The sequence below is a fragment of the Grampus griseus genome (genome assembly GCF_964374135.1).
Source record: "Grampus griseus genome assembly, chromosome: 4".
NCBI lineage: Eukaryota > Metazoa > Chordata > Mammalia > Artiodactyla > Delphinidae > Grampus > Grampus griseus.
In genome coordinates, this window is record NC_138997.1 from 83,241,720 (window position 1) to 83,530,077 (window position 288,358).

At 37.2% G+C, this 288,358-nt stretch overlaps 1 protein-coding gene across 1 annotated transcript; it reads left to right on the top strand.

The window, feature by feature from the left end:
• Positions 1–14,081: 14,081 nt before the first annotated feature.
• Positions 14,082–196,435, top strand: ARAP2 (ArfGAP with RhoGAP domain, ankyrin repeat and PH domain 2; the record flags this gene model as incomplete). Its single annotated transcript, XM_082653125.1, has 32 exons — positions 14,082–14,989; positions 33,360–33,418; positions 34,510–34,586; positions 35,320–35,411; positions 36,884–37,237; positions 52,800–52,869; positions 58,947–59,067; positions 72,030–72,208; positions 82,886–83,001; positions 85,972–86,171; positions 89,569–89,654; positions 90,891–91,073; positions 93,644–93,818; positions 94,294–94,428; positions 101,297–101,441; positions 103,471–103,573; positions 104,213–104,411; positions 104,719–104,782; positions 118,434–118,597; positions 122,853–123,065; positions 126,296–126,401; positions 129,759–129,906; positions 131,392–131,460; positions 134,008–134,082; positions 136,843–136,960; positions 151,875–152,003; positions 161,998–162,137; positions 168,803–168,885; positions 169,975–170,010; positions 180,045–180,108; positions 186,141–186,275; positions 196,076–196,435. 32 exons carry the CDS (start codon positions 14,082–14,084, stop codon positions 196,433–196,435), a joined length of 5,106 nt encoding a protein of 1,701 aa, XP_082509251.1.
• Positions 196,436–288,358: the final 91,923 nt, after the last annotated feature.

The window sequence follows — 288,358 nt, forward strand, 5'->3', positions numbered from 1 at the left end:
CCAGAAGTGGGTAAGTGACACAAAAACTCCGCTTACTAATGGGAGTTGACTCGGGAGGGTGACAATCCGGTTAGACAACTAGACCCCTTCCTCGAAAAGGAGCTGCCCTTTCTTGAGTTTCAGGTACCAGGTTATTTTCTCGGTAGAGATAATGAGTTTGCTCGGATCTCCGTGCTCCCCCGCACCCTGCTTGTTCTACATTTTGAGACGGCAGGCCTGTTAATTAACTTTAATTACAATAATTTGTCCTCCACTTGCCTGAACCCAACCTTATACTCGAGAGCTGTCGACAGTGAGTTTACCAGATTGATCTCGTTTACTTTTGGAGACAGAGTCTCCTGGGAGAATGGTTGCCTATCTCATTAAGTAAAGTAAATTCATCCTCGCTTGTTTTCTTAAACGTTTCCTTCACCTCCTTGCGGCGATCTGGAGCAATTTTGATTTGGGGGAAGGCTTTGTGAAATGATATTGTGAACTATAATCTTTGATAATTACAGGCAAGTTAGAAGCTAGTTTGTGTGGAATAGTGACATTTTAGGCTGTCGCAGGTTTGTATGGTGACAGCAACTTTTTTTTTTTTTTTTGCAAGCTTGTCCTTGAAGTAGGCTGCTCAGTGGAATATACCCTTTTGGTTAAAAAAAAAAGAAGCGTACTGAAAAGTAAGCTATTTTTAAAAGTACATTTAATCGGATGTCACTGTGATTACCAATAACAATATCGTACTTATAAGCTCAGTATTGATTTCCCCCCGCACTTAAGCACTCTACACCCAGACGAGTTTATGGAACATTGCCCATAAATAATTGGAAGATGAAGTTATGGCTGTTTTAAAAAGGAAGCTAACTTTTTTAAGGGGGGAAAAAAAAAGAAAAATATTTTTGAACTCTTAGTTGTGACTTTTATGCCCATACAAGAGAAATATTGAGGGGAAAATCCTAATGACATTCCACTGTTCAACTATGTTTAAAAAAGAAAGAAAAAAGTAAAATGGGTCATGGAACTAGGCTAGAGGCTAAAGTGGAAATATCTCCCTGGTTCCTTTTCAAACAGATATTTAACACATACGCACTTAAGGTGGGCCTTAACACCAAGAGTGTTTTACATAGACTTGATTTGTCAGTACTAAAAGATTTATTTAAATTAAAATGTACCTAGAGGGGAAGTCAAATGACTTGTTAAAACTTATTTATCTGGTCATGTGTGTGTTTGTATTTTTTCCTTCCTCTGTAAGCCTGTCAGATTTTATATGGATTGCCCCTGAAAGGAGAAACGGATGGTACATTTAAACACTCACACACACACACACACACACACACACACACACATATATACATATATGAATTTTTCCTATGTCTCTTGTGTATTAAATTTTTTTTTGAATGAAAGATTCTTTGAATTCTATAGTGCTTCACAGTGCTTCTGAAGATTCGCACACATGATTTCATATAATCCCATAGCAGCCCTTTTTTTCCCCCACCTACTCCTGTATTACCCCTTCCCCTGTTCCTCTCCCCACTGGTAACCACTAGTTTGTTCTCTATATTATCTGTGAATCTGCTTCTAAAAACAAATTCTTAATCATCTAGCATCACTACAACTTTCTAGCAGTGTTTGGCTCATAGATATTCAGTGAGTACTTTTCAATTCAACTACTTACTGTGATCAAGTATAGGAGTAAGATTATAATGAATTGCAGTTTTCTTGGAAACTCTTACATTAGCACCATAAGACTGAAGTTTTAAAAACTCGCTTAGGACTCTGGGTTGTAAACTTCATGATAGTTGAGAAGTTATTTCTTTTTGCTTTGTTTCTTTCTATCCCACCTCCTTGCAACTTTGAGAAAGTTTGGTGCAAGATGCTATAAAAATGCTACTTATAAATGACAACCATTGCTTTTAACAAGTGGTTCTTTTAATGTTTTCTTTTAACAAGTGTTTTGGGTTTTTTTCCCCTTGTTTGTTGGCTCATTCATTGAATTCAATTTTTGGACTTTCTAAACTGAGGGATTTTGGGAATTTTCTGTAAAATATTAGTTAGGTAAAGAACATCTTATTAATGTTGGAAATAGTTCTTATCTTTGACCAAAGGTGATTTTTTTTTATAAATTTATTTTATTTATTTATTGTTTTTAGCTGCATTGGGTCTTTGTTGCTGCGCATGGGCTTTTCTCTGATTGTGGAGAGCGGGGGCTACTCTTTGTTGCGGTGCACGGGCTTCTCATTGCGGTGGCTTCTCCTGTTGTGGAGCACGGGCTCTAGGCACGTGGGCTTCAGTAGTTGTGGCACGTGGGCTCAGTAGTTGTGGCTCGCGGGCTCTAGAGCGCGGGCTCAGTAGTTGTGGCACACGGGCTTAGTTGCTCCGCGGCATGTGGGATCTTCCCGGACCAGGGCTCGAACACGTGTCCCCTGCATTGGCAGGCAGACTCCCAACCACTGCGCCACGAGGGAAGCCCTGACCAAAGGTGATTGATGAGAGACTAGAGGCTATGAGATGTCTTCTCAATCTTTTCTGTGAAGTCCTGGACCACTGTAGTTTATCATTTTAGGTTTTTTAAAGTATTGGCTAGATTAAATACATATTATAGCTAAACCTTTTGCTCACTATTTCCTTAATTGAAATAGTGGTCAATGGTATTCTCTTTGCATGATCCTTTCTAATTAGAAATTTGACCTGTGAAATTTTTACAGTTTTGACTCAGAACAAACTTACTTCCTTACCCATGTTATAGAGGGAACAAAGGAGCTCGGACATGGACTGGAGTAATCATTTTGAGCAGCTTCAGGGGTAAAAACTACTAGTGAAGAGGTGGGGAGAATTATTTTTCTGTGTTATACTATTTGTGTACCTGGTGGATGAGTAGGTGAGGGAATACTCAGGAAGGAACAAAGAAGATAAAAGTAGGATGCAAAAAAAGTAGGATGCAAAAAAAGTAGGATGCAAAAAAAAAGGACTTTTGGTTACATTACATAGCTTTAGGAAGACGAGAGAATGGTTTAATCAGTTTGGAGTTGGAAAGATGATCAGGGAAAGGTAGAAGAGAAGTGTGGTCTCCATGCTGATTATCAGGTGATGGGCTCCTGGGGGTGGTTGTGGTGAAAGTAGTTGCCAAGACACTTGCACGGTATCTTGATGAAGTTCACAATATTTAAGCCCATCCATGGCCACTTCCAGCTTCCTTTTCTGTCATCACCTTTCATTACCTGTTGAACCCTAGGTCCTTCCCAGCTATTCTCGTCTCCTTGATTGCCTGAAGACAGCTCCCTCACAGCCCACTTTGTGTCATTCCTTCTACTTGAGATACTGCTGTCTTCACCTGCTACGTTTCTTCCCATACATCGTGAAATTCCCCTCCATAGCTCCTTCACTGATCACTCCATCCTCAGAGTTCTGAATTGCTGCATATTTCACTTATATTCATGGAGTTGATTTGAGATTTTTGGAGTTCCTTGGCATTCTTCAAAGATGGTGGTGCTACTTCTGTATGTAATTAAACATAAAACAATACTTAAAATATAAACCATGTGTAAGTCAAGGTCACAAAACTTGAGTTTGCTCATCATTATTCTTTAAATGCTTTTATTCAGTACATTCGAGTCTTTCAATTTTGGTGTTCCTCCTTTACTGGCACTTACTGACTAGTAAAGAACTGATCATATGCATGCCATTTTCCCTTGCTTACAGCCATGTCTAATCTATCCCTTTAGATTTTAAACTCTTGGAGAGAATACATTGCATTTTCACTTTCTTTATAGGACTTAGCACTGTTCTCAAATGAGATAATAGGTATTATCTTGAACTGCAAATATTTCCCCCTGTTATCTTTGAGAGAGTAGTTAGTGTTCCTTAAATATTTATTGAATGAATAAATGTAAATAAATGAGTCAATAAGGTGAGAGACATTTGCTGAGATACCCTCTACCTAAGAAAAAGAGACTTTGATAATTACAGAACCAATAGGAATAAGCCCTCAAATTTAGTTGGAAAAGAGGTCAGGGTACTATTTATAAATGCTAAGAGAGGAAACCATGCACAGTAGGCTATTTTGAAACATCTGGTTGTTAGTCAAAAAAATGTGACTCAAATTCAGAGAAATAGTGGAGTGTACATTTGTACTAAAATTATAAAATTGATATATATAAAAGTGCATATATCATAAGTATACATTTTATAATCTTTTTATTGAAGTATAATATCATGCTAGTTTTTATCTCAGCCAATTAAATGTTAAAGCTGTGCTCAGTGTAGCATGAAATAGAACAGAATCCTGAAGAATATGTATGTACCGTGCTCATATCAAGAATTCTAAAGGGTCCGATTTTCCTTTCAGCTGTCAGGAAACAGATGTGGCTAAACTGTAGAGGGGGTAGGAGGGGGCTGGCACCAGGCAGAGGCAGCTGCCCAGGTTTTAGGGGCACTCAGGTAGGAGTCCTCTACAGTGGTGCCGGTTTTGGCTTATTATGACTTTTCATTATCCCCACTCCTGCTCTTGTAGGAACTCAGGAAGATTCTTGACCAAGAATTAATGGGCCCACATTAAAGGTCTCTGAATTAGAATTGAAAGTAAGCCTCAAGCATTAGGCAATTAAAATCTGGAAGGACAGTTTGAAAGAGAAAAGACTTACTGAAGCTGAGAAGATTTTCAAGCCACGTAACTAGTAGGATGTTACTGAAAACACCTAAACCCAGGTACTACTTATGCTAGTAATAACTTCTCAGAATAAGGAAAGGAATGATCACTACTGGCCTTCACCGGATGTGGAAATGGATATTAAGTTCTAGATTTTGAAAGAGTTGTCTTTCAGATTGCCCAGAAAAAAGTAATCCGAAAGTGACTTAGTCTTTTCTCCCTGATCCAAACTGCAGAATGCTTCTGCCTGGAGCCTAGCTATTTTCAACTCAAACCTCAGTTATTCTTCATCTAGCAGCCAATAATTACATGCTTATTGCTTGCCAGGCACTAAGACCTTTATGCATATTTACTCATTTCATCCTCAAAACAGTCCTGTGGGGTAGGCATTATTGCTTACAGATCACTGCTTCCAGATGACAACAGTGACAACAGTGCGACTCAGAAAAATAAAGGAACTTTCCGAAGTTTATGCAGGCGTCACATGGCAGAGCTGGGATCACTGGTCATCACTGTGCTTGTACCAAGCCAAAAGTCTTCAGGTAAAAATCATCATTCTCGCTACTATAACCACATCTATATTTTACTAAATTAATAAAACTATGTTTACTGCTGTGTGAAGTGCTTTGTAGGTTTATTAGGAGAATAATTTACAGTGCTAATTGAAAGGAATGCAGTTTTATTAGGCCGGCAGAAGAATGCCAGTCACACCATGTATGACCAAGTGCAATATTGTATACAGTGGATGAATTAATAATCAGCCAACATTTTTTGCACACTTACAATTCATGTCAGGTACTGTTCTATATACGTTATATATTTTACTTTAATTCTAACAGAAATCCTATCAGACATGTCGTCTTCATTTTATAGACAAGGAAACTGAGCTTCAGGGAAGTTAAATAACTCCAGGGACACAGTAAACAACTGGGAAAGACAGGGTTGGAATTGCAGGCAGCCTGACTCTCACTCTTTGTGCTTTGTGTACTATGGCCTGAATATTGCAAAGAATTAACTGTAAGTGACTTGTAGGCTTCCATATTTACCCACTTACATGGACACATATACTCACAGCTGCAAAGGTATATACAACTTGAGTTTGCAAGGCATGGTATATTTCAGCAGCATTTCCCTAGTGACTCTAAGTCCTTATGCATAACTAGACAGTCCAATGAGAGGGAAAATATGACCTCCTTGATACTCCTCTACTGTTAAATCAATTGCATAGCTTTTAGGAGGCATCACCGTTAACAGCACAGATTGTGGAGTCCGACTCTTAGAATTCTGGAATCTATCTGCTGTTTATCTTCTGTGTGGCTTTGGGCATGGGTCTTTCAAGGCAGCTGTGAGGATTGAATGAGATCCTATACAGATGGTTTGTAAACACTCCACAGATATTGGCTATTACTATTAACAATGTAAGTCTGAGGGAGAATGAAAGCGATGGATGCGTTTTGATGAATGGGAAAGAGAATGCTTAAGGTAGAGAACATGGGGCAGTGAAGGTCAGAGCCTGTGGGTGACCACAGTTCAGAGAGAAGGCCAGGTTGAGGGAACTGGGTTTCCTGTAAGGGGTTAAATGGGGGTAGTGTTGCCACAGGCTAAGGTAGGTGACTGATGGTAGGGGAGAGGCATACTAAATGACCAAGTTTACAGCTTCTGAGGTGAAAGTACTCAGACTAGAACAATAGGATTCTTGACCTCTGACCTTTTGTAATCTGCTCTGTACTGTAGGATGGAGTAATACAACAACAAGTGTGCTTTCTCAAAACCACTTCCTCTTCTGCATGGTTGTAGGCAACAAGGTGGAACGATTTGTCTTTATGCATATGTGGAGTTAACATCTTGGTGTTAAACAGTGAGTTTGCTTGATATGCAAATACAGCGATCCCTATTTCTCAGTGACTGTATTCTGTACAGAAACAAAGGTGGAATTCTGTAAGACCTGTAGCCAGAACTAACTACTTCAGTGTATTATTTATATGCAGCGCCCTAAGTTTTTAAGAGATTAGCTATTTCTCCACGTTAGTAACTTGAAGTCAGGGACACTTCTTTTAATCATCTATAGTGTTAGGTATCCTTTAGGGATAGCTGATTAGCTGTAAAGATTTGGACAAGTAAAAATTGTACCTGAGGCTTCTACCTTGGGTATCATTGTAGGATGTCCTAAGTCATCTTTCTTATCTGCTGGTGCCACTCAGTCCTTATGACCAGCAAAAGAAATTTCTTACACATTTCTTGATTTCTCCCTAGGAGATAGTTCCACTCAATTGGGGACCACCGTTCTGGAATACAATAAACTTCCCTTGTTTTTAGAATGTGTAAGACTTGTATTGATGACATTGAAAAGTTTTGCTACTCATGTGGCAGCCTAATTTCTTTTATTTGGTACACATCTTCTAAGGTTCCTTTCAGTCCTGGGATTCTATGATTGTTAAGCCATTATTTTGACATATTTGCAGGCTTCTAAATACTGTAAGGTTATGTTTATGATTTTAAAATGGTGTGCCATTTAAAAACAATGGATTAAACTTATGAGTAAATTCAGTTGTACTATGCTACTTTTTACCTCCCATAAGATATTAAAATCAGGCAAAGGTGATTCCAAAAGTTGTCAGCACTGAATACTTAATGACTTTATGGTTTACTGGAGTGACCCAGGGTTTTCAGTTATTTTCTTTCCTAGTTCAACTAGGGAGTATGACAAAGTTATACTGGTAATGGGTGGGGGGATGGGTGGTGGGGAGTGGTTTACTGTGGCGGTTTTTCATACTTGAGGCATTTCGAGGGGGAGGGCTATCCCAACCCATAAATTTTTTTTTTTTATTGAAGTATAATGGATTTACAATATTAGTTTCAGTTGTACAATATAGTGATTCAATATTTTATAGCTTATACTCCATTTAAAGTTATTACAATCTACTGGCTATGCTGTTCAATATATCCTTGTTGCTTATTTTATACATATATATTTGTTTGTATTTCTTAATCTCTAACCCCTATCTTGGCCCTCCTCACTTCTCTCTCCTCACCTCTAGTTTGTTCTCTATATCTGTGAATCTGTTTCTGTTTTGTTACATTCATTTTTTAGATTCCAAATATAAGTGATAACAGAGTATTTGTCTTTCTCTGTCTTATTTCACTAAGCATAATATCTCTAGGTCCATCCACATTGTGGCAAATAACAGTATTTCATTCTTTTTTATGGTCAAACAACATTCCATTGTATTCTGTGTGTATACGTATCACATCTTCTTTGTTCATCATCTGTTGATGGACACTTAGGTTGCTTCCTTATCTTGGCTATTATAAATAATGCTGCTGTGAACATTGGGGTGCATGTATCTTTTCAAATTAGTGTTTTAGTTTTTTTCTGATATATACCCAGGAGTGGAATTGCTGGATCATACGCTAGTTCTAGTTTTAGTTTTTTGAGAAACCTCCATTCTATTTTCCACAGTGACTGCACCAATTTACATTCCCACCAAAAGTGTATGAGAGTTCCCTTTTCTCCACATTCTCACCAACATTTATTATTTGGGTTCTTTTTGATGATAGTCATTCTGATAGGTGTGAAGTGATAGCTCATTGCGGTTTTGATTTTCATTTCTCTGATGATTAGCAATGTTGAGCATCTTTTCATGTTCCTGTTGGCCATCTGCATGTCTTCTTTGGTAAAATGTCTATTCAGGTCTTCTTCCCACTTTTTAACTGAGTTGTTTGTTTTTTTAATGTTAAGTTTGATACTGAATATGTGAGCTGTGACCTTATTGGTCATATCATTTGCAAATATTTTCTCCCATTCAGTAGGTTGTGTTTTTGTTTTGTGGATGGTTTCCTTTGATGTGCAAAAGCTTAAGTTGGATGTAGTCCCTTTTGTTTGTTTTTGCTTTTGCTTCATTTGCCTTGAAACAGATCCAAAAAAATATTGCTACGATTTATGTCAAAGAGTATTCTGCCTGTGTTCTTTTCAAGAGTTACATGGTTTCTGGTCTTACATTTAGTTCTTTAATCTATTTTGAGTTTATTTTTGTATATGGTGTGAAAAAATGTTGTAATTTCATTGATTTACATGAGACTGTCCAGTTTTCCCAGCACCACTTATTGAAGAAGAGACTGTCTTTCTTCCATTGTAAATTTTTGCCTCCTTTGTCATAGATTAATTGGCCATAAGTGTGTTGGTTTATTTCTGGGCTCTCTATTCTATTCCATTGGCCTATGTCCGTTTTTGTGTCAGTCTCATGCTGTTTTGGTTACTGTAACTTTGTAGTATAGTCTGAAGTCAAAAAGTGTGATACCTCCAGCTTTGTTCCTTTTTCTGAAGATTGCTTTGGGAATTTGAGTTTGCTTTTGTGGTTCCATGTGAACTTTAGGATTATTTGTTCTAGTCCTGTGAAAGATGACATGGGTATTTTGATAGGGGCTGCATTAAATCTGTATATTGCTTTGGGTAGTATGGCCACTTTAACAATATTAATTCTTCCAATCCATGTGCACAGGATTTTTTGATATCATCTTCATTTTCCTGCATCAGTGTTTTATAGTTCTCAGAGTATAGGTCTTTCACCTTCTTGGGTAAGTTTATTCTTAGGTATTTTTTTCTTTTTGATGAATTTTTAAAAGTCCCATAGGTGATTTGGAATGCTTCCAGTTGTCCTACTGCCAACCTTCTCCTCTCCCCAATTTTTGATTTGAAGATCTCTTGTAGTGGTTAGATGGATTGGAGAAATCTGTATTTGAGTCCTGTTTCTGCTCCTTAGAAGCCTGGTGACCTAAATAGACAAAACTTTAAAACTTTGTGTACTTTCCACTTGTTATCTTAAATCATCTCAAAGGTGGGAAGGGGTCATTGAGAAAACATTTATTGAGCACCTTTTATGTGCCTGACAGTGTTCAAACTTAAGGCCTAGAGCAGTGAACAATAGACAAATCCCTACCCTCTTGTAAAAGTCCACAGATGTCAGGTAGTGACAAATGCCATGAAGACAGAGAAAGCAAGGGTAAAGAATACTGAGGCACAAGGCATGCTTGTATGCGTAGGGGCATTAGGGAGGGCCTCTCTGAAGAGGACACATTTCAGCAGAGACCTACTCAAGTGATGGAGTGAGCCATGAACCCTGGGTATATGTTGGGAAAGTAGATTTGAAAGAGATGGAAGGGTGAGAGGTAGGGTCATGAAGTGGGAATAGGACTGAACCCAGCTTAGTGGTGATTGAGTGATGGGGGTCAGGGGGCAGTCAGGGGAAGCCAGGGAAGATGAAGTTGGGAAGTTGCAGAGAGTGACTTTCGTTATAAAGTGAATCATTCTGGCTGCTGTACTGAGAACATGCTGCTTGTGGGGGCAGGGGGCTAGGACAGAATCTGGGGTATCAGTCAGGAGGCTGTTGCAGTGGTCTAAGATAGACAGGATAGTGGCTTGGGCTAGGATGTGAGTAGGAGAGGTGGTGAGAAGCAGGTGTACCTTTAAGGTAGAGCTCAAGAAGATAATAAGATTATGGTTATTAAGTGATACTGAAAGCCAGGCATATAGCAGGTGCTCCTAAACGTTACTTCCCTTTTACTTATACTTTCTCTTGGAAATGGGTCAGTATAGCACAGGCAAATGTACATTCACATCTGTAATGCTAACTGTACGTTCTCTAAACATGTACAGCATATACATCATATACTATGTATAAACAAATAATTTGACTGGCATTTACTGGGCAGCCTATATGGGCTGGTCATCATCTTGGCAGATTTGTTAGTTTATTATGGGATAATAAAAATAATTATAATGACAAATGCTTGTTTAACATTTGTTGTGTGCCATTGGTGTTCTTGATGCTCTACAAAAGCTTTATGAAATAGGAACTATTATCACTCCTACTTTCCTGATGAGGAAACTGAGGCACAGAGAGGTTAAATGCTGGGATTTGACCAAGATTGTCCAGCTCCAAAATCCTGGCTTTTGCACTGCACTACCCCACTTCTATAGGTTACTATGGAATGAATAGAATGTGATTAAATGCTAAGAAGTAAATGTGGTAGGAAAACAGAGAAGAGAGTATTTCTTGTTCACTAGAGACCTTGTGAAGGAAATAGCATTTGAGTTAGACTTCAAAGAATGGGAAAGGTTTCAACTGTGGGAAGATAATGGCTTAGTGAGGAAAATAATTATAATGAGGGAAGTGAATATGTACAAAACACTCACCGGGGACTAAGCACCATTTTAACACTTAAGGTGGATTATCTCATTTAATCTTCACCAGCACTGAGGTACCTTTGAGCATTTCCATTTTATGGGTAAGGAAACAGACACATACACACGTGCCTATGAAAGTGGAGGAGGGTGGGAATTGAGTATGACTCAGACTCGTGGGCTGTTTGGAAGGGCATCCATCCTAAGGCAGGAGAGTGATGGGCTTAGGCTCAGGTATGAGGAATTGAAAACCGAACCAAATTTTTGTTGTGCATCCCAGTCATCTTTGGAATGTGTTATAAATATAGATTCTTGGGCGTGTTATCATCAGTTGTTGCTGTACAGCAGATCCACTGGCCGGTACCTGGAGAGCCACAAACTTAAGAGCATGGCATGTGTGCCCGGTGCCCAAGTGGAGGTCAAAACATGGAGGGCTTTGATTTCATGTTAAGGAGCTTGCACCTGGTAGACTTTTATGGTGAGGCGTGCCCATCTATTTGCATCTGGTGAAGTGCCTGGGGGTTTGAAGCCTCTGAAGTGGACCCTTGGGTGGTCAGACTGTTAAAGAGTCAGATGACTGGAGGATGCAGCTGACACAAAAGTGCAGAGAGGATTTTAAGGCCTGTGGCAGGGAGCTTCTCTGGGTCACGAAAAGGAATCCGGTTCATTAGCCCTATTCAGCATGTCCACTGATAGCAGAGAGAGGTGGTTTTGCTTAGAACATTTGGTATATCCATCCCTGAGTCAGCCACTCAGGAAGTTTATGTGTAAGAGACAAAAAGGACTTGTGTATGAGAACACGAAGGCTCCCCACATGTGCACACACCCCCCAAAAAATTCACAAAATGGGCTTCCGAACCACTGCTACCATCCTTCCCGGCCAGTCTCCCATCCCTTAAACGTGTCCCAAGCACTCTGCAAATTTCTAGAAACCTAGTTAGAGATGTATATGGAGAAGGGAGTGATTCATTCTGTTTCAAGGGGTTGATAGGAAGCCTTCAGAGAGGAAGTAATACCTGCCTACTCAGAATTTTAAATAGTGCCGAGGATTTTGCAAAATGTGTGGATTTGCAAGCAGTTGCAGCATACGCAAAAGGTATGGGGCCATCTAACAGTTTGCTGCCTGGGGGAAATGATAATTAACAATAATGTGCTAAAGTCAGTGATGTGGCACAGGTTAAACTTGAGCCTGAAGTTGGTACATGGGAACACCCACCTTGCAGGAAATGTATATGAGGTACGGTATCTGGAGCATCATTGCCCTTTACATCAATAGTAGCTGCTGCTGTTTTTATTGTTAGACTGAGACCAGACTGTCGTACGGCACCCCAAGGAGCTTAGACTCTCTTGTTCAGATGTGGAGTGACAGGCCAAATGTGGATTTTCAGTAGTTCAGTGGTACGTGGAGACCGGGCTGAGGGGTTTGTTGGGATGGTTGCAGTGATTCAGGCAGGAGATGTAATGAGGGTCTGAACTGTGTTGAGGAGGGTTGGAGGAGTGTATCAGTTCACGTTTTTTTTTTCACAGTTCTGGAGGCTGGGGAGTCCGAGATCAAAGTTTCAGCCGATTTGGATATAACTATTTCCCTTTTGTGATGGGCAAACAAAATTAGCTAATGCGTTTTTTTTAAACAAAATAACTTTGTGAACAAGAATAATATATCTGAGAATTAGGCTCGTACGTGGTGTTGAGGTTTAACTTTCTACTTTTTTTCCTGACATTTTGAGTGTGACAGAGGGATACCTGTTTGACAAAGGCATTTCCTGCCTTTCATCTCTTGTTTGTACTTTTATTTCTCTGTTTCTGCAGTGCTGCCTGAATACGATATGTGTTTTCCCTTTTTTCATATACTTACTTGTCAATGTTGGCTGATGTTTTTGAACAGTTAAAGCAAGAGCTTATGGGCATGTAACACATAGAGGCTCTGAGTTATGTCCTTTGAACAGCTACTTTGAGATGTGATTTCCAGAAATATTGCATCCGTGCTTGCTCAGATAAATATACCTTGTTTGGCTGTGTCTCATTTTATTACTTCAGTGTATGGTTGTTATGCATATTCTGTATTTTTTTCTTTTTCCTGATGCATAATATACAGAAATTTTTGCATACCATACATTTTTACAAACTGAATGCAGCCATGTAAACAGCACCTGATAAATCAACTTTTTAAAAAATTAATGTTGTTTATGAGAAAAATGAACCTATGTGTATATGCTGTATATAAAGGAAAATGTGACCTTCAAACTTTTTCCTTTTACTTTCATACTAACTTCCTGTTATCTACTGTACAGTTGCTCAGCTAGTCTTATCCTATATAACAATATTTACATACAATGCTGCTGCAATTTTGAAGTGAAACTTATTAACCTGAGAAGTATGTTCTAACTGTGCTTTTGGAGAGAGTCTTTGAAGAAGGTGTACTAAAGGGGGAGTTGTTCATATCTAGTTAGGTACTGTTAAGAAAAATTATCTAAAATTTGGAAATCAAAAGAATGTACAGCATGTTCCTTCCATGCCTTGTTGGGGGTATTGTTTAACAGGCTCACCTCAGGGATATTTAATTCTAATTCTTGTGCTCCACTTTCCATTTACTATTTGTTTAGAGCTCCGGACTGAGAAGTTACCTGTTAGCTTATAGATTTTTGTCTAGTAGAAAGATATCTCCAAAGGTTATGGTTTTATTGTCCTGTAGGGCACTAACCAGTTTTTTATCTAACCTACCCATTTTATTCCCCCCCCCCGGGGGGGGGGGAAAGCCTTTTCTGATGGACTGTGTAAATCTGTTCCACAAATGCTCTTGGAACTAGCCCTACCACCTTACTGGTTCCCTCATTAATTAGTGAATGAATTTTTTTGGATACATGTTCATTTTATATTTGAGAATCATTTTTTTTACCTTTTTGAAAATCGTCATTTGATACCACCATAGCATTTCTGTCCTGTCCCTTCACACTCTACCTAGGAATTGACTTTCTAGGGCATACAAAGTAATGCACAAAGATTCCAAACTCTCAGCGATCACAAGTAATGATCCTCATTTCTATTGTTTTTCTTCAGAGAACATTTATAATGTGAAACTAGTTTTAATACCAAAAATGTCCTGATATATTGCTTTTCTTTTTTTCTAGGCTTAAGTTCATAAAGCATTCACTGTGCAGAAAATAACATTTTGAGATAAGTGATAGAGGAAAATCCAATACAGAAGTGCACCCTCTTGTGTGTGTATTGCATTGTACTGCTTCTATCATATTGCCTAGTAATGAAGCCACCATTATGTCCTCAGTCAGTGAAGTGAATGTTGATATCAAAGATTTCCTAATGAGCATTAATTTGGAGCAGTACCTCTTACGCTTCCGCGAATTTGGTTTTAATAATGTAAGGGACTGTGCAGAAATAAATGACAGCGTGCTCCTCAAAGTTGGAATATCACCTACAGGACACCGGAGGAGGATACTTAAACAGTTACAGATAATCCTGTCAAAAATGCAAGATATCTCAATATATGCAAATGTCCATAAAACAAAGAAGAATCATGAGACTTCAGAGGATCACCATGCTCCATCTTCTGCTCAGAATACCTGCCTAGAACTTTCAGATTCACACAGTGTTCAGACACCCAGCCCAATGCAGTTGGAGACTGTTACAAAAAGTCTTGATCAAAATGAAGTTAGTGTGGAAAATAGCCAGTCTTTTAAATCAGATGATAAGCAGACTCTTCCTACATACAACTTTCCCATTCCGGAAGAAGAACCACACCTGAATTCAGATTCTTTTCAAGATTCTTTATTGGGTAGTGAAATTACTGACGTGGAATCTTTGACTGCACAAAAGACTATCGACTGTACAACCGAAGAAGAACCAACAAAAAATGTTGATTTGATCTCAGAAAATGTGAGCAAGCTTCCTAGTGCAGACCCTGAATTCCTTTCTTCCCCTGACTGTTCCGTATCAGAAGCAAATTCTGGAAGTGGAACTAATGGTTTATTAGAAAGCTCACCACCATCCCCATTCTTTCAATTTCAAGGAGAAATGGTTGTAAATGATTTGTATGTTCCGTCATCGCCAGTCCTAACACCTATGAGAAGTCGTAGCAAGTTGGTTTCAAGACCATCTCGATCTTTTCTGCTAAGACATCGGCCTGTACCAGAGATTCCAGGGTCAGCAAAAGGAATTTCAGGGAGGTAAGAATTTTTATAATAAGTTGTGTGTATTCAATTTGGGGGAATTTAGTTATTTTTTAACAATTTTATTTTCAGTGTTCATTTCTAAATTTGACCCATTCAACCAACCTTTTCCTTCTTCTGAAATTTTTTGTCATACCATCTCTCTTGTACACCACTGCCCAGAGTCGGTTTCCAACTTAAAACTTCCTGGGACTCTTCAGCTTTCTCCTATTTAATTGGGGGACTTCATTTCCCCTAATTCTGCCTGGACATTCTTTCCTGTACCTTCCTCCATGCCTGGTATTATATTCTTCCATGAGTGCACTTTATATTTGAATTGCTGACTCTATCTCCCCACTAGGTTATGCGTTTTTTGGCAGGGGCCATGTTCCTAATGACTGTATCTCTACTACCTGACATGATTGGCACGAATTAATCATTCACCACGCATCTAGCGAGCACTTGCTTGGTACTGGTCACGGCACTAGATGCGGAGGAGGTAGAGAGAAAAAAAGGGGCTTGAGTGTAGTGTAGAAGACATGTAAAAAGTAGTAGCAGTACAATATGAGACCACTTCAGCTGGAGACCAAGAACGCTGAAGAGGGGGCCTACCGGCCTGTTGGGTCATTGGTACCCTGAGGTAACTGTGGAGTCTAAGAGGAGCTGACTTATAGCAGGGAGAGCTTTCAACCATTTCTCAAAGTTACACCTAAGATGTGGTTTTCTTCAGGGTTGTGGTGGGATTTTTTTTTTTTTTTTTAATTCACTAAAAGCTAACACTTGTCTCTGTTGGGAGTCATGAGGTTGTTTAAGTTCAATCCTTACCGCTGTGGCACTAAGTGCAATTACAGATTCCTGTAAACAGGCTCTAGGCTGGCATTTCTGCAAGGTTCTCATTCCCCCTTTGTCTCCCTGTGTATCCAGTCTGTCCCTGGTGCTGGATCTTGGTTGTATTTACAAGAGAAAAATATGGAAATTTAGTACATGCAAGAGAAAACGGCAATTTACAAGACCATGTTAAGTACCTCCCACTAGAGTGTAAACTTTTTGAGGGCAGAGGCCCTAATTAATTTGTCTTTATCATGGCATCCCTGGTGCCAATGGCAATATTGAGTATTTACTGGGAAATCAATTGGCAGTATCATTTATTAAACACCTAGAAGCTGGTTTGGCTTATAATTTTCCATGGGTTATCTAATTCTCACATTGGCCCTCTGAAATAGGTATTATTCCTCCATTTTCTTATGAGGTAACTGAGCCTTAGGTTAATTTTTCTAGGATCACATGGGTGGTGAACTGGGATTTCATTCCAGTACATCTGACTCTATAACACACTTTCCTAACCACTCATTTAGTAAATATTCTTAAAAGTGTTGATTGCATATATAAGAAATGGAGTATTTCTTAGGAAAGTAGAAGATCACCAATTTTTGTATGACACCATAGCTTTAGCATATTTTGCTAATTTTAAACAATTAAAAGAAAGTAAATGAGAAGGGTCTGCTATGTCTTTGCAGGAACAGAATCCTTTTGCGAGCCATAAGGATAACTTCAGATAAGAAACATTTGGCTCAAGTTTTAAATAAGTTGTGCTATTTTTCATAAATTTTTGAGAATCTTTTGATGTTCATTTACTTCTAAGTGTAAGCTTTGCACCATGTGAAAGACTTGTTATTCACATTGTGACTGAGTCTTTGAAAATGAGAATTAAAATAATGTTGAAATTAGTAGTAAAGAGCTTAGCGGGAGCCTCATCATAGCACTGCCAGAGAACCCATTGTCACCTCTCTTTTCTTCTTTGATTATGGCAGTAGATGGTAACTAGGTATTTCTGGTGATCAAATTATAAAATGAGAAAGTAAATTAAATTATTTTCAGACTTCACTGTTTTTCTTTGTGGTCCTTGCCTGAACTGCAAACAGTAATTGCAAACTAATTACAGTGTTATGACTTTTATAAAATGAAACCGTGGCTTATATAATCTGAGATCCTCTCTAATCAAATAACATCTAAACGATATTTAGTACATTTCTTGCTGTACCATATAAATATATTTCTTTGTGGTCAGTGATTTGGACATAATTTCTTTACTCCTTAAAGATTTCATATAAGTGTTGACAGGAACATGATGCTGGATGTGTATTCCTGATGTGTGAGGTGCTTTGTTTCTATCTCCCTGGACATGTACCCTCACCCCACCACCCACTGCCAATTTATCTGATGCAATTAACTTGCCAGTCAAATGGGTTATGTTTGTCCTTGCCTTGGGCTTCTTCCCTGAACTCCTGTCTGCTCCTTTTGGGAAGGCTGGGCTGGGTGGGGCTATGCTGGACACTGGACCTCAGGATCTCTTTTTTTAAGTCCTATCTTTTGAGGCCCAGGTCAGATCTAGGCTTGAAGAGCCAGCTTCTTCCTTATCAGCTCATCTGGAGGTCTCCCACAGAGGTCTCCAAGCAGAAAGCAAGTCTCACCAGCTGCCCTTCCCTGGGAGTCATAGGTGTGTCTTGTGATCCTTCCAGGAGGATCCTCCTTAGTGCTCAAAGCAGGAAGGAACAAGTATCTTTAGCAACTGAAGAGATAACCTGTCTTATCTTCCTCCCCAGTTTAATGATTTTCATTCATCTTTCATGTAACTGTTTTATCCTTGGCACAGTCAAAGCCCTGTCTTTTAGGTGTCATGCCTTTGAATGTTTGGGGGGAAGGAAAAATAAGGAAACAGCGGTAAAGGGGAGGAGTGTGGTATGCAAGGCTGCACTGTGACTGGAGTATCTGTTATAACTTGTTATAAGACTGAGGTGCTATAGTGACTGTTTGAGGGCTTTTCAAAAATTTGAATTCTAAACCTGAAGTCTCCAGCCTCCTGTGAACTTTTTATTAAAAGTAAAAATCTTAGATATTTTTCTCTAGATGTATTAATACATAGATATTAAAAATGGGTGCAACTATTTTAGACTTTAATGTTGAAATACATATGAACCAAAAACGTACAGAAAAATGGTAAGCAATTGTTTGCTACATTGAATTAGAAAAATACAGAAACTCATCCTATCCTTTCCATGTTCAAGGAAAACTTTACATTTCATGTTATAGCAGAAAAATGCTTAGCATTCTAAAATTCAGACATTTTCCTTTAAAATGACTTTTTATAAAATGGGTTGATTATTTCAATATTTGCAAATTTTGACTTGAATATCTAAATAATGAATCAAAATTAATAGTTAACTGTTTGATTTATTGTTAGAGGATAAAGATATCTGTGTGATCCTTTTTACAAGTGAAAAGACATTAACATTTGTACCCTTTATTCATAATTTGAAAAGCCCTTCTTTGTTTGAAAAAATATATTTTGAACTGAAGCTTCTGCTAGGTGATGAAAAAAGTTTCACAATAATGATGTAGACTTTTGTGCTGTAATCCTTCTGTAATTATTTATTCTTATCCTAAGGACATTTTTTGTAACTTTGTAGATTGAGAATTATCTGTGCATTATACATTTCATATTCATAGTCTGTGCTGTAATTAATGCACTCTTGTGTTTTCCGAATTCAGATTTGTGTGTTTTAGTTAGACATTATGTAACCTCAAGGCAGTTTCAACTGCTGCCTAATGATTGTGGTGTTTTTCTTTTGAATTCAATCCTACAGTGACCTGTAGTTTGTCTGTTATGAATTGTAAGAATTGCATTTTTTTTAAAACAAACATTCTGTGTAATGATAAGCACGGCTGCCTTGCTTAAGTAATAGGTAAGTGTAGATCATAAAGAGAGATCTTTAACGTTAATTAAACTTTATGCCTCTGCTATTCTTGGCAATTTTAGTGATAAAAAATATGTGAACACATAACATCTGTAGGCATGTTGAAGATTCACTTTGATAATCATAGTTATTTTTTTGCAACTTGGTGTTTCCTTTAATATTATTTTTGAGATTTGTTCACATCCATGCACGTATTTTAGCAATAATTGCTGTATAGTATTTTATTAAATGATGGAAAACACAGTTTATTCCCCTACTAGGTCATTGACTATTTTTTTTCACTGTTACAAATGAAGAGTTCTCATACTTTTAAGGACTTTAAGAAGCTTTTGTGCATATTCAGTGTACCAGGAAGACCAAACGTTCTTTTCACTAATAAAAAATATAACAGTTGGCTCATTCTACCTGAGTGTTTACATTGTGTAGGGCACACACCTTATGCTCTTTAAAAACATCATCTCATTAATCCTCATAATATTCATAGGCAGCAGACTCTTTTTTTATTCCCCTTCAATAAATGAGGAAAAATAGGCTCAGGGCTGTTGGGTAACTTGACCAAGATCACCAAAGCATAATAACAAAAAATGATAATAGCTACTGCTTTTCTAAATGGGTTTTAAATTTTTGCTAATCAACCATGCTTTGTATTTCAAATTTAAAAGCAATCGCAGTTTTTAGGATAACTGATGGGGAAATAATAGGGCAGAAAGAGGGAGAAAGGAAAGAACGTGGGCTTTGCACTCAAGACGGAATTGACCTCGAATGTTGGTTTTGTCTCCTATTAGCTGTGCGCCTTGGGCTGGGAGAACTTCCTTTCCTTATTGGTAGGATTAGGACACTAGGTCCTACCTCAGTGGGCTATTAGGAGGATGAAATATGAGATGTAGATATATAAACCCCTAACAAAATGCTTTGGGCATAATAGATATTAGAATATAAAATAGCTTGTGATAATTTATTCATAGATAAATGAGAATATAAATTGCTAATCACCAGTTTTCAAAACAGCTTGTTTCCTGTATTGACCTAATTTTCATCTACAGTAGATCAAATGAGCTTGGTTGATAGATTTGGTAATTGCTTGCAGGTGGATATTGAATAGAGCTATCAATAAAAATCATCACAAACTTTTTTCTTTACATTTATCAGACTAAAAGTAAAACCAACAAAATATGCTTTAAAAATACCACTAATGGATGTACTTAAAATAATTCAAAAATCTTTTTTTTAATTTACATTTTTTTTTTTAGTAAGTTAATGTTGAGTTTTTTTATTAAGCATGGTGACTTAGAAAAGGGCTTATGGAGCTAGACTGCCTGAGTTTGAATCCCAGGTTAGTTACTTATGAGCTGTGTGACTGTGGAAAAGTAAGTTAACTGCTTTGTGTGACAATCTTCTTAAAAAATGCAGATAAATGATAGTTCTTACTTCTTCGGGTGTTTGTGACTACACACACACACAAACACACACACACACACATACATTATGAGTGTGTGTGTATTTATAAAATTTTGAGAACTGTGTCTGACATATAGTAAATGCTTAATAAGAATTAGCAATATATATAATTAGCACAAGTTACCAAAGATGTAGAAAATTTGAGTGCTGCTCTACTCAGCGGTTCAGATTATTAATATGTATTTGTGTCAGTGACATACAAATTTGAGGAAATGATTATAGCCATATAACAGTGTCAAGAATCTGGAAATAATGCACAAATAAAGGGTGACTTATTTTGCAACCCTTTGGTAAACTTGTGTGCCCTCCCCAGCCAAAGACAACTTCTATCCTGACTTTAAATAATGATGATTACTCTCATTTTAAAAAAGTTTTACATCTTAAGTATGTCCCAAACAATATACTGTCATTATTTTTTTTAGCATCTTTATTGGAGTATAATTGCTTTACAATGGTGTGTTAATTTCTGCTTTATAACAAAGTGAATCAGCTATACATATACATATGTTCCCATATCTCTTCCCTCTTGCATCTCCCTCCCTCCCACCCTCCCTATCACATCCCTCTAGGTGCTCGCAAAGCACCGAGCTGATCTCGGTATTTGTTTTTCTCCTTCTGACTTACCTCACTCTGTATGACAGACTCTAGATCCATCCACCTCACTACAAATAACTCAATTTCGTTTCTTTTTATGGCTGAGTAATATTCCATTGTATATATGTGCCACATCTTCTTTATCCATTCATCTGTCAATGGACACTTAGGTTGCTTCCATGTCTTGGCTATTGTAAATAGAGCTGCAATGAAGATTGTGGTACATGACTCTTTTAAATTATGGTTTTCTCAGGGTATATGCCCAGTAGTGGGATTGCTGGGTCATATGGCAGTTCTATTTTTAGTTTTTTAAGGAACCTCCATACTGTTCTCCATATTGGCCGTATCAATTTACATTCCCACCGACAGTGCAAGAGGTTTCCCTTTTCTCCACACCCTCTTCAGCATTTATTGTTTGTAGATTTTTTGATGATGGCCATTCTGACCGATGTGAGATGATATCTCATTGTAGTTTTGATTTGCATTTCTCTAATGATTAATGATGTTGAGCATGCTTTCACGTGTTTCTTGGCAATCTGTATATCTTCTTTGGAGAAATGTCTGTTTAGGTCTTCTGCCTATTTTTGGATTGGGTTGTTTGTTTTTTTGTTATTGAGCTGCATGAGCTGCTTGTAAATTCTGGAGATTAATCCTTTGTCAGTTGCTTCATTTGCAAATATTTTCTCCCATTCTGAGGGTTGTCTTTTGGTCTTGTTTATGGTTTCCTTTGCTGTGCAAAAGCTTTTCAGTTTCATTAGGTCCCATTTGTTTATTTTTGTTTTTATTTCCATTTCTCTAGGAGGTGGTTCAAAAAGGATCTTGCTGTGATTTATGTCATAGGGTGTTCTGCCTATGTTTTCCCCTAAGAGTTTGATAGTGTCTGGGCTTACATTTAGGTCTTTAATCCATTTTGAGTTTATTTTTGTGTATGGTGTTAGGAAGTGTTCTAATTTCATTCTTTTACATGTAACTGTCCAGTTTTCCCAGCACCACTTATTGAAGAGGCTGTCTTTTCTCCATTGTATATTCTTGCCTCCTTTATCAAAGATAAGGTGACCATATTTGCTTGGGTTTATCTCTGGGCTTTCTATCCTGTTCCATTGATCTATATTTCTGTTTTTGTGCCAGTACCATAGTGTCTTGATTACTGTAGTTTTGTAGTATAGTCTGAGGTCAGGTAGCTTGATTCCTCCAGCTCCGTTTCTCTTTCTCAAGACTGCTTTGACTGTTCGGGGTCTTTTGTGTTTCCATACAAACTGTGAAATTTTTTTGTTCTAGTTCTGTGAAAAATGCCAGTGGTAGTTTGATAGGGATTGAATCTGTAGATTGCTTTGGGTAGTAGAGTCATTTTCAAAATGTTGATTCTTCCAATCTAAGAACATGGTCTATCTCTCCATCTATTTGTATCATTTTTAATTACTTTCATCAGTGTCTTATAATTTTCTGCATACAGGTCTTTTGTCTCCTTAGGTAGGTTCATTCCTAGATATTTTATTCTTTTTGTTGCAGTGGCAAATGGGAGTGTTTTCTTGATTTCACTTGCAGATTTTTCATCATTAGTTTATAGGAATGCAAGAGATTTCTGTGCTTAATTTTGTATCCTGCTGCTTTACCAAATTCATTGATTAGCTCTAGTAGTTTTTTGGTAACATCTTTAGAATTCTCTGTGTTTAGTATCATGTCATCTGCAAACAGAGACAGCTTTACTTCTTCTTTGCCAATTTGGATTCCTTTTATTTCTTTTTCTTCTCTGATTGCTGCAGCTAAAACTTCCAAAACTGTGTTGAATAATAGTGGTGAGAATGGGCAACCTTGTCTTTTTCCTGATCTTAGTGGAATTGGTTTCAGTTTTTCACCATTGAGGACGATGTTGGCTCTGCGTTTGTCATATATGGCCTTTATTATGTTGAGGTAAGTTCCCTCTATGCCTACTTTCTGGAGGGTTTTTATCATAGATGGGTGTTGAATTTGTCGAAAGCTTTTTCTGCATCTATTGAGATGATCATGTGGGTTTTCTCCTTCAATTTGTTAATATGGTGTATCACATTGATTGATTTGAGTATATTGAAGAATCCTTGCATTCCTGGGATAAATGCCAGTTGATCATAGTGTATGATCCTTTTAATGTGCTGTTGGATTCTGTTTGTTAGTATTTTGTTTAGGATTTTTACATCTATGTTCATCAGTGATATTGGCCTGTAGTTTTCTTTTTTTGTGACATCTTTGTCTGGTTTTGGTATCAGGGTGATGGTGGCCTCGTAGAATGAGTTTGGGAGTGTTCTTCCCTCTGCTATCTTTTGGAAGAATTTGAGAAGGATAGGTGTTAACTCTTTTCTAAATGTTTGATAGAATTCACCTCTGAAGCCATCTGGTCTTGGGCTTTTGTTTATTGGAAGATTTTTTTTTTTTTTTTTTTTTTTTTGGCAGTACGTGGGCCTCTCACTGTTGTGGCCTCTCCCATTGCAGAGCACAGGCTCTGGACGTGCAGGCTCAGTGGCCATGGCTCACAGGCCCAGCCGCTCCGCGGCATGTGGGATCCTCCCAGACCAGGTCACGAACCCGTGTCCCCTGCCTCGGCAGGCGGACTCTCAACCACTGCGCCACCAGGGAAGCCCTATTGGAAGATTTTTAATCACAGTTTCAATTTCAGTGCTGTGATTGGTCTGTTCATATTTTCTATTTCTTCCTGGTTCAGTCTCGGAAGGTTTTGCGTTTCTAAGATTTGTCCATTTCTTTAAGTTTGTCCACTTTATTGGCATATAGTTGCTTGTAGTAATCTCTCATGATCCTTTGTATTTCTGCAGTATCAGTTGTTACTTCTCCTTTTTCATTTCTAATTCTGTTGATTGGAGTCTTCCTTTTTTCTTGATGAGTCTGGCTAATGGTTTATCAGTTTTATTTATCTTCTCAAAGAACCATCTTTTAGTTTTATTGATCTTTGCTATTGTTTCCTTCATTTCTTTTCCTTTTATTTCTGATTTGATCTTTATGATTACTTTCCTTCTGCTAACTTTGGGTTTTTTTTGTTCTTCTTTCTCTAATTGTGTTAGTTGTAAGTTTAGGCTGTTTATTTGAGATGTTTCTTGTTTCTTAAGGTAGGATTGTATTGCTATAAACTTCCGTCTTAGAACTGCTTTTGCTGCATCCCTTATGTTTTGGGTCGTCGTGTTTTCATTGTCATTTGTTTCTAGGTATTTTTTGATTTTCTCTTTGATTTCTTCAGTGATCTGTTGGTTATTAAGTAGTGTATTGTTTAGCCTCCATGTGTTTGTATTTTATACAGATTTTTTCCTGTAATTGATATCTAGTCTCATAACGTTGTGGTTGGAAAAGATACTTGAAACAATTTCAGTTTTCTTAAATTTACCAAGGCTTGATTTGTAACCCAAGATATGATCTATCCTGGAGAATGTTCTATGAGCATTTGAGAAGAATATGTATTCTGTTGTTTTTGGATGGAATGTCTTGTAAATAGCAATTAAGTCCAATTTGTTTAATGTATCATTTAAAGGTTGTGTTTCCTTTTTTATTTTCATTTTGGACGATCTGTCCGTTGGTGAAAGTGGGGTGTTAAAGTCCCCTACTATGATTGTGTTACTGTCGATTTCCTCTTTTATAGCTGTTAGCAGTTGCCTTATGTATTGAGGTGCTCCTCCGTTGGGTGCAAATATATTTATAATTGTTATATCTTCTTCTTGGATTGATCCCTTGATCATTATAGTGTCCTTCTTTGTCTCTTGTAAAAGTCTTTGTTTTATAGTCTGTTTTGTCTGGTGTGAGAAGTGCTACTCCAGCTTTGTTTCCATTTTCATGGAATATCTTTTTCCATACCCTCACTTTCAGTCTGTATGTGTCCCTGGGTCTGAAGTGGGTTTCTTGTTGACAGCATATATATGGGTCTTGTTTTTGTCTCCCTTCAACCAGTCTATGTCTTTTGGTTGGAGCATTTAATCCATTTACATTTAAGGTAATTATCGATATGTATGTTCCTATTACCATTTTCGTAATTGTTTTGGGTTTGTTATTTTAGGTCTTTTCCTTCTCTTGTGTTTCCTCCCTAGAGAAGTTCCTTTAGCATTTGTTGTAAAGCTAGTTGGTGGTGCTGAATTGTCTTAGCTTTGCTTGTCTGTAAAGGTTTTAATTTCTCCGTCAAATCTGAATGAGATCATTGCTGGGTAGAGTAATCTTGGTTGTAGATTTTTCCCTTTCATCACGTTAAATATATCCTGCCACTCCCTTCTGTCTTGCAGAGTTTTTGCTGAAAGATCAGCTGTTAACCTTATGGGGATTCCCTTATGTGTTATTTGTTGGTTTTCCCTTGCTGCTTTTAATATTTTTTCTTTGTATTTAATTTTTGATAGTTTGATCAATATGTGTCTTGGTGTATTTCTCATTGAATTTATCCTGTATGGGACTCTCTGTGCTTCCTGGACTTGACTATTTCCTTTCCCATATTAGGGAAGTTTTCAACTATAATCTCTTCAAATATTTTCTCAGTCCCTTTCTTTTTCTCTTCTTCTTCTGGGACCTCTATGTTTCGAATGTTGGTGCATTTAATGTTTTCCCAGAAGTCTCTGAGACTGTCCTCAATTCTTTTCATTCTATTTTCTTTATTCTGCTCTACAGTACTTATTTCCACTATTTTATTTTCCAGGTCACTTATCCGTTCTTCTGCCTCAGTTAATCTGCTACTGATCCTTTGTAGAGAATTTTTAATTTCATTTATTGTGTTGTTCATCATTGTTTGTTTGCTCTTTAGTTCTTCTAGGTCGGTGTTAAACATTTCTTGTATTTTCTCCATTCTATTTCCAAGATTGTGGATCATCTTTTCTATCATTATTCCGAATTCTTTTTCAGGTAGACTGCCTATTCCCTCTTCATTTGTTAGGTCTGGTGGGTTTTTACCTTGCTTCTTCATGTGCTGTGTGTTTCTGTGTCTTCTCATTGTGCTTAACTTACTGTATTTGAGGTCTCCTTTTCGCAGGCTGCCGGTTCGTAGTTCCCATTGCTTTTGGTGTCTGCCCCAAGTGGCTAAGGCTGGTTCAGTGGTTTGTGTAGGCTTCCTGCTGGAGGGGACTAGTGCCTGTGTTCTGGTGGATGAGGCTGGATCTTTTCTTTCTGTTGGGTAGGTCCACATCTGGTAGTGTGTTTTGGGGTGTCTGTGACCTTATTATGATTTTTGGCAGCCTCTCTGCTAATGGGTGGGGTTGTGTTCCTGTCTTGCTAGTTGTTTGGCATAGGGTGTCCAGCACTGTACCTTGCTGGTCATTGAGTGGAGCTGGGTCGTGGCGTTGAGATGGAGTTCTCTGGGAGATTTTTGCCATTTGATGTGACATGGAGCTGGGAGGTCTCTTGTGGACCAGTGTCCTGAAATTGGCTCTCCCACCTCAGAGGCATAGCCCTGATGCCTGGCCGAAGCACCAACAGCCTGTTATCCACACGGCTCAGCACAATAGGGGGGAAAAAAGAAAGAAAGAAAGAAAAAGATAAAATAAAATGAAATGAAATTTAATGAAATAAAATAACGGTATTAAATTAAAAAATAATTATTAAAAAATTTTTAAAGTAATAAAGAAAGAAGGAAAGAATAGAGCAACCAAACCTAAGAACAAATCCACCAATGATAAGAAGCACTAAAATCTATACTAAAATAAAGAAAAAACACGGACAGAAAGAACCCTAGGACAACTAATAAAAGCAAAGCTATACAGACAAAATCACATACAGAAGCATACACACTCAGAAAAAGATAAAAAGGGAAAAAATATATATATATATATATTGTTGCTCCCAAAGTTCCACCTCCTTGATTTGGGATGATTCATTGTCTATCTAGGTATTCCACAGATGCAGGGTACATCAAGTTGATTGTGGAGATTTACTCCGCTGCTTCTGAGGCTGCTGGGAGAGATTTCCCTTTCCCTTCTTTGTTCTCACAGCTCCTGGGGTTCAGCTTTGGATTTGGCCCCGCCTCTGCATGTAGGTCACCTGAGGGCATCTGTTCTTCACTCAGACAGGACGGGGTTAAAGGAGCAGCTATTCGGGGGCTCTGGCTCACTCAGGCCCGGGGGGAGGCAGGGGTACGGAATGCTGGGCAAGCCTGTGGCGTCAGAGGCCAGCATGACGTTGAAGCAGCCTGAGGCACACCATGTGTTCTCCCGGGGAAGTTGTCCCTGGATCACGGGACCCTGGCAGTGGCAGGCTGCACAGCTCCCAGAAGGGGAGATGTGGAGAGTGACCTGTGCTTGCACACAGGCTTCTTGGTGGCTGCAACAGCAGCCTTAGCGTCTCATGCCCATCTCTGGGGTCCGCGCTGATAGCCACGGCTCGCGCCCATCTCTGGAGCTCCTTTAAGCAGCACTCTTAATCCCCTCTCCTTGCACACCCCTAAACAAAGTGGCAAGAAAAAGTGTCTTGCCTCTTCGGCAGCTTCAGACCTTTTCCCAGACTCCCTCCCGGCTAGCTGTGGCACACTAGCCCTCTTTAGGCTCTGTTCATGCAGCCAACCCCAGTCCTCATCCAACCGAAGCCCGAGCCTCAGCTCCCCGCTCCCACCCGCCCCGGGGGGTGAGCAGAGAAGCCTCTCGTGCTGGTGAGTGCTGGTCAACGCCGATCCTCTGTGCGGGAATCTCCCCACTTTGCCCTCCACACCCCTGTTGCTGCGCTCTCCTCCATGGCTCTGAAGCTCCCCCCTCCGCCACTCGCAGTCTCCACCCACGAAGGGTCTTCCTAGTGTGTGGAAACCTTTCCTCCTTCACAGCTCCCTCCCACTGGTGCAGGTCCCATCCCTATTCTTTTGTCTCTGTTTTTTCTTTTTTCTTTTGCCCTACCCAGGTACATGGGGGAGTTTCTTGCCTTTTGGGAGGTTTTAGGTCTTCTGCTGGCATTCAGGAGATGGTCTGTAGGGGTTGTTCCACGTGTAGATGTATTTCTGATGTATCTGTGGGGAGGAAGGTGATCTCCATGTCTTACTCTTCCGCCATCTTGAATCCCTTCTCTATACTGTAGTTTTGACTGTCTTATGGTTTTAAAAATGCAGCCATATAGTAAATCTTTTAGTTAAGTTCATTTTGCTTAACTTTGAGACTTAATCTATGTTGGTACCTATGTTTGTAGACTGTTCATTTTCACTGCTGTATAATATTTCCCCATATGGATATATCATATCCATTCTACTGTTATAGTTCACATTCTCCACATCATCTAGTATTTTACATGTAAATGATATATGTGTACACACATGTGTAAACCAGCTTTATTTATATCTAACTTACATGTAAGAAAAAAGACTGATATTAAATAGACAGGTTGATGAGTTTTGACAAATACACACACCCATGTGACCACAATCAAGATATAGAACATTTCTATCATCCCTCAAAAATTGCCTTTGCACATTGGCAGTAAATTATCCTATCACCTACATTGGGGAACCACTGATCTCACTGAATTACTTTTGCCTATTCTAGAATTTCATATAAATTGAATCATACAGCAAGTAACGTTTTGTGTCCGATATCTTTTATTCAACCTGATGTTTATGAGATGCATCCATGTGGCTGCATGTCAGTTTGTTGTTTTGTCTGTTGAATGTTATTCTTTTGTGTGATTCTCCCACAGCTTCTTTAACTTTTTTATGTTTACATACATTTGGGTGGTTTTTCTTTTCATCTACATGTATGTCTGTTGAATATATACTTAGGAGTAGCGTTGCTGTCATAGTATATGCTTATCTTGCACTTTGGTGGGTAATGCAAAGTGGTTCTCATCATTGAGTAGTTATGCTCACTTATGTTAACACTAGCAGTGTTAACTAGTGCATTTCTTTTGTCTCATAGCCTCAACAGAATTTCGTTATTTAAAAAATTTTAGCCATACAGGTGGGCGGGTAGTTATATTTCATTGCGATTTTAATTTGTATTTTCTGATGATTAATGAAATCGAGCACCTTTTAACGCATTTATTGGTCATTGACCATGTTTCTATCTTCTTTTATGTGGTGCCTTTTGGAGTCATTTACCCATTTTGAGGGAGGGGGGTTGTTGTTTTGAATTGCATTTTCTGTGTTTTATAATGATTTTTAAGAGCTATTGATGCACCATGAGTTTGAGCCCTTTGTCGAATATATATTTTCCTCTTCTACATACTGCTTTTTTATTCTTTGATGGTGACTTTTAATGAACGAAAGTTCTTTAATTTAGTCAGATTTACCATTACTTTCCTTTAGAGTTAGAATTTTTCATATGTTAAGACACAGAAGATAATTCTGTTTTATATTCTTCTAGCTTTATTGTTTGGCCTATCATGTTGGGATTTATAATCCACCTTTTTTTTTTTTTTTCTTTTTTTTTCGGTACGTGGGCCTCTCACTGTTGTGGCCTCTCCGGTTGCAGAGCACAGGCTCCGGACGCGCAGGCTCAGCAGCCATGGCTCACGGGCCTAGCTGCTCCGCGGCATGTGGGATCTTCCCGGACCGGGGCACGAACCCGTGTCCCCTGCATCGGCAGGCGGACTCTCAACCACTGTGCCACCAGGGAAGCCCCTATAATCTACCTTTAATTGATTTCTAGGTATAGTTTGAGGTAGGAGTACTTTTTTTTTAATACCAAGTGGATATCCAAGTCATCTTCTTATTAAAGACATGCTTTGCTCATTGCTCAAGATTGACATCTTTGTTTTAACTTAAATGAATATTGGGTGCCTTTATGCCCATTCTACTTCACTAATCTATATATCTGTCCTTTTATCAGTAATGTAGTGTCTTCATTACCATAGCCTTAAAAATAAATCCTGATACCTAGCAGAGCAAGTCTTCTCACTTTCTTTTTCAGGTGTCTTAGTTATTCTTGGTCTTTTGCTTTTTCTTATAAATTTAAAGATCAACTTGTTAAATTCCACCTAGATACCCACCCCTGTAACTCTTTTGATTGGGATTACATTGATTCTACAAATGAACATAGGCAGTGTTGACATCTTTGCAGTATTCAGTCTTCCATATATTCCTCCATTTAATTAGATTTTCTTTAATTTTCTCAGGAATGGTTTCTCAGGACTGAGGTCTTACAAATCTTTTGTTAGATTTAATCCTGGGTTTTTATATTTTTCTGATACTTTTGTATATGGTATCACTTCTAATATTTCATTTTGTTCGCTGATATTTGAGAATATAGTTTATATTTTATATATCAACCCTATGAAGAGTAGGTTTGCTAAATTCATTTTTAAACAACTCTTTGAGGTATAATATTTGCATAATAAACTGTACCAATTCAAAGCATATAATTTGATGAGTTTTGAAAGATGTGTAAACCTATTAAATTAAGAAGTGGCAGTTCCATCAACCCTAAGCATTTCTTAGTGTCCTTCTACAGTCCATCCGTCTTCCATGCTCCCTTATAGAATCATATAGGATATACGTCTTTGTGCCAGGCTTCTTTCGCTGAGCATGATGATTTTGAGAGTTATTCATATTATTATGTTTAGTATTAATTTGTATCCTTTTATTAGTTCCCACCCCCAAGCTTGGTAGTAATCCCTTAGGTCCTTATACCACTATTTGTTTATCATTCACCTGTTGATGTACATTTAGTTTGCTTTAAGTTGTTGATTATTGAGGGTAAAACTGCTATGAAGAAAGACCAGAAAACTTTATTTCCCTGGAAATATGTTTTCAATTCTTTTGAGTTTCTAGGATTGGATAGCTGGGAGCTTAAATTAACTTTATCAGAAAATGTCAAGCAGTATTCCAAAATGGATGTACCCTTTTGCGTTCCTGCTGGCAGTATTTAAACCTTTTATTTATTCAACATGCTGTCTAACACTTGGTATTTACAGCCTTAAGTTTATCCATTCTAATGAGTCCGTATTTATTATCACATTTGTGTATCCTCTTATAAAGTGTCTATTTAAATTTTTGTCCATTTTTAAATTGAATCATTCCTATTAATAGATTGTATGTATTCTTTTTATATTTTAGAAACAAGTCATTTATCAGAAATATGTGACAGCATAAAGGTCCAACTTTTTTTTGGGAGGGTGTTGTATCTTATTTAGGAAATCTTTGCATACTTAAAGGTTGCAAAATTTTTCTTCTGTTGGTTTCCAGAAGGTTTAGAGTTTTAGTAGTAACATTTAGGCCTAAACTGCATTTCAAGTTAATTTTTGTATATGGTATGAAGTAATGGTTGATATTCATTTCTTTTTTTAAATTGAGCTATCCAGTTATTCCAGCAACACTTGTTGAAAAGACTATCCTTTCCCCATTGAATTGCCATGACATATTTTTTCAAAAATCACTGGACCATAGATGTGTGGGAGTATATGTGGACTTCTGTTTAATTCCATTGATTTATATGTCTGCCCTTTCACCAATACCACACAAATTTGATTGCTGTAGTTTTAGACTAAATATTGAAATCATATACGATAAATCTTCCAATTTTGTCTTTCTTTTAAATGTTCTGACCATTCCAAATTGTTCTTATTTGCATGTAAATTTTAGCATCACCTTGTTAATTTCTATAAAAAAGATCACTGGAATTTTGTTTGGGATTATGTTGATGCTGTATATCAATATGTGGAGAATTCACATCTTAACGATATTGAGTCTTCCAATCCATGAACATGATATATCTACTTATTTAGGTCTTCTTTAATTTTTCTCAGCAATGTTTTAGAGTTTTCAGTGTGCAGATCCTGCCCATATTTTGATAAATTTACCCCTTAGTGTTTCATGTTTCTTTATGCTCTTGTAAAAGTTATATTTTCAAACTATTTTTCCAATTGTTCATTGCTAGTATTTAGAAATACTATTGATTTTTAAAAATATTTCCCCCTATCCTGGTACCTTGCTAGACTGACTGACTTAGCAGTTTGAGAAGCTTTTAGGTAGATTTTTAAGGATTTCCTGTTGATTAGATACAGACTTCTGCTTATAAGAGGCCTTCCTTTCCAATCTGAATGTTTTTTTATTTCTTTCGCTTGTTGCACTGACTGCAACATATGAACTAATGTGTATATAACTAGTGAGCGCCCACCTCCTTGCCTTATTTCCAGTCTTAAGGAAAATGATTCAGTCTTTAATCTTTGATTATGATGTTGGTTTTTCATAAATGCCCTTTATTAGGTTGAGGAAGTTTTTTTCTATTCCTAGTTTGCTGAGAGTTTTTGTCATGAATGGATTTTGAATTTTGTCAATTGGTTTTTCTGAATCTATTGCTGTGAGAATGTGATTTTTCTCCTTTATTTTCTTAATTTGGTGAATTATATTAATTTTTCCGTGATAAACCAACTTTGCTTTCTTGTGGTAAATCTCACCTGGTCATAATATATTATCCTTTTTATGTATTGTTGGATTTGATTTGCTAATATTTTGTTAACGATTTTTGCATGTTAAATTTATAAGGAATATTTGTCTAATATTTATCTGTTGTTTTGTTTTTGACTGGCTGTGTATTAGTAATACTGGCCTTACTGAATGAACTAGGAAGTAGTCCTTCCTTTCCTATTTTCTGAAAAGGTTTACATAGAATTGGTATTATTCCTTCCTTAAATGTTTGGTGGAGCTCACCATTGCAGTATTTGGGCCTGGAGCTTTTTGTGGGTAGGTGATTAATTACTGAATTCAAATTTTCTAATAGATACAGGGATATTAAGATTTTCTATTCTTGTGTCCTATTTGATCATTTGTATCTCAAGGAATTTTTCCATTTCATGTAAATTGTTGAATTTACTGGCATAAAGTTTTTCTTAATTGTCTGTAATTATCCCTTTAATGTTTGTAGGATTTGTAGTGATGTTCTCTCTTTCATTCCCGATATTGGTAATTTGTCTCTTCTGTCTCTCATTCTTATTTTCCTTCCCTGAGGGTTATAAATTTTATTGATCTTTTCAAAGAACCAGCTTTTGGTTACCATTATTTTTAAATTTTGTTTATATTCTATTTCATTGGTTTCTGTTCTTTTATATAGATATAAATAAATAGATAACTACAACTACATATATATAGTCTTTCCTATAGTTACTTGGGCATATTTATATTTAAGAGAAGTTAAGGACACTGTCCTGATCCTTATATTTAAATGGAAAAATAGAACTCTTTCATATGGTAGTAGGTATTCATTACCTTCTGTTTCCACAGTGTTTTCCTCTGGCATTGCTGTTATGTTGTATTCTAATTAATTACCTGTAGTATTTCTCTCTCAAGGCTGTGAGATCTTTGAGAAAAGGTCTTATGTATTTTCAAATTATGCTCTTAGAGCCAGACAGATTTTTTATTCAATATTGTAAAGCTAAAGACAAAAGAAATCATAAATACTTGGGCAAATATGTTCATTTTACTTTTGTGAATTATAAATGTAAGAAGCAAACACTTGTAAAATCCAATAAAATCTCTTCCTTTAAGGCTATTTAAAAAAACACATTTATGGAATTTGGCCATTGTATTTGTTCATTAAAATCAAACTTATTTTTGAATATTGGTTTTTCTAACAAAAAGAATATATGTGCCTACAATTAATCCTTTACTCAAGATGGTAACATCTATTTTTACGTATTTTATCTATTTTTCCCTTTGCCTTAAGCTATTTCCGTGAGAGAAGAAATGTTCCCACCTCAACTGGAAAATCTATGACACAACAAAGTGAGTCTCAGCTTTTAAAGTCTGTAAATTAGTTAGTACTCATTTGATACTCTTACAAGTGTTAAAATCATGATCAAGAAAGCAGCCCACCTGTGGAATAGGGAATAGTGGGAATAACTGTCTGCCAGGGTTCATAGTACTCCAGACACTTTTAAAGGTGAGTGAATGAAAGGCAGTAATATATACGCAGACTCCTGGAAATTTGCACATGCTAATGTAAAAAGATTTTTTTACCCAGGCTTCATTTATCATTAACCACAGTCGAAAGCATTTAACTAAATTATGTGGTTTCTGACAGTCTGAACTACAGGGCGTAGATTTATGGAAAGTAATTTTGCCATGGTAACAGGAAAGGGCTGACATTGCTCTGGTCAACTGCTCGTTGACAGAGGCTTTTCTTTCTTTTTGAAAATTCTGCGTGTACAAGTTCAGGAACATTCTTCTCAATGCTGTTAGCAAACACTTGACTACTGAACCTTTAAAAAAATTTGCCACAGCAGAAAATGCAAGTGTTGAGAATTCTTTCTTGTGGATCAATGTAATTCAGGGATTGTGGAAATTCTCTTGAAAGAATTTACTTACAGTTGCATTAATAGTTATGGTATTAGAGGGATTATATTAAGTGGATTCTGGCATTTTGAATGCTATAACATCTAGCTGTTATGTTAGTGAACTTTTAATGATCATTTGTTTAAAATTATAATAGAATTAAGATTAATTTTCTGCCATTAAAACTAATCTCTTATTTAGGAATTAACATTATAAACACACCATGACAATTTCCATTGTATGGGGAAATGTGCTTACTTATATTAACATGGATCCTATAGGTTAGCAAGGACAAATGTGACACATCACACTTTGAGAAACAGTGAGTAATGTGTTTTGGTTGTGAAGTGAGGGGTGTATACATTGAGAAAATCATGCTTAGAGTTGATTTGAGGGTAAGAATTATGAGCAGAATTTTGGACTCTCAGAGAATAAAGCTTAAGTTGTGATATTGCTATAAAATAATTAAACACATGCTTTTTTAAAACAATATTTCACATTATTCACATCTTTCTATTCTCATCCTATAATTCCCCCAAAAGATACGAATGAGGAGAATTCATCTTCCATTTTCCCTTATGGAGAGACCTTTCTCTTCCAGAGACTAGAAAATTCCAAGGTTAGTCCCGTACATTTTAATTTTTTTCCATATTCAATTCTTTGCTTTTCTGCCTATATATGCCTCTTCATTTTCCTTTAAGCTGTTTGAAGAATGTGTTATATTGAAGAAAGAAATTTCCATTCAGCGAAATTCTGCTCAGTAAAATCATGGCAGATTTATATCTTTAAAAATATATCACAGAAATACATTTCAATTTGATTTTAGGAATACAGATCAGTGGGTTTTCAAAATTTACCACAAGTTACTTAAAAAAAAAAAAAGAATAAGACAAACCCCTGTAAAAAGGAAAGGCAAACTGACAGAAGCTACTAGATTTTACTTTGCCTTATACCCAAATATAGACAGACTTCTAACTACTTACAAATCTTAATTATTCAGTTTATCACTTAGTCTTTCCTCTCCACTACTTGTTCTCTTTTGGTATTTTATTTCTTGGTCATGATGAAAGAGAAGTTGGAAGACAAAAAGTAAGTGGGAAAGTAAAAGTAAATAAATTTTATTCTTAGCATCTTCTGTTCTTCTTAGTTGAAATGATGAGTTATTAATGATTTAAATAAAATATTGAAAAAGGGATCAAAAGGCTACCATTTAATATAGTCACCCTAATTAAATTGTTTTTATTGAAAATTGATCTAAACAATTGACGTTTGTTTAATAAAACTAAACCCAGATACTGTGAATCTTTGTAGAATATTGCTCCCCTAAAAACATGTGTATTTTTTTTTTATAGAAGAGATCCATAAAGAATGAATTTTGGACCCAGGAAGATACACTCAAAGGGGAAACAACTACTGAAAGAAACTCATTTTTTGTCAAATCAAGGTATGAGGACATGATTGATGATGATTAATTCTTTTGAATAAAATGTTATATAATATACAATGTTGAATTCTTGCTCATATTATATTTCTAAGAAAATAGTTTACATTGGTAAGTTCAAATCCTTTCTTTTGACAACAGCACTCATTTCAGTAATTGAATTTAGAGCCTGTAAATCGATTCTATAGTCTGTAGCACATTATTTTTGTCTTTTCCTAATTGAAACCATTCTCCCTTTCCCAAAGTGGCAAATATTTGGTGACCATGTTTGCACTTTAAAGATAGGAAGTTACCTTACTATGAAGAAGAAAGGGGCAGTGCCAAAAATGTCGCTATGTGAGGTGCATAATTTTTACAAATGTAAAGTATCCTTTTATTAGAAGTTCAGCATTGACAAGCAGCTTGAAAATTATCCAGTTATTTGGATCACACATGAGATTGAATAGCGTTTGTAAGGTACCAACTTAAATTTTATTTTTCTCTCAGCTTTATTAGCACTTGATGTAGTGCATCATTACCTAACATTTGTCTATGTTAACCTTTATTCTTCAGGGCTAACACTGTTGAGGGTTTCCTTAAGATGAGACTAAATAATTGAGAATCTTCAGTAGGCATTTGATATGAACTTACTACAGTGCAGAATGTGGAAGGGGCCAAGTTAAGTCCTTTAAGGTGGCAGTGATTTTTAGAATACCACGTCCAGAAGGATGTAATTTGACTCCTACGCATATCTGTTTCATTGATTAGCAAAAACTTCTTTGTAATGAGTTTTATTATGCATGAATGGCTGAGCCAATCTGTTTTGTCATTCCTTAAATCTATACGAATATACTTAGCAACTATGTGTTCCAGTAAATATTATATGTTATACAGCTTTTACCTTCTGAATGTACCCTGGCCCTTTCTTGTTTTCTAGTTAGCAATGTGGTGCAGTTTTTTTCTCATTAGTGATGCAAAATAATACTAAAGTTCTCACCAGTCAAATCTACTCTTTGTTTTATTACATTATGATGTAACATAGGGTCCTTGAAGTCAATTAGTGGAGAGTCAGAGAAGGGGCAACATGTGGAAATAAGATCTCTAGTACCTCTCTCCACGAGATAGTGGTTCATGATCTGGCCCATTAAGTGACTGGCCACTTACTGGTGCTGGTGAAGATGTTTAAATTGTGATGCAGAGAATATGGCAGTCTCCATCCTCACCACTCACACCCAACCCCCCAAATAAACAGGTCAGATTAAATGATACATAAGAAAAAATACACTACTTCTAGTAGTATTCAAATATGTGTTAGTATAATGAGAGATTTCTATTTTTCAGGAAGTTTTAAAAATTATCAGATGCGTTAATTGAACTCCACCATTTTTCCTGGCCTTAAATTTCTGTGATTGGTTGTTTATAAATAGAAAAAGTAACCAATGGCTCAAGTCACATAGAGCTGTGGGAAATATTAAAACCATTCTTTTTTCATTTAGCATATATGATAACAGGATGGAGAACGTAAGTGAAGACAAAGTAGAAGATATTTGGATACCTCGAGAGGACAAAAACAATCTTCCTATAGACTCTGCTTCGGAATCAGAATATTCAACAGTAGAAGAATGCTTTCACAGTTTAAGAAGAAAACATTCAAAGCCATATAAATCTAGGACTCAAAAAGCAGTGAATTTTGTCCCTGTTAATAGGCACAGTTATCCACTAAGCTCAACAAGTGGAAAGGCTGATTCATCAATCATTTCCTCAAATGTAATATCTCCCTATGCCTGTTTTTATGGATCATCTGCAAGAAAGGTGAAATCAGGATGGCTTGACAAACTCTGTCCCCAAGGGTATGTATTTATTCTTTTTTGTTTTTTTTCCCCTAAGTGGCATATTTTTAAAAATTCAAGCGTATCCATTTCTAAACCTGCTAGGTTGCTGTTGCTCCTCCCCACCCCCCATGCATACAGAGACAGTTTGTAGGGACTTTCAATACACTTTTGCAAATGCTCTTCTTTAGATATAATGTGGGGCATGGGCCATGTGCTGTGTGGAATTCTGGGTTAAGGTTCTGCATAGCAAATTAAAACTGGAAGTCTGATTTCACATCTAGATCCTTAATGTTAGTTTCTAACTTTGCACCAAAATGCACTATCCTGTATCTCAATTTGTAGCAAAGAAAAACAACAGCGATTGAGTTTGTATTACTCAGCCCACGCTGTTTGGCCTTCGCTCTTCGCTCCCATTATAACAGCGTTTTGTTTGGGAATACAAGGCTTATTGTAGTTAGGGGAAAGTATGTCACTGTTACATTTTAGGCTTCACTGCTATTGATATATTGTTTTGAGTTTTGAATGTTGCACAAAAGGTCAGAGTCCCTTGAATATTATACTTTAAAAGCAGTTTTATCATTTCAGTTGTTGACAAAGAAACTTCTGTCCTTAAGCATTTTGCAGTACTGAGAAATCTTTGGGGAGGGATTATGTTTAATTAGAATTATTTTCTGACATCCTGAATTTTGAATGTCCTTTTGAAATATTTACTGGAAATGTTCCTCATGAATTATTAAATTATTTAGGGATTAAATCTCTTCTGTTTAAGTAGTTGTTGTGGTGAGTCCCTATGTTGTGCTGGTTTTCTCTACTCTTCCCCGAAAAGGTGTATCATTTCTAGAAAGCCTTGTTTTCTCCTAAAATAAATTTTATTAGCAAAAAAATTGCTAGAAGAAGCATCAGTTGACTAGTGGGAGAAGGAATGATATTTCTTAAGGAATCGAAAAAAGAAAGCTGAACGCTTTTGTGGTTAGTAATTACATGATTAATACTTTATAGGATTGCATCCCTTTAGCAAATTAGATGTTGACTAAACTGAAGCAGAGAACTTCTTAGCATCACATATTTTGTCTCACTCCTTTCTGGTTGCATTAGGATGACAAAGTAGTTAACTGTGTCTGCTTTTCATCAGTCATCGGTATTATTGGTAAATGCATAGTCAAATTGCACCGGTATGAGTCATTACTCAAATATACACACTGGTGGAATGAAACATTGAGCGGGAATAGTCTCAGGTCTTTCATTTCTGTAGAATTTAAATGATTAGGGAGATCCCAGTGCTCTCTCAAAGTATCACTGGAAGATTTAGCAGATTCTGCATACAGAGCCCCTAGCAGCTGTGGTTTCCTGAATGATCTCTGGTGGGTGGTACCTCGATCTTGATGGAGTTAGGTTAGTATGTTTATGTTGCAGGCACAGAGAAAGATTCACCATTACTGGCCACCTCTGGGATAGTTAGAACATTTTCTCTCTCTTTTTATCAGAACTCTGACTTTCCATCCTTTCTATTCTGAACCTGTCTAAGGTTAGAGGCTGTAATTTTTTGAGATTTTTATTTTTCCATTTTAGAGAAAATAATTGAGTTTTCTGACTTCAGAGGCTTTTTCCAGGTTACCAGGATGCAGCTAGGAAAGTAAACAAAGGAGCTTGTTATATCACCAAGAAATTAAAAAGCTCTTCTCCATGATTATATTGCTATGACTTAAAAGAAATATGTGTAACTGGCCAAGAAGCATGTATTTATTAGACCACAAGTGGAATCTCCATTTTTCCTTTTTTCTAGTTAGACTCTGTAGGCTATGGTGAGGGTGTTTAAGATGCTCATTAATTAGACAAAATGATGCCTACCCATTCCTTATGCAGAGGTTACTGAGCTTTGTTTAACTCATGGTCGCATGTCTCTTTGGTGCAGGTAGCACTGATTTTGATGGCATTCTGAATTCCACAGAGAAAGTATTAGTACACTTTTTCTGTAAAGGGTCCGATAATAAATACTTTAATCTTTACAGCCATATGGTGTCTGTGGGAGCTCAGCAACTCTGCAGTTGTAGCATGAAAGCAGCCACAGAGAATGTGTAAACTGATGAATGAGGCTGTGTTTCCATAAAACTTTATTTATAAACACATTTCATGGGCCAGGTTTGGCTTGTGGGCCATAGTAGCATAAAACAGATTTGAGGGTTAGCTGAAATCTTATACCAGCTTCCTCCATCTCCTTTGGGCCCCACATCGAAAATTATAACCTGATAGATTACGGAACAAGGAAACTACTTCATTATTCTATCAAATCTAGACATAATAAGAAGCAGGATCTCTCTTCGGGTACCTTTTTGCCCTGAATGCTCGTACCCAGAGAGCAGCATGACTTGTACCTTACTTCCCTCAAGTTCTTGCTCTAAAGTCTCCTTTGCACGAATCCCTGAACACCAAAGTTAATATTATCACTGCCCCTCCCTCACCACCCCATTACTCCCTTAATTATTTTTCTCATAGCTTATACACTTGATGATTTATTTGTTGCATATATGCTCCGTGGGGACAGTCATCTATATTGGTTTTTGTTTATTGTGGTATCCTCAGCAACTAGAAGATTGCCTAGCAAGTGGTAGATTCTTAGTGTTTGTTGTTGAATGAATTAGTAAAAACAAACTAGTATTAGACATAGTTTTTTCTTTCAATCTTTCTAAAACAGCTATTTTTTAATTTATAGGGATCTTGTAGTAAAAACTAAACTCCAGACACTGTATTGGTTGGAAATCTGCTGGTGCCGTTGATAGTGCTGGTGTACATTAACAGAGCAGTGAACTCTCAGTGCATTTATTTAAATTCTGTTTCCCCCTATAGACATATAGGAAACCCTTTTGACTTTTTAACCTGCTGTTTTCTGTATGTGAGGACATGTGTTGTCAAAACACAGTTTACAAACAAATAGTGGGAATTCCCTTCTCTGTCCAGTATTTAGGACTCTGTGCTCTCACTGCTGTGGGCTCGGGTTCAATCCCTGTTCAGGGAACTAAGATCCCACAAGATACGCCACAAAAAAAAAAAAAAAAAAAAAGCCATACTTGGTTATCCTTCTCCAAATAGTGTTGGAAACTGTCCTCAGTCATGAGTGACATTAAACAAAGTAATAAAATTCATAATCTGGATTTATTTCATGTGACTGAGTGTCTGTTTGCTTTGAAATGGAAATGCCAGTTCTGAATCAATGCACAGTATGTGAAAACTGCCCAATATTTAGTAAGAAAATAATTGGATAACACCATGCAACTAGAGAAATATGGAAACATTTCCAGCTGAGCTTAAAGTATGAACATTTATTTAACTATTAGAATGATCTAATTATAATATAGCCTTATACTGTTGGTTTAAAAAATTGTATGGAAAAAACTTGATAAAATGTTGAACTTGGGTTTGTTGTTAGTGTTTCAAACAGGTGAGGCAGATGAGAAACTTAATAAATGGTCTTGCGTTAAAAAAACCTCACTGGGTTTTGAAGATAAAAAAACAAGTCTCTTTCCTTCCCCTTTCCTATCTGCAACTAATACGCTCAAGCTTTTCAGCAAGTCTGAATAGATGCAAATATGGAAGACTGGATAGAATTTATTCCAGAATTTCCTGAACGTGCAACTCAGAGGAAGAATCCTGTGAGTTTCTGTAAATCAAAGAGAACATGGTTGAATGTGCCACACCCCTTCTAGGAGAACCAGGTATTGAAATATCCAAGAATATCTGCAACTAGGAAACGCTTTTGACTTTTTAACCTGCTGTTTTCTAAAGATGTTTGTGTGTTTGGTATCACACACTGAGCATAGTTATAAAAACCGCAATATATCTTGAGGAATTCATATTTTTACTTGACAAGATGTTTTAGAACATTTTTTCTTACTCAGCTAAATTCCTCTTTTAAAAAATTAATGTTTTTAACCATAGGGAAGCATTGTGTGGTAATGTCAGTCCGGGACAGCAGGAGCTGAACATGCAAGGTTAACTCAGAAATTTGTGTATATAACATGCTCAAGAATTTCTGGACGAATACAAGGATAAGCAAGATATGTTCCTGGCCTTTTTTGTATCTTCCACTTTGGGCAGAAAAAAATATAAATAAAAATAAATTTGAAAGATAACGTATAATAATTGGTACAGAAAGGTCCACAAAATACAGAATCATGAGGTTACAGAGGGGTTGAGAAAACATTTCTTCAGAGATCTTCTAAGGAGGAGAAATAGCAGCTCGACTGACCTTCGGAAAATGGATACCGTTTCAACTGGAGTTTTTAGATGAAATACTATTCAGGCTAGAGGGAGTGAAAAGGCACTGATGTCAGTGATATCTGGATGTCCTGAAGTCTATGAGATAAATAGAGGGGTTAGCTGAGGTTATTTTATGGAAGACACAAGTTAGGCTCTAGGACCAGGAGGGAGAAACTGCCAGAGAATTACATGTCCAGGTTGAACACAGAACTAGGGAAAATGAAAAAGCCAGTGATCAAATACCAAAACAGGGGTCAAATTCCAAACAGTGATTGAGAGATCACTTAGAAGCCACCCATGACTTGGAGGGAGATCAGAACTTATACTGTTGGTTCCTTTGTCAGTGGCTGACTTTCCAGCCTGTGCCCAGAATCTCCAAGGCTGCTTTAGTGGAGCAGTTTTCCACCTGCTCCATAAGTGTGTGAGGGCCTCAAGCCTCCTGGGAGTGCTGTCCTGCGGCCAGCCTTTCAGTGAAAAGCAGTTGTAGTGGAAAGTTGACAAGTCTCTCTATCTGACCAGGGTTTTCTATATCAATCAGTGTGTTGAACTTAAAGTTGAATCTTAAATCTCTGATAAAAAGTATCTTTTTATACTGGTGAACTAGTTGGCCTTTTCTCTCAAATCACACATAACTTGTGAAGACCATGCCAAGCAAATAAAAGGCTTCCATATTTTATTTGTAATTTGAGGAAAAAATTCTTAGTTTTAGTGTTTATTAAAATAACATGGCTAATTTCAGTCAGTGTAGCTGCAGAGAAGTGAATGAGGGTGTTGGAATCAGGCAGAAATTAGAATTGTCAAGCTATCGCTCATTTGCTGTGTGACTCAATGTCTCAGAACTGCTGTTTCCCACACATAAAAGTGTAAGGTCAAGGCTTCCTCTGTGGGATCAGTTGGAAAAGTAGGTTAACATTGGGTCTGACTACAGAGCCCCTTAAGCAGGGCTCAGTAAACCTCAGCTTGCTTTCTTTTCAGAAGAGCATCATTTCATTTCAGGTGACCTTTGATAATGTTACCAAAAGTAAGTTCTAGTCAGTTCTTACCTTGGTAACTATAAGGTAAAGAAATCGTATGTTCACATTAAACCTTCAAAATTAAGTTTTTTAGTGGTTATAAAAGCACATGGTTTAAAGCATCTGAAAGTTCTGTATGGCTTATTAAGAAAAAATAGCTGGGGAGAGGGGAAGTTGGATAAAGACAGTCAAAAGGTCCAAACTTCCAGTTTATAAGATAAATAAGTACTTGTAATATATAACATGATAGATATAATGAACACTGCTGAATGTTCTATATGAAAGAGTAAAACCTAAGCATTCCCATCACAAGGAGATTTTTTTAATATTTAATGTTGCATTTGTATGAGATGATGGATGTTCACTAAACTTACTGTGATAATCATTTCATGATGTATGTAAGTCAGATCATTATGCTGTGCACCTTAAACTTATATGGTGTGGTATGTCAATTATATCTCAATAAAACTGGAGGAAAAAAAGCAGTTTTCCTCTTCTCCCACTTTATCACAAGAGGCAGCCACTTTCTACTTTCTTTAGTAGTTTCTTTTGGTACTTACTTTGTTTATCTTTTTTTTTTAAATACATCTTTATTGGAGTATAATGGCTTCACAGTGCTGTGTTAGTTTCTGTTGTACACCAAAGTGAATCAGCCATATGCATACACATGTCCCCATATCCCCTCCCTCTTGAGCCTCCTTCCCACCCTCTCTATCCCACCCCTCTAGGTCATCACAAAGCACCAAGCTGATCTCCCTGTCCTATGCTGCTCCTTCCCACCAGCCAACTATTTTACATTTGGTAGTGTATATATTTTGATGCTACTTTCACTTTGCCCCAGCTTCCCCCTCCCACCTGTGTCCTCGAATCCATTCTCTATGTCTACGTCTTTATTCCTGCCGAGCCACTAGGTTCATCAGTACCATTTTTTTTTTATTTTAGATTCCATATATATGCGTTAGCATACGGTATTTGTTTTTCTCTTTCTGACTTCACTCTGTGTGACAGACTGTAGGTCCATCCACCTCACTACAAATAACTCGATTTTGTTTCTTTTTATGGCTGAGTAATATTTCATTGTATATATGTGCCACATCTTCTTTATCCATTCATCTGTCGATGGGCATTTAGGTTGCTTCCATGTCCTGGCTATTGTAAATAGTGCTGCAGTGAACATTGTGGTACATGACTCTTTTTGAATTATGGTTTTCTCAGGGTATATGCCCAGTAGTGGGATTGCTGGGTCGTATGGTAATTCTATTTTTAGTTTTTTAAGGAACCTCCATACTGTCCTCCATAGCGGTTGTATCAATTTACATTCCTACCAAGAGTGCAAGAGGGCTCCCTTTCCTCCGCACCCTCTTCAGCATTTGTTGTTTACAGATTTCCTGATGATGCCCATTCTAACTGGTGTGAGGTGATACGTCATTGTAGTTTTGATTTGCATTTCTCTAATAATTAGTGATGTTGAGCATCTTTTCATGTGCCTCTTGGCCTTCTGTATGTCTTCCTTGGTAAAATGTCTATGTAGGACTTCTGCCCATTTTTTAATTGGGTTGTTTGTTTTTTTGATATTGAGCTCCATGAGCTGTTTGTATGTTTTGGAGATTAATCCTTTGTCTGTTGTTTCATTTGCAAATATTTTCTCCCATTCTGAGGGTTACTTTATCTTAATAATTTTTTCATACTGTTTCTTTCTGACTCTTCAGTGTTAGTAATTAGCTGTTGAGGCACTACCATGGAATATAATATTTATTCATTTTCACCCACTGTCCCCCCTGCATAGACACAGTTCCCATCTAATCACTCTTTTAAAGTAGCCATATAAAATGTCTATGTTATATCTGTATTTAGTTTTATACTCTTAATATCTATGTAAATGCTACTCATATTTGAGCTTTGCAACATATTATGATTAATTTTTCTTTCATTTGCAACCTTTAGTTTTCCTTGGAGTTAATAATTATTGATTCTTTTTGGTTTACTTAGTTTTTTATGTACTTAAAATTCATTTCTCCACAAATTCTTCCTCAGGACTATGAATTTGTGAAGTAATCAAAATACATACACATATCAATTTCACCATCTTACAGCCCCCTAAGAAAGCTTATTTAGCTTGTATTTTCTAACCCACTTTTGTTTTTTGTTGTCCTATATTTAATGTAGAAAGCACTTTCTTTCTTTTGACTATTCATCTTATAATGTACTGTTATTGTTCCATGGACTTAATATATTCTCTTATCTTTCTATGGATATTAATAAGTGTTTTGAAGCTTTCTTTTCCTGTAGTGTCTGTTTCTTTCAATATTTTGGAGGAGGGTTTCTTCCCCATCTTTTACCTTAGAGATGTTTTCCTCAAACGTTTTGTTAATCTTGGGCTTTTAATTTTTTTAAGTAAAAAAAAAATTATTGCCAAAAAATGCTAACCATCATCTGAGCCTTTGGCAAGTCATAACCTTTTTGCTAGTGGAGAGTCTTGCCTCAGTGTTGATGGCTCCTTGCTGATCAGGGTGGTAGTTGCTGAATGCTGGGGCTGTTGTGGCTGTTTCTTAGAAGAAGACAACAGTGAAGTTTGCCGTATCTATTGCCTCTTCCTTTCATGAATGATTCTCTGTTTGGGCTGTTCATTTAAAATGAGATCCTGTAAAGCTGATTGGATCAGGCCCTGATGGGTCTTTCTATTTCTTGTAAGATGATCTTGCTAAACTTTCCTAATGTGTTTCCTTGGAGACTCCTCATGCCAGTATCTTTTAAATGAATCTCCTTATTGAGGGTGGTAAGAGTGGTTAACAGCTTTTTGGGAGCTCAGTAGGGGAATGTGGATGTTTAGGATAAATATTTATGATATAGACATGATTCTACTGTTTTTAATGCTGTCCCCTACCTTTAGCCTTGTCTGAGTCTCCCAGTCCAGAGACCCCTGTTTGATCTTCTCCAGTGAATAAAACCCTATTATCCTGTTGAGGAAGAGGAGGGGCAGTTTTCCAGCTGAGAAGTAAGGGAGGGATTCTGGGATGGAGTGGTGAGGGGTGCAAGTTTATCTCTTTAATTGCCTTTCAACAACTCTTCTATTCTCAATACCCCCTCTCCTTCATAGTCACTTCCAGAGTTACTTGTGCCTGTATCTCCTGAGACCTTCTGAAATTTTGTGAGTAAATTGGTTTTCCTCTCAGTTTGATCTCTTGCAGGCTTAGCAATCAGTTCTCTGAAACCTCCTGAGTTAGTTCCTATCCCTTCTTAGGCTTTCCTGATTTCTTGATACTGCTGCTATCATTTACTTTTCCGGTCAGTGTTGGCTTGTAGTTATTTATTTTTATTTGTTTTTTAATCCTTTGAGGTTTTAGGAGGAGTAGAGATAAATGCAAACTTTTCATTGGTCGTCTTAACTAGAAGCTGGTTTCATGTTGGATTTTTTGCTTTTTTAACAGAATATGACTCCATAAAATAAAGAGGTCTGAGTCTTTTAACGTGGTTTTTCATATACCATGTCATGTAAGCACAAAGCTCTTTGTGAATATTGTAAAAGTTGGAAGTCACACATTAAAACTTGTGCTTTATTCTAAAACTCCTTTTAGCCCTTGAGATTTTATCTTAAAATTTGTTTTTTCTCATTTAAAGCAGAAATGGAAGCTGGGATTTCAGAAAATTTTTGTTTTGTTTTTGTTTTTTGGCCCCAACTCATTTTGGTTCATATAATCTTGGAAACAATCATTTTGTTTTACTTAAAAGTAAGGAAATACAGTCTAGAAAAAAGGGCTGATATTTTCTAGAAATATTATAATTCCTTGGATGTGTGTCTATAAAATACTTCATAACTAATACTGCAGCATTTACTATTTTTTTAATTTAATTAATTTAATTTATTTTTTATACAGTAGGTTCTTATTATTTATCTATTTTATACATATAATATGCGTTTTTCTCTTTCTGACTTACTTCACTCTGTATGACAGTCTCTAGGTCCATCCACGTCTCTACAAATGACCCAATTTTGTTCTTTTTTATGGCTGAGTAATACTCCATTGTATATATTTACCACATCTTCTTTATCCATCTGTCTGTTGATGGACATTTAGGTTGCTTCCATGTCCTGGCTATTGTAAATAGTGCTGCAATGAACATTGGGGGGCATGTGTCTTTTTGAATTATGGTTTTCTGTAGGTATATGCCCAGTAGTGGGATTGCTGGGTCATATAATACTGCAGCATTTAAAAGCCTCATACTTAAGAGTAATGAGATAAAATAACTAAATAGAAAATGAGTAATTAGATAAACAAAAATCTATACTTTTGGAAATTATAGTAGTGCTAAAAAATATTGAGTCTAGTTAGGGTTAGAGTAGAAAATAAGATAAAACATGCATATAATTCTTCAGGATTATGTAAACAAGGCAGGTGAATCTGGAACAGCATGTCTATGATATCTTTTTTCTTAGATATTGTTTAGAATAATTGAGAAGTATTTTTTGATGATTAAAATACCATGATTAATAAAAGCCATAAATTTGACTTAGTTACTTTGAGGTTCATTTCGGTTATGTGATATTTAAAGATGACAGTTTGGTAGCCTCTGCCACTTTAAATTAATATCATTGGTTAGCATGCTTATCCAATTTTTTAGTTTTTTTTAAAGCTAAAAGATGTAATCTTTAAAAAAAAACAACCTTCTGGCACTTAGGATTGAAATTAAACAGGAGTGCCTTCATGTATATACTTCATAAATAGAGATGTAATTGTTTGTATATACACTGTTGTTAAAAAAGAATTTTTAAGACACACAGTTTTTGAGACAACAAAAACTGACACCAGGTGGCAAGGCTGTATTTATGATAGCAGTGGAAGCTTCACACAACCTGCCCTACTAGAACTCAAGGGAAGTGCTTATAGAAATCCATTCAATAACACCACACATGCCTTATGAATTATTCTAAAAAGACTTCTCAAAGAAATATTTTCCTTTAGAACCCTAAAAACAAAATAGGATAAAACCTAGGCTAATATTTTTCACGTCTACTTTACCTTTTTTTCCCGAAGGAATTCTGAAGCACTTTGCAGAATTGAACTCACATATTAAATGGGTAGAGGTCAAATGTTATTGCTACCTAAAGGGATATTGAGGGTGCTTTGCCATAAAATATCCCAGAGTCTGTTTTGTGTAGTTGTTAAGAGCATAGACTTTGGGACCAGACTGCCTGGATTTGACTTACAGAAATGATCTTTATCAGTTGTGTGACTTGGGCAAATTATTTAACCTGCCAGCTCCTCTGTGGCTTCATCTGTGAAATGGGAATAATAATATTACTTGCCTCATATGATTGTTTGGAGGACTGAATGAATTAATGTTTGTATATGGCTTGCAACAGTGCCTAGAACAAAGCACTATATAAGTGTTGTTTTTATTATCAAGATTAATAAATTCTGTATTGACAGGCTTTAAAATCTCTTCTTTGTATAATAATCCATTAGTTCTAATTTGTGTCATGTGATAGTAGGAACACAGACTAGAGTGACACTGTATTTTATACTTTGTCTTTTTTTTAACATTTACTAAATAAATTTTTAATCGAAATTTAAGGGAAAGACATAACTTATGTCAGAGAAAGCGTTTAAAGTACTTTAGAAACCTCTAATTGTGTGTAATAGATTAATTTTACATAATTACACTGGATTTAGTTGCCTGGTATTAAGTAGATTTTTATAAATACATGAGAAAAATATTTAACTCTGGTAAGGAAAGATAATTCTTAAAAATTTACTGTTCACCAATTTTTTTAATTCAAAATTTTACTGAAATTTAGAAATAGTGCTTCTTAAGCTTTCCCTTTTATGTATCAATAGTTGAAATTTTGATTAATTTATTGAGTTTAACAATTTAAATTCAAGTTTCCATTCGCTAGAAAGAGGAATTGTGAGAAAGGATCTAAGTATAAGTTCTTATCTTTAATTAGCCAGTTATTAGAATTCAGTATTGAAGTTCACATGCAGAAAATAATTGAATGTTGACATATTTAATGAGAAAAATAGATTAAACATGTTTATATAAATTTAGTTTTAGAAACATTTAATTTACTAATTAGAATTTTTAAATAGGAAGGTACAAAATGCACATGTTAAAGAATACATTTTAAAATATTTAACTATAAAATGTATTTTAAAATTACATGGAAACTAATGATGAATTACAAAGCTTTTGTCATATAAAAATTCTGATCTTTGTACTTGAAAAAAGCAAAAAATGAAATTAAGGGTGAAGTGGTTTTGTTAGTAGTATTTGTTTTCTCTATACGTAACATGAAAATTTGAGGAAGCATCTTGCAATGAGAAATATACGTATTTGTTAGTTTATTCACTAGATATTCAGCATATTTTATATGCTAGAAACTGTGGTAGTTGCTGGTTTTACATTGATTAAAAAAACAAATGGTTTCTGCACTTAAGGATCTCAATATCTAGTATGGGAGGTGGAGGACACAAATCAAATATATAATTGCAAATTCTGCTAAGTGTCATTAAGTAAAGAAATGGAGCAAGAGACCAAAGGAATCTGAAGGATCTATGTGTGACTCAATGGTGGCCACTTGGGGGAATGACTTGAGCTGAGATCTCAGGGATCTCAAGGATCCAAGCCAGGTCAGGAACAGGCAGGGAGCATTCCAATGAGGAAAATGGCATATGGGAAGGCCACGAGGCAAGAAAGCATCTAGACAGAGGAGGCAGTATGGCTGGAGGACAGTATCCACAGAATAGTTACCCACAGATTTGATGGCTGACTGGATGAATGAATGGTAGCAGAAGTAATGTTTTAACAGCAGGATAGCAAAATGGCTCTCTCCAACTACAGAACATTTGATTTTTCAGCCGCCACACCCTCATTCCATTTCAACGTGGGCTGGGATTTGTCTTATTTACCTGTCCTTCCATAGATTATTAAACAGATTTAACCTTTCAAAATATTCGGTTAAAATGGCTGAACACATCTAATAGTCACCCGGTAGCCGAGAAAATTAAAACATAGTTGGGGGAATATCTTAGGCGTTGAGTCTCTCAGAGGCTGACATTTTGGTTGGCTTTCTTTAGAAAGCCAAGCATCCAGTGTGTGGTTTGTAGTCAGCGCCTGAGAAGAGAAATGTAGCTTGTCACCTGGTAGCATCTCTGACTGATCTCTGAGCTGTCTGCCCTCCCTGCTCTCCTTCTCATTTTCCTGCGGACATGAATGTTAAGTTCCTGGATGATGCCTCAGACCTCAAACTGTCTATCCAGATGGTGATGGAATTCTAAGAAAACTTTGAGTCCAAGTGGCCGCAACTAAACCATCTTAAGTAAGACATGTTAAAGTAGGTTCTAGGGACTTCCCAGGTGGCACAGTGGTTAGAATCCGCCTGCCAATGCAGGGGACACGAGTTCCCAGCCCTGATCCGGGAAGATTCCGCATGCCGCGGAGCAACTAAGCCCGTGCGCCACAACTACTGAGCCTGCGAGCCGCAACTACTGAAACCCGCCTGCCTAGAGCCCTTGCTCTGCAACAAGAGAAGCCACTGCAATGAGAAGCCCGCATACCACAACAAGGAGCAGCCCCCGCTCGCCACAACTAGAGAAAGCCCACAATGAAGACCAAACACAGACAAAAAAAAAAAAAAAAAAAAAAATGTAGGTTCTAAACTTTTTTTCACTTCCAGCTTTGGCACATTTTGAAACTTTTAATCTAACTCTGAGGTTTCAGAAGTTTTCTCACCTTCTGGCAGCCTTTCTTTTAAAATATGCTGGTTATTTGAGTGGTGGTCATTTGAGGTTTTATCTGTCTGTCATTTGGCTGTTTTTTGCTAAGGGGATATGTGCTTAATCGCGTCACTCTTTCATTGAACAGATCCTTTTTTAGTGCCATATGTGTCTCTGTGTTAGTTGCTGATCATAGAGTAGAGAGTGAAACATCCTTGGTGTGGGAGACATCAAGCAACTAAACAAACATGTAATTAGAGATTGTGTTAAGTGCTATGAGGAAAAGGAGAGGGTGCTTTGAGAGGACAGCTTTGTGAGTTGCTTTGGATCAGCTCATCAGGGAAGGAATGTCTGTATAGGTGGTTTAGGTGGAACTCTGAAAGGTAAGGAGTAGTTAGCAAAGGAGTTAGAAGGCTAATGGAAGGTCCTAAGGCCGTTATCTCCCACAGACGTAGATTATTTTTATTCTAAAATGGAAGATTATATGTACTACTGAGTTCTAGCTTACTACTATTCACCATGTAAGGTGGGCCTAAAACAAAATCTTGATTTATAGAATTACTGTTGAGATTGTGTGGGAAGATGTCTGCTCACCTGGCTTTAAGTGTGACAGAGATCAGTATGAAATGAGTGTTAAGTGATTTCATTCAATGTATAATGACTGTGTGTTTGCTTAGTATTTCTTTACCTTGTAACTCAATGCTGGCAACTTGAAGAACCTTTGAGTCAGTGAAGGAAATGAAAACCGACACTGTTGGATGTTGCAAGGTTAAGAGAACACATGACAGGCCAAGGGAAGTTAAAAAGAAGCAGAAGGGGGCTTCCCTGGTGGCACAGTGGTTGAGAGACCGTCTGCCGATGCAGGGGATACGGGTTCGTGCCCCGGTCCGGGAAGATCCCACATGCCGCGGAGCGGCTGGGCTCGTGTGCCATGGCCGCTGAGCCTGCGCGTCTGGAGCCTGTGCTCCGCAACGGGAGAGGCCGCAGCAGTGGGAGGCCCGCGTACCGCAAAAAAAAAACAAAAAAAAGCAGAAGGAAGAGGGAGTAAGATGGAAAGAGGGCTGGGTCGTTAGTTGTAGTTATATAATTGTAAGGTCTTATGTTCTTATTACTTCATGATTGATTCAGTGCTTATATGTGAAAGTGTTGTCCATACCAGTGAATTTTGAAGCTTTTCTCAGTTTGATCAGATTTGCTCTAATTTTATCTTAAGCAGAATAATTTGGCTAATGATCAATGTGGGCAGCTCGCTGTATTTCACTAGAGTAATAGGTGTGTGTGGCCCAGGAAAGAGCCCAGAAGACAAGTTCTCCACTCTTTCTGAGGTGCTTTTTCTACCTTTAAGTCTTCTAAAAACCACAGAGAGCTATACCATTTCCTTATCTTAAACATGTTAGAGAACTGCAAAAGGAAAAGGTAGACGTGGTTATCTACCTATTTGTTTAGAGATGACTCATTTTTTAAACAGGAAGTTAGTTTTCATATATTATCTGTGATAAAGGCTAAAAGTATCTAGATTGTATCAGTTCACAGAGAGTCGCATAGAGAATAAGACATTCAAAACCTTTAGAATTGTCTGACTTCGGGGAAAGGGACTGAAACAAAAAACAAAAACAAGCTCAACTAGAAATGGGTCTTCACTTTTCCCTTATATAGTCAGAAAATCTTTTTCTCCTTTTATGCCTAAATAGGGAACATATGATGACATTATTTTGCTTTGTTTCTCGTGTCAGTAACCATTTTAAACTGCATTTGCCTTTCATATGATTCTTTTTCTCAAAATGTTAATGTTTCAATGAATTTTGGATGATTGCAAATGATTCTCCATATTTAGTCAGGGCCTTTACAGCTTATTTGATCAGAATTAAATAATATGTCTATGTAAATCCAATTGACAAAGCTTTGTTATTTTAGCAAAATATTATGCATGCCCCAAAGCAAAAATTTAAAAAAATAAGATAAAATGTTATAAGCTTAATGAAGGATAAAAATTTATGTTATCTTCATTGAGGAATTATCTCCTTTAAGGGATATAGGTGTCATGATAGTGTTTCTGACCACACTTTGTTTTCTACTCAACCTTACCGATGTGGATGATGACACTGCAAGTTACATTTTAAAAAATGATGACAGGGCTTCCCTGGTGGCGCAGTGGTTGAGAGTCCGCCTGCTGATGCAGGGGACACGGGTTCGTGCCCCGGTCCGGGAGGATCCCACATGCCGCGGAGTGGCTAGGCCCATGAGCCATGGCCGCTGGGCCTGCACGTCCGGAGCCTGTGCTCTGTAGCGGGAGAGGCCACAGCAGTGAGAGGCCAGTGTACCGCAAAAAAAAAAAAAAAAAAAAAAAAAAAAAAATGATGACACTGTTAGCAGTATCCTTTTTTAAAAGCACCTAGGGCAATTGATTAGAAAGTGTCATTGTACATATTTCCTTTCCTTTGTACCATTGCCAAAACTGTACATTGTCATAGCCTACTGTTCTCTTCATTGCTTACTATCAAATTGGAATGTACTCAACACAGTTCTATATTACAACTGTATTTAAAATCCAAGTGCATGGTTCTTAAATGTAAAATGACAATTTCATACGTTTTACAGAAAACGCATGTTTCAGAAGAGATGGGTGAAATTTGATGGCCTTAGCATTTCTTATTACAATAACGATAAGGTAAGTACATTTTACAGTTTTCAAAGATTGTCCTACGCATGCTGAGTGTACGTCAATAAACTAAGCACGTGATTTGGTCTTTAAGAATAGGAGTTGGATTATCAACATGAAAAGAATTTGCATAGGATAAAACACTTAACTCTTTCCATAGTTTAACTTTTCCCAGACATATAAAATTGGGATTTTTTAAAACTCAAGTATCTAACAATTATTTATGGAATATCTCCTACGAACTACGGGATTTGCTATACGTGATATGCAGATACATAAGAAATTGCCTTTATCCTAGAGGGTGCTCAAAAATGTTTATAAAATGACACCACAAGTAGAAAATGGCAAAGCAAGGAGAGGTTATTTTGTCCTCTGGAAGGGGTGTGGAAGAATCAAGGAACGCTTCTTGCATGAGATTTCTAATGGCCATGAATTTTGAAGAAAGAAGAATGTTTGTACGTAGAGAAACTAGAAAGAACAGGACTTGATAGCAGAGAGAACAATGAGATGCCCAGATTCTCTGATTGGAAAATAGAGTATGTTCGGGAGCCTAGTGGGAGATGAAGCTGAGAAGGTTGTGTTTGGAGTTAGAGCACACCGAATATCTTGATGTGCAAGTGGTTACAATATATTCTTTAGGCAGTTGAGTCTTAACAACATGATACTATTTTGATCATGTCCTTCTCCTTAGGGATGAGAATGTCTTTATTCTTAGGAGATGTAGGCTTAAATATTTAGGGGTGAAGTGTCATTATATATGCAAATGTCTTTCAAATGTTACCTATCTATATATACCCTCTCTATATGTATATTTATATATATATATATGTGTGTATATATATATATATGCATACATGCATAGCTAGGTAAAACAAAAAATAGCAATGTTAACAACTGTCCACTTGAGGTTATGAGTGTTCCTTGTACTAATCTTTCAAATTCTATGTGTTTGAAAATTTCCTTAATTAAAAAGTTGCAACTAATAAATAGACCGTATTTTTTGTTAGCTAAAATCATATGATTTTACAATCTTAACTATATACGTTCTTTTAATATATTGATTTAACACTTAACCACATCCTCTTATTTATAGTTTATAATCTAATATTATCTTCTCATTATTTAGTGATTTTTCACTGCCTAATATTGGTGTTATTGGTGGCTCAAATAGACATTTAGATTCCCTTTCATGTATTGATTGTTCAATGCTACAAGAAAGAAGAGCGTATGCTTTTAGACAGAAAGTAATACACACTGCATGCTACAACACTAAGAATAACAGAAAGTTTAGAGAAGTATTCATTGGTTTCTCTTTGCAGTGATCCCGCTAAAGCATCAGATAGGTTTAGACACACCTCTTTGACATTTGCAAGATATGGGATGAACATTTTTAAAAGCTAGTTTTCTGCCTTAGCTATTGTTTCTAGTTTGCTTGTTCATTTGAATCTTGAGACAATTTCTGTAACCAAGGGTGGGTAAAATGTAGTCTCTGTATCTGATGCAATCTGACCTCTGGTTTTCTTTAGCACCTGTGCCCTTGTCTGGTTTGCTTGAAATGAGGAAGAAAACTATTCTGTGCCATCAGGCTCTGTTGGTTGTTGATATCATTATCATTCAGGAGAGAGAATTTCTAGTGTCTCTGTCCAACCAGACTCACTCTCTTTGTCCTTTAAAAGCTCATCTCAACTGTAGTGAGGAGCTGAGCACCCATCCACCCTGATGCAATAAAAACGATGCAGCCTTGGTTTTAAATTGAGATAAAAAGTTTGTTAAGATGAATTCTTACAAATTCTTTACCTTGACATTAAAATTTAAAAAAAAAATTCAAATTGTTGTTTCCTATGGCATTTCGTTCCTTTAGTACTCAGATGAGTGGTTTCATGTTGGCCAAAAAACCCCAAAACACTAGGATGGGTGTTTCCTAAAAGGAGACGTGGTTTCTGTTGTGACCCTTCTGGCAAAAGGGATGGATTGGTGGACTGGGAAGAGGGGATTTCAAGGCCAGTGAACAGAGAGCATAAGTGTGGCCATAGCTTCTATCTCAGCTGGGTGTGCAGTTTTTGTGGTCCTGTGCACCAAGGAGTCGTGTCTTCCATTGTTTAAATGTGCACTTGAGAAGCCTGTGGTTGGGCTTTCAGGAGGTAGTTTGCAGAGTTGCCTGTTCCCCTAGTTTTCTTCTGCTTTCCTCAGTGCTGCTCAATCATGTCTCAGCAAGGCCTTTTCATTGTATTACTGAAAATGGCATCATCCCAACAGCCTTGATATCTGGTCACCTGCCAAGAGATCTCACTCACCCCTGTTCTCACTCAGCTGGGGGCAGAATTGCCCTGTGGTCATTTCATTGCCTGAAAGTGGTAGATAAATGGCCAACTTGACCTAGATATCTGTTTATTATAGGCTCAAGGGATGCTTTAGAATGCTTCCCTTAAGGAAAATTTCACACGCTGAAAAATGCAGTCATTTTGAGCCTAGTGTCATTTAGTTTAGTTTTTTTTTCTTTTCCTGTTTTGTCTTTATTGTGTGTTAGAATGGAAATGTAAAATCAACTCTACAGTGTTAAAAATTTTGAGATTTATCTTAGAATCTCAGAAAAGCTTATAGGTGAGCCATTAGAGAAACTACAACTTCCTGAGGTTAAAGTAGCATAGTATTTCGCTTCTTAAGTACATTTTTATCACTTCTGGGGAATTTATTTTTCTATTACTCTTCCATAAGTACTAACGTTAAACAACATCATTATTGTAGGCATGTTGGTGAGTTGTTATGTTTTTAAGGAATTTTTTTTTTATTTCTTTGAAGAGATCTAGAAGAAGGAAAATCTCCTTTTTAAAATTCCTGTGTCTTTCTCTACCATGCTGCTTCATTTTTTTCTCTACTGAAAAATGGGTTAATGGTAACGTTTTATTCAACATATAGTTAATTATCTCACTAGAGATGTATTTTTGTAAGCTCCTCTAATTCTTAGGCAAACTACAGTTTGACAGCGGATCACCTGGGGGATAAAGTGTAAATAAATGTTTCTGGATATTCTGGATTTTTCACCGTCTGGACTCAGCCACTGCAAACTTACAGCCAGAGGGACTGTATCACTGTCCCCAAAGGTGCTGTGCCCCTTTGAATCTCTCAGGTTGCCTGACAATGGGGAGACATTCTCTCCCTCCTGTCAATTCCTAGAGCACTTCCTGGTCTAATATTGCCATTATAACCCACTTGCATTTATTGGGTTTTCTTTGTTAAGCCAATCATGTCACGTGTTTCTTTGCAGTGACCTTTATCAACAGTGTCTTGGTACAACTGTGGAGAACTTGTGTGTCTTTTCCTGTATTTTCACCTCCATGGTTTTGCTCTTCCCTCTGACTCTCATTAGCCATTACCATCCATGAAAATCCTGTGCAAACTTTAAGACCCATCCTGTTCTCCTCCTCCATGAATGTTTCCTTTATTCTCTCCAACTATGACATTTGAACAATAATATGCAGGAAAAGTGAGAGGGAAAACAAGCTGAAAGTAGGGAGGCAAATCAGGAGAGTGTGCAGTAAATCAGGCATTAATTTATCAGGGTGTAGGCTCTATAGGCCAGTGGAGGTGTTTAAAAAAATGAATTTCGAAAAATACTAAAAATGAGCTGTCGGAGTTTGCATAATTGTGATTGATTGGACATAGGATTCATTCATTCAGAAAATAAGCAATACTGATTATGTGAAAGGTAATGGAGAAAATAGATGTAAGATGCACAGTCAGTTTGGAAAGACTGTACTGATCAGATGATCCCACAGTAAATATAAAGAATTATCATTTAAATTAGAATTAGTAATTGCTATAGAGGAAAGTACAGGTTACTGTTAAATTAGGGTTATCTGGCTGGATGAGGATGAGGGGCCTGAGAGAAGAGATTGGTCAGAGGGCTTTCTTCAGAGCATATATTCATGCTGAAATAGGAAAGAGGTAGAGGCAGTAAGTATGTGAAAATGGGTATGAAAAATGGTTCCTTGCAGAACAGAGTATGTAGAGTCACTGGACTGAGCAGAACCACAGTGTATTCATGGAACTTCAGTAAAGCTAATGTGACTAGAAAGAATCAGGAACTGGTAGGGAGCAAGTTGACCATGTAGATGTCAGAAGAGTCCCAGGTTATGTGAGTACAAAAGAGAAGTACAAGTCAAAGGCTACTCTATTGAAGACTGACCAGAAGAATGATATTTTTATGGACAGATATAGAGGAAGGGTATGTTTCCAGGAGGTAATTCAGTTTAAAAGTTTGAGGTGCTTATGCGACAGTTATATGTCCCATTGATGATTCAAAATACGGGAGTGGAGTTGACGGAAATGGACAAGGAAGGAAGGAAGGGACAGATTTTAGAATTCTCCACATAAATTTGGTAGTTGAAATAGTAAGAAGGTATTTTTTTTTTCCTTAGGGACAGAAGATAAAACCAAAAACATGGAAAATAAGGAGGAGAAAAAGTTATTTTGTTAGTACTTATTCCTTGACCTCCCTCCCCTTTTTCCAGGAAGTTGCCCCCTCATCTTCCTAAGTCACAGTTCAAGTATCTTACTTGATTTTGGCTGCTTGAGAGGATAAAGGAAAGCCTTCATGGTGTTGTTATTGAAGATGGCATTAAAGAATGGATAGGATTTTGAGGGATACGTAAAGGCAGGAATGGGAGTTAGAGTAGAAGAAACTGTCAAATAACTAAGAGGGAATACCATGAGAGTGTAGTGTATCTCTTCAACTGGCAGAGGAGAAACTTCCCAGTGGACTGCCATGTTGCTCGCAGTAACTGTCTTTTACCCATCTGCTATTGTATGGCTGGAGTTTGCCGCTGGGAGGAATGTGAACTTGACCCTTGTGATATGCATGGAGTGGTTTAGTGCATTCTTCTCCTAACCAGTTGTTTCAGATACTTGGGACCCGGGTCAAGAGTGATGGTTCCATGGATGATGGAAAGGAATTGTAGAAGAAACCCCATGAAGTTGTGTCTAAACTCTTTTGACACTAAGACCTTTCGTGATGTGGCCTTGATTTATGTTTTCAGCCTCATCTCTTTTGACTCGACACTGCAGCTCCTCTTACTTCTCTACTTTACACCTCTGTTATTCAGTCTTTCTGGCCAGGATACCCCCTGCCCCCTCACTTATCTATTTGGTTAACTTAAGGTTTCTTAAAGTCAGGTTCAAATGTCACTATTTCTGTGAAAATACCTCTGACCTTTTGTAAGCAGAATTGAGAATTCTCATCTTCGTACTCTTGCTTCCCATGTCTTGTACTCTTTTTAAACTTTTTTCTCATTTGGTTAGTTGGTTTTTCATTTTGAGGCCACTTGAATATATGAATACTGTTGGAATTTTCTTTCCAACACAGGGCCCAGTAAATGTTACACTCTTAGTAAATAGTTGAAATTATGGGGGCGATGATTATGCCAATTGTTTTAGGAGGGTCCAGGAAAATGCAGACAGAGAAAATTATCAAGAGTCTTAAGAATGACTTTCTTGAGCAAAATTGTAATAGGTATAGGCCAATTGCAAAGAGCCGAATCCATGTTTTTTCACTCTTCAGTCATTGGAGAATAAAAAGTGATGCAGTGGAGATGAAGATCTTCATTACCAGAGCATTGAGTAATATGGATTAATTGATACAATCCAACAGTCTGGTTTCTTAGATAATATTCTTGTTCACAATATGTAGCAGTAGTTTTGAATTGGTGTAGTTACAGTACCTGTGATGGCCAGCAGATGCCTGCAAACACCATAAAATCATTTTGACCAGATTGTTTCAAAGAACATACCGCTGTTTTTGTAACTATGTATTGCTGGTCGGCTATGTTGTTTGTATATGAGTCATTGTCTCTTAATTGCAGATGAAGAGAAAAGTGAAAAGACATCTCACTTGGAAGGGGCACTTAATATTTTCCTTTCTGGGGACTTAAGTGTATATAAGGATATATGCTATTTATATGTGATTTTTAAATTTTAGATTGAAATTATGAAAGAGAAGCACTTGTAAATATCTTGCCATTCTATTTTTGATAAAGGAAATTTTATTTTAATGTTTCTTCTTTATGGATCTTTTTCTCTAACTAATACAGGAGAAGTATTCAAAGGGAATAATTCCCCTTTCTGCTATATCTACGGTACGAGTTCAAGGAGACAACAAATTTGAAGTTGTTACAACACAAAGAACTTTTGTTTTTAGAGTAGAAAAAGAAGGTAAGATTCTTTCTTTATCCCTATAAAAAGAGAGACATTAATTTCTGACCAATCATAAGATTTAATAAACCAGTTAAGCTAGAAATGTCAGACAATCTTTAAATATGTTACTTTTAAATTATTTACATTTTATATTAATTTTTTGAATGCCATTATATTAAAACATAAACACATTGACAAGTCATTGTTGTTTGTTCACTGTTCTTTCATGCAACAAATATTTAGTGCGAATCTACTAAGTGCCAAGGCCTCTTCTAAATTTGGGGTATATAGCAGTGAAGAAAAGTAGATAAAAATCTCTGCTCTTATGGAGCTCACTTTTAGTTGTTGATAATGCAAAATAGTTATTCAATGTGGAAAAATAATTTTTCTAACAATTAAAACATTGGTTTTATGAAGTTTATGTATGGCCTATTTTTACGATCAAACAGGCATGGCAATCATTTTAAGATAGATTTTGGAGTATCTTTTATATTTCTTGAGTTTTTTTCACCTGTATCATCTGCTGTGGGTCACTTGATGGTGAAAATTGATCTAAAGATGGCACATGGTTTGTGGATGGAGTCTAAACCTTTAAATCTTCTCTGACTCTTTTTTCTGGGGTGGGGGAGATGGGGAAGGGAGAGACAGGCAAATTAAAATTCTCTGTTGTAACTTCGATTGACTCTCGGTATATCAGTACTACTTTTAAATAATGTAAATAAGGCCATCTTCATTAACTAAAGAATTAGAATTTTCACTTAAAGCATCTTTTATTTTAGTAGAGATGATAACTTGATTTTAAAAAGTACTTCTTGGTACTTAATTATTTGAATAATAGTGGTATGGAAAAATTACTGAATATGTGATATTTGCTAAACGCTTCATTTTCCCAATAGTCTCATGAGGTTTGTAGGTAGTACAGTTATTATCCTATTTTACACATGTAAGTATTTACCTTTTATAAACTACAACAATATTAGAAATTATGGGGCAATTTTTTTTTTAATTGCTGGATTCCTAGAACACATGCCAATGCATGGCACATGGAAAGCACTCAATAAATACTGTATGTCACTGAAAAGTTTCCATTATTACTTGGGATAATCAGTAAATGGATAAGTCCCAACTGCTGCTCACACTGCAGCAAATTTTTTCAAACTGTGAGTCACTCACTGTCAATTTGTGAGATCAGCGTAGTGGTTTCTGATGGTTCCCCCAAAGTCCCACAAAACAAAAACCAAACAAGTATAAAATACAGCAGAATAAGGAATATCAAAGTGCACTGCCTACAGTAAGTGTAAGTCTCATAATGTGAAACGTACCTATGTATATACTGCCCAGGTGTAACGTCAGCAGTGTTTCTCACTTGACTTGCTATTTAAAAACAAATGTCAAGAACTGTAGCCTAGAGCTGGGGTTGGTAAACTGGCCTGTAACCTGAATCTGGCCCGCTGCTTGTTTTCGTAAGTACAATCTTATTAGACCCCAGCCACTCTCATTCATTTATGTTGCCTTATGGCTGCTTCTGTGCCTTAGTGGCAGTGCTGAGTAGTTGCTGCAGACTGTATGGCCAGGAAAGCCTGGGATATTTGCTCTCTGACCCTTTATAGAAAAGTTTGCCAGCCCCTGTCCTAGAGTATTTGATACTGACATATGTATTATGACTCAAATGCCTGAAATTCAGAAAATTATCCACAGTTGTGATACTCCATATGAGACTCTTTTTTGAAATCACAGTTTCTCTTTTTCTGTATTTTCTTAAAACACATGGCATTGCTCCTCTCGACTGGCTATCAGAATGGTCAGTCCTTATGCTCTGGTCTCCACTGCCCAAGCTGATTGCCTGTTTTTTGAGGTGCTTATCCTCTTCCCGTTGGCTTCTCATAGGGAAATTCACATATGCCACAGAGTCTGCATTTTAGGCTAGACATAATAAAGCTTCTACTTGTGTGAAAATCTGTTTAGCCATATTTACTTGTGGCGGTTACAAATTAAACAGACACATTTTATTTAAAGAAAATGTATCAACCCACACATGTTTAAAATTTACATGTTTACAATGGACCAGTAAGTCCCTCCCCGGTATATAGTTCATCTTTATGATGTAAACTTAGTATATGGAGGGGGTGGAATCAAGATAGCGGTGTGGGAAGACATGGAGTTAGCATCTCCCCACAACTAGGGCGCCTGCCAGCCGCTAGTGGGGGACCCTGATGCCCAAGGAGATGAGAGGAACAGCCAAGTGAACTGGTAGGATGTGGGGTGAGTGAGAGGGGAGGAGAAGTGGAGGCCAGACAGGATCTGCACCCCTGAGGCCGATGAGAGCAGGAGAGGCAGGCAGGAGGGGCCCTCCGGGAGGAGCGAGAGAAGAGCCAAGGGCGATCGCCTGGCCCACTCGATCCCGGGGAGACCCACTTCAGACCTAGGGACACATACACACTAAAAGTGAAGGGATGGGAAAAGATATTCCATGCAAATGGAAATCAAAAGAAAGCTGGAGTAGCAATACTCGTGTCCTATAAAATAGACTTTAAAATAAAGACTGTTAGAAGGGATAAGGAAGGACACTACATAATGATCAAAGGATCAATCCAAGAAGAAGATATAACAATTATAAATGTTTGTGCACCCAACATAGGAGCACCTCAATACATAAGGCAAATGCTAACAACCATGAAAGGAGAAATCGACAGTAACACAATAATAGTAGGGACTTTAACATGCCACTTATACCAATGGACAGATCATCCAAACAGAAAATAAATAAGGAAACACAAGCTTTAAATGATACAATACACCACATAGATTTAATTGATATTTATAGAACATTCCACCCAAAAGCAGCAGAATACACTTTCTTCTCAAGTGCACATGGAACAGTCTCCAGGATAGATCACATCTTGTGTCACAAATAAAGCCTTGGAAAATTTAAGAAAATTGAAATCGTATCAAGCATCTTTTCTGACCACGCTATGAGACTGGAGATCAATTACAGGAAAAATACTAAAAAACATAAATACGTGGAGGCTAAACAGTGCACTACTAAACAACGAAGAGATCACTGAAGAAATCAAAGAAGAAGTTAAAAAATATATAGGGGGCTTCCCTGGTGGCGCAGTGGTTGAGAGTCTGCCTGCCGATGCAGGGGACATGGGTTCGTGCCCCGGTCCGGGAAGATCCCACATGCCGCGGAGCGGCTGGGCCTGTGAGCCATGGCCGCTGAGCCTGTGCATCCAGAGCCTGTGCTCCGCAGCGGGAGAGGTCACAACAGTGAGAGGCCCACATACCGCAAAAAAACAAACACAAAAGAACATAGGAACAAATGACAATGAAAATACAACAACCCAAAACCTATGGTATGCAGCAAAAGCAGTTCTAAGAGGGAAGTTTATAGCAATTCAATCTCACCTGAAGAAAGAAGAAAAATCTCAAATAAACAATATAACCCTTAAAACAGCTAGAGAAAAAAGAACAAAGAAAACCCAAAGTCAGTAGAAGGAAAGAAATCATGAAGATCAGAGCAGAAATAAATGAAATAGAAATGAAGAAAACAAGAGCAAAGATCAATAAAACTAAAAGCTGGTTCTTTGAGAAGATAAATGAAATTAATAAACCCTTGCACAGACTCATCAAGAAAAAATAGGAGAGGACACAAATCAATAAAATTAGAAATGAAAAAGGAGAAATCACAACTGACACCGCAGAAATACAAAGGATTATAAGAGAATACTGCAAACAACTACATTCCAATAAAATGGACAACCGTGAAGAAACGGACAAATTCTTAGAAAGGTACAATTTTCCAAGACTGAACCAGAAAGAATTAGAAAATATAAACAGACCTATCACAATGAAAGTGAAACCGTAATTAAAAATCTTCCAACAAACAAAAGTCCAGGACCAGAGGGCTTCACAGGCGAATTGTATTAAACATTTAGAGAACAGCTAACACCAGTTCTTCTCAAACTCTTCCAAAAAATTGCAGAGGGAGAAACAATCCCAAATTCATTCTACGAACCACCATCACCCTGATACAAAACCAGAAAAAGGTCTCACAAAAAAAGAAAATTATAGACCAATATCACTGATGAACATAGATGCAAAAATCCTGAACAAAATACTAGCAAACAGAATCCAACAGTACATTAAAAGGATCATACACCATGATCAAGTGGGATTTATCCCAGGGATGCAAGCATTCTTCAATATACGCAAATCAAACATTGTGATACACCACATTAACAAATTAAGGGATAAATATCATATGATCATCCCAATAGATGCAGAAAAAGCTTCTGACAAAATTCAATACCCATTTATGATGGATGAAAACTCTCCAGAAAATGGGCATAGAGGGAACCTACCTCCACATAATAAAGACCATATATGACAAACCCATAGCAAGCAACATACACAGTGGTGAAAAACTGAAAACATTTCCACTAAGATCAGGAAAAGGACAAGGATGTCCACTCTCGCCACTCTTATTCAACATAGTTTTGGAAGTCCTAGCCACGACAATCAGAGAAGAAAAAGAAATAAAAGGAATAGAAATTGGAAAAGAAAACTGTCACTGTTTGCAGATGACATGATACTATACATAGAAAATCCTAAAGATGCCACCAGAAAACTACTCTAACTAATCAATGAATTTGGTAAGGTTGCAGGATATAAAATTAATGCACAGAAATCTCTGTCATTCCTCTACACCAACAATGAAAAATCAGAAAGAGAAATCAAGGACACACTCCTGTTTACCACTGCAACAAAAAGAAAAAAATACCTAGGAATAAACCTCCCTAAGGAGACAAAAGTCTTGTACTCAGAAAATTATAAAATACTGATGAAAGAAATCAAAGATGACATAAACAGATGAAGAAATATACCATGTTCTTGGATTGGAAGAATCAATATTGTGAAAATGACTATACTACCCAAAGCGATCTACAGATTCAATACAATCCCTGTCAAACTACCAATGGCATTCTTCACAGAATTAGAACAAAAAATTTTGCAATTCATATGGAAACACAAAAGACCCCGAATAACCAAAGCAATCCTGAAAAAGAAAAATGGAGTTGGAGGAATCAGGCTCCCCAACTTCAAACTGCACCTCAAAGCTACAGTAATCCAGACAGTATGGTACTGGCACAAAAACAGAAATATAGATCAATGATACAGGATAGACTGCCCAGAGATAAATCCACGCACATATTGTCACCAAATTTACAACAAAGGAGGATAGAACATACAGTGGAGAAAAGACAGCCTCTTCAATAAGTGGTGCTGGGAAAACTGGACAGCTACATGTAAAAGAATGAAATTAGAACACTACCTAACACCATACACAAAAATAAACTCCAAGTGTATTAAAGACCTAAATATAAGACCAGACACTATAAAAGTCTTAGAGGAAAACATAGGAAAAACACTCTTTGACATAAACCACAGCAAGATCTTTTTTTACCCACCTCCTAGAGAAATGGAAATAAAAACAAAAATAAACAAATGGGACCTAATTAAACTTAAAAGCTTTTGCACAGCAAAGAAACCATAAACAAGACAAAAAGGCAACCCTCAGAATTCGAGAAACTATTTGCAAACGAATCAACAGACAAAGGATTAATCTCCAAAATATACAGATAGCTCATGGAGCTCAATAGCAAAAGAACAAACAATCCAGTTAAAAAATGGGCAGAAGACCTAAAGACATTTCACCAAGGAAGACATACAGATGGCCAAGAGGCACATGAAAAGATGCTCAACATCACTAATTATTAGAGAAATGCAAATCAAAACTACAATGAGGTATCACCTCATGCTGGTGAGAATGGCCATCATCAGAAAATCTAGAAACAATAAATACTAGAAAGGATGTGTTGGAAAGGAAACCCCCCTGCACTGTTGGTGGAAATGTAAATTGATGCAACCACCATGGAAAACAGTATGGAGTTTCCTTAAAAAACTAAAAATAGAACTACCATATGACCCAGTAATCCCACTACTAGGCATATGCCCTGAGAAAACCATAATTCAAAAAGAGACACATACCACAGTGTTCATTGCAGCACTATTTACAATAGCCAGGATGTGGAAGCAACCTAAATGTCCACTGACAGATGAATGGATAAGGAAGATGTGGCACATATATACAATGGAATATTACTCAGCCATAAAAAGAAATGAAATTGAGTTATTTGTAGTGAGGTGGAAGTACCTAGAGTCTGTCATACAGAGTGAAGTAAGTCAGAAAGAGAACAACAAATACCATATGCTAACACATATATATGGAATCTATGAAAAAAAATGGTACTGATGAACCTAGTTGCAGGGAAGGAATAAAGAGGTAGACATAGAGAATGGACTTGATGACATGGGGTGGGAGGGCGAAGCTGGGGCGAAGTGAGAGTAGCATCAACATATATACACTACTGAATGTAAAATAGTTGGCTGGTGGGAAGCAGAAGCATAGCGCAGGGAGGTCGGGTCAGTGCTTTGCGGTGACCTAGAGGGGTGGGATAGGGAGGATAAGAGGGAGGCTCAAGTGGGAGGAGATACGGGGACATATGTATGCATATGGCTGATTCACTTTGGTGTACAACAGAAACTAACACAGTATTATGAAGCAATTATACTCCAATAAAGATCTATTAAACAAAAAACTTTATGAACCTTAGTATGAATTATTGTTTGTTAAATAAGTATTAGGTGTTTAATTTTTGAAACCATGAAAATACTGCTTCAGTGAAAACTGAGACTGTCAACATAGAATTAATGAATATGCTGTTTTCATTGAAAGTCATTTTTACATAGTAACAACTCACATTTTTAAAGATAAGTGTATAAGGGTGTGTGTGGTGTATGTATGTGTATATGTGTATATATGTAAATGGCACATGTGTCTATATATTTGGTATGGAACCTTCAACAAGATACTGTATGTATTAAGGTTTTTTTTTTATTCCTCCTTCTATGTATACAAATGGTTGATTATTTTTCATTTGGTGGACACTGAGAAATCAACCATAGTGGCTTATGAAAAACTTGACTTAATGAACTTTAAGCCTAATTAAACTTTGCTTCAATCTAATCAAGAAGCAAAATCAAAGTTTAGAGCAGAAGGGGGCAGTAGTTTGACATCGTAACAGAGATGAATTCTTCATTTTTGGTGAAAAGTATCTGAGTGACCTAAATACACAGCTCCCTTTGTCTCCCTTGAAATCAGTGTCAAGATTTCAAAAATGCTGCATTGCCCACTGGTGTTTCTAAGAGAAGATTACAATTTGGCATCTTTTCCCCACAAATTTTCTAAGGCTTCAATTCCCCTGGATTTCCTTGTGAAAATATTGTCATTTTCTTACTTGAAAGTTAATTTTATTGAAATAATAACATCTTTAAAATTCTCTTCCTCAACTAGAAAATTTAATCTGATTCCTTTTGTCCTCAAGCAGAATTGCTGGAATTGCTCAGAGGGTTGTAACAGCTAATGATCCTTCAGTTAGTCTGTATGCCCTTGGCACCTGTAGTCACACAGGTGTTGTGTTACTTTAAAAAACAGGTGATATCACATTTTCAGTGGGCAGTTCTCATAGTTAGAAGGCTTACAAATTCTGAGTGGTCCAAAAATAAACTCAAAATGGCTTAAAGACTTAAACATAAGGCATGACACCATAAAACTCCTAGAAGAGAACATAAGCAAAACATTCTCTGACATAAATTGTACCAATGTTTTCTTAGGTCAGTCTCCCAAGGCAATAGAAATAAAAACAAAAATAAGCAAATGGCACCTAATCAAACCTGCAAGCATGGCAAAGGAAACCATAAAACAAACAAAGAAACAAACCAAACCAAACCAAAAACAACCCCTACAGAACGGGAGAAAATATTTGCAAATGATGCAACCAACAAAGGCTTAATCTCCAAAATACACAAACAGCCGATACAACTCAACAACAAAAAACAAACAACCTGTTCAAAAAATGGGCAGAAGACCTTAATAGACATTTTTCCAAAGAAGACATACAGATGGCCAGTAGGCACATGAAAAGATGTTCAACGTCACTAATTATTAGAGAAATGCAAGTCAAAACTATAATGAGGTACACCTCACATTGGTCAGAATGGCCATCATTAAAAAGTCTATAGATAACAAATGCTGGAGAGGGTGTGGAGAAAAGGGCACCCTTCTACACTGTTGGTGGGAATGTAAGTTGGTGTAGACAGTATGTAAAACAGTATGGAGATTCCTCAGAAAAGTAAAAATAGAATTACCACATGATCCAACAATCCCACTCCTGGACATATACCTGGACAAAACTATAACTCAAAAAGATACATGCACCCCAATGTTCATAGCAGCACTATTCACAATGGCCAAAACATGGAAACAACCTAAATGTCTATCAACCAATGAATGCATAAAAAGATGTGGTACAGATATACAATGGAATACTACTCAGCCATAAAAAAGAACAAAATAATGCCATTTGCAGCAACATGAATGCAACTAGAGATTATCATACTAAGTGAAGTAAGTCAGAAAGAGAAAGACAAATACCATATATCACTTATATGTGGAATTTAAAGTATGGCACAAGTGAACCTATCTACAAAACAGAAGAGTAGCTCCCGCTCGCCCCAACTAGAGAAAGCCTGCGCACAGCAAGGAAGACCCAACGCAGCCGAAGATAAATAAATAAAATAAATAAACTTATTTTTTTAAAAAAAGGAGCAAGGCATGGAACATTTGCTCTCTGGAAGAAGAGCCAGGGGAGTTGAATGTTCTCTGTTGTGTACTTTGATTGCCTATCATAATTTAATAGGCCACAAACTTTGGCATCATCATCAAATCTTTTCCTACCTCGGTCCCATCCAGGCCATCAGCAAATCTTACCAGTTTGATTTTGGAAATATGTCGGGGTTCTGACCAATTGTCAGCACCTCCACCACCGTCACTCTCCTACAAGCCACCATTTCTATCTTGATGATTGTCACAACCTCCCTTGATCGACTGCAGGCATATTTTCAGTGTGGTTGTCAGAGTGATCCTTCAACAAGAAAGTCAGGTCCTGTCAGTTTATTTCAGATGCTGTGTCATGTTTCCAGCTCACTGAGAGTAAAGTACTGTGATTTCCAGAGTCCATGCATGATCTGACCCTGGTCTCTCTGTCCTTGTTTCCTTCTGTGCTCTACCTCATTCACTGCCTTGCAGCTACAGGGGTCTCTTGTCCCGCGAGCATGCCAAATCTGCTGTTGCCTTGGCCTTGGCACTTTCTGCTTTCTGTATCCTGGAAGGCTCTTCCTCCAGTCCTCCTCCTAACTTGCTCCATCACTTCCACTTCCTTTAGGCTTTTGCTTAGCCACCACCTTCTTTCTGAGCCTTTTTCTATTACCCTATATAAAATAGCACTTTCTGTACCCCTCATCCTGTGCTTTATTTTATCCCATTGCACTTGTCACCATGTAATATATGTCTACATTTTATTGCCTTCCTCCTTTCACAAGAGTGTAAGTTTCTGGAGAGTAAGGCTGGTATTCAGGATAGGGCTTAGAGCATAGTAGGCACTCAGTAGACATTTGTATGAATGAATCATCAATTTCAAGAACAACACTGGTGTGTAATAATTCCTTCTCTAATATTGATCATGGGTTACACTGAGGAATCTTTAGTTAGATTATATTATATCAAAAGTTAAGAGTACATCCAAACTTTGTTAGATTCTTTTATTAATGTTTTACATGGCACTTGTGTAGTAACCCCTCATATAATCAGTCCTTTTTTACTAATGAATATGCCTAGTGCTAAACCAGTAGTCCAGAGGATGTTAAGTCTCTCCTGTTCATTTTTTTAACCTCTTTTTTTTTTGATTTGTACACTCTGAGTTGGCATTCCTGAAAACCTTAAGAAATAATTTGAGGTTTGAGGGGATTGCTAACTCCTTTTTTTCTTTTTCCAACCTGGAATACTCTACTCTGAACAAAGATATATCAACATCAGAGTATATTCTCAGAGGGAGTAGTGCTTAGCACAGTGCTAAGATCAAAATAGATGCTCAATAAACACTTGTTATTGGAAAGAATAAAAGTATCTTGGTGTGAAGAGCAGGCAAAAGCCAGCTTAGTATCCAGCTTTGCCTTTGCCCAAGGGGAAATCATTATTTGTTTTGGAATATTGTGACTTGTCAGAGCATGTTCCCCATGTTCAAGTATGCACACTTTGCAAAGCCAAATACCAATGACACTTGTAATCTCTTTCATTGTGTTTGAATTGTCTGTATCACTGTTTATCTCCATTGTTATGGGTAATTAAATATAAACTGAATGTTACTATTCAATTCTGTTCTTCTTCATGACTGTGTACTTCCTATTAGTAAATGAGGCCCTCAGGAGCTAGAGAATTCTTCTAGGCTATAAGGGCACCATTTGTTGAGATACAGCCATAATATACTTAAGTCCAACAGTTAATGCAATAGCCAGTTTCAAATTATTTCCTGACAAAGAAACCACAATCACTTTGGCCCCGTTCATTAAATTATGACCTACATTTCAAAGTCAGTGATTTATATGGATTAACATAAACAAACAGAAAACATTATATACCATTTACTTGGCAGGAATATCTTGTGTGGACTTAATGATCACAAGTAATCACCAAGTAGAGTGGAAGGTCTTTTGCTGTTACTGAAAATGTAATAAATTATTACAGTGCAGTCTGTGTAGATGTAAAATGTAGAGTAGCTACTGTGTATTGACATAGGCTTAGTTACCTGAATATTTTCATGTCTTTTACTTTATAATAATGCTGGGGAAACTTGGTATATAGGAACAAACACTGTTATTGAGGATTACGTAATACCTGCAATAAAATATTGTTGAATGAGTTTTTAATAAATACTTTGGCCTTGGTCATTAAAGACACAACTAGCTGGTTTTAGTAGTTTTGAAGGTGAGAAAGAATGAAGATACTTTAAAAATTAAGACTTGTATTGTAAAATAACTCTGGATCCATGCTGGAATGTAAGCAAGTCTAATATGGAGACTTATTTCAATCCACAATGACATCACCTCTAACCAGACCTGTCTTAGAAGGATCTGAGATACTAGGCAATTTCCCAAGCTTGGTTCCTACTTACTCTTTCCTTCTCAAAAAAGTTTCCTACCTGGAATTTAGCCTGTTTTGTTTTTTTCCTTTTTACCTTAATAATCACTTTTCCATTTGTTTTTTGCTGGCCCATTTTCTAGCCTCCTAGAATCAGTTATACCTCAGGTGTATACCATTTCTTCTCCTTTTACATTAAACATTCATCCACTGTCATGAGTCTTCCCTTGTATAGATTACCTTCATTCACATATTGCTATCAGTCTGCCTGGATGCTCATGCCGGGGAGCTAAAAACCTCAGGTGGTTCTGTTAATACAACCTTCTACCTTCTTTGGTTGACTCATGATACCCAGCTACCTTTTATTCTGAGTAATTAATTCATTTTTTGGTGAACACGTGTCAAACATATTCAAAACCACAGCTATTTTTTACTTTCCTTAATATCTTGACTCTCCATATGTTTCCCTTTTCATTGTATACTTTAAGACTCTATTGCCTTATTCCTGACCTCCAAGCTTCCAGTTTGGTCTGTCATCTTAATCATGTCCTTTTCTTGCCAAGAATTTTGAAATGGTTTTCTTTTGCCTCCATAATAAAGACCAAATTCCTCTCCTAGGCACTGTAGGATCTCCAGCCCTATTTCCCATTATTTCTTTGTGAGTTCAGAATTATAAATATGCTCATTCATAAATTAGTCCCTGAGCAGATGTTTGTTGTTTCCGCCTTTGGTCTTGTGCTTAGAATTCTGTTTTGCTCATCCTCCTCCCAAAACTCCAGTTTTGTCTTTTAAATTGCTCCACATCCTCAAGAGCTCGCACAAATATCCTTTTTTTTTTTTTTTTTCTCATAGTGCCGAGGACAATTGTCTGAGAATTAAAACATTTGATTCTCCTAATTTTAATACTCACGTGCTATATGACCTTCAGCAAATCACTTACCTCCATTGAATTGACTCATACATTATTTGATACCTCTTGCATGACATTTGTAGTATTCTGTGTTCCATTATGTGTTCATATCAAACTTGACTTATAGCTTTGATTGCTCTTTGGGGACTGGATTGAATTCCTATGCCTGTAACACAATGTGTTGTACATAGTTGAAGATCACTTTGTGGAAAGAGTGAGAGAACTAAGTTTTAATTCAACAGATGAAGATGCTATTGTTAGTGAATGGAATGGGTGAGTGAATATCAAGGCAAGCACACTCTTGAGTAGATTCCAAGTGCCTGTTAGAAAGTAAGCTTTTCTGGATATTTTAGTAACTGCATTGCTGGGTACAATCTGTTACCTGTTCAGTAGCCATATTACTTTCTTATATTAAAAGAGACAATCCAATCTCATGAATAATCTAACAGAATGCTACTTAGACATTAACATGGATACACATCATCTGGAGGTCTTCTTAAATTGAAGATTCTGATTCATCAAGTCTGGAGGGGGGTCTAGGATCTTGCATTTCTATTTAGCTGCCAGTTGAAGCCAGTGATATTGGTTACAGGACATCTGAGTACAGTCGGGCCTCCATATCCTTGATTTCCACATCTGAGGACATTTTTGATCCCTGGTTGGTGGAACCCTCATTGATGAACCTGAGGATGCAGAGGGCTGACTGACTGTAAGGGGCTTCAGCATCTACAGAGTTTGGTACCCGCTGTGGGTCCTGGGACCAATCTCCTGTGGATACCAAGGAATGACTAATAAGTGTTATTTATTTTCCCTAACAAAATTGGGCCATTTGTCCTGCCAACAGTAGCATTTAGATTGTGGTTCTGGGAAAGAATCTGTAAATGATCTGTTCCAGAGAAAGTCAATCTCTTTCCACATTTGTATGTGTTTATAACTTACTAAACATATGTATTTTCTCCTGTCTATTTTCAGAGGAGAGAAATGACTGGATCAGCATCCTGTTAAATGCACTGAAGTTACAGGCCCTTTCCTCACAGTCTCAAGGAGCTGTTGCACCTGAGAAATGTGGATATCTTGAACTGAGAGGCTATAAAGCTAAAATTTTTACTGTGTTAAGTGGAAACAGTGTGTGGCTTTGCAAAAATGAACAGGTGAGCTATGTTACAGTGATTGCAAATTGTGGTTCCTTACATTACAAACGTGACAAAGCTACATTAACAACAGTGCTTTGTTAGACTTATTCATGTTTTACTGATAGAGTTTTGCTTTTGCCTTCTGTACTCCACTACATATAACAAAGAGTTGCTCTGTTGAATTTTCTCAGTTCCACCAGAATCAGGAAGGTAATCTACATCAAATTTGAGACTGGACATCACCCTTTGAAGGAACTGAGGAAATAGAATCATGAAAATTAATTTTTGAAAAGTATTCTTAGCTGAAGTAACATTACAAAACTACATGAGAGAATAATTAAGAACCAATTAACCATTACAGCCGTTGTTGAATAGACCTCGTTCTGCGCCTGTTGTTATTTCTTTTGTTTTGTGACAGAAAATTATAGAGTAGGCACAGGTAACATATTTTCTTCAGTTTACAGGATTTGGGTGTTTTTTTTGGTTTTGTTTTTGTCGGTTTTTTTGGAGTAGATACGTTGCTTGCCGAGGAGATAATTGATAAGAGACAAGTGATTGATATACACACATTCACACGCATGCATACACACACACATCACATATATAAATAAGATAGATTGTTGGGATATTAAATTTGTTAACATCAAAGGACTCAGTAGAGAATTTAAATGTTTTGAGGAAACTGATGTTAGTTTTAACAAATTCTGTTAATTTCATTTGATTCTGTAGACTTCTTTTTCTCTAACATACCTGGTTTTTAATATGTATAAGAAAATTATTTTCTTACCCCTTTTTAGGAATGAATTTTTAATCTTTCAGCCTAGAATGTATTAGATACTTAGTCATTATTTGTGGAATTAAGCAGTGTGTTTTGGATATCCAATCTAACATGAACTTATTTTGTGATAAATTATCATGGGTTACGATAAAGTGAAATATAAATGCTGACATTTTTCATAACAGAAGATAGAGATAGCAACTCAAAACAAACAGTAGTTTCAAAAAAATTAACTGTAGATCTTTATCCAAGGCATCCTCTGAACTTCAGTGTGGATTTATTAATTACATTTTTAAGGATAAGATTTCTTAGCCAATTAACTGTGGAAGGCATCATTGAGCACTGTTGGCATATTAATAACATGGAGAGTTAGCATGTTCCTCAAGAAGGGTGGTGATGTACAGCTTAATAATGTGTATGAATTGAATATGAACATTTTCAGTCTGTGAAGATGCTTAAAACTTAAAAAAAAATTGGAATAAGGTTAAAAATGCAAAATTTGCATGTATCAGAATGGAAGTTACTCTGCCAAATTAATTGAGGTATTCATTTTTTACTTGCACAGACCTGGTGGACTTCCAATTACTAGTTTCATTATTGACGTTAGCTAGATTATCTGGGTTTATGTTATCCTCTAAAAGTATATATTTTTAAAGTTTTGTTAATACTTTCTGGTTAGCAAAAAATTATAAGAAACTCTTGCTTTAATAATAATTGAGCTTGAAGAGCATAATAATGACCACCATATGTTGGGTACCAGGTACTGTGCTAATTAATTTATAAACATTCCCTTTTAATCTTCCCCACAAAGGTAGGAGGAAGATATTCTTATCCATGTTTTATAGATGAGGAGAATGACAATTAAGTAACTTGTTTAAGGATTACAGTTCATCATGCAGAGTTTAATTTAAAACAAGAACTTTATAACTCTAAGCCTAGCTTCTTAGCCACTGTATCAAAGTGTCTTTTTAAAGTGTATGTTGAAAAGAAAATTTCTGGCTTGTGACCTTTTAGAAATAGACTAAGAATTCTTTCCTTGAATAACTTAGTTGCCTAGGAGGTTCAGAGTGTGCATTCAGTAAACATTGTATACCATGTCAGACACTCTAAAAATGATGTGTTTACTGAGGAGAACACGTCTTACCTTCCAGGAGGAAAAGTCAGACAAGTCAGCATTTATGGTGGATGGTGAGCTCAGTACTTTATTAGACTTGTGCAGAAGTTACAGAGAAGGGCAAAAAGGGCATCTAGTGAAGTCTGGGAATTAGAAACACTTCCATATACAACTAATCAATATTATCTCCTTAAAAATTAAAGCATTTATGTTGGACCCCTCCTCATCTTTTGAGAAGTAAACCTATTTTTGATGAATGTATATTTCGAGTCTGTTTTCAATGCTTTAACATGCCCATATGTGCGCCTTTAAAAAGTGCACACGATTGTTTGTATATGCGGTCTTAAAAAAAAATTGCATCGTATTATATAGAGCCAGGTCTTAAGGCACTTGGTCTTGAGTCAAGTCTTACAGAATTAATTAGTTGGCTCAAGACCAGATGGATAAATTAAGGAAGGCCCTTCATGTTTAGGCCCTGACATACCATTCCAGTTTCATCTATTTTTACATCCTGGTATATGTCTTTCTCTCCAGAGGAAAGTTGCTCGTGGGTTTTCTTACGTGGTTGAGCAGACTGTGGAAAGAACTTGGGTGACAGGCTAAATAAGGAGTCCTTCTGAATGCAGAGGGCTTTAATCTAGTGTTTTAGGAAAAGCACTAAAAGATAGTAAAATAGTTAGATGTCCCTTCTAAAAGCTTTATACACACAACACTGAAGTAATCTTATGTTTTTTTTAAATGATAGAAAAAAAACTAATCGTAAAAATGTAAAAGATGTTAGATTTGAATCTCTGTATCTTAATTTGTATTACATCTAATTTAAGTCCAAGAATCAAAGCTTAGTTTTAAAAAAATTAAAATAGTGATTTTTATCACCCACATAACTTACAGTATAAATAAAATAAAAAATAAAACTGACCTACATCCCCCTCACATATGAACTATTTTCATTTTTCTTGCCTCTATTTATACGTAGTTTTACTAGTTTACTTTGGAACTTTCTCCAGAGGAAGTAAACAAACAGTGGATAGAGGTGGAAGGGTAGCTGCTACAGAATGTGTTGGAGAGTTATTAAAATGGAAGATTGGAAGCTTATTTAGAGCAAGAAGATTGGACTGGGCTATAGCCGTTCTGGGTTTTCATTCTTGCTCTGCTACTGATTGGCTCAGATAATTAAGCTAATCTCTTCCAGTTTGAATGGCATCATGTGAAGAAGAGAGTTGGATTACTATCTCTAAGGCCATTATTTAAGTTGCATGTTAAAATTCCAGATATCTGGGCTCATTCCAGACCCATTGACTTATTTCTGGGGACAGGGGTTTGAATCTGTATTCCTATAAAGCATCCCAGTTGACTCAGTGACTGCTGATGCAAAAACCACACACAGTAAATCACTGCTTTACGGGTTTTTCTTCTTGAAAAATGATAAGCATCCAGCCAAAGAAACGAGATATTTCTGGAGATGGAAAATGTGTAAAGATCTCCTGTGACAGCACTGAGTGCTGCTTTTAGTTCATCATCCCTAATCTTGGGGTTGCTATACCTCTTTTGGAGGTTAACTTTCACTTGGAAGTGTGTCTTTTTCCTGATCAAACACTTTGAAATGTGCAAATGTTTAAGTGGAAATTTAAGAAAATCATTTTTTAGTGGTAATAAGTTTTTAAATAGTTTTGAAAAACTACTACTAATAACTTGTGTATGGTTCTAAACTATAGCTACTGTTTTGGGGTTTTTTCCTACAATCTCAATTTTTATATAAAATTTAAATTTTTCAGCTTATAAATTATATGATAACTGCTTAATTCCTTTTTCTGCATACAAACTTTTGTTACCAGAGTGTGATCTATTGGAAAAATTAAAACTCCATTTGCAAAATCAGCATACAGGAAAGTATTTGAAAAACAATTTGAAAATGTTATTTCCCATAAGTTCCTTTAACTCTGTGTGTATGTCTGGAAATTTACTCTAACTTTGTGGATTATCGTTTATCTTTTCTAGTGCTTTTCCTTTACTTCCAATAGGTGTCCTTAATATTCCATGTCAAGCATCCGTACAGATATATTTGCAGTACTAGTTTCATTTTTTTCTGGATCTATCCCTTCTACTGAATGAAGAACTTATATTTTCTAAGTTAAAATAGCTATTAGAATAGACTATCATAATTATGGTCTTATTTTTGAAATTCCTTCTTTTTTAAGAAAAGTGGCATGATAACAGAAAGGAAGATGCCAATCTGCACGTTCTCAACGGTACACTGCCAGGTCTAAACTCTATGCAATTAACATGGACTTTTCACTTTCTCAGTTGCTCAGTTCAAAGATTTACTTTTTTTAACTCTCTTTCTTTCCCTTTCATTTATTAGCAGATTGTTGAAACTAACTTGAAGTGGCTTCTGAGTAGGAGAAATGCCTTAGGGAATGTTAGGGGTTTTTTTTTTGTTTTTTTGTTTTTCCAGATGGGCTATAAGAGGCAGAAAAGAACTATGAAGTGATATGTAGAAACATTTGTTAGAGAGGAAGATGGCAAAGTAAAAATAGATACTAAAATTCTTTACCTAATTACTCAGTTGAAAAACACTGTGGTGCTATTATATAAATTAAATGTTATCCCTTTAAATGCTTACACCATCTCTCAGCCCACCCCCCATGTGTTTAATTTTTGCATAGTTTCTTCTATTCCTTGTTTCTGCTTATGTTTATATGCCTGCAATATATTATAATTATGATAGTTTTTCCACATTGTTACTTCAACTTTGTATAAAATGAGTTGTGTAATAGAGTTTGATTACAGTTCACTGTGTTTATTTATTCATCTGTTTTACAAAAGTTTATTGGGTACCTCTTCATTGCTGGGTGCTGCTCCAAGCACTAGGGGCTCACTGGTAACCCACAAGGTCCCTGCTCTTTAGGATCTTACCTTCTGATGGGGGTAACACATCGTGATAAATAAATGAGATTTCTGAGAGCCTTCTGTTGGTAGCCTTTTCTTTCTTTTAGATTTGCTTTCTGGACAAGAATTCCTATGACCCTTTTCTAAAGAATTGTTTATATTTAAAATGCTGTTAGGTACCTGAATAGGTACCTAACAGAGAATAGGTACCAGTTTCATTTTAACTTTAAAAGTGTTATTATTTTTATATTCCCAAATTAAGGCTGTGACAGTTTACTTTATTCATTCACTGTTGTGCCCTTAGGAGTTCCGGGCAAGTAGCTGACACTCAGTAAACATTTGTAGAATGAAATGGTTGAATTAATAGTCATTTACAGCTGTCTTCATGACTAGAAAGTTTATATTTGAAAAAAATTTTTCTTTTAATATTATTTTCTTCTTTATGTATTCTCTTTTCATTTTTTCCTATTTATTTACTGGAATTATATTGTCACTCCTGACAATTTCTTTAAGCTCTTCATATAATATAGATATTTATCTTCGTGTCATGTTTTCTGCAACTGTTTTTCTAAGCTGTTGCTTATTTTTCACTTTTCAGTTAATTTTTATTTACTTATTTATTTATTTTTGGCTGTGTTGGGTCTTCGTTGCTGTGTGCGGGCTTCTCATTGCGGTGGCTTCTCTTGTTGCAGAGCACGGGTTCTAGGTGCGCAGGCTTCAGTAGTTGTGGCGTGTGGGCTCAGTAGTTGTGGCTTGCTGGCTCTAGAGCTCAGGCTCAGTAGTTGTGGCGCACGGGCTTACTTGCTCCGCGGCATGTGGGATCTTCCCAGGCCAGGGCTCGAACCCATGTCCCTTACATTGGCAGGCAGATTCTTAACCACTGCACCACCAGGGAAGCCTTTTCAGTTAAGTTTTGTTACATAGAAATTTTGTTTATAGAGATAAATTGTGTTTTTTTCCAGTTCAAAGCTAATAGACTTTGTGTATTCTGAAAAATAATTATTTTATACATTTATTTATCTTGAAATGATGTGGGTGTAGTATATAAGCCAGTATTTTTAAAATTTTAGATAGGTAATGAAATATGAACATACCCTCAGGTATATATATGTAGTGTTATATATATGGTACTGCTACTTGAACGGAATTTCTGCTAATAGATATGAGGTGAATTTAAGATAACTGACTTTGGTTTCCATTTGTTATGTTGTCCTGAAAGCCAGTCTCCCATCTTTTCCTGATGAGTTTTTGAATATCATGTTAATATTAGGGAATTCATTACAACCAGATGTCTTGCTTGGTGGGTTTGTGTTATCCATTTAATGATAATTGTGGCATTGAGGTTTTAACTACATTCACTTGATTAAACATTCTCAAGTCGGGGTATAGCAAGAGACTCATTCCCCCAACATAACGTTCCCTCGTGTCTGGCATGGGAATGAAACTCTAACAGAATTTAAATAGACCTCATAGGGCTCTGGCTTGTGTGGTGCAGCAGGATGGAGGTGGTGGCCTGCTGTTTCTCTGGTTCTGTATCTGGCCAAACTCTGCATCTGGTGTTTCCCTGGAAATCTGGTGCCAATGTCATACAATGCCACATCTGTTTTCCACAAATGTCTAAGCACCGAGTTCTTACATTCCTGGCCTGGAAACCTGGCATCTGGTGTTTCCAAAAATAAGTTTGAGATTTCAGCGAATTTGGGGTTAACAAACCCTTCTTTAATTTTGCTGTTTAGGAATCAAACGGTTGTTTTGCTCTTTCACTTTGTAGTTTTAAAAGGTAGTTTGAGCCAGGTTCTGTCGCTACGCATTTGTACAAATAACCCATTTCAGTGTCGTGGTAAATATTTGCCATTAATTCTAATCTGAATGTTGAATATGGAATCATTGGTGTGAATACTTTCAGTCACTGTAAATAAAATGGATATATTCTCATTGAAGACAAATTCTGTATTTAGAACCCTCAAATCAGGGGACTGTCTGGATGTATCAGACTCCCAACGTGTATTTCTTTATTCAGTTTTTATAGCAATGCTATATAAGGTAGATAGTCCTATCTTTTCATAAATGAGGAAATGGAGGTCTAGGTGAATTAAGGACCTTGCCAGTAGTCATACAGCCAGTAAATGGATCAGCAAAGATTCTCCCCCAGTTCTGACTCTTGGTGCCCACATCATCATCATCACCTTTGCAACATCAGACCTGCTCTGCCAAGTGTGGCCATTCATGCTCTTTGAGATCCTACATAGTATGACAGCAAATTAACTGTAAAATACAGTTTACTCCAGAATCTGTTTTTAGCTTTACGTTTTCTGTAACAATATATTTCTACCTATTGAATTTCTACGCTATTGTTTTTTTTCAATGCCGTTTATAGGGTTTTAAAGGTTGAAGTTTGGCATGTTCCCGACTCGTGCTTATTTTTCAAAATGAGAATAGTACTCACAATCAGATTGTAGTTAATGGGTAATTTAATTTTCTTGAAAGTTTAACACTCACATTCCATGCCATTTTACAAAATTTATACATGCCTGCTAGTTATTCTTAAGCATGCATTTTCTTGTAATTAACTTTTTAATAGGTAATATGTTCGGTTGCCTTCAAATTCAAGAGGTATAAAATAACAATAGTAATAACAATTAGTTAACTGGGAGTATGTATCTGCTCTGCCTTCTTCGCAGAATTGTTAAGAAAATCAAATAAGAGTTCATAGCTGTTTGTAAGCTTCAGAGCACTACACTAACAGATATTAAATCAGTTATGGAGTGTATATGCTTAATGAAGACCAATGCTTTTAAAGCTTTGGACATTAGCAGAAGGGTTGGAATACAGGACAAATAGGTTCTTGACAATCCAGTGTGTCACTGTGTTCTGACCAGCCTATTTTTAACCACTAGCCTTAATAATTTCAAATGGTTTTTGTATAATCTGACTGCATGCTTTTTTTTTGCTCTGCAGAAGGCAGAGAGAAATGTTTGTATCCTGATATTTAAGTGCTGTAGACTCATACTGTCTAGATTCTACAGCTGGTTCTGCCGTCTAATTCAGTGTTTCTCAGTATTGGCTAGGTATGAGAATCATATGGTGGTAGTTTTGTTTTGCTTTTTTTTTTTTAACTGAAAATCCTTAGGCAAGCCCTCTGATTCATGGGATCAGGAAGCTCAGGGTGGGAGGAAGAGATCAACACAGGTAATTTTGATGAGCATCTAGGAGCGAGATATGTTCTAAACATGTTCTAAAGACTGTGTGAAAAGATGGCTTAATGTCACCACAAATATTTTTAGTAAGAAATGCAGTTGTTTCCTATTTAATAGCTTTCAAGAGCACTGACATTTATTTTGTTACTCTGCTGTACATTTTACAGTCCATTTGTGCCGGTGAGTTCAGGGGATACTCTAATTACTCAGAACCATATGGCCATGGCAAGCAGCTGATAAATGGGTTACAGTTTCTTTCCAGGCTACAAAATCATCTTTGCCTTGCTTGGGAGAAATCTGGGGCCTTGAGCCAACCCTCACTTGTTTTATTTTTAACAGAAGTCGCAGCTTTATATGTAGATACATCACGACTTGCTTGTCGAAGTGAGGTACCATCTCTTCAGGCTGGAGCCTTGATAAGGCTCATCAGTTTCCATCCAAGGTTGTCAGTCTTACCATCTGCTAGTCTGATGGTCTGAGTCTGTATCTCCGCCCTGAGTAACACGCGGTACCTGCAGGCCAGGCCCCCATCAGAGAATAATAAGCGGGAGTAGTCTGATAGCCAGGTCTGGTCAAAAGCTGCATCACAGAGAATTGTTTGAAGAAGATGCAGCCTGACTGTTTTATTCTAGAGGTACCCCCATATCAAGCTGAGCCATCAGAAAGCTGTTTCTAAAATATCTTACCTGGCTACCCCTACTTTATTTTCTGATTTATAAAAGAGAGTTTGAATTTCTAATCACATGCCCTGGGAGTTTCTCCAATAGTTACATTATCCAGCAGGAGCATTGGTATAGATAACTGAGAATCTGTTTTCTTTAATTTGATAATTATAAGTTTAACTCGATACCAATATGCTAAAACTTATTAAAATGGGACAGGTTGGAAAAGTTTGATTCTCCTCCTCCATATAGTACTGTTTTTTGTTAGGTGGGCTTATGATACAAAGTGGAAGTATATCACCTTCCAAGTATTTCACAACACCTAGCATGTCTCTGCATCTTTTATATTCCTGGCTCAATTTCTGGCTTGTTTCTCCCAACAAAATTAACCATTGTTCTTTCATCAGAAAAAATCATACTCAAGTTACAAATGGGTCATTTCTTCATTCTAACTAAAAACTTGTACATTTTTAAAAATATGAAGTGAAACTTTTCTGCAGTTTGTGAATGGAAACCCTCTACGAATGGGGGAAATTTGTTATAATGTTGTTTTATTCCACTTATTTTATCAACCAGGAATGTATTAGTATCAGATGACAAAAACCTGAAGGATAGTTTAAATAGACAGGGATTTGTTTTAACAAATCTCTTGCTAATGCCATCAGAGAACAAGATTCTTCCTATTTATTTTCTCCTTACTCTGGCATCCTTACAGTACAAGAATTTGTCCTCAGGCTTTTCATCTCAAGGATGCTTATTACATTCTAAAATGGCTTTGTGCTTCTAGATGTTGTTTCCCGAGAAGATGGAAAGGCAAGGAATGAAAGTCTTTTCTTTGAAGATGTGTCTCTCCACCCCCCTTCTCTTGCCCCCCAGGCCAGGAATTATTTATATTTTATTGACCATAAGTATGACATATGTTCACTCCTAGCTGCAAGGGAGATAGGAAAATAGTACTTTTGCTTTTAGCTTGTACAACAGGAGAGACAAAGAGAAGACCTGTGAATTGTTTCTTTCACAGTCTCTGCCAGAAGTGTCCTTCCTGAAAGTGGACCAATATCTTTTGCAGTCGTCTTTAGTATGGCTTCTTTTTCCTAGTCATAATTTAATTTAGGAATTCAGAACACATTTAATCTGAACCTGTTCACATAGATAATTCATTTTTCAAGGTACAGATTAATTATATTTTTAAGGTGTGAGATGGTTGATAAATCAAATTCCAGAACCCTTATGGCTAGATAATATATTGCAAACTTTAATGCTTAGAAGGCAGACTTTGTAGCCTTTTGAACAGTTTCTAATTTTGGTAGATCAAGCTGAACATAGTGGCTGTAGGTGCTGAACCAATGGCAGCTTTCATACGAAAATAGCATTAGAGGAGCTTTTAAAGAATCTAATTGAAGGAAGAAGAAAGTAATAAAATATTGGAAATGAGATAAAATTGTAATATAAGTAGTGCTTTTGGTTGAGACCAAATGAGGAAAATAATGTGACAGAGCAGAGGTAACGACATACAGCAGAACAAAGAGTGAGCAGTCAGACGGCTTGGGTTTCAGTCCCTTTCTACCATGTACAGCCAGCCGCACTTTCCGCCTCACTTTACCTTTTTGAGCCTCGGTTTTCCCTTCTTTTCATCTAAATAGTAATTATACCAGCCTCACAGTGTCATCTGGCTCCCCCAACTGGAAAACGGCTGGGCACATGGTAAGGATTAGTTCACTGTTAGTTCCCTTTTTTAAATGGCTAAAGGTGAAAAAGTGCCTAACTGTTAACAGGTATATGTAGTTCAAGATCTATGTCCTAGTCAACTTATGTTTCATGTGAAGAGACCCTTGCTTTATTAATAGCCTGTCAAGCTTCAAATGCTATCGTGTTACCATGTATTGAAAGTGACTACCTTTTATAAAACCACTCTCAATCCATTTTTAATGAAATAATTCCATCTTTATATGTTGTAGTAAAATTTGATGAGATTTATTAAATTTTAGAGAATATAAATGCACTTTCAAAAATCCATATTTTTGTTTATAATTTTTTTGTTTTTCTCCAAACTAGGATTTTAAGAGTGGACTTGGTATTACCATAATTCCTATGAATGTAGCAAATGTAAAGCAAGTGGACCGAACTGTGAAACAGTCTTTTGAAATAATCACTCCCTATAGGAGTTTTAGGTAAGTTATATTTAAACATTTTTTGTTTGTACTACTACAGGAAATCTTGAGTGATCCCCTTGTACGTTGCCAGTGGTGATTTTACTTCTTAGAGGATACTTAATAAAATTATGTTCTTACTTTTTCATATTGTATAATTTATTAGCCAGTATATAAAAATGTGCCAATAGGCACATGAAAAGATGCTCAATATCACTGATTATTAGAGGTACACAAATCAAAACTACAGTGAGGTATCACCTCACACCAGTCAGAATGGTCATCATTAAAAATTCTACAAATAATAAATGCTGGAGAGGGTGTGGAGAAAAGGGAACCCTCCTGCACTGTTGTGGGAATATAAATTGGGGCAGCCACTATGGAAAAGAGCATGGAGGTTCCTTAAAAAACTAAAAATAGAGTTACCACATGATCCTACAATCTCACTCCTGGGCATATATCTGGAGAAAACTCTAATTTGAAAATATACATGCACCCCAGTGTTCACTGCAGCACTATTTACAATAGCCAAGACATGGAAGCAACCTAAATGTCCATGGAGAGATGAATGGGTAAAGAAGATGTGGTATATATATATACAATGGAATATTACTCAGCCATAAAAATAATGAAATCTTGCCATTTGCAGCAACACAGATGGACCTAGAGATTATCATACTAAGTGAAGACAAAGACAAATATCATATGATATTGCTTATATGTGGAATCTTAAAAAAATGATACAAATTAACTTATTTACAAAACAGAAACAGACTCACAGACATAGAAAACAGACTTATGGTTACCAAAGGGGATGCTGGGGAGGTAAATTAGGAATTTGGGATTAACATATACACACTACTATATATAGAATGGATAAACAACAAGTACCTACTGTATAGCACAGGAAACTATATTCAAGTACCTACTGTATAGCACAGGAAACTATATTTAATATTTTGTAATAACTTATAATGGAAAAGAATATGAAAAAATATATGTATATATATAAAACTGAATCACTCTGCTGTACACCTGAAACAAAGAAAAAGTTTATGTTTTTACTTTTTCATATCGTGTAATTTATTATCCAGTGTATAATAACACCTTGAAAAAGTGATTTGAATAATCATACAACCTGAAAGATACTAATTTCATGAGATTTGTGTAGTTTCTTTTCATAATACCTCTTTTTCTTAGAAGGCTTGGTGATTTTTGATCCAGAAACATGTGAAAAATTACTTTATTTTGAAGGTATATAAAATAAAAAGAGAGATTACATTGTCTTTAAGCTGTATTGTTATTTTGCCCTCTTTTAGCCTAACCAAATACAGTCTGTCCTTTAAGAGCAATCCCTAATTACAACTGCTCCGTGATTTCCTAAAAGTAACCTCAGCTCAAAATGTTGCTGAATTTAATGGATCTCATAGCACGTATGATCAAATACCTTAGCATTTTGATACATGTCTTGTATTATGGCACTCTGGTAATTGCTTTATTATGACAATGAAACAGAAAACTTAATGTGTGTTCTTAATATGTGTTAATAATCTGTAATGACTCTCTGGGTGCACCACTCTCCCAGCACCTCAATGTGTTCATCACCCTGAAAGCTCTTCGAACCCTGTTGTTTGGGGGATTTTTTTTTTTTTTCCCTCGGCATGTGGGATCTTCCTGGACCGGGGCACGGACCCGTGTCCCCTGCATCGGCAGGCGGACTCTCAACCACAGCGCCACCAGGGAAGCCCCGTGTTTGGGGGCTTTTATGGAGGTTTCATTTCATAGGTAAGATTGATGAAATCCTGGGCCATTGGTGATTAACTCCACCAGCCTCTCTCTCCTTCCCAGAGGTCACGGGGTAGGGCTGGTTGAAAGTTCCAAGTCTGTAGTCACATCTTGGTCTTCTGCTGACCAGCTCCCATCCTGAAGCTGTCTAGCCTTCAGCCACAAGCTTTCTCATTAGCGTATAAAGGACTTTTATCATTCAGGGTATTCCAAGGGTTTGGGAAACTATATACCAGGAACCAGGGACTAAGACCAAATATCTATTTTCTATTGTACCATATGGGCTCTGACCAATCTCTATAGAGAAGCAGAAACCACTAAGGAATTTATCAATATTATAGTGATGATGGAACCATGAAGTGATTCAAAAAATATAATCCATGTAGGCCACTCAATTTCTTTATAGATTACAGAGAAAATGTTAATCCTCTGTTGTTTTCATTGTCTCTCAAAGCATTTTCATCTTCAGAACAGAAAATTTCAGTATTAAGCATCATTTTGTGGGTCACTGACTGAGTTTGGAGCACTTGTATGTAGCACATTTTCTGGCACATTATAAGTACTCAGTAAATATTTCTTGAAAGAGTGAACTGATGTTTTAATGTTTTATTCCTTCACTCAGGCACCCAATAAACACTAAGAATTACATGGCTAAAAATGAGTTAGAATTCTGTTAGAATACTAATCACTTAAAACTTTTTTGATTTCTCAGTTTCTTAAAGCCATCTGGACATTCTTCTATTTTAAAAACAAGAATCTATTTTTAAGACAAAAAATAAAAATTTCTCGTGGGTGTTTTTGATAACTTAGTTTCAGACTATGGCATATTTTCTTGGCAAAATAAGCCAATGGTCCTGAAACTCTGCCAGTCTCTTATTGATTATTATGTAACCACTGCTTAGGAAGCATGACTTCTCTTTTAAGCTTTTGACCTAACAAGGTGATTTTTATATCCTGGTCAGAAAAGTGTGTATGTTAATTTTGGTTCAAGATAGGTAAACAAAGTCATAAGCAATGTGGAAAGTTAAAGGAAAAAAATAGATTTCTCAATGAGATGATTTTTAACAGAAAAGACTCCAACCGCCTGGAAGGCATATTTTTCAGCAGCTGTTTAATTTATGAGTGAAATGAATATGCAAACTGAACATACTGCTTAATTGGCTTTTACAAGGGAGATCGATAATGCAGAAACGTTCATTGTTTCAGCTTTACAGCCGAGTCTGAAAAAGAGAAACAAGAGTGGATTGAAGCCGTGCAGCAATCGATAGCAGAAACTCTCTCTGATTATGAAGTAGCTGAGAAGATTTGGTTCAATGAGTCCAACAGGAGCTGTGCAGATTGTAAAGCCCCAAATCCTGACTGGGCATCCATCAATCTCTGTGTTGTCATCTGTAAGAAGTGTGCAGGTAATTAGAGATAAGTTATGCTCATCACTGTTTGGTGACAGATTGGCACTGAATGCTCTTTAGTGTCGTATATACTGTGTCCCACCTAATGGCTATGAAAAATAAAGACAGAGAAAATTTATTACATTTAAATCAAATTTAGAAATATCATTCTAAACTTCTCTTATGCATGACTTAAATATAAAAATTGATTTTTAAGCATGTAATCATTTTTTTGTGCCTGCTGGCCCATGTATGGATTTTAAAAAGACAATGCTGAAATTTTTAGGTTTTGGATGAATGTGTTTCAGAATGCACCCTGAACACGCTTGCACTTCGTATGATTTGTCCCTTTTTCCTCAGTCATATTTTGTAAGATCTATTTTTCACATCAATCTGCTCTGTGCTCTAATCTTGGTTCACCAGATCTGAATTTTTATATAGAAGCGTTTTCCAGGTGTATTGAAGTTTATGAAAGTAACCAGTACTGTGACTAATTTTCTTCTTGTGATCTTATACCTTACAAACTATTTGACAGCTCCTTGTATTTGGGAGGTAAGACAGCTGTCCAAGTGAGTAGAGGGAATGGACCCTAGCTTAGGTATGCGACCGTGGAGGTCTTGGAAAAAGTTAGCTACAACCTAAACTTTCCTTCAGCTTTTCAGCTCTACCAGGTACTGTGCTGTTCCTGTGAATTGAAATGCTCTGTAAGACAAGACATGACATTTCCTGCACAAATATATAAATAGTAATTGCAATAGAGTGTGATAAGGGCAGGAATAGTGTTGAGCACAGGTTTCACTGAGAGAATGCAGAGGAAGAGCACCTCAGAGCAAAGACAGGACAGCTGCTTCAAGCCCTTCAGACTTTTCTAGAGCTCTGTGCTACCACATTTGTCATCACACTGAGCTGATCACCTACATCAATAACAAGCATCAGTTAATCCTCCTTGACTTCGTATTTTTTCCTAACCTCTTCTCCTCTCCAGTCTCACTGGAAGAGATAGTGTTTGTGTTGTTTAAGGCTGCTCTGTCTACATATGTTCCCTTCCTTTCCTCTCTTCTCAGGATCCTCACCCTGTCACTTATTCACTCTCTGTGTAAGTACAGTTGGTCCTCCATATTCATGGTTCTACATCAAACAACTGTGGATCAAAAATATTTGAAAAACAAAAATTTACAGGAAGTTCAAAAAAGCAAAATTTGAATTTGCATGTACCAGCAACTATTACATAACATTTTATTGTATTAGGTATTAAAAGTAATCTAGGGGGGCTTTCCTGGTGGTGCAGTGGTTGAGAGTCCGCCTGCTGATGCAGGGGACTCGGGTTCGTGCCCCGGTCCGGGAGGATCCTACATGCTGCGGAGCAGCTGGGCCCGTGAGCCATGGCCGCTGAGCCTGCGTGTCCGGAGCCTGTGTTCCACAACGGGAGAGGCCACAACAGTGAGAGGCCCGCATACCGCAAAAAAAAAAAAAAGAAAAAAGAAAAAAAAAAGTAATCTAGACATGAATTAAAGTATACAAGGATGTGTGTGGGTTATATGCAGATACTATGGCCATTTTATACAAGGGATTTGAGCATCCTCGGATTTTGGTATCTGTGGGTGGTCCTAGTGCCATTCTGAGATACCGAGGGACAACTGTATTGAACTATGGTTTATTTGGTTCAGCATATAAACTTGCATAATTCTGTTAACACCAGCTTTCTGAAAACTTACTATTCTCTTACATATCATTCTCTGTTCCTTTTTCCTTTCATAGACAAGACACTTTCAAGCGTAGTGGTCTGCACAGGTTTTCTTTAACTTCCTAGTGTATCATCAGCATCCTGTAATCAGTCTTCGTTTCTCTTGCCTCCAGTAAAAATATTTTCACCACATTTACCAGTGTATTTTACCTCTCAGTTTCTGTGTGGTCAGTTCCTATCTTCTCTGCCTTCTCTGCAGTATTTGACACTCTTGACCAATCTGTCGCTCAGTGACTTTCCATCCTCCCACAACTTCCGACACACCATTTTCTGTTAGTGTGCTCTTACTACTCTGGTCATCCTTTTCCAGGTTACTTTTCCTTTGCCTGCTCCTAAAATATGTGTGTTCCCTTGGATTATATCCTAAGCTTTCTTTCACTCTGATGTTCCTGAGTGAGGTTGTCATTTGAATTCAATACTCATTTTTAAGCAGGGGATTCTCACTCTGTTGGAAACTCTACTCTTATAGCTCCTGCTAGATTCTCAACTTGGATTTGCCCAAGATACCTCAAAATTAACATGATAAAATGGAGCTCTCATTGCTGCCCAGCTCATTACATTAAACTGTATATTCTCCTATATTCCAAATCTTGGTCAGAAGCAATACTATCTACCATACACTGAAGCCTAAACCTTGAGAGACCCTCTTGACCCTTCCTCTTTCCTTAAAGCCCACCAGGTCCCATCAGTTTTATCTTCTGAATATCTCTAAATCTGTTCTCCACATTATTTCTTTTCCTGCTGCCGCAAGTCAGATTCTTTCCTAGGCTACTCCAGCATCCCTTCTTCCTGCATGCTTTTGAGCTTGACTCCTTTTGGTGTTTCCTTTCTGTAGTCTTCGTAAGTGCAAACCTATGCAGGTTCTTGCCATGGTAATTCTAGGGCTTTGTGCTCTGAGTAGTTTCCTTCTCAAAGAATGGAGGAAAGGAACCTATGTAATGTAGAGAAAGTAATGAGAGGAATGAGCTTTCTCATGCACATTAGGCAAAAGGTCCTTAAGATCAAGGATGATGTCTTATATACCTTTTTTCTATCTCAGCTTAGAAAGAGTCTGACATATGCCTGAATGCCCAGTAATGGCTGAATGATGATTTATACAGCAGAATTAAATTGATTATGATAGAATGCTGGGCATTCTCTTCCAGGCATAATAGTAGAATAAAGAATCGACTTTAGATTTTTAAGTAGGCATTTATTGCAGTTGTAGCTAGTTTTTTTTAAGAGTAAAGGGATGATATCTGTATTCACTCACATAGGTATAATTTACACAGACCCATTATAAAATGTTTTCAGTGACCTACAATTTCTAGTTAATTACCAAACAGTGAAAAATATATATATACGTATATACACATACACACATGCACACATACATGCATATGTACACACACATATACACACATGTACATGTATACACACTTTTTAAAAGTGTAATTTTATACCAGTACAGGGTGGTGATGGTGATTTCTGTTATCTTCAATGTGGTTGGTTATGATTCCTGTATGATTACCACCACTACTGTAGGGTGGAAAGTAGGTATTGGTTTGTTTTAAGTTCAAAAGATATATTAATCCACACATACCTATACACGTCCATATACACTTTTCTTTTTAAAGGTAAAATACGTTTACATACAAATTCAAATAGAAATCAATTGTTTTTTGACTTCAGGGCAACATAGATCTTTAGGACCAAAAGATTCCAAGGTTAGAAGTCTGAAAATGGATGCCAGCATTTGGAGCAATGAACTCATTGAGGTGAGTCCGACTTGACTGTGGTGGTGGTCAGCAGAGGTCCAGGAGGAGGTGTGCAGTGGGGTGGTGTGGTTACTTTAAGAGATCTCTGATCAAGTTCTCACCACATTATAAAAATGGCTTATAGCCTGTTTGATAGTAGTAACTTTCTACTTTAACTTTCCGAATGCTTCCTAAATGAGACAGTTATTTTAAAAATAAAAAATACAAGGAGCTTTAATAGTAATAACTACTTGGGGCTTCTCTGGTGGCGCAGTGGTTGAGAGTCCGCCTGCCGATGCAGGGGACACGGGTTCGTGCCCCGGTGCGGGAAGATCCCACATGCCGTGGAGCGGCTGGGCCCGTGAGCCATGGCCGCTGAGCCTGCGCGTCCGGAGCCTGTGCTCCACAACGGGAGAGGCCACAAAAGTGAGAGGCCCGCGTACTGCAAAAAAAAAAAAAAAAAAAAAAAATAGTAATAACTACTCTTAAAGGCTTGACAGCTTTTTTTAAAGCCAGAATTGACTTTCTTTCTTTTTAACCCAGCATGGATAAAATACCAGAAAAGTGAATGAAAAAATTTGGCAAAATCGACTATTCTTTATCTTGGCCATGCTCTGTCAGTAACTGAGATCATGTCTAACTTGCTGTCTCCTGTATCCATTCTCTGCTCAGGTGTCTGTACCACTCACTGTCAACCACGTTAGCCCACCTACTCAGCCATTTTAAATGAATCTGTCTCAATGTGAGCTACCTTCAAAAAGTAATATATATACTACCAAACGTAAAATAGATGGCTAGTGGGAAGCAGCCGCATAGCACAGGGAGATCAGCTCAGTACTTTGTGACCACCTACAGGGGTGGGATAGGGAGGGTGGGAGGGAGACGCAAGAGGGAGGGGATATGGGGCTATATGTATATGTATAGCTGATTCACTTTGTTATACAGCAGAAACTAACACACCATTGAAAAGCAATTATACCCCAATAAAGATGTTAAAAAAAAAGTAATAATGCTTTTGCTGCAATTTGTGTTGCTTGCAGTTTCTTTTCTAGCTATTCTTTTACCACTATTACGAGCAGCTAGACTATTTAAAATAGAAATAGTATCTGCTTTCACACTCCATCTTCTGGAAAAAGTTGGGTCTTGTATTTTGCATATTTTGTACCAAGCTATGCTTTAATGTCATGTGAGTCAGTTTTCTGCAGATTCAAATACATTTTGTGAATTGATATGTTTTATTTTTTTTTGATAATTCAGCTTTTTATTGTCATTGGAAACAAAAGAGCTAATGACTTTTGGGCTGGTAGTCTTCAGAAAGATGAAGAATTACACGTGGACTCTCCAGTAGAAAAGAGAAAAAACTTTATCACTCAGAAATACAAAGAAGGAAGATTCAGAAAAACCCTTTGGGCATCTCTTACCAAGGAAGAATTAAATAAGGTAACCAATGAAATGTAACAAAAAACATGGATATTAAGGTCTTTTTAAATATATGCCAAGGGTTTTGAAAAAAAGTTAAAAAAAATTTTTTGCTATTGCATAATATTATTGTTTAATTTTATTTCCTTTTGTGAGATTGTGCCGTTGTTTTCTTTTCCTTCATTTCACTTGAGGATTCGTTATCAATAGCGAATAAACTTCTGTCCCTAACTGAAGTTTCTATCTGACGTAGTTTCTATCTGACGTAGGCCATTAAAACATTTCTACCTACGTCTATCTGACGTAGTTTCTATCTGACGTAGGCCATTAAAACACACCATTTAAAAGTTCGACAATTTTCCCCATTTTAGGGACAGGATACTGAACATAACTTCAGCCAGTACATTGTTGACTTGCTATCACCAAAATTAACTTCATTTACTCAATTAATTTATTTTTAAAAGCAGTAGTTTGTTTAGTGCCATTGATTTGAAGTGTCGTTTGCCTTTGGTTGAGTTATTCCAGGTCTTCTTGTGACCATTTTATGTTGCCCTTTTGGCAAAGAATTTGTTAAGCATCCTGCCCGCCTCTCCTTTATTGATTTTTGTGTTTGTTGCTTGTGCTTTTGGTGTCATATCCAAAACATCATTGCCAATACTGATGTCAAAGAGCTTACCACTTATGTTTTCTTCTAGAAGTTTTATGGTATCAGATCTTATGTTTAAGTCTTTAATACATTTCAAATTAATTTTTGTGAGTGGTGTAAGGTAGGGGTCCAATTTCATTTTTTTTTTTTTTTTTTGCACGTAGTTACTCAGTTTCCCAGCATCATTTGTTGAAGAGACTATCCTTTCTCCATTGAGTGTTTGTGGTGAATAGATATTTATTGCACACTCACTCATTGCTGAATTCATTTTTAGGTTCTGGGGGTACAGTTGTAGTAAACAGTAGATGTGATTCTTTTATTCATGAGAGTGATCTGCACGCAGGGGAGATTGACCATAAACAGCTGCATGCCAATAAATATACCACAGCAAATGCAGCACACTGTAAAGGAAAAGAATAGGGTAATGAGAGAGAGAATGAGGGGAAATACGTGGGATTAGATTGTGAGAGCAGTCAGAGGCTATATCCCAGTGGAGGGATGTTAGCTGTTTCACTTTCCAGTATCCTCATTTCGCAGGTGCAGAAAAACTAAGACCCAGAGATGAGAAGGAATTGCCCAAATCACCTAGCAAATTAGTACAGTCAGGTACAAGAATTTAGGCTTCTTGATTCTGATGTGAAGGAAATTGTAGAGGTTAGCTAGACCATGGTAGAAAAGATAAGTACTTTTTTAGTAGTAGACCCTCTAGGCTGGAGCTGTGAAATGTGTCCTGGGACTTCTTGGTTGTACGCTCTTCTCTGAGCTGCCCATTGGGATAATCAGCAAGTGATTGTCCTGAAGTTGCATTACAGAGAGCAAATTAACCAGTCATCTGTCCAGGTGCACCATGTCAGGAAGGAGGAATATGGTGAACCCAAGGCTAAGAAGTCAGACGGAATCAGGGTGCCAAATCAGAGTTCAGAAGCAAATGGAAAGCCAGTAAAGTGTGGAAGCAAGAAGAGGGGATGGGAAAAGTTGTGAAGGCAGCTTATTATTTCAAAGGAAAAAACATCATGTTCCAGGAGTTTTACTGTTTGTACAATGATGATGTATATCATGTCAATCATGTCTTATTGTGTCTTGCTTGCTGTTCCTCCTCCCTACCTATACTCCCTTCCAAAAGGAAAGATCCTGAATTTGTACACATCTTTCAAATTCCCAAAGCATAACGGTAATTTAAAGATTCCTCACATCCCGATTGCTCTGGAAAATACAGACATACAGACATATATGCATACAACATTCATATGACATAACAAAACATTTAGTGGATACTTCCTTACTACGTTTGAAGTATTGTGAATTTTCTGAGCATCAGCCATTGTCATAGTATGTAAACATACAAAATATCTTCCATGGCAAATATGACGGATTTGAAGATTTGGAACATCACAACATTTGAATTCAACAAAACAATGAATTGAGATTTGGACATCTTCGGTTGAAATTTAAATTCATGTAGAGCAGGCCTTTTTTTGTCTGTTGGTTAATTCAGGGCATAATGATTATTAGATTTATTTGTTAAAAAGGAATACAGGGGGCTTCCCTGGTGGCGCAGTGGTTAAGAATCCGCCTGCCAGTGCAGGGGACACGGGTTCGAGCCCTGCACCTGGAAGATCCCACATGCCACAGAGCAGCTTGAGCCCGCGTGCCGCAGCTAATGAAGCCCACACGCCTAGAGGCCGTGTTCCGCAACAAGAGAAGCCACCGCACTGAGAAGCCCGAGCACCACAATGAAGAGTAGCCCCCGCTTGCCGCAACTAAAGAAAGCTCGCATGCAACAACGAAGACCCAACGCAGCCAAAATAAATTAATAAATAAATAAAAATTAAAAAAAAAAGAATACAGACTTCCTCTCATAAATGAATTGGCAGACTTTCACACATTTTAATAGCTAGAATCATACTTTCTTCACTTACAAATTGTATTTTCTTTTATTGACCAGGCTCTGTGTGCTGCTGTGGTGAAACCAGATGTTCTGGAAACAATGGCTTTGCTGTTCAGTGGAGCAGATGTCATGTGTGCAACAGGTGACCCTGAGCATAGCACCCCTTATCTGCTGGCCAAGAAGGCGGGGCAGAGTCTGCAAATGGAATTTCTCTACCATAACAAATTCTCAGGTTAGTCCCTATCCCTTCACTAGCCTGATCTCTCCTTATATATCCCCAAGAGAACTGAAGCACGAATCTGTTTGTTTCTCAAATCAGAAAAACCATCAGAATGAAATGAAAATGTAATTACCAAAAAGGTGGATGATGCTTATCAAGACCCATGTTTTATTTCATTTAAAGGGAAAGTTTAGGAAATAAATCTTTTATGTGTCTTTAATTTTATAAATGGGAGATTAAAATAATTCATCCCACATAATCATTTTCACCAAAATTAAATCTGATTTTCATGCATGATTAATAAATACAACTGAAGTGCTTACTTGCAAATTTTATGCCAAGTAAAATAAATATCTCTGTATATTTATTCTGCGGTATATTTGAAGTAGTTTTTCTTCTACCTCAAAACTCACCTACATATTTATAAGCAAAGGGAAAATTGTTTACATTTCAGATTTCAGATGTGTTATTTCTGTAACTTTTCTAGATTTCCCTCAACATGACATACATGCTGAAGGTGGATTAAGTCAAGAGTCCTCCCAGTCGACGTTCCTCTGTGACTTTTTGTATCAGGCTCCTGCTGCAGCTTCTAAACTCTCTTCAGAAAAAAAACTCCTTGAAGGTATCTTTTCTCGCTCCTTTTAGATTTGTTATCTGGTAAAACTTTATTTCATTATCAAAACAATTAGGTTTAAATTTTGATTGTTTTTTTCCCTTAATATGTTAGATTTGATCTTGCGGTAGAGAAATATTTTTTTTTTAGGTTTTATAAATGCTTCCAGGCACAGATATTATTTCATGCACTGCAGCAAAGATTTACCACTGGTTTGGAATGCTGAGTGAATTCTCAGCAAAATTCAGTGACATCTACCTCAGGGCCAACCAATTCTTTTTTCAGGATTTAAGGGTTATTCCAAAGAAATGTGAAACTTAGCCCCTTCCATTCGGGACAGAAACCCTAACTGGGGAGATAATATAGATAAATGTCAACATGTAGGAAGAACTGACAAGTTTTCAGTACATATTCTGTCAGTATTCTATCAGGATGTTCTATCAGTAGTTCAGTTTGTTCTGATGATAAGTGTGTGTGTGTGTCTGTGTAAGTAAAATAAAGCTTAAGCATGGTTTCCAAAAAATGATGTGAATTAATTTGATTTAACAACCCATTCTAGGTTTGTGGCATTAATCTTAGCAGAATCATCATTTATCCACCTATCCATTCAGCTCCTTGAATCAGGCATGTGCTGGGCATTCGGCATACGAAAATGAGTAAGACAGAGGCCTCATGCTCTTGCTATATACATTTGAACTAATTTTAGAAATGTAGGCATGAAACTATAATGATCTCTGTCTCACTGGAGCAAAGAGAATTTAAGAGAGATTAAGCTGTACAGGCCACTTGATGATGGATATTCAGAGGCTTGGGAGCCTGGTTAGTAATTCCCTAGGTGGTAAAATCCAGCTATATTACTCGATCCAAGGAACAATAGGATGAAAAACTCACTGTAGAATGTTAATCTTGATCCTCATGCACTTGAAGTGATTATTTCAGTTAAAGGCTTTATTTCCCAAAAAAAATTGTAACCCTAAGCAGAATTGTACTGAGATTAAGTATACTTTATTAGATTTTCCTATAAACAGTACCTCTCCTTTAGTGAGCATGTACTATGTGTAAGGCATCGCTTTTTTATGTTCATTGTAATCCTCATAAAAGCTCTGCAAGATAGTTGATATTATGCTGATTTCACATGAACAGTGGAGGAACTTGACACGAAGCCGAGTTTTACATCTGATTTGTGTTATAATTGTTATTGTAAAACTTTGGCTTTGGTGAGTGTGATGGCTGGGTGACACTAGATGGCAGAGCATTTTTATTCTTTGAGCTTAGGTTTTTTTTGGTTCTTTCAGCAAGTGGTTTTTATTGTCTTCCTTTGCTCAATCTAACCAATAATAAATAACGAATTTTACAGAGATTTTCTCATCTTCCATTGCTCCTTGTCTATATTTAACCCTTAAGTAGTCGAAAGTTGAGTGATCAGGAGGGAAAAAGTATCAGAACAATCTGTGAATTGGCGATAGTCATTATTAAAATAATTGAATAACAAGGCAATTAATGTACTTGTTAATAAGTGTACAAGCTTTCTAGAATGTTTCTTCTAAATTGTAGGATATCTTAGATCCACCCTTCAAACCACTTACACAAAGATGAAATAGGGAATTTGAGATATAAGCTTTTCTTCCTAAAGCTTCTCAATATATCATAAGTACTCTGCAGGCTAAAAATAAGCTTTTATTTGTTTTTTGGAATTCTGGTTGTAATATTTATAGACTTACCATTTTGTTTTAATATTTCATTGAAATAGATTGTTTTTCTTAATCACTTGAGGACTGAATTGATGTTTTAAACCTGTAACTAAATCATTCTTTCCTTTTTATCTTTTATAAGTTAACTATGGATTTTTGTTGTTAAAATTTACTTCAAAAAACAGAAACCAGTGCATTCTCCATATATGTAATTTAATTGGGGGTATTTTCTCATTTTGGAGCATTCAGTTTTAAGTAATGGGAAACTGAACTTTTGTACTTTGACCATGCAGCACGCAGAAATGATTTCATTGGAAAATAATCTAATGACAGGGTATTCTTTGATGGTCTTCATTTCTTCCATCCAATGTGTCTCTCATTTAAGACTCAGGATAGACCATGAATCAGTTGGCTACCCTCCATCTTCACTAACATGGTCCTAGCTCCAGCCACCATCCTGTCCTGCCTGGGCTGTAATACGCCCACCCCCATCCCATGCCCCAACCCCGCTTACTTGCCGATATCTGCCCTAGCTTCCCTCCAAACCATTCCCCAAAAAAGTCTTAGTGATTGTTGAAAATGTAAATCAGATCATGTATTTCCATCATTCAAATACATTTAATGGCTTCCCATGACAGAGTATAACTCTCTTCCTTATTAAGACCTTAAAGACCTTCTCGTACCTTCCCCCTTTCATCTCACATCCTTCCTTCCTATTCTGCATGCCTGGCCACACTCGTTTCCTGTCTGTTCCTGCAACATGCCATGTTCTTTTCTGCCTCCTCTGGACCTTTGTGATTGCCGTTCACTCTGCAAGGAGCGCACTTCCCCCAGCCTGACTGCTTCTTATCTCTCGGGGGATCAGTTCAGTGCTACCTGGTTGGAGAGACCTCTTTGGCAGCCCACTAAAGAGTGCACCCACTGTCAGCTCTTCTCTTTCACAGTGTGCTGCTTATTTCTATCATAGCACTCCTCGCATGAAAATGATCCTTCCTTCTTTGATTTGTTTCTCTCCCCCTCTGGAGTGAAAGCTCATTGAGGCGTCAGCATTTTCTGGTTTACTCAGGATTATCAAATCTCTGGTGCCTAAAACAGTGTCCACACATAGTAGTCATGTGATAAATATTTGTTGAATAAATAGGCATTTCTCTAATCACATTACTACCAGTGTAAAAGCACAGCTGACTTAATATAATTTTTATTGAAGTATAGTTTCTGTACAACATTGTATATGTTACAGGTGTACCATGTAGTGATTCACAGTTTTTAAAGGTTATATTCCATTTATAGTTATTAGTTAATATTCTGAACAAAACACTTAAAAATGAAGAAGAAAAAGCCGAACTACCAAGAAGCATAGAGTTCTGGTGGGTTTTTTTGTTTTTCTTTTCTGTCAAGATTCTGCAGTGGTGGTACTCCTGTTGAGCACCAGCTTTATGGGAAAACTGAATTATTTGGAAAGATTTAGAGATTAAAGGTGGTTGTCACCTTTGCCTCTGAAAGCATCTGGACTGCATAACTCCATCAGGGCTTGTCAGGATGGCCATAGAATAGACTGATTAAAAACAAACAAAAAAGTCAGGGAATAGAATGCATGCAAGTCCTTCAGAGAGTTACAGAGGCTTCAAATTGTCAGTTCAGGTTTTCAGAATTTGAAGTTCTTCTAGACTCTGGTTATGAAGACTGATCTGTATTTTTCTTTTTCTTCCCAATTTAGTGTTCATGAAAGGAAAGATTGATAGCTCTTGTTAAACCGAAGTGTAGAGCTGAATAATAGCATCCTGGTTTTGTTTTCTGTTTTCTCCCCTCAACTGTATTATTTTCCCTTGGTATCTTACCTTGATTTGTTGACACAGCATTTGATTTTTAAAAAGAAAGTGGTTGATACGGTTTACTAGAAATTCTCTATTAACTGTTCATTTTTTCTTGTATAGATTAGCATTGAGGAATTTTGAAGGTCTTTTGTTCTATAAATACCTAACTCGTATAGTTTAAAAATGTTTCTCCAAGGCTGTAATACATTTATTTTAAATCAAAAGGATTCCTAGTGTGTATTCCTGTCTTCTGTGAACACTGAATGCCATCAGTTGAGGAAATTCTTCATCAGGAAACAACGTCATGGTTTCAAAAAATAATAGTTTCGTCTTAACTATCATACATTTATTGTGCACATATCTATTTGAAGGTATGACCTCTGCTGTACCCTGATGCATTTTAAAAATGGACATACATGCTTCAAGCATGTAACAGACACAGAGAGGCAGTTTGTGAAGTAGATAGAAGGGTAGCTTCCCTAGTTGACTGCCTGGGTGTTACCCCCAGCTCTGATGTACTTGTGTGATGTTGGGAAGGTCAATCAACCAGCTTGTGCCTGTGGGCGGGGTATAAGCAAAGGGGTATGCAGTAATACAGCTGACCTAACTGGGTTGTTCTGAGGATTCAGTGAGTTAATGTGCATAAGATGTGTAGAACAGTGCGTGCCACACGCATATGATGATAAGGGGAGGAGGAAGAGTAGCAGAGAGGCGATCCATGTACACAGCTGCTTCTGGTTTCCAGTGAGCCTTTGCATTTAGGTATATCCTACAGGTGGTAGCTGACAACCAAGCTGCCCAGCTCTGTTATAGTATCTACATCACTTTGTAGGAGTATTTCAGTAGGTCACCTCTGGAGTTCTTTAGTTGTGTGTGAGTAAATTCCAGTAGTGTTTTTCTTCCCTGATCTAAATGTCAAGGTTGAATAGAAACAGAGAGCAACCCCTCCAGCCAGTACAACCACCATACACACAACCTTGTGTCTAGTAAATACCTTTTGTCCTCAGAGTTGCCCATTCTGTGCACCATCTGGTGGACATCTTCTGGTAACTGATTAAAAAGTAAGACTTCTGTAGCAGAGAGGGTGTCCTGTCTGAATTAGCCCAGTCAGACGAATGCCATCCAACATAATTTTGTTGAAGCTTTTGGTTGCTTCCCAGATGAATAGAAATGTCAGGATTTACTATCACAGCTTTCTTATTGTAAATCCTCAAAGGTAATATCTGTGCCCACTTGGTTTGACCTCTGACCTGTTTTCACTTATAAAAATGAAGCTCATCAAGGGTTATGGTGATGATGCTACAGGATTAAATCTCCTCAAGCCCGTATTTCTAACTTACAGTGAGCCTGTACTCACCTTTTAAAAGAGATCTGTCATTTGTTTCCCACTAGAATTAACATAATTAGATTCTTCATTTACATCTATTTTATGCATCATGCATTTGGCACTTTTTGCTTAAGACCTTCCAATGGCTCCCACTTGTCTGCAGGTACAAACTCCTGAACACCTGTCATGTAAGACTCCTGGGGCCTGGCCTCTGCCATGAGCCTTCAGTCTCGTTTCCTAGGTCCTAACTTCACGTGTAATCTCTTTCTTTGGCCAGGTAGGTTTTTGGCAGTTTCCCCTTTCTAAGACTTTCCTCCCACAGTTCTTTCTCAGAATTATGGAATGATTGTAGCTCAGAAAGCATTTTTTGCTGCTTTAGAAACATCCTTTTCAGTCACAAATGACTATTTCAGAAGCTGTATTTTTGTTTGAAGTTGTTTTCTTACCACTCCAGTTTGAGGGTAGCTTCCCTCCAAGAATGGGTCTAACCTTTGTAGGGTCCACCTCAGGATGATGATGAGAGAGACAGAACTCTCACTAAAGTAGAGGCAGTTACCTCCTTATTCTGAAGACCAACTGCTATTTTCTGCCCTTGTTTTATTGGATCTCTTTCTATATTTAATGTTGGTAATCATTCCTTTCATAAATGCTCACCGCTTTCCTGTTTTATACACCATCTCTTCTCATTTACTTCATTGCTTTCATGGACCCTTCTATATCCATTGTTCCCTAAGTTCCCTAAGATTTTATCCTTGGTTACTGTGTATTTTCAACCACTAGCTGTATGCTAAAGACTTTCTGGTCATTGAGGCCTTTCCTTGCCCTGAAGATGCAAATTCATAGGGTGATCTGCCTAATAGGTGTTCCTACTTGGATTTCCAGGGGATAGCTCTCATTTAGTATATATCAAAGGAAACTCAGATTACACGCACTAAAACTGTTTCTATTTTATTTTCTTGTAGAAAAAAGTAAACATTTCTGCCTACCTTGTAATCAAAGCTAAAAATGATACAACTATTAATAAATTCTCCCTTACTCCCTTCATCCCATCAATACATGTTGTATCCCTTTAAAACACACAGGTGCATGTATGCATTTCTCTCTCCCTTTCCCCCCTCTGTCTCCTGTTTCTCTCTATTGTCCCCCATCCTTTCCCATCATTCCGTCCCCCCCCCCACCCATTATCCTTAGTACCACTGTCCTGCTTTGGGTGATCTTCATCTTTCACTTAGACTTCTTTTGACAGTGTCCTAACTGGTTTCCTGCCTCCAGCCTCACCTTCTCACATCCATTTTCCACAGAAATGAAGTGTGTAAAATTTAAATATGGAATTTTCTTCTGTTGAAACCATTTCAGTGGCTCACCATCAACTGTAAAATCAAAGCTCAACAAACTTTTCTGAAAAGGGCCAGATAGTAAATATCTCAAGCTTTGCAGGCCAGATGGTCTCTGCCACAAGTCATCTCTGCCCTTGTAGCAGGAAAGCAGCCCCAGAAAATCCATAAATGAATAGGTGTGGCTCTTTTTCAATAAAACTTTATTTACAAAAACAGATGTTGATCTGGATTTTGCCTGCAGGCCATAGTGTGCTGAATTCTTAACAAGATGAATTTCAAATCCCCTAAACAGGGCATTAAGGGCATTGTAGGGTCTGACCCCTTCTTTCTTTGCTCACCTACTTCACATCATCCACAGTCTTACTCTTTAACCCTACATTTTTTCCTCCTAATACTCTGTACAGACATTAGTCTTTGCCATTTCAGAGTTGTTTTGCAGCGGTCTCTTTATGGATCTGCTTGTTTCTCTGGTCATCAGTGTCATAGTTGTTTTTGTCTTGTATGTCCCTGGCTACTAGATTGTAAATTTTTTTGAGAGCAGGGAGTGTGACAACTTTTTATCCCATGCAGCAATATCATGCTCTTTACACAAAATAGAAAATTAATACATTTATTTATTTGAATCCAGTCATTATTTAAAACCACATATTTTAAAATTTGATTTATGGTATAGCTCAATTTATTTTGTGTTTTGTTTTCAATTCCTAGAGACAAATAAAAAGTGGTGTGTTCTGGAAGGAGGCTTCTTGAGTTACTATGAAAATGATAAGTCTACCACGCCTAATGGCACCATTAATATCAATGAAGTTATCTGCCTGGCTGTACACAAAGAAGACTTCTGTTTAAATACTGGGTAGGTCTATCATTAAATGGTTAGGAGTCGAAAGTATTTTCTGGTATGTATCATACGAGGTAATAAGGATTTTATTATCATTTCACTTCAGTTGCTTCTTTTAGAAGAGTTTAATGGTTTCTTGAAGCCTACTCATTTTTCAGCTTCTGAAAGTTCCTTAGGGAATTCACTAAAAAGTGGAAACATTTAAATATTATATTAGGTAATATGAAAGGCTGACGTGTTTGTATCTAATTTTAAGTAAGTTTATGTCATTCCATTCTTGAACATGTGGTCCCATAATTTTTATGACTTATTCATTATTTAAAATAGTGGACTAATGAAAAAATTTATGCTTTCATTAAATGTATCATGGTTAAAAGAGATGACAGAAAATTCAGTGGTTCATAATAAAATAAACTATTAAGCATATTTAATAGCATATTGAAATACTAAATTCCTAAAAGATCTACTTTGGCATTTTTATGGTCTCAAAAAAGTTTTAATTCAAAGAGGAAGCATTTTTTATTTAATATGTTTGACTTACAAAATAGTTTAATAGGATTCTGTGAGGACTTTTGGAAATTGACCCTCTAAGATCTTTGGCGTGAAAGTTTCTTATCACATTTTGTCATGTAATTAATAAAAAAGTATGAATACTAAAATCTGCAAAAAACAGTTTTATAGGATCATAGTATTTTAATAAAAAGTTTATGTGAGAAAAGGAAGAGATTTGTAAAGCTATGTTATTTATATAAAATTGCATGAAATATATTACTGCTATCACATAATGACCAATTTATACTAGTTGAAATGACTGTTGTTTTCTAGTAAATCTGATTTGATTCTTTTATGTGAACAAAGCTGGTTATTAGTTGATTTGGTTTTTGTTTTAATCTTAATAGTGCTTTTACTCTAAATGAATGATCAGTTTAACATGGCTTACCATGGAATATTAAGTGCATCCTATTTATTAAGTTGCTTAAATAATTTTACATTAGCATATAATCATATTCAAAAATAAAACATTCTTGATGGAATGTTACTGATACAAGTAGATATGCAGGAGAAAGCATCTATAATGAGATGTGGTTAAAAAAATAATTCTTAATTGCCTTCAATAGCATATTACAGAATTTTAAATCAGTAATGTAGCCACTGAAAAATCACACAGATTTGTATTTTAGGAAGAGAGCTGACTGAAGTGATAAAGAAGAGGTTGGAGGGAGAGAGACTGTAATTACTGAAAGTTTAGCTAGAGGAAGAAATAATGAAAAAGGAAAACAGTGGGTTGAGAGACTCTTAAGATTGAACTGATAACATTAAATGTCTGACTGAATGGATGAAGAGCTCATGTCAAGGGGAAGAATAAATTAGACTCCAAAGTTTTGATCTTGTTGCTGAGGTAGATGGTGATGCCTCTAAATTGGAATATGAAGGAGATACAGTAGGTTGGGGGTGAGAAAGAGGAAGAAGGAAGATGAGTTTGGTATAAGGTATTTTGAGTAATGGCAGAATATATACTTAGCATGTTCCAAGAAATACTTGGAGCTGTGGATGAGGAACAGAAGGAAAAATTCAGGGCTTGGGATGTTACCCTAATTTTATCTATGGTAAGGAGATGAAATTTTGGCATAAGACAAGATGATGGAAGGAAAATTTGTGAAGTAAGACAAGAAGAGAACTAATTAGAGAACTGTTTGGACAATGTTTGCGTTGAATAGGGGGTCAGAATAAATCAAGAAGGAGTGGTCTGAGAGGGAAGAGGAGACAGAAGACAGCCTTTGTCACATCAAGGTATCGACAAAGTCATGCTGTAGAGTGATTAGTCAGAATAATATTCCTTTTGTCTGATCCAGTGTGTTCCATTTAACTCATTTGAATAAAATATAAACCATCAACAGAAAAATATGGTAGGTAGGGGGTAGATAGATTTCACACCATTATTCCGTTTTCAAAAAGAATTTAATTAAAAACTGGACCTTTGTATTATTTTTCTCATAAAAGCCAAACATAACCAGTGGTATCTTTTTATTCTTGTGTGCTGTAGGCCCATCTTTACCTTCGAGATCTATTTACCCTCAGAACGTGCATTTTTATTTGGAGCTGAAACATCTCAAGCTCAAAGAAAATGGACAGAAGCAATAGCCAAGGTATTTAAATATTGTTTTATTACCTAAATCCAGAGAAGATTCTTAACCTTCAGAGGTCCATGAAAATTTTATACAGGATTCTGGGAAGAATGTCCATACTTCATTAGGTTTTCATATGTTGTAGTCAAAAGAGGTTAAGAACTACCTTCCTAGAGCCTTAAGCAGAGACAAAATTAATGTAGGATCTTGGACAAGTCATTCTTCAAATTAAGGCTGTGCTTTGATTATGGAGATCTTTTCAATGTTGTAAAGTCATTTTTATGTATGTCTTTTTATAGGTAGATATCTTATTCATGGTATACACAAAGGGGAAAAGAACAGATTCAGTAAAAGATACAAATGAAGACAAACATTGAAGGTTGACATTTTGAAAACTGCCACAAATCAGCAAAGAGAATGTCTTCCTATTTCAAATCTATATATAAGAAAAATGGCTTAAGATGCTGCCATTTGAAATTGCATTATAGCTCTTCAGTTTTAAGACTGATAGCACGTTTAAATAATTGTTTTGCAATCTGGACTCCTTCTAAATCTTAAAAATAGAAAAACAAATTTTTCCACTTTCCCTCGTATCTGTAGCTATGTAAGGGATTTCTTATTTCCACTGTCTTTATTACTTTTTTGTATTTGTTTTAACAGCATTTTGTTCCCTTTGTTGCTGAAAACTTAACAGAAGCTGACTATGATTTGATTGGTCAACTCTACTACAAAGACTGCCATGCCCTGGATCAGTGGAGAAAAGGCTGGTTTGCTATGGACAAATCTAGTTTGCGTTTTTGCCTTCAAATGCAAGAAGGTCAGGAGGATAGAATGCACTTAAGAAGACTGCAAGAACTAAGTAAGTGGTTTTTTTTTCCTCTCTCTCACTTTGTATTCTGCACACAATTCTTTATTGTACATGGAAGTAGTAGATTTCACATAAAATTATGATGGCTCACTCCCAAACATCATATGACTGACTCAGTAGTCTTTAAGGGTATTTTGTGTAATTTTTTTTTTTTTTAACATCTTTATTAGAGTATAATTGCTTTACAATGGTGCGTTAGTTTCTGCTTTATAACAAAGTGAATCAGTTATACATATACATATGTTCCCATATCTCTTTTTTAAAAAAATATGTTCATGCTTTTCTTCTTTCCCTTCAGCAATTAGCACAGTACTTCAAAATGGGGAAAAATTGGATGTCTTGCTCTTGGTAGAAAAAGGGAGGTAAGTGCATTTTTGCTTTTTACTCTTTATCTCTACAGCTCTAGGGAGTTGAGTATACTGGTTATCCTCTTGGAGGAGAACCTATTATTTTGTAGCCTGTTGGGAATTTTCCGAATCATACGTGTGTGTGTGTGTGTGTGTGTGTGTGTGTGTGTGTGTATGTGTGTGTATGTTCTCTTTAGTAGAAAGAGTACACCAATGAAGCTTGCATATTTTTATATTCATTAGGAGAAACTCAGTGTGATCAGTTATTAGAGTTTTCTACAGACCTTGATCCCTTTTCAACATTCACATATAAGTATTTGGAAGCACTTTGCCAGTTGTAAATATGTTTTCAGTGTAGTTATATGATGGCTATAAATAATACCCTGAATCATGCATAGCTAAAACCTGATTTCTCGATTTATTCAGTTTTTCAATAAATATTAAGCTTCTACTGTATATCAGGAACTGTTATAGGTATTGGGGATACAGTGATGAGTAAAACAGATATGGTCTCTGCCCTTATGAAGCATCTACACTAGTGAGGGAAACACAATATAAGCAGACCCAAAAAAATGGCATAGTATTGTGTCCCTTAATTTTAAATGCTTGAAAAAAAATAAGGTGAAGAGAGTGCGCCTGATGGAGCAGTATTCTGTTCTCAATAGGGTGGTAAGAGAAGGTATCTTTGATCAGAGATTTGTATAAAGTGAAGAAACAAACCATACAGCAGTCTGAATAGAATGTACCAGGCACAAAGTCAAGGGTATTTTGAAGACCCCAAGGCTGTGTTGTGCTTGGAATGTTCAGGGTCTTCAAGGAAGCTGCTGTGGCTGGGGAAATTTGAATGAGTGACAGTGGGAAGAAATGATTGCGGAGATATCCCTGGGCCAGAACGTATAGGGCCTTACAGGCCATGATATGTAAAAATGATTTGAATTTTATTCTAAGCGTGACGGGAAGCTGCTTGATTTGAGAGCCAGGAAGTGGAATCATCTGACTTCTGTTTTTAAATGACTACTGTGATTCAGATGAATAGCTTTTGGAGGACAGGAGTGAAACTGAGCCTCCAGGTAGGATGATGCTGCAGAGGCCAGGCAAAACGTGACTTCCCAATGACATAGTGTTGAGTATAGGATCTACTGTGAGGGTGGAGGTGAGCAGGTCTGTTGATGGATTCAATGACTCTGAGAGTCAAGGATGACCCCAAAGTTTTTGGCCTGAGCATTTACATAAATGATGAATGGGGCTGTGTTTTTGAGATAAAAAGTACATGGAGAGTAGAGGTAGGACACTAGCAAGTTTAGGGTAGTAGATCAAGAATTTGGTTTTGGAAATAATAATTTTGTGATGTCTGTTTGAAAGCAAAGTGGAGCTGGTGACTGGGCATTTGGATATACAAGCCTGGAATTAAGTGGAGAGGTTGCAGCTGGAGATCAAGATTTGAGTCATCAGCATTTTGACTTATTTATTTAGCCAAGGAACTGGACAGATTCACCTAGAGAAGGACTGTAGATAGAAAAGAGACAAGGATGTAGCCCCAGGGCCTCCAGTTGTAGAGGAGGAATGATCTAGCAAAAGAGCCTGAGAAGGAGCAGCTAGAGTCATATCACAACAATTAGGAAGAACAAATTGTTTTCTCTTGATGTTTCATTATTTGCTTTCAAATCCCTTAATTACATTAATTCAGAATGTTTAGTTCCACAAGAGTACAGGATCATTTGTAAAAATATATGTAATGATAATATAAAAATATAGCTAAATCAGCCTTCCCTCTGGTGAATTTCCATGCTGGTGACAAGGATGATGACTTTGAGTAGTTATCTGAACCTGTCTTTTCTTGAACTTCATAGGAGAATATCAACAGCTTTAGACAGCAAACATATTGCTGATTAGATACTTATGTCAGAGTGTGTTTTTTAACTTACAAACATAATTAGGATTTTATGTTTTTACTTATTTATTTCTGGACTTACAATGGTCAATGATGCTCTTTAGATGCTGATTTTCAGTACCAGATGATAGTTATACTGTTCTCTCAGAATCCTGTTACGTACATGTTCAGAAATGATAATGAGACAGTGGATAGTATTATGGCATTAAAGTACTAGCACAAATGTACTTTTTATAGTCATCTATTAATGTTTATGGAATGCCTGCCGCCTGTTATCTACACGGCAGGAAAAAATGGTCAGCAATACACATTGCATGTCTGAGTTCACAGAGCTTATGTTCTTAAACAAATAAGCAAGCAGGAACCTGCTAGTGGAATTTATTGTATTTATTATATGTATACATAATTTTTTCTAAATCAGGTTACTATAGCCAAGGTATTTTTCTATCATTTTTAGTCTATAAAGGATTTGACCAGTTGTACCTAGATTTTAATTAAAATGTACCAAATGTGGGTTAGTGATATTCAATTTTAATTTTTCTTTAGTGCTTACTGCATGCAGCGCACTCCCTCATGAATGCTAGATAAGGAAGCCAGAAGACTAAATGTTTTGTTACTTTGTAACATCTTGACCTTTCCCCTGGGCAACAGGAATCAGGAGGTGAATTCAGATACACTCTGAATTCATGGAATAGTTAAAAACTAATAGAATATCAAAATAATGGTCAAAGCTGTGTAATTTTGTTTCTGATAATAATTTAAAGTTTTTAATCTACATGTGTTATCAACTAGTTATGCTGAAAGCATTTGTATGAAAGGAACAGAGAATGTGTCAGGAGGAGAGTAGGAGAAATACAGGGACAAATATAAAACTAAGGTATTTTCCTTGGATCTCTTTGAATAGCTGCCATACAAAGGCACCATTTGAAAACAACTGTGTTTATCACATGCTTATATCTTGGTTTCATTTGCTTTCCCTGTTTTCTTCAAATCAATAATATTCAGATAACAATAATACAATGACACCAATGTATAGAACTTACCATATACTAGCCACTATTTTAAGCACTTAGCCTTCCAATGTCTATATGGTATTGAGAACAGTAATCCATTTTGACATCAAGGTAAGGTCATTTTTTTAACTTAACAACCTAAATATTTCTTCTTTTTAAAACAAGTGTTAAGTATTAATTTACCAATACTTTTGTGTAGATCACTCTCAAGAATTGTCGTCAAATGTACTAGAAGCCTGGATTAATAATATAAGTCACTAGAAATTAAAATTTCAACAACTTATTAGAAAATAAAATTTTTATTAGAAAACTTAAAAAGTTATTTTATTAGAAAAATGTATCCATACAATGCTTACATAATTAAAGATGAAGCAGAAAGAAGAGAGGTTAGAAGTGTGAATAAAGAATCAACCTGGGAGATGGTTAGTGCACTAGGTTGTAATCTTTGATGTAACAAAGAGCCTGCAGGTGTCCAGAGCACCTTGTGTGGTGCTGAACAGGGACCCATATGTCTATATATTTATACACAGACATTCACACGTGTGTGTACATATATGTGGATATGTATATACATATGTAAATAAAGGGACTTGAGATAGGGAAAAATGGAAAAAGAGCAGGTCTGGGAGAGAGCTGGGGAGATAATGAGTTTGATTTTCGACATGTTGAACGTGAAATGCTTATAAATAGCTAAGGAGAAGTTGCTCGGAGGGAGTTATATTTATGGATCTGACAGTCTGGTTAATGGGGTGGGGATATAGATTTTGGAGTTACCCGCATATAGAAGAAAGAAAGTGAAATCACCTAGGGAGAGTCTACAGAGTGAGAAGGGAAGAAGTAACTTGTGAGAGCCTTGGTGAATACAGGTCAGTTGGAGGTGGGGATGGTTGTCAGAGAGGAATAGCTATCGTGGGGTGTAAAGCTAGTTTACCCAGAGACTGAAGCAGGAGACCAAGAGAGAATGTGGCACCAAGCCTGGGAGGAGGGTGTTTCAAGAAGGAAGGAATAGTCAGAAGTGTCAGGTGCTATCTGATGAGGACAGATACTCCATTGGTAAGTGATGGGGAGTCCATCTGGGGACTCTGTGGAGAACAGAAGTGATAAAACAGAAACTGGATTAGAGTCAGGCTGGGAACGGGATCAGATTAGATAACCAGTTGGTCTAGGATGTCTGGAGGTTAATAGGATTAATGAAGTAAAAGGGATTTGATCCAGGAAGGGAATGTATGTGCAATTTTGTTTTAGATGGCTTGAACTTGTGCCATCTAAAACATTTTGATGGAGCAGAGATTAAACAAAAAAAAAGGAGAAGAGTGAATGTATTAGAGAGAGGACAACAGGACAGGTCCCTCAGTTCTAACAGGAAGAAAAGAGGAACTGATGGATGGTTTTGGATATTGGTAGCTTTCTAGATTTGGTGGTGGGATGTTGAGAGAGAGAGACCAATCTGTTGGTTTTCAACCAGTCTGCTGGTTTTCAGTTGTTTTGTGAGGTAGGAAATAAGGATGACTCCTGAGCTTTTGGCCTGGGTGACTTTATGAATAGTTTTATCACTTACCAAAATAGGGAATATGTACTGTACTTCTCTCCCAGTACTCAAACAAAGCCAGTTAATTATAGATGTAATGGTTTAAGATCTGTTTTAATATCATATAAAAATAAGAGAATTTCATTGCATTGCCCTATTTTTCATCTGTCTTTTGATCTGTTAGCCCCTTGGGAAATACTGACTGTAAAGTACAGTCGATTGCAGTAGACTTGTCAATGACAGACAAAATTGTGGCTTTAAGACATAAAACAACTTCTAATTATTCACGTTGGTGGCATATAAAGATAGTGAGAATAATTGCAAGAAAGAGAAACCAACTAGCTATAAGTTTTAACCTTTATTTTTTTGCTAGTAACAGCTTGAACCAGAGCTGCAAATCATAAATAAACTTAATGAATTAATTTCACATATTTTCTCTGCCCTTGTCTACCCTTGATTAAAATTTTAAAATATATTAATGTTTCTTAAAGGCAAGAGAATGAACCCCATGAACTAGTTCATAACTTGATAACCATCCAGTGAATATAGTCACTAGATATATATTTTAATCTTCATGGTAATTTTCTCTATATACATAGCACGAGTGTTTTTAGACAGAAAAATATTGCAATAATATTTTCCACACACAGAGCATTTTTGCTCTGAAAAGCTCTAAGCAGAAGGTGCTCCAGATGGTGTCGCTTTAATGTGTATTCTTTGTATACTTTAAAAATTATTATTTTGGAAAATAAAGCTTTCTTGATTACACTTAAGGCTTTCTGCCATGATATTTGATGCTGTTATTGGGACTTAGATTCTGTGCTTTTCTTGGTGTAGAAAGAAAAAAAAAGAAAGAAAGAAATCATGTTTTTGAATACCCATTGTTAGTCAGTGAATGTCCTGGACCCTGCTGAGGTCAGAAGGCACTTTTCTGGACAGTAGGTTATATATCCACTGTGACTGAAGTATTCAGTAGATTACAGCATCCTTTTCATAAAATTTAAAAACTATTTCTGCACTTGGCCCACATTCTCTGTGTATCTCTTTCTGATAAATAAGTTACTGTGTGCACCATCTCACATTCTGTAGCTTCGTGCTCATTTGTCAAAGACACCTATTATTAAGCTTTTGTAGAAAGGCTGTTAGTTGTAATAAACACAGTATGAATAACTCAACTGTGTTCATCAGAAACGGAACAGCCTAGCTTTTTGTTGTTGTTGTTTGTTTGTTTTAATTTTTTAAAGATTGTTTAGTTGACCTATAGTAACGCATGAAGCACTTGATGGCTCCCAAGCCTGATGACATCCAGTTTTAACTGCAAATTCCAGACATAAAGAAGTCGACACTGGGGAGTAAACATTTTATCGATATGTTTCACAATTATGGGACAGAATACTTTTCTCAATTTGGGTGATTAATACCCTAAGTTGAAGATTCTTATTTCATATCAACTTATTGCATGTGATTTTTTTTTCCCTCCTTGAATTGTGTTTTATAGCAGCTGATATGTTAGCAATACTCTCCAGGGTGAATTATCTTAAAGTGGTTTCTAAATTGTGCATTTAATTGCAAATTAAACAGTAGCTGATTGCCCACAATATCAGCTTGACTGCTTTTGTAACTTTCTGATGATTTAATTTGCAGAGATGGTTTAATCTGAATGTTGCCAAAGCAAACCATTCTTCTCTCACCACCCCCGCAGGTTTTGCAGAAAGAAAGGGACTATTCAGACTTACATTATAAGGTGATTTTTTTTGTTTGTTAAAGAGAATCACGATAAAGGGAATGTGTGCCTATTTAATAAAAGGTGGATTTTAAAGTATATATTATTTTCTTCAAAAATGTATTTCATTCAGTTCAAGACACCTCCCATATACTAGAATGTAAGCTTATGAACAAATAAATGCAATATGGTAGGAAAAAATACAAAAGAATGTGAAGATCCCTTCTAGATAAATGGGATCAAGATAATCAGTTTTTATTTTTTAAGAAAAAGTATATTTAAGTGGATTAGAGTAGGAGAAAAATGAGGGGTTGAGACACTAAGATCTTCAAAGAGGTGGAAACGATAGTTTCAGAGAAATAGGATGGGCTAGGGTACAACTTCAGTCCAGCTCAGCCTTAACCTTCAGTTCTTAAGTAGGAAGCATGAGAGAGTGGGCCTGGAGAGATAGGTCGATACCATATATTAGTATTATCAATTAAATGTAATTAATAACTTGCCTTGTTCTGGAAAGGATTGCAGGCTCTTTACAAGGGTAAAGATGGCTTTTTTTTTTTTTTTTTTTTTAAGCAGACTTGAAACAGGGCTGTTTCTCACATTCCTATAGGTGATTGCCTAATACTATATAGAGATGAAATTGAAAGCTTGGAGGCTTTGTCTTTCTCAAGGAATAGTGTGCCTTGACACTTTTTACTAAACTGTTGGCTTCGGAGGAAACAAGCTAGTTAAGCTAATATTTCATTCTTCATTATTCTTGTGATACAGTCTGTGCATCTGCAGATTGTCTTAATAATTGTTTGCCTCTTTCTGGCTAAAATTCCATCACTGTGCAGCAGTTTCTTATCTGAAGGTATGGGGAAAAAAATACTGTTTCTCTATAAACTAATATGAGGGTGATTTATGGATGCAATGACTGAATGAAATGTTCTGGACTCCCATCTCTGTCCATGAAGAAATAACTGGTATGGAACATGCCCTCTCACTTTAAACAACTAGAAAACTGGACAAAACATATGAGATGAACTATTTTCAGACTTTAGGACAAGAGGTATCCCAGGATTGTGATCATGGAGAGAAGGGAAACAAGTGACATAAGGGTTAAGATCACCTTGGCTTCTTATCAGTCCCTGGCACAGGGAATGGAGAAACCCAAGGAGAAGGTGGTGGTTTTGCTATATTGAAGAGGTTTTGCTGTATTGATTTCCCCTATAGAGATAGGGGAATCTGTGGTAGCTAAACATTGCAGGATAGAGTACAGAGCAGAGGGGGAGATGTGCAGAGCAAGAGCTTCAGAAATCTTCAAAGGAGTTCCCTTCCATCTTCAGCTCAATACGAACCTGCATATTTGCAGGTCGAAACTCCAGGTAGAAATACTCCCAGGGTGTGCTATGAGTTGAACAATTCCCAGAGTTTAGACACTGCTGGAGTGGGTTCAAATTTTATCTAGCCAAGTTAGACAGACTTCATTAACACAGAGCATTTGTAAAGACTCCAGAAAGTTAATTCCAGAGTATTAAGGCTAAGCCAGCCTTTAGGTAAAGCCTGCTCCATTTTTACCTTACTAAGCTTAAAAACAGACCTCTTCACAAGTCATTTAGTTACCTGGGGTCAAATAGGCAAAAGATCCCAAAACAAACATCAATACCCTTTAAAGGAAGAAACAATCCTGGCACTGAATGATGTCTAGCATACAGTAAAAGTTACTAGCAAAGTGAAAAAGCTGCAAATCAGTTGATAAGAACAGACCCAGAAATGAGAAAGATAATGGAATTAGCAAAGAATATAGACAGTAATTTTAAAATATTATAAATATTGTAAAAGATAGCACCCTTTGACATAAATCACAGCAAGATCTTTTATGATCCACCTCCTACAGTAATGAAAATAAAAACAAAAATAAGCAAGTTGGACCTAATTAAACTTAAAATCTTTTGCATGACAAAGGAAACCATAAAAAAGACAACTCACAGAATGGGAGAAAGTATTTGCAAACGAACCAATGGACAAAGGATTAATCTCCCAAATGTACAAACAGCTCATGCAACTCAATATCAAAAAAACAAACAACCCAATCAAAAAATGGGCGGAAGACCTAACTAGACATTTCAGCAAAGAAGATATACAGATGGCCAAGAGGCACATGAAAAGATGCTCAACAGCACCAATTATTAGAGAAATGCAAATCAAAACTACAATGAGGTATCACCTCACAGTGGTCAGAATGGCCATCATCAGAAAATATACAAACAATAAATGCTGGAGAGAGTTCAGAGAAAAGGGAAACCTCTTGCACTGTTGGCGGGAATGTAAATTGATACAGCCACTATGGAGAACAGTATGGAGGTTCCTTAAAAAACTAAAAACAGAACTACCATATGACCCAGCAATCCCATTACTGGGCAGGTACTCTGAGAAAACCATAATTCAAAAAGACACATGTACCCCAATGTTCATTGCAGCACTATTTACAATAATCAGGACATGGAAACAACCTAAATGTCCATCGACAGATGAATGAATAAAGAAGATGTGGTACATATATATAATGGAATATTACTCAGCCATAAAAAGAAATTAGGTCATTTGTAGAGATGTGGATGGACCTAGAGTCTGTCATACAGAGTGAAGTAAATCAGAAAGGGAAAAACAAATATCGTATATTAACGCATATATGTGGAATCTAGAAAAATGGTACAGATGAACCTATTTGCAGGGCAGGAATAGACACAGAGAGAATGGACGTGTGGACACAGTGGGGGAAAGGGAAGGTGGGATGAATTGGGAGATTAGGTTTGACATAAATACACTACCATGTGTAAAATAGATAGCTAGTGGGAACCTACTGTATAGCATAGGGAGCTCAGCTCGGTGCTCTGTGAAGACCTAGATGGGTGGGATTGGGCGGGGGAGGGAGGTCTAAGAGGGAGGGAATATGTGTATACTTATAGCTGATTCAGTTCACTGTACTGCAGAAACTAACACAACATTGTAAAGCAATTATACTCCAGTAAAAAATAAATAAATAAAAAGACAATTATTTACACAGAGAAAAAAAGATGTAAAGGAAAACATAAACATAGAAAAATGGATCTAAAGAAGGAACCAGATGGAACTTCTAAAGCTTCTAAGAATACACTATCTGAAAAGAAAATCTCACTAGATCAGCTAAATGCAAGAACAGACTCTACATTAAAAAAAAAAACTCAAACTTGAAGGCATGACAATAGAAATTATCAAAACTTAAGCACAGAGGGAGAAGACTGAATAAAATTAGCAGAGCCTTAGTGACCTGTGAGACAATATCATTCTTATGTAAGTATAATTAGAATCCCAAAATAAGAGAAGGATGGAGTAAATATATATGTATATATTTGAAGAAACATGGCCAGACTTTTTTCAAATTTGATAAAAACTGTAAACCCACAGATGTACTAAGATCAACATACCTCATGCATGATAAAGGCAAACCACATTAAAACATATCATAATCAATTTCCTGAAAACCAGTGTGAAGACAAAAAAAATTAAAAAGTACCAGAGGAAAAAAGACACATTAAAAATAGGGGACAGAGATGAGAATGTCTTGTCAGAAGCAGTGCAAGCCAGGAGATAGTATAATGATATCCTTTAATGTGTTGGGGGCAGGGGGGAAACAAAATAACCAAACCAGCAGCTATTAGCCTAAAATACTCTATCCAGCAAAAAGATCTTCCAGAAATGAAAGCAAAATAAGTATTTTTTGGTCAAACATGCTGACTTATACTACAAGACTCAGTTTTTGATTTCTGTATAAATGCCTAGGATATTATCTTCTTTAGTCATGTTTTTGGAATATGTTGTTTTTGTTTTTTAGTTGTGTTTAAAATGTTCTTTATAAAGGTGAATTTATTTTTCATACAGCCGTATTTATAGATCCTATCATTTGTTCTGGTTCTTGTCAGTAGACCAAGCTCAAATATGATAGTCTCTACTTTGTGGTTATTATATTACAGTTTTGAGAAAGTTGTTTTTATTAGTCTTGGGACTTGGTTTCTAGGTCTTATTGAACTGTCTTAACTCATTATTGGATATAGGGATTTTTTTTTATCTGGCTTTGAAGTACCATTTAAAATTTAGGTTTGGGGAATGGACAGGAAAATTTATTTTTCTATAATTAGAGTTCTTTAAAAGAACTTCCAGATTTTCAAGATATAAGTTCCTATTTCTTTGGAATCGTTATCCAGAAATGTAAAATTGTTGTTCGATAACACTTGAAATCACAAAGTTGGCCAGCATTTGTGTTAAAAATATCTTTTGATGCTTTATTCAATGTGCACAGAGTTTAGATAACATCAGAGAGGAAAGCTGTTGAAGTGATGCTATTAAATGTCAAACATCTACTGCACACGATGATGTATTTTAGGATTCAGCCTTTGACAAGTGGACTCAAGAGTTAACTTGTCATTACTCATTCTACCCTTCACTAGCTCACAAGCAGACAGCTAAACTTGTCATCACAGGATTTCTTCAGGTTAGAAAGAATATGTGAAGTTGGAAACATTTACAGTTAACGGCAGAATTATACTGCTATCATAGGAGGGCCATTGCCTTTTGGATTTCTTTTACTGCTTGCTCAAATACTCATTGTCGTTTGTTTATAAGCACACCTTTTCAAAGATTTTTGTCTCATATTCAGAGCTTAATTATCAGATAAAAAAACCAAGACTCAAAAAGAGTTAAAATTTTCTCTTTACCTAAACTCCTTAATTTAGCAAGAGGTAATTTTGATTAAGTCTACATAATGTAGGGGCTTGATATTCCTCAAGGAAGTTACCCAGGTTATATAGTTTCATTTAGACAAATATGTCCAGCAGTAGAATGTTTTTGAGCTAAAGATGATGTAAGGCTAAGGTATGTCAGGAGTATTAGAGCAAGTATCAGAATTCTTCAAAAAGAAAATTATAAGACCCGGAAGTCAAGGCTGTTGTGGTGGTGTGGAAAATAAAAACAATAGATAGAGATGCCAGAAGAAAAGAGATGAAGATTACGGGCACCAGTGTCACTGAAGAAGAAGTTACAGCAAGTTCAGAAGATGTTAGAAGTGAGTGGAGTGGGGTGCCAGTAGCTTTATCTTCTTAGAGGAGCATTTCAAGAAAAGAAACCGAAGGACAGAAAGGAGTACTTTTGTTTTCTTTTTAAATTAGGGCCAGTGAATTATCAGGAATGTGAAACATTACCCACCCCCCACCAAAAAAAAAAAGAAAGAAACCAAAACAATCCAGAGTTCAAGCAGCTCATTCCTTTCTCTTTGGGTTGAATCCAAAGTAGCTGTCTCATAGTCTGAAATGAAAATTAAATAGTTTTATACTTAAATACATCAACGATTACTTTGTGTTTCAAGTCAAATTTTATATCTAGTGTTAGAACATTAAAACTTATTTACCCACTAAATACCTCGTCCTATGCTAAAGGCTATTGATGCTGAAATGCTTTCTTTGTTTGCTTGTACAAAGTTTGGGGTGTAGCGGCTAAAACATTCACACAGATAGAGCAGGCAATATGATGGCGGGTAGAGTGGATGTTCAGGATTAAGAAGGGACGCCTGGTACACAATAAGCATTGGATGGAGAGAGATGGGGATGGAGTGTCAGGGAGGGTTACCTGGAATACACCGATGGGGGAGGAGCTGGAGTAACCAGCCAAAGAGCTGGAAGTATTTATTATGAAGACAGGAACATGTTAATTCTTCCTTCCTTCCTTCCTTCCTTCCTTCCTTCCTTCCTTCCTTCCTTCCTTCCTTCCTTCCTTCTTTCCTTCTTTCCTCCCTCCCTCCCTCCCTCCCTCCCCTCCCCTCCCCTCCCTCCCTCCCTCTCTCCCCTCCCTTCCCTCCCTTTCTTCCCTTCCTTCCCTTCCTCTCTCCCTCCCTCCCTTCCTTCCTTCCTTCCTGGAATGGCAGAATTGGAGGGGAAAATACGGACCAGATCATGAGGGCCTTTTAATCTTGAAAACTCCAGAGCTGCTGTGGAAGGACAGTGATTAGGAAGTGATGTCATTAGCTTCGTATTTTAGAAAGATCATTCTGGCAGTCTTGGGGAGCAGGGACTGGAGAGGTGGAGAATTGGGAAATGAATTTTGTTTGGAGGGGTTTTAGTGATTTCAAGGAGCAGTACAAAGACCTGAAAGAAAGTGATGTTCAAATAAAGAGGAGGCAGAGCATATATGTCAGGGAACTGGAATGAACAGAATTTTGTGACTGAATTCATGTGGCAGTGATGGGGTGGGAGTGGGGGTGGACCAATATACAGTTAATGAATCCTAAATTTCTGGTGGGATAAGTGGAGAAAGTAGTACTGGTTTGGTATGAGGAGGGATAAAGATTTGAGATGCTTGTGGCACCTTAAGGTGAAGATGTCCAAAAATCAACATTAATTAGTATTATATTTTATTATTTACTAATATTACGTTTATTATTATTCTAAGTTTGCCAGTGATGAAACTGAGAACCAAAGAAGATTGATAACTTGTCCAAAGTCATAAAGGGAGTGCAGAGCTAAAACCTGAGTTTGGGAATTGATTGGATTTCCCACTCTCTTAGCTGCTTTATGCTCTTGCTTTTCAATCACATAGAGATCTGATTTGTGAGACAGTTATTGCCTGGAGATAGGGATTTGGGAGTTACCAGCTTATATACGGGGGATGAAACCACTGGCCTGAATGACATGTCCCTGGAAAGTCCTTGGAGTTCATGTGAGTGCACTGAGGTTACAACTTCATTTTCAGAAACAGGAGGTGAGCTTGGGAAAGAAATTGAGGCACCAGAAAGATAGAAGGAAAAGCCAGGAAGAATTGTGCTACAAGAGCCGAATTGGGTGGTATTTTTTTTCCTCTCTTTTTTTTTAAAGGAATGAAGTCATCAAACAGTTCTAAAATCTTGAAAAATATACCCCAAATATCCATGAGAAGTCACAGGTGATGCTTGCTACAAGGGTTTCTGTTCAGTTATTCAGAAACAGAATGAAAGGGGAAATGAAAGGAGGCAAGGAGGCGAGACCACAAGTTCAGGGAACTTCCTGGACTCTATATAGAGAGAGACGTGACTGTACATGCAAAGAGGGATTGAGTGAGTGGAAGCTGGTGGTAGAGGGGTTTTCTTCCTCTTTTTTAAAATATATTTATTTATTATTATTTATTTATCTTTGGCTGTGTTGGGTCTTAGTTGCGGCACGTGGGATCTTTCATTGCGGCGCGTGGGCTCTCTAGTTGTGGTGTGTGGGCTCAGTAGTTGCGGTGCGCAGGCTTAGTTGCCCCGCGGCATGTGGGGTCCTAGTTCCCTGACCAGGGATCAAAGCAGCTTCCCCCACGTTGCAGGACGGATTTTTAACCACTGGACCACCAGGGACGTCCCCAGAGGGGTTTTCTTCTGATGGATGAGACAAGATCCCATTTATATGGATCTAAGGATAATCTGTGTAGAAGTTAAGAATTTTTAAAAAGGCAAAATTATAATTTGAAATATTTTTGAAACCTTACAGAACATTATACATCCATGGGCATACCAAGTTGGATTTCACAGTCTGGCATACTGCAATTGCAAAAGCAGCAGGTACAGATGGGAATGCATTACAAGATCAGCAGCTCAGCAAAAATGACGTTCCCATTATCGTGAACAGCTGTATAGCATTTGTTACACAGTATGGTAAGTATCACAAAGTTTTTATTCAACCCACAGAACTCATAGTAGCATATTTACAGTTTTTAAGTGGTACCTCCATTGGACTGAATTAGAGCCCTTTGTAAGTACATCAGTGAAAAAGAAAAGTGTCGTCACTCTTCAGCCTAAATGCCATTCTTTCTCACAATAAAGCTCATTTAAATTATATCATGTGCCTTTACCATTTCCTTCTTCCTTTACATGCATAAAAATTTTAAATGACATAGTAGAAGAATCTATATTATAAAATGTATATTAAAAATTGATTAAGATTGTACTTTTCAGAGGTTATAACTTTACAGTAAATCTAGGGTAACGCAGAGGCACCTTAGTGTGTTTTTAGAAGTGGTAAACTATGGGACAATGTGTAAAAGAATTTACTTTTTGTTGGCCTGCATACAAAGTGTATGTGTATTTATTCCACTCAACGTGCTATTGGTCACGTTTATATTAAGAATCATGGTCATTAACTGTGATAGTTTGACTTAATTGTAACAAATATTTTTATGAATAGTTTGCAGGTTAAAACCAACTTGATTTATACCCACATGTGCAGCTTCATTTTAATTTAATATGCTATGGTAGTATTTTAGCTATGCCTAAAATTAACTAAAGTATGCCTTTATTATTCATGTTTATTTTCAAATTATTGTTCATTCTTAAAATTCCTTCTGTTACATATTTCCTTAATACTCTAAAAGGTAGAGTAAATAAATTGCTTAACTATATTTTTAATATAAAAATATTTTTTCTTTTAACCTGTCGATAAGTGTCATTGATTTAGATTGTACATGCAAAAAAGTAAAACGATTATCTGGTATTTTGGAAGCTATTGATATATTAACCTTTCATTGTTCTCCTAATATTAAAAGTATCTTTGGGGTTTTTAATTTGAAAAGAAAATGTTATCATTGAAAGAGCTGTAGTAAAACATTGTGTTATGAGGTTTTTTTTTACTTATTTATCAAGTGTCTGTTGTGTGCTAGCTGCTAAGTTTGATACTGGAAATTGAACAGTGGGAGTAAAGAGTGAAACACAGAGCCATAAATCATGCCTTCCAATCTGAGAACTAAATAAGCTGATGTGAAACAAAATGTCAAAAATAACAAAGGCTACGAGGAAAATAATTTTAGGAAATTAAGTTTAGAATATGTGTATATTAATATATTTTCTCCTAGGGAGAGTGCCATTTTAAGTATTTTAGTTATTTCATATGTAATCCAAGTACAATTGTCATTAATATTCAGATTTATTGTGTTTTAATTATATATCTATTGTAAATATGTATGTAATCACATTATGTGGGATTACTCTATGAAGTTCCTTCCCTTGATAGTATGTTTATATTTTTCTTATCAACTGTCATCATCTGTTTATTTGAAAATGGGGGAAGAAGAAGGTTATCATCTTCATTTATTAGTAATTCAGTATTAGTGCATTTACATTTTGTAGGTGTAAATGAATTGCACACATATTCTGTTTTAGCAAGAGCATAACCTCATTGGGAATTTTCAAATCATCTTAATTTCATAATGGCATAAAGTGCTTCATAAGCTGACAAATGATTAAAATAACTTGACTAGCTTCAGCGTATCCAACTTAATGTTTCTCTGGGGAAATCAGAAGTTTCTTTGTGGTGTTTATTTGAATTTAAAATCATTAAGCATTAGATTGTTTTCAACTAAATTTCATACGTTATAACTACTTTGTAGCTCTAGCATAAGGTACATTAACTTGCATATTAAAGTAATAAAGCCAATAAAAGTCTTCATGTATTTTTAGCTTTTTTTTTTTTTTTTAATGAGCAGAACATGGAGACCCAATATTACCAGCATGTATACAAGGGAAGATTTGATATGAACTTAGAAAATGCCCAATAATTATAGGATGCAAGTGGTTGGCTCAGAGCCTTTATGGTCATAATTATTTTGAATTTCCTAATCTTTGGGTTAAAATCTAAGTCCAATTTTTTGTGCTCATGGTGTCAAGATCCGAATCTGACCAAGTTCACAGAATAATTCTTAGAGTTTTAATTTTTTTAATGAGTTACAGTAGTTCGTTCTTGGGGGAATATATTTAATTTATGTAAACAAAATTACCTTCAAATTCACATTCAGTTACCTTGTGTACCAGCTATTAGAGATTCACTCAACCAGCAACATAATCTCTCAGAAACTTGGCTTTTTTTTTTTTTTTGTAGAATTTGCTTATTATTCTGTTGTGGTCATTTACTAAGTACCTACTGAGTTCTTCTAGGAACTGTGTAGCTGCTGTGTACAGAAAATAAGACATGATCTTTGCCTTCTAGGAGTTTACAGATTGTGGATCAAAGGCAAACAAGTGGGCAATTACATCTCAAGTGTACAAAATTCTATGGCAGAGAGGTTCAGGGGTTGGTACAGGTGTCCATGGTTTACGGGTGAATTTCAGCCAGTGTAGAGGTGGTGGCTTCATGGGTGAGGCATGGAACCTACCACAGGTCTTAAGAGAAAATGGGAACTAGTTAAGAGAAAGAGGGAATAGGAATTCCCGGAAGAGGAAACAGTGTATGCCTAGGTGCAGAGTCATGAAGGAGGTTGTCTGTTCAGGGAGCTTGGGGCTAGTTAAGTGTGGCCAGAACTCAGTGTGAGAAGAGTGGACAAATACAAGAGGCAGGAGGGTTAGTTAGGAAAATTCATGTAGGGTCTTATGTATCATAATAAAATCCTCAAACTTGCCCTCAAAGCAGTGGGAGGGCTGTATCCATATTTTTAAGCATGTTGGTAACACTAGCCAACCTGTGTCTCAGACCATGCTGTTGTCATTTTCGAGGCTGACTGGAGGGCTGCACGGGAATAGGACAGGGAGTTGTGATAACATAGTGAGGAACTGGGTGCACAAAATAATAATAGCACAAGGGATGGAAAAAGGGGACACTTTTGAGAGAGAAGTCATGATGAAAAATATATGTGACATTTTATTTGGTGTGGTAAGTGAGAAAGAAAAGTTCTGACTTGTAAAGGACTGGGGAGGAAGCAATGCCAAATTCTGAGGTATAGGAACAAGATAAATAAAGAACATGCTGGGATTGGGAGGTGAAGTAGTGAAAGGGGCAGGAGAATTAATTTGTTCATATGTATAAGTATAGTGTGTGTTGCATGTATTATTTATATAGTATATATATATTAAAGTGCATATGTGCATTTGAAATTTTAGGAATTAAAACCTGAGTGGAAATGTACATGTCGTAGTTGAAGTGATGAAGATGGATGGGTTCATCCACAGAATTTTGTAGGGGAGCAGAGAAGAGAGTTGAGGATGGATTGCTGGGATTATCAGTAAATACTAGATAGCAGAATAAATAGAAGACTAGAAGAGTAGTCATAGAGGAAGGGGCAAAAAAGATGAGATCATAACATCATGAAAACCTTGAGATTAACAGAATTTTAACAGGGATTCATTGGATTGTCAGACACTCCAGGGATTCTCATCACATAAAAACTGAAAAGCATCTAGAAAATAGATATTCTTGATGAAGATGGTCCTGATACAGTGGGAATTGGGCACAGAAGCAAGATTATGTGGTTGAAGGATTAACAGGGATGTGAGATGAGAGAAAATAAATATAGGAAACTCAGATTAGTTTTGGAAGGAAGAGAGACAAGAGACCTGGGGGGGAGGGGCAAAAAAGGATTTAAAAAATTTATTTTGTTTGTATATCATCATCACTCCTCTTCCTCCAGTTAATCACTGCTACTCCTCTTATTTTATATGGGAAACTTGATGAATCTGTAACTGTGAAAAGGACATGACCCAACTCTTCATGTAGAAGAAGATGAAGGTGGGAACAGACAGAATTAATATACAAATGTGAGTGCAGAGACTTGAGGAAATTTATACCAGAGAGCCTCACTTTTGTCAGTGAAACTGGAGGCAAATTTATATTCTGGGAGACTAAGCGAAGGGTACTTGTGGTAAAAGAACATTTGAAAAAGATGCTATGAAGGACTAGGGGAAAGGCTGGCCAGAGACTTACTAAAAGCTGAGGATGAAATAGTTGTTCATCAGGTTTACATTTTAAATATTAAAGTTGCAGGGGGAGGGGCTCTTTTTTTCTCACGCATGTTTATGTCAGCTCTTGGATAATGATTTTGTCTTGTGCATCGTTCCAACACAAAAATTTGTTCTATTTTTAAGGTATCAAAGTGGATTTTGACCTGAGACTTTTTTCATATAACCATTTTCTTTTTTTTTAACAAAGGTTTAGGGTGCAAATATATCTATCAAAAGAATGGTGATCCTTTACATGTAAGTGAACTCCTGGAGAGTTTCAAAAAGGATGCAAGAAGCTTTAAATTGATGGCTGGAAAACATCAGCTTGAAGATGTGACGGGCATATTGAAGAGTTTTCTCTCTGACATTGACGACGCACTTCTTACTAAGGAGCTCTATCCATATTGGATCTCTGCCTTAGGTAACACATATAATATAGAACAGAATAAAGGCTTTGCCTTCTCATTTGATAATAGATTTTTAAAATCTCCTTTGATAATCTGAATATTTAATTGAAAGGAACAATATACATAATGGTTCAGAACAGAAATTTTGCAATCAATAGTTGTTTATATCTGCCCCAAAAGAAATTTATGGTGATAATTGCTAAACAGTGTTTTATGGTAATGCTTAGTTTTCAGTAGATTTCTTAGTGCTTACTTTGCCTTAACTTTGGAAGTGTTATAGTCAAGTCCATGTAGGCTGTTAATTTTCTCATAAGATTAAAATGAAAGTTTTAATATAAGATTGGTTTTACACGGTTTTGCCATATGGCTGTTTGGCTTTCCTTTTTCATTTATTCTACCTCTTTAGAGTTACATAACAATTTTTTTTTTTACTCTTTATTTTTTCTAGATTCTGTCTAATGAAGCAAAAAGGCTTTGCTGCACTGTAAGAGAACTTATTTAAGAAATGACCCTAGAAAAGTTAATGGGTCAGATTGATTTTAGTAAAACCTATATTTACATCAATTAATTCAAAATAACTCTTTTTATAGAAAGATTATGATAAATATTTTTAAATATAAACATTGCCTTTAATCCCAGATTTCTAATAGAGCTATTTTCATTTTTCACATTATTTTATAATCTTTGTCCCCATGCCTATGATTTACATATAATCTTTATTTTATTAATAAACCAAAAATATTTCCCATATATCTACAATGCTTTCAAAATGACAATTTTGAATCTTCATTTTTTCCACAGTTTTTAAAATGTATCATTGAATTATACCATAAGTTACTAATATATTTCTCTCTTGTACATTTAATCTGTTTCGAGAAATTTTTTTATAAAATGACCTTTGAGTTTAACTATATGATGTCCCTCTGTTGAGAAATAGTTTTTTTCATTGAAAGCATTTGTTTAATCTAAAACATAACTATGACATTTGAAGGGATTAATTCTGAAATGTCATAAAACATCCACAGTTTGAAAAATTATTCCAGGAATGTCCCTTATTTGTGTCAGCAAGAAGAGAGTAGTATTGCTATTAAAATAAAGCTTTTCACAATTTAACTGCCTAACTCAGAAGTCTTATAGTTACTTCCCGATACTTCTAAAATCAATAGTTTTAACTCTAATCACAAGAAAAGTTGATTGTATAATTTTCTGGAATATAAAATATGGAATTAGATGATATATCTTGTAAGCCCAATTACCCTGCCATCCTCATTTTTTGTTTTAAGATTTTATTGTAATTTATAACCATGAAGTTATTTATAGTATCTCTATAAAGAATTACAATTTGTCTTCATTATAAAATCATTTATCAAAAATCTGTGACAAATATGCTTTTGCTGAAGTTGTCAAATTTCATGATAGAGATGTCTTCATTGTTGTCAATCTACCAGCAGGAGGTAGTTGGGAAGTATTAGCATGTGTCAGAGAGGAGTGTGTTCACCTTTCATTTGGATGTGAATCCTTGAACATTTACTTGGAGGCTTCTACTATTGGGTCAAATAGTGTTAAAAGTTCTTTGCTTTTAGATGCAATGTAGCTCACCCTGACCTGTCAGAAAAGTGCCCTTTGTTCTAGAATAAACTAGAACTCTCTGGGTGAACTCACAGGAGAGCTCTCTTGGGTCCTGTGAGCCCAAGGCGAAGAATGCCCTACAGTGGCATAGCACCTATTTATATGATATATGACCTCTTCTTCTAAGAACGCTATTAAACTGTCTGAAGTCTGTGGCTAGTTGAACAGATCATTGTGTTTCCTATATGACCTAAACTCTATCTTCAGTTTTCCTTTCCAATTACTTAAGCTTTATTTTGAAAATATCATCTATTTTATTCTTATAAGATTTGTGGAAATATGCTGTAATAGCATGGCTTGTTATAAGCGTAGTAGTATTAATTGCATTTTGTTGAATAAATACAATTACCTCTACAGTTAGAAACTGGATGACACAAGGGAAAATGTTTGGATTATACCAGGGATGACAGAAAATTCTTAATTCACTTCTAGTATCATCTTTGAATGTCATTTGGGTGTCATCCCCTCTTGCTTCTAGAGAGTCATCTACCAGCACAGTTAAGTCAATATGACCATGTTTACTTTCATAGATCTCATGTGCAGGCAAAGTCAGTACAAAAGAGCTATCAGTTGCAGTTTTGAATAGGAGCATACTTCAGAAATGTGTCACAGAGTCTCTTACCTCCCCAGGGATCGGAATGCCCTTTACAAGTGACTGTGTACTTTCAAAGAATCATAAAGTGCTGCTGGCTTTCTGTTAATAGAATGTGTAGGGCTAAGCAGAAAATGAAAAAGTCTTGTTTCCAAAGGTAGTTGGGAATTGAGAGGGGATATATAAGTGCAATCCCCCTGAGTTACAGAGTCAGCACAAGTTATTTATTTGAAGAGAGGTCTCCTATTTCCCCTGTGAGGGAGTAGGTTAGACCAGACCACCACTGCACATCTTCTAGACTCCAGAACTTTGGAGGGTCCTGTGTAGTTGCTCTAAGTATTTGACTTCTTGGGGTTAGGAGGGTGGAGGAGAGTAATTCCTTCTCATCCTTCTCTCCGTGACTAAGGCAGAGGGTCCATCCTCCTCTCAGTCTATATCATCGTTTCCAGGGCCTACACATGACTTCTTCCACTGTCCCCTTACCTTCTCCAAAGAGTTGAAGGTTCCAGGGCTGGTGAAAGCTCCCTTACATGGATCTGTGGGGTAAGGTACAGTTCATAGTTCTGGGATGGTTCATAGTTTGGGGAAGATTTTTATGATTCCACAAGGGAAAAAAGTCAGAAATGTCATTTTCAAATAACAAATAGTGAAATCTTTCCATAGCTACAGTTAAAATACTTTTGGCTTATCTTTTCAATTTGTATTCTAATTTGTTATTAATTGAAAAGATTCCTCTTAGTTGACATTCAGTAGTCTGTAAAGTTGAAGATAAAATACAACCCTGGGTTTTGAAAGTGCTTCATTTTTAATTACAAAGTATAAGAACTATGACGTATAGCCCTGGAATGTTGTTGTAAATACTTTTCCAGAATTATAGAAGTTTGAATGTTTTCCTATTGAAACTTGATTGTGTCAGTGAAATAACAATTGTGAATATTGTTTTAAAATATTGATAAAAGGCAAATTGGTAATACAGACGATTAGTTAGGCCTCAAGTTTTACGTGTGTGTGTTTAACCTCTAGATACCCAAGATGACAAGGAAAGAATTAAAAAATATGGAGCATTTATACGTACTCTTCCTGGGGTCAACAGAGCAACGTTGGCAGCTATAATTGAACACCTTTATAGGTGGGTGGATTCATGAACTTTTCTAGACATTTCAAATGTGGCACTCAATAAGACATTATTTCTTAAATTTAAAGTACTGTGGTTAACCTTCTATTTGTGACTATGAATCTTTCGCCATATCTTAAGAATAGTTTCAAAATGGAATTCCCATGAACTATCACTTTAGTGTCTCTTAGTGGAATTAAGACACATTTCAAATAAATAGCACTGGAGAATTTCTTAAATGGATTAGAAATAATCATGCACAGCAAATCAGATACATCCAGTACATAAGCAAGAATTTTAAAACATTTAAGAGGGATGTCAGAGAAGGAAGTACAGGGACCAGAATTCTATACCAGGAATCTGTGAGTACAGTATTTTCTCGTGGTGGACTCTTAATAAACCTTTATTTCTTTATTATGAGTTTGTATCTAACTTGACTCCAATATTTTGGTGTCAGTTGATTAGATGAGGGAAATTTTAAAAATCAAAAACATTTTCTATGTTGGGGCATGTAGTCCCCTGCATTTGGGAGGATAAGAGGAATAAAATGGTAGCTTGAAAAATGACATCTGAAGGATGACAATGTTTGGGAATAACATTTTAAGTCAACAAACAAGGTTTGTTTGTTTGTTTTGCTACGAGCAAGTTTTGTCGTTACAAAAACTTAAGTCAGTGTAAATATTGCTTAAGAAACATATAGTTTGCAGCTTCCTTCGTGGATGCAATATTCCCTTGAATAAATTTCTATGAAGCTGAATTCTACTAAAAGTACCTTATTTGGAATTTAGATTCCTAAATCCTCCACAATTGGTCTTTTCTCTTTATCTTTCTTTTCCAGCCACCACTTCTGATACTTGTAAACTCCATTCCTACTGTAAATCTGATTTTCTTATTGCATCATATAAATGTAGTCTATATAGTTATAGTGCTATCTCTATGCCTATGAGACATTGGGACAAATAATTTTTTCTTCAGAAGTTATGTCACCAGGCTGCTACAGTTATCATATTAACATTTTAAACATTGTTACACATAATTCTTAAACTTTATACTTGAATTTCAGATGAATTCCTTCCAATCCTTTTCTTCAGTTGACATATATTTTAGCTCCTACTATGTATAGTACAATGTCCATTAAGGTTCCATGTAACAAAAATAGTTGATAATAATACATGAATGACAAAAATAGTCTTAAGTCTGCAGTTTCTAAATAGCACCGAGGAGCCCTGGGACATCACAGTGGGAACTCACAGGGATGCTGCAGGGCATTTTACATTTTTTTAGGAAAACACAGCGCCCTCAGGACAGATTTTAATATGAAGAATTTTAGCATAAGACATGGAATTATAGAGGAGGGATTAAGTGGTTCATTGTGTGTTGAGGTCCAAGTGATGTTTTAGATTTAAATGGATAAACGAACTGGGCATGAAAGAAAAATAAGCATGAGACATGATTGAAGGATATTTTCTAGGAAATAGGTGTATCAGGAGATGAGATGGTTTGTAGCTAGCTGGCAGGAGGCTGCGAAAGACACTGTTGGTCATGCAGAAACATTTGGATTTCATTCCTTTAAGTGATAAGAAGTGGCTGATCCAATCTGTTTTAGGATAATAAACCATGTCCTGCGGTTGATTGGGAAGAGGTTAGAATAGAGGCAGAGAAACTATTTAAGAAACCATTTCCTTGGGCTTCTGATGAGAAGGGCTGAGTGGGAAGAGAGTGAGCTGGCTGAATATGGGACACTTGGGGATGCTAGTGTGGGAGCAGTGAAATAAAAGAAGAAAAGGAAAATACATAGTGTACATGCTTTATGCCAGAAATTAAGGCAGCTATAGAAACTGGGGAGGTGACAAGTGCTGGAGGAGAAGGTTATTGCAGAAGGAGGTCTCAGGAGAGATGGGAATGTTTGATAGTGTTGTCAAAAGTTTGAGAGGTCAGTTTGAATAAGGTCACGTTGACTTAGCATTCACTTCCATCCCTGCCCTAGATAACAGACCATTTCCTCCATGACTAACTTTGACTTAATTCCATTGACCAAGTATTTATTACGCACTACAGTGTGATTAACACAAAGTCTCTGACTGTGAGATGCTTAGATTCTAGTAGCACAGGCACACATGCAGATAAATTTTCCAGATGTTTACAGTCCAGTGTGATAAAAAAAAAAAAGTACGGAAGTGGTTTTGAGAGGGATGCCCACATTATGACATCTTCCTCTATTAACTTGCAATGCCTTTTGCATCTTATAAATTATATATGATGATCAAGCTTGCTCTGTCTCTGCTATGCAATTTGGCATGTCCTTGTGAGTTTCTTACACTATCATATATATTCCTGTCGTGTTTCCTTATTTGTTTTGTACCTACTAGAATCTTTGCTCTTTATAGTCAGGTGTACCTACCTTAGTCTTGCTTTATTCCTTTGATAGACTTGGTCTCCCTTTTTTAGTATGTATTTTAGAAATTTACAAATGTAATTAGACAGGCAACTGAGCAGCTGCTATGTCTATAGTCAGTGACAGAGAGCATTAACAGATACTTCCATGGGCATCAGTTAGAGTTCTCGAGCATTTTTATCAGTGTAAATTTCCTTTTATTGGGGTAATGGCTGTATTTTGTTTTTAATCACTTTGAACTTACATTCGTGAGTACTTTAAATGCTCTTTGTAAAACTCAAGTGTTGTAGCCTACTGGTTGGGATGATTGACTCCTCTGTTCATGTCTGTTCATTGTAAAAAGCCATTCTTAGTTCTATCCAAGAAAAATGTAATTGTATTTTTTAATTAAGTGATTGCTTTTTGAGAGAAAATATCCTGTTTTGAATAACCTTCCAAACACATGCTGCCAGGCATTTTCTCACCCGATATGTACTTTGGGAAATTCAGCCTAGCCCTAAACCTTGAATTTGGAACTCTCTCCTATATGCCTCCTGATTTGCCATTCTTGCCTTATTTCCTGCTTACCTACTGCCCCTTTCTCCTCTTTTATTATGCTCCTACCCCACAAGTCATTTGACACCATTCTGCAAGCACACCTTTATGCCTTAGCTGCAGGTTGTCCCATTAGTGGAATTGTCTGGATATGGTGGGTGAGGACTCCCTCTTCTAAAGCAATGATCAAGTACTGCTTTGTAACTTGTAGTAATATCTTTAACAGTAGTCCTTTCTTATGTTCTTAATTACACTGAGCTACTTGGAAGAAAGAACTGTGTATTTTTCTTTAAATCACCACTGTACCTTTTACATCAGAGACTTTCAATATATGTGTATTAAAAAAAAGAGAGAGAAAAAAATAAATGAGTATGAAGACTTACAAGTTCTATGAAATTTTCAAATAGAAATACATTGTAATAAGCTCTGCTTTCCTCTCACAGGGTTCAGAAATGCTCAGAAATCAATCACATGAATGCCCACAATTTGGCCTTGGTTTTTTCCTCCTGTTTGTTTCAAACTAAGGGACAAACTAGTGAAGAAGTGAATGTAATTGAGGACTTAATTAATAATTATGTTGAAATATTTGAGGTAAATATTTTATATCCTACCATTGTAAAAAATAGTTTTGATGTTACTGTTTGCAAACAAAAATGTGTATTTTGGGATGCTTTTATTCAGGTCTTTATGAATATTTAAAGAAAATAACGGATAGTTATATGATCCTTAATTTTTTAGATATAACTAGCTTTTTAAGCTATAGCCATTCATTTAAATCTGGCTGCTTCTAAAGCTTTTTTACCATCTGGTGTCTTGGACAGAATATTTCTATTTATAGTGTTTCTATGTTTTTTTTCCTCAGTATATGGATGCATTAAGTATGTCTACTTAGAGGTATGAAATTTGTGAATTTCACAAATTCGGTAATATACATCAGGCTGATAAGTTTTGCAGTTGAAAGCATTTTAGTGTTTTCTTTTAATTGCGCATGAACTGGAAAAAAAGAAAATTCTGAATTAACAGTCTGTGGTTCTTATTAAGTCATCTCTGTTCTAATTATTTGACTTTTCAATTTGCTATATTATGAAGTTCAGATTTTCATGTTTTATCAGAAAACTGTTAGAATAGGGATGATTTCTTAATTCAAAGGAGTAAAAATAGACTAAATAAGCCTAGGATTTGAATATGGGGGGAATATAAAGGATCTGGGTCAAAGGTCAGCTCCATTGCTTAACTGCTTCTGCCATCTCACGGTTGCCATTTAGCCTTTTGGGGCATTCTATTAAACAGTCTTGTACAAGACCCCTTGTTTTCCAGGGCTATGTATATACCGATGAAATCAAATAGCTTAATGTGACAGGTCACCTTTTGTAGAGTTCGTACATTCTTACAATAACTGATAAAAAGATTACTTAGCAAAGGGAAAGAAACTATTTTAATAAAATAAAATAACACAGTTTGTATCTTAATTTATATAGGAATGAACCAGAATTGTTGGATCCTCTTTGCTCTTTGATCTCCTTTTCACTTCTTCCTATACGTGTCTACTGTTTTTGATCAATAGCAACTTCTTTGCAATAGTTCTGATGCTGAGAAATGAAAGACGTAGAAAAAAAAATGTGTGGCTTTGCATGCTCTGTTTATTTTCTATTTTTGTACTGTTAAATAAAAATGTTTACATAGTTTTGTTAAATCCAACTTTAACCAAATGGTGAAAATTTCATAAGCACTTGATCAACATTTCTGTTTGAGAAATGAGTCTTGTCTGTCAACCTACATAAACTCTATCAAACACATCATCAGCCCCTTTGCTAATTAAATTGCCTCAGCAAAGGGGATTCCATTGATGGAATCTGCAGCCTGAAATGATATCATCATAAGATGTTCTGAACTTTATGAGGCTGTATCTAGTTGGCTTTATTTCTGCCCTAGCTTTGTGGGCCCATGCTGCTAAAGATGGCCATTCTCATTTATTTTTAATGTGTTGGTCTTTAAATTCCTGAAGAAAGTTATGTGAGGATAAGTACCATCACTCCTTGTATTTTATTAGAATGTCCCAAATTATATTTTAAACAGGTTAAAGAAGACCAAGTCAAACAAATGGACATAGAAAATAGCTTTATTACCAAGTGGAAAGACACTCAAGTGAGTAGTAATAGTTAGATCTCTGATAAAAAAAAAATTTTTTTAAACAACAAAAAACAAAAATATTTTCATTGTAAGTAAATATTTGTTGTGTTTATTTTCAAATTCCTATTTGAAGCGAAGTAAAAGTAATGGGGAAAAAGAACCTAGATAAAATAGTCATGAAATTCTGTAGCATTGCATATATGCAAAATGCCAAAGTATGCAAATATAAATTTTTTAAAACATAGATGGAAAAATCAGTTTTAATCTTATCAAAATGTCCTTTTTAAAATCAGTTTTCATTTATAAAAGCACTATTGAAAATATTAGTGGATTTCAAAAGAAGCATTTAAAGTCAAAAGAAATACTAGAATAAATTGAAAGTTCAGACTCCCTAATGATTCTTTCCATTATCCTTTTGAAATAAGTTATTTCTTATATGCTTTTGCTTTGCATGCTCTTGGATGATTGCACTAGTGGGAATGTTTCTATTGTGCTCTTTGTAACATACGTTATTTATGTCTTAAGTTGACTTTTCTAGATCTTTTCTTGCTTTCCTTGGTTGCATCATACCAGATTTGTGTGTTCAGGTTGCACTATACTTTTCTAGAGTACCTTTCCTTGTTTGATGAATATTCACTGGACTTTCTTAAAGTTGGTCTTCTAATAACTAGGAATTGTAGTGGATTCAGGGTACCAATGCAAATAATAGAAGTGGGTCAAGTATCAATAAATTCTCCATATAGATACACTCATAGGATGAGGCCAATGCTTCCTTCTTAGTCAAACCCTAAGTTCACCTCATTCCTGAAATACACACAACTAATTAGAGAAGTTGTCGGAGTTATCATTCCATATGAGGGATGTGAGGAAAGGCTTTCATCCTAGTGCCTAGCTCCCTGAGTACTAATACTATGACATTAATTCTCTTAGACAGTATGTCCTCCATTTTGACCCAAAGTAATTAATGCAGCCTCCAGACAAGTTAGCAGTAACACTAAAAAATGTGGCTCCTTATCAGTTAGTTCTCTTGGATTCTTGCTTTTCAGGGAGAGTTTCAGTTATGAAATAAAGGATTGTGTGAGCCCATGGGATATTCTTTGGCAGCACTATCTATATTGTTATTGGATAAAGTATGAGTACCATTCTGCAAGTTTATCATTTATATTCATACTACAATAAAGAAATGAGCCTTGAATGCTTTCTGATTAAGTAGAAGTCAGTAAAACAAGAAAAGAATTGTCTATAAAATAGAGTAATTGGGAAAGAAAAGTAGAACAGTTTGGAAAAAATCTGTTGTTTTGCTGGAGTTTTTCTCTAGTCCATTCAAAACTCCTCTGAAGTAGTTTCCTGACAGTCTCTAAGTCTTATCCCTGTTTGAATTTCTTTGCTATTCTTGTTTTTGGCTGCGTGCTATGAGTTCTTTGTATTTGGTTTTTTAATTTTTAAAATGTGTCCTTCCTGGAGAGTTGTTTATGCAAACACAGGGAAAAGTAAAAATGTCAACTGTATCTTTTCTTCCCTAGAATTTTTATGTAGCACCAAAAGTGAGGAAGAAAAATTGGAAATAAGCTTTTCTAAGCCTGTAGTGTCAGAATAACTAAGAGCAGTTCTTCAAAGTACATTTTTAATGTTTTTTCCACTAAATTTACTCATCAGGTTGATTCTGAGGCAGATTTAACTGTGGAAAGATCATTCCTCCATTATGACCTTTTTTTAAAAATGAGTGATGGATATTATTTCCAAGTGTTTATATAACTTAAGGGAATTTCTGAAAAAATTTACTAAATTTACTCATCAGGTTGATTCTGAGGCAGATTTAACTGTGGAAAGATCATTCCTCCATTATGACCTTTTTTTAAAAATGAGTGATGGATATTATTTCCAAGTGTTTATATAACTTAAGGGAATTTCTGAAAAAAGCGACTCAAAATATTTTTCAAGATTCGTTTCGTTCTTTGTTAATCTTCTCCACATGTGCTGTCAGTCTACGTAGTGATATCTTACGCTTTTTATTTTCTGGCTTGTGTATTCTTCACTTAGTGTGTCTTCTTGGTTATAACAGTGACCCAAATAACCTAGCACTTGATGCTTGGCTAAAGGTAATTAAAATAAAAACTTTATTATCTCCTTATTCTATCACTTCACTTTTAATTTTATTTGCTAAATATACTTTTTCTATTTGTAATTTTAACACAGCTCTGACCTAATTTATCTTCAAATTTCAATTTTTGGACTTATCATCTCTTTATGTCCACTGTAGCCAGATTCATTATCTCAATAAGAATGTTAAGGGTATGTGAGGTCACTAAACTTTGGAGTAAGAGAGAAAAAACTGCATTGCGATTGAGTTTGCTAACTATGTCATTTGTGTAGATTGCTTGTCCTTAATCAACCGCATCCAGAAAATGGGTATCATTATGCAACTTAACAGGGGGAATGATCTCATTTCATTATTATAAAATCGTTAGAAATATGACTGGGGTTTTCTAACCATCTTAGGTGTCATGTGTGTGTTCTTGCAAGATACTTACATTTGCTCTCTTCACATCTGCCCTTTTCTAGGTTTCCCAGGCCGGAGATTTGTTAATTGAAGTATATGTAGAAAGGAAGGAACCTGACTGCAGTATTATAATTCGGGTGAGCCCTAAAGATGGATGTAAAGAGTACTGTTGGAAGTCATAAGTGTTAGCATTAGTTTGCATGTCTTGAATTTTCTATTGTTTCTTCTGTCTTATTTTACATGTCCGATTCAAGTCATGACAAGTTTGACTCTTCATGCCAATATCCTCTGGGAATTCCATGTTTTAATGAGTTGGAAAGAGACCATCCTATGTTCTTTAGGTTATGGTTAGGACGTACTGTAGGTTCTGGAAAACCACCTGAGCTCAATCACCTGCTCCTCTCCTTTCTTCCTTGTCAACATTAGGCAACGTATATACTCCATCTGAGTCTCAATCTTCTGATCTGTAAAATGAGGGAACATTACAGTATTTACATCATAGCACTGATGTGAGGACTCAATAAGATCCTGCCTATGAAACACTTAGCAAATTGCTTGGTACATAAGTGTTTAATAAATAACTACTACTAGTAGTACTATTATTATTAATCCCCCACCCTTGTATCCTAGACATTAGCTTCCAGTCTTTCAATGTACCTGAATATTCAATAACTCTCTTCTTCCTTGAGACCATTAGTTAGCCATTTGTTCTGAATTAAAAAGATCCCTCTCGTGTTACCATATTCTGTACTTAGTCTGCCTGAGCGAGAGTGAGACTACTTTCTCTGTAGGCAGAATAGACATGATGCCATCTAACAGCAGAAATTCAGCTTTAGCTTTTTATCACTTTTAAAGTCCAAGATTAAACAGGGTCTTAACATTAGATATTTCTGGACTTCACTTAGGTCAAAGATATTGTAATTATTATTTTATATTTTTTAATGATTACACATAATGACTCTTTGGCACTGATTACTCGCCTAGTTGTGCAGTTGAACTACATGAGCTGCCTTGCCCCTCCTTGTCCCCATCTATTTGTTATGCTGAACATGTGATGTTCATCACAGGGGACATGAGGAAATGGTAGAGATTAATCAGCCCAAGTCCATCACTAATGCTGGAAGAGGTAGTCAAAGCACATGACTTAACTCCACTTACACATAAACTCTCTAGTAGCTCGTTTTAATCTTATCTGACTAATAAAGCCATAACAAAAGTTATTACAGTTGAGCAAAGTGCTTATTTTAAGTATATTCACATAAAGGACTGTCCAGTTTCACCTACAACAACTCTAAATTCTCTTGAAAAACATAACAAAAACTATACAAAAATAATCATTAACATGCGTTTAATCCTTAAAACTTTGCACAACTCTTACATTTATTTCAGCTGATCATTACCTTAACCCAAGGAGGTAGTTGAAACAGGTGATGGCTCACATTTATATGAGTAGAAACTGGGAATTAATAGCATTCAGGCCCGGATGCAAACCTTAATCATCATATTCCAAACCTGCTGATCATTATACTGATGTGTATATTGCTTAGAGCAATGATTTCCAAAATGTGCTTCGTGGAGTTCTAGGCATTCTTAAGAGGGGCCTTGGGTGTCACCTAGGACAAGGAAATGAGTCCCAGTCTTACATTCCTAAGTCAACCTGAGGAACTCCCTGCTGACTATTTCACTAGTTTGGTTTCTCAGTTTCATTATTTATTTTAAGAAAGGGCTACACTTCTTAAAAAAGTGTAAAGCCATTCCGATGAATGGTGTCACTGAAGTGACTCATCTACTGATGTTTCAGCTGCTTAAAGTGCTCTACTTTTCCCATGCTAATGTTTTTTTTCTTTTAAGGTTGTATTACATTAGGCTTTTCTAAATAGCAAATAATGGACTTCACTGTATCGTTAATATAGTCCAAAGAAAGCATTAAATTCCATGAACTCCAAAAGATAGACTATATGAATTACCTGTAAGAGAAATGTTTTATGTTATTTATATATGTGCAGTGTGCTTAAGGTTAGTAATGGACAGGAGAAAGGGAAGTGAGCACATTTTCTAAGAAATTTTTGAATAGGTACATAGTTTTACTGAAAACGTGTATAATTAAGTTGCAGCTGCAATATTCTAAAGCTTAAATCATCTTCTATTTGTTTAACATTATAACTAAATTCTAATTGGAGAAAGCCAACTTGCTTTTGGCCAACATACCTGTAAGACTGACTGGCAAAACCAAAACCAGGAAGAAACAAATCAAAAATCCCCAAAGTCCCTGAAGAAGATGGCGTGCTTATATAATGGCCTGAGGCGTTGGGACTGTTGTAGAGCTGACCCCCAGGCTGACACTGCAGACTCTGCCTTGTGCCCTGAAAGCCTGGCTCGAGCATACTTCGGTGTCCCACCATCTGTCACTTGGCATGGTGGGGCACACCACAGACCACTAAAACCCTGGGGCTTTTTGGCATGGCAGACAGCAGTCAACTGTGTATAATTTAGGGCCCAAGCTGAATAAACCAAACTCCTTGGAACTCCTAATTATAGAACTGAGTGAAAAGTTTTACCCCTAGAAGACCATTGGATCCAATGTCTGTGGAAGGTCTTAGTATGAGTAGGTATATTCTTCCCTTTTTGAGTGATGTAATTGTTCACTAAGTGAGAAAAAAACATTCTCTCTGATTATGCCTATATGGTGATCTTTTTTTTACACATGCATTAAAATATATTACATTATATGGAGAAGATCTGAATAGGCTTTCCCCATGTGCTTAGAGAAGCTAGGTAAACATACTAAGAGGAAATTTGGAGTATCATTAGGTGGTAGATGGGGGAGTATTACTGCCCTAGCAAAGGCCACTTCTGTGTCTGACATATATTCTGAAGAAATTTTGCTTCTCTTTCAGATATCTCCCGTGATGGAAGCAGAAGAATTAACTAATGACATATTAGCAATAAAAAATATAATTCCTACAAAAGATGATATCTGGGCCACATTTGAAGTCATAGAAAATGAAGAGCTTGGTAAGTGGTTCTCATGCTAGGGATTCTTAAATTGCTTAAAGTATGAAGAAATACTATTTTTGTGACAAGTCATTACTAACATTTTATGTTTTTCTAAAGCTTAACATCTCGTTATGACTTCCCTTCTACCTCAGTGCATGTGTTGATGTATGTTAGTGCCACTTGAGGTTGCCCTCCTATGATTTTACTCATCAAAGTAATTAGATTATTTTATTGACCATAAACATATAGTATAAAGCATTAGGCATGTATGTTGTTGCCTCAGGAAATAAGGCCTTATTTATAAGAACAAGCAATTTGATTTGTAACAATAGTCTAAATGTCACCACCACTATCCACCGTATTCTACCTTATTCCTGTATGCTACTTATTTAACAAGAACAAGAGTACTGATTTAAAAAATTATTTATTATTTTTAAAAATAATATTGTATTAAGCCTAGCAGAAGCTTATTTTTCATTTTTTCTTTTTCATCTTTAGTGGAGTGAATCAGGTATTTTGCCATCTTTTATCTCAGATGCAGAAGGATAAAGAGAGCTTTTAAAACACCTTGACTGCCCCAAGAGTAATAAGCCTAACATTATAATGACACCATTTGGTTTTAAAGACCTCTAGGAAAAAAAAATGAGATGCAGAACGTCTTTGTACCTTGACCATCTGTCTAGCTGATACCTGCTAAGGTCTTGGGACCCTTTCAAGTATAGATGTCAAACTGCCAAAAGTAAAATCTTGCCACCCACAAGTTCAAGACAAAAATTAAAAATGAATGTTAAAATACCTCATCCTGTATTATTAGGAGTCTTGTAATCAGTGTTAGAATGAAATGAGATTATCAAATACTTTGTCTTTCATTATTCCATCTTGATGTTTTTATTCCTTTTTTTCTTTTTATTGTGCACAATTCTTTAAAAATATAATTTGTATTAAAACACTACTTTCCAATATTCATTGCCAAGATTCAGTGACACTGGTCCTTTGGTGTCAGTTCACACTGTCTAGCCCATAGTCGGGCTCAGTCAGCCCCACTCACAGAAGGTGCTTTGTCAAATGACTCCTGTGACCCCTAACTGCCAAGTCCAGTGGATTTGCTTCCGGCTTTACTTTGCTTGTCCTTACCGTGGCATTTATTGCTAGACCGTTCCCTTTTTCTTGGAAAGTGTTCACTCTATTTTCATCGCTGCCTGGATTCTCCTCCTGGTGCTCAAATCGTTTTATCTCATTTGTCAGTTCTTCTTCCTCTGTCTATTCCCTAAGCAGTGGGTTTCTGCTGCTCTGATCTTTTACCATCTTTTCTCATTTTACATTTCTTTATAGACAGTCACTTCTACCCTTTGTGCTTGACTAACGTGCAAGCAGGTGTTTCCCAAGTGTGCCTTTATACTTCCCCCTCTGGCCCACCTGTTTACCTCCTTTAAAACCCAGACTAAGTGTTCCATTGCACTTTGTCTTTATCTTTTTTTATAATGCCTATCATGTGGATTTATTTTTGTCTTTCTTGATGAGAACTCTTTAGAAGGAAGGAGGGCCTCTCTTTTTTCTATCCTTAGTACAGTCTCTGTCCCTGGCACAGTGCCTAGTACTAGCTGCCATACAATTAAAATCTTTTACATAGTGAAGCACACTCTTGTATTACTATATGGTTCAATGGTGGTAAAGTCTTGATTTTTGTTTAATTTTAAGGGGAGGGGCTAGGTTACCAGCTTCATCATACCTGTGAGTAAAAGATAATTGTCAGCATTACTGCCAGAATTATCTTTCTAAATCACAAATAGGATCATATTGTTTTATTTTTTTCTTTTAATTTTCATCATTTTTGTTGTTGTTATTGTTTTAAACATCTTTATTGGAGTATAATTGCTTTATAATGGTGTGTTAGTTTCTGCTTTACAACAAAGTGAATCAGCTATACGTATACATATATCCCCATATCTCCTCCCTTTTGTGTCTCCCTCCCTCCCACCCTCCCTATCCCACCCCTCTAGCTGGTCACAAAGCACCGAGCTGATCTCCCTGTGCTACACGGCTGCTTCCCACTAGCTATCTATTTTATATTTGGTAGTATATATTAGTCCATGCCACTCTCTCATATTGTTTTAAAACCATTTTAAAACTCTTTCATTACTGGAGAAAAGACAGTCTTATCAATAAGTTGTACTGGGAAAACTGGACAGCTACGTGTGAAAGAATGAAATTAGAACATTTTCTCACACCGTATACAAAAATAAACTTAAAATGGACTAAAGACTTAAATATAAGACCTGAATCCATAAAACTCCTAGAAGAGAACATAGAAGACTCTTTTGATATAAATTGTAGCAATATTTTTTGAATCCGTCTCCCAAGGCAAAAGAAACAAAAAGAAAAATAAACAAATGGGATCTAATTAAATTTAAAAGCTGTGCACAGCAAAGGAAACCATCAACAAAACAAAAAGACAACCTACAGAATATGAGAAAATATTTGCAAATAATATATCTGTTAAGAGGTTAATATCCAAAATATATAAAGAGCCCATACGAGTCAGTAGCAAAACCCCCCCAAATGACCCAATTAATAAATGGGCAGAGGATCTGAATAGACATTTTTTACAAAGAAGACATGTAGGTGGCCAACAGGTACATGAAAATATACTCAACATCACTAATCATCAGGGAAATGCAAATCAAAACAATGAGATATCACCTCACACCTCTCAAAATGGCTATCATCAAAATGTCTATAAATAACAAATGTTTGCAAGGATGTGGAAAAAAGAGAACCCTAGTACACTGTTGGTGGGAATGTAAATTGGTGCAGCCACTATGGAAAACAGTATGGAGGTTCCTCAAAAAACTAAAAATAGAGCTACTATATGATCCAGCAATTCCACTCCTGGGTATATAGCCAGAAAAGAGGAAAACTGTAATTTGAAAAGATACATGCACCCCAAAGTTCATAGCAGCATTACTTACAATTGCCAAGATATGGAAGCAACCTAAGTGTCCATCAACAGATGAATGGATAAAGAAGATGTGATATGTATATACAGTGTATGTACAGTGAAATACTAGTCAACCGTAAAAAAGAATGAAATTCTGCCAATTGCAACAATGGGATGGACCTAGCGAGTGTTATGCTCATGAAATAAGTCAGAAAAATACAAGTACTCTGTTATATCCACATATAGTCACTTATATGTGGAATTTAAGAAGTAAAGCAAACGAATATATATAACAAAAGAGAAACAGACTCGCAGGCATAGAGAACAAATTAGTGGTTACCAGAGGGAGGGAGAGGGAAGTGGCAGAGGCAAGACAGGGGTAGGGGACTAAGAGATACAAACTACTGTGTATAAAATAAATAAGCAACAAGGATATATTATACAGTACAAGGAAATGTAGCCATTATTTTGTAATAACTTTAAATGGAGTATAACCTATAAAAATATTGAATCACTGTGTTGTACACCTGAAACTAATATAATATTACAAATCAACTATACTTCAATATATAAATACATACCCTTTCATTATTTCTTCATTATCCATATTATCCATCCTTCAAGATCCAGCTCAAATGCCCCTTCCTCCAAGATGGTAATTAGATGAATATAGTTCTCACTGATCTTTTGTGATTATTTGCTTAAAGATCTATAATACTGCATACTAATCTGACTTGTAGAATAGTAACCTGGCTCTGCCTTATGTTCTTTAGGATTTACCATATATTTTAGATCTTTATATCTCTTGGTACCTCTAGCATAGTGTATGATGTGGAACATATTTTCAATGTCTTGTTAACTTAGGTGGAACAGGATAGGGGTGCATTCTGAACCTGAGTGACTGGGATTGTTGCTGCTTGGATAGATGTATCCAAATATGGAAGGCACAAAAAAAGTGATTTCTGCTTATAGATTAGGAACCACTAGGAGATATCAAAGCCCTGGTGAGATCTTAGACAAATGATGGTCTCCTGCATGCTTCTGTTGCTGTTTTGTTTTTTTTTTTTTTTTAAGGAGAGCCACAGCAAAATTGAATCGTGGATTTGGGGGTAAGCATCCTCTCGCTACCACCCTTGTTCTCTCAGGGGTTGAGTCAAAGCATATCCCTGTGTCACAGCTCTGGAGGTCTGTGCCTTTGGGCATTGGTCTTTTGGACTGAGAGGAGTAAGCAGAATGGGTGAGGATAGGAAGAATTATGTAGAGCTAGAAGAGAGATTGCAATGTATCTGGAAACAGTCTTTTTAAATTTCACCTGGGAAAATGAAGGGAGGCTGACCCTGAAAATGACTAATTATCAACTTGCATGTGCCCGTTAGTACATCACAAATGGTAAGATTGGAGTCGGGTTTTTGTTGTTGGTGGTGGTGGTGGTGGTGGTTCCTTCTCGCTAATTAAAAAAAAGTTATCTTGATGAAGATATAAAAAGACTAGGAGACTTCAAGCTGTTTTGACTTGTGAATGTCCAAATATGTAATCAAAGGAACACCCCATGTACATCAAGAAAGAATACATCTGATCGAGTTAGGAATTCAAATTTGGCCTGGTTTTAATGTCTGGTCAACCATTCAAGTCGAAATTGCCAGAAGGGAAAACTAAAATTATTTTCACTGCTTTTAGAGGAATAAAGCTAAGAAAGCAACAAAGGGGCCTGTGATTATGTTGGCTTACTGGAGCAGATGGGACCTGTGTGCTCCACCTGAAATTCTGAAATGTTAAGAGCTTTATTTCTAGTAACATGCAGGGAAGATAAAGTGAAGTGTAAAAAGAAGATAAAAGTGAAGGCACTGGTAGTCACAAGATTGTAGTTGATAGGAATAATGTCAGCAGGGAATTGGTGCTTTTCCTAATGTAAATGTATAAATCCTCCAAGTAACTGAAGCAACCAAAAATAAATAAATAGATAGATAGATAGATAGATAGATAAATAAATAAATGGATAAATAAGTAAGTGAACCAGAAGTGCTGGATTTTATTTTAGGTACCTGTAAATTTTAAAGCAATAGTCCTCTACCCTGTCTTTTCCAGTGCCCCCTTTGTATAATAGATATTTTGTTTGGTCCCTTTACTCTCCTGAGATACTCTATTATACCCATTAAAAAAATGTTATAACCTAATTATAGAAATAAGTAAGAAGAAAACATGTGTTATAATACATAAATGCTCAGACATTCCTATATAGTCGAAGATAATGAAAATATATTCTTAAATTTATAAATGGAATTATCATGGATGTGACAGCTACAAATGCAGACTGATACAAGCATGTCAGTTTGTGACTCATGTATCATTAGCAGAATTGCCATCATTGGTGAAATGGCATCTTAGTCTGTTCAGCCTGCTATAAGAGAACCCCACAACAGAAATTTACTTCTCACAGTTCTGGAGGCTGGGAAGTCCAAGATCAAGGCACCAACAGACTTGGTGTTTGGTAAGGGCCTGCTTCCTGGATCACAGATGTCCATGTTTTCACTGAGTCCTCACATGATAGAAGGGAGCTCGTGGGATCTCTTTTACAAGAGCACTAAACCCATTCAGCAGGGCTCTGCCTTCATGATTTAATCACCTTGCAAAGGGCCCACCTCATAATACCATCACATTGGGGATTAGTTTCAACCTATGAACTGGGGAGGGGGCAAACATTCAGACCATAGCAAATGGTAAACAACTCTTAGAAAAGTTCTGACAAAGCACAATCTTTTTTTTTTTTTTTTTTGCTCATACAGTAGTTACAGTCATGGGGGAAAAAAATACCACATTAAAACCATATAAAATATTTTGAGAATTTATATGTAAAGCTGAGTTAGATTCTAAGCTGTTAGTTTATAAGTAGGTTTTCCTTTTAAATGAATGCCTGTGGGACATTTGAAATTTGTACTAGATGGAGAACAAGTCTTTCTCTGTTTCATTCTTTGAAAGATGTCAGGCAATCATCAGGACAAGCTGAAACCCACCTTAGGAGAGGGTATCTCTTTCACCATACTTATAAAGTACACTGTTATTTTAATGCTTCACCTTAAAAATGAACCTGTACCCTGCCAATGTAGTCCCATACCCCTTAGGTTCTTCATATGCTGAAAAAAATTAACTGCCCACGGGGCCTCATTTAAGTGGGCTTCCTCACGGAGAGGTTCAAGTTTGTGAAGCAGTTACTTTCTACACAGCAATATCATAACAAAATGTTTTCTTCCTTCTCTTCATAGCTACTATGAAATGGAAGATCAGTTCAGTTTTAATCAGAGTCTTTTTAGCTCTTCTCTTGATTGACACAAGTGCTGTCACCCTCTGAGTATGTGGATAGGACAGAGAAAGACTTGCATGGCTCTAGGCTTGGCACTAAAAATAATTATTAAGGAAGTCATAACTGTCTCTGGAAATCCTGTGTCATTACTGCCAGAAGTTTAAGGACAACACCTGTTATTTCAGGTGGAAATGAATAGTTCTCTATCTAACAAGGTAGCCCAGGTTTAATTCTGTGGACAAGATTTTAAACTATTGAGAACATGATTTACCTAGCAAAAGAACCACATCCAGACCTGTTGTTAAATAACTACACTGAATTTTCAGCAATTTTAATGCTATAGATAGTGTGCAAATTAGTTATTTCTAATAATGCCCTAATGCCAGCTGACTTACATAGCATAAAATCTATCATGACAGATGGTTGTAAATGTAACTATTAATAAAAACTTGTTTATTTGTAGGAATTTATATTCCAACAACGTTGGATGACTCAGTCCATTTTTCCTGCCTCTTACCTCTTTCTTTTAGAATTGTATCATTTGACAGTCTAACGATTTAAAATATTTATCTTTTCAACCCATTTTTCAGCTCTGTTTTTTACAGCTTTTTTAAAAAATTATTATTTATTTATTTATTTATGGCTGTGTTGGGTCTTCGTTTCTGTGCGAAGGCTTTCTCTAGTTGTGGCAAGCAGGGGCCACTCTTCATCACGGTGCGCAGGCCTCTCACTATCGCGGCCTCTCTTGTTGCGGAGCACAGGCTCCAGTGGCGCAGGCTCAGTAATTGTGGCTCACGGGCCCAGTTGCTCCGCGGCATGTGGGATCTTCCCAGACCAGGGCTCGAACCCGTGTCCCCTGCATTGGCAGGCAGATTCTCAACCACTGCACCACGAGGGAAGCTCTCAGCTCTGTTTTTAAGCAGGAACTTGGATCTTCAGGATTTTCATTCTCCTGAAGTATTTCATACTATGAGACTGATGTGAAAAATATACTTGGCTAATTTTTTGCACATCTATATTTATCTCTATGTCTGCTGTGATATAGTTCAGTATAACTAAGAGCACTTCAGAACTATCACTATTGTATCTACTTGTAATGGTGACCCTCTTTAATATAAATGTTCTGATATTTGGAAGTCTCATTACAAATTTAATCTTGTAATAAAGGAGAGTACGCTTTTATTTCAATCCAGATAGTTTTGCAGTTAAGAGTATCATTCCCACTGCCAATCCAACTGCAATATCATCAGTTTCTTTAAATATAGGATGTTGAAACTATCTCATTTCCTTACCATCTTCTCACTAAGGATAGGAAAGTAAAGGAGAAAGTGTGAACTGAATTGTTTTTCACTTTGCTTATATTACCTTATTTAGTCCTCAGAAATATCTTGGTGAGTTGATACTTTTTCCCCAAAATTACATGTGTGAAAATCATCATGGGGAGGTTTACATATTTGTCCAAAATAAAACCAAGTGTAGTAGTTATGATTTGGGGCTGTAAAGTCAGATACATTTGAGAGTCAAATCTTTGTTCCTTACCAGCTATTTGGCTTTAGGCAAGTAGTTGAACTTCTCTGGGAGACCAGTATTAAGGAGAATGTGATATATTTGGTCTTTTTCACTTGTGATTTTATTACCAATTAAAATAGCATGGGTCATATACAAGTGTGATGCTATTGACATACGCTTTGTTGTTTGTCATTAGCATTAATTACTACTTTAACCAAAAACGAAAAGCCAAGTACTATTCGTTTCACATGTAGGAGACTATGAAAGAGCTGAACTCACTTACAAAGGCTATGGTACGAGGAAAGTTACATCAACATCTTCATGTTAGAGCTTATGTTCTTGGCTATTTCAATTATGCTATTTTCAGTATACTGTGAAAAAGCTTGAATTTCTTTTTTTCTCAGCATATGCTACTGTCATAACATTTTATTAACTGATTGGCATATTTTGATCAGCAAAACAATTTCCTATGAAACTTTGATTGTAATTTTAAAAGCCTGTGATTTTTTGGTTAATTCTATGCTAAGAACTTGTGATGTATTTTAAAAGATGCTTACATAAAACAGATGTATATGAATGAGCATTTATCAAGGAGAAATCTTTTCTTCTGAATTTTTGAATTTTATTTTATTTATTATTTTATGCAGCAGCTTCTTATTAGTCCTCCATTTTATACACATCAGTGTATACATGTCAATCCCAATCTCCCAATGCATCACACCACCATCGCCACCCCACCGCTGCTTTCCCCCCTTGGTGTCCATATGTTTGTTCTCTACATCTGTGTCTCAATTTCTGCCCTGCAAACCAGTTCATCTGTACCATTTTTCTAGGTTCCACATATATGCGTTAATATACGATATTTGTTTTTCTCTTTCTGACTTACTTCACTCTGTATGATAGCCTCTAGATCCATCCATGTCTCAAAAAATGACCCAATTTCGTTCCTTTTTATGGCTGAGTAATATTCCATTGTATATATGTACCACATCTTCTTTATCCATTCATCTGTCAAGGGGCACTTAGGTTGCTTCCATGACCTGGCTATTGTAAATAGTGCTGCAGTGAACATTGGGGTGCATGTGTCTTTTTGAATTATGGTTTTCTCTGTGTACATGCCGAGTAGTGTGATTGCTGGATCATATGGTAATTCTATTTTTAGTTTTTTTAAGGAACCTCCATACTGTTCTCCATAGTGGCTGTATCAATGTACATTCCCACCAACAGTGCAAGAGGGTTCCCTTTACTCCACACCCTCTCCAGCATTTGTTGTTTGTACATTTTCTGATGATGGCCATTCTGACCAGTGTGAGGTGATACCTCATTGTAGTTTTGATTTGCATTTCTCTAATGATTAGTGATGTTGAGCAGCTTTTCATGTGCTTCTTGGCCATCTGTATGTCTTCTTTGGAGAAATGTCTACTTAGGTCTTCTGCCCATTTTGGGATTGGGTTGTTTGTTCTCTTAATATTGAGCTGCATGAGCTGTTTACATATTTTGGAGATTAATCCTTTGTCCATTGATTCGTTTGCAAATATTTTCTCCCATTCTGAGGGTTGTCTTTTCGTCTTGTTTATGGTTTCCTTTGCTGTGCAAAAGCTTTGAAGTTTCATTAGGTTCCATTTGTTTATTTTTGTTTTTATTTCCATTACTCTAGGAGATGGATCAAAAAAGATCTTGCTGTGATTTATGTCAAAGAGTGTTCTTCCTATGTTTTCCTCTATGAGTTTTATAGTGTCTGGTCATACATTTAGATCTCTAGTCCATTTTGATTCTATTTTTGTGTATGGTGTTAGGGAGTGTTCTAGTTTCATTCTTTTACATGTAGCTGTCCAGTTTTCCCAGCACCACTTATTGAACAGGTGTCTTTTCTCCACTGGATATTCTTGCCTCCTTTATCAAAGATAAGGTGAACATATGTGCGTGGGTTTATCTCTGGGCTTTCTATCCTGTTCCATTGATCTATATTTCTGTTTTTGTGCCAGTACCATACTTTCTTGATTACTGTAGCTTTGTAGTATAGTCTGAACTCAGGGAGTCTGATTCTTCCAGCTCTGCTTTTTACCTCAAAACTGCTTTGGCTATTCGGGGTCTCTTGTGTCTCCATACAAATGTTAAGATTTTTTGTTCTAGTTCTGTAAAAAAGGCAGGCCACTGGTAATTTGGTAGGGATTGCATTGAATCTGTAGATTGCTTTGGGTAGTATAGTCATTTTCACAATATTGATTCTTCCAATACAAGAACATGGTATATCTCTCCATCTGTTGTGTCATCTTTAATTTCTTTCATCAGTGTCTTATAGTTTTCTGCACACAGGTCTTGTGTCTCCCTAGGTAGGTTTATTCCTAGGTATTTTATTCTTTTTGCTGCAGTGGTAAATAGGAGTGTTTCCTTAATTTCTCTTTCAGATTTTTCATCATTAGTGTATAGGAATGCAAGAGATTTCTGTGCATTAATTTTGTATCCTGCTACTTTACCAAATTAATTGATTAGCTCTAGTAGTTTTCTGGTAGCATCTTTAGGATTCTCTATGTATAGTATCATGTCATCTGCAAACAGTGACAGTTTTACTTCTTCTTTTCCAATTTGTATTCCTTTTATTTCTTTTTCTTCTCTGATTACTGTGGCTAGGACTTCCAAAACTATTTTGAATAATAGTGGTGAGAGTGGACATCCTTGTCTTCTTCCTAATCTTAGAGGAAATACTTTCAGTTTTTCATCATTGAGAATGTTGTTTGCTGTGGGTTTGTCATATATGGCCTTTATTATGTTGAAGGAGCTTCCCTCTATGCCCCCTTTCTGGAGAGTTTTTATTATAAATCAATGTTGAATTTTGTCAAAAGCTCTTCTGCATCTATTGAGATGATCATATGGTTTTTCTCTTTTAATTTGTTAATGTGGTTTATCACATTGATAGACTTGCATATATTGAAGAATCCTTGCATTCCTGGAATAAACCCCACTTGATCATGGTGTATGATCCTTTTAACATGTTGTTGGATTCTGTTTGCTAGTATTTTGTTGAGGATTTTTTCATCGATATTCATCAGTGATATTGGTCTGTAATTTTTTTTTTTTTGTACTATCTTTGTGTGATTTTGGTATCAGGGTGATGGTGGCCTCATAGAATGAGTTTGGGAGTGTTCCTTCCTCCGCAATTTTATGGAAGTTTGAGAAGGATGGGTATTAGCCCTTCTCTAAATGTTTGATAGAATTCACCTGTGAAGCCATCGGGTCCTGGACTTTTGTTTGTTGGAAGATTTTTAATCACAGTTTCAATTTCATTACTTGTGATTGATCTGTTCATATTTTCTATTTCTTCCTGGTTCAGTCTTGGAAGGTTATACCTTTCTAAGAATTTGTCCATTTCTTCCAGGTTGTCCATTTTATTGCCATAGAGTTGCTTGTAATAGTCTCTTAGGAGGATTTGTATTTCTGCAGTGTCTGTTGTAACTTCTCCTTTTTCAATTCTAATTTTGTTGAGTCCTCTTCCTCTTTTTCTTGATGAGTGTGGCTCATGGTTTATCAATTTTGTTTATCTTCTCAAAGAACAAGCTTTTAGTTTTATTGATCTTTGCTATTCTTTTCTTTGTTTCTTTTCCATTTATTTCTGCTCTGATCTTTAGGATTTCTTTCCTTCTATTAACTGTGGGTTTTGTTTGTTCTTCTTTCTCTAGTTCCTTTAGGTGTAAGGTTAGATTGTTTATTTGAGATTTTTCTTGTTTCTTGAGGTAGGCTTGCATAGCTATAAACTCCCCTCCTAGTACTGCTTTTGCTGCATCCCATACGTTTTGGATCATTGTGTTTTCATTGTCATTTGTCTCTAGCTATTTTTTGATTTCCTTTTTGATTTCTTCAGTGATCTCTTGGTTATTTAGTAACGTATTGTTTACCCTCCGTGTGTTTGTGTTTTTTATGTTTTTTTCCTTGTAATTCATTTCTAATCTCATAGTGTTGTGGTCAGAAAAGATGCTTGATATGATTTCAGTTTTCCTAAATTTACTGAGACTTGATTTGTGACCCAAGTGATCTATCCTGGAGAATGTTTCTGTGCACTTGAGAAGAAAGTGTGATCTGCTGTTTTACCTGTAATGTCCTATAAATATCTATTAAATCTATGTGGTCTGTTGTGTCGCTTAAAGCTTGTGTTTCCTTATTAATTTTCTGTGTGGATGATCTGTCCATTGGTGTAAGTAAGGTGTTAAAGTCTCCCACTATTATTGTGTTACTGTTGATTTCCTCTTTTACAGCTGTTAGCAGTTGCCTTATGTATTGAGGTGCTCCTATGTTGGGTGCATACATATTTATAATTGTTATATCTTCTTCTTGGATTGATCCCATGATAATTATGTAGTGTCCTTCCTTGTCTCTTGTAACATTCTTTATTTTAAGTCTATTTTGTCTGATATGAGAATTGCTACTCCACCTTTCTTTTTATTTCCATTTGCATGGAATATCTTTTTCCATCCCCTTACTTTCAGTCTGTATGTGTCCCTAGGTTTGAAGTGGGTCTCTTGTAGACAGCATATAGATGGGTCTTGTTCTTGTATCCATTCAGCAAGCCTGTGTCTTTTGGTTGGAGCATTTAATCCATTCACGTTTAAGTTAATTATCGATATGTATGTTCCTATTACCATTTTCTTAATTGTTTTGGGTTTCTTTGTGTAGGTTCTTTTCTTCTCTTGTGTTCCCCACTTAGAGAAGTTCCTTTACCATTTGTTGTAGAGCTGGTTTGGTGGTGCTGAGTTCTCTTAGCTTTTGCTTCTCTGTATAGCTTTTGATTTCTCCATCGAATATGAATGAGATCTTTGCTGGGTAGAGTAATCTTGGTTGTAGGTTCTTCCCTTTCATCACTTTAAGTATATCATGCCACTCCCTTCTGGCTTGTAGAGTTTCTGCTGAGAAATCAGCTATTAACCTTATGGGAGTTCCCTTGTATATTATTTGTCATTTTTTCCCTTGCTGCTTTCAATAATTTTTCTTTGTCTTTAATTTTTGCCAATTTGATTACTACGTATCTTGGCGTGTTTCTCCTTGGGTTTCTCCTGCCTTGGACTCTCAGCACTTCCTGGACTTGGGTGGCTATTTCCTTTCCCATGTTAGGGAAGTTTTCGACTATAATCTCTTGAAATATTTCTCGGGTCCTTTCTCTCTCCCTTCTCTTTCTGGGACCCCTATAATGCGAATGTTTTTGTGTTTAATGTTATCCCAGAGGTCTCTTAGGCTGTCTTCATTTCTTTTCATTCTTTTTTCTTTATTCTGTTCTGCAGCCGTGAATTCCACCATTCTGTCTTCCACGTCACTTATCCATTCTTCTGCCTCAGTTATTCTGCTATTGAATCCTTTTAGTGTAGTTTTCATTTCAGTTATTGTATTGTTCATCTCTGTTTGTTCTTTAATTCTTCTAGGTGTTTGTTAAACATTTCTTGCATCATCTCTATCTTTGCCTCCATTCTTTTTCTGAGGTCCTGGATCATCTTCACTATCATTATGCTGAATTCTTTTTCTGGAAAGTTGCCTATCTCCACTTCATTTAGCTGTTTTTCTGGGGTTTTATCTTATTCCTTCACCTGGTACATAGCCTTCTGCCTTTTCATCTTGTCTTTCTGTGAATGTGGTTTTTTTCCACAGGCTGCAGGATTGTAGTTCTTCTTGCTTCTGCTGTCTGCCCTCTGGTGGATGAGGCTCTCTAAGAGACTTGTGCAAGTATCCTGATGGGAGGGACTGGTGGTGGGTAGAGCTGGGTGTTGCTCTGGTGGGCAGAGCTCAGTAAAACTTTAATCATCTTGCCTGCTGATGGGTGGGGCTGAGTCCCCTCCCTCTTCATTGTTTGGCCTGAGGCGACCCAACACTGAAGCCTACCTGGGCTCTTTGGTGGAGCTAATGGCAGACTCTGGGAGGGCTCACACTGATGAGTACTTCCCAGAACTTCTGCTGCCTGTGTCCTTGTCCTCATGGTGAGACAGAGCCACCCCCTGCCTCTGCAGGAGACCCTCCAACACTAGCTGGTAGGTCTGGTTCAGTCTCCCCTGGGGTCACTGCTCCTTCCCCTGGGTCCCAATACACACACTACTTTGTGTGTGCCCTCCAAGAGTGCAGTCTCTGTTTCCCCCAGTCCTGTCGAATTCCTGCAATCAAATGCCGCTAGCCCTTAAGTCTGATTCTCTAGGCATTCCTCCTCCCGCTGCCAGACCCCCAGGTTGGGAAGCCTGATGTGGGGCTCAGAACCTTCATTCCAGTGGGTGGACCTCTGTGGTATAAGTGTTCTCCAGTTTGTGAGTCACCTACCCAGCAGTTATGGGATTTGATTTTATTGTGATTGTGCTCCTTCTACTGTCTCATTGTGGCTTTTCCTTTGTCTTTGGATGCGGGGTATCTTTTTTGGTGAGTTCCAGTGTCTTCCTGTCAATGACTGTTCAGCAGTTAGTTGTGATTCTGGTGTTCTCGCAAGAGGGAGTGAGATCACGTCCTTCTACCAAGGAGAAATCTTTAAGATGTCATCAACTTCTTGCTTGTTGGCCTATTATATGAACAGTTAATGTATAATATTGCTACATAATGTTTCTGATTGATATTTCCACTAATAGTTAAACATATATTACTCAGTACTGTTTGATAATGATTATCTTATATTCTCTGTTGAAGTTATTTTTTATAATTTCATGTAAGTTGACTGTATCAGCTATAAGTTATTCACTAATATTGATCACAAATTATGCTAGTCTTGTTGGGAGAAACAAAGGGTTTATTTATGTTAGTACTGGACAAGACTAATTTTACTAGCCCTTTTATAATTATTATTTGCATATTCAAATACACAGCTTTCCATAAGCAAACCAGAATGTTGTTTAAATTAAAAAGTAGAGTAATTCACTAATTTGTTTTACAAAAAGGTAGCTATATTTGTGAAATTATATTTAAAGGGTAGTACCTCTGAATTTTTTTTAAATTGTTGCATAACAAACAAATGTCCCTGCAAAGATTTATTTATACAGTAAATTTTATTACGTGCTTAATGCTGTTCTAGGTCTTAGGGTTTCCTGTATGTAGTCCTAGCACTATCTTGTGTACCATAAGATACAGTCATGTTTATTGTCTTGTACAGAGCTTTCTAAAAGGACGTTTTAAATTTTATAATTAAAAAAAGTTAAGATTTCTTTTGTAATTTGATTTGTTTCTGTTTGCAGAGCGCCCTCTTCACTACACAGAAAATGTGTTGGAACAGGTGCTTCGGTGGAGTTCATTAGCTGAACCTGGATCTGCTTATCTTGTGGTGAAGAGATTCTTAACCATTGACACAGTTAAACACTATAATGGTAGGTGCTGTTATTTCGCATTGCAACTATGATTGAAAATTCAAGTGGTTAAAGGATAATTATTATGGCACAAGTGTTTTCTGAAAATGTAAAAATGAGTAGCTAAATGAAAAATCTACTGCCATTATTGTTAGAAAGAAGAATATATAGACCAAGTGCCAGGGTCATATTTTCCTGGTGGGTCAGACTGTGGTAATAGTTGGTTAATTTGACTGTATCAAATTAAAGATTTAGCAGGAATGATTCATCTTTTTAAGGTTTTGAGTTTAGTTTATTTATTTGCCATGCTTAAGTGTTTTCCTAATTTTTAGATAGATGGTGAATCATCTTGAATTATATTTACATTTGAAAGTTCTCTAAGCATTCAAGAATCGCAAGCTCTGAGATTGTGTGCTTGTTATAATTCTCACCTATTTTGCAGTAATATTGGAAAACAAATACAAAATAAATACTTCCAATAAGGATATTTGCCATCCAACTGGGAGAAGACATGTATACATGTAAGGTTAAATAAGAAGTTAGCTAGCACGGGGGATCCATATAAGACAGTCTCTGAACTTGTTTGAGGTATCAGAAAACTTTCATTTTGAAACTTAGATTCTTCTGTTATGTTTACATCATCTGACAGATTAGAAAAAGATTTCTTGCCACACTGTCTATAAACCAACCCCGAAAGCAGAGGATTTAAGTTTTATAAGATAAAATTTACCACAACTTTTATAATTCATATTGATAATAACCATTACTATTTATTAATCAGGTATTATAAAATGAGCTCTCTGCATACCAAAACTCATTTGTACTTTTTAAAAAATTTCTCCAGGAGTTATATTATCATTTGAATTTTACAATTGAGAAAAGGGAAGCTCAGAGAAATTAAGTAACTTGCCTCCAGATCACACATTTATTAAGTACTAGATTTGAGAACAGATTGGTTTTACTTCTAATTATTAAGAAAAAAGAAAAAAGATGGGGAAGTGGGTACAGTTCTTAAATGCGGTAAAGCTACTTGGTATGACTGCAGACTCTCTAGCTAGTAGCCATAAGTCAGCAAGTTCTTAATTGTACCAGGCTAATCTGATATGTTTCTGATTTCATGATAATCTGGCTACTATAACAGACTACAATAGACTAGATGGCTCATAAACAACAGAAGTTTATTTCTCACAGTGTGGAGCCTAGAAGTCTGACATCAGGGTGCCAGCCTGGCCAAGTTCTGGTGAGAGGCCGCTTCCAGGTTGCAGACTGGGGACTTCTTGTATCCTCCCAGGGCAGAGAGCAGAGAGGGGGAAGCACACTCTCTGTGACTCTTAACAAGGGCACTAAGCCCATTCCTGAGGATTCCACCCTCATGACCTCATCTAATCCTAATTACCTCATAAAGGCCCCACCTCCTAAAACCTGATACCATGTAGGTAGGTTTCAACATATGAATTGGGGAAACATAAACATTCAGTCCATAACTCTGCCCTTCATATCTTACAATTACACAAAAGTATTTTTACAAAATGCAAGCAGTTTAACAGCTTCTATGTCATTCTGGTCTTACTAGCATCTAAATAAATACAACATGTGTTCTTTTTGCTATAGAAATTTAGCCTTTTAGACAACTTTATCTTGTTTAACTTCTTTCTTACTGCTACATATGATTTTGGCCACATCCTCTGTATACTGCTCAACGATTGCAATAGAAATTCTCTCTCATCATATGACTGCTACAAGCATCCCTGTCATAGAGCAGTGATTGTCAGGTCGGAGAGATTTTTGTCCCCCAGGGGGCATTTGGCAATGTCTGGAGATATTTCTGATGGTCACACTGGGTAGGGTGGTGCTTCTGGTATTTAGTGGTTAGAGACCAGAGATGCTGCTAAACATCCTACAATACACAGGAAGGCTCTTTACAACAAAGCATAATCTGGCTCAACATGTCAATGGTGTCATGTTGAGAATCTCTGATTTAGATAACCTTTGAAATCTGGCCTAACTCTTAAAATCTGTTATTCTTTCATTTTAACATTGAGATAAAGGAAACGTATTGAGTTTATGAACAAACTCCTGCCTGCATTATGAAATATATTATAGGTTCTCATGGCTTCTTTTCTTTTAGAAAATAAGTCATCTTTTCAGGTAAATTTTAATTTATTTTTGGTGAGAATTTTCCTTTTTCTAATATCCCTCAAAAATGTCTCTTAATTCTCCATGTTGCAAAAACTTAGCTCTTGTTTGAATGCTAGTGGACTGGCTATGTGAATAAAACCAGACAAGAATAAGATCTTAAAAGGCTATAATATAAAGGAAGGTTTTGTGCAGGTGGCCTGAGGGATAACCCAAAGCAAGGATATCATTAAGCGCTGTATTAGCGATGTTAGATTGAGTGGGTTTACTCACATCTGAGTAAAATCTTTGTTGTTTAAGGGCAACAAGAAATGGTCGAGTGACAAACTATAAATTGCTCTACCGACAAACTAGGTAGGAAGATTGGGCATTTAATTGGGCATTAAAATGATGCCTCACCTATTGTACACGGCCTCTTTTGGGGGTTATGAGTGTGTCCTGTTTTGAAAGCATCAGGCTTCTGTAAGGTCTAGACAAAGCAATGGAAAAGGTCTAGACAAACAGTGGAAAGCAGGCTTACATGACAGTTTCTGAGATTTGGATGAAATATTCTCTAGAGTAAGATGTCAGTAAACTCTTATGCTACTCTCATATCTCCTGCATTCCTCTGACAGGGTGGGAGCTATGAAACTTATCACTACCCCTGCACTCTACCCTCCTCAGCTGGCCAAGCCAATACACAACTTGTTATTGTGATATCAATAGTTCTTTCTACCAGGAAATTATGTCCCTCTGAATGAAAAAAAAAAAAAGTCAGGTTTTAGAGTAACCCTCAGGAAATACATTAATTAGACCATTTCATATTAGTAGTTATGTACTTTTGGTCAGAAACAGGAGTACCTATGAAGTAAATATTTAACTTTCTTTTTTAGTTTTCTAGCCAATAAAATTTTTATAAATGTTTTTATTAGAGCTTGATTTATATTCAGATTGTCAAAGTAAAATCTTTTTCATTATGGTTGGTTCTGCATCTGTGTGCATTTAGGATTGTCATTTTAAAGGTTTGGCCTATTGTTTGTTTTTAAATCAACTTCTAAAGTCATGATTTTTTCTTATAGTCATGTCTTACAGTAACCTGGGGATTCTAAGTACTTCTTATGGGGTACCCTGTGTGATAGATTTTAGGTTGGTTAGGTATTCAGTCTACTTTGTCTTTGTCTTGGCAAATGTCTCCTAAATCAATCACAGTGACCACCTACTCCAGAGTTATTGCTCCATTCATTACATGCACTACTACTTAAAATTGGGATCTAAAGGGAAAATAGTGAAAGTAAATCAAATGTGATTTCTCTGTCAATTTGTTAGCAGAAAAACTGGAATCACCTCAGAAACACATGGCTCTTCACAGCAGAGAGGAAACAATGTTAAGGATTTCTTTTCCTTTCTTAAGATTTTCTTATTCTAACCTGGGGGCCAAGTGGAAATTAGCACAGTTTGAAACAAGGCTGGTTGGTTACAACCATACTTTTCTCTCAGTAATGAATAGCTATTGTGTTAATATTTTCTTAAAACATAAAGTAGCACCGACACATCCGTCACACCTGTCTCATCATACCTGACACCTTTTGCCACAAACCTTAGTGTCTGTCTACCTATCCCTATCTCTTCCTGTCTCTCCTTTATCTACACACACACACACACACACACACACACACACACACGACTTGCATTTCATTAATTGCATGATGGTATTTCTGATTTTATGCAACAAATTATAGGCATATACTTTTGTTTGATACCACCTTCTTGCTTAATGAAAAATTTTATCAAATAATAAGTTTAGGGGTTTGGGGTTGTTTAGGGGTTTTAATTTTCTCAATTTGTTCATTTTATCTCAATAGTTTAAAATATAGATATCACAAGAAGGAATAGAATTTAGAGTCAAACAACACTTAATTTCTGCTCATTCATTTAAGGTAATGAGGAAGCATACTTTACTTTTATACAAGTATGTAAGAGTAAATGAATTTTCTGTTGCCTCTACTTAAAAATCAATTCTGTGTTTTGCAAAAGCAGCATTGTATTTCTGAGAAGCATTTTGGGCTATTGTCCTTATTGTAATGAGGAGGTAACTAACTTGAAAAGAAAAATAATAGTCTGAATTTCTTTTCTACCCCATGGATTATGGCTGAGAGATTGAGATAGGGAGAATGAAACTTCATTCAAATTGCCATTTAGACTTTGTCAGAGCTAATCATATTAGACCACCTTATATTATCATTATCTCATATTAAGTTTCAACATCTCTATCACAAGTTAGCCATAAATTTATAGCTTCTATAAGGTTCCAGAATAAATAATTTTTTCTTGCAGAAGTCTTATTTTAAGCACTAAAGTTCTTTAATATTACCCCAATAGAATGTGATACAACAGAATCAAGTTTTAATGATCTCAATGGGGAAGAACTACTTTTAAGATAGAAGATGTAACTCAAATGAAAATGCGTGTGGGTTTCTAAATTTAGATTGCCACATATGACAGATGCTTTGGAATTAAATTTACATTAGAATAGAATAGTTCAAAATGCAACTGCTTCCAGCAAATTCAGACCTGGAAAGCTGAGCCATCCCCTATCCACTGACTTAAGAAAATAAAGGAAAATTCCAGCAAAAATAATATGAGTTCATAAATCATAGTCTAGCTGAAATAATTTATATTCCACTCCCATCATATCTTTTTAAATCCAAAGATGTGTAAAAGTTGAAAGTAAGATCCAGTCCACTTCAAGTGGAAGTATTTTCTTGGAAATTGATGATAGAATAGAAAAGTAGTGTTCTACTTTCTACAATTTGCTGCATTGTCAGTAAAATGGTGTGGAATCTCTGGCACTTTTCTAGTCAATCCTCCAGTAGTAAGTATATTTACAATTTTACTGCTTAAGGATAATCTAATTACAAAAGGATGTTATCAGGCTGCTAGTTCTATTAAGCATTACTTCTTCAATACAAGTAACAAAGGAAAATATACTACTCAGTCGTAGAACTAAATTTTATTAAATACATTTTGAGCGAATGTCATGCAGTGAGTGAACTATATCAAATTCTGCTTCCTCCAAATAATAAAGAATATATGTGTTCTATATAATCAATATCAAACAAAGGAAAATATGGATAATTTTTAATTTGGAATTTAATTTAATTTAATTTGGAAGAAATTTCTAGATTTCAGGCTGCAAATATTGCCAAATATCACTTGGTTGTGGCACATTCTCTCATGAAAACTGCTTGTCTCCTTCAGCACTTAGAGTACATGCGCAGGGGTGGAACTTGGTTTTTCAGATAATGTACAGGCCTGAGAAAATTGTCTTTGCCAGCAAAAGAGGAAGGGAGACACATAGAGACCATGGAAAATAGACCCATTTGTTTTATATTCCCTTTTCGTTGCTCAGATCATATATAAGAGATAAATTGTTCATAGTTTCTATGCATTTACTGGGCGCCAGATGCTGAGCTGATGGCTTTGCATACACCATGTCATTTAATCTTCCTAGCAGTCTTAAGGGGTTTTTTACTAGTACTCTCTAAGCCTTTTATAAATGGAGAAACTTGGACATGGAGACGTTACGTAACTCCCTCAAGGTGACCGGCTGGTAAGTGGAGAAGCAGATTTTAGTTTTTAAAACTCTTGTAAATTCAGTCTATAAATCACCAGGCCTTTGGAAGGGTAATTTTTTCCATACTGTTTACTACAGACTCTGCAGTACAGAAAAAAATGATGTCTGTCCTCCATTAGATAAATAACCAATTACATTCTGCTTGCTATGTGCTAAGCACTCTTCTAAATACTTTACATACCAGATCTACTGGGTGATCACTGTATAAATCCCCATTTAGCAGGTGAGGAAACTGAGATTTAGAGGTTACTACCTGGGATCCAGTGGAGGATGTGGTTGTCACTCAAGCCCAGGTAGTCTAGCTCCAGAGCAAACTCCTAGTCACTGTGCTATGTTAGTTCTCACATAGGTTGGGGAGGAAAATTTAAAGCCCACAATTTTTTAAAAAGCAAACATGAAATTATTATTTTTTCAAGATCAGATGAGATTGGGTGCATTCAGGGTGGTATAGCCATAGACTGAAATTATTATTTTTAAGAGCAAAATTATGAGACAAACATGACTTTTCATGTATTCAATGCCTAACTTTTATCTTAGAGTTTTAAAGACATGAATAACAAGTATGGACTGGAGAAGTTAGAAAAAATCTTCAAGGATGAGTTGGGTCCAGAAGTGGGGGGTAGAATTTGTATAGAACCAAGGAGAATGGCATTTCCCTTAGGTTCACTCAGATGATCAACTTCAGTCATGCCACAGAGACACAGATTGGTTTTCCAAACAGTGTATTATGATCAACTGACTTATAAATAAATATTATATTTTAACTTAATAGCTTATGAAGATGAGTAGGAGGAGTCTATTTATTTAGTCCTTGAAAAGTCAGGGAAAGAAGTTTAGGCTTTTAATGTTACATAAGTAAGACTTCAAATAGTAAAAAAAAAAATAGAGTTTTGGAAAGGGTATTAACATGATAAAACAGTATTTGCATAGCACAAATCTGGAATTATATGGAGCCATTAGAAAAGCAGGACGTGGAATTATAGAATCCTGGCGTCTAGGTATTAGGTAGAAAAGGCGGGGGTTAAGGAGATGATATTGGAAAAGAAGTGGAATTGAACCCCAGAGAGAAACTTTGAGAGAACAATGGCTGGACTGCTAGATGACTGGGCATGAAGGATAAAGGGGGAATATGTATTCTAGAAATACCATTCCTAGTTTATGTTCCCCCACCCGCTTCTCTCTCTTTGTGTCTCTCCCTATCTCTGTCTGTCTCTGTCTCTCCTTCCCAAGACCCTCCAAGCTCCTCCACAGATCAGTTATTTTATTGGGATTAGGGGCCACTAGTTAGGAATTACTATTTTTGTCTAAGAACTTGAGGTTTTTCAAATGATTTGGAAAACTGTTTTTTTTCTTTGGGTGGGGAGATCAGTTTCATAGTCTCAGTAATATGATGTCCGTTCTGTTTAAATAAATAAATTGACCATTCTGCGTGGTTTCATACATGTACTTTTTAAGGACTTTTCTAATTAATAACAAAATTACAGCACAATATAACTAAGAATACCAATCTGTTATCTTGCCCAGTGTTAACTCTAAAGAACCTTCACTGAACTCAACTGAGCCTTCCTTCCTTGTCTGAGCAAACACCTGGAGGGGGAAAGGGGTTTATGATTCTCTAATGATAACAATGTCTCTAGATCTTAAACTTTCTCCCCAGGATGAGGTAGAGAGAGTGAAAATACAAGTGTGAAGTACTCCACAGTTGAGGGACCTGGCAGTACTGGAAAAGCTTGGAAAAGTGAATTATTGGAAGCCATTTAATTCATATCCTTCGTTGTGTTACACACTGAGTCATGCACAATGTCCCCAAAGTACATAACTTCATCTTGGCCCTTAAGCGATGGGTGTTTTTTCTACTTATTTTAACATTGTGTGAGCTTTTAGAAATTCTTCTAAGTTCTCAGTATTTATCATGGAACTTAGTGTTTCAAGGTTCTTTTTGGTCTTTCCTTCTCCTTAACATATATTCCTCTCAAAGCCTCCTCCCGAGTCCCTTAATAATGTGTACAACAAGATTTAGCTAAGATAATTACATACGATTTTTAAAAATAAATTTTAATAAAAATGCAACCAAAGGTGTCAACAATATTTTTTTTTCCTAAGCCTGTTTTCTATTTGACCTATGAGTGGTTTACTTTAACACTGGACATACGATTATTTCTTATTGATAAAATTAGAAAGCTTTATTAAGTTGAACAAAAATCTTAAAAAAGTATAATCAGAAGGTGTGAATGGAATTGGTTTGGCTTGAGCAATATATAATATCTTTATCTCACAACTTGATTATAATTTAATGCTCTTAAAATACTTTACCTATTTCTAAATCAATAGCATTATAAATGCCTTTCTCCACTTTTCTGTTCTAAATCAGCTGAATCACTAAGCCCACCCAATGTTTTCTAAATTGCTTACCGTATTTCTCCTATCAGGATATATAAGCACTGTTTGTTAGTCCATGTTCACTCTGTTTCTTACACTGCACTGCAAGTCCAGAAATCATCTCTTTTGAGGTTATTGTATTACTGGACTCTTAGTACTTCATGAAGAATGAATTGATGTCATATGAATTTTGCTGAATACTACTTTTATATTTTTTCCTTGATCTTCATATTGCATTAAAATACATCTTCTTTCAAGTTTTTTAATTGGATAAGTGTTATTTTTAATTTAAATAGAAGTTATTTAGCTATAAAATATTACTTAAAATATTTTTCTATGGAATTAAATATTAAGAGATTATACCAGAAGACAAATGTTAGCAGTGTATTTTTCAGAAATTATTTTAAGGTCACAGACCACCTAAAAAGAACCTATTTTAGTATAACATCGCAATTAAAAGAATGTTATCTGTGACCAGTATGCAGATCATGAAAACTATTGGGGCTTGTCAGTTACTTTTGTTTGCAGTTAGGATCAGTGATGTGATTAATCATGGGGATTTTTGCTTCTAGATTGTCATCCCATGCTCATATTTGAGTTATAAGGCACTATTTCCATTTTTTCTAACTTTCGTCTTCTTATACTAACTATAATTGTGAACGTCTGTGTAGTATTTGCTGTATAAGTAAAGGTTTTCCCCAAACCAAGGGATGCTAGGTTTTAGATTGAGTTTTTCTTTCTAAAATCAAGTTATTTGTAAATTTTAGAAACTCTGCATGAATATTTAAAAATTGTGTCACCTTAATACCAGGAAATTGCTAAAAGCCCTCATCCTGATATAATGTCTCATGCATCATCTTTTATGGACATGATCTAATATGAGGATAACAATCTGCAGGATAAGTGTTATTACTCCTGTTTTACAGGAAAAGCAGGAGTTGACCCCAGAATGACCATGTCGTGGCTACTTGGCTTCAGGTTTCTTTTCTTTCCACTGTTCCTCAGTTCTCAAGTAGGCAGTTTAATACTGTTGGGATTTCACAAAGAAAGCTGTAGACTAGAGATACAGTGATAAATTTATTCGTGATAAATCTACACAACTTCAACATTTTTTTTTTTTTACCAAAAACGTGATTTTTAATAAAACTGTTGAAATGATTTGTAAGTGTGGGACACTGGCAGTATTGCACGAGCATTATTAGCAGTTTTGCCTTCTTTACCCTTACCTGTTTCATAGGAATAGGAATTTCTCTAATGTCTCAAGAATTCCTGGATTCCTGAGACAGGATTCCAGAAGAGATTTCTCTTTTACCTGTGTATTTTGCATTATTTATATGAGTGCTATTCAGAGAAATAAAATGCAAGCTGAGTATGTAATTTTAAATTGCCTAATAGCCACATTTTAAAATATATATATAAACATATATATAAAGAAATAGGTGAAATTAATTTTACTTGTATCTTCTATTTAAACTCACATATCCAAAATATTATTAGTTCAACATGTAATCAGTGTTATAAAATTGTGATATGTTTACATTTTTTTTGGTACTAATCTTCAAAATATGGTATATATTTTATACTCATAGCACATCACAGTTGAGACTAGCCATGTTTCAGATGCTCATTAGCCAGTAGCTAATTGGACAGCATGGGCAGGCCTATGTATTATAAATAGATATAAATAGATCTGGTTACTGGATCTATGACTTATCCAATACTCCCCTGACACAAGGTGTTCCCAGAAATTAACTAGAGGCTTCTTAATGGTAGGAAACAAGTTATTACTTTATATCATCAAAACTGAAAATACAAAAATGTTTTATATTCTATTCCAAATAAATGAAAATGTACCCAACTTACAAAAGTAAATGTTGTACTTTACAGAGAGGAAGGCCCTGGAAAGTATCAAAGAGGGAGTCTTGAAAATCAAAGAAGAACCATCTAAAATACTCTCTGGAAATAAGTTTCAAGACCGGTATTTTGTTTTACGAGATGGGTATCTCTTTCTTTACAAGGATATGAAGGTATTTAATATATGTAGTATTTGAATATGTATATACTTTTGTGTGAGTGTTAACATTCTTATTTCATGCCTCTCAGCCCTCTCTCTTGGAAGTCAAGGCCTCTAGTAAATAAAATGTACAGTAAGCTGATGATTACTTTCAGCCTCTGGGATATGACATTAATGCAACTAGTAACACAGTAAAGAACTCCCTATACGGCCTTTCTGAGCACCTCATATTTTTTCGGGCAGAGATTGACTTAAGTTCTAAAGAAAAGTCTAATATGTGTTACATAAACTAGCATATAAATCAGCATCTCAGTCAATAAAATTAAGAGAATGTGTCATGCCTTAAGGCAAAAGTGGCTTGAGTTTAGCAAATGGAAATTAATAAAATGTAGAATAAAAAGGCAAAACCCAAATGCTAAATCTGATTAAAAATTAAATCAGATTAATATATTTCCTATACTCTTGAATTAATTAACTCGTAATATTGTATTTATTAATTGAATCTTACTGATGTATCCCAATATGTTTGAATTCCCTAACAGCTTTTATTAATGAATTGAGGAATGGAGAGAGGACTTAGAGATGAAAAAGAGGGAGTATGTATAAGAATATTGAACTTAGCATCAGAAAACCTCAAAACCGCCAAGTTGGTTGTGTGAATAAGAATCTTAAACTGTCATCCATCATTTCTAGATCTGTAATATGATGATGATAGTATGAGTCCTGCATGCCAGATTGTTGTAATGCTTAAATAAGAATATATATAAAAGTTCCTTTTCAAACTGTGAAACATATATATATATATATATATGTATATTAGCATGCTCATCAAAACAGCCCACTAAGAATATGAATAGGGAAGTTCCAGCCTGAGAAAAATCTATTCATAGTACATATATCTGAAAAGGGACTCATTTGCACAATATAAAGAACTCCTCCAAATCAACAATAAAAAGACAACCCAATAAAAATTGGGGCAAAGTATTGGACAGACATTACAGGAAGGAAGACATAGGAATGGCCAATAAGTGGTTGAACCAAAAGTGCTCAGCATCATTAGTTATCAGGGAAAATGCAAATTAAAACCACAAGCTATACCATTAGTACAACTAAAATCATAAGAGTGACAACATCTAATGTTGACAAGGACGTTGATTAACTAAAACCCTCATCAGTAACTGGTGGAAGGGTAAAATCACACAATTACTATTAGAAGTTTTTTGGCAGTTTTTAAAATTAAGTTATTCATACATCTACCCCATGATTCAGCAACTCTATTCCCAGGTATTATATCCACTAAAGCACTTGTTCAAGAATATTCATAAGCAGCTTTATTTATAAAAGCTGAAACCTGTAAACATTCTAAATGCCCATCAATAAGAGAATGATATATTCAGACAATGGAATAATATTCAGCAATAAAAATGAATGAATGCAACCACACGGGTGAATGTTCAAATCCTTGCTGAGCAAAAAAGTTTGACCCAAAATAGTACCATATGAGTCTGTCTATAAAAGGTCTAAGAAGAGGCAAAATCATTTATGGTGATGGGAGTCAGAAAGTGTTTGCCTGTGGTGTGGAGAAGGTTTTCTACTGAAGCAAGGACATAGGGTCGGTAGGGTACTTTCTAGGATAACAGAAATAAATGTTCTCTATCCAGTTTTGGGTGGTGGTTACATGGGTATATACAGTAACATTTCTACTTCCTTGAGATTCAAGCAATATCCAAGCAATTCTTTTAAATGTGGAATGACGGCAGGACCTAAAGCTACTTTTTTCCATTGAATTCTAATATTCGCTTGAGTAAGCATTGCTTGCATATTTCAAGCGTGTGACGCTTCACTATGTTGTGTTTTGGAGATCTATAAAGAAGGACCAGACTAGTAACATCTATTATTTAATACTGTATTGTTATGAAGGAAGAATTATTAAACAGGTTTCCAAAGTTCTATAGCCCCATTTAGTTGTGGCTTCTACTGAGCTCTCCACACACTGACCACTGTCCTGTATGTTCCTCCAGCAGGGAAGCCTCCAGGTGGGCATAAATAAATTTTAGTAGCATTCTACTTAGTGTATCCATTTCACGTTCATGTTCTTCAAGAACAGTGGAATGTCCAGGCAGGGAGCTAACAAAAACAGCACTGAATTCCGCAGCCCTTAATCCCTCCCTTCAGAGGGCTGTATTATATACTGGAAGTCACACTTTGTTACTCCATCTGATAAACCTAGCAGGGAATCTGTGTGGGTATCAAACGATTGTTACCGTTTATTATCATTTGATATCATTCTTCACTTTGTTCAGTGCAGGAAGAGTGGAGTTTGCAGAAATAAGGCATTTAAGAATTTGGGATTAGGTGAGCCAAACACATCAGATTTTAAGGTTCATGAACTGTAGGTTTATGTTCATGAAAGGAAATGCTAAACTTCACAGCTGCTTATTCTAGCCATCTAGAACTCAATCTGATTGAATTTTGTTTGGTTTTCTTCAATGCGTCACCCATCTTGATCTTCATTAGACTCATTTCCTTCATCCTTGTCCTTCCATTTACATGTTGGTTAATTGTCACTTGTGTAGTTGGATATCTGCTTAGGGTATTTTAAAATCACCATGGACTTTTTAGTCCCATTAAGGAACCTACGCTTCCATTGTGTAGCAACAGAAGGTTGCTAGAAACAACTAGTAGCAATAGAAGTGCAGTCATAATGGCCCCAACTAACATTCAACCCGTTAATCCATAAAAAGCAGAGTTCTATATATTTCGCTTTGATTATCGCACTTTATCTTTACAATAATCCTATGAAACTAGTGCTATAGTTATTCCCCCTTGACAGATGAAGAAATGTAGTATACCAAGATATTACATAACTTGCCCAAGATCACTTAGCCTATAAGCGATAGAGTCAGAATTCATTCCCAGATGTCTATTTCCAAAGGCTTTATGCAGAGGCTTTATTGTTTCTTACTATAGAAACAATAATTTGTATTATTTTGGCTTGGTGTTATTGCTGATGGAATTTTATTTAAAGAGGATAAGTGTTTTTCATTTTAATATTACCAAATATTTTCAAATATGACACTTTACACAATTCAGGTTTTTTATAATGTTTTTCCCCAAGCTGATGTAAATTTTAAAACCTGCCACAAGGAAGCCTGTTCATGGAGAAATTATTTTTTTAAGATGAAATGATTTTGTAATTGAGCTAAAGAATTTCATCCCTTAACAGAATGTTTTTAAGAATTTGTATCTTTTTGAAAGTATCATCCTGCTTAATCTAAAATAATTCATACAAACTGGTAGACAGTAATAGTATCGAGAGCTTGCCTGAAAGACAGTGTTCTTTTTTTTGACATTTGAATTTTTTCCCCATGTTTATTGAAGTATAATTGACAAAAATTGTATTTATTTGTTATACAACGTGATGCTTTTGATATACCTATACATTGTGCCATGATTACCACAATTTAAGCTAACTAACATATTCATTACCTCACATAGTTTTGTGTGTGTATGCACTTGTGGTGAGAACATTTAAGATCTACCCTCTTAGCAAGTTTCAAGTATACAATACAGTACTGTTAACTGTAGTCACCATGCTGTACTTTAGATTTCCAGGACCTATTCATTTTACATAACTGAAACTTAGTACCCTTTGATCAACACCTTCCCATTTCCCTCACTCCCATCCCCTGGAAACCACCATTCTACTCTGCTTCTATGTGAGTTTGACTTTTTTAGATTCTGCATATAAGTGAGATCATATAGTGTTTGTCAGAAAGATAGTGTTCTTTAAAGACAATGAAGACATTTTATTTTTGTCACAGTGACCTCAGGTTACGGAATTATAGTCTAAGTGTTTGAAAGTTGTATTTATGCATCTGTCAGAATCAATTAATGCAACTGATATTTTAATTTGCACATTAAGGCAAGCAGATGAGAGACTTGTGGTTTTCCTTTAAACTCAAACTACTGTTATTTTCAACACATGGTGTTATTTTGCTGGTTATTTCTTCATGTTGCTGGTCTTTCCCTTTTAATATTGATGGTCAAGTCACTGGCAGTGTTTGCTTTTCAAATGATTTTACAGTAAATAATCAATAGTAAAAAAACTCCTAGCTTATTTGAATAAAGATTTGGCTCTGGTTTGACAGTTGCCCTTAATATATGTGTGCTTGTACATATTTAGAAAATGATTTACTGAGAAGGGAGTAGAAATTACAAATTGAAAAGTGTATTTAAAGAGACTATGTGTTAATTAGAGATAATTTATGAATGCTCATTAACAACAAATTAGGGTAATACACAGAGGAAGATATATTTTGTTTTGAGAGTTTTCCCTGCACAGAAAATGTTAATTAAAATGTTTTCAGACTTGATTTACATAAAAGGTGAGAAGTTTCAACGAATATTATCATTACACTATTAATGGTGTGAAAACAGCAAATGGGGAGGGAGTGGTCGTTAAAAGTTGCATGCACTAATAAGCAAACTCTTCTTAGTAACAAGAATAATTTTTTAAGCACACTAATTTAATTGGCTCAGTTAAAAATTTTACTTTGAAATATACTGCCTGTAGCAACATACTATACACTTCATAACACCTCAACTTTTTGAAGAAATACTCCAGAAGGTACACATACCTAAAGAGTTGTAATAAACCAACAGTAAAGTTATAATGCCAAAAGAGATTTCTTTTAATAGAACTTTGCATTAGGATCCTTACAGTTCCTATTTATGCTTATTCAGTTTAAAGACTGAAACTGAAAAGGGTTTCTTTCCACCTTGGCTGAACTCATCTTAAATTATGGCATCTGTGTTCTCTTTGGACAGGATAAAATACAAAGTCATGAGCTGGCATGTCCAGGGTGGCTTGGGAATCAGTTGTATTACTTCAGGCTCTCTATCTATTGCCAACAGTGTTTCAAAATATAGGCAGTCCTGGGCTTATCAATGCCGTGTATAAATAAGACTACTTAGATCAGGCACAGTGCTTCTCATTCTTAAATGTGCAGGTCCCCTCTACCTGTACTACTGGAATTGCAGCCTCTCACCTGACCCTGCTGCTGCCTCCATTGGGACTAGCAGTCTAAGCTTTGAGGAGAGACATTAACCACAGATGTAATCCGATTGAACCTCTGACAAAGGTATCCAGGAGTCTGTGCTACTATATACACTCCTACGTTCTCCTCTCCTTGACTCTTTCCTATATGGAAAACTTACTGAATTACAAAGCTACCTCACTGTTCCATATCAGACTTCAAGTGTTATTCCTTAACATTCAGTAAAGTAGCAAGCTAAAAAATCAATACCCCCAAACCAAACACATAAACTACCAGAAAATGACCTTAAGAAGAAGAGGCTTACATGAAGAAGACTACAGAACTGCACTGATAGAAATGAAAGAAAATTAATGTAAAGTCTACTAATATTGATCTATGGACTTCCCTGGTGGTGCAGTGGTTAAGAATCCGCCTGCCAATGCAGGGGACACGGGTTCGAGCCCTGGTCCAGGAAGATCCCACATGCCGCAGAGCAACTAAGCCTGTGCGCCACAACTACTGAGCCTGCGCGCTAGAGCCCTCGAGCCACAACTACTTAGCCAGTGTGCCACAACTACCGAAGCCTGCCTGCCTAGAGCCTGTGCTCTGCAACAAGAGAAGCCAAGGCAGTGAGAAGCCTGTGCACAGCAACGAGGAGTAGCCCCCACTCACCGCAACTAGAGAAAGCCCACGCCCAGCAACGAAAACCCAAAGCAGCCAAAAAATAAATTTATATATAAAAACACAAAAAGACAAAGTCTACTAATATTGATCTATAGGTTTAATGTAATTCTTTTCAAAATCGCAAAGGGAATTATTTTTAGAACTTGGAAAAAATGATTTGATAACTCACCTCAAAGGGTAAACAGAGAAGAGTATTTACAAACATTTTGGGGGACATAAAAAGTAAAATAATTGTCAAGTATTTCCCATCCAACTATTTATTCATACAGTAAAACTAAAATAGGTTAGATAATATCCTGGCATAAAAATGAACAGAGATAGCATTGGTAACATAAAGTGAGGTAAAAGATGTAACTGTTTATCATAATTTATTTTTGATAATTATGCCATCATAAATGCATGTCTAAAGAAAGATTTGTTTAATAAGGACTGGGATAATTGTTAACCAAAGTTTTTCAACTTAAATTCTCATCTATACTGTGGACTAACATTCAGTCCATAACAATATTTATGACCTTTACTTATTCACACTGTATGAAATGTCATGCATTTTTGTAGAGAAATATGAATATATTTGAATATAGGGTGCTGCCCCAGACAACACTGGTGGTATCATGGAGTTACAAAATACATTGCACATGTATTTTTTAAGTATGAAAAATTGAAAAATTATCAATTCTCATATACATCTGGTCCCAAGTGTTTTGAATAAGGAATTATTGTATGTGTGTGTTTGTATATATACACACATATGTAATCATATGTATGTATCCAGATTTATTTAAATTTATAACATTTTAATCAAAACAATCTTCATTTACTAAAAATTTGGTATTACATTCATGAAACATTGGAGAAACTAATAATTCTAAACTCGATTCTTAATACTTAAGGAAAATAGAAGGATACTGATAAAATCTGTTTAATTACAAATTTACCTTGTTTTCCTTTACAGAGTAGTAAACCTGACAAAATGTTTTCTCTCAGTTCAATGAAGTTTTATCTTGGAGTAAAAAAGAAGATGAAGCCTCCAACAAGGTAAAGCTTGGAAGGGAAGAGCTGTTGAAAAAGTTACAGGAAAGTATATCTGTTCAAGGACTTAGGGATCAGTGGCATTAGTCTAACTTGTTATAAGTTAAGCTTTAGAAAGATTCCTTAAGTTGCCACAGACATGTGGCAGGGGACCTATGGCAGATCAAGGGAACCTGTGTGGGTGGATGAGGAGGGATGATGATGTTCCCACTCAAGTCAAGCTACTGGGTGATTGCATCTCCTCTGTGTAGAACAAGAAATCCCCAGAAGGCCCTGTCTACTGAGAAGCACATGGGTTTCTCCACATCCCATTCCTTGCTCAGTCACAGCCTAGCGATGTAAGGAATGTTCCAAACAAGTCTACCCAAAGGAAGACAAATGCTGCCCTCCAGCCTCCATGGCTTTTACATCATCTTGGTCCTGGCTTTATAATTTGCCCCCTTCGTTTTGCTGAGTTTGGTAATAAACCCACAGCACACAGATGGTTGAGAGGAAGTGGACCCTTCTTAAATATTATGTTTCTCATTAGCACTTGAATCAACCCAACATTCGAGTTATACCACACTTTCTCATCACGGATTACTTTGATTAGCTAATTAATGTTTGCACTAATACTTTTAATATCATGAAATGCCATTTTAATGAACTGCATATGATTCAGATTCTGTCACTGAAAATGTCCTCACTTTTGCCTCTGTGCTTAATTTCTAAGCCCAGCACATATATCTGTGTTGTGACTGGCACATTCTTTAAAATTTCTCACAGTATCAATAAGTAAATATATATATATTATCTTATTTTGGCCATTTTCCTAGACATCTGGCCTTACTCAGCCCCGAATATCCTGTGAGAGATTTCCCCCACTGCCGCATAACATCATGAGACCCTTTCCCCCTGTGTCCTTCAGTGTATTTAAATTTGTAGCCAAATACCTCAACATTTATCATTTACCTCTAGATAAATGATACCCAATGAATCATCACTTGTGGGTATCAATTCTGTTATGCATTCCCACCATTAAATATTACCTCCTTAACATCTAATCCTGTGTATTATCTTGTAAAATGAATCATTTTTTTTCCCCATGTGATGCAGTTGGGGATTGACGGCATATTCTGAAAAACATCTCTGGTAAGTTAACAGCCAGCAAGTTTTGGATTTGATATATTGATGATACAGGATTAGTATTTGGCAGATAGATCTAGAGACAGGAAATGTTTCTTCTAAGTGAAGTTAAAATCTTTTCTAAATACTTTGAGCCTAAGAAGAGGAAAGTAGATTTGCTTCAGGGTTTAGGTCTATTTCAGTCTCATGTATCCTATTTGCCACTGCCTGTAAAGAGAAGCTACACATGATTTCTTCCTACTCATTATGTAAATGAGGAATCTCTGGTTTTATGGGATAAGCAGGCAAAACTCAGTTTTAAATAAAGGATAATAAGTCACCAAAACTCAGAGTAAAAAATAAAAAATCTTAGTTTCAAACCTGTTCTTTCCATAGAGGTATTTTTTTTTCTAATCCATTTTGAGTTTATTTTTGTGTATGGTGTTAGGGACTGTTCTAACTTCATTCTTTTACATGTAGCTGTCCAGTTTTCCCAGCACCACTTTTGAAGAGACTGTCTTTTCTCCATTGTATATCCTTGCTTCCTTTGTCATAGATTAGTTGACCATAGGTGCGTGGGTTTACCTCTGGGCTTTCTATCTTGTTGCATTGATCTATGTTTCTGTTTTTGTGCCAGTACCATGTTGTCTTGATTACTGTAGCTTTGTAGTATTGTCTGAAGTCAGGGAGTCTGATTCCTCCAGCTCTGCTTTTTTTCCTCAAGACTGCTTTGACTATTCTGGGTCTTTTGTGTCTCCATACAAATTTTAAGATTTTTTGTTCTAATTCCATAAAAAATGCCAGTGGTAATTTGACAGGGATTGCATTGAATCTGTAGATTGTGTTGGGTAGTATAGTCATTTTCACAGTATTCATTCTTCCAATACAAGAACATGGTATATCTCTCCATCTGTTGGTATCATCTTTAATTCTTTCATCAGTGTCATAATTTTGTGTATACAGGTCTTTTGTCTCTCTAGCTAGGTTTATTCCTAGGTATTTTATTCTTTTTGCTGCAATGGTAAATAGGAGTGTTTCCTTAATTTCTCTTTCAGATTTTTCATCATTAGTGTATAGAAATGCAAGAGATTTCTTAATTTTTTAATTTTGTATCCTGCTACTTTACCAAATTCATTGATTAGCTCTAGTAGTTTTCTGGTGGCATCTTTAGGATTCTCTATGTATAGTATCATGTCATCTGCAAACAGTGACAGCTTTACTTCTTCTTCTCCAATTTGTATTCCTTTTATTTCTTTTTCTTCTCTGAGTGCTGAGGCTAGGACTTCCAAAACTATTTTGAATAAGAGCGGTGAGAGTGGACATTCTTGTCTTGTTCCTGATCTTAGAGGAAATGCTTTCATTTTTTCACCATTGAGAATGATGTTTGCTGTGGGTTTGTCATATATAGCCTTTATTATGTTGAGGTAGGTTCCCTCTATGCCCCCTTTCTGGAGAGTTTTTATCATAAATGGGTGGTGAACTTTGTCAAAGCTTTTTCTGCATCTATTGAGATGGTCATATGGTTTTTATTCTTCAGTTTGTTAATATGGTGTATCATGTTGATTGCTTTGCATATATTGAAGAATCCTTGCATCCCTGGGAGAAATCCTACTTGATCATGGTATATGATCCTTTTAATGTGTTGTTGGATTCTGTTTGTTAGTATTTTGTTGAGGATTTTTGCACCTATATTCATCAGTGATATTGGCCTATAATTTTCTCTTTTTGTAGTATCTTTGTCTGGTTTTGGTATCAGGGTGATGCTGGCCTCATAGAATGAGTTTGGGAGTGTTCCTTCCTCTGCAACTTTTTGGAAGAGTTTGAGAAGGATGGGTGTTAGCTCTTCTCTAAATGTTTGATAGAATTCACCTGTGAAGCCATCTGGTCCTGGACTTTTGTTTATTGGAAGATTTTTAATCACAGTTTCAATTTCATTACTTGTGATTGGTCTGTTCATATTTTCTATTTCTTCCTGGTTCAGTCTTGGAAGGTTATACCTTTCTAAGAATTTGTCCATTTCTTCCAGGTTGTCCATTTTATTGGCATAGAGTTGCTTGTAGTAGTCTCTTGTGATGCTTTGTATTTCTGCAGTGTCTGTTGTAACTTCTCCTTTTTCATTTCTAATTTTATTGATTTGAGTCCTCTCCCTCTTTTTCTTGATGAGTCTGGCTAATGGCTTATCAATTTTGTTTATCTTCTCCAAGAACCAGCTTTTAGTTGTATTGATCCTTGCTATTCTTTTCTTTGTTTCTATTTCAGTTATTTCTGCTCTGATATTTATGATTTCTTTCCTTCTATTAACTGTGGATTTTGTTTCTTCTTTTTTCTCTAGTTCCTTTAGGTGTAAGGTTAGATTATTTATTTGAGATTTTTCTTGTTTCTTGAGGTAGGCTTGTATAGCTATAAACTTCCCTCTTAGAACTGCTTTTACTGCATCCCATATGTTTTGGGTTGTCGTGTTTTCATTATCATTTGTCTCTAGCTATTTTTTGATTTCCTTTTTGATTTCTTCAGCGATCTCTTGGTTATTTAGTAACCTAGTGTTTCGCCTCCATGTGTTTGTGTTTTTTATGTTTTTTCCCCTGTAATTCATTTCTAGTCTCATAGCATTGTGGTCAGAAAAGATGCTTGATATGATTTCAATTTCCGTAAATTTACTGAGGCTTGATTTGTGACCCAAGATGTGATCTATCCTGGAGAATGTTCCCTGCGCACTTGAGATGAAAGTGTAATCTGCTGCTTTTGGGTGGAATGTCCTATAAATGTCAATTAAAGATATCTGGTCTCTTGTGTCATTTAAAGCTTCTCTTTCCTTATTTATTTTCATTTTGGATGGTCTGTTCATTGGTGTAAAGTGAGGTGTTAAAGTCCCCCAAAATTATTCTGTTACTGTCGATTTCCTCTTTTACAGCCATTAGCAGTTGCCTTATGTATTGAGGTGCTCCTATGTTGGGTGCATACATATTTATAATTGTTATATCTTCTTCTTGGATTGATCATTATGTATTGTCCTTCCTTGTCATTTGTAACATTCTTTATTTTAATATCTATTTTATCTGATATGAGTATTGCTACTTCAGCTTTCTTTTTATTTCCATTTGCATGGAATATCTTTTTCCATCCCCTCACTTTCAGTCTGTATGTGTCCCTAGGTCTGAAGTGGGACTCTTGTAGACAGCATATAGATGGGTCTTGTTTTTGTATCCATTCAGCAAGCCTGTGTCTTTTCGTGGGAGCATTTAATCCATTCACGTTTAAGGTAATTATCGATATGTATGTTCCTATGACTGTTTTCTTAATTGTTTAGGGTGTGTTTTTGTAGGTCCTTTTCTTCTCTTGTGGTTCCCACTTAGAGAAGTTCCTGTGCCATTTGTTGTAGAGCTTTTGGTTTCTCCATCGAATCTGAGTGAGATCCTTGCCAGGTAGAGTAAACTTGGTTGTAGGTTCTTCCCTTTCATCACTTTAAGTATATCATGCCACTCCCTTGTGGCTTTGTAGAGTTTCTGCTGAGAAATCAGCTGTTAACCTTATGGAAGTTCCCTTGTATGTTATTTTTCGTTTTTCCCTTGCTGCTTTCAATAATTTTTCTTTATCTTTAATTTTTGCCAATTTGATTACTATGTGTCTCAGCATGTTTCTCCTTGGGTTTATCCTGCATGGGACTCGCTGTGCTTCCTGGACTTCGGTGGCTATTCCCTTTCCCATGTTAGGGAAGGTTTTCACTGTAATCTCTTCAAATATTTTCTCGGGATCTTTCTCTCTCTCTTCTCCTTCTGGGACCCCTATAATGCAAATGTTGTCCCAGAGGTCTCTTAGGCTGTCTTCATTTCTTTTCATTCTTTTTTCTTTATTCTATTCTGCAGCAGTGAATTCCACCATTCTGTCTTCCACGTCACTTATCCATTCTTCTGCCTCAGTTATTCTGCTATTGATTCCTTCTAGTGTAGTTTTCATTTCAGTTATTGTATTGTTCATCTCTATTTGTTTGTTCTTTAATTCTTCTATGTCTTTGTTAAACATTACTTGCATGTTCTCAATCTTTGCCTCCATTTTTTTTCTGAGGTCCTGGGTCATCTTCACTATCATTATTCTGAATTCTTTTTCTGGAAGGTTGCCTATCTCCACTTCATTTAGTCGTTTTTCTGGGGTTTTATCTTGTTTCTTCATCTGGTACATAGCCGTCTGCCTTTGCATCTTGTCTATCTTTCTGCGGATGTGGTTTTTGTTCCCCAGGCTACAGGACTGTAGTTCTTCTTGCTTCTGCTGTCTGCCCTCTGGTGGATGAGGCTATCTAAGAGGCTTGTGCAGGTTTCCTGATGGGAGGGAATCGTGGTGGGTAGAGCTGGGTGTTGCTCTGGTGGTCAGAGCTCAGTAAAACTTTAATCCACTTGACTGCTGATGGGTGAGGCTGGGTTCCCTCCCTATTGGTTGTTTGGCCTGAGGCAATGCAACACTGGAGCCTATCTGGGCTCTATGGTGTGGCTAATGGCCGACTCTGGGAGGGCTCATGCCAAGGACTGCTTCCCAGAACTTCTGCTGCCTGTGTCCTTGTCCCCATGGTGAGCCACAGCCACCCCCCACCTCTGTAGGAGACCCTCCAACACTAGCTGGTAGGTCTGGTTCAGTCTCCCCTGGGGTTACTGCTCCTTCCCCTGGGTCCCAATGCGCACAGTGCTTTGTGTGTGCCCTCCAAAAGTGCAGTCTCTGTTTCCCCCAATCCTGTCGAATTCCTGCAATCAAATCCCACTAGCCTTCAAAGTCTGATTCTCTAGGAATTCCTCCTCCCATTGCCAGACCCCAAAGTTAGGAAGGCTGACGAGGGCCTCAGAACCTTAACTCCAGTGGGTGGACTTCTGTGGTATAAGTGTTCTCCAGTCTCTGAGTCACCCACCTAGCAGTTATGGGATTTGATTTTGCAGTGACTGTGCCCCTCATACCATCTCATTGTGGCTTCTCCTTTATCTTTGGATATGGGGTATCTTTTTTGGTGAGTTCCAGTGTCTTCTTGTCTATGGTTGTCCAGCAGCTAGTTGTGATTCTGGTGTTCTCACAAGAGGGCGTGAGAGGACTTCCTTCTACTCTACTATCTTGGTTCAGGCTCCCTCCCTTTTTTTCTTGATGAGTCTGGCTAATGATTTATCAATTTTGTTTATTGTCTCAAAGAACCAGCTTTTAGTTTTATTGATCTTTGCTATCGTTTTCATAATTTCTTTTTCATTTATTTCTGATCTGATCTTTTTGATTTCTTTCCTTCTGCTAACGTTGGCGTTTTTTGTTCTTCTTTCTCTAATTGCTTTATGTGTAAGGTTAGGTTGTTAATCTGAGATGTTTCTTGTTTCTTAAGGTAGAATTGTATTGCTATAAACTTCCCTCTTAGAACAGCTTTTGCTGCATCCCATAGTTTTTGGGCCAACCTGTTTTCATTGTCATTTGTTTCTAGGTATTTTTTGATTTCCCCTTTGATTTCTTCAGTGATCTCTTGGTTATTAAGTAGTGTGTTGTTTAGCCTCCATGTGTTTGTATTTTTTACAGATTTTTTCCTGTAATTGATATCTAGTCTCATAGCGTTGTGGTCGGAAAAGATACTTGATATGATTTCAGTATTCTTAAATTTACCATGGCTTGATTTGTGACCCAAGATATGATCTATCCTGGAGAATGTTCCATGAGCACTTGAGAAGAATGTATTCTGTTGTTTTTGGATGGATTGTCCTATAAATATCAATTAAGTCCATCTTGTTTAATGTATCACTTAAAGCTTGTGTTCCCTTATTTATTTTCATTTTGGATGATCTGTCCATTGGTAAAAGTGGGGTGTTAAAGTCCCCTACTATGATTGTGTTAATGTTGATTTCCCCTTTTATGGCTGTTAGTATTGGCCTTATGTATTGGGGTGCTCCTGTATTGGGTTCATAAATATTTTCAATTGTTATATCTTCTTCTTGGATTTATCCCTTAATCATTATGTAGTGTCCTTCTTTGTCTCTTGTAATACTCTTTGTTTTCAAGGCTATTTTGTAGATATGAGAATTGCTACTCCAACTTTCTTCTGATTTACATTTGCATGAAATATCTTTTTCCATCCCCTCACTTTCAGTATGTATGTGTTCCTAAGTCTGAAGTGAGTCTCTTGTAGACAGCATATATATGGGTCTTGTTTTTGTATCCATTCAGCCAGTCTGTGTCTTTTGGTTGGAGCATTTAATCCATCTACATTAAGGTAATTATCGACATGTATGTTCCTATTCCCATTTTCTTAATTGTTTTGGGTTTGTTATTGTAGGTCTTTTCCTTCTCTTTTGTTTCCTGCCTAGAGAAGTTCCTTTAGCATTTGTTGTAAAGCTGGTTTGGTGGTCCTGAGTTCTCTTAGCTTTTGCTTGTCTGTAAAGATTTTAATTTCTCCATCAAATCTGAATGAGGGCTTCCCTGGTTGCGCAGTGGTTGGGAGTCTGCCTGCCGATGCAGGGGACACGGGTTCATGCCCCGGTCCGGGAAGATCCCACATGCCGTGGAGCGGCTGCGCCCATGAGCCATGGCCGCTGAGCCTGCATGTCCGGAGCCTGTGCTCTGCAACAGGAGAGGCCACAACAGTGAGAGGCCCGCGTACCACCACAACAACAACAAAATCCGAATGAGATACTTGCTGGGTAGAGTAATCTTGGTTGTAGGTTTTTCTCCTTCATCACTTTAAATATGTCCTTCTACTCCCTCTGGCTTGCAGAGTTTCTGCTGAAAGATCAGCTGTTAACCTTATGGGGATTCCCTTGTGTGTTATTTGTTGTTATTCCCTTGCTGCCTTCAATACTTTTTCTTTGTATTTAATTTTTTGATAGTTTGATTAATATGTGTCTTAGCATATTTCTCCTTGGACTTATCCTATATGGGTCTCTCTGTGCTTCCTGGACTTGATTACCTATTTCCTTTCCCATATTAGGGAAGTTTTCAACTATAATCTCTTCAAATATTTTCTCAGTCCCTTTCTTTTTCTCTTCTTCTTCTGGGACCCCTATAATTCAAATGTTGGTGCATTTAATATTGTCCCAGAGGTCTCTGAGAATGTCTTCAATCTTTTCATTATTTTTTCTTTATTCTGCTCTGTAGTAATTTCCACTATTTTATGTTCCAGGTCACTTATCCGTTTTTCTGCCTTAGTCATTCTGCTAATGATGCCTTCTAGAGAATTTTTAATTTCATGTATTGTGTTCTTCATCACTGTTTGTTTGCTCTTTCATTCTTCTAGGTCCTTGTTAAACATTTCTTATATTTTCTCCATTCTATTTCCAAGATTTTGGATCATCTTTACTATCATTATTCTGAATTCTTTTTCAGGTAGACTGCCTATTTCCTCTTCATTTGTTAGGTCTGGTGGGTTTTTACCTTGCTCCTTCATCTGCTGTGTGTTTCTCTGTCTTCTCATTTTGCTTAACTTACTGTGTTTGGGGTCTCCTTTTCGCAGGCTGCAGGTTCGTAGTTCCTGTTGTTTTTGGTGTCTTTCCCCAGTGGCTAAGGTTGGTTCAGTGGGTTGTGTAGGCTTCCAGGTGCAGGGGACTAGTGCCTATGTTCTGGTGGATGAGGCTGGATCTTGTCTTTCTGGTGGGCAGGTCCACATCTGGTGGTGTGTTTTGGGGTTTCTGTGGCCTTATTATGATTTTAGGCATCCTCTCTGCTAATGGGTAGGGTTGTGTTCCTGTCTTGTAAGTTGTTTGGCATAGGCTGTCCAGCACTGTAACTTGCTGGTCGTTGAGTGGAGCTGGGTCTTGGCGTTGAGATGGAGATCTCTGGGAGATTTTCGCCCTTTGATATTATGTGGAGCTAGGAGGTCTCTTGTGGACCAGTGTCCTGAACTTGGCTCTCCCACCTCAGAGGCACAGCCCTTATGTCTGGCTGGAGCACCAAGAGCCTGTCATCCGCACGGCTCAGAATAAAAGGGAGAAAAAAAAGAAACAAAGAAGATAAAATAAAATAAATTAAAATAAAATAAATTATTAAATAATAATTTTAAAAAAATTTTAAGTAATAAAAAGAAAGAAAGAAGAGAGCAACAAACCAAAAACGATATCCACCAATGATAACAAGTGCTGAAAACTAAAAAACAAAAAAAATGGACAGACAGCACCCTAGGACAAATGGTAAAAGCAAAGCTATAGAGACAAAATCACACACAGAAGTATACAAATACACACTCACAAAAAGAGAAACAGGAAAAAATATATATATATCGTTGCTCCTGAAGTCAACATCCTCAGTTTGGGATGATTCTTTGTCTATTCAGGTATTCCACAGATGCAGGGTACATCAAGTTGACTGTGGAGATTTAATCCTCTGCTCCTGAGGCTGCTGGGAGAGATTTCCCTTTCTCTTCTTTGTTTGCACAGCTCCTGGGATTCAGCTTTGGATTTGGCCCCGCCTCTGCATGTAGGTCACTGAGGGCATCTGTTCTTTGCTCAGGACGGGATTAAAGGAGCAGCTTATTTGGGGGCTCTGGCTCACTCAGGCCTGGGGGAGTGAGGGGTACGGATTTCGGGGCAAGCCTGCAGTGGCAGAGACTGTTGTGATGTTGCACCAGCCTGAGGTGCACTGTGTGTCCTCCCGGGGAAGTTGTCCCTGTATCACGGGACCCTGGCAGTGGCGGGCTGCACAGGATTCCGGGAGGGGAGGTGTGGATAGTGACCTGTGCTTGCACACAGGCTCCTTGGTGGCTTCAGCAGCATCCTTAGTGTCTCATGCTCATCTCTGGGGTCCACGCTGATATCCACAGCTTGCGCCCATCTCTGGAGCTCCTTTAAGCCACACTCTTAATCCCCTCTCCTCGCGCACCAGGAAACAGGCAAGAAAAAGTCTCTTGCCTCTTAGGCAGTTCCAGACTTTTTCCCGGACTCGCTCCCAGCTAGCTGTGGCGCACTAGCCCCCTTCAGGCTGTGTTCACGCAGCCAACCCCATTCCTCTCCCTGGGATCCGATGGAAGCCCGAGCCTCAGCTCCCAGCAGCCACCTGTCCCGGCAGGTGAGCAGACAAGCCTCTTGGGCTGGTGAGTGCTGGTCGGCACCGATCCTCCATGCAGGAATCTCTCCGCTTTGCCCTCCGCACCTGTTACTGTGCTTCTTCCGTGGCTCCGAAGCTTGCCCGCTCCGCCACCCACAGTCTCCACCCGCGAAGGGGCTTCTAGTGTGTGGAAATCTTTCCTCCTTCACAGCTCCCTCCCACTGGTGCAGGTTCTGTCCCTATTCTTTTGTCTCTGTTTTTTCTTTTTTCTTTTGCCCTACCCAGGTATGTGGGGAGTTTGCCTTTTAGGACATCTGAGGTCTTCTGCCAGAGTTCAGTAGGTGTTCTGTAGGAGTTGTTCCTTATGTAGATGTATTTCTGATGTATTTGTGGGGAGGAAGGTGGTCTCCATGTCTTACTCTTCCGCCATCTTGAAGCTCCCTTTCTTTTTATGTTTGTGTTCAACTTTACTTTCTCTTTTTCTCACTGTCTTATAATTTATTTGTTTATATTCCTGGCTCCCCTAATAGAGGATGTGAACCTAGAGGGCAACATCTCTGTTTTGTGTAGGTTTTCAATAAAAGGTTACTGAATCAGTGTTATTGGACATGCAGTGGTTTTTCATTTAGTTCATTTTTCATGAGCCTTGTGGGTATAATGTTTATAATCATAATGAAGGTGGCTGATTAAGCCTTTTTCAAAAATCTGCTCTTATGTGCACAAACTTTTTCTTCTTAGGCTCAGAGTTTCTGGGGAAAAAGATGTTATACAGTCACGTACCTAAGAAAGCAAATGACATTGACCTTTCTGCCTTTCCAAAAATACCACCAATCATTTTTCAGCAGTTACCAAAGGCTTTGGCTATATTTTGGTTAAACTAGCATATTTATACTGTTTTGATACTGTACACTTAACAGAAGCCTGAAGCAACTTGTATTGAAATACTCCCATTTTGATGACATTAATGTCATTAAGAGGAGAAACCCCAAGAGGTTTCTGATCACTTACTCACCAAATAAATACACTGCAGAATTCCACTGTCTTTTTCAATATTATATTTTATAAACATTGTTTTGCAGGCACCTGTGTTGTGATAGTTCACAAACTCAGATGGAGTGGATGGCCAACATCTTTATCGCCCAGGTATTGTATCTGTTTCAACTAGCCAGTAAAGTATAACAACTGTTTATAGCAAATGTTAATAGGGTAGTAGTTTTCAAAGAATTTTTAATGAGTTTTATGTGTATACTTTTATTTTCTCATTCATGTTTTTTTAAATATATGAGAACCCAGATTTACCCATTACTCTTTGAAAGAGAGTCTACTCTTTGTTGCATCTTTTTTTTTTTTTTTTTTTTGCAGTCCCACATTAATCTTTGTTTAGAAAATGTGCTCTTTTCCTTCTTGTTCTCCCCACAGCTTCCTGCTTTTTCCAGAAACAAGGACAGGAACGTACATTTCTTTAAATACATATTGTGTGCTAGATACTTCAAAAGAGTTAACTCATGTATTCCTTGCAACAAATTGCATGGCACTGCTTATAGATGAGGGAACAAAGGTTACCAAAGGCTCCATGATTTGCTTAGGACCATACATTTAGTTAGTGGTTTAACACAGAGGCACCAGAGGCCAACATCTATACTCAATTCCCCAATTAGTCTCCTCCCTATTGGAGCACTCACTCTTTCAGTGACGGGTTAAATAGACCCATTAATAGGACTGGTTTCTTCCCCAACCTTGTCTGGCCGAACTCCCAGCAACGCTTCCCCACAAGAGCATTGAAATTCACTGGTAACAATTAAGTTGCCACTGTTTATTACTGAGGATGTGCTTCCCTGTTTCTCTTACAGGTGAGAAGTTAATTCACCCCCAAATCTTGTCCTTATTTGTTTTGAAAACCATTTTCTCTGTTCATGTAACTTATTAACCTTCCCAGTGGTTAATAAACACTGCTTTTCTCAGCCCGATTCCACTATTACTACCTGGGAATGCATTTTCAGAAAAAGACCAGTGGCTAACATTTTAGAGACTTTGCTTCTTTTTTGTGGCTGTTTAAAAATCCAGATATTCAAGTCCTACTGTAAAAAGAGTAGGCTTGAAGTATTAGTAAGATTGGAACTATAGAGTCTAAAACTGTTACAGTGTCTGGTTATGGCACAACTAAATTGTTTTCATTTTTATAACTGAAGTCAGTAGACTCTGTAGTTGAAAATTAAGGTGTAAATAGCCAGGAAGCAGAGGTTGCTCTTACCACCAAGTTATTTCTTCCTGACTCACCTGTCCCTCATTGTGTTGGCCCCAGAGACTCAGCCCAATTACATTTCTTAAGTTCATTCCACTTCTTAGGATTAAGGTAAACACTAAGGTCCTTTTGGATTTGAGGATTTAATGGTTCACCTCCATAGGGAAAGAGACAGGAAAATAGCAAACATTAATATATACGTTAATACACACACACACACACACACACACACACACACACACACACACACACACACACACACACACACACACACACACACACACACACACACACACACACACACTCCAACAGTGAGTGCCCCTTACAATGCATTCTTTCTGGTGCCCTGAATACTTTTCTAATATCCATCCCCATCCTTACCCCTGCCTCAAAAGTCTTCGGCTTACATGTCACATTCTCAGAGAAACCTTCCCTGACCTTCAGACCAATTAGACCTTCAGGCTGTAGGAACCCTTAGCATTCTTTACTTCAACACTGTCATACTAATTAAAAAGCATTTGTGTCTTTAGGTTTATGTCTGTCTTTCCTACTAAAATGTAAACTCCATGAGAGGAAGGACCTTGTCAGTCTTATTAGAACTAATTATATATCTGCATCACAGAACCCAATACATCTTCCAAAGTACATGCTCAATTAGTATTTCTAAAATAGTATAGAGGATAATCTGATAAAATTTCAAATAGATATTAGTGTGATAAAACAATAAATAAAATAAGCTAGGGAAAGGAAAGCCAGTGTGACTGATATAAGGAGGACATTAATTGAGAAAGATTCTCAGGGAATACCTTTCTGAGTATCTGAAAGGTGTGCTGAGACCTGTCTGAAATGAGGGAGCCAGGTATGCAGGACAGGCAGAGCATTCCAGGGCAGGGTTAGGGGTCAGCAAGGTCCTGACATGTTATAATCTTGACTTATTCCATGACTATCATGAAGGCCTATCTGAGACAGGATGTAAGAGATAAGGAAGGCAGGGGACAGATGATGTATTCCCAGTTTAGGAGTTTCAGTGGGAAACAAGGGAAAGATATAATCAGCTTATATTACTGGAAAATAATAATTTTGGTTCCTTTGTTGAACTGCACTGTAGAAGGTCAAAGATGGAAGCAGGAAGAACAGCTCTGTGGAAGAAGATGGCAGCTCAGACTAGGGTGGTAACAGTGGGTCTGGTAAGACATATTCAGATCCAGGAGTATTTGAAGGTAGAGGCAGTAAAGCTTACAGATTGATCAGCTATAGCAGTTTGAGGAGTAGAAATCAAGGAAGAGTCCGAGTTGTTTGTTTGGCCTTGGGCAGCTGATGAATGTAGGTGACATTATCAGAGATGCAGAAGAAAATTGAGAGTTCTGTTTTGGCCACATGAAATCTGAGATGCCTGTTAGACATACAAGGGGATATGATGAGTAGCAGTTTAGGTGTATAGATCAACAACTCAGGCAAAAGTTTGGGGCCGAAATGTAAATTTTGTGGAAGTCAGCATTTGGATTGTATTGAAAGGCCATTGGAGGATAGGGTGAGATGAGAGAGAGACTGTATGAATGAGAGAGAATTAGAACACAAAATTGGAGAGGGGAGGCTATAGGGAAAGACAGAGAAAGAGAAGACAGACAAATAAGCCCTAGGACATTCCAAACGTTAAAGGTCAAACAGAAGTGAAAAATTGAGCAAAAGAAATAAGAAGCTTGGAGGAAGGAGGAAAACCAGGTGATACATGTAGAGAATTCTATCAAGGAATTAGAGGATAGAATATTAAACCAGCAGAGGCCCTGAGCCAACAGGAAGCAATGTGAGCAAGTGCATGTGTTCAGCATTGTGAAAAAAAATCATTGTACAACAGAGTGTGGGGCACATTTGTTCTCATATTATTGACTATATATTCTGGCCCACTGAGTGATTATAGATATGATTGGGGCAGAGTTATTTATAATCAGAGTAAATACTTATTGGAAGAGAAGGGAGCCTTGTTTATATGGCTATAGATGCAGAGAGACTGGTACATTTCATGGTGGGAAAATGAAATTATTGGATGATTACTAATAATTTTTCAATTAAATCAGTGAGGTCACCACATGTGAGTCAGGGGTGGATATTAGAAGTGTAGGGGCAGAATAAAAGATGAGATAATACCTTCAGAGAGTGAGGGAGCCAGTTGTACTATACTAGAATATGAAGGGAAGGCTAAGTGCTCACTTGAAATTTAAGGGTAAATTTAAAGTGAGATGCATCTCCAGATTGATTTTCTATTTTTTATTTCCCCTCCATCAATTTGGAGGCACCCATGGAGTAAGTATAATTGGGTTTAACTAGGCTTGGGGCTTTGCCAGGCAAGTGTGATCAAAGGAGAAGCAGCACAGGACTTGATCTTATTTATAAGGAGGTGAGTATACTGATTGACCATGAAATCTAAGCCAGACTGTGAAGGAAGTGGGAAAAAATGTGAAAAGTAGAATGGTGGTGGAGAATGGACTGAAGATCTCAAGGAGTCTAAAGAATATTTAGGGTTAATGAAACTAAACTAGGTTACCTGGAAAGATGTCAAGGTCAGAAAGTGATAGGCAGAACCATGTTTACTGCAGAATTATTCACCATAGGCAAGGTATGGAAACAACCTTAAGTGTCTATCGATGGATGAATGGATAAAGATGTGTGTAGTGTGTGTGTATATACACACACATACATATATACAAACATGTATACAATGGAATATTGTTCAGCCCTAAAAAAGGAAATCTGTCATTTGGGACAACATGGATGAACCTGGAGGGCATTTTGCTAAGTGAATTAAGCCAGACAAAGACAATTACTGCATGGTATTCCATATAAAAATCAAACTCATAGAAACAGAATGGAACAGTTGGTTGCCAGGGGCTGTGGGGGAAATAGTGAGAGTCTGGTAAAAGGGTACATACTTTCAGATATAAGATGAATAAGGTCTGAGGATCTAATAGATGACATGGTGACTATAGTTCATAACACTGTATTATATAATTTAAATTTGCTAAGAGAGTAGAACTTAAATGTTCTTACCAAAAGAAACCCAGAAAGGTTAAATATGTGAGATGATAGATATGCTGATTAACTCGATGGGGGGAATCCTTTCACAATGTATGCATGTATCAAATCATCACGTTGTACACTTTAGATATCTTACAGTTTTGTCAATTATACCTCAGTAAAGATGTGGGGAAAAAATTTGAAAAAGTGGGATGCAGAAATGAAGATTTGGGGCTGTGATCACTATAATGAGAGTATGATCCTCAGCTATATGCTCCATGCAGTATGACTTTTGAAGTCACTTATACATAACTATAAAGGTTATCAGAACATATTACTTAGATCTAAAGATTTCTGTTATTGGGAAAAATACCTCTTGGATCAATCCAGTGAGAACTAATTAGCTGGTATTCACAGCACTGTATATCATGTCAGAAAAAAAAATGTGTTTGAAAACTACATTTGCTCTTAGATTCCTCAAAATACCGTTTAACACATATATTATACATCAGTGAGTAAAAGTGTAGGCATAATTCATAGGATTACCTAATTCCTTCCCAGCCAGTATTCTCCCAACTTTACATGTTGGGAACATCCCAATTACGTAATATCAAAGTTTTTTTTACCAAGTTTAAGACCATGACATAAAAATAATAATATGAAGCTTGTAACTTTCTCTCTGATTGAAATATTGTATAATTTACCATTGTAGATTTGCTGAACCAAAGTAAGCACTTCACTGAAATCCAAGGGTAGATCTGATGCCTATGCACTAAATCTAGTAATAATAGGACCTGCACTGTAGGATCATTGAGGATTAAATGAGATAATATCCGTATATTGATAAGCACAAAGGCAAGCAGTCTGCCCCTCAGTATAACTTAGCTGCTATTTTATAGTGAGTATATAGTCAACATTTGTTGAAATTAGTTCTTTGCTATAAAACACAACGTTAAACTACTAATTGCAACATAAGAATAAGAATCTGTTCATTCTTTAGAGGAAAAAAATGAGTAGGCATTTAGCTATATAGTTTACCAAATGGTTTTCATTTCATCATAATATCTGTAAACGTCTCATTGTGTGTAGTTGGTATTCTGTATTTCTTTCACAGGTTGTTGTCTGAAAATCAATTTGTTTTTCCCAACTTCTGAAAAGTTAATCTACCCTGAAGAATAGAAAAATTCTTTAAAGATTTTTCTTTTATATGCATATCTTAAGGATTTATCATCCAAGAGCTTATATTTTTAACCTATGGATATTTCTCCCCTTTGCAAAATTACCTTTTCTCCAGTCATATCTATAATTGCTCAGTGCCCAGAATATGTAGTCAATAGTTTGAGAACAAATGTGTGCCACTCTCTGTTGTACAATGATTTTCAGTATAAATGTCTGTGTACAAGGTAACGTTTCTTTGGAATTCAATTAAATGAAAATAACATTTTTCAAAAGGTCATAAAATAAAGATAATTTTTCCAGTAGCCATGCCTTAGGTTGACTTGGGGTATATATAATGTCAAATTATTTTGACACGAAAGTTATCTTTGGTGGTAAGGGAAAATGAATGTACAATTGCTTTGATTACAGGGCCTAAAAATGTAGACATGTATATTAATTTTCTTCCACAAAGAGATTTGCCGATTTCCTTAAATATTTTTCCCCTTTTGGTTGGATAAGTAGTACAGAAGACATGTATTTGACGTTTAGAAATTGAACTGAGACCTCAAAGCTCAGTTCACTTAAGAGTTTTACATCCTCACGCGGTACCACCATCAGAGTGAACATCATAATTACAAACAGCCTTCTCATGGAAAGCAGATCATCTGACTTGGATATATGAGAAAGGAGCCAAGTGACTATATAATTTGGTGTACCACATAATAAAATCACACACCCACAGCAAGAAATTTTGTTTCCACAGCATGAAAGTGATATATGGCCACCAGCTGGAAAGGAACGAAAACGTTCTATAACCAAAACTCCCAAAATTGGAGGTTTGCCTCTAATTCCCATCCAGCATGAGAAAAATGCAACCCAAGCCTGGAGAGATATTGAGGTAAGGTTAGGATTTTATTTGTTTTTATATTAATCATAGCATTTGTTTTCTTATGTCTTAATGTGATTAAATGCATTAATTACTTCATTGGTTTCAAAAGCACAGTAATAAGCACTTTGAAAAGCACAGTAAAAATAACATCCATCAAGAAAACTTTATGAATGACCCTATGCCACTCTCTGAAGTGTTATATTTTATTAACTTCTCTTAAATGATCAATTTTAATAATGTCATTGACCACTCTATTAAATATGTACAATACCACTTTTTGTTTTTATTCCTAAAGTGGCCAAGAATCTTAAATATGTATATATAAGTTCTGGTGATAAAAATCACAGTCTCAAATTAGCCTTACAAGTTCACTTCTAACCTCCTTAGAATGAGCCCATGGCAGAATGTCTGGAGCCATGGTAGTTAGACTTTCCAGTAACACAATCAAATTTCAGAGGCTGGGAACCGATGGGGTGTCTCAGTTAATATAAGGAACTGCAAGATGACCCCTGAGCATCAATAAAGAAGATTTGGCATCTTTCATGAAAACTGTGTGCTTTCCTTCTCACCTTGAAGGGCAGGGTGACCATAAGTAGCATCAGTCTTGATTCAGGAAAAAGACATAGGTTGTTTGCACTCAAAACTCATTAGACAATTTGCAACTAATGTGCATTTCAAGGCCTTAAATGAGTCCCTCAAAGCAAAAAGAAAAGCATGTAAAAGATACTGTTATTTCTTCTTGGAGCCTAGGTTTGGCCATTAAGCTGTGTGAGTTCCTTGCTTTCCAAACAGGAATAACTTTTTTTTTTTAATTTTTACTGGAGTATAGTTGATTTACAACGTTGTGTTAGTTTCAGGTATAACAGGAATAACTTTTGAAAGACAAAAGCCATTTTAATTTAGTGATCAGATTTTTTTTAAATGTTTTTCCATGACTGTCTTTCCTTGAACATTTATCTCACTGTAATACGCTTCTTCTCCAGAAGATAAAAGCTTTGAAATAATGGTTTATTCCCTTTGTTGCCTGTTCAGTCCTTATGCGCTGCTGTGATCAAAAGGAGGAATAAGACAGTAAGAACTCAGGAGCTTGTCCCTCCTGCCATTCTGCGCTTACGGGTTTTTCTTCCTAATAAACTGCTTTGCAGAACTATGGATTCCTCAGCTAATCTGGAATCTTAAAATTTTAAGAGTCATGTTTCCCAAGAACCCAGATTAGGGAACACAGAAACATAGGGAGTAGATATGTCCTACTGTGACTCCAGCTTCTCCTGACAGTGCCTCAGGATTGATTACGGAGCAAAGCAAAAATATAAATTATTAGGCTCAAAATACATTAACCAGTATCCAGTACAGAACTGAGGTGATGATTGAATATATAATAATTTCTTACTTAATCCCAAATCCAGAATTTCAGAGACAATTATTTTTTAGCATACTTGAGACCAGAAAACTGTACAAAAACTGTAACAAAATCGTTAAAGGCTTAAAAAGCAATTTTGTGAAATACTAATTGCTAGAAAATTTGTTAGTAAACTAAACCAAGCTTTTTTGTAAATTTAGTAAATGTGGTAATTCAACAAATTTTAAAATTTAATTCTTAAAAAGGACAGAATTGCAAGTTTTCATATGAACCAATAAAATATTTGTTATTGAATTAGATTTATGTAAATACATAAGAAAATATATTAATAAAATGACAAAGTATTACTAAGAGTAGATTCATAAGAAAAAAATATAGTAATATCGGGCTTCCCTGGTGGCGCAGTGGTTGAGAGTCCGCCTGCCAATTCAGGGGACATGGGTTTGTGCCCTGGTCCGGGAGGATCCCACATGCCACAAAGCGGCTGGGCCCGTGAGCCATGGCCGCTGAGCCTGTGTGTCAGGAGCCTGTGCTCCACAATGGGAGAGGCCACAACAGTGAGAGGCCCACGTACCACAAAAAAAAAAATATATATATATATATATATAGTCATATCAACAGATATATTCAAGAAGCGTTGCTTTTCAAACAAATTGTTGACAGATTGGTGAATTTGGTGACTTCCCATTCCATGAGCTGTCTTGCTTTCATGAGGTTCAGTAGAAACTTGTATGAGAATACCTCCTCCAGGCAGGGAAGGCTTCCTGGAGGAAGTGACTTCCAAAATTTATTGAGTAAATTAGTAGTGAGCTAGTGAATAAGCCAGAGGAAGTAAGTTGTTGACAAAGGAAATCATACATGAAGAGGCAAATAGTGCATAAGAATGTACAAGCTATATGCTACCTACGGCCCTCCTACTTCCACTTAGGTACCTACTTCATCGTGTTCATTGTGCTCAGCTTTTATCTGTAAGCTCCTAGGGATAATAAAAGCCCTTACTTCATAGGGGGTTGTTCTCTCTGCTGGGAGACACACTCCATTTCAGATCCTCATTTCCATTTAAACAAACAGTTTTCTCTAAATGCCCTCTGACACAAACTGGCATCGTCTGGACCAGCCTACCTTTTACTCTCCTAAATTTCATACCTTATCAGTCTTTCTTTTTAAATTATTAAGACCTTAAGGATAGTGCAGCACATAAATGATGCCCTTCTTTCCACAGTACTGATGCCTTGGCTTTCTTTCCCCATAACATGCAAAGGCACTCCACACACCATATTGTTCATGCAAAGCACTCACTACCATCTCTTGATTTCTACCAGTTCACTTCATCATGCCTCCCCGCCTTTGTATAAGGTTATGTCATTTAGGCTAATATCATAGTTTTACTTGAAATTTCAGCATTACATGTATGAATATTTGGCCTCTAAATTCTGCATCTAAGAGCGTCCCAAAGTCTTTCTGCTGATAACTGAAAAGTAATGAGAACTGTATAATATATAAAACCACTCTATATTGATCCTTGATTTTCCGTAATAGATGTCACGTGAAACTTTTTAGTAAAATTCATATTTATAAACTCCCAGTCACATTCCTATGCTAAATAGCCATAATTTTTACTAATCTCTCATTTTTTTTGTACTGTGATAAAATACACATAAATTTTCCATTTTAACCATTTTAAGTGCATAGTACATTAATTACATTCACATGGTTGTGCAACTATTACTACTATCTCTCTTAAACATATTCTAATTAAACTTTGGAATTCAACTAGATACTAAATAACTAAATATTTCTTCCTATCAGTTTTAGAGAAGAAATACTTATCTGAGATGTATAATCATGAGCTTATCAGAAAATTCTAAATTGCAAAATTATTTATAATTTATGTTGATTAAAATGTTTTTATTCAGCTTGAATTTGACTTACAAAATTTCATGTCCTGATCTGCTGAAATTTAGGAAAATAGAACAGAATATTAAACATCTGAATTTTTTTAAGCTTTCTTCACTTCCTATTCAGAAAATATTTATTGACCACTTCCTGTGTGCTGGCACTGTGATAGGTTTGCACGTCAATGAACAAATCAAACAAAAGAATCCTTGCATTGCATTAACTTTCTAGCAGGGCATTCAGATAATCACAAGAGATATAAGTAGCTTGTCTAGTATATATATTAGAAAGTGATGAGCACTATAGAGAAAAAGAGGTGAGGTGTTGCCCTTTAAACATTATATTAGACATCCTTAGTTACAGCACTGTTTATGCTACTCAGTTTTTTTTTTTTTTCAAAATAGTATTTTAAAAAATTTTTATTTTATATTGGAGTATAGTTGATTAACAATGTTGTGTTAGTTTCAGGTGTACAGCAAAGTGATTCAGTTATACATATACATGTATCTATTCTTTTTCAAATTCTTTTCCCATTAGGTTATTACAGAATATTGAGCAGAGTTCCCTGTTCTATCCAGGAGGACCTTGTTGGTTATCTATTTTAAAGATAGCAGTGCTTTGGGAAGTATGGTCATTCTGACAATGTGGATTCTTACAATGCAAGAATATGGTATATCTCTCCATCTGTTTGTGTCATCTTCGATTTCTTTCATCAGTGTCTTATAGTTTTCAGAGTACAAGTCTTCTGCGTCCTTAGGTAGGTTTATTCCTAGGTATTTTATTCTTTTTGATGAGATGGTAAATGAGATTGTTTCTTTAATTTCTCTTTCTGATCTTTCATACTTAGTGTGTAGAAATGCAACAGATTTCTGTGTAATAATTTTGTATCCTGCAACTTTACCGAATTCATTGATGAGCTCTAGTAGTTTTCTGGTAGCATCTTTAGGATTTTCTATGCATAGTATCACATCATCTGCAAACAGTGACAGTTTTACTTCTTCTTTTCCAATTTGCATTCCTTTTTTTTCCTTCTATTCTCTGATTGCCATGGCTAGGACTTCCAAAGCTATGCTGAATAAAAGTGGCACAATTGAAAATCCTTCTCTTGTCCCTGACCTTAGAGGAAATGCTTTTAGCTTTTCACTGTTGGATATAATGTTAGCTTTGGGTTTGTCATATATGGTCTTTATTATGTTGAGGTATGTTCCCTCTATGCACACTTTCTGGAGAGTTATTATCATAAATGGATGTTGAATTTTGTCAAAAGCTTATTCTGCATGTATTGAGGTGATCATATGGTTTTTCTTCTTCAATTTGTTAATACGGTGTATCACACTGATTGATTTGCAGATACTGAAGAATCCTTGCATCCCTGGGATGAATCCCACTTGATCATGGTGTATGATCCTTTTAATGTATTGTTGGATTCAGATTGCTAGTATTTTGTTGAGGATTTTTGCATCTACGTTCATCAGTGCTATATTGGCCTGTAATTTTCATTTTTTGTAGTATCTTTGTCAGGTTTTGGTACCAGGGTGATGATGGCCTCATAGAATGAGTTTGGGAGTGTTCCTTCCTCTGCAGTTTTTTGGAACACTTTCAGAAGGATAGGTGTTAGCTCTTCTCTAAATGTTTGATAGAATTCACCTGTGAAGCCATCTGGTCCTGGACTTTTGTTTGTTGGGAGTTTTTTAATCACAGTTTCAATATCAGTACTCCTGATTGATCTGTTCATATTTTCTATTTCTTCCTGGTTCACTCTTAGGAGATTGTACCTTTCTAAGAATTTGTCCATTTCTTCCAGGTTTTCCACTTTATTAGCGTATAGTTGTTTGTAGTAGTTTCTTATGATCCTCTATTTCTGTGGTGTCTCTGTAACTTCTCTTTTTTCATTTCTGCTTTTATTGATTTGAGCCCTCTCCCTTTCTTCCTTGATGAGTGTGGCTAAAGGTTTATCAATTTTATTTTTTCAAAGAACCGGCTTTTTAGTTTCATTGATATTCTGTTGTTTTCTTCATTTCTATTTCATTTATTTCTGCTCTGATCTTTATGATTTCTTTCCTTCTACTAACTTTGGGTTTTTCTTCTTCTTTCTGTAGTTGCTTTAAGCGTAAGGTTAGGTTGTTTATTTGTAATTTTTCTTGTTTCCTGAGGTAAGATTACATTGCTGTAAACTTCCCTCTTAGAACTGCTTTTGCTGCATCCATAGGTCTTGGATCAGTGTGCTTTCATTTTCATTTGTCTCTGGGTATCTTCTGATTTCCTCTTTGATTTCTTCAGTGATCCATTGGTTGTTTAATAGCATATTTTTTAGCCTTCACATGTTTGTGTTTTTTACGGGTTTTTTTCTTATAGTTGATTTCTAATCTCATATTGTTGTGGTCGGAAAAGATGCTTGATGATTTCAATTTTCTTAAATTTACTGAGGCTCACTTTATGGCCCAGCACATGACCTGGAGAACGTTCCATGTGCACGTGAGAAGAATATGTATTCTGCTGCTTTGGGATAGAATGCTCTATAAATCTCAATTAAGTCCATCTGGTCTAATGTGTCATTTAAAGTGTGTTTCCTTACTGATTTTTTGTCTGGATGATCTGTCCGTTGATGAAAATGGGGTGTTAAAATCCCTATTATTGGTTACTGTCGATTTCTCCTTATATGGCTGTATTTGCCCTATATATTGAGGCACCTATATTGGGTTCTTATATATTTACAATTATTGTATCTTCTTCTTGAATTGATCTCTTGATCATTATGTGGTGTCCTTGTCTCTTGTAACAGTCTTTATTCTAAAGCCTATTTGTCTGATATGAGTATTGCTACTCCAGCTTTCTTTTGATTTCCATTTGCATGGAACGCCTTTTTGCATCCCCTCACGTTCAGTCTGTATGTGTCCCTAGATCTGAAGTGCATCTCTTGTAGACAGAATATATATAGGGGTTTTTTGTTTGTTTGTTTTTTGCGGTACGTGGGCCTCTCACTGTTGTGGCCTCTCCCGTTGCGGAGCACAGGCTCCGGACGTGCAGGTTCAGTGTCCATGGTTCACGGGCCCAGCCACTCTGCAGCATGTGGGATCCTCCCGGACCGGGGCACGAACCCGTGTCCCCTGCATCGGCAGGCAGACTTTCAACCACTGTGCCACCAGGGAAGCCCTAGGGGTTTTGTTTTTGTATCCATTCAGCCAGTCTGTTTTTGGTGGGAGCATTCATTCCATTTAGATTTAAGGTAATTATCTATATGTTCTTATTGCTATTTTGTTAATTGTTTTGGATTTGTTTTTGCAGCTCTTTTTTCTTCCCTTCCTCTTTTGTTCTCTTGTGAATTGATGACTAACTTTAGTGTTGTGTTTGGATTCCTTTTTCTTTGAGTGTATCTATTGTAGATTTTTAGTTTGCAGTTACCGTGAGGTTTTGATATAGCAGTCTATATACAAACAAGATTGTTTTAAGTTGCTGGTCTTTTCATTTCAAATGCATTTCCAATATCCTGCATTTGTGCTCTCCTCATCTCACAGTTGCTGGTTTTGGTAATCATATCTGTGTGCAGATGATTTCCTACCTTTACTGTATGTTTGCCTTTGCCAGAAAGCTTTTCCATTTGTAATTTTCTTGTTTCTAGTTGTGGCCCTTTCTTTTCTGCTTTGAGAAGTCCGTTAGCATTTGTTGCAAAGCTGGTCTGGTGGTGCTGAATTCTCTTAGCTTTTGCTTGTCTGTAAAGCTTTTGATTTCTCTCTCAAATGTGAATGAGTGCCTTGCTGGATAGAGTATTCTTGGTTGTAGGTTCTTCCCTTTCATCACTTTAAATATATTGTGCCACTCCCTTCTGGCTTGTAAAGTTTCTGCTGAGAAATCAGCTGTTAACCTTAGGGGAGTTCCCTTGTATGTTATTTGTCTCTTTTCCCTTGTTGCTTTTAATGTTCTTTCTTTGTCTTTAATTTTTGTCAATTTGATTACTATGTGTCTCGGCATGTTGTTTTTGGGGTTATCCTGCCCGGGACTCTCTGTACTTCCTGGACTTGGGTGACTGTTTCCTTTCCCATGGTAGGGAGGTTTTCAGCTATTATCTCTTCAATTATTTTGTCAAATCCTTTGTCTCTCTCTCTTCTCCTTCCAGGACTCCTGTAATGTGAATGTTGGGGCATTCAATGTTGTCCCAGAGGTCTCTTAGACTGTTTTCACTTCTTTTCATTCTTTTTTCTTTATTCTGTTTTGCAGCATTGATTTCCACCATTCTGTCTTGCAGCTCACTTATCCGTTTTTCTGCCTCAGCTATTCAGCTATTGATTTCTTCTAGTGTATTTTTCATTTCAGTTATTGTGTTGTTCATCTCTGTTTGTTCTTTAGTTCTTCTAGGTCTTTGTTAAACTTTTCTTGTAACTTCTCAATCTGTGCCTCCATTCTTTTCCTGAGATCTTGGATCATCTTGCAGTATCATTACTCTGAATTCTTTTTCTGGTAGATTGCCTATCTCTGCTTCACTTAGTTGTTCTTCTGGGGTTTCATCTTGTTCCTTCATCTGGGAAATAATCCTCTGCCATCTCATTTCCACAGGCTGCAGGATTGTAGTTCTTGCTTCTGCTGTCTGCCCTCTGGTAGATGAGGCTAAGGGACTTGTGCAGGCTTCCTGGTGGGAGGGACTGGTTCCTGCCCAATGGTGGGTGAAGCTAAGTCTTGTCCTTCTGGTGGGCAGGGCCATGCTCAGGAAGACTTTAAGCAGTCTGTCTGCTGATGGGTGGTGCTGTATTGGTTGTTTGGCCTGAGGCGTCCCACCACTGGAACCTACAGGCTCCAGTGGGGCTAGGTCTTGGGGAGGAAATGGCAGCCTCCAGGAAAGCTCACACCAATGAGTACTCCCGAGAACTACTGCTGCCAGTGTCTTTGTCCCCCACAGTGAGCCACAGCCTCCCCCCTGCCTCTGCAGAAGACCCTCCAATACTGGCAGGTAGGTCTGGCCCAGTCTTTTATGAGTTCATTCCTTTTTCTTCCCTGGGTCCTGGTGTGCATGAGACCTTGTGTGTACCCTCCAAGAGTGGAGTTTCTGTTTTCCCCCAGTCCTGTGGAATTCCTGTGATCAAACTCTGCTGGCCTTCAAAGCCAGATTCTCTGGGGGCTCCTCCTCCTGTTGCCAGACCCCCAGGCTGGGAAGCCTCATGTGAGGCTCAGGACTTCCACTCCTATGGGATAACTTCTGTGGTATAATTATTTTCCAGTTTTGTGGGTCACCCACCTGGCAGATATGGGATTTGATTTTATCACAATTGTGCCCCTCCTGCCATCTCATGTGGCTTCTTCTTTGTCTTTGGATGTAGGGTATCTTTTTTGGTAGGTTCTGGCTTTTTTTTTTTTGGTTCATGGTTGTTCAGCAGTTAGTTGTGATTTTTGGTGTTTTCCTAAGAAGGGGTGAGCTCACGTCCTACTACTCTGCCATCTGCAAAATAGTCCCATTCTTAATATTATATACTACCCCTTTTATTTCATCTTCTCTCTCTCAAACATTTGTAATATAATAAAAAAAATTTTCTTTGGATTTCTTCTTTCTGTGCTTTTCAATTTTTACTAGGGAAATATTGAAGAAATTCCTTCAATTCTTGTTTGTGAAAAGAAAAATGACTATGCCTTCCTGCCCTGACCCAATTTTTTGGGTAGCCTTTTGCTGTGGCTCCATATCCACTAGATGCTTGCTTCTCTGTTGTTCATTCTTTTATCTTACATTTGATGAGGTTGTAGTCACCTTTGAGAATCTCATGAGAGTTCTGGATGCCAGTACTTGCCCAGTCACAAGACACCCTGGATGCTAGTTAGGAAAGTGCACCTCTGTCCCAATGCAAGTTGTGTCTCAATGGATTTCTGGTACCTGTAGGCACTTAAAGTTCACTGAATGAATGTGTACTTTAATCCACTGATACAAAAGTGGGTTTTAATACACAACTATATATACCTTTCAGTATTTTCCTAAGTATATCTATGGGTATATATTTCTGTGGGATTCTAATAGGGTATTATGCAGGGAAAAGATTTCACTAGTCAAATATTTGGGGAAGAGAAAATAGAAAAAGAAGTCAGATTTTTCTGCTGTAATATTTCTTAGCTTCTTTAATATGCTAATATGTATTGTGACTCTCAAAGAGGGATCTGTAGTACAGAGCATTTCCTGGACTCATGGCCACGGAGACTCCCTTTTTCCTCTGTCCTTTGGGTATAACACTGTAGGAATTACAGATGCATGAATATGTGACACATATAAGCGGCACTGAATTGGAAGAGGCAAGTTTGAAATGAGAGTTAATTTGAATAACTAACTTGAAAGACATCTTTGAAGTGGTATGCTAAATGCTTGTTAAAATGAATTTCCATGATCTCCATTTCAGCTGATTTTGTAGCTCTAAGATCAGTCTATAAATTCAGACATGCTGCTTGTACCAAAGTCATGTTAGAACCTAAATCACAGAAATAAATTCTAATACAAGAAGCATCAACTTTTATGTGCAGAGTATTCTTTAAAAAAAGTGTTCCAGATCTTGCTTCCCTGTGAGATGTTTTGTTTTATTTTTAGAGTGCAAAAGCAGAACTCGAAAGGCTACGGCTCAGTGCAAAGCATGACCAAGAGCCTGGGGATGGCACCTTAAGGGAGAGAGCCTCCATCGTGGCCCAGTGCCTGGAGCACAAGGATGAGAAACTTCGAAATCGAACCAGAAAACATTGGAGTTTCAACTGTCTGGAGGACACAGAGGCTGAGGTCCTTCAAGGGCAACAGAAAGGCCAGAAAGGCCTAAAGACATTGAGAAAGACTGAGGACAGGAATGGCAAAGCTACTTTGGACTCTAATAATAAGTTACCACCAAAGGTCATCGAAGAGCTTAGTGTGGTTCTACAGCGGGCAAGAACCCTTCCAAAAGAGTCACAGCCTGAGTAGATGGTGTAAAAATAAATAAAATGACTTGTCTTGCAAATTATTTTTTTAAATATTGTGTACAATGTATGTGTGCAAACCAGAAACCAAAATATATTTCATGGTTGGTGAGATTTGTCTAGCTATCCTTAACCATTTAAAGAGCATTTTAAACTATGTATGTATATATAAGTGTAAATTCACTGTGTTTTGTTCTGAACAAAGCCTGTACAGTTCAGCTATATTAACCTTGTGTAGGAAGGCATTGGGTTACTTTGAGTGGCCACCTTTTGAAGTACAGTTGACCCTTGAACAACATGGGCAAGGGTTGGTGTGTTAATCCATGCATAATTTGTAGTCAAACCCCTCCCCTGTATACAAAATTCCTCTGCATTTGTGGACTGAACTAATTGTGGATCATGTAGTGCTGTAGGATTCACTATCGAAAGATGTCCATGGGGCTTCCCTGGTGGCGCAGTGGTTGAGAGTCCACCTGCCGATGCAGGGGACACGGGTTCATGCCCCGGTCTGGGAGGATTCCACATGCCGCGGAGCGGCTGGGCCCGTGAGCCATGGCCACTGAGCCTGCGCATCCGGAGCCTGTGCTCCGCAACGGGAGAGGCCACAACAGTGAGAGGCCCGCGTACCGCAAAAAAAAAAAAAAAAAGATGTCCATGTATAAGTGGACCCATGGCGGTTCAAACCCACATTGTTCAAGGGTCAACTCTAGTTGTCTAAGTGGTGTAAATTTATGAACAGAAATCGCAAACTGTACTGTATTGTATAGAATGCTCTGTATAAATGAAGCCTATGAAATTATATGTAACACATTTTGCACTTTGAGAAACCTTGTATATAAAGTTACCATATGTTTTTAGGTTTACACAGGGCCAACCTTAGGGGAAAAAAAGGAAGTAAGTTGAAAAGGGGGAGGATTTATTTTAGTGGCTGCCTATCAAACAACACTTTAAAAGAGGCAAAGAGGGGGCTTCCCTGGTGGCGCAGTGGTTGAGAATCTGCCTACCGATGCATGGGATACGGGTTCGAGCCCTGGTCTGTGAAAATCCCACATGCCATAGAGCAACTGGGCCTGTGAGCCACAACTACTGAGCCTGTGCATCTGGAGCCTGTGCTCCGCAACGAGAGAGGCCACAATAGTGAGAGGTCTGCACACCGCGATGAAGAGTGGCGCCTGCTTGCCGCAACTGGAGAAAGCCCTCGCACAGAAACGAAGACCCAACGCAGCCAAAAGTAAAATAAACAAACCAATGAACCGACATTTAGAAAAAAAAAGAGAGGCAGAGTTAAAAATGTCCTAAAAGTCAAGGAGGTCAGGTTGAGATTCATTCTAGTTCACTGTTGACCAGACCTTGTTCACGAGAAACTGCTTGTTAAGAAAAAAGTCTAGTGACTATTTCCCAAGATTAGTATTCAGCCACTAAACACGAATAATGGCACTGGCCACTCTTCCTTACAGTGTCAGTGAATCAGCTGCAGTGCAAATCCATTCACTACACTTCAGTTCTTTGCAGGTGGTGGCTGCTGAGAGGAAACTTATACTGCATTGAAGAGATTGTGTGCACAGGACCTGGCATGGATGACACTTGCACTGTTGCTGTGTACAAGCAATTTTTGTTTTTTTTTATTTAGAGTTCCTTACTATCATTGTGGAATGAGCAACATTCATCATCACAGGGTTTTATTGTTGGTTTATTGTTTTTCTTTGTATGTTCATTTCTTATTAGGTAAGACTGAGTCAAAATTTACTGGAAGTGTACAACATATGGCCACCTGGAGGTAGGAGTTAGATTAACAATTGATACTATACTTCTGGGGGCTACCAGTTCACTTTTAACCTAGTCTTTTTTTTTTTTTTTTTTTAATAAAGTAGCAGTCTCCTTCCTGTGCCTGATGAATAATGACCAAGCCCTCTATTTTTGTTTCCACATAAAGAGTACCTACTGAGTTGGTTATTTTCCTCACAGACAATACTATCTAGTTATAGGTGACATTAGGGGTAGCACTTTTTGTCAGTTTCTTTAGAATTTTATTAGGTCGGGTGAGTTTTGATCAAAATTATTTTGATCAAAATTATTTTAGGTAGCCAAGCTTCATTCCTAGCTTTATTCCACTTGCACTCAGTGCAAGTGGCATCCATGCAAGGTCCTCTGCACACAGTCTCTTCAATGCAGTGTAAGTTTCCATTTCCTTTTCCCCCTGTTTTTCAGGTGTCTTATCAGAATTTGTATACAGAGGCCCATACTTCAGTCAGTCCAATCATAGTGCAGTATAACACTGTTTGATGCTATGAATTTCTTCATTGAAAAATACTGATCACTTATATATGGTGGTGATAAAATAGTTTACCATGGGGGTGTGATATTTATTCTTTAAATCCACATAGATTGGAATTTTTTTAAAGAGAGAAACTGCTGGTCAGTTTATAGGTGGCACTGCTGGGGAGCCTTCCTTTAAAAAGCAAGAAATCATGGTATTTAGGAAAAAATCTAAAATAAACTATTATTTCTGGTAAATGATATTTATGTTTTATGAAATAAGGAGACATGAAAATTATGTTGGACAATGGGAAAGTATCTTTTTTTTTACCTGCCTTATTTGAATACTTTTGAAACTTGAGCTTAAAATCTAATAACTTCTGTTTCCCTTCCCTTCCTGTACAATTGTCTCCATTTTACAAATGTAAGATAAGGACTAATGATGACCTCTCATATATTTTGAGTAAAAATTAAAATTGTTTTACAAGTCCACTTGAGTGCAACTCATTTTCAAAATAACCACTTTCAACTTTTCAAAATAGAGAAATAAATCAAATAGATTGCCTTTCCTTTTTGCCTTTTTTAAAAAATCTGAATTTAATATACACTTCAAACTAGCTGTCATTTTTTCAAACATGTCAGTATGAATATTGTTCTTTTTTAAATGATGAATATATGCAGACATGACACAAACAGATTGATGGTACTCTCATTTATAGAGCCCTAACTAAAGTTAATAAAACTAAGCAAAAGTAATTGAAGCAAAAATATGATGTGCACATAACTATATTAGCTGCTAATTTGCATTTACATTTGATAATTTTTAATCCTAAAACAAACTATATTGTAAAAGGAAATACTTTTGAAAATGCACCAAATTTATTTGGATAGATGGTAGTATCCAGATATTTGCACGTTTTCTTAAACTTTTTATAATCACTCTGGGGAGAAGAAAATGTAAACTTTCACTATCTCATCAAAATTTGCACCAAGACTTTAATATTATCAACAATGTGGATATCCTATTATGTGTACAATCATCACATTTATTTCTAATCATTTGGAAACAGACATCACAGAAATGAATCTTGTAGATAGCTAAAATTTATCTGCTTTACATTTTATAGTTATTATTTTTAACAATTTTTTGTTAAATGTTTTAAATTATTTTGTATATCCTTATCTTCTCTGCCATGGCTACCATATGTTGAATGTAACATTTTTAAAAATTGAGATACCTGTACAGATTTAAGACTTTTTGTGAATTATTAAAGTTCAGAATCTAAATGTCCTCATCCAAGAAGTGGGAATAACACTGATCTTGTAGTATGACTCATATACAGTTGGCCCTTGAACAACACAAGTTTGAACTGTGCCAGTTCACTTATACATGGATTTTTTTCAACAGTAAATACTACAGTACTACATGATCTATGGTTGGTTGATTCCACAGATAGGGAGAACCAACTCTAAGTTACATAAGGATTTGCAACTGGGCAGAGGTCAGCGCCCTTAACCCCCAGATTGTTCAAGGGAAAGAACTGCACAGGTCCACTTATCTGTGGATTTTTTTCAATAAGTATGCAGTTGGCCCTCAGTATCCACACATTCTGCATTCACAGATTCAGGCAACTGTGACTGAAAACTTAATATGCTATTCATGGTTGGCTGAACCTACAGATACGAAACCCATGAGTATGAAGAGCTGACTATGGGACTTGAGCATCCTCAGATTTTGGTATCAGTAGCAGGTCCTGGAACCAATCTCCTGCAGATACTGAGAGATGACTGTATACATATTTTTATATGTGTGTGTATATCACATACCTGACCCACAGTAGAGGAGTAGTAAATGTTATTTATTAATTTATTAGTTTTTCTAGCTCTCATTTGGTCTAAGTTGCTACTTCTTACTACTGTTTTTCAAATTGCTTATTTTTTTCTCGTCCCTTTAAAAATATGTTATACACTAACAGAACAGATTACCACAGGTGGTAGGATGAATTGTGTTTCCCCAAAACCCATATGCTAAAGCCCTAACCCCTAGTACCCCCAAATTTGAAGTATTTGGAAATAGAGCCTTTAAAGAGGTGATTAAGTCAAAATGAGGTTGTTGGGGTGGGTTCTCATAAATCTGACTGGTGTCCTTATAAGAAGAGGCAATTTGGACACACAACACACAGGGGCAAAACCATGTGAGGACACAGCAAGAAGGCGGCCATCTGCAAGCCAAGGAGAAAGGCCTCAGATGAAATCAAACCTGCCAACATCTTGATCTCAGTCTTCTAGCCTCCAAAACAAATTGAGAGAAAATAAATTCCTATTATTTCTGCCACCCAGTCTGGAATTTTGTTAATGTAGCCCTAGTACACTTTTATATTAATCTGTTAATATAGGTATCAGATGAGCAGAATGCCCCCTGGTTTTTTCAAGCACTAGTTCTTGCACTGTTGTTATCCCACATCTCAGAATAACTTTGTAATACTACATCAGAGTTACACCTATCATAATGATTAATGGAGGATAAGAGAGCATTTTGAGATGTAACTACTTAGAAGTCAGCTAGCTAAATAACTTTAATACTGAAATAATACAGCACAAACGATTCAAAATTGTTGCCCAGCAAAATTACAGTTTGGGGCTGCTTGTAAGATCCAAGTTCTATGACATGAAGAACCACTATTCCAGAAGAGTGAAGATGCTGATTGTTCACAAAACTGGATTGATAGAAAATATTGTTAATCCTTTCAAAGAACAACACAGAGAGGTCTTCAGTTAAATAACTGAGCATTCACTAAACTAGGGAGAGACAAAAAGTCATTTCAATCAACCCAGATAAGCCAAACCATGATCCTGAGATCAGATCAACACTAATATTGCTCAGAAAAAAGTGACATATCTCATTGGAGGGAATCTCATCTTCCCTCCAGCTAATGCTTCATTTGACTTCTGTTTGCAGCAAATCTCGTGGTAAAATTTGTCTCACTTCCTGCCTTCTACTTTTTCCCTCCCATTCTTTCTTTAAACCCTCTTCATTCAACATTTTGTTTCCCATTATTCTACCATAACTACTATTCTCAAAGTCAGAACAACCTCATTGCCAATCTAAATGGTCAGTTTTCAATCATCATACTTGACCCATCACTATCTGTAGCAATTTTATACAGTTTGTCTCCCCTCCTTTGTGCAATACATTCTAGGATTGGTCTCCAGGACACCATTATCTTGTAGTTTTCCTCCTTCACTAGTCAGTCTTCTCTGATCCTCTACTGGATACTCATCCAATCTCATAGCTTTAAATACAGTACATCTTCCAGCTATCCCATCTGTTTAACTACAGTCTGGACCTACTCACTGGGTTCAAGACTAATTTACATCTCCACTTGAGTGTCCAACTGTCATCTCAAATATACCATATCTAAAGCATCATTAAATGTCTCCTTACCAGACAGACTTCCTCTGAACATCTCATATAAAATGACATCATCACCTTCTATCCCCTTTATCTTATTTTTTTTACATCATAGGACTCATCACCTGACAAATTACATATTATTAGTATATGTATTAATGGTCTAATTAGTTACACCAGAATGTAACTCAGCCAGTGCAGAATCTTAGGTTCACCACTATATTCCCAGTATATAGAACAGTGCCTATAACATAGCCTATAGTCACTACTGAAGGATATGTTGAATAAATGAAGTCATGGTATAATACAGTAGCTTGAAGGACAATGATCCCAACAAGAGACAGGAACTGCTCTAGGCTAGTCAGCCTGCCACAATACAAAGATCCATACAACCCTCATGGGGGGGCACCCTAGAGCATATAGCTCTGGCAAAGAGAGAGAATTGCACTGCTGGCATGCATAGGACTTCTCCTTTAAAATGTCACTCTCCAAGGTCAGGAAACGTACCAGATACATAACCTACCAGATACATAAAAACAAAAAAAACCAAGTTAGGCAAAATGAAATGATAGAGGAACATATTCCAAAGGAAGGAACAAGATAAAACTCCAGAAGGACTAAGTGAAGTGCATATAGACAATGTACCTGAGAAAGAGTTCAGGGTAGTGATTGTAAAGATGATCAAAGAACAAGAGAGGGGGACCTTGAAGATGGCGGAAGAGTAAGACGCGGAGATCACCTTCCTCCCCACAGACACACCAGAAATACATCTACACGTGGAACAACTCCTACAGAACACCTACTGAAGGCTGGCAGAAGACCTCAGACCTCCCAAAAGCCAAGAAACTCCCCACGTAACTGGGTAGGGCAAAAGAAAAAAAGAAAAAACAGAGACAAAGGAATAGGGACGGCACCTGCACCAGTGGGAGGGAGCTGTGAAGGAGGAAAGGTTTCCACACACTAGGAAGCCCCTTCGTGGGCGGAGACTGCAAGAGGCGGAGGGGGGAGCTTCGGCACCGCGGAGGAGTGCACAGCAGCAGGGGTGTGAAGGGCAAAGCGGAGAGATTCCCGCACAGAGGATCGGTGCGACCGGCACTCACCAGCCCGAGAGGCTTGTCTGCTCACCCGCTGGGGCAGGAGGGGCTGCGAGCTGAGGCTCGGGTTTCGGTCGGAGCCGGGAGGGAGTTCGGGGAAAAGTCTGCACCTGCTGAAGAGGCAAGAGACTTTTTCTTCCCTCTTTGTTTCCTGGTGCACGAGGAGAGGGGTTTAAGAGCGCTGCTGAAAGGAACTCCAGAGACGGGCACGAGCCACGGCTAAAAGCGCGAACTCCAGAGAAGGGCGCGAGCCGCAGCTAAACGCGGACCCCAGAGATGGGCGCGAGCCGCGGCTAAAAGCGCGGACCCCAGAAACGGGCGCGAGCCGCAGCTAAAAGCGCGGACCGCAGAAACGGGCGCGAGCCGCGGCTAAAAGCACGGACCCCAGGGACGGGCGGGAGATGCTAAGGCTGCTGCTGCCGCCACCAAGGGGCCTGTGTGCGAGCACAGGTCACTATCCACACCCCTCTTCCGGGGAGCCTGTGCAGCCCGCCACAGGGAGCCTGGATCGCCAGGTTCCCGGGATCCAGGGACAACTTCCCCGGGAGAACGCACGGCGGGCCTCAGGCTGGTGCAACGTCACGCCGGCCTCTGCCGCCGCAGGCCTGCCCCGCACGCAGTGCCCCTCCCTACCCCCAGCCTCAGTGCGCCAGAGCCCCCAAATCAGCGGCTCCCTTAACCCCGTACTGTCTGAGCGAAGAACAGACGTGCTCCAGGGACCTACATGCAGAGGCAGGGCCAAATCCAAAGCTGAGCCCCTGTGAGCTGTGAGAACAAAGAAGTGAAAGGGAAATCTCTCCCAGCAGCCTCAGAAACAGCGGATTAAAGCTCCACAATCAAGGATGTACCTGCATCTGTGGAATACATGAATAGACGACAAATCATCCCAAATTGAGGAGGTGGGCTTCGAGAGCAAGATTTATGATTTTTTTCCCCTTTTCTTCTTTTTGTGAACGTGTATGCGTCTGTGTGAGATCTTGTCTGTATAGCTTTGCTTCCACCATTTGTCCTAGGGTTCTATCCATCCATGTTTTTTTTTTTAATTTTTTTTCTTAATCATTAATTTTAATAACTTTATTATACTTTACCTTTGTTCTTTCTTTCTTTCTTTCTTTCTTCCTTTCTTTCTTTCCTTCCTTCCTTCCTTCCTTCCCTCCTTTAGACAACGAATCATCCCAAATTGAGGAGGTGGTCTCTGAGAGCAAGATTTATGATTTTTTCCGCTTTACCTCTTTTTGTGAGGGTGTATGTGTATGCTTCTGTGTAAGATTTTGTCTGTATAGCTTTGCTTCCAACATTTGTCCTAAGATTCTATCCGTCCTTTGTTTTTCCTTTTTCTAAATAATTTTTAATTCAATAACTTTATTATACTTTATTTTATTTTACTGTATCTTCTTTCTGTCTGTCTTTTTTCATTCCTTCCCTCCTTCCTTCCTTCCTCCCTCCCTCCCTTTCTTTCCTTCTTGCCTTCTTTCCTTCTTTGCTTCTTTCTTTCTTCCTTCCTACCTTCCTTCCTTCCTTCCCTCCTTTCTTTCTTTCTTTCTTCATACTTCTACTAATTTCTCTACTTTTTCTCCCTTTTATTCTGAGCCGTGTGGATGAAAGGCTCTTGGTGCTCCAGCCAGGAGTCAGGGCTCTGCCTCTGAGGTGGGAGAGCCAACTTCAGGACACTGATCAACAAGAGACCTCCCAGCTCCACATAATACCAAATGGCGAAAATCTCCCAGAGACCTCCATCTTAACACCAGCACCCAGCTTCACTCAATGACCAGCAAGCTACAGTGCTGGACAACCTATGCCAAACAACTAGCAAAACAGGAACACAACCCCACCCGTTAGCAGAGAAGCTGCCTAAAATCATAAGTCAACAGACACCCCAAAACACACCACCAGACGTGAACCTGCCCACTAGAGAGACAAGATCCAGCCTCATCCACCACAACACAGGCACTAGTCCCCTCCACCAGGAAGGGTACACAACCCACTGAACCAACCTTAGCCACTGGGGACAGACATCAAAAACAGGAGGAACTACGAACCTGCAGCCTGCAAAAAGGAGACCCCAAACACAGTAAGATAAGCAAAATGAGAAGACAGAAAAACACACAGCAGATAAAGGAGCAAGATAAAAATGCACCAGACCTAACAAGTGAAGAGGAAATAGGCAGTCTACCTGAAAAAGAATTCAGAATAATGATAGTAAGGATGATCCAAAATCTTGGAAATAGAATGGACAAAATGCAAGAAACAGTTAACAAGGACCTAGAAGAAATAAAGATGAAACAATGATGAACAACACAATAAATGAAATTAAAAGTACTCTAGATGGGATCAATAGCAGAATAACTGAGGCAGAAGAACAAATAAGTGACCTGGAAGATAAAATAGTGGAAATAACTACTGCAGAGCAGAATAAAGAAAAAAGAAGGAAAAGAACTGGGGACAGTCTCAGAGACCTCTGGGACAACATGAAACGCACCAACATTCAAATTATAGGGGTTCCAGATGAAGAAGAGAAAAAGAAAGGGACTGAGAAAATATTTGAAGAGATTATAGTTGAAAACTTCCCTAATATGGGAAAGGAAATAGTTAATCAAGTCCAGGAAGCACAGAGAGTCCCATACAAGATAAATCCAAGGAGAAATACGCCAAGACACATATTAATCAAACTGTCAAAAATTAAATACAAAGAAAGCATATTAAAAGCAGCAAGGGAAAAACAACAAATAACACACTAGGGAATCCCCATAAGGATAACAGCTGATCTTTCAGCAGAAACCCTGCAAGCCAGAAGGGACTGGCAGGACATATTTAAAGTGATGAAGGAGAAAAACCTGCAACCAAGACTACTCTACCCAGCAAGGATCTCATTCAGATTTGATGGAGAAATTAAAACCTTTACAGACAAGCAAAAGCTGAGAGAGTTCAGCACCACCAAACCAGCTTTACAACAAATGCTAAAGGAACTTCTCTAGAAAAGAAACACAAGAGAAGGAAAAGACCTATAATAACGAACCAAAAACAATTTAGAAAATGGGAATAGGAACATACATATCGATAATTACCTTAAATGTAAATGGACTAAATGGTCCCACCAAAAGACAGAGACTGGCTGAATGGATACCAAAACAAGACCCTTATATATGCTGTCTACAAGAGACCCACTTCAGACCTAGTGACACATACAGACTGAAAGTAAGGGGATGGAAACAGATATTTCATGCAAACGGAAATCAAAAGCAAGCTGGAGTAGCAATTCTCATATCAGACAAAATAGACTTTAAAATAAAGACTATTAGAAGAGACAAAGAAGGACACTACAAAATGATCAAGGGATCGATCCAAGAAGAAGATATAACAATTGTAAATATTTATGCACCCAACATAGGAGCACCTCAATACATAAGGCAAATGCTAACAGCCATAAAACGGGAAATTGACAGTAACACATTCATAGTAGGGGACTTTAACACCCCACTTTCACCAATTGACAGATCATCCAAAATGAAAATAAATAAGGAAACACAAGCTTTAAATGATACATTAAACGAGATGGAGTTAATTGATATTTATAGGACATTCCATCCAAAAACAACAGAATACACATTTTTCTCAAGTGCTCATGGAACATTCTCCAGGATAGATCATATCTTGCGTCACAAATCAAGTCTTGGTAAATTTAAGAAAATTGAAATTGTATCAAGTATCTTTTCCGACCACAACGCCATGAGACTAGATATCAATTACAGGAAAAGATCTGTAAAAAATACAAACACATGGAGGCTAAACAATACACTACTTAATAATGAAGTGATTACTGAAGAAATCAAAGAAGAAATAAAAAAATACCTAGAAACAAATGACAATGGAGACACAACGACCCAAAACCTATGGGATGCAGCAAAAGCAGTTCTAAGGGGGACGTTTATAGCAATACGAGCCCACCTTAAGGAGCAGGAAACATCTCGAATAAACAACCTAACCTTGCACCTCAAGCAATTAGAGAAAGAAGAACAAAAAAAAACCCAAAGCTAGCAGAAGGAAAGAAATCATAAAAATCAGATCAGAAATAAATGAAAAAGAAATGAAGGAAACGATAGCAAAGATCAATAAAACTAAAAGCTGGTTCCTTGAGAAAATAAACAAAATAGATAAACCACTAGCCAGACTCATGAAGAAAAAAAGGGAGAATACTCAAATCAATAGAATTAGAAATGAAAAAGGAGAAGTAACAACTGACACTGCAGAAATAAAAAAGATCATGAGAGATTACTACAAGCAACTCTATGCCAATAAAATGGACAATATGGAAGAAATGGAAAATTCTTAGAAATGCACAACCTGCCAAGACTGAATCAGGAAGAAACAGAAAATATCAACAGACCAATCACAAGCACTGAAATTGAAACTGTAATTTAAAAACTCCCAACAAACAAAAGCCCAGGACCAGATGGCTTCACAGGCAAATTCTATCAAACATTTAGAGAAGAGCTAACAGCTATCCTTCTCAAACTCTTCCAAAATATAGCAGAGGGAGGAACACTCTCAAATTCCTTCTACGAGGCCACCATCACCTTGATACCAAAACCAGACAAGGATGTCACAAAGAAAGAAAACTACAGGCCAATATCACTGATGAACATAGATGCAAAAATCCTCAACAAGATACTAGCAAACAGAATCCAACAGCACATTAAAAGGATCATACACCATGATCAAGTGGGGTTTATTCCAGGAATGCAAGGATTCTTCAATATACGCAAAACTATCAATGTGATAAACCATATTAACAAATTGAAGGAGAAAAACCATATGATCATCTCAATAGATGCAGAGAAAGCTTTTGACAAAATTCAACACCATTTATGATAAAAACCCTGCAGAAAGTAGGCATAGAGGGAACTTTCCTCAACATAATAAAGGCCATATATGACAAGCCCACAGCCAACATCATCCTCAATGGTGAAAAACTGAAAGCATTTCCACTAAGATCAGGAACAAGACAAGGTTGCCCACTCTCACCACTCTCATTCAACATAGTTTTGGAAGTTTTAGCCACAGCAATCAGAGAAGAAAAGGAAATAAAAGGAATCCAAATCGGAAAAGAAGAAGTAAAGCTGTCACTCTTTGCAGATGACATGATACTATACATAGAGAATCCTAAAGATGCTACCAGAAAACTACTAGAGCTAATCAATTAATTTGGTAAAGTAGCAGGATACAAAATTAATGCACAGAAATCTCTGGCATTCCTATACACTAACGATGAAAAATCTGAAAGTGAAATCAAGAAAACACTCCCATTTACCATTGCAACAAAAAGAATAAAATATTTAGGGATAAACCTACTTAAGGAGACAAAAGACCTGTATGCAGAAAATTATAAGACACTGATGAAAGAAATTAAAGATGATACAAATAGATGGAGAGATATACCATGTTCTTGGATTGGAAGAATCAACATTGTGAAAATGACTCTATACCCAAAACTATTTACAGATTCAATGCAATCCCTATCAAACTACCACTGGCATTTTACACAGAGTTAGAACAAAAAATTTCACAATTTGTATGGAAACACAGAAGACCCCGAATAGCCAAAGCAATCTTGAGAATGAAAGAGCTGGAGGAAGCAGGCTTCCTGACTTCAGAATATACTACAAAGCTACAGTAATCAAGACAGTATGGTACTGGCACAAAAACAGAAAGATAGATCAAAGGAACAGGATAGAAAGCCCAGAGATTAACCCACGCACATATAGACACCTTATCTTTGATAAAGGTGGCAGGAATGTACAGTGGAGAAATGACAGCCTCTTCAATAAGTGGTGCTGGGAAAACTGGACAGGTACATGTAAAAGTATGAGATTAGATCACTCCCTAACACCATACACAAAAATAAGCTCAAAATGGATTAAAGACCTAAATGTAAGGCCAGAAACTATCAAACTCTTAGAGGAAAACATAGGCAGAACACTCTATGACATAAATCACAGCAAGATCCTTTTTGACCCACCTCCCAGAGAAATGGAAATAAAAATAAACAAATGGGACCTAATGAAACTGAAAAGCTTTTGCACAGCAAAGGAAACCATAAACAAGACCAAAAGACAACCCTCAGAATTGGAGAAAATATTTGCAAATGAAGCAACTGACAAAGGATTAATCTCTAAAATTTACAAGCAGCTCATGCAGCTCAATAACAAAAAGCAAACAACCCAATCTAAAAATGGGTAGAAGACCTAAATAGCCATTTCTCCAAAGAAGATATACAGACTGCCAACAAAAACATGAAAGAATGCTCAACATCATTAATCATTAGAGAAATGCAAATCAAAACTCCGATGCAATATCATCTCACACCAGTCAGAATGGCCATCATCAAAAAATCTAGAAACAATAAATGCTGGAGAGGGTGTGGAGAAAAGGGAACACTCCTGCACTGCTGGTGGGAATGTGAATTGGTTCAGTCACTATGGAGTACAGTATGGAGGTTCCTTAAAAAACTACAAATAGAACTACCATATGACCCAGCAATTCCACTAGTGGGCATATACCCTGAGAAAACCATAATTCAAAAAGAGTCATGTACCAAAATATTCATTGCAGCTCTATTTACAATAGCCCGGAGATGGAAACAACCTAAGTGCCCATCATTGGACTAATGGATAAAGAAGATGTGGCACATATATAAAATGGAATATTACTCAGCCATAAAAAGAAATGAAATTGAGCTATTTGTAATGAGGTGGATAGACCTAGAGTCTGTCATACAGAGTGAAGTAAGTCAGAAAAAAAAAGACAAATACCATGTGCTAACACATATATATGGAATTTAAGAAAAAAAATATTATGAAGAACCTAGGGGTAAGACAGGAATAAAGACACAGACCTACTGGAGAACGGACTTGAGGATATGGGGAGGGGGAAGGGTGAGCTGTGACAGGGCGAGAGAGAGTCATGGACATATATACACTAACAAATGTAAGGTAGATAGCTAGTGGGAAGCAGCGCATGGCACGGGGATATCGGCTCGGTGCTTTGTGACCGCCTGGAGGGGTGGGATAGGGAGGGTGGGAGGGAGGGAGACGCAAGAGGGAAGAGATATGGAAACATATGTATATGTATAACTGATTCACTTTGTTATAAAGCAGAAACTGACATACCATTGTAAAGCAATTATACCCCAATAAAGATGTTAAAAAAAAAAAAAAAGAACAACGGAGTAGAACGTATGCACAGAGCAAGAAGTTAGAAGTTTTTAACAGAGTTAGAAAATATAAAGAATAACCAAACAGGAATAAAATAACTAAAATGAAAAATACACTAGAAGGAAACAATGATGGACTAAGTAATCCAGGGGAATGGATCAGCGAGCTGGAAGACAGTCATGGAAATCACTGATGCTGAACTAAAAAAGGAAAAAAAGAATGAAAAGAAATGAAAACTGTATAGGAGACCACTGGGAAAATATCAGGTCCACTAATATTTTCATTATAGGGGTCCCAGAAGGAGAAAAGACAGATAAAGGGGCTAAGAACATAATTAGAGATAGAATAGCTAAAAACATCCCTAACCTGGGAAAGGAAGCAGACACCCAAGTTCAGGAGGCACAGAGAGTCTCACACAGAATTAACCCAAAGAAGATAGATCATAACACATTGTAACTAAAATGGCAAAAATTAAGGATAAAGACAGAATATTTAAAGCAGCAAGGTAAAAGCAACATATAAAGTACAGGGTAACTCCCTTAAGGCTATCCGCTGACTTTTCAGCAGAAACTCTGTAGGCCAGAAGGGAATGGCACAATATATTCAAAGTGAGAAAGGGAAAATCCTACAACCAAGAATACGCCACCCAGAAAGGCTCTTATTCAGATTTATGGAGAGATCAAAAGCTTCACAGAGAAGCAAAAGCTACAGGAGTTCAATACCACCAAACAAGGTTTACAAGAAACGTTAAAGGAACTTCACTGAGTAAAACAGAAAAAGACACAACAAGAAACATGACAATCACAAAAACTAAAAGCTTATCAGTAAAGGCAAACTTATAGTAAAGGTAGAAAATCATCCATGCACAAAGGTAGTAGGAAGGGTAAAAGACAAAAGTAGTAAAATCATTTATATCCACAATAAGCAGATAAGGGATACACAAAACAGTTAGACATAAAATATATCAAAAAGAGTGATCATGAGGGAAGAGAGTACAAATGCAGTGTTTTAAAAATGCATTTGAAATTAAGAGATCAGCAACTTAAAACAATCATGTGTATATATAGATTGCTAAACCTCATGGTAACCACAAACCAAAAATCTATAATAGATACACACAAAAAGAAATCCAAACATAACACCAAAGATAGTCATCAAACCTCAAGAGAATAGAATAAAAGAAGAAGAAAGGAACAAAAAGCACCTACAAAAAAACAACCTGAAAATAGTTAACAAAATGGCAATAAAAATACACATATCAATAATTATTTTAAAGGTATTTTAAATTATTTTAAATGTAAATGGACTAAAACCTCCAATCAAAAGACACAGAGTGGCTGAATGGATAAAACCGAGACCTGTATATATATATGCTGCCTACAAGAAATTCCCTTCAGATCTAAAGACACACACTGACTGAAAGTGAGGGAATAGAAAAAGTTATTCCATGAATATGGAAACCAAAAGAAAGCTGGGGTAGCAATACTTATATTAGACTTTAAAATAAAGACTGTTATAAGAGACAAAGAAAGACATTACATAATGATAAAGGATCAATCCAAGAAGAAGATATAACAATTGTAAATATATATGCACTCAACATGGAGCACATAAATACATAAAGCAAATATTAACAGACATAAAGGTAGAAATCAACAGTAACACAATAATACTAGGGGTCTTTAACACCCACTTACATCAATGGATAGATCATCCAGACAGAAAATAAGGAAACACTGGCATTATATGACACATTATACAAGATGCATTTTATACACACACACACACACACACACACACACACACACAAACACACACAGAACATTCCATCCAAAAGCAGCAAAGGTACACAATCTTTTCAAGTGCACATAGGACATTTCCATGATAGATCACATGCTAGGCCACAAAACAAGTCTCAGTAAGTTTAAGAAGACTGAAATAATATCAAGCATCTTTTTCAATCATAACACTGTGAGAGCAGAAATCAACTACAAGGAAAAAAACTGCAAAACACAGGGAGGCTAAACAATGTGGTACTAAACAACCAATGGATCACTGAATATAATCAAAAAGGAAATCAAAACATACCTGGAGACAAATGAAAATTAAAACACAATGATCCAAAATATAAGGGATGCAGCAAAAGCAGTTTTAAGAGGGAAGGTTATAGCAATACAAGCTTACCTCAGGAAACAAGAAAAATCTCAAATAAACACCCTAAACTTATACCTAAAGGAGCTAGAAAAAGAAGAACAAACAAAACTCAAAGTTAGAAGAAGGAAAGGAATCATAAAGATGAGAACAAACTTAAATGAAATTTACAAAAGAAAAACAGAAAATTAAAAAAAGAAAAGCTCAATGAAATTAAGAGCTGGTTCTTTGAAAAGATAAACAGAATTGATAAACCTTTACCCAGACTTTAAAAAAAAAAAAAGAAAGAAAAAAGAGAGAGGGCCCAAATCAATATAATCAGAAATGAAAAAGGAGAAGTTACAACCAACACAGAAATACAAAGTATCAGAAAAATCTCCTAAGAGCAATTATACACCAATAAAATTGACAACCTAGAAGAAATGGACAAATTCCTAGACATGTACAATCTCCCAATGCTGAACGAGGAAGAAATAGAAAATATGCATAGACCAATTACCAGTAATGAAAATGAAACAGTAATAAAATATATATAAATCAATAACCAAAAAAAAAAAAAAAAACTCCCAACAAACAAAAGTCCAGGATCAGATGGCTTCACTGATGAATTCTAATAAATAATTAGAGAAGAGTTAACAACTATTCTTCTCAAACTGTTCCAAAAAAATTACAGAGGAACACTTCCAAACACATTCTGTGAGGTCGGCATCACCCTAATACCCAGGCCACACAAAGACACTACAGAAAAAAAAATTACAGGCCAAAATCACTGATCAATACAGATGTAGAAATCCTCAAGAAAACAGTAGCAAACTGAATTCAGTAATACATCAAAAGGATCATACACCATGATCAAGTTGAATTTATCCTAGGGATGCAAGACTTTTTCAATATCCACAAATCAATCAGTGTGATACACCACATTAACAAATTAAGTATTAAAAACCATGTGATCATCTCAATATATGCAGAAAAAGCTTTCGAAAAAATTCAACAACCTTTTATGATAAAAACTCTCCAGAGAGTGGGCACAGCAGAAACATACCTTAACATAATAAAAGCCACATATGACAAGCCCACAGCTAACGTTATACTCAATGGTGAAAAGCTGAAAGCATTTCCTCTAAGATTAGGAAAAAGACAAGATGCCTACTCACGCCGCTATTATTCAACATAGAATCAGAAATCCTAGTGACAGCAATCAGACAAGAAAAAGAAATAAAAGGAATCCAAATTGGAAAGGAAGAATAAAACTGACAGTATTTGCAGATGACATTATACTATGAATAGAAAACCCTAAGAATGCCACCAAAAAACCACTAGACCTAATCAATAAATTAGGTAAAGTTGCAGAATAGAACATTAATACACAAATGTGTTGCATTTCTATACAGTAACAATGAACTATCAGAAAGAGAAATTAAGGTAACAATCCCAATTACAATTGCATCAAAAAGAATAAAATACCTAGGAATAACTACTAAAGGAGGTAAAAGACCTGTAGTCAGAAATCTATATAACACTGATGAAAGAAATTGAATATAACAGAAACAGATGGAAAGATATACTATGTTCATGGATTGGAAGAATTATCATTTTTAAAATGACCATACTACCCAAGGCAATCTACAGATTCAATGTAATCCCTATCAAAATACCAATTACATTTTTCACAGAACTACAACAAATAATTTTAAAATTTGTATGGAAACACAGAAGACCCCAAATAGCCAAAATGATCTTGAAAAATAAGAACAGAACTGAAGGAATCATGCTCCCTGACTTCAAACTACACCACAAAGTTAGCATAATCAAACTGTATAGTACTGGCACAAAACCAAACACATAGGTCAATGGAACAGAAAAGAGAGCCCAGAAATACACCCACACATTTACAGTCAATTAATCTACAACAAAGGAAGCAAGAATATAAAATGTAGAAAAGGCAGTCTCTTCAATAACTAGTGCTGGGAATACTGGACAGCTACATGTAAAAGAATAAAATTTGAATGTTCTTTAACATCATATAGAAAACTTAAATATAAGACAGGACATCATAAAACTTCTGGAGAAAAACATAGGTGGAACAGTCTTTGACGTAAATCATAGCAATAATTTTTTGGATCTGTCTCCTAAAGCAAAGGAAATAAAAGCAAAAATAAACAAATGGGACCTAATTAAACTTTTTAAAATTGAAGTATAGTTGATTTACAATGTTGTGTTAGTTTCAGGTGTATAGCAAAGAAATTCAATTATATATATATAGATAGATAGGTAGATAAATATATATATATATATATATATATATATATATATATATATATATAACTATTCTTTTTCAGATTACTTTTCCATTATAGGCTATTTCAAGATATTGAGTATAGCACCCTGTGCTATACAGTAGGCCCTTGTTTGTTATATATTTCATATATAGTAGTGTGTATATGTTAATCCCAAACAGGACCTTTTGCACAGCAAAGGAAATCATTGACAAAACAAAAGGAAAACCTACTGATTAGGAGAAAACATTTGCAAATGATATGACTAGTAAGGAATTAATATCCAAAATATATAAACAGATCATACACTCAACATCAAAAAAACCCCTACATAAACTAATTTTAAAATGGGCAGAAAATATAAATAGATATTTTTCCAAAGAAGATATGCAGATTGCCAACAGGCACATGAAAAGATCCTCAGCATAGTTAATCATCAGAGCAATACAAATTAAAACCATGAAATACCATCTCACACCAAAAAGAACACAAATAATTAATGTTGGTGAGGATATGAGAAAATGGAATTCTAGTGGGAATGGTGGGAATGTAAATTGGTGGGAATGTAAATTGGTGCAGCCACTGTGGAATACATTATGAAAGTTTCCACAAAAAGAAAAACTAAAAAATAGAACTACCATATGACCCAGAAATTCCACTCCTCAGTATATGTCCAAAAAATGGAAATACTAATTAGAAAAGATAGGAATTGTGTATCTAGATGGTGGAGTAGTAGTACATGAAGTTCACCTTCTCCCACAAGTACTTCAAAAATACATCTACATGTGGAACGATTCTCACAGAATGCCTACTGAATGTGGGCAGAAAACCTCAGACAGCTGAAAGGGCAAGAAAATCCCCATGAAACCAGGTAGGACAAAAAAAAAAAAAAGTGAGAAAGTAATTGGGATGGACCTGCATCCCTGGGAGAGAGCTGTGAAAGAGGAAAGTTTCCTGCACCCTGGAAGTCCCTTCACCAGCAAGGAGATCAGCTGGGACAAAGGAGGAGCTTCAGAGCCTCAGAAGAGAATGCACAAACAAGTTTGCAGCAGCTGGATCTGAGAGAGACCTGCACAGATGGTCAGTGCCACTGCCTTGCATTCCCCAGCCTGAGACGTGCATCCACCAGTATGGGGGTGGGGGGGGTGGCTGGGTTCTGAGGCTGTGGCTTTGGAGATCAGATCCAGGGAGAGGACTGGGGTGGGCTGCATGAAAGCAGCCTGAATGTGCTGGGATCTTGTGTGACTGCAACTAAGGGTGTACGTGGAGGAAGCCCAGGTGCCTTAGAAACCAGGTGCCATTTGTTTTGGGGGATGTAGAGGTGGGCAGGATCTGCCATTGCAGTCTTTTTCCCTGTGTGAGCTCTCAAGTGGCAGGACACCAACTACACGAGCTCCAGGAGCAATCACAAGCCACCGCCACTGCTGCTGTCAGCACCTGCTACAGAAGTGGATGCAAGCCACCACCCTCCTGGATTCTGGGAGCAGTCGTGAGCTGCTGCCACCCTTGCAGACTCCAGGAGAGGTTGCAAGCCACCCTGGTGGATTCCAGGAGCAGTTGCAAGCTGCTGCTGTGGCCCTCCCAAAATCCAGGAGCAGTCATGAGGCACCTCCACTCCCATCACGTGCTCTTGGGGGGGGCACACGTGAGCTGCCATCACCACCAAGAACCCCAGGACCGGGCACCAGCCACCCCATCTTGATATCCCCTATCAAGGGGATAACAGCCAGCACACACTGAGGAAATAGGCAATAGGCATCCACACTATAAACAGCCCTTGCACCAAAAATATTAAACCCACACAAGCTACACAGGGAGGCTCCCACATATAAATAGCCCTCAAAGACCACAGTAGATAATTCTTTCTCCTAAACTCACAAAGTAAGAGAAATATAAGTACAGTGAAGAAGCAGAGGAACCACTCCCAGTTAAAAGACCAAGAGAATTCCCCTGAAAGAATAAACAATGAAACAGACCTCTTCAGTCTTATAGACACCAATTTCAAGAAGGAGATAATGAAAATACTGAAGGAATTAAGAAAGGTGATTGAAAGAAATGCAGAGTACTATAAAAAGGAACTAGAAACTATAAAGAGGAACCAAGAAAAATTAGAAAACTCATTTGCCAAGATGAAAGCCAAGCTAAAGGCAATGAATGGCAGAATGAATAATGTGGAAGAATGAATAAGTGACCTGGAAGATACAATAGTGGAAATCACCCAATCAGGACAGCATACAGAAAGCCAAATAAAAAAATAAAAATAAAGGCAATATAAGATACCTATGGGATAATGTAAAGCATGTCAATCTATGCATAATAGGGATTCCAAAAGGGGAAGAAAGAGAAAAAGGGATCAAAAATGTATATGAAGAAATTATGGCTGAAAACTTCCCCAAAAGATATCCAGGTACGTGAAGTACAGAGGGTCCCAAACAAGTTAATGAGATGATTCTAAAGGCAGCAAGAGAAAAACAAAGCATCAACTACAAGGGAACTGACGTAAGACTCTCAGCTGATTTCTCTACAGAAATGTTGTAGGCCAGAGGCAGTGTCAAGATGTATTCAAAGTCCTGAAGGGGAAAAGTCTGCAACCTATGATACTCTACCCAGCAAGATTATCATTTAGAATAGAAGGAAAGAGAAAGTATTTCTCAGAAAAGCAAAAACTAAATGAATACAACAATACTAAACCTATCCTAAAAGAAATATTCAAAAGTATTCTCTAAATAGAAGTAAGAATCTATAGGAAAGAGAAAATCACAACTGGAAAGCAAATCACCTAAATAAACCAGTACACTGACTTAAAAGAATCAAAACATTTTTGTGAAATGGATGATAACTACAATGAACAGCAAAAGGATGAACAGGAAGATGTAGAAGAGGACATCAAAATCAGAAAATGTGGGTGAGGAGAGTAAAAAAGTGTAGAAATTTTCATTTCTTAGAATGTGTTTGAGCCTATATGACTACCAGTCTAAGGGATATAGGTATAGGAAGGGAATAACATATTTGAAAAACAGGGTAACCACAAATCAAAAACATACAGTAGATTCAGAAAAACGAAAAAGAAGAGAACATAATTATAATATAACTGAAAAACATCAAACCACAAAAGGAAAACCAAAAAGAAAAAGTATGGGACAAAGGAAAAATGTAAAAATCAATGAGAAAACAAGGTTTAAAATGTCAACAGGGCTTCCCTGGTGGCGCAGTGGTTGAGAGTCTGCCTGCTGATGCAGGGGACACGGGTTCGTAACCCGGTCCGGGAAGATCCCACATGCCGCGGAGTGGCTGGGCCCGTGAGCCATGGCTGCTGAGCCTGTGCGTCCGGAGCCTGTGCTCCGCAACGGAAGAGGCCACAACAGTGGCCCGCGTACCAAAATAAATAAATAAATAAATAAATAAAATGTCAACAAATACATATCAACCAATAATTACCTTAATGTCAATAGACTAAGTGCTCCAATCAAAAGACACAGAGTGGTAGATTGGATTTAAAAAATAGGGCAAAGGACACACAGATTGAAAGTGAGGGCATGGAAAAATTATCTAAGGCAAATGGAAACGACAAGAAAGCACGTTCACAATACTCAGACAAAATAGACTTTAAAACAAAGTCCATAAAGAAAGACAAAGAAGGACAGTATATAATAATAAAAGGATAACACAAGAAGAGTATTTTACACTAGTCAACATATATGTACCTAATATAGGAGCACCCAAATACATAAATACTAACAGACATAAAGGGAGAAATTGACAGTAGTACAATAATAGTAGGAGACTTTAACATCCCACTCACATCAATGGACAGATCTTTGAGACAGAAAATCAATAAGGCAACAGAGGTCCTAAATGATAAAACAGTTAGACTTAATTGATATTTTCAGGATATTACATCCAAACAGAATACGCATTCTTTTCAAGTGCACATGGAACGTTCTCTAGGATGGACCACATACTAGGGCACAAAACAAGCCTCCCAAATTTAGGAGTATAGAAATTACCTCAGGTATCTTTTCTGACCAAAATGGCATGAGACTAGAAATCAACCACAGAAAAAGAAATGAGAAAAAAAATGATTACATGGGGACTAAACAATATGCTACTAAAAAACCAATGCATCAACAACAAAGTCAGAGGAAATTAAAAAATACCTTGAGACAAATGACAATGAAAACACAACCATACAAAGTATATGGAATGCAGCAAAAGCAGTTCTTTGAGGGAAGTTCATAGTGATACACGCCTTCTTCAAAAAACAAGAAAAATGTCAAACAACCTAACTTACCACTTAAAAGAATTAGAAAAAGGAGAACAAACAAAACCTAAAGTCAGCAGAAGGAAGGAAATAATAAAGATCAGGGAGGAAACAAATAAAATAGAGACTAAAAAAACAGTAGAAAAAAATCAATAAAACCGAGAGCTGGTTCTTTGAAAGGGTAAACAAGATGGACAAAACTCTGGCCAGGCTCACCAAGAAAAAGAGGGAGTGAAGCCAAATAAACAAAATAAGATATAAAAAAGGAGACATAACAACCAATACCACAAAAATACAAAAAAAACATAAGGGAATACTATGAACAATTATATGCTAACAAATTCAACAACCTAGAAGAAATGGACAACTTTATAGAAACACACAGCCCACAAAATTGAATCAAGAAGAAATAGATAACTTGAACAGACTGATTCAAGAAGTGAATTAGAATCTGTAATTTAAAAACTCCCTACAAACAAAAGTCCAGGACAAGATGGCTTCACAGGTGAATTCTACTAATCATACAAAGAAGAACTTATACTGACACTTCTCAAACTCTTCTAAAAGACTGAAGAGAAGGGAAAACTCCCAAAGACATTCTATGAAGCCACCATCAGTCTGATACCAAAACCAGACAAAGACACTAGCAAAAAAGAAAATTACAGGCCACTATCTTTGATGAATATAGATGTAAAATTTCTCAACAAAATATTAGCAAACTGAATTCAGCAACACATAAAAAAGATCATACACCATGACCAAGTACAATACATCCCAAGTTCATGTCTCATTCAACATACGCAAATCAATTACTGCAATATACCACATTAACCAAAGAAAAGACAAAAACCACTTGATCACCTCAATAGATGCAGAAAAAGCATCTGACAAAATTCAACATCTATTCATGAAAAAACTCTTACCAAAGTGGGTATAGAGGGAGCATATCTTAACATAATAAAAGCTATTTATGACAAACCCAGAGCCAATATAATACTCAATGGTGAAAAGCTGAAAACCTGACCTCTAAAATCTGGAACAAGGATGCCCAATCTTACCTCTTCTATTCAACATAGTGTTGGAAGTCATAGCCACAGCAATCAGACAAGAAAGAGAAATAAAGGTATCCAAGTTGGAAGGGAAGAGGTAAAATTGTAATTATATGCAGAAGACTTGATACTATTTTTAGAAAACCCTTAAGGTTCAACACAAAAACTACTAGAACTGAAAAACCATTTCAGCAAGATAGCAGGACACAAGATTAACATATAGAAATTGGTTGCATTTCTTTACGTTAACAATGAAATATCAGAAAGGGAATGTAAAATAAAATAATAAAAAGTACTTTTTAAAATCACACCCCCAAAAATAAAATACTTAGGAATAAACCTGACCAAGGAGGTGAAAGACTTATATGCTGAGAACTATAAAACATTAATAAAGAAAACTGAAGATGATTCAAAGAAATAGATAGATATCCCATGCTCTTGGATAGGAAGAGTTAATATTGTTAAAATGGCCACACTATCCAAAGAAATCTACAGATTTAATGCAACCCTTATTAACACATTATAGACCAGGGGATTTTTGCAGAAACTAACACCTGTGGTTGGCGATTTGTTATGTAAGTGAATATTGAAACACCCACGTCTGAATAAATACTAAAAAACGTTTTTTCACTTAATGTATTTATTTGAAACTTTGTACATGTATTACTAAAGCATTCTAATATTTTGTTAGAGTGTGATAGGCAGTATAGCAGGCACCTCTGTGCAGGGGAACAGAACATCTATTACATCTATACTGTGTTTCACTGTTCTTTCCCCTGGAAGAGCAGACTACACTTTCTAACAGCATTTTTTGTTTAGCCCTGTGGGTATTATTTCCTCTAGAATATGTTCTTTTATTTTACCTGATGGTCAACAAGGTGGATCTTTGCAGGGGGCTCTTTTAGAAATGCCACAAGAAGGACCAGGTGTGGGACTACCACTACATTCACCAAAATGATCAGTTACCCACTCTCTAGCTACTGCTAACAAAAATTGCTTGTAAGTCATTTTATTCTGTGCATTAAGGCTACAATATATTTTAAACACATTGAATAAACCACAATTGCTCAAATAGAAACCCTCTTTCTTATACCATTTTCGAGTTTTCTGAAGGATATTGAAGTTTGCCAGATATTGATTGGATCAATCAACTCCTTTCATATATTTATTATACTCTGATATACAAGTGGGCTTAGTTATCTGATGGCCAGTCCTCCTGTCTTCCTTTCCTGTAGATGCTATGGTGGTGTCATGAATAGCTGTCACCATATGGACTAGCTTCTTATCTTTCCATATAAGAAGAATCACTTCTCCCTTCTGTTAGAATGTCATTTCTCCCGTCTGTAGATTTTTATATTTTTCCTTTATTTAGTTTGGTAGACCACGATTCTCTCTAATAGTCCCACAGACTCTGGTTTTATTTTTCAACAATATTTCAGATGTGGACACACTGTTGTAATAATTGTCTTGGTAAATATGGTGCCATGAACCAAGATAAGGTGGTAGGACTGATAGAACTGTTTCTTGCAGTTTCTTTCCTTCACCCATGTAAATCTCAAGGTTGCATATATATCCAGTTTCACTTTTGCTAACCATCCTGACCAAAATTCCACATTTTGTAAGTTTTCCTGGATTATAGGTTTTGAATCTGAGTCGTCCTCTCCACTTTATCATTGCCTCATCAAGTGATAGCTCTTGTTTTTGTATACAGATCAATTGAAATGTTGGTAGAAAATAACCCAAAAGAACTTTGAAATTCTGTCTACAGGAAGTGGAGTTTCTGAGTTATTGTTAAAGTGAAGAAATATCATTTGTTTGAACCTTCTTATCATAACCTTTGGAAAGATAGGGGTTTCAAGTAAGGGATCAGTCCACCAATATTCTTTCCAGTGTGACTTTCTTATCTGTCCCATCAAAGTTATTAATCCAAGAAACATCTTCATGTCAGTATTGGTTATATCAGTCCATTTTAAAGCCTTATCATACTTTTTATATGATTTTTCATTCTGTTGGTGATGATACAAGTTTGTTTGAGAAGTGACAAACTCAAGAAAGTCATTACCAAAAATTAATTCTGTTATTACACTAACACTTTGTGGGTTATTACATTCAATAGTGACACCTGACACATGTAAAGTCTTCTCATTTTCGTGAAATGTTGTCTTCAGTCCACTCTTCTGTAGAAACAAAGGAGGAATCTCCAGGTCCATGAGTTTAATCTTCAATTTCTATATCAGAATCAATCACTACCCTTTGTTGTCTTTTTGTTGGCCTCATATTCACATTGTCTGAATCAGAACTATATTCTGAAGAGCTATCATTTTATGAGACACTAGTATATATGTCACTCAGACAATCAGAGAAAGTATCTGCATAAAATTCACCAAAAATTCTTCTTCACTCAAATTTTTGCGATGTGTCAGTTTTGAAAATTTTACATAATAAACTTGCATTTATAATATATGCAAGCTTGGAACAAAAACCTAGTGGAGCAAAATGTATATGATAATGACGATCATAAGTTGTATAATGAACCCTTGATCAATTTTAAGCTCTAACAACTTCACACAGTGATGTTAATTGTATCACTCTCTAAAAGCGTATTGCTATGTCATTGGTCAATAATGTTCAGGTAACAAAAGACGTATTAATATGTCTCTGGTCAATAATGTGTTAAATTACTCATGACATTTTTCACAGAACTAGAAGAAATAACCCTAAAATCTATATGGAACCATAAAAGACCCTGAATTTACAAAGCAATCTGGAAGAAAGAACAAAGCAGGAAGCATAACCCTCCCAGACTTCAGACAATTCTACAAAGCTACAGCAATCAAAACAGCATGGTATTGACACAAAACAGCCATACGGATCAATGGAACAGAATAGAGAGTCCAGAAATAAACCCACGCACCTGTGGTCAATAGTGGTCAATAATCTTCAACAAAGGAGGGAAGAATATAAAATAGGAAAATGACCATCTCTTCAAGTGGTGCTGGGAAATTTGGACATTTGCATGTAAATCAATGAAGTTAGAATACACCCTCTCACCATACACAAAAATAAACTCAAGATGGCTTAAAGACTTAAACATGACACCATAAAACTCCTAGAAGAGATCATAGGCAAAACATTCTCTGACATAAGTCACACCCATCTTTTCTTAGGTCAGTCTCCCAAAGCATTTGAAATAAAAACAGAAATAAACAAATGAAACGTAATCAAACTTACAAGATTTTGCACAGCAAAGGAAACCATAAACAAAAAATCAATTGACAGGGTTTACCTGGTGGCGCAGTGGTTGAGAGTCTGCCTGCCGATGCAGGGGACATGGGTTCGTGCCCCGGCCTGGGAAGATCCCACATGCCGTGGAGCGGCTAGGTCCGTGAGCCATGGCCGCTGAGACTGTGCGTCCGGAGCCTGTGCTCCGCAACGGGAGAGGCCACAACAGTGAGAGGCCCGCGTACTGCAAAAAAAAAAAAAAAAAAGTCAATTGACAGAATGGGACAAAATATTTGCAAATGAAGTGACTGACAAGGGCTTAATTTCCAAAGTACATACAACTTAATAACAAAAAAAGCAAACAACCCAATCAAAAACTGGGCAGAAGACCTAAGTAGACATTTCTCCAAAGAATATAGATAGCCAATATTCACATGAAAATATGCTCAACATTGCTAATTATCAGAGAAATGCAAATCAAAAGTACAACGAGGTACCACCTCACACCAGTGAGAATGGCCATCAATAAAATGTCTACAAATAACAAATGCTGGAGAGGGTGTGGAGAAAAGGGAACCCTCCTACACTGTTGGTGGGAATGTAAGTTGGTACAGACACTATGCAAAACAACATGGGGGTTCCTCAAAAAACAAAAAAATTGAGTTGCCATGTGATCCAGTAATCCCACTCCTGGGCATATATCCAGACAAAACTGTAATTCAAAAAGAACACCCCTATGTTCATAGCAGCACTATTCACAATAGCCAAGACATGGAAACAACCTAAATGTCCATAGACAGATGAATGGATAAAGAAGATGTGGTACATGTACACAATGGAATACTACTCAGCCATAAAAAAGAATGAAATAATGCCATTTGTAGCAACATGTATGCAACTAGAGATTATCATACTAAGTGAAGTAAGTCAGAAAGAGAAAGACAAATACCATATGATATCACTTATATGTGGAATCTAAAATAGGACACAAATGAACCTATCTACAAAACTGACTCATGGACATAGAGAACAGATTTGTGGTTGCCAGTGGAGAGGGGGATGTGGGAGGGATGGAGTGGGAAGCTGGGGTTAGGAGATGTCAGCTATTATATATAGAATGGATAAACAACAAGGTCCTACTATATAGCAGAGAGAACTCATTCAATAATCTATGATAAACCATAATGAAAAATAATGTATATATTGTATAACTGAATCACTTTGTTGTACAGCAGAAATTAACACAACATTGTAAATCAAGTATACTTCAATTAAAAAAGGAAAAAAAGTAAAGATACATGCACCCCAATCTTCATAGCAGCATCATTTACAATAGTCAAGAAATTCAAGCAACCTAAGTGGCCAATAGATGAATGGATCAAGGTGTACGTGTGTATATGTACATATGTGTGTGTGTGTGTATACATACACACACTCATACACAATGGAATACTACTCAGCCATAAAAAGAATGAAATTTTGGCATTTGCAGCAACATGGATTGACTTGGAGGGTATTATGCTAAGTGAAATAAGTTAGGCAGAGAAATACTGTATGATACCTCTTATATGTGGTATCTAAAAAATAAAACAAACTAGTGAATATAACAAAAAAGAAACAGACTCACAGATATAGAAAACAAACTAGTGATTACCAGTGAGGAGAAGGAAGGAGCGAAGGGGCAAGATAGTAGTAGGGGATCAAGAGATACAAACTACTATGCATAAAATAAATAAGCAACAATTATATGTTGTATAACATGGGCAATATAGCCAATATTTTATAGTAACTATAAATGGAATATAACATTTAAAAATTGTGAATCACTCTTGTACACCTGAAACTTATACAATATTGTACATCAACCATACCTTAATAGAAATGAAAAGATGATAAAATAAATACTACTTCAGATAAATATATATGCTTCCCTAGAGATCTGTACTGAAAGGAATATTAAAGAGAGTTTAGGCAAAAAGAAATTGATCCCAGATAAAGTGCCAAAATGCAGGAAAACTAAAGAACAAAAGAAGGGGGAAAATGCAGGTAAACATAAATCAATATTGACTGTACCAAATAATGATACACTGTCTTAGTTGATATACGTAGAATAAGTAATAACTATACCAAAGGTGTGTTAGGGGCCACATGGACTTAAAGTTCCATGCATATGAGAGAAATGAATGTAATAAATTTTAATAAATTTAGCATGCGTGTCATAATCTCTAGAGTACCTAATAAAATAGTAAAATAATGTATGACTCATGTTTACAGAGAAGAAAAACAGAAAAATAAAATCTATTTAAATTATCCAAAAGAACAAAAAGAAAAATGAGCATAACAGAACAAGCCAAAAACAAATACTAGGTGGTAGCTATAAGGCCAAATATATCAGTAACTACCTCAAATTTAAAATAACTAAATTTTGATTAAAAGCAAACAGCAACAAAACCTATATGCTGCTTCTAATACACACCTTAAATATAAAGACTGAAAATAAATGTTGAAGAAAAAATATACTCTGCAGACACTAATCCAAAGAAAGCTAGTGCCCTCATACTAATACAAAACAAATTTGACCTTAAAGGAGGAAGCATTACTTCAGATAAAAAGAGACATTTCTCATACAGCAGAATATAAATGAATAAAAGCTTTATATCTACCATACATTTGTAATCTTCAAGGTTCACAGTCCAGGATCACATTTCCCTGGAAGGTGCTATATGGATAGCTAAGAGCTCCATACATCTATTGCATGTAACTGTTACATGACTGAAGGCACTGCAGTAAGTCTACAAATTTTCTCCTCTTGGCACTTGCTCTCACAAGTCTCTTTGGTTCAACTCATAAGCAAGGACAAGAGATTACAATGATAAAGAAAGTATCAATAGTTGTACTGTTAACCTCTCCACTGACAGAAAATGTCTTAGAAACACTTTCCTAACAGTTATACAAGATTTAACTAGGGACCCACCTGAATAAAGACAGAACAATTAAGCAAATTAACTCTCTTCTTTTGAAGAAAAGACTTGCCACTTAACAACTATTGAGATCATCCATCATTGCAATAACCAATGACCTCAGTGGTTGACACACACTTCTTCCCAAACACACACTTGCCTTTAGAGACTAAGCAGTGATTTCCCACTCCAGAGACATGAAAATTTCCATTCCAAAATGGAAAGGACTGGTTGCAACACTCAAAGCTATAAACCATCACCAAAACCATGGACCTTCAGCTCATTTCTGTTGAATTCCTTTTATTTACCAAATCCCAGCAACATAAGGCAACACTATTCAGCAATCCACTTAGACTTCATTCTAAATGTTGGCTCCTTTATCAGGTCTCATAGCTCCTATGGGGGAGTATCCATGGCTCTTGTTCCTGCAAGTGCTGACTACCACACAAGTCAAGCTCTGCAAATGTGCCCTGGCTCCAGTGCAAGCATTTGTACCTTCACACACTTTCTACAAATGGTTACACCAATGAAAATATTTTTATATTTATATCTTTATATTGAAAATGGTACCTATAACCAGTATGCTTGAGTAAATTTGTATTAATCCTAATATTTCTGAATAATTTCCTGCCCAACTGCTCAATTACCTAATAAAACGACTAAGAATCCTTTAGTGAAATACATTTCTTCCTCAGCAGATGAACCTAGCCTTTGCTTCCAAGGGATTTGTCTGGCTTGTGTTTTCTTATGCATTATTCTAACTATACACCAATTCTTGTCTGTTCATGAAATAGAATGGTGAAATTACACAAGTAAATGAAATAGAATGATTTAATCAGCAATCTTTCAACTATACAGAACTACTCAGTTGAATAAGGAAATTAGACATCTAACTAGTACTGTATTTTAGAACAAGTTAGAAATTACACATTTGACATGATAGATCAAATTTCTAAAGATGTGATAGTTATTATAAGTCTGATTTTACAAAACATAATGACCTTCTATTTTACTCCATCTCATGAAGAATAGTGCATGCACACAGAGAATGCTATACACTCATTCCAGGTATCTAAGATTTTAAAATCATCTTACAAAATTACCAGAATTGAGACTTCTTTATAGGATGTTAGTGGAATAATAAGACTAATTTAGTGGCAGATGTTGTACTCATGTCTGGAGAGGAAGTCAATCACTTTTTAAATATTTTGAATGTGCTCTTATACAATTAATACAATTTAAATACCAGAAACATTTAAATCACTTATATCAGTTGACTGTTCAAATGACAAAATCAACACCAGGAGTTATTGCATATTTTAAAAGGTATAACCTGTCAATCAGCTAAAGTCATTAAACTTGAATACTAAATTCCTGGCAATATACATTTTAAATTACTACTGCAAAACAAACTCCTGTCCTCATCAGTAATCAACAATCATTATAAAATGTCCTATAAGTAGCCTATAGGCCCTTGGGAGATTTCCTATTTTGCCACAGGACAAAGTGTTTAATAAATATTTCTTGGATGACTGCACAGACAAGAGTAGTAATCAGCCTTAGACTTGGTGAAAATTATTTCCAGATTTTGATAGATGTTTATCTAGCAGTTTGTGGTAATGGTGTAATGATAATTTGGTTAGTGTTATTTGCCTATTCATTTGCTTATTTTGCCTTTTTGTTTGCTCTTTTCCTCCTTTTGTTAATGGTATTTAAATAGAAAATTTCATTTGTTTTATATAAATGTCATTTTATACTGGAAGTCTAGATCTGGTCTCAGTTTTGATTAAAATTCACTTTCCAGCTTGGTTTGTGAAGATATATATCCTTATAAATTCCTGTTGGCACTTCTGAAATAGATTCAATTGCCTTTAGCATAGAGTATTTAAATTTACCACTTATCAGAAATTCTGTGGCTTTTTCTACTTACCAACTATAATAGAAAAAATTTGGCCCTGAAATAAAGCTGCTAATTTTTCCAGTTTTTAGAATAATAGAGCAATAACTGATTATGAATATAAACCACTGGCATTTGATATACTATTTACTGAGCTACTGCCTTCTGGTCCAGACAAAGAGAATTTGGGAATATGAAAAGATTAGTGTTAAGCCTATTGCAGGTGGGTAATCCAATTGCTGCTCTGATGTTCCTGGGGATTAAAACCCCTTAGTAAATTAAAGCCTGCACATTTCAGGAGTTATAGTGATGCATACTAGCAGTTATAGTGATGTATTGAGCATTTACCATGTACAAAGCATTAGCAAAGTGTACCTAACTTGCATGATTGCTTTAAGAAAACACAAGATAATATATTTAAAACATGTAGCATTTTGCTAGTCATGTTCCCAAATACTTGGCAAATGTTAGTTCCCTCCTCATTCATTCTGTTTTCATTCACTCTTTTATTTCACTTAACAACGGTTTATTGTGTACCTTCTTTATGGCTGGTATTGAGCTAGTTAGCAATTTCATAATTGGATCTAAATGTGTAAGATAATCAACTAGGTGAAGAACAAGAAATGGGACCACGGTTTATCCACAGTGCTTATAACTTGCCAGCTCTCTGAGATTTAATGGAAGTTGCCTAATGCTTCACTCAGTCTCCAACTAAACCCAGCCACCCTTTAAATAATTTTTACTTTAAATAGTCTTCAAGTTTTATTCAACTATTTGAAAGGTGCATAAGTATTTTACGAGTACAATTTGAAATATTTTTCTTTTAAAGAGAGAGACATTATTGTTAATGTCTTTGAAAAACGGACACCCAGGTAATTGAATGTATGGTAATTCCTTTTTAATTGGTGGATCAGTTTTAGAAATATACAGCGCTGTAGTGGAAAAACGTCATAAATCAAATGGGTTCTGAGTGCCAATTTCCAATGTGTGTGTGTGTTGGGGGGCTTTCCCCCACACCAACAGGCAATTCTCCAACACCAGCTGGGTGTCCTGCAATTCAACTCAATTATGACACTATCTAGCCAAGGAAGATATCATCAGACCCCATATATTGAGGACTCAGTCCCAAAAGACTGCTCCCCACTCCCCACTTCAGTTGCCAGTCGCAAGTTCAGATTATCACCTGTGCGTCTGCGTTATCACCATGGGCTAAAGACTCAAAGTTCAAATGACCCCCTTTCCTGGGTTCCATTAATTTACTAGAGTGCCTCACCAAACTCAGAAATATTTTACTTACTAAATCACTAGTAATCTAGATTACTTATTTACTAGATTAGGTTTATTATAAAATGACATAACCCAGGAAGAACCATATGCCTAGGACAAGGTATGGAAAAAGGGCACAGAGCTTCCATGCTCTCTGGGAGCACTACTCTCCCCAAATCTGCGTATGTTCACCAACCTGGAAGCTCTCCTTTGTGATTTTTACAGAGGCTTCCTTTTTTTTTTTTTGTGGTACGCAGGCCTCTCACTGTTGTGGTCTCTCCCGTTGTGGAGCACAGGCTCCGGACGTGCAGGCTCAGCGGCCATGGCTCATGGGCCCAGCCGCTCCGCAGCATGTGGTATCTTCCCAGACCGGGGCACGAACCCGTGTCTCCTGCATCGGCAGGCGGACTCTCAACCACTGCGTCACCAGGGAAGCCCCAGAGTCTTCTTTATACAGGTATGACTGATTAAATCATTGGCTACTGGTGACTGAACTCAATCTCTAGCCCCTCTTTCCTCCCCAGAGGTCAGAAGGATGGGACTGAGATTTCCAACCCTCTAATCACATGGTCATCTCCATGCTTAGGCACTTTCCAAAAGTCACCTTATTTACATAACAAAAAATACCGTTATTTCTTCATCAGAAAAATCTCCAAGGGTTTTAGGAGCTTTGTGCCAGAAATGGGGACAAAGATCAAATATATATTTATTATAAATCATAATATTACAGTAGTTGTGTTGGGTGGGGACAGCAATTGACTGGACTGATAATGAGGTAACTTTCTGGAATGGATGAATCATAATGTTCTGTAGTCTTGATAGAGGTTTGGGATACACAGGTGTATGCATTTATCAAAACTCAGGGAAGATACACTTAATATATGTGCATTCCATTTTATGTAAATTTTATATAAAAATGCATGCTAAAGTATTTGAGGAAGTTGTTGTGATGTCTGCAACATTCTTTAAATGGGTAGAAACTAGGATGAATTAATGGATGAATAGAGAGGTGCAGATAGGATAGTTGAGCAAGTATAGTAAAATGTAAAGGGTAGAATCTAGGTGGTAGATTTCAGGGGGTTCAGTGAAACATTTTTTCAACTCTGCTGCGTGTTCATGTGTTTTCATAATAAAGTATTAGAAAATGCAGCATAAAAGGCACATATAATTTTTCACTCTGTCTAGCATTTTTGATGTTAATAAAAGTATTCGAACTGAATTAAATTGTATTTAATTTCAATTCTGCCTTTTCATATGTACCCACAGTTCATAATAGTGAAAGCTGCTTCCTGCATGTTTTCCTTTTAGCACTCAATTAACATTGATTTGTCCATTGCTGCAGACTATATTAACACTAACGACTTAGAATTAGTGTTTGCTCTTTATGAATAAGTTCAATCATATGCTCCTTTCATTCCTTCCTTTCCAATGTGTTCTAATTAAAAGCTATTAATGTTTGTATTCCCTGGCAATTTTATTTTTATATTCATATTCAAATTACCATATTACTGAAATGTATATATTTCCTAATAAATGTCAGATTTTATCATTTGTTATTTCTATTTAAGAGTTTAATGACTCTACTTGGAAGTTCAACATTTAACTTTTTAAAAAAATTTCATAGTTCATAAATCTAACATGCCCTATTTTTCAGATATGAACTGTTCTAATAGAATGCACTAGGTAATGGTCCAGAAAATGGTTAGGTTCATTGAAGGTGTCCAAAGAGCATATGAAAACTACTACCTGAATTTTATTTAAAGACTTTATTCATATTTAATCTACAGATTGACTAGGACATGCTCACTTGATCTTCAAGAAAGAGTGATATGCAATGTGGAAGAGTTAGCAGTTATGTTCATTGTCTTATATTGTAGTTCATGCTTGACTGTGTACATGGATTTATAAATATTTACTAATTTTACTTAAGAAAACTCTTAGACAAGGACACTTGGGTTAAAAGATGTTTTTAAAAAGCAGGCAAGAAATGAAGAAAGAAAGGAAAAATGATCTGTGAAATGAAAGTAATACTAATAATGTGAACATAAAAGAAAATGACAAAACCAACTTATCTTCCTGACCACAAAATTGGAGCATTTCAGAGCCTCATTATGCAATAAAGATGATGCCCTAAAGTGATTTGACCAAAAGTCACCTAAAACTGTAGTTATCAAGAAGAAGACTATTAGAAATTATAATCACTACCATTAATGCTGAATTTAGCCCTAAGGGAATTTTCATGTCTTGAGATATTAACTAATGATAGTATAAAGTTTTCATGGGAACAAGACTTTTTAAACATGGAGAAAATGAAGACAAATCTCTGCAATTTTTAAATGGGATTTTAAAAGTCCCATTTGATACTTAATATTGTACTTTACAAAATTTTACTAACATAAATTATAAATTTTTAGAAGTCTTCTTTGAGTGAAAGACATGAAAACCAAAAAGAATTGCACAAAGACTTGTTCTTCCTGTAGTAGAGGGCTGGAGTAATACATGACAAACAAACATAAATGCATTTAATTGGCAGACAAAAATAAATTGCCAGAAGAGCTGAACAAACAAGTGCAGAAAGTACAGTATTCAGTTGGATGAAAATACCCATATTTCAATTGTGTCCCAATTTACGGTTTTTTCTAGATTTTACTTCAGTAATGAAATACATAAAGAACTACTTTTTTGTGATCCTCTAAAGAAAAATATAGAGGATAAGCAGGTCTTAAATAATGACTAATAAAATCAATGTTTCTTGAAACACCTGTAAGTGCTCATGGAACAGCATCTGATTAGAATGAAGAGAGGATTCCAGGATGAGAGAGTATATCACACGTGAATTCAGAGCATTGGAGGAGAGTGCAGCAACCAGTTTGCAGCAGCCAGAATGGAGGAAAACCTGCAAGACAATCAGTTCCACCCTCCTGTGCTCCCCAGCCTGAAACATGTGTCCATTAGTGTGGGCAGGGGCTGGATGCTGAAGCTTCAGCTTTGGAGATCAGACCCAAGGAGAGGACTGGGGTTGGCGGCACAGAAACAGCCTGAACAGGCTGGAGTCTGCTGTGACCGCAACTGAGGGTGTATGTGGATGAAGCCTGGCTTGCTTTAGAGGCTAGGAGCCATTGTTTTGGAGGTAAGGGGAGGGGTGGGACCTGTCACTGCAGCCTTTTTCCCTGCATGCTCTGAGGGGACAGGACATCACCTACACAAGCTCTGGGCCACCACCACAGACTCCAGGAGTGGTCATGAGCCACCATTACTGCCCTCCTGGGCTGCAGAAGCAGTCGTGAGCCCCTCTCACTAGGTTCCTGGGCTCCAGGGGTGAGTTCAAGCTGCCTGTGCTGCCATCATGGGTTCCAGGGGCACATGTGAGCTGCCAACACCACCAAGAACCCCAGGAGCAGGCACCAGCCACTGAATCTGTACACCCCCTATCAAGGCGATAATGGCCAGTACACTCTGAGGAAAGAGGCAGCAGGGATCCATACAAAAAACAGCCCTTGAACCCAAAATATTGAACTCACACAATCTACACAGGGATGCTCCCACATATAAATAGACCTCAAAGACCACAGTGGATAACTGTTTCCCCTAAACTCACAGAGTAAGAGAAATATAAGTAAAACAAAGAAGCAGAGGAATCACCCCTAGTTAAAAGACCAAGAGAATTCCCCTGAAAGAACAAACAATGAAACAGACCACTTCACTCTAATAGACACTAGTTTCAAAAATGACATAATGAAAATATTGAAGGAAATAAGAAGGGCTATCAACAGAAATGCAGAGTACTGTAAAAAGGAAACAAACTATAAAGAGGAGCCAAGAAAAATTAGAAAACTTATTTGCTGAGACAAAAACTGAGCTAAAGGCAATAAATAGCAGAATGAATAATGGAGAGGAATGAATAGGTGATCTGGAAGATAGAATAATGAAAATCATTCAATCAGAAGATTGAGGAGACTTTAACACCCCATCAATGGACATATCTTCTAGACAGAAAATCAATAAGGCAACAGAGGTCCTAAATGATACAACAGTTAGAGTTAATTGACATTTTCAGGACATTACATCCAAAACAAAGAAAATACACATTCTTTTCAAGTGCACATGGAACATTCTCTAGGATGGACCACATACTAGGGCACAAAACAAGCACCCCCAAATTTAACAGTATAGAAATTATCTCAGGCTTCTTTTCTGACCACAATGGCATGAAACTAGAAATCAACCACAGAAGAAATGCGAAAAAAATGATCACAGGGAGACTAAACAACTTGCTACTAAAAAAACAATTGGTCAACAATGAAATCAAAGAGGAAATTAAAAAAATACCTTGAGACAAATGACAATGAAAACACAACTATACAAAATCTATGGGATGCAGCAAAAGCAGTTCTTACAGGGAAGTTCACAGCAATACAGGCCTTCAAAAAACAAGAAAAGTCTCAAATAAACAACCTAACCTACCACTTAAAAGAATCAGAGGGCTTCCCTGGTGGCGCAGTGGTTGAGAGTCCACCTGCCGATGCAGGGGACATGGGTTCGTGCCCCGGTCCAGGAAGATCCCACATGCCGCAGAGAGGCTGGGCCCGTGAGCCATGGCCACTGAGCCTGCGCGTCCAGAGCCTGTGCTCCACAACTGGAGAGGCCACAACAGTGAGAGGCCCACATACCTCAAAAAAAAAAAAAAAAAAAAGAATTAGAAAAAGAAGAACAAATGAAACCTAAAGTCAGCAGAAGGAAGGAAATAATAAAGATCAGGGAGGAAATAAATAAAATAGAGATTAAAAAAACAAGAGAAAAAAATCAACAAGACCAAGAGCTGGTTCTTTGAAAGGGTAAACAAAATTGACAAGGTTTACCAAGTTTATCTGGCCAGGTTTATCAAGAAGAAAAGAGAGAATTCAAATAAACAAAATAAGTAATGAAAACAAAGACATAACAACCAATACCGCAAAAATACAGAACCATAAGGGAACTATGAACAATTATATACCAACAAATTCGACAACCTAAAAGAAATGGACAAGTTTCTGCAAACATAGAGCACACCAAAATTGAATCAAGAAGAAATAGATAATTTGAACAGACCGGTCACTAGGAGTGAAATAGAATCTTTAATTTAAAAAAATCTCTACAAACAAAAGTCCAGGATCAGATAGCTTCACAGGTGAATTCTACCAAACACACAAAGAAGAATTTATAATGACCCTTCTCAAACTCTTTCAAAAGATTGAAGAGGAGGGAACATGCCCAAAGACATTCTATGAAGTCACCGTCACCCTGATATCAAAACCAGAAAAAGACATCAAAAAAGAAAATTAAAACCAATATCTTTGATGAATATTAATGCAAAAATTCTCAACAAAATATTAGCAAACTGAATCCAACAACACATAAAAAAAGATCATACACCACAACTAAGTGAGATTCATCCCAAGTTCACAAGGGTGATTCAAAATATGCAAATCAATCAATGTGATATACCACATCAACAAAAGACAAAAACCACATGATCATCTCAATAGATGCAGAAAAAAGTACTTGACAAAATTCAACATCCATTCATGATAAAAACTCTTACCAAATTGGACATAAAGGGAATATATATCAACATAATAAAAGTTATTTATGACAAACCCACAGCCAATCTAATGTTTCACTGTGATAAACTGAAAACCTTCCCGCTAAAATCTGGAACAAGACAAAGACACTCCCTCTCACCTCTTCTATTCAACATAGTTTTGGAAGTCATAGCCACAGCAGTCAGACAAGAAAAAGAAATAAAAGGAATCCAAATTGGAAGGGAAGATGTAAAATTGTCACTATATGCAGATGACATGATACTATATATAGAAAACCCTAAAGACTCCACACAAAAACTACTAGAACTAATAAACGAATTCAGCAAGGTAGCAGGATGTAAGATTAACATATAGAAATTGGTTGCATTGCTTTAACAATGAACTATCAGAAAGGGAATGTAAAAAGATAATACCTTTTAAAATTACAAGCCCAAAAATAAAATACTTAGGAATAAACCTGACCAAGGAGATGACTTATATGCTAAGAACTATAAATCATTAATAAAGGAAATTGACAAGGATTGAAAGAAATGGAAAGATATCCCATGCTCTTGGATTGGAAGAATTAATATTGTTAAAATGGCCACACTATGCAAAGCAATCTACAGGTTTAATGTGATCCCTATTGAATTACCCATGACATTTTTCACAGACCTAGAAAAATTAATCCTAAAGTTTATATATATCCATGAAAGACCCAGAATTGCCACAGCAATCCTGTAGAAAAAGAACAAAGCAGGAGGCATAACCCTCCCAGACTTCAGACAATACTACAGAGCTACAGTAACCAAAACAGTATCGTATTGGCACAAAAACAGACATATGGATCAATGGAACAGAATAGAGAGCTGAGAAATAAACCCACATACCTATGGTCAATTAATCCTCAACAAAGGAATCAAAAATATACAATGGGAAAAAGTCTTTTCCAGAAATGGTGTTGGGAATGTTGGACAGCCACACACCCTCACACCATACACAAAAATAAGCCACTCAAAATGGCTTAAAGACTTAAACATAAGACAGGACACCATAAACCTCCTAAAGAGGTCATAGGTAAAACATTCTCTGACATAATTGGTACCAATGTTTTCTTAGGTCAGTCTCCCAAGGCAATAGAAATTTAAAAAAAAAAAAACAAATGGGACCTATTCAAACTTACAAGCTTTTGCACAGAAAACCACAAACAAAACAAAAAGACAACCTACAGAATAGGAGAAAATATTTGCAAACGATGCGACCAACAAGGGCTTAATTTCCAAAATATACAAACAGCTCAAACAACTCAAAAACAATAAAAAACTCAAAAACCCAAATGAAAAATGGGCAGAAGACCTAAATAGATATTCCTCCAAAGAAGACATACAGATGGCCAATAGGCATATGAAAAGATGCTGAACATTACTATTAGAGAAATGCAAATCAAAACTACAATGAAGTACCACCTCATAGAGGTCAGAAGGACCATCATCAAAAAGTCTACAAATAACAAATGCTGGAGAGGGTGCAGAGAAAAGGGAACCCTCCTACACTGTTGGTGGGAATGTAAGTTGGGGCAGACACTATGGAGAACAGTGTGGAAACTCCTTAGAACAACTAAAAGTAGAGTTACCATATTATCCTACAATCTCACTCCTGGGCATATATCTGCAGAAAATCATGGTTCAAAATGATACATGTACCCCAATGTTCATTGCCATGTCTTGGCTATGTTTTACAATAGCCAAGACATGGAAGCAACCTAAACGTCCATCGACAGAGGAATGGATAAAGATGTGACACATATATACAATGGAATATCACTCAGCCATTTAAAAGAATGAAATAATGCCATTTGCAGCAACATGGGTGGACTTGTAGATTATCATACGAAGTGACGTAAGTCAGATAGAGAAAGACAAATATCATATGAAAATGCTTTAATGCAGAATGTAAAAAAATGAACTTATTTACAAAACAGAAACAGACTCACAGACTTAGAAAACAAACTTATGGTTACCAAAGGGGAAATATGGTGGGGGAGGGATAAATTGGGAGTTTGGGATTGACATATACACACTACCATATTTAAAATAGATAACCAACAAGGACCTACTATATAGCACAGGGAACTCTGCTCAATATTCTGTAACCTAAATGGGAAAAGAGTCTGAAAAAGAATAGATACGTGTATAACTGAATCACTTTTTTGCACACCTGAAACTAACACAACACTGTTAATCAACTATACTACAATATAAAATTTTAAAAAAAGAATGTATATATATGTATAACAATCACTTTGCTATACAGCAGAAATAAAACAACATTGTAAATCAACTATACTTCAATTTAGAAAAAGAAAAATATGTATTTTATATATCTAACAAAGAATGTGTGAGTCAATGTAGGGGTTAGTCTATCATGAAAGTAGAGAAAAGGGGGAGGTGAGACCTAGCCGAGGAACCTAACCCCTATTTGGAAATGGATGTTTTCCTAGTGTGGTATTTTTAAATTAGATAAGAGATAGATAGATACAGATATAGATATATGTATTTGGTTAAACTCTGATTAAAGTTTACTTTCACGTATGTTATGTATATCAGATAGACAGCATTATCCAGAAAAATGCACTGTCTTATCCACTTTGCACTGAGTTTTCAGGGACATCTTTAATGTAATATGTATTCCAATGTAGTCTGTACAAAATGGAAGAACATGTTGAAGAAGATTCTGACTGCACACTAGGATTGGTCTCAGGCACTTTGAGCCTTTTGGTCCCATAATTTACCAATTGTTTGGCTTCTGCAAATTTACTTCATGACTGCTTCCATTTTCTCATCTGAAAATTGAGAATCAAAATACTGATGGGATTACATGAGAAAATTTTCATAAAATGTATCACATGTGTGCTCATTAAACATTAATTGTTATTATTATCTGGGTCTTAAGCTATGTATTCATGAGAGAATTAGCAGTGCCCACTGGAGGAAGACGGAGAGAAACTGGTATCCACAAGAATGAGATGGACTTCAGTTACGCCAACAGGGAGAGAAATAGTCAATAGATATTGAGGAGTAAAGGAGCCAGTCACAGAATTGAGGTACCTGATAGAACAATGGAAATTTCAATAAGGAAGTTAGTATTGGAGAAAGTATAAAACTAAAATTGGTACAAAACAGGATGCTTGTACTGAAGAGACTAGATGACTAGAATGGTTTGTAATTTGGATTATTACCAAAGCTATGAGGATGGAAAATGCATTCGTTTTTATATAGTCTAGAATGAGTTTAGGCCTGTCAAGTGTAAGCTATGTCCAGAATAGATTGTGCCTTCTCAGAAGTCTTATATTTTCTTGGATGAGAGACAACTTGTCCCCTAATGAAAGGCTGCTTTGCTTGTCCAGTCACTGGGGAGTTATTCCTGGCTGGAGAGTGCTTAAACAGAGTGTGGAGGGGAAGAGCTGAAGACCTGACCTCCACATGCTGATCTAGGAGGCAGACACCCTGGTGGAAGGAAACATGATCTATAGGTGATGAACACTAGCACATCCCAAGTCAAGTTCTATAGATCCACATCACCTGGAAGGCATGTGATTCCCAGCATGTATCTCTGAAGTCACATAAGACTCTGAAGGTGCTGCCTGCTTGGATAGATTTGCCAGAAGTGGGCTCCTGAATGATCTGCTTCTTGACTATTCATGTGAAAGTGAAAAATTGTTTGTATTCTGTAGGTTTACTTATATGTTAATATAATCAGAACATATTTTGTTCACATATTTCTATCTAAAGAAAGTCATCTTACTGACCTAATGGCATTATGAACGATGTGCCCCACAGTCACTGTTTTTGGATTTTTGCTGAACTTGATGAATTAGTTCTGCTTTGGCCTGGAAAGAAAGCTTAAACTTTCTGGTTTCCTTGTTCTGTATTATTGTGATTAGTGAGGGTTTTTCCTATGCCTGTGGGGAAGGCCTGTGGTTAGGTCTTTTGCTATTGTTGCTTACTTCTTTCACACACCACCTTTGGGGATAATGGCCTATACATTCCCACAAAACTTCAAAAACATTTTTTTTCCTGTGGTCTACATGAGAATGTTTTCTAACATCCACATAGGAATTCTCTCCTTACTGAGGTTTATAAAATAACATATTAGTTAGGAACTCCCTTACTTTTAGGCTGCTAGGATGTGTTTTGGGGCATACACCCAGTTTACAGTGAGGTGATTAATCATTCCCCCCACTCCACAGGGAGAGGCAACATACAGTAGAACTCAGGTGGAGAATCTCTGCAGTGAGGCATCCTGAGATTTCATTCTAGGTCTGCCACTTACTAACAGTGAAACTGGGGGCAAATTTCTCAACATTTCATATCTCAGTTTCCTCATCTGTAAATTGTTCTGACAACTGTCCCCTCTCCCTTACTTTATAATTTTTCTGTCTCTGCATTTTTATTATCACCAACATTGTTAGAGGAGGCCATCAAGAGGACATGATTGCCAGCTGACCCATGAGCTGGACCTGGGCAATCAGGGGCTCCTCACCCCCTCCTCTGTCCTTGGAATGCTTGTCCTGCCCACCATTCCCACTGTGAGAGCTATTTTCAAGGATGCAGCCTTGAGAGTGCATGTGTTATTGAAACCATCTGGACAGTATACATGACTTAACCCAGTTAAGGTTTCTATATAAACTTCTAGGATTCTGGTGGGTGGGTGCAGAGACCCGCTCATCTTTTGGTGGTACATGGTAAGCCTTGCATGGATGTTCCCTTGCTTATTAAACCGGCCACCTACTAATCTGGATTGATCTGCCTCTTTCTTTGGTCTCTCCTTGCCCTCTGTGTACGGGGGTGAGGGGCAGTTTCAGATTTCACTCAGGAAACTCTGGAGGTTGTGAACCAGCAACTCGTGAGCCATCCAGTAGAAAAATATATATATGGGTCTTGGAAAAGAGCATCCATGGGGGAAATCCAGATTAGCCAATGACCTCTATGTGGGGAGGGATAGGCTGTATGTGAGATGCTTATGGACCACTGAGTGAATATGGGGATGTCCCCCAAGTGGGACTTGTCTGATGCACTTGCTTGATGAACTGTGCAGAGTGCACTGTGGCAAAGAAAGGAGACCAAGGGCTGTGTAGTGGATGGGCCTCTACTGTGGGCAGATTGGCTGGACACTGATGCCTAACTAGAGACTAAAGCTTGAGTTAGAAAGTTGAAAGAAGGGGTGAGGTTAGAGAAGAATGTGCAAATGTCCATGACTGTTAGCTTTGGGGCTGGCAGACAAGGTGGGAGAATAGGATAATAAGTTGGAGACCTTGGCATGTCACTTTGCAAAGCTAGGAGGACACAAATTACCACAGATTAAAGCCCAAACACTTTTGGCAAAGCCTGATTGAGACACTAAGAGGTGAAACCCCTAGCAAAGTGAGGACAGAAAGGGGAGGATATTGTAGTGATTGACAAAGAAAAAGATGAAGCACCATATGCTGTCCAACCACTAATACAGAAGAAAATTTTAAATAGTAATTACCCTAGACTTCTGATAATAAACAAGTATACCCCAAAACTCCTTAGAAAAAGCTTACATTCTTTCTCTGTCCCTTGAAGATAGAAATCTTACATCTTTGAAATCTAAACACCCCAGGAGATACCTAAAACACTGCCCGTGACTGCTTGAGATTATTTTAAAAATGAGAAAGAAAAAAGAGGCTTTTTAAGACATAGACTGCTATAGAAACTTCGTTGCCCAAAATCTAGTCCAGTCTCCGTAAGATTACTCAAAGGCAAATACAAATCTTAAAATCTTTCCCACAGATATTAGTAAAAATCGTTAGCCATGTGAGCAGGTAACCTTAACTTGTTCTGTCTGCCAGACACAATTTGGATTCAAATGTTATTCATAAACTAGTTAGTTTTGCACTGTTGTACATGATTCGTGATTAATATTTTGGGATGAAAGCCATAGGTTCTCTGCATCTGTGTTTGTGTGTGTCTATAAATATTATATATATATGTGTGGTATTTTTATACCATCAGATGGTATTTTTAAAATAATTTGTAAAAGAGCTCTGTTTAATTGGCTTAAAGAGAAATAAACTTTGATATCAATAGTGTACTTATATTCGGGTGAAAAGATGGAGGAGTAGAGGACGTGGAGCTTACCTTCCCCCACAAACATATCAAAAATACATCTAAATGAGGAAGAGTTCTCATGGAAAACTAACTGGAAACTGGCAAAAGAACTCTTATACAACCAAGACTGCAAGAGATACCCATGTAATCAGGCAGAACAGGAAAAAAAGCATCCGGTCAGGATCTGGGCCCCTGGAAAGGGACTAAGAGGAAAAGGGAAATTGCACCAGTGGAACTTGCCCTGGGGAGTGAGCAGGATGAGACACAGACTGGGCGTCCCAGCCCTAGGGACCTACATGGAGGAGATAAGCCCCCTTAGCTGCTTGGAGAACCATTAGGACAGACAGAATGGCTGGAATAGCAAAGACTCCAGTTGTGAGGAGTGCACAGGTGCTGGTGTGCCACAGTCAGGGCAGAAAGAGGTCTCCCCTAGTGGCTGCCATTTCACTCCCCAAACTGAACAGAGCAAACACCTCAGACCTGCTCTCTCCACCCCACTGCCTGGCACTGGATCTAGGGCAGCCAGGACCTGGGAAGATACTTGATCTAGGGATGCAGAGGCAACCTGGGTTCTGGGAAGTGGTCCAGGTAGTATGGCAGTGGCCACTGTTGACACTTACTCAAATAGCTCCCCCGAAGCAGCCCAGACTTCTGACAGTAGCTCAGCTGTTTGAACTCCCACAACCAACATGCTGCAATCCTCAGTCCTACCTGAGCAATCACTCTAGCCCTACACACACCATGTCAAAATATAGCATTAGATCTAGGATGACCACAACAGAGGAAAAGATGCAACCTTGGGCTGCTTCTGAGTGGAGCTGCAGACACCTACACAAGCAGCACATCAGACCTCTGTAAAGGCACAGCATCCACTTACTTCAACACTCCACTCCTTTGGGGTAAAGGCCCCAGTGTAGGGAGAAGAAATACACACACTTAAAGGGAAGAGTGCCAGCTTGAGCTTGACCTTCAGGGCTTCTGCTCTAGCAACTTGGGAGCAGAACCCATTCCTGACAGGTAGGTAACTGCCACTGAGCAGAAAGGAAGTCCCACCTCACAACATGCACAGGCTCTAGCTATTCCAACACTAGCCACACCCCCTACTAAGGTGAGAGTGGCCAGCACACCCTGAGGAAAGACGTGTCTGTCATCCTTACCATACCTCACATCAAAAAGGTTGGGCACATGCTGTCTACAATAGGAATTCTCCCACATAAAAACACCCCCTTCAAGACCAAAATAGATTACTGTTTTACATAAATTCATAGAGACAGAGAAAGTTAAGTAAGATGAGAGTAGTTCCTCTGCCTTTTCTATTAAAAGAGCAAGAGACAACCCCTGAAAAAACCAAATTAAACAGAGATAATCTGTCTCCCAGATAATGAATTCAAAGAGTTGGTAACAACAACAACAAAACAAGTGGCTAACTAAATAAGGAAAGAGAATTGATCTATGCATAGCTCATTTTAACAAGGAACTAGAAACAATAAAGATGACCCCCCAAAATAGGTAATTCAATTTCTGAGATAAAAAGCACTCTAGAAGCAAAGAATAGCAGACTAAATGACACAGAAGAATGCATAAGTGACCTGGAAGATAGAATAATGGAAATCACCCAATCAGAACAGCAGAAAGACAAATAAAAAAATGAAAGCAACATATAAGATTTATGGGAAAACATAAAACATCCCAACATAGACATTATAGGGGTTCCAGAAGGAGAAGAGAGAGAGAAGGGGAGCAAAAATGTATTTGAATAAATTATGGATAAAAATTTTCCAAATCTAAAGAAGGAATCATATCCAGGTACAGGACACAGAGAGGGTCCCAAACAAGATGAACCCAGACAGACCCACACCAAGACATTATAATTAAAATGGCAAAGCTAAAGATAAAGAGAGAATTCTAAAGACAGCAAGAGAGAAACAAAGAGTCACATACAAGAGAATACTGATAAGACTATCAGCTTATTTCTCTACAGAAACTTTGCAGGCCAGAAGAGAGTGACATGATATATTCATAGACAAAAAAGAAAAAGAAAAATCTTCAACTTAGGATAATCTACCCAGTAAGATTATTATTTAGAATAGGAGAGATAAAGAACTTGTCAGACAAGCACAAACTAAAAGAATTCAGCAATACTAATCCTACCCTAAAAGAAATGTTGAAGGGTCTCCTCTAAATGGAAAAAAAGGAAGAATCTTTAGAAAAGGGAAAGTTCCAATAAGGAAGGCAAATATATAGTAAGGATTGAAGATCACTTAAGCCAGTACATAGATTAAAGAACGAAAAAAACTGTAAAAGTAATTATAACTACAATGAACAGTAAAGGGATAGCATAGAGATATAAAATATGACATCAAAAACATAAAATGTAGGGGAGGGGAGTAGAAAGGAATAAAATTTCAATAAGTATATACCTATCAATAATTACATTCAATATCAATGGACTAAATAACCCAATCAAAAGACATAGGGTAGCTGGTTGAATAAAAAACAAAATCCTTCAATATGCTGCAACTCACTTCAGGGTGAAAGACATACAGAGACTGAAAGTGAGAGGACAGAAAAAGATACTTCATGTAAATGGAAACAAGAAAGTAGCAATACTTTCAGGTGGAGCAATATTCATATTAAACAAAATAGAATTTAAAACAAAGTCTATAATGAAAGACAAAAGAGGACATTATATAATAATAAAGGGATCAATACAAGTAGAGGGCATTATACTCATTAACATATACACACCCAATACAGGGGCATCTAATTATATAAAGCAAATATTAACAGAAATAAATGGAGAAATTGACAATAATACAACAGTAGTAGGAGATTTTAACATCCCACTGACATCAATGGACAGACCATCCAGACAGAAAATCAAAAAGACAACAGAGGTCTTCAATGACACAATAGACTAGTTGGACTTAACTGACATCTACAGAGCATTACACCCCTAAAAAGCAGAATACACATTCTTTTTCAAGTGCACATGAAATGTTCTCCAGGATAGATTACATACCAGGTCAAAAAACAAGCCTCAAGAAATGTTAACAGGATAGAAATAACATTAAGCATCTTTTCTAACCGTGAGGTTATGAAACTAGAAATCAACTACAGAAACAAAAATGGGAAAAGAACAAACATGTGAAGAATAAAGAACAACTTACTAAAAAGAAGTTAGTCAACAAAATCAAAGAGGAAATCAGAAAATACCTCCAGACAAATGAAGATGAAAACACAGCTTTCCAAAGTCTAGGGGATTCAGCAAAAGCATTTCTAAGAGTAAAGTTCAGAGCAATGCAGGCCTTACTCAAGAAACAAGAAAAATTTCAGGGCTTCCCTGGTGGCGCAGTGGTTGGGAGTCTGCCTGCCGATGCAGGGGACATGGGGTTCGTGCCCTGGTCCGGGAGGATCCCACATGCCGTGGACGGCTGGGCCCGTGAGCCATGGCCGCTGAGCCTGCGCATCCAGAGCCTGTGCTCCGCAACGGGAGAGGACACAGCAGTGAGAGGCCCACGTACCACAAAAAAAAAAAAAAAAAAAAAAAATTCAAATAACACCTAACCTACCACCTAAAAGAATTACAAAAAGAAGAACAAACAAAGCAGAAATTCAATAGAAGGAAGGAAATAATAAAGATCGGAGAAGAAATAGAGATAAAAATCCCCAACAGATCAATAAGACCAAAAGCTGTTTTTATAAAAGAAAAAAAAGTTGATAAGGGGGAGGGATAAATTAGTAGTTTGGAATTAACATTTACACACTACTATATATAAAATAGATAATCAACAAGGACCTACTGTATAGCACAGGGAACTCTACTCAATAATCTGTAATAACCTATATGGGAAAAGAATCTTTAAAAGAATGGATATATGTATATGTACAATGAAATCACTTTTCTGTAACCTGAAACACAATATTGTAAATCAACTATACTCCAATACAAAATAAAAAATTAAATTAAAAAAGTTGATAAACCTTTAGCTAGGCTCACCAAGAAAAAGAGAGAGAAGACCAAAATAAACAAAATAAGAAATGAATGAGGAGAAATAAACATACCACAGAGATACAGAAAATCATAAAAGAATACTATGAGCAGTCATATGCCAACAAATTGAACAGATTTCTAGCTTATAACATACAGCCTTCCAAGACTGAGTCAAGAAGAATCAGACAATTTGCACATACTGATCACTAGAAGTGAAATTGAATCTGTAATAAAAATACTCCCAGCAAACAAAGTCCAGCTTTGCAGAGGAATTCTACCAAACTAACACCTATCCTTCTCAAATTATTCCAAATTATTCTCAAAAATTCTCAGATTATTCCAAAAAATTGAAGAGAAGGGAACACTCCCAAATTCATTCTACGAAGCCATTACCCTGATACCAAAACCAAACAAAGACACTAAAAAAAAAAAAAAGAAAAATTACAGGCCAAATCTTCAATGAATATAGATGCAAAAATCCTCAACAACATATTGGCAAACTTAATCTAGCAATGCATAAAAAGAATCATACACCATGATCAAATTGGATTTGTTCCAGAGTCACAAGAATGGTTCAACATATGCAAATCAATCAGTGAAATACAGTGACTTGGTTAATGCAATAACAGCATGTCCTGTGTGTTCCAAACAATCCCCAGGGAAAATGCCAAAGGAGTCTGGGGCCATTCACTGGAGTTCCCAGCTGGTGTGGAATTGAAAAACTTATATTGGCCCCCTCCCTCCAAGTGAGGGCTCTAAATATGCCTTGGTTTGTGTGGACACTGTGTCTGGCCTAACCCAAGTTACTGTGTCACTATGTAAACCAGGCTGCCACCATTAGGAGATTAGAGAAGCTGAGTACAATGTACAGGTATCCTCATCAAATACACAGTGATTAAGGGACACATTTCAAAGGTCATGATATATAAGAATGGGCAACAGAACATGACATTGAATGGAGGTTCTATCTCCCCTATGACCCACAATGAACAGGGTTGATAGAAAGGAAGAACGGAATATCAAAGCAGCATATTGAATTACTAACAGTTAAAACCAGATTGACTGAGTGAACTAAAGTTCTATCCCAGCCTTTAATACATTTGAACGATTAATCATTAGGGCTTGTTGCCCCATAGTCCAGACTGGGGATCCCTGCTGAGACACCCAACATCATAAAGGTATAGAAGTCTCAGGGGAAAGACATTGCCCTGGCTCTCACCATGGATCAATGTGCTATGCTGCTGAGAACACCCAGCCTCGTCAGGCCTGGGAAAGGCATTATCTACTGGAATTTGCAATTGGATGTTCCACCAGGATGGGTGAACAACTTTGCACCCCTGGGTGAGGGGAAACTACTCAATCTCCACTGGGATCCCTTTGTCCTACTGCAAGCTGGACCTGTGGAAATGCACTATATCTGGACTGGAATACTTACCACCAAAAGAAGGTAGAAGGTGGGGGCTCTGACCTGGAATATCCCCAATCCATCTGCTCACTTCTGCCTCTCCTGGCCGACATGAATGTTATGCACAACCAGGTCAAGTTCCTAAAGCTGCTACCCTCCGTCTCCTCAGGCCAGGTGGGCACATTGTGTTTTCCATTGGTTTGATCATTTGGATGCCATCTTTGTTCCCTTCATTGGCTTGGAAGACATTATAGCATGCAGAGAAGTCCTCACTAAATTTGCCCAACAAACCTTACATAATAGTCTGCAAAGCTTTTCTTTACGGAACACTGAAATGTCTAATGAGAAAAGCTGTCCTCCAAAGTAGGATAGCCTTAGACATTATTAATGAACCACAAAAAGGTACTTGTGCCATTTTCCAAACAGAATTTGTGTATTTATACCTGACGAGTCTGCTAATGTGTCATCTTTATTAAATCACATAAGCATACGAGTAAATGCCCTGGGTGATCTGACCCTCAACCTAGGGGATTTAGTAAATCAATGGTTTGGATCATGTGGCTCTTGGTAAAAAGAAAATTCCTTATTTTGGGAATCACTGGCTTAATCTGTGTTTCTCTTACATGTACCTATATTGTTGCTGTGGCCTCTGCCTTCAACATAGTCTGAGAGTCACCTAACGAGCCATGTTCATACTAACAGAACTTCTTACACAGCTCAGGGCACATTGTGGAAGAGAGGGCATGTGTAATATTGTAAGAGCTAGTCATGAGGGGAGGGTGTTAGAGGAGGTCAGCAAGAGAACCTATCAGTTGAAATGCAAGCTGGACCCAGACAACCAGAAGCTCCTTACCTCCTCCTCTGTCCTTGGAATGTAAGTTCCACCTCCCATTCCCTCACTAGGTGCTGTTTTCAACAACGCGGCCTTCAGAGAGAGCAACGTGTTACTGAGACCATCTGGACGGTATTCATGACTGAACCCTGTTAGGCTGCTATGTAAACTTTTAGGATTTCAGTGGGCAGGTGCAGAGATCTACTCATCTTGTGACTGCCCAAGACAAGCCTTGTATGTAAGTTCCCTGGCTCATGAAACCTGCCATCTCCCAACTTGGAGTGGTCTGCCTCTTTCTTCAATCTCTCTTTGCCCTCTGTTCGATGGGCCAGTTTCAGATTTCACCAGGGGAATTCCTGAGGTTGCAAACCAACAAATATACCAACAATCCTATAAGAACTTTCATCTTAACTATAAAAAAGAAAAAAGAAAAGCCCCTCTTGATACCCTATACCCCTCCTGCTACTACTTCCCAATAGCAAACTACCTCAAATGACCCTCTTTTACAGTGTACTGTTTAATCCTATTCTCTCTTGAACTCTCTCTGATCAGGCTTTCCTCCCCACCAGATCCCGCATTCTTCAACAAAACCTGAAACTACTTCTGGACAAGATCATGAATGACCTCCACTTTGCCTAATGAATTGATTAATTCCCATATCTCTGATAACTTCAGCGGTCTTTGACACAGTTGATCACTCCCTTTCCAAATCCTTCCTCACCTGGTAAAGAGGACACCACATTCTAACGAATGTACACAGGAAACTCAAAGTGTTGGCATGCTCAGCGCTCTTACCTCTTCTCTTCAATATTGGTGCTCATTCTTGAGTTCCTTCATTCGGTATCATGGCCTTAAATACCACACATTCACTAATTACTACAAATGTGTATGTCACACAGTTTTCTTCCTCCTTGAATTGCATACCTTTAGGGTCTGGGAAATACATGAGACTTACTATAAATTTCTAAAAAGGTTTCTAGCACTTGCAAACCCAAAGTCCTATTATCATTTTGTACTTAGACTTCCGGGAATGATGTTTCTGATATGTGGACTACAATTCCTCTATATTGAAACACAGGGCAATTTTCAGCAGAAAACTCTAGCTAAAGCATAGAAGTGAAATATGGAAAGAAAAATGCAATTCTCCAAGGTTTCCTTTAGATTTTCATATTATCAAAGGTTACTTTATAAAATCATTGATAATTTTATTGAACACAGAGACCCAAACTTTGAAGATGTGTCAGGGGATCTTTGTCAGCATGGTGAAGCTACTTAATCATGGGTATGACTGCACTTCAAAATCAGGAAGGGACAATGTCAGCACATGGCACTCCATAAAAATTTTTAAGAGAGAGGAGCTTCAAGATGGTGGAAGAGTAAGACATGGAGATCACCTTCCTCCCCACAAATATATCAGGAATACATCTACATGTGGAATAACTCCTACAGAATTCCTACTGAACGCTGGCAGAAGACCTCAGACCTCCCAAAAGGCAAGAAACTCCCCACGTACCTGGGTAGGGCAAAAGGAAAAACAGAGACAAAAGAATAGGTACGGGACCTGCACCAGTGGGAGGGAGCTGTGAAGGAGGAAAGGTTTCCACACACTAGGAAGCCCCTTCTCGGGGGGAGACTGCGGGTGGTGGAGGGGGGAAGCTTTGCAGCCATGGAAGAGCGCGCAGCAACAGGGGTGCAGAGGGCAAAGCGGAGAGATTCCCGCACAGAGGATCAGGGCCGACCGGCACTCACAAGCCCGAGAGGCTTCTCTGCTCACCCGCCGGGGCGGGCGGGGGCTGGGAGCTGAGGTTGCGGCTTCTTCGGATCCCAGGGAGAGGACTGGGGTTGGCTGCGGGAACACAGCCTGATGGGGGCTAGTGCCCCATGGCTAGCAGGGAGGGAATCCGGGAAAAGCTGTGGAACTGCCAAAGAGGTAAGAGACTTCTTCTTGCCTCTTTGTTTCCTGGTGCAAGAGGACAGGGGATTAAGAGCACTGCTTAAAGGAGCTCCAGAGACGGGCACAAGCTACAGCTATCAGCACAGACCCCAGAGACATGCATGAGATGCTAAGGCTGCTGCTGCAGCCACCAAGAAGCCTGTGTGCAAGCACAGGTCACTCTCCACAGCTCCCCTCCCGGGAGCGTGTGCAGCCCGCCACTACCAGGGTCCCGTGATCTAGGGACAACCTACCTGGGAGAATGCACGGTGCACCTCATGCTGGTGCAACGTCATGCTGGCCTCTGCCGCCGCAGGCTAACCCCACATTCCGTACCCCTCCCTCCCCCGGCCTGAGTGAGCCAGAACCCCCTAATCAGCTGCTCCTTTAACCCCGTCCCGTCTCAGCAAAGAACAGAGGCCTGCAGACGACCTACACACAGAGGCAGGGCCAAATCCAAAGCTGAACCCCAGGAGCTGTGCGAAGAAAGAAGAGAAAGGGAAATCTCTCCCAGCAGCCTCAGGAGCAACAGATTAAATCTCCACAATCAACGTGATGTACCCTGCATCTGTGGAATACCTGAATAGACAATGAAACATCACAAATTGAGGAGGTGGACTTTGGGAGCAATGATATATATTTTTTTTCCCCTTTTTCTCTTTTTGTGAGTGTGTGTGCATTGCTTCTGTGTGTGAATTTGTGTAGCTTTGCTTTTACCATTTGTCCTACGGTTCTATCTGCCCTTTTTTTTTTTGTATAGTTTTCAGCACTTGTTATCATTGGTGGATTTCTTTTTTGGTTTGGTTGTTCTCGTCTTTCTCTCTTTTTATTTAATTATTTTTAATATGTTTTTAATAATTATTTGTTTTTTATTTTAATAACTTTTTAATTTAATTCAATTTAATTTAACTTCTTTCTTCCTTCCATCCTTCCTTGCTTCCTTCCTTCCTTCTTTCCTCTCTTTCTTTCTCTCTATCCTTCTTTCTTTCTCTCTTTTATTCTGAGCTGTGTGGATGACAGGCTCTTGGTGCTCCAGCCAGGGGTCAGGGCTGGGCCTCTGAGGTGGGAGAGCCAAGTTCAGGACACTGGTCCACAACAGACCTCCCAGCTCCATGTAATATCAAACAGAGAAAATCTCCCAGAGATCTTCATCTCAATACCGAGACCCAGCTCCACTCAATGACCAGCAAGCTACAGTGCAGGACACCCTATGCCAAAAAACCAGCAAGACAGGAACACAACCCCACCCATTAGCAGAGAGCTGCCTAAAATAATGATAGGGTCACAGACACCACAAAACACACCACCAGACTCAATCCTGACCACCAGAAAGACAAGATCCAGCCTCATCCACCAGAACACAGGCACTAGTCCCCTGCACCAGGAAGACTACACAACCCACTGAACCAACCTAGCCACTGGGGACAGACACCAAAAACAACAGGAACTATGAACCTGCAGCCTGCAAAAAGGAGACCCCAAACACAGTAAGTTAAGCAAAATGAGAAGACAGAGAAACACACAGCAGATGAAGGAGCAAGGCAAAAACCCACTAGACCTAACGAAGAGGAAATAGTCAGTCTACCTGAAAAAGAATTCAAGATAATGATAGTAAGGATGATCCAAAATCTTGGAAATAGAATGGAGAAGATACAAGAAACATTTAACAAGGAATTAGAAGAACTAAAGAGCAAACAAACAATCATGAACAACATAATAATGAAATTAAAAATTCTCTAGAAGGGATCAATAGCAGAATACCTGAGGCAGAAGAATTGATAAGTGACCTGGAAGATAAAATAGTGGAAATAACTACTGTAGAGGAAAATAAAGAAAAAAGAATGAAAACAATTGAAGACAGTCTCAGCCACCTCTGGGACAATATTAAAAGCACCAACATTCGAATTACAGGGGTCCCAGAAGAAGAAGAGGAAAAGAAAGGGGCTGAGAAAATATTTGAAGAGATTATAGTTGAAAACTTCCCTAATATGGGAAAGGAAATAATTACTCAAGTCCAGAAGTACAGAGAGTCCCATACAGGATAAATCCAAAGAAAAACACGTCAACACACATATTAATCAAACTACCAAAAAGTAAATACAAAGAAAAAAATATTAAAAGCATCAAGGGAAAAACAAAAAAATAACACACAAGGGAATCCCCATAAAGTTAACAGCTGATCTTTCAGCAGAAACTCTGCAAGTCAGAAGAGAGTGGCAGGACATATTTAAAGTGATGAAAGGGAAAAACCAACAACCAATATTACTCTATCCAGCAAGGATCTCATTCAGATTTGATGGAGAAATTAAAACATTTACAGAGGGGTCTCGGGGAAGATGGCAGAAGAGTAAGACGCGGAGGTTACCTTCCTCCCCACAAGTACATCAGAAATACATCTACACGTGGAACAAATCCTACAGAGCACCCACTGAATGCTGGCAGAAGACCTCAGACCTCCCAAAAGGCAAGAAACTCCCCCACGTACCTGGGTAGAGAAAAAGAAAAAAGAAAAAACACAAACAAAAGAATAGGGATGGCACCTGCACGAGTGGGAGGGAGCTGTGAAGGTGGAAAGGTTTCCACACACCAGGAGCCCCTTCGCGGGCGGAGACTGCGGGTGGTGGAGGGGGAAAACTTCAGAGCCATGGAGGAGAGCGCAGACACAGGTGCGGAGGGCAAAGTGGAGAGATTCCCGCACAGAGGATCAGTGCCGACCAGCACTCACCAGCCCGAGAGGCTTGTCTGCTCACATGCCAGGGAGGGTAGGGCTGGGAGCTGAGGCTTGGGCTTCAGTCGGATCGCAGGGAGAGGACTGGTGGCACGAACACAGCCTGAAGGGGTTAGCGCACCACGGCTAGCTGGGAGGGAGTCCGGGGAAATGTCTGGACCTGCCCAAGAGGCAAGAGACTTTTTCTTCCCTCTTTGTTTTCTGGTGCGCGAGGAGAGGGATTAAGAGCGCTGCTTGAAGGAGCGCCAGAGACGGGCACAAGCCACGGCTATAAACACAGACCCCAGAGACGTGCATGAGATGCTAAGTCTGCTACTGCTGCCACAAAGAAGCCTGTGTGTGAGCACAAGTCACTATCCACACATCCCCTCCCGGAAGCCTGTGCAGCCCGCCATTGCCAAGGTCCCAGGATCCAGGGACAACTTCCCCAGGAGAACGCACGGCATGCCTCAGGCTGCTGTAAAATCCCGCAGGCCTCTGCTGCGGCAGGCTCGCCCCACACTCCATGCCTCTCCCTCCCCCCGGCCTGAATGAGCCAGAGCCCCCGAATCAGCTGCTCCTTTAAGCCCGTCCTCTCTGAGCGAAGAACAGATGCCCTCAGGCAACCTATACGCAGAGGCGGGGCCAAACACAAAGCTGAACCCTGGGAGCTGTGCAAACAAACAAGAGAAAGGGAAATCTCTCCCAGCAGCCTCAGGAGCAGCAGATTAAATCTCCACAATCAACTTGACGTACCCTGCATCTCCGGAATACCTGAATAGACAACGAATCATCCCAAACTGAGGATGTGGACTTTGAGAGCAAGATTTATTATTTTTTCCCCTTTCCTCTTTTTGTGAGTGGGTATGTGCATGCTTCTGTTGAGATTTTTGTCTGTATAGCATTGCTTTCAGCATTTGTCCTAGGGTCTGTCCATCTGTTTTTTTTTACTTTCAAAAATTTTTTTTCTTAATAATTATTTTTTATTTTATTTTACTTCATTTTTTTTCTTTCAACTCCTTCCTTCCTTCCTTCCTCCCTCCCTCCCTTCCTTCCCTCCATTCTCTTTTTCTTTCTTTCTTTCTTTCTTTCTACATTTTCTCCCTTTTATTCTGAGCCATGTGGATGAAAGGCTCTTGGTGCTCCAGCCAGGAGACAGTGCTGTGCCTCTGAGGTGGGACAGCCAACTTCAGGACACTGGTCCACAAGAGACCTCCCAGCTCCACATAATATCAAACAGTGAAAATCTCCCATAGAGCTCCATCTCAACACCAACACCCAGCTTCACTCAATGACCAGCAAGCTACAGTGCTGGATACCCTATGCCAAACAAATAGCAAGACAGGAACACAACACCACCCATTAGCAGAGAGGCTGCCTAAAATCATAATAAGGCCACAAACACCCCAAAACACACCACCAGACGTGGACCTGCACACCAGAAAGACAAGATCCAGCCTCATCCACAAGAACACAGGCACTAGTCCCCTGCACCAGGAAGCCTACACAACCCACTGAACCAACCTTAGCCACTGGGGACAGACACCAAAAACAACAGGAACTACGAACCTGCAGCCTGTGAAAAGGAGACCCCAAACACAGTAAGATAAGCAAAATGAGAAGACAGAAAAACACACAGTAGATGAAGGAGCAAGATAAAAACCCACCAGACCTAATTCAAGAAACAGTTAACAAGGACCTAGAAGAACTAAAGAGGAAACAAGCAACGATGAACAAAACCATAAATGAAATTAAAAATACTCTAGAAGGGATCAATAGCAGAATAACTGAGGCAGAAGAACGTATAAGTGACCTGGAAGATAAAAGTGGAAATAGCTACTGCAGAGCAGAATAAAGAAAAAAGAATGAAAAGAACTGAGGACACTCTCAGAGATCTCTGGGACAACATTAAATGCACCAACATTCGAATTATAGGGGTCCCAGAAGAAGAAGAGAAAAAGGGACTGAGAAAATGTTTGAAGAGATTATAGTTGAAAACTTCCCCAATATGGGAAAGGAAATAGTTAATTAAGTCCAGGAAGCACAGAGAGTCCCATAGAGGATAAACAAAGGAGAAACACGCCAAGACACATATTAATCAAACTGTCAAAAATTAACTACAAAGAAAACAACAGCAAGAGAAAAACAACAAATAACACACAAGGGAATCCCCATAAGCTTAACAGCTGATATTTCAGCAGAAACTCTGCAAGCGAGAAGGGGCTGGCATGACATATTTAAAGTGATGAAGGAGAAAAACCTACAATCAAGATTACTCTAACCAGCAAGGATCTCATTCAGATTTGATGGAAAAATTAAAATCTTTACAGACAAGCAAAAGCTGAGAAAGATCAGCACCACCAAACCAGCTTTACAACAAATGCTAAAGGGACTTCTTTAGGAAAGAAGAACAAGAGAAGGAAAAGACCTACAATAACGAACCCAAAACAATTAAGAAAATAGGAATAGGAACATACATATCGATAATTACCTTAAATATAAATGGATTAAATGCTCCCATCAAAGGACACACAGTGGCCGAATGGATACAGAAACAAGGCCCATATATATGCTATCTACAAGAGACCAACTTCAGACCTAGGGACACATACAGACTGAAAGTGAGGGGATGGAAAAAGATATTCCATGAAAGTGGAAACAAAAAGAAACATGGAGTAGCAATTCTCATATAAGAAAAAACAGACTTTAAAATAAAGACTATTACAAGAGACAAAGGAGGACACTACATAATGATCAAGGGATTGATCCAAGAAGAAGATATAACAATTGTTAATATTTATGCACCCAACATAGGAGCACCACAATACATAAGGCAAATACTAACAGCCATAAAAGGGGAAATAGACAGTAACACATTCATAGTAGGGGACTTTAACACCCCACTTTCACAAATGGACAAATCATCCAAAATAAAAATAAATAAGGAAACACAAGCTTAAAATGATACATTAACAAGATGGAATTAATTCCTACTTATAGGACATTCCATCCAAAAAAAACAAAATACACATTTTTCTCAAGGGCTAATGGAACATTCTCCAGGATAGATCATATCTTGGGTCACAAATCAAGCCTTGGTAAATTTAAGAAAATAGAAAACATACCAAGTATCTTTTCCGACCACAACGCTATGAGACTAGATATCAATTACAGGAAAATATATTTTAAAAATACAAACACATGGAGCCTAACAATACATTACTTAATAATGAAGTGATCACAGAAGAAATCAAAGAGGAAATAAAAAAATACCTATGAACAAATGACAATGGAGACATGACGACACAAAACTTATGGGATACAGTAAAAGCAGTTCTCAGAGGAAAGTTTAAAGCAATAAAATTCTACCTTAAGAAACAGGAAACATCTCGAATAAACAATGTAACTTTGCATGTAAAGCAATTAGAGAAAGAACAAAAACACCCGAAAGTTAGCAGGAGGAAAGAAATCAAAAAGATCAGATCAGAAATAAATGAAAAAGAAATGAAGTAAATGATAGCAAAGATCAATAAAACTAAAAGCTCATTCTTTGAGAAGGGAAACAAAATTGATAAACTGTTGCCAGACTGATCAAGAGAACAAGGGAGAAGATTGATATCAACAGAACTAGAAATGAAAAAGAAGTAACAACTGACACTGCAGAAATACAACAGATCATGAGAGATTACCACAAGCAACTCTAAGGCCAATAAAATGGACAACAAGTAAGAAATGGACAAATCCTTAGAAATGCACAATCTGCCAAGACTGAGTCAGGAAGAAATAGGAAATATGAACAGTCCAATCACAGGCAATGAAACTGAAACTGTTATTAAAAATCTTCCAACAAACAAAAGCCCAAGACCACAAGCCTTCACCGGCGAATTCTATCAAACATTTAGAGAAGAGCTAACACCTATCCTTCTCAAACTCTTCCAAAATATAGCAGAGGGAGGAACACTCCCAAACTCATTCTCTGAGGCCACCATCACCCTCATATGAAAATCGGACAAGGATGTCACAAAAAAAGAAAACTAAAGGCCAATATTACCGATGAACATAAATGCAAAAATCCTCAACAAAATACTAGCAAACAGAATCCAAGAGCACATTAAAAGAATCATACACCATGATCAAGTGGGGCTTATCCCAGGAATGCAAGGATTCTTCAATATACGAAAATCAATCAACGTGATACACCATATTAACAAACTGAAGGAGAAAAACCATATGATCATCTCAATAGATGCAGAGAAGCCTTTCAAAAAAAGTCAACTCCCCTTTATGATAAAAACCCTGCAGAACGCAGGCATAGAGGGAACTTTCGTCAACATAATACAGGCCATATATGACAAACCCACAGCCAGCATCGTCCTCAATGTTGAAAAAGTGAAACCATTTCCACTAAGATCAGGAACAAGACAAGGTTCCCCACTCTCACCACTCTCATTCAACATGGTTTTGGAAGTTTTAGCCACAGCAATCAGAGGAGAGAAGGAAATAAAAGGAATGCAAATCAGAAAAGAAGAATTAAAGCTGCCACTGTTTGCAGATGCCATGATACTATACATAGAGAATCCTAAAGATGCTACCAGAAAACTACTAGAGCTAATCAATTAATTTGGTAAAGTAGCAGGATACAAAATTAATGCACGCAAATCTCTGGCATTCCTATACACTAATGATGAAAAATCTGAAAGTGAAATCAAGAAAACACTCCCATTTACCACTGCAACAAAAAGAATAAAATATCTAGGGATAAACCTACGTAAGGAGACAGAAGACCTGTATGCAGAAAATTATAAGACACTGATGAAAGCAACTAAAGATGGTACAAATAGATGGAGAGATATACCATGTTCTTGGATTGGAAGAATCAACATTGTGAAAATGACTCTACTACCCAAAGCTATCTACAGATTCAGTGCAATCCCTACCAAACTACCTCTGGCATTTTTCACAGAACTAGAACAAAACATTTCACAATTTGTATGGAAACACAAAAGACCCCGAACAGCCAAAGCAATCTTGAGAACGAAAAACGGAGCTGGATGAATCAGGCTCCCTGACTTCAGACTATATTACAAAGCTACAGTAATCAAGACGGTACGGTACTGGCACAAAAACAGAAATATAGATTAATGGAACAGGATAGAAAGCCCACAGATAAACCCAGGCACATATGGTCACCTTATCTTTGATAAAAGAGGGAGGAATGCACAGTGCAGAAAGGACAGCCTCCTCAATAAGTGGTGCTGGGAAAACTGGACAGGTACATGTAAAAGTATGAGAGTAGAACACTCCCTAACACCATACACAAAAATAAGCTCAAAATGGATTAAGGACCTTCATGTAAGCCCAGACACTATCAAACACTTAGAGGAAAACATAGGCAGAACACCCTATGACATAAATCACAGCAAGATCCTTTTTGACCCACCAGCTAGAGAAATGGAAATAAAAAGAAAAATAAACAAATGGGACCTAATGAAACTGAAAAGCTTTTGCACAGCAAAGGAAACCATAAACAAGACCAAAAGACAACCCTCAGAATGGGAGAAAATATTTGCAAATGAAGCAACTGACAAAGGATTAATCTCCAAAATTTACAAGCAGCTCATGCAGCTCAATATCAAAAGACAAACAACCCAATCCAAAAATGGGCAGAAGACCTAAATAGACATTTCTCCAAAGAAGATATACAGATTGCCAACAAACACATGAAAGAATGCTCAACATCATTAATCATTAGAGAGATGCAAATCAAAACTACAATGAGATATCATCTCACACCCGTCAGAATGGCCATCATCAAAAAATCTAGAAACAATAAATGCTGGAGAGGGTGTGGAGAAAAGGGAACACTCCTGCACTGCTGGTGGGAATGTGAATTGGTACAGCCACTATGGAGAACAGTATGGAGGTTCCTTAAAGAACTATAACTTGAACTACCGTATGTCCCAGCAATCCCACTAGTGGGCACATACCCTGAGAAAACCATAATTCAAAAAGAGGCATGTAACAAAATGTTCAGTGCAGCTCTATGTAGAATTGCCAGGAGATGGAAGCAACCTAAGTGTCCATCATCGGATGAATGGATAAAGAAGATGTGGCACATATATACAATGGAATATTACTCAGCCATAAAAAGAAACGAAATTGAGTTATTTGTAGTGAGGTGGATGGACCTAGAGTCTGTCATACAGGGTGAAGTAAGTCAGAAAGAGAAAGACAAATACCGTATGCTAACACATAACTATGGAATCTAAGAAAAAAAAAAGTCATGAAGAACCTAGGGGTAGGACGAGAATAAAGACACAGACCTACCAGAGAAAGGACTTGAGGATATGGGGCGGCGGAAGGGTAAGCTGTGACAAAGTGAGAGAGTGGCATGGACATATATACACTACCAAACGTAAAAATAAATAGCTAGTGGGAAGCAGCCGCAAAGCACAGGGAGATAGCTCGGTGCTTTGTGACCACCTAGAGGGGTGGAATAGGGACGGTGGTAGGGAGGGAGATGCAAGAGGGAGAGATATGGGAACATATGTGTATGTATAACTGACTCACTTGGTTATAAAGCAGAAACTAACACACCGTTGTAAAGCAATTATACTCCAATAAAGATGTAAAAAAAAAAAAAAGCTAACATTTACAAACAAGCAAAAGTTAAGAGAATTCAGCTCAACCAGAGCAGCTCTACAACAAATACTAAAGGAACTTCCCTAGGCAGGAAAGAGAAGAGGAGGAAAACACCTACAATAACAAACCCAAAGCAATTAAGAAAATGGCAAAAGGAACATACATGTCGATAATTAGCTTAAATGTAAATGGATTAAATGCTCCAACCAGAAGACATAAACCGGCTCAATGGATACAAAAACAAGACCTGTATATATGCTGTCAACAAGAGACCCATTTCGGACCTAGGGACACATACAGACTGAAAGTGACGGGATGGAAAAAGATATTCCATGCAAACGGAAATCAAAAGAAAGCTGGAATAGCAATACTCGTGTCAGATAAAATAGACTTTAAAATAAAGACCGTTACAAGAGACAAAGAAGGAAACTACTTAATGATCAAGGGATCAATCCAAGAAGAAGATATAACAATTATAAATATATTTGCACCCAACGGAGGAGCACCTCAATACATAAGGCCACTGCTAACAGCTATAAAAGAGGAAATCGACAGTAACACAATAATAGTGGGGGAATTTAGCACCTTACTTACACCAATGGACAGATCATCCAGACAGAAAGTTAATAAGGAAACACAAGCTTCAAATGACACAATACACCAGATAGATTTAATTGATATTTAGAGGACATTCCATCCAAAAGCAGCAGCTTACACTTTCTTCTCAAGTGTGCATGGAACATTCTCTAGTTTAGATCACATCTTGGGTCACAAATCAAGCCTCAGTAAATTTAAGAAGACTGAAATCATATCAAGCATCTTTTCTGACCACAACGCTATGAGATTAAAAATCAGTTACAGGGGAAAAAACGTAAAACACACAAATACATGGAGGCTAAACAATACATTACTAAATAACCAAGAGATCACTGAAGAAATCAAAGAGGAAATCAAAAAATACCTAGAAACAAATGAAAATGAAAACACAACGACCCAAAAACTACGGGGTGCGGCAAAAGCAGTTCTAAGACGGAAGTTTATAGCAATACAATCCTAACTTAAGAAACAAGAAACATCTCAAATAAAAAACCTAACCTTACACATACAGCAATTACAGAAAGAAGAACAAAAACACCCCAAAGTTAGCAGAAGGAAAGAGATCAAAAAGATCAGATCAGAAATAAATGAAAAAGAAATGAAGTAAATGATAGCAAAGATCAATAAAACTAAAAGCTCGTTCTTTGAGAAGAGAAACAAAATTGATAAACCATTGCCAGACTGATCAAGAATAAAATGGAGAAGACTCAAATCAACAGAACTAGAAATGAAAAAGAAGTAACAACTGACACTGCAGAAATACAACAGATCATAAGAGATTTCTACAAGCAACTCTAATGCCAATAAAATGCACAAGAAGAAATGGACAAATTCTTAGAAATGCACCATCTTCTGAGACTGAAACAGGAAGAAATAGAAAATATGAACAGATCTATCACAAGCATGAAAATTGAGACTAAAAATCTTCCAACAAACCTAGGGTAAGACGGGAATTAACATGCAGACCTACTAGAGAATGAACTTCAGGATACAGGGAGGGGGGTGGGTAAGCAGGGACAAAGTGAGAGAGTGGCATGGACATATATACACTACCAAACGTAAAATAGATAGCTAGTGGAAAGCAGCCACACAGCACAGTGAGATCACCTCGGTGTTTTGTGACCACCTAAAGGGGTGGGATAGGGAGGGTGTGAGGGAGGGAGACACAAGAGGGAAGAGATATGGGAATATATGTATATGTAAAACTGATTCACTTTGTTATAAAGCAGAAACTGACACACCATACAGATGTTTAAAAAAAAAAAATCTTCCAACAAACAAAAGCCCACGACCAGATGGCTTCACAGGCGAATTCTATCAAACATTTAGAAAAAAGCTAACACCTATCCTTCTCAAACTCTTCCAAAATATAGCAAAGGGAGGAGCACTTCGAAACTCATTCTACGAGGACACCATCACACTGATACCAAGAGCAGACAAAGATGTCACAAAAATAGAAAACTACAGGCCAATATCACTGATGAACATAGTTGCAAAAATCCTCAAAAAAATACTAGCAAACAGAATGCAACAGCACATTAAAAGGATCATATACCATGATCAAGTGGGGTTTTTCCCAGTAATGCAAGGATTCTTCACTATACGCAAATCAATGTGATACACCATACTACCAAATTGAAGGAGAAAAACCATATGATCATCTCAATACATGCAGAGAAAGCTTTCAACAAAAGTCAACACCCATTTATGATAAAAACCCTCTAGAATGTAGGCAAAGAGGGAACTTGCCTCAATATTATAAAGGCCATACATGGCAAACCCACAGGCATCATCATCTTCACTGGTGAAACACTGAAACCATTTCCACTAAGATCAGGAAAAAGACAAAGTTGCCCACTCTCACCCCTCGTTTTCAACATAGTTTTGGAAGATTTAGCCACAGCAATCAGAGAAGGAAAAGAAATAAAAGGAATACAAATTGGAAAAGAAGTAAAGCTGTCAAAGTTCGCAGATTACATGATATTATACATAGAGAATCCTAAAGATGCTGCTACCAGAAAACTACTAGAGCTAATCAATTAATTTGGTAAAGTAGCAGGATACAAAATTAATGCACACAAATCTCTGGCATTCCCATACATTAATGATAAAAAATCTGAAAGTGAAATCAAGAAAACACTCCCATTTACCACTGCAACAAAAAGAATAAAATATCTAGGGATAAACCTACGTAAGGAGACAGAAGACCTGTATGCAGAAAATTATAAGACACTGATGAAAGCAACTAAAGATAGTACAAATAGATGGAGAGATATACCATGTTCTTGGATTGGAAGAATCAACATTGTGAAAATGACTCTACTACCCAAAGCTATCTACAGATTCAATGCAATCCCTATCAAATTACCTCTGGCATTTTTCACAGAACTAGAACAAAAAATTTCACAATTTGTATGGAAACACAAAAGATCCCGAATAGCCAAAGCAATCTTGAGAATGAAAAAGAGCTGGATGAATCAGGCTCCCTGACTTCAAACTATATTACAAAGCTACAGTAATTAAGACAGTATGGTACTGGCACAAAAACAGAAATATAGATTAATGGAACAGGATAGAAAGCCCACAGATAAACCCAGGCACATATGGTCACCTTATCTTTGATAAAGGAGGGAGGAATGCACAGGGGAGAAAGGACAGCCTCTTCAATAAGTAGTGCTGGGGAAACTGGACAGTTACATCTAAAAGAATGAAATTAGAACACTCCCTAATGCCATACACCAAAATAAACTCCAAATGGATTAAAGACCTAATTGTAAGCCCAGACACTATCAAACTCTTAGAGGAAAACATAGGCAGAACACCCTATGACATAAATCACAGCAAGATCCTTTTTGACCCACCAGCTAGAGAAATGGAAATAAAAACAAACAAATGGGACCTAATGAAACTGAAAAGCTTTTGCACAGCAAAGGAAACCATAAACAAGACCAAAAGACAACCCTCAGAATGGAAGAAAATATTTGCAAATGAAGCAACTGACAAAGGATTAATCTCTAAAATTTACAAGCAGCTCATGCAGGTTAGTATCAAAAAAACAAACAACCCAATCCAAAAATGGGCAGAAGACCTAAATAGACATTTCTCCAAAGAAGATATACAGGTTGCCAACAAACACATGAAAGAATGCTCAACATCATTAATCATTAAAGAAATGCTAATCAAAACTACGATGCAATATCATCTCACACCAGTCAGAATGGCCATCATCAAAAAATCTACAAACTTTAAGTGCTGGATGGGTGTGGAGAAAGGTAACTCTCATACACTGTTGTTTGGAATGTAAATTGGTACAGCCACTATGGAGAACTGTCTGGAGGTTCCTTGCAAAACTAAAAATAGAAGTACCATACGACCCGGCAATCCCACTACTGGCCATATACCCTGAATAAACCATAATTCACAAAAAGTCATGTACCACAATGTTCACTGCAGCTCTATTTACAACAGCCCAGACATGGAAGCAACCTAAGTGTCCATCGACAGATGAGTGGATAAAGAAGATGTGGCACATATATACAATGTAATATTACTCAGCCATTAAAAGAAACGAAATTGAGTTATTTGTAGTGAGGTGGTTGGACCTAGAGTCTGTCATACAGACTGAAATAAGTGAGAAAGAGAAAAACAAATACTGTATGCTAACACATATATATGGAATCTAAAAAAAAAAAAAAAAAAAAGGTCATGAGGAACCTAGGGGCAAGACAGGAATAAAAATGCAGACCTACTAAAGAATGGACTTGAGGACACGGGGAGGGAGAATGCTAAGCAGGGAGAAAGTGAGAGATTGGTAGTGTATATATGGACATATATACACTACCAAATGTAAAATAGATGACTAGTGGGAAGCAGTCCATAGCACAGGGAGATCAGCTCCGTGCTTTCTGATCACCTAGACGGGTGGGATAGGGAGGGTGGGAGGGAGGGAGATGCAAGAGGGAAGGGATATGGGTATATATGTATATGTATAACGTATTCACTTTGTTATAAAGCAGAAACTAACTCACCATTGTAAAGCAATCATACTCCGTAAAAACGTTAAAAAAAGAACTTTTAAGAGAGAAGGATCAAATGAAGACCATGCATTATTAAGTAAGTGGTCAATGAATTCTTGACCAGAGGGAGCCATTAGCATGATATCCTCATATGAGACACTGAATAGGCAGCTAGTGAACCATATTTATAAGGCATTACTTGAAGGTTGTTTTTTCCCAGCAAAATAAATAGTTCTCATTATTTGAGATAATCTTGTCATGTATCTAAGGAATAGAAAGAGTATAGGAAGTGGAAGAGAGACATTATGAAATATTTGAGAGCCAGGAATGATCCAAAGGAGTTACAAATACCTAATCTTATAAGAAAATAAACGCAAGAGAGAAAGATTCATTGTTCATTGGAAAATTCCCATAATTGTGTTAAGTCCCTTAGGGTTCATGTCCAGCACATTAGGCATGTTATAATTGAACTGTTGAGAAACAAATTAAAAATTTAATGACCTCTCTTCCCTTTGGAAGTACACTTAGTTCTGTATTACCAATGCTGCCCAAACTCATAATATCATTATCTAATCAGCACTTAATGGCCCACTCTTAGCGTGTCTAATTTTAGATAATTAATGTGCATGTAAAAAGCCTCATAAATGTTTTATTTTCATATGCTACATGTTGGAAAAATATGAGCAGTCTACTACTAGATCTTTACTTTGGAGACTCCCAAGATCTTGGTATTTTTGCAAAGAATAAGCATCTTGTGTGTTTTGTGTCTACATGGACAAATTTGTGCAACACAACTATTTTCTTCTGCTCAACCTCTAATCTCCCCCTACTCTGGTGGCCACCTTTTTGAATGTCACTGGAAAGAATAAGAAAGTAAACAAATAGAAAAAAAATCTATTTTATAATCACAATAGGATTCAACTTGCAAATGCTAAAATTACACACCAATTTTAACTAAATTGTTCTTTTTTCATCCAAGGGTAATCACAGGAGTACATTTGTACATTTTGTCTCATCCACTTTTTCATAAAAAATCCTTCTAGCTATGAGTCTAAATCTTCTTTAAAAACTTTCCCTAAATGGAGATTCTATTACCTCTTTCATAATTCAGTTTCCTTTTCTTCCTTGTTCATTTCTTGGCTGCCTAGTTTTTCCCCTACACAAACTTCTCCTGAGTTAATATGTTTTAAGGTGTAAAGTTTGTACTCAGAGCTGTTCCATCCTTATCTGCTTCTTAGCATCCATGCCCTTCTTTAAGGTACCTCTCTCAAGGCCTGCCAATCTCTTTTATCATAGTTACTTGCTGAGTCAAGAATATTTGGGAAGACTCAGAATAATTTCATTCCAAAGGCCTCAGACATAGGGGTCGTGTTATAAAATAAATTTGTTTTAAGGGAAAGGGGACAAAGGGTTGTCACAAAGCAGGGAAATGAAGCATGGTTATGGTTAAGAGTATGACGAGGGGGTGGAGTCAAGATGGTGGTGTGGGAAGACACGGAGTTCATGTCTCCCCACTACTAGAGCATCTGCAGGACGCTGGTGGGGGACCTTGACACCCAAGGAGATGGGAGGAACACCGAAGCAAACCTGTAGGACGTGGGGGGATTGAAGGGGGAGGAAAAAGTGGAGGCCAGACTGGACCAGCATCCCTGAGGGGTGGCTAAGAGGGAGGAGGGGTTCACATGCCTGGAGGGACCCTTGGGGGCTCAGATCAGGGAGGTGTGTGTCCAGCGTATCCCTGGCCCAGTGGTCCGGGCAAGTCTGCCTGGTTCTCAGGTTGGGTTCTACGTCCTCAGAGGTGCCCTCCAGGCCACGTTGGTCCTGGGAGCATAGGAGGGAGGCCGGGAGAGAAAAGGAGAGGCAGGTGGGAGGGGCCCTCCAGGACCAGAGGAGCAGGAGAAAGAGCAGAGAGCATGTGCCCCACCACATAGGCCCAGGAAGCCTGCTGAGCTCTCAGGCCAGGTTCCCCTCCATTCAAAGCCCCCTACAGCCACGTGGGTACTTGGGGCATTGGAGGGAGGCAGGGGAGATCAGGAGAGGCAAGTGGGAGGGTCTCTCTGGGAGCAGGACAGGAGTGGAGGACATTTGCCCCACCCACACGCTGCACTCCCAGGTGGGGTCTCCCACCCTCTGAGACCAGAGGCATACCTGGTCCCTTTCTGTTCCGTTGAGCATAAGCCCCACCCCCCACACTCATTTCCAGCTTTCTGGGTCCTAAGCATAGGCCCCGTCCACCACCCAAAACCCACCCTTGCTTAGGCCCTGCCCTCCACAACAAAGGACTTTTCAACTTTCTTTTTTTTCTTCCTCCTCTTTTTACCACTGTGGTTCTATTTTACCTTCTGGTTGTTGTTTCATCTACATTTTTATTTTTATATTCTTTCTAACATATCTGTTAGTTTCCAAGTGTCATTTTATTTTATACCTTGTTACTGTTCCTTTTTTTTTTTTTTTTTGCCACCTGACGCAACTTGTGGAATCTTAGATCATGAGCCAGGGGTCAGGCTGAAGCTCTTGCAGTGGGAGCTCTGAGTCCAGACCACTGGATTAACAGAGAACCTCAGACTACAGGGAATATTCACTGGAGTGAGGTTTCCCGGGGGTCCTCATCTCGGCATAAAGACCCAACTCTATGCAACAGCTGACAAACTCCAGTGTTGGAAGCCTCAGGTCAAACAACCAGTAATGTAGGAACACAATCCCAATCAAAAAAAAAAAAAAAAATGAGAGAGCAAAATATATGTCACAGATGAAGAAGCAATGTAAAAACCTACAAGACCAAATAAATGAAGAGGAAAAAGGCAATCTACCTGAAAAAGAATTCAGAGTGATGATAGTAAAGATGATCCAGAATCTCAGAAATAAAATGGAAGCATGGATTGAGAAAATACAAGAAATGTTTAACAAAGATCTGGAAGAACTAAAGAACAAACAGAGATGAACAATGCAATAACTGAAATGAAAAATACACTAGAAGGAATAAATAGCAGAATAACTGAGGCAGAAGAACAAATAAGTGAGGTGGAAGACAAAATGGTGGAAATAATGGCCAAGGAGCAGAATAAAGAAAAAAGAATGAAGAGAATTGAAGATAATCTCAGAGACCTCTTGACAACACTAAATGCATCAATATTCAAATTATAGGGGTCACAGAAGAAGAAAATAAAGGGTCTGAGAAAATATTTGAAGAGATTACAATGGAAAACTTCCCTAACATGGGAAAGGAAATAGTCACCCAAGTCCAGGAAGCACAGAGAGGCCCATACAGGATAAACCCTAGGAGAAACACACCAAAGCACATATTAATCAAACTAACAAAAACTAAATTCAAAGAAAAAATATTAAAAGCAGCAAAGGAAAAACAAAAAATAACATAAAAAGGAATCGTCGTAAGGTTATCAGCTGATTTTTCAGCAGAAACTCTGCAGGGCAGAAGGGAGTGGCAAGATATATTTAAAGTGATGAAAGAGAAAAACATACAACCAAGATTACTATACCCAGCAAGGATCTCATTCAGATTTGATGGAGAAATCAAAAGCTTTTCAGATAACCAAAAGCTAAGAGAATTCAGCACCACCAAACCAGCTTTACAACAAATGCTAAAGAAACTTCTCTAAGCGGGAAACACAACAGAAGAGAAAGACCCATAAAGCAAACCCAAAACAATTAAGAAAAAGGTAACAGAAACATACATATTGATAATAACCTTGAATGTAAATGGATTAAATGCCCCAACCAAAAGACACAGACTGGCTGAATGGATACAAAAACAAGAGCCATATATATGCTATCTACAAGAAACCCACTTCAGACCTATGGACACATACAGACTGATAGTGAAGGGATGGAAAAAGATATTCCATGCAAATGGAAATCAAAAGAAAGCTGGAGTAGCAATACTCATATCAGATAAAATAGACTTTAAAATAAAGACTGTTGCAAGAGATAAGGAGGGACACTACATAACGATCAGAGGATCAATCCAAGAAGAAGATATGACAAATATAAATATTTATGCACCGAACATAGGAGCACCTCAATACATAAGGCAAATGCTAACAATGATGAAAGGAGAAATCGACAGTAACACAATAATAGTAGTGGACTTTAACACCCCACTTACACCAATGAACAGATCATCCAAACAGAAAATAAATAAGGAAACACAAGTTTTAAATGACACAATAGACCACATAGATTTAATTGATATTTATAGAACATTCCACCCAAAAGTGGCAGAAAACACTTTCTTCTCAAGTGCACATGGAACATTCTCCAGGATAGATCACATCTTGGGTGACAAACCAAGCCTTGGAAAATTTAAGAAAATTGAAATTGTATCAAGCCTCTTTTCTGACCATAACACTATGAGACTGGAAATCAATTACAGGAAAAAAAACTGTAAAAATAAACAAATACATGTAGGCTAAACTGTGCACTACTAAATAACCAAGAGATCACTGAATAAATCAAAGAAGAAAATTAAAAAATGAATAGAAACAAATGACAATGAATACACAATGAGCCAAAACCTTTGGGATGCAGCAAAAGCAGTTCTAACAGGGAAGTTTATGGCAATTCAATCTCACCTCAACAAACAAGAAAAATCTCAAATAAACAATCTAACCCTACACCTAAAGCAGCTAGAGAAAGAAAAACAATGAAAACCCGAAGTCAGTAGAAGGCAAGCAATCTTAAAAATCAGAGCAGATATAAATGAAATAGAAATGAAGAAAACAATAGGAACGATCAATAAAACTAAAAGCTGGTTCTTTGAGAAGATAAACAAAAATTGATAAACCCTACATCAAGAAAAAAAGGGACAGCACACAAATCAATAAAATTAGAAATGAAAAAGGAGAAATCACAACTGACACCACAGAAATACAAAGGATTACAAGAGAATACTACAAACAACTATGTGCCAGTAAAATGGACACCCACAAAGAAATGGACAAATTTTTGGAAAGGTACAATTTTCTAAGACTGAGCCAGGAAGAATTAGAAAATATAAACAGACCTATCACAAGTAATGAAATTGAAACTGTAATTAAAAATCTTCCAACAAACCAAAGTCCAGGACCAGATGTCTTCACAGGCGAATTCTATCAAACATTTAGAGAAGAGCTAACACTGATCCTTCTCAAAATCTTCTCAAAAAATTGCAGAGGGAGGAACCCTCCCAAAATCATTCTACGAAGTCACCATCACTCTGATACCAAAATGAGAAAAAGATATCACAAAAAGGGAAAATTTTAGACCAATATCACTGATGAATATAGATGCAAAACCCTGAACAAAATACTAGCAAACAGAATCCAACAGCACACTGAAAGGATCATACACCACAATCAAGTAGGATTTAACCCAGGGATGCAAGGATTCTTCAATATACATAAATCAAATGTGATACACCACATTAACAAATTAAGGAATAAAAACCATATGATCATCTCAGTAGATGCAGAAAATGCTTTTGACAAAATTCAACACCCATTTATGATAAAAACTCTCCAGAAAATGGGCATAGAAGGAACCTACCTCAACATAATAAAGACCATATATGACAAACCCACAGCAAACATCATACTCAATGGTGAAAAACTGAAAGCATTTCTACTAAGATCAGGAACAAGACAAGGATGTCCACTCTTATTCAACATAATTTTGGAAGTCCTAACCACCTCAATCAGAGGAAAAAAATAAATAAAAAGTCTACAAATTGGAACAGAAAAAGTAAAACTGTAACTGTCTGCAGATGACATGATACTATACCTAGAAAATCCCAAAGATGACACCAGAAAACTACTAGAACTAGTCAATGAATTTGGTAAGGTTGCAGGATACAAAGTTAATGCACAGAAATCTCTGGCATTCCTATATACTAACAACGAAAAGTCAGAAAGAGAAATTAAGGAAACAATTCCATTTATCATCACAACAAAATGAATAAAATATCTAGGAATAAACCTACCTAAGGAGGAGAAAGACTTGTACTCAGAAAACTATAAAATACTGATGAAAGAAATCAAAGATGACATAAACAGATGGAAATTTATACCATGTTCTTGGATTGGAAGAATCAGTATTGTTAAAATGACTATACTACCCAAAGCAATCTACCAATTCAATGCGATCCCTATCAAACTACCAATGGCATTCTTCACAGAATTAGAACAAAAAATTTTACAATTTCTATAGAAACACAAAAGAACCCAAAGAGCCAAAGCAATCCTGAGAAAGAAAAATGGAGCTGGAGGAATCATGCTCCCTGACTTCAGATTATACTACCAAGTAATCCAAACAGTATGGTACTGGGACAAAAACAGAAATATAGATCAATGGAACAGGATAGAAAGCCTAGAGATAAACCCACACACATATGGTAACCAAATTTATGACAAAGGAGGCAAGAACATACAATGGAGAAAAGACAGCCTCTTCAATAAGTGGTGCTGGGAAAACTGAACAACTACATGCAAAAGAATGAAATTAGAACATTACCCAACACCATACACAAAAATAAACTCAAAGTGTATTAGAGACCTAAATGTAAGACCAGACACTATAAACCTCTTAGAGAAAAACACAGGAAAAACACCCTTTGACATAAACCACAGCAAAATCTTTTGTGACCCACCTCCTAGAATAATGAAAAAAAACAAAATAAACAAATGGGACCTAATTAAACTTAAAAGCTTTTGCACAGCAATGAAACCATAAACAAGATGAACCATAAACAAATCTCCAAAATATACAAACAGCTCATGGAGCTCAATATCAAAAAACAAACAATCCAATTAAGAAATGTGTGGAAGACCTAAATAGACATTTCACCAAAGAAGACATACAGACGGCCAAGAAGCACAGGAAAAGATGCTCAACATCACTAATTATTAGAGAAATGCAAATCATAACTACAATGAGGTATCACCTCATGCCAATCAGAATGGCCATTATCAAAAACTCTAGAAACAATAAATGCTGGAAAGGGTGTGGTGAAAAGGGAACCCTCCTGCACTGTTGGTGGGAATGTAAATTGTTACAACCACTATGGAGAACAGTATGGAGGTTCCTTAAAAAACTAAAACCAAAACTACCATATGACCCAGCAATCCCACTACTGGGCATATCCACAGAGAAAACTAATGCAAAAAGAGACATGGACCACAATGTTCATTGCAGCACTATTTACAATAGCCAGGACATGGAACCAACCTAAAAGTCCATTGACAGATGAATGGATAAAGAAGATGTGGTACATATGTACAATGGAATATTACTCCACCATAAAAAAGAAACAAAATTGAGTTATTTCTAGTGAGGTGGATGGACCTAGAGTGTGTCATACAGAGTGAAGTAAGTCAGAAAGAGAAAAACAAATACCATATGCTAACATGGATTCCATGCATATACATGGATTCTAAAAAAAATAAAAAAGGTACTGATGAACCTAGTGGCAGGGCAGGAATAAAGACGTAGATGTAGAGAATGGACTTGAGGACATGGGGTTGGGAGGGGGAAGCTGGGGCAAAGTGAGAGTAGCATCAACATATATATACTGTCAAATGTAAAATAGCTAGTGGGAAGCAGCAGCATAGCATAGGGAGATTAGCTCCGTGCTTTGTGACTTCCTAGAGGGGTGGGATAGGGAGGGTGGGAGGGAGGCTCAAGAGGGAGGGGATATATGTATGCATATGGCTGATTCACTTTGTTGTACAACAGAAACTAACACAGTATTGTGAAGCAATTATACTCCAATAAAGATCTATTTAAAAAACATAGTATGGCGAGAGGGATCTGGCTCAAGATGGCGTCACAGGAAGATTCTGGGCTCACCTCCTCCCATGAATGCACTGAATCTGCAGCTACATATGGCACAACTTCCTCTGAAAAAACTCTAAAAATTGAGCAATTCCTATGCATCTGGTGAATGAGAAAAGACCACATCAAAGTGAATAGGAGAGGTTGGGACCCAATCTCACCAATATACCCCACCCTTAGTGTGGCAACCCACAGTTGGGAAGGAACTCAAAACCCAGAGCTTCTCCATAAAGAGCAAAGGGTTTGAACATTTTGAATCAGGTAACCCAACTTTTACGACCTGCACTTGGGAGATGAGCCACCAAAACATCTAGTTTTGAAAAGCAACAATTCTTGAGTCCACGAGACCCTCAGCCTCTAGCAATCTGAGAAACAGCTCTTAAAGGGCTTGTGTGCTTGAATTCAGTTGCCCCAGGGTCCAGTGCAGAAACAGCCAATCAAGACGTACCCATACTTTATGTGAATGAGGCTCATTTGTTAATTTTAAAGTGTTGACCTGAGGGACAGGCATCTAATTTAGAACACATCTAGGGGCCTGCTAGCTGGCGGGCACCATCTTCACATTCTCACTCTGCCTCATACTAGCCAGCAGGTTCCATATTTTTTCTTCCTGCAGATGACATCTACACACTCTCCCTCTGCCTTGTTCAAGCTGGCAGGTGCCATCCTTTTTTCTTGTCGGCACCATGTATATGTTCTCCATCTGCTATGGGTACCATCTTCATGCTTTCCCTCTGCTGTGATCCAGAGCACCAGAATCTCACAGAGGAGAGCTTTTACATGTGTCTGGTGCCTGAGTTTTTGAGGCTTCCCCTGGGATACCCTTTAGTCATCTGGCTCTGGAGGCCAAGAGGGCTTGTGATCCTAATCCCCATGGGACTATAACATTCAGAAAGACAGTTCTTGGCTGACTACCACTTCCAAGGCACTGCATAGACAGAAGACTTAAATACACCCCCATTCTTTCTGTGAAAGAAGCCTGTTTACTTGTCCTGGCACTTCAGTCTGAGGGGCAGTCTTTTGGTTTGTCACACAACTAGGGTCCTTTGGAAACGTTCTCAGGGAATGGAGCCTCGTGAACTTAACCTTTGCACTCACCCTCTGCCTTGCAATAGATCACCAGTATCTCTCAGAAAGGAACTTATACTCTTGTCTGCCACTCTGATTTTTGCATCTGCAAACACCTAACATCACCTAATTCTGATGGCCAGTGGGACTTATGCTCATGGGTCCCACAGGACTGTAATCGATGGAGAAAGAGTTCTTAAACAGCTATTCCCCCACCCTGAACCCCACCCCTAGCACAGCAAGGGGCAACAGATCCAGGAGCTCAGTCTTTCTGTGAAAGTGATCAGTTAGCTTACTATCACAGCTGCAGTCTGAGGGGTAGGCTTGTAATTAAACACACATCTAAGGGTTCACCATAATCCTTGTAAGAGAAATTGGAGGACAGGCACTATCTTCACACTTTCCCTTGGCTGTACTCCAGAGTGTTAATATCTCCTGGGGGGAGCTTTTACATGCACCTAGTGTCACAGTTTTTATAGCTGTGCCTTACTTTTTGTGACTGTCGCCCATGGGATCCCTTGATTGCCTGACTCTGGTGGTTGGGGGGACTTGGATTCTTGAGCCCGATGGGATTTGTAACAATTGCAGAGACAGTTATTGGCAGGCTACCACCGTTAGGGCATAGTGAAAACAGCAGACTGGAAAATACCGCCAGTCTTTCTGTGAAAAAGGCCTATTTGCTTGTCCTAGACCTTTGGCCTGGGGGCAGGCTTCTGGTTTGGCACACATCTAGAGACCTATGGAGGTCCTTTCAGGGACCATAGCCCAGGGGACACAATCTTTGTGCTTTTTCTCTGCCCCACTACAGCTCACCAGTAGCTCCCAGAGAGTAGCTTGTACCCTTATCTGGAACCCTGATTTTTGCAACTGCCACCCAGGAGATACCAACAGATCATCTGGCTCTGGTGGCCAGCAGGGATTATGTTTGTGGTCCCATAAGATGGTGTATATTTACATACTTTAAAAAGCTGCTGCCTGAGGGTCTGGTTTCCACCTGCCTGAATCTAGGTGTTGACTGAGATCTTCCCCTTTAGGACACTGACAGGTCTTAGTACAACCTCAACCTCAGAGCCATTAAAAATAAAATGGGCTGCTTGGGCAATCAAAAAACAATCAAGAGTTACGGCAAGATTGAAAGATAAGTTTCATCTCCTACACAAGGCTACTCCTTCAAGACTGGGAGAGGTAGCTATTTATCTGATGCATAGAAACCAACACAGAGAATCAAGAAATATGAAGAAACAGAGAAATATGTTCCAAATGAAAGACAAAATAAAACCTCAGAACAAAACTTTAATGAAATGGAGGTAAGTATTTTACCTTATAAAGAGTTCAAAGTAATGGTCATAAAGATGATCAGAGAACTCAGGAAAAGTATGAACACACTAAGAACTTTAACAAGAGACAGAAAATATTAAAAAATGCCAAATAGAAGTCACAGAGCTGGGGACTGGAGACAAAGTGGCAGATTAGAAGGAACTTGAGCTAACCTCTTTTCATGAACACACCAAAATCACAACTAACTGCTGAACAACCATTGATAAAAAAGACTGGAACCTACCAAAAAAAGATAGATATTCTACATCCAAAGACATAAAGATGAAACCACAATAAGACAGTAGGAGGGGCACACTTGTGATATAATCAAATCCCATACCATCCAGTTGACAACCCACAAATTGGAGAATAATTACATCACAGAATTTCCCCCACAGGAGTGGGAGCTCTGAGCCCCACATCAGGCTCCCCAGCCTAGGGGTCTGGTGTTAGGAGGAGCCCCCAGAGCATCTGGCTTTGAAGGCGAGTGGGGCATGATTGCAGGAATTCCTCAGGACTGAAGGAAACAGAAACTCCACTCTTTGAGGGTACACATAAGGTCTCTTGCACACCAGGATACAGGGCAAAAGCGGTGACTTCATAGGAGCCTGGGCCTGACCTACTTGCTGATCTTAGAGGGTCTCCTGGGGAGAATGGTGGCTCGCTCTGGGATCATAAAAGCTGGTGACAGACATATTGAGGACTGTGCATCTATGTGAACTCTTGCTGGAGGCAGAAAAAAAAACCCTTGCTTGGGTCATTAGCACCAAGACCTAGCCCCACCCAACAGCCTGCAGGGTTCAGGGCTGGGATGCTTCAGGTCAAATAACCAACAGTGCAGGAACACAGCCCCATCCATCATCAGAAAGGCTGTGTAAAGACTTCCTGAGCCCACAGCCACCTCTAGACACACCTCTTGACACAGTCCTGCCCACCAGAGGGCCAAGACACAGTTCCACCCACCAGTGGGCACACACCAGCCCCTCCAACAAGTAAGCCTGCACAAGCCTCTAGACCAGCCTCATCCACCAGGGAACAGACACCAGAAGCAAGAAAACTACAATCCCACAGCCTGTGGAATAGTCTGCAAACACAGGTCAGAACCTACCCTGGGACCAGCTAGTCCCTGGCCCTTGGGTCACGAGAGGGGAGGGCATTGCTGGGACACATAGGACATCCCCTACAGAGGGCTACTTCTCCAAGTCAAGAAAAGTAACAAACCTACTACAAACATAAAAACATAAATAGAAATTTAAACAAAATGAGACGGCAAAGGAATATGTTCCTTCCAGATGAAGGAACAAGATAAAACCCCAAAAGAACAACTAAGTGAAGTGGAGATAAGCAATCTACCCAAAAGAGTTCAGAGTAATAAGCATAAAGATGATCCAAGAACTTGGAAAAGGAATGGATGCACACACTGAGAAGTTACAAGTTTTTAACAAAGAGTTAGAAAATATAAAGAACAATGAAACAGAGTTGAAAAATACAAAAACTGAAATATACACTTGAAGGAATCAATAGTAGAATAAATGAGGTAAAAGGACAGATCAGTGAACCGGAAGACAGTGTGGTTGAAATCACTGCCACAGAACAAAATATAGAAAAAAGAATAAAAAGAAATGAGGACAACTTAAGAGACATTTAGGACAAGGTCAAACGCACTAAATTCACAATATAGGGGTCCCAGATGGAGAAGAGGGCAAGAAAGAGCCTGAGAAAATATTTGAAGAGATAATAGCTGAAAACTTCCCTAACATGGGAAAGAAAACAGTCACCTAAGTCCAGGAAGTGCAGAGAGTCCCAGACAAGATTAACCCAAGGATGAACATGCCAAAACACACAGTAATCAAATTGACAAAGATTAAAAACAAAAAGAAAATATTAAAAGCAATAAGGGAAAAGCAACAACATACAAGGGAATCCACATAAGACTATCAGCTGATTTTTCAGCAGAAACACTGAAGGCCAGAAAGGAGTTGCATGATATATTTAAAGTTTTGAAAGGGAAGAAACCACAACCAAGAATACTCTATCCAGCAAAGTGCTCATTCAGATTCGATGGAGAAATCAAAAGCTTTACAGACAAGCAAAAGCTAAGAGAATTCAGCACCACCAGACCAGCCTTGCAAAAAATGCTACAGGAACTTCTCTAAGTGGAAAAGGTCACAACTAGAAATAAGAAAATTATGAAATGGGAAAGCTCACAGGTAAAGGGAAACATACAGTAAAGGAAAGAAACCATCCACATACAAATATGATACCAAAACAAGTGACTGAGGAGAGTACAAATCCAGGATATTTGAAATGCATTTTAAATTAAGAGATCAGAAACCTAAACCAACCATGTTTATATACAAAGTGCTATACCAAAACCTTATGGCAACTGCAAAACAAAAATGTATAATAGATATACACACAAAAAAGAAAAAGGTATCTAAACAACACTAAAGATAGTCATCAAATCACAACAGAACAAAAGAGGAAAGAAAAAATACCCTATAAAAACAAGTCCATAACAATTAACAAACTGGCAATAAGAACATACATATTGATAATTACCTTAAATGTAAATGGATTAAATGCTCCAACCAAAAGACACAGACTGAGTAAATGGATCAAAAACAAGACCCGTGTATATGGTGCCTACAAGAGACCCACTTCAGATCTAGAGACGCATACAGACTGAAAGTGAGGGGATGGAAAAAGGTGTTCTGTGCAAATGGAAATCAAAAGAAAGCTGGAGCAGGAATACTTAGATCAGACAAAACAGACTTTAAAATAAAGACTGTTACAAGAGACAAAGAAGGACACTACCTAATGATCAAGGGATCAATCCAAGAAGAAGATATAACAATTGTAAATATATATACACCCAACATAGGAGCACCTCAATATATAAAGCAAATGTTAACAGACATAACATTTTGGATCACTGAATGCCAAACAGGAAATTAAAAAAAAAAACCTAGAGCCAAATGAAAATGAAAACACAACAATTCAAAATGTACAGGATGCAACAAAAGCAGTTCTAAGATGGAAGTTTATAGTGATACAAGGTTACCTCAGGAAACAAGAAAAAGCTCAAATGAAAAAAACTAACCTTACACCTAAAGCAACTAAAGAAAGAAAAACAAACAAAACCCAAAGTTAGTAGAAGAAAACAATCATAAAGATCAGACCAGAAATAAATGAAATAGAAACAAAGAAAACAATAAAAAAATTAATGGAACTAGTTCTTTAAAAAGATAAACAAAATTGAGAAATCTTTAGGCAGACTCATCAAGAAAAAAGAGGGAGAGGGCCCAAATCAATAAAATTAGAAACAAAAAAGGAGAACTTAGAACCGACACCACAGAAATACAAAGGACGATAAAAGACTACTACAAGCAACTGTATGCCAATAAAATGAACAACCTAGAAGAAACAGACAAGTTCTTAGAAAGGTACAGTCTCCCAAGACTGGACCAGGAAGAAATAGAAAATATGAACAAATTACAAATACTGAAATTGAATCTGTGATTTAAAAGCTCCCCAAAAAAAGAAGTCCAGGACCAGATGGCTTCACAGGCAAATTCTATCAAGTATTTAGAGAAGAGATAACCCCTATCCTTCTGAAACTACTCCAAAAAAATTGCAGAGGAAGGAACACTTCTGAACACATTCTATGAGGCCACCATCACCCTTGTACCAAAACTAGATAAAGATACCACAAGAAAGGAAAATTATAGGCCAATATCACTGATGAACATAGACATAAAAATCCTCAACAAAATACTAGCAAACCAAATTATTCAATTCGGATCATACACCATGTCAAGCATGATTTATCCCAGGGATGCAAGGATTTTTCACCATCAATCAGTGTGATACACCACATCAACATATTGAAAACTAAAAACCTTATGATCATCTCAGTAGATGCAGAAGAAGTTTTGACAAAATTCAACACCTATTTATCATAAAAATCCTCAAGAAAGTGGGCACAAAGGGAATGTACCTCAACATAATAAAGGCCATATAATAAAGCTAACATCACTCTCAACAGTGAAAATCTGAAAGCATTTCTTCTACGATCAGGAACAAGAGAAGGATGTCCACTCTCACCATTTTTATTCAACATAGTTTTGGAAGACCTAGCCACAGCAATCAGAGAAGAAAAAAGAAATAAAAGAAATCCAAATTCAAAAAGAAGTAAAATTGTCACTCTTTGCAGATGACATGATTCTATACATAGAAAATCCTAAAGATGTCACTAGAAAACTACTAGAGCTAATCAATAAACTTAGTAAAGTCACAGGATACAAAATTAATACACAGAAATCTCTTGCATTCCTATACACTAACAACAAAAGATCAGAAAGAGAAATTAAGGAAACAATCACATTTACCACTGCAAGAAAAAGAATAAAATACCTAGGAATAAACATACATAAGGAGGTAAAAGACCCATATGCAGAAAACTGAAAGATACTGATGAAAGAAATCAAAGACGACACAAACAGATGGAGAGATATACCATGTTCTTGGATTGGAAGACTCAATATTGTAAAAATGACTATACTACCCAAAGCAATCTACAGATTCAATGCAATCCCTATCAAATTACCAATGGCATTGGTCACAGAACTAGAATAAAAAATTTTACAATTTGTATGGAAACACAAAAGACCTCGAATAGCAAAAGAGAAAAAGAAACAGAGCTGGAGGAATCAGGCTCCATAACTTCAGACTATACTACAGGGCTACAGTAATCAAGACAGTATGGTACTTGCACAAAAAACAGCAATATAGATCAATGGAACAGGATAGAAAGCCCAGAGAGAAACCCACACATGTATGGTCACCTAATCTATGACAAAGGAGGGCAAAATATACACTAGAGCAAAGACAGCCTCTTCAATAAGTGGTTCTGGGAAAACTGGACAGCTACATGTATAAGAATGAAATTAGAACACTCTAACACCATAAAATAAACTCAGAATGGATTAAAGACCTAAATGTAAGTCTGGACACTATAGAACTCCTAGAATAAAACATAGGTAGAACACTTTTTGACATAAATCACAGCTCTTTTTTTGATCCATCTTCTAGAGTAATGAAAACAAAAATAAACAAATGGGACCTAATTAAACTTAAAAGTTTTTGCACAGCAAAGGAAACCATAAACAAAACAAAAAGACAACCTATGGAATGGGAGAAAATATTTACAAACAATGAGACCAAGAAGGAATTAATTTCCAAAATATACAAACAGCTTGTACAACTCAATATTAAAAAACCAAACAACCCAAGCAAAAAATAGACAGAGGACTTAAACAGACACTTCTCCAAACAACAAATACAGATGGCTAATTTGAACATGAAAAGATGCTCAATATTGTTAATTGTTAGAGAAATGCTAATCAAAACTAAACTGAGGTATAACCTCACTCTGGTCAGAATGGCCATCATCAAAAAGTCTATAAATATCTAATGCTGAAGAAGGTGTGTAGAAAAAAGAACTCTCCTACACTGTTGACAGGAATGTAAATTGGGGTAGCCATTATGGAGAATCATATGTAGGTTCCTTAAAAAACTAAGAATAGAGTTACCATATGATCCTGTAATCCCATATATATCTGAAGAAAACTCTAATTAGAAAAGATACATTCACCCTGATGTTCAGAGCAGCATTAATCACAATAGGCAAGATATGGAAGCATCCTAAATATCCACTGACAGATGAATGGATAAAGAAGATGTGAGTATACACATATGTATAAAATATATATTATATATACACACACAAACACAATGGAATATTAGTCATAAAAAAGAATAATGACATTTGTAGCAACATGGATGGACCTAGAGATTATCATACTAAATGAAGCCAGACAAAGATGAATACCATATGTTATCACTTATGTGGAATCTAAAAAAAAAGATAGAAACGAACTTACTTACAAAACAGAAATAGACCCACTGACAGAGAAAACAAACTTATCATTACCAAAGGGGAAAGGGGTGGGGGAGGGATAAATTAGGAGTTTCGTATTAAGATGTACACACTACTATATATAAAATAGATAACAGGTCACTAAACTGCCCCGGAGCCTGAGTGGAGGGCAGCCTCACTGAGGCTACTGGCTCTGGAGGGGCCACAGCAGTCGAAGCAGCAAAAGTCCTGGGGACCACAGTCCAGAGTGAGTAAGGAAGAGCTTCAAGATGGCGGAAGAATAAGACGCAGAGATCACCTTCCTACCCACAAATACATCAGAAATACAACTACATGCGGAACAACTCATACAGAACACCTCCTGAATGCTGGCAGAAGACCTCAGACCTCCCAAAAGGCAAGAAACTCCCCATGTACCTGGGTAGGGCAAAAGAAAAAAGAAAAAACAGAGACAAAAGAATAGGAACGGGACCTGCACCAGTGGGAGGGAGCTGTGAAGAAAGGTTTCCACACACTAGGAAGCCCCTTCGTGGGCAGAGACTGCGAGTGGCAGAGGGGGTAAGCTTCAGAGCCATGGAGAAAAGCGCAGCAACGAGGGTGTGGAGGGCAAAGTGGAGAGATCCCTGCACAGAGGATCGGTGCCGACCAACACTCACCAGCCGGAGAGGCTTGTCTGCTCACCAGCCTGGACAGGTGGGGGCTGGGAGCTGAGGCTCGGGCTTCAGAGGTCAGATCCCAGGGAGAGTACTGGAGTTGGCTGCGGGAACACAGCCTGAAGGGGTTAGTGTGCCACAGCTAGCCGGGAGGGAGGCCGGGAAAAAGTCTGGAGCTGCCAAAGAGGCAAGAGACTTTTTGCCTCTTTGATTCCTGGTGCGCGAGGAGAGGGGATTAAGAGCACCACTTAATGGAGCTCCAGAGATGGGCGAGAGCCGCGGCTATCAGCACAGACCCCAGAGACGGGCATGAGATGCTAAGGCTGCTGCTGCAGCCACCAAAAAGCCTGTGTGCAAGCACAGGTCACCATCCATACCTCCCCTCCCTGGAGCCTGTGCAACCCGCCACTGCCAAGGTGTCGTGATCCAGGGACAACTTCCTTGGGAGAACGCACAGTGCTCCTCAGGCTGGTGCAAAGTCATGCTGGCCTCTCCCGCCGCAGCCTTGCACGGCATCAGTACCCCTCCCTCCCCTAAGCCTGAGTGAGCCAGAGCCTCTGAATCAGCTGCTCCATTAACCTCGTCCTGTCTGAGCGAAGAACAGACACCCTCAGGCGACCTACACTCAGAGGCGGGTCCAAATCCAAAGCTGAACCCCAGGAGCTATGCAAACAAAGAAGACAAAGGGAAATTTTTCCAGCAGCCTCAGGAGCAGCAGATTAAATCTCCACAATCAACTTGATATACCCTGCATCTGTGGAATACCGGAATAGACAATGAATCATCCCGAATTGAGGAGGTGGACTTGGGAGCAATGATTTATATGTATTTTTCCCTTTTTCTCTTTTTGTGAGTGTGTATGTGTATGCTTCTGTGTGTGATTTTGTCTGTATAGCTTTGTTTTTACCATTTGTCCTAGGGTTCTCTCTGTCCAGTTTTCATTTTTATTTTTTTCTGTATAATTTTTAGCACTTGTTATAATTGGTAGATTTGTTTTTTGGTTTGGTTGCTCTCTTCTTTCGTTTTTCTAATTACTTTGTAAAAATTTTTTTAATAATTATTTTTTATTTTAATAACTATTTTATTTTACTTTATTAATTCTATTTTACTTTATCTTCTTCTTTGTTTCTTTCTTTTTGTTCTCCCTTATATTCTGAGCAGTGTGGATGACAGGCTCATCGTGCTCCAGCCAGGTGTCAGAGCTTTGCCTCTGAGGTGGGAGAGTCAGGTCCAGGATACTGGTCCACAAGAGACCTCCCAGCTCCACGTAGTATCAGTGAAAATCTCCCAAAGATCTCCATCTCAACACCAAGACACAGCTCCACACTACAACCAGCAAGCTACAGTGCTGGACACCCTATGCCAAACAATTAGCAAGACAGGAACACAACACCATCCATTAGTAGAGAGGATGACTATAATCATAATGAGGACACAGAAACCCCAAAACACACCACGAGATGTGGACCTGCCCACCAGAAAGACAAGATCCAGCCTCATCCACCAGAACACAGGCACTATCCCCTCCACCAGGAAGGGTACACAACCCACTGAACCAACCTTAGCCACTGGGGACAGACACCAAAAACAATGGGAACTACGAACCTGCAACCTGCAAAAAGGAGACCCCAAACGCAGTAAGATAAGCAAAATGAGAAGACAGAAAAACACACAGCAGATGAAGGAGCAAGATAAAAACCCACCAGACCTAACAAATTAAGAGGAAATAGGCAGTCTACCCAAAAAAGAATTCAGAATAATGATAGTAAAGATGATCCAAAATCTTGGAAATAGAATGGACAAAATGCAAGAAACATTTAACGAGGAACTAGAAGAAATAAAGATGCAACAAGCAATGATGAACAGCATAATAAATGAAATTAAAAATACTCTAGAAGGGATCAATAGCAGAATAACTGAGGCAGAAGAACGGATAACTGACCTGGAAGATGAAGTAGTGGAAATAACTACTGCAGAGCAGAATAAAGAAAAAGGAATGAAAAGAACTGAGGACAGTCTCAGAGACCTCTGGGACAACATGAAACGCACCAACGTTCGAATTATAGGGGTTCCAGAAGAAGAAGAGAAAAAGAAAGGGACTGAGAAAGTATTTAAAGAGATTATAGTTGAAAACTTCCCTAATATGGGAAAGGAAATAGTTAATCAAGTCCAGGAAGCACAGAGAGTCCCATACAGGATAAATCCAAGGAGAAAGACGCCAAGACACATATTAATCAAACTGTCAAAAATTAAATACAAAGAAAACATATTAAAAGCAGCAAGGGAAAAACAATAAATAACACACAAGGGAATCCCCATAAGGTTAACAGCTGATCTTTCAGCAGAAACTCTGCAAGCCAGAAGGGACTGGCAGGACATATTTAAAGTGATGAAGGAGAAAAACCTGCAACCAAGATTACTCTACCCAGCAAGAATCACATTCAGGTTTGATGGAGAAATTAAAACTTTACAAGCAAGCTAAAGCTGAGAGAGTTCAGCACCACCAAACCAGCTTTACAACAAATGCTAAAGGATCTTCTCTAGGCAAGAAACAGAAGAGAAGGAAAAGACCTATTATAACAAACCCAAAACAATTAAGAAAATGGGAATAGGAACATACATATCAATAATTACCTTAAATGTAAATGGATTAAATGCTCCCACCAAAAGACACAGACTGGCTGAATGGATACAAAAACAATACCCATATATATGCTGTCTACAAGAGACCCACTTCAGACCTAGAGACACATACAGACTGAAAGGGACGGGATGGAAAAAGATATTCCATGCAAATGGAAACCAAAAGAAATCTGGAGTATCAATTCTCATATCAGACAAAATAGACTTTAAAATAAAGACTATTACAAGAGACAAAGAAGGACACTACATAATGCTCAAGGGATCGATCCAAGGAGAAGATATAACAATTGTAAATATTTATGCACCCAACATAGGAGCACCTCAATACGTAAGGCAAATACTAACAGCCATAAAAGGGGAAATTGACAGGAACACAATCACAATAGGGGATTTTAACACCCCACTTTCACCAAAGGACAGATCATCCAAAATGAAAATAAATAAGGAAACACAAGCTTTAAATGATACATTAATCAAGATGGACTTAATTGATATTCATAGGACATTCCATCCCAAAACAACAGAATACACATTCTTCTCAGGTGCTCATGGAACATTCTCAAGGATATATCATACCTTGGATCACAAATCAAGCCTTCGTAAATTTAAGAACATTGAAATCATTCAAGTATCTTTTCTGACCACAACACTGTAAGACTAGATATCAATTACACGAAAAAATCTGTAAAAAATACAAACACATGGAGGCTAAACAACGTACTACTTAATAACCAAGAGATCACTGAGGCAATCAAAGAGGAAGTAAAAAAAATACCTAGAAACAAATGAAAATGAAAAAATGACAAGCCAAAACCCATGGGATGCCGCAGAAGCAGTTCTACGAGAGAAGTTTATAGCAATACAATCCTACCTTAAGAAACAAGAAACATCTCAAATAAACCACCTAAACTTACACCTAAAGCAATTAGAGAAAGAAGAACATAAAAATCCCAAAGTTAGCAAAAGGAAAGAAACCATAAATATCAGAACATAAATAAATATAAAAGAAATGAAGGAGGGCTTCCCTGGTGGCGCAGTGGTTGAGAATCTGCCTGCCGATGCAGGGGACATGGGTTCAAGCCCTGGTCTGCGAAGATCCCACGTGCCCCACAGCAACTGAGCCTGTGAGCCACAACTAGTGAGCCTGCGAGTCTGGAGCCTGTGCTCCGCAACAAGAGAGGCCGCAATAGAGAGTGCCCTCGCACAGAAACGAATACACAAGATAGCCAAAAATTATAAATAAATAAATAAATGAAGGAAATGATAGCAAAGATCAATAAAACTAAAACCTGGTTCTTTGAGAAGAGAAACAAAATTGATAAACCGTTAGCCAGACTCATCAGGAAAAAAAGGAGAAGACTCAAATCAATAAAATTAGAAATGAAAAAGGAGAAGTAACAACTGACACTGCAGAAATACAAATGATTATGAGAGATTACTACAAGCAACTCTATGCCAATAAAATGGACAACTTGGAAGCAATGGACAAATTCTTAGAAATGTACAACCTTCTGAGACTGAACCAGGAAGATAGAGAAAATATGAACAGACAAATCACAAGCACTGAAATTGAAACTGTGATTAAAAATCTTCCAACAAACCTAGGTGCAAAATGGGAATAAAGGTGCAGACCTACTAGAGAATGGACTTGAGGAAACGGAGAGTGGGGAGGGTAAGCTGGGACAAAGTGAGAGAGTGGCATGGACATATATACAGTACCAAACTTAAAATAGATAGCTAGTGGGAAGCACCCACATAGCTGCTAGACCACCTAGAGGGGTGGGATAAAGAGGGTGTGAGGGAGGGAGATGCAAGAGGGAAGAGATATGGAAACATATGTACATGTATAACTGATTCACTTTGTTATAAAGCAGAAACTGACACACCATTGTAAAGCAATTATACTGTAATAAAGATGTTAAAAAAATAAAATCCTCCAACAAACAAAAGACCAGGACCAGATAGCTTCAGGCGAATTCTATCAAACATTTAGAGAAGAGCTAACACCTATCCTCAAACTCTTCCCAAATATTGCAGAGGGAAGAACACTCCAAAACTCATTCTATGAGGCCACCATCATCCTGATACCAACACCCGACAAAGATGTCACAAAAACGAAACTACAGGCCAATATCACTGATGAACATAGATGCAAAAATCCTCAACAAAATACTAGCAAACAAAATCCAACAGCACATTAAAAGGATCATACACCATGATCAACTGCAGTTTATCCCAGGAATGCAAGGATTCTTCACTGTACGCAAATCAATCAATGTGATACACCATATTAACAAATTGAAGGAGGAAAACCATATGATCATCTCAATAGATACAGAGAAAGCATATGACAAAATTCAACACCGATTTATGATAAAAACCCTGCAGAACGCAGGCATAGAGGGAACTTTCATCAACATAATACAGGCCATATATGACAAACCCACAGCCAGCATCGTCCTCAATGGTGAAACACTGAAACCATTTCCACTAAGATCAGGAACAAGACAAGGCTGTCCACTCTCACCCATATTATTCAACATAGTTTTGGAAGTTTTAGCCACAGCAATCAGAGAAGAGAAAGAAATAAAAGGAATACAAATTGGAAAAGAAGAAATAAAGCTGTCACTGTTTGCAGATGACATGATACTATACATAGAGAATCCTAAAGATGCTACCAGAAAACTACTAGAGCTAATCAATGAATTTGGTAAAGTAGCAGGATACAAAATTAATACACAGAAATCTCTTGCATTCCTATACACTAATGATGAAAAATCTGAAAGTGAAATTAGGAAAACACTCCCATTTACCATTGCAACAAAAAGAATAAAATATCTAGGAACAAACCTACCTAAGGAGACAAAAGACCTGTATGCAGAAAATTATAAGACACTGATGAAAGAAATTAAAAATGGTACAAATAGATGGAGAGATATACTATGTTCTTAGATTGGAAGAATTAACATTGTGAAAATGACTCTACTACCCAAAGCAATCTACAGATTCAATGCAATCCCTATCAAATTACTACTGGTATTTTTCACAGAAATACAATAAAAAATTTAACAATTTATATGGAAACCCAAAAGACCCCGAATGGCAAAAGCAATTTTGAGAAAGAAAAACAGAGCTAGAGCAATCAGGCTCTCTGATTTCAGACTATATTACAAAGCTACATTAATCAAGACAGTATGGTACTGGCACAAGAACAGAAATATAGATCAATTAAACAGGATAGACAGCCCAGAGATAAACCCATGCACATATGGTCACCTTATCTTTGATAAAGGAGGCAAGAATATTCAGAGAAAAGACAGCCTCTTCAATAAGTGCTGCTGGGAAAACTGGACAGCTACATGTAAAAGAATGAAATTAGAACACTCCTGAACACCATACACAAATATAAACTCAAAATGGCTTAACGACCTAAATGTAAGGCCAGACAGTATCAAACTCTTAGAGGAAAACATAGGCAGACCACTCTACGACATAAAGCACAGCAAGATCCTTTTTGACACACCTCCTAGAGAAATGGAAATAAAAATAAACAAATGGGACCTAATGAAACCTAACACTTTTTGCACTGCAAAGGAAACCATAAACAAGACCAAAACACAACCCTCAGAATGGGAGAAAATATTTGCAAATGAAGCAACTGACAAAGGATTAATCTCCAAAATTTACAAGCAGCTCATGCAGCTCAATATCAAAAGACAAACAACCCAATCCAAAAATGGGCAGAAGACCTAAATAGACATTTCTCCAAAGAAGATACACAGATTGCCAACAAACACATGAAAGAATGCTCAACATCATTAATCATTAGAGAAATGCAAATCAAAACTACAATGAGATATCATCTCACACCCGTCAGAATGGCCATCATCAAAAAATCTAGAAATAATAAATGCTGGAGAGGGTATGTAGAAAGGGGAACCCTCTTGCTCTGTTGGTGGGAATGAAAACTGATACAGCCACTATGGAGAACAGTATGGAGGTTCCTTAAAAAACTACAATTAGAACTACCATATGACCCAGCATTCCCACTACTGGGCACATACCCTGAGAAAACCGTAACTCAAAAAGAGTCATGTACCATAATGTTCATTGCAGCTCTATTTACAATAGTCAGGACATGGAAGCAACCTCAATGTCCATCAATAGATGAATGGATAAAGAAAATGTGGCACGTATATACAATGGAATATTACTCAGCCATAAAAAGAAATGAAATTGAGTTATTTTTAGTGAGGTGGATGTACCTAGAGTCTGTCAAAAAGAGTGAAGTCAGAAAGAGAAAAACAAATACTGTATAGTAACACATATATATGGAACCTAAAGAAAAAAAAAAAGGTCATGAAGAACCTAGGGGCAAGACAGGAATAGAGTTGCAGACCTACTAGAGAATGGACTTGAGGATATGGGGAGTGTGAAGGGTAAGGTGGGACAAAGTGAGAGAGTGGCATGGACATATATACACTACCAAACATAAAATAGATAGCTAGTGGGAAGCAGCCACATAGCACAGGGAGATCAGCTCAGTGCTTTGTGACCACCTTGTGGGATGGCATAGGGAGGGTGGGAGGGAGGGAGATACAAGAGGGAAGAGATATGAAGACATACGTATAACTGATTCCTTTGTTATAGAGAAGAAATTAACACACCATTGTAAAGCAATTATACTCCAATAAACATGTTAAAAATATGAAGAAAAATAAAAAATAAAAGAGTTAGTAAAACTTAAAAAAAAAAAGATAACCAGCAAGGACCTGTCGTATAGCAGAAGGAAATATACTCAATATTTTTTAATAACCTATGAGTGAAAAGAAGCTGAAAAAGTAAATATATATATAACTGAATCACTGTGCTGTACACCTGAAACTAACACAACAGAGTAAGTCAACTATACTTCAATTTTATATATATATATATATATACACATATATATGAATCTTACTGTCTGGTAGGGGAACAAACATGAAAACAACAATAATTGCAATAAAAATGAGTTAAATAACAAAAAGAAGTCATAGAGCTGAAGAATACAATAACTGAACTGAAAAATACAATACAGGGATTCAACAGCAACTAGATGAACAAGGAGAGATCAATGAACTGAAGGACAGGGCAGTGGAGCTCACTCAACCAGAGTGAGGAAAGAGAAAAATAAAATTTTTAAGTGAAGATAGCTTAAGGGACTTATGGGAAAACATCAAGTGAACTAGCATTCACATTATAGGAGTTCCATAAAGAGATAAGAGAAAGGGACAGAAAACTTATTTGAGAAATAATGGCTGAAAACTTCTCTTAACTTGGAGGCCCACACCAAGACACATTATAATTAAAATCTCTAAAGTTAAAGGAGAGAATCTTAAAAGCAGCAAGAAAAAAAAATAATTTGTTACATACAAGGGAATCCCCATAAGACTATCATATTTTTCAATAGAAATTCTAGAAACCACAAGGTAGGAGCACAGTATATTCAATGTGCTGAAAGAAAAGAAAAACTTCCAACCAAGAATACTCTACCCTGCAAAATTATCTTTCAGAACTGAAGAACAGATAAACAGTTTTCAAGACAATCTAAAGTTAAAGGAGTTCG